The 260,648-nt window shown below is 37.6% G+C and overlaps 5 protein-coding genes and 1 long non-coding RNA gene across 15 annotated transcripts; 1 reads left to right on the top strand and 5 right to left on the bottom strand.

The window, feature by feature from the left end:
- Positions 1 to 21,633: 21,633 nt before the first annotated feature.
- LOC132110660 (opioid growth factor receptor-like protein 1) lies at positions 21,634 to 32,705 on the bottom strand. Its single transcript, XM_059517455.1, has 8 exons — positions 32,276 to 32,705; positions 30,819 to 30,905; positions 30,510 to 30,588; positions 28,703 to 28,781; positions 25,817 to 25,883; positions 25,462 to 25,607; positions 22,377 to 23,765; positions 21,634 to 22,283 (listed from the first exon to the last, which is right to left on the bottom strand). Exons 1-7 carry the CDS (start codon positions 32,477 to 32,479, stop codon positions 23,270 to 23,272), a joined length of 1,158 nt encoding a protein of 385 aa, XP_059373438.1. The 5' UTR covers positions 32,480 to 32,705; the 3' UTR covers positions 21,634 to 22,283; positions 22,377 to 23,269.
- Positions 32,706 to 52,013: 19,308 nt separating this feature from the next.
- Positions 52,014 to 69,022, top strand: LOC132110657 (galactosylgalactosylxylosylprotein 3-beta-glucuronosyltransferase 2-like). The gene is made up of 4 exons (XM_059517452.1): positions 52,014 to 53,170; positions 59,617 to 59,761; positions 65,221 to 65,369; positions 68,239 to 69,022. Exons 1-4 carry the CDS (start codon positions 52,598 to 52,600, stop codon positions 68,323 to 68,325), a joined length of 954 nt encoding a protein of 317 aa, XP_059373435.1. The 5' UTR covers positions 52,014 to 52,597; the 3' UTR covers positions 68,326 to 69,022.
- On the bottom strand, positions 68,916 to 180,368 carry LOC132110656 (stromal membrane-associated protein 1-like). Of its 9 annotated transcripts, none has more exons than XM_059517442.1 (11): positions 180,070 to 180,368; positions 156,520 to 156,653; positions 154,039 to 154,124; positions 149,504 to 149,579; positions 143,004 to 143,075; positions 139,246 to 139,326; positions 97,991 to 98,069; positions 87,581 to 87,708; positions 75,058 to 75,283; positions 74,169 to 74,485; positions 68,916 to 69,984 (listed from the first exon to the last, which is right to left on the bottom strand). In XM_059517442.1, the coding sequence occupies exons 1-11, from the start codon at positions 180,185 to 180,187 to the stop codon at positions 69,850 to 69,852; spliced, it is 1,452 nt and encodes a 483-aa protein (XP_059373425.1). In that variant the 5' UTR covers positions 180,188 to 180,368; the 3' UTR covers positions 68,916 to 69,849. The 9 variants fall into 9 exon arrangements, with proteins under 9 accessions (XP_059373425.1, XP_059373426.1, XP_059373428.1 ...); XM_059517443.1 differs by having other exon boundaries at positions 139,246 to 139,323; XM_059517445.1 differs by having other exon boundaries at positions 149,507 to 149,579.
- A 5,202-nt stretch (positions 180,369 to 185,570) lies between these two features.
- LOC132110658 (T-cell leukemia homeobox protein 1-like) lies at positions 185,571 to 188,521 on the bottom strand. Of its 2 annotated transcripts, none has more exons than XM_059517453.1 (3): positions 187,892 to 188,521; positions 186,925 to 187,162; positions 185,571 to 186,111 (listed from the first exon to the last, which is right to left on the bottom strand). In XM_059517453.1, exons 1-3 carry the CDS (start codon positions 188,358 to 188,360, stop codon positions 185,901 to 185,903), a joined length of 918 nt encoding a protein of 305 aa, XP_059373436.1. In that variant the 5' UTR covers positions 188,361 to 188,521; the 3' UTR covers positions 185,571 to 185,900. The 2 variants fall into 2 exon arrangements, with proteins under 2 accessions (XP_059373436.1, XP_059373437.1); XM_059517454.1 differs by having other exon boundaries at positions 186,925 to 187,126; positions 187,892 to 188,520.
- Positions 188,522 to 205,780: 17,259 nt separating this feature from the next.
- Positions 205,781 to 209,140, bottom strand: LOC132111141 (transcription factor LBX1-like). Its single transcript, XM_059518306.1, has 2 exons — positions 208,348 to 209,140; positions 205,781 to 207,780 (listed from the first exon to the last, which is right to left on the bottom strand). Exons 1-2 carry the CDS (start codon positions 208,670 to 208,672, stop codon positions 207,296 to 207,298), a joined length of 810 nt encoding a protein of 269 aa, XP_059374289.1. The 5' UTR covers positions 208,673 to 209,140; the 3' UTR covers positions 205,781 to 207,295.
- Positions 209,141 to 214,401: 5,261 nt separating this feature from the next.
- LOC132111140 (uncharacterized) lies at positions 214,402 to 217,263 on the bottom strand. The gene is made up of 3 exons (XR_009424738.1): positions 216,978 to 217,263; positions 216,649 to 216,762; positions 214,402 to 214,436 (listed from the first exon to the last, which is right to left on the bottom strand). It is a non-coding gene; the product is annotated as an uncharacterized LOC132111140 (long non-coding RNA).
- Between the last annotated feature and the right edge of the window lie 43,385 nt (positions 217,264 to 260,648).

Here is a 260,648-nt window from a genome sequence, read left to right as displayed (position 1 = left end):
CAAGCAGCCCCCATTCTTACATTTGCCATCTTACAAAGCTTTATTATAGAATCTTAACATCGTTTTTACACTGCAAAAGAGCGATGCGATGCTACAAAACTTAAATCAAACCATTAGAATAATATTTGATTATAACGGACGCTTTCTATTTTTGTCGCGTCGCGTGAGATAATTACGTAATTACGCACTTGTGGCGGTTCCCAACAGCTTATACAAATAACGTAACGTTGCGCTTGTTTGCGTTGACCAAAAACTTTAGTTTTCGTGAAGTCAAAGACAAGATAAAGTTATTTTCAAGACGCAGAACACGGCAAGGATCAGTCTAAGTGGAGATGACATCCTTTTTGGAAATTTATATATTTTCTCTCAAAGTATTTGTGCTGTCAGCGCTGGAAGAAAAGTCACGGACATCTGCGAAGAAGTCTCCAAAAGAACGTTCATCAGACGGATCTTTCTTAGAAATACAGACATTCTGATTGTAACTTGGGTGAGTTTGTCAATCTTTATGCTGCATCAAGAATTTTCATTTTAGATTTATTTCAAAAAGAAAACTGCAAAGTAAAGGAGGCAGTCCAAGTCTGCTCAGTTGTGTCCAGGAAATGGCTCCCTTGTGGAGAAAATAAAAAATTGAACTGTAAAATACTGTATATGAACTTAATCTATGTTTTATAGTTAAGCAAAATGACACGAGCAAGAGATGAATATCAGCATTGTAATTTGGCCATATAAGCACGAGGCCACAGGAATTCACCACTATTAATGCACTGTACTACAGGCGGATTGTAAGTGTTACAATAATTAAGATACATTACTAAATAATTAATATTATAATTGGCCAGTTTGGATTTATGTCTATGCCAATTAAAAGGTTACGCCACCCCAAAATGAAAATTTTGTCATTAATCACTTACCCCCATGTCGTCCCAAACCAGTAAAATCTTAGTTCGTCTTCAGAACACAATTTAAGATATTTTGGATGAAAACCAGGAGGCTTGTGACTGTCCCATTGACTGCCAGGTAAATTATACTGTCAAGGTCCAGAAAAGTATTAAAGACATTGTCAGAATAGTCCATCTGCCATCAGTGGTTCAACCATAACGTTATGAAGCGACAAGAATACATTTTTGTACGGTAAGAAAACAAAAAATAAAGACTTTATTCAACAATTTGTCTCCTCCACATCACCGTAGCGCCATTTTGGAGAATATCCACTGAACGCAAACTGTGAACGCTATTGTGTGTCAGCTGCAACACAACCCATTTTCCATTACCTGCTCAGTACTGAGAGAAAACCACTCAGAGAGATCAGTGGGTGAAAACATAGACGCTCTGACTTTAGAAAACCGCTGATCTGTTCAGGTAAAATCAACCGATTCCATACACCTTAGTCAGGGCAGATGCCGTATTTGATTTTATGCAGATGCTGTGAGGTGAGGGAACGTTTTTATCAAAATCAAAAGTTTTTGTCTACTGAAAGTTACTTTGGAAAGATTTTTTGTCAGCTGAACATATGGCATGGCATCCAATTACCATAGACTGTATAAAAACATGGACATAATGTCCGTAACATCACCAGTAGGTTTCCAAAGAGCGTTTTTTTTTAAGCTCAAAGTGGGCAGAGTCGGCTGCCGCCATCTTGGCATCGTGTCACCATGTGTCACTTCCAGGTAATTGAAAATGGAGGGCAAAATTATCTTTATAGACCAGGCTGTAAACATGTTTTTTCTGCTGTAAAGTTGGGCATTTTAACCTCTAGCGGCCGGTTGACAAATTACAGTTTGTCACATCCATGACTTAAGAGAAAGTATATGCGCTGCCAGTGTTGTGTAATATTCAGTTCCTGTGAAAAACTGTTCCAGCGGATGGATTTTATATAAATATTTATTAATTCTCTTATTGTGGGTGTGTCCTTGATACCGCAGTACTAGTCACCACCAATGACAACTAGGTAGGCTACTCAAAATTTAGAGTCTCACAAATGAAATTTATAAAATGCTAAAAATCGAAGAGTAAAAAAACTATATTAGCCTGGGATAGCACAGTTTATTTGCTTCTTGTTTGCTCTGCTGTGTGCCTGTAATTAATCAGGCAAAACAGCTCAGACAAGTTATCATATTATACAAATAGTTTCGACGCTGTTGCAGTTAATGCTTTAATGCTTAACATTCAAACATCATTACCTTTTTAAAATGATCTATTAAACAGGTTACAATTTGAGGAGCATGCACAAATATTTCCAGTTCCATTCATTTGCGCTTTGTCTCGAGGGCCTTTCGCACCGCTTTAGTTCCAGAAATAAATGTACAGTACTAAAGTACTGGGACGATTTTGCGCAAACTATTTCCCAGTACCATTTAAAGGGTTGCATTCGCACTAACTGTGTAATAGGAAGTGACATAAACTGGTCAACAGCCATGTCATTTGTGCACAGTGTTCAACAACATTAACAAAGAACAACGTTAACAACAGGAGAATGGAGGACGCTGTGATCGGAGCTGTGTTTTTGTTGTGTCTAATGGTTTTCACAATAATGGACATGGAATGTCCATATATACATAAAGCAATTGAAAGAACGGAAAGGAGGACTAAGAATCTCCAATGACAACTGGCAGTGCTACATTTGCTACAAGTGCCTGCACTTCAGCGTCCGTCCATCTATCACTGTTCATCATACTTGCAAAATAAGTTGACACAATGTTTACAGTATTTTTACACACCGTTTAAAGTCATGGCGGGTGAGGGCGTTTTCGAACGCGTCTGGCCAATCAATCAGTTGTGCTGGTTAGACCCTGCTCCGGAGTAGGACCTAATTTGGTTATCAAAAAAGGCAGTCAATTACTAAAATCGCAGTTAGTTCTTACAGTGCGAAAATGCCCAAAATTGGGTAGTTCCACAAGTAGTTCTGGTACTATGAAAAGGTTCCCGCGGTGCGAAAGGCCCTAGGGACACGCCCACAACATGGGAACTAATGAATATTCATGTAAACTCCACACGATGGAACAATTTTTAACAGGAACTATATATTACACCGAACAAGCACATCAGTGAATTAAATGTCAGTTTAGCATTTTTCTTTGAAACCAGCAGTGCATAGCCTAGATTTATGCTCTCAGTTTGAGTGGAAATCTTATACAGTATTACATTTAGTCGATCTAAACAGGGATTGTGCATTAACAGCTACCAACAATGTTGGTACACAAGTGAGCAGTCTGAACATAACTACACATAGCATTTTTTATTTTGGTTGCACACTTATGTGCACCCCTGTTTATAGCTATAATTGTCATTATTATAGTTATTGTCCTTGATGTGAACAGCCATTTAGTCTTTGAACAGCAAAAACATGTAGGCCAGCAGTTCCTTTTTATTTTCTCCACATCTGTGCCACAGTACATTACTTTGAGTTATTTTCTATGCATCAGTGAAACAGCCAATCAATTGTAACCTCAGTAGTGCGCAAAGACGATATAAAAATCAGCTGATTTTGTGCCCGTCGTGTGTTAGCATTGTAGTTGTGATCAAGTGGAGAACAATGTGTTAAGACCTATTCATTAAACCCTTCATTACTGCGTTTGACACACTAAGTAAGCAAGCAAGTTTGTCACATTCACTCCTCATTTCATGTTTCTTTTCTTGTTTCTAATTCAGCTTTGCAAAAGCAGCCATGGTAGAGTGTAAGTGTCAGGATGGCATGACTTCCTGCTGACCTCTGAGAGTTAGCGCTTTCTGTTAATCAGTGTTCTGGTGACACAGATGACTTGTTTTCTTACTGTGAGGTCCGTGCCTAGAATCAGGGAACCGTGTTTAACTGCCCGTCGAGCATAAAGGAGTGTGACCTCCAGCAAGGTCAGAGAGGTCTTCGCTCATCTGATTCTGCTTCGGGTGGTTTTGGGTTCCTGGAAAAAAGGAGACAGAGAGTTAAAGCAATGTGAGTGAATGGAAACAATTGATTCTGTGTGAAACGGGTAAAAAAAAAGTGTTTTCTCACGTCTCAGGAGCATCACACCTTTTGTTGCATTTAAAGATCAGGAAACACAAGACAGGGAAAATCAACATGTAAAAGTAGATATATATATATATATATATATATATATATATATATATATATTTGCTGTAGTTGTTATCCATACATATTTTTATTTATTAGTATAGACTTGTTGAAGAACATTCTCACAAATCAGTCAAATGCATAGCCAGTGCCCTCTGATTTGGTAGATGTGTTCAGTAGGTAACAAGTTGTGGTTACTGTTAAAGTCAGAGGAGGATCTATCCCACAGGGCATATGCCACCATGAGAAATGCAGTTTAAGTCTGCATTAGGGAAGAATGCTTTGATGAGGCCCTTGATCTAGGGGAAATGAGAGTACCGGTTACAAGGGTAGTATTTTCACAGTCTCCGAAAGAACTGGACGATCACAAAAAGACATTAGGACATTAGGACCAATGAATTCAGGCCTATTCGACAAATATCTGCTTTATATGAAATACATGCACAAATATATGCCCCATCAAAAAATAGTGCCTCAAAGCTAATGGCAACTGTAAACTCACAGTGAACAAGACCATTGCCAATAATTGATGTGATCAGAGGCCTTTTTTGGGTGGAGGCTGTGTGTCTGCGGACTCACAGCCAGATCCCTTCCTTTTTTCTTTTAATCTCGCTCTCTTTTTCCTTGCTCTCCACCCCTTCCCCCAATTCCCTCTCCCTATGTCTCTGCCTTACTACATACTATGCGGTTGCCAAGTGCTAAGAATCTGCGGAATGTGGGATTGCAGTGGTCTGATAAAGTTTGCTTTGTTCCCACTCTGACCTGAAAGCTGGGAGAGATATAGGACGCTGGGAGTCAGTGCACTGCAGAGCAGACCCTTTACACAGTCTCAACACACTCACACACACATTGAGCCACGTCTCATTAGCAACCTGTTATTTGTCTTACAGTACATTCTACTGACTGCTGATGTGTTGATAGGATGGGGATGCATGTAACAAATAGAATTTACATACACACAGATTTGAATATGTAGGCAGGGTACATGTGATGCTCGAAAAATGAAAGGTCTTTAAATAGTCTGGTCATAGTCTATTCAACCAGAATTGTTTATTGGACAGAAAATACACTTAAGACAGAATTGGTGTCCAATAGGCTTGCGGAGTCCACTAACAAGTTTTTTAATGGTTGGTAAAATATAAATAATAAATATAAATACATTTTAAAATATGGTAAAATATAAATAATAATAAATAATATATGATAAATATTGTGAGTATATTGTGAGTATAATGTAATGTCACTTAAAGTATGTATGGTTGTTATGTAAAGAGTAGAATTATTAATGCAAACTACATAAAAATATTAAATTATCTTTCTATACCCACCAGATCTTGCCATTTTTCAGATTACTGGTAAATATAATCAGTAAAAATTTTATATATTGTAATGTATGTATGCATGTATATTAAAATTAGTTTGTAGTAGTTTAACATTTTGATTGTGAAGTTGAATTGTGAAGCAAGAAAATCTGATTTGTACAAAAGATTCCCAAGTTTTTTAAATTTGATTAGTGACCTATAAATAGTCCGGAAACTAATAGTTCACATTGTTTTACATAATATTTATTTATTTATTTATTTATTATTATTATTTTTTGGTACTAAAATCTAAAATAAAGAAATGCTTTCATAACCTTAAGTAGGAAAGGGAAAGACTTAGTAAAAGACACAGAAACAGCTGAGTAGATTTTGTAAATGTCAATGAATGATGCAGTACATCTAGTAAATCCAGAAACATCTTAAACAAAACCATTTCCCTAACTGAAAAACTGAAAAGTTTTTGAATGCATATGGCCTTCGGCAGCAATAGATTATTACCTCCAGAGAAAAGAAGATGCATGATAGAGAGAGAAAAGAGACTCACTCCAAAACTCCTATTGTCACGTTGTCAAAGTAGACACTCACACACATTTCCAGTTTTAGAAGCCAATTGAGTGGAAACACTGACAAGAAAGTAGAACTGATGACAGAAAATGATGCTGATTTATTCATTGAAAGTTTTGAGTTGGCATTCCATGTATAATGGGGTTACAGGGGTTACTTCTCTCTGAGCTCCAGTCTCAAGTCTAGCGCTGAAGGGAGTTGAGAAGCTCTTAAGGAAATCTGCCATCTCAGCCCTCGCAATGGAGGAGACCTAACAGCTTCGTTTAAAGAGTAAACAGAGATAGACGCTTTGTGATTGGAGGGGGTTGGCAGGAAGCTGCTCTGCTGTTTGTGTTTAGGAGACGTTCAACAGAGATACGTTTTTTGTGAAACTTTATTAGATTGTTTTTTTGTGGGAGAGTCATGGCAAAACAAATGACATCCGCTAAGTTTCCAGTGTTTTCAGTGTAAATATGACATGTCTCTTCTGTCATGGTTACCAGCCCTCATAGTGTCACAAGGTGGGCCAAACCTAGCCGGAATAACTCCCTTTCCATGGACACAGAGGAAGCGCTGAAATCTGCAGTCTCATGAAGTAACTCAAAGTTTTTAGCTGTGTTTGTTAAGTTTTTGTGTCAGCGATGACACAATTTTTTGTATATTAGGGTTACAGTCAGTGTCAGGTTTACGTATCGTCTGCATATTGGGTAAAAAGTCAGCTGGCAGTACAGGCTACTGTAAACATCCTTGACTGGAAGCTGGTGCTTAAGATGGAGCTTTCAGTCGGATGTTTGCAGCAGCCAACTGCTATTACTCTCACCCAGAAACCTGCGCTAGAAAAACATGGACACACCCACTGGAGCAAACCATTGGATTATAAAATTCAGATTGTTTAGGTCCAATTACTTCTAGTCCCACTCTTATACGGCAAGCTGAAGGGCCACCTAAAGTCCATCGGTCTGATGCATGTTGTACAGAAAACAAGAAAGCAATGTGTAAACGGTAAGCTTTGGCCAACAATTTGTGGGATTTGAAATGCAATGGTTTTTAACTGCTCTGGGATTTATTTCTTTAATTTATATTTGTAATATATTTATTTGAAAGAGTTGTTTGGCAATCTGTACAAAGAAAAATAAGTATTTATATGTATTTCATATGTATTTGTTGAAGGACATAGCTTGTCAAACAGACACAGAAAGTTAGTTTACTATGCAAAACTGTTATTCAATCATAGCAGTGGGTGTTTACTTCAAAGTCTTCAATGCGGCATGCCCATAAAAACCGAGTGTTTCTCGAGCTGGCCTCTAAACCAGGGTAGAAAATAGCCTATTATTTATTGATTTTGATGTTTTTGAATGTAAAAACCACCCAAACGTCAGAAGACTGTGGTGTTTACAGAATCTCAGCTAATACGCTAAACCAAGGTCAGAACATTCAGCCATTCTGATAATGGTCCTGGCTTTTAAATGTGGCTAAATGGATAACTTCAAGGTGTTTGGCTCACTGTATTAATATTTAATTATATTAACATACTTGATGCATGTTGTATAACACAATCGTGACCCACTGATTTTTTTGCTGCCCTTCTGACTTTGTACAGTTTGTACAGTTGTTTAAAAAATGCATAAAAGGTAGCATTTCTGTCTGTGCACATGCCTGTGTAATTTGGATATGTTGGTAAAGAACATCTGGCTTTTGATGCATTAATTTAGGTTAATTAATCATGGGTTACAAAGTTCATAAAAAACTCTTGCACTCAAACTGCAAAGAGGACAACAATATATGCTGTAAGTCACATAAGCCCAACCCAAATCTGACATTAAACTAAAAGGTTAAACACCTTCTGGCATTTATTTATTTATATTTTTTATCATATATACAAAACAGTGAACAGCTGACTGTTTCAGCCATGTTGCTTTCGATCCACAGCAGCTGCAATAGCGTAGCTGTGTGAACTGAGATGTGCTGAAATGGATCCCTCTGTGGCACGTCAAGAGCAAACAGAGGTTTGAGAATGAATCCGTCTGAGGGTGTGCTCCACGAGCTCAGGCGAGAGCGAACATTGTCCCTAGAGTCCCAAGAGTTGCCATTTGTGTCAGATTAACACTTTCAATCATATAAAACACATTCCACCTGGACACCTGTGGAGCGCTAAGACCCAGATTAGCTGAGCTGCCTCTCCTCCTACAGTACTTCTCAGAGTTTCAAAGGCCTGTAACACAGATCCCGAGAGCACAGGACTTTCTCTTTCCCACCTCTTGCATGAAGGCTCCCATGGGGCGTGCGATGAAAAGCACAAAAATCTGATCCTAAAGAACAGCTTTGGGTCAGCAAAGTGAAAACTTTCAAGCCTAAAAAGTCCAATCACCGAACCAGTTGATAGATTAACAGTAAAATATAAAAGATACTTTAAAAAAAAAACGTCTCTTTGGAAATATGTCTTTGGTGACATTTCTGCAACATGATATTGCATGGCCTCTTGCACATTTTGCAACATTTTTAAAGTGAAATATCCAGTGAGTGGCTCTAAAAGCATGTTCAGTTTTATACAAAATAGATGAACATTTTAATGGGTTGGTTGTTGTATGTATTGCAGCAGTTCAATTAATGTCTGGTGAGTGGTGCTAAAAGATTCATGCTCTGTCGCTTTTGAAAATAACATACCACTGACACTAAACCCGACTCTCAAACTAACTGTTGTTAACAAAAGTAAAAGTGTGATATAAACGTAATTGCAAAAGTCACATTGCCATTTAGCAAGTTTACTATCTCAGAAAAGTTGTACATATGGAGCTGGTTTGAAAATAACCTACCACCGACACTAAACCAGATCCTACCCTAAACCTAACCGATAGTAATATTAAAACTAAACACAATAAAAATAAATTAATGTCATGTCATTTTAGCAAGTTTACTACTTCAGAAAAGTCATACATATGGGCCTGGTGATGCAAATGTCAGAATTTATTAGCTTATAAATCATGCACTACAGTAAAAGTGTTAGAGGTAATGAAGTAGTATTGTGCTAGAAACCTCGTAAAAATCTGCCTCTGTAGTGATTTGTGAAAAGGAAACTCACACTATTGTTTGAGCTAATGTGTGTGGCTGATCTTTACATATTATGTTGGGATAATTGTTTTAACACTGAAAAAACAATTACTACACCTTTCAGGTTAGAATTCAGCTGGTTGCTACAACAAAATGTAATGCATGTAGTAGATGATTTCACAGGTCTATGATATTTCTCTGTAATAAGATCATATTCCAACAAGTGTTTCTTGCTTTAGTTGGTTATCACTTTATCTACAATAACTCACAGATTTTATGAGCACCCATTTTCAGCACTCTGGACAGCTCTCTTAGGTTGACCCTGCAGACACCCTGGGGTGAGACAGTCCTCAGGGACACCTACTGTGATGAAGCAAAATAAAGTAAATGGAATTAAGCAGGCATTTCTAAAATTACATTCGGATCTCTTTATTGTTTATTTATTGTGTTAACAGGCAACAGAGTGTACATTGTTTTAAGTTGGCTAGTTAGAAACGTTACTAGAGTAAGCTAATTGAATGTTATAGTTATACATAGTATAGTTATAACTAATTCTTCTTTAAATATGGGCTAATGATAAATTGTGCTGTATTGTTGAATAAGCTGTAAATTGGTGTTTTATACATCCTAATGCATATGAAATTTGCTATTAAAATGCTGGACAAAACACAAGGATTGGTAAAATAACACTGTCATATAATTAACGACTAAAGTTGAAAATAATCACAAAATGTTTCAAAAATTGAGCACCATTTTCTATTAAGTGTAAGTTACAATTTTTAAAATGGCAGAACATCATTAGGTTTTGTATCCAAATCATTTCTAATGCAAGGCCAGTCACTGTGTAGATTAGTAGAATTTAAACATTTTGTAAGGAAACTCATGCTTTGGTTTCTTGCTAAAGAAATAAAAATGGAGATACACCGTACTGTTGCAGTAGTTCAGCTTTGTGTGACTGCACTTACTAAGCCTTTTAAAAATCATTCTTGTGTCTTTTTCCAGCCCCACCAGTTTAATCACTCTGTCCCCCCTAATTCCCCTTCCTCGTAAACTCAATCACTCTTTTCTTGTCCTCCACCCCTCTTTATGCCCATAGGCTGGCACCAAGTCTGATGACTTTTCCCAGAAGATTCAGTGAAGACATAGAGAGAGGGAGCAGAAAGAGAGCCTTCTTGTCCAATAAGAGGAAAGAGGACTGAAGAATGTGAAAAGCTCCCATTCAGGCTGGTTCACAGGGGCTGGGAGCGGCCACATCCTCAGTAGGGAGGAGGGGTTGCTGCTTTCAGGATGGTGGGCTAGGGTTCTTGGACAGGGGCCAGGAGCGATGCAGAGGCTCCTCGGATGACGCTGGTCCGTGGGAGTGTCCAGTGCCTCCGCCTCTCCTCTGTCCCTTAGGAGATCGTCTCCGGACCCCTCACATTCAATTTGCTCACACAAACAATCTCTCCTGCAGTCCTTCTACTATCAGAGCAGAACCAGCCAATAGTGTGCATGGTGAGAAATGAGTCTCTATTAATAGAGCAGTTAGATTATCTCAAAGACTAATGACTGGCATGTCCAGATTCCTGAAAGGCACAGCAGTGACATACTTTCATCCACTGGCAATGATCTAATTTCCTCTGATATTCTATGAATTCAACTTGTGGTTCTCTTTTTAAAACGGTTTCTATTTTATTTGCACAGCATTATCATCACCTATTATAGTGTTGTCAAAAGACCCGGTACTTCGGTACCAAGTCAGTACTAAAAAATTTTAAATGTGATGGTACCAGGTTTCTTTAAGTACCGGTAGTACCGAGGTCCCGTTCAAACCCGGTTCAGCGCTATGATTTCCTCGAAGCAGAAAACGAGGACGGAATCTCAAAATCCAGTCATGAAAATGAAACTTACATTTTAATATGGACAGTCATGGAATTTGTCAAAGTTAGCATAAATTAATCAAATCTCCATATGGACCAGTATCTGTAAATATTAAGCTGCAAAAGTTGTTTGAAATATGAATCCGTGTTCTGCGCGTGTCTGTGTGAATTAATGAATGGCAGAGACGTGCGGGTTTGTTTACTACATAGACTGAAGCGCATGACGCTTGCATTAATTTCAGCATCTGAGCTTCAGAGTTCTCTCTCCATCAAGCGATCTGAACTTTTCAGTTCATCTCAGTGGACGCACAGCGCACATGTATTTGATGCTCTGTAAACTCTTTGTGAAGGCGCACGACTCACCGTCGCTTTACTGATAGCGCTGTTTCTAACACATGCAAAGAGAGAGAGAGCGAGAGTCTTACCACGCTGAATCGACACGCTATATGTAAACTATTCTTTGTTGTCTTCTCCTGTCAAAATAATGGAGCTCATTTAGAATTATTCATATTCATTTTCGAACAAGCAGAAGACATACCGGTTTCTCCGGTAGTGGGCGGAGCTAATGAGCAAATGGCAATTTCATTGGCCGGCGCTGATCTAGTACCATCCCTGTTTTGATTTCAGCAAATCAGTTTAACCGAACGCAGACAACGTGATTAATACTCATGAACCCAGCAGCTTATCAATTCATAGTGCATTGTATTTGTATATACATTAGTATGATAAGTAGAATTAGTAGTAGTATTATCTTTTAATAATAATTAATATGATCTATTACAATTTTTTTTACATAAACCCTCAATGACCAAAAATATCTTAAGCATCACCACCAGTATTAAGTTCAGTTAAAATGACAAATATGCATTCATTAGGCCTAAAAGTTAATTTTTACATAAAGGCATTGTGCTAGAAATATTACTATTATTTAGTAAAATGTATGTGATACTGCTACTACTGTTGAAAAAAATTATAAAATTTTATTTTTTAAAGAAATAAATCACAATATTTCTTCCATGTTTTAATTTTAATAGCAAATCCCCTTTATTTACCAAAAATAAAATGTGTTTAAATTTAATAAATTAAAAGAAAAATTAAATTTGGGTGTTTTTCATAATTATATAACTTGTAGAAAAACTTTAAACACAATTGTAAATAAGTATAAAGAATGGCATTGGTTTAATTTTTAGTGCTAAAAAGTTATTTTTTTTTTTAATTAGCATATTTTTGTGTTTTGCTTTGGTACCGAAATTGGTACTGAGAACCGTGGATTTTCACTGGTATCGGTACCGAATACTGAAATTTTGGTACCGTGACAACACTAACCTATTATAGTCAATGAAAGCATTTATATTTAACGTTTATTCATTTAGCAGACTTTCTTTATATCAAGCGACTTACGAATGAGGATCAAAGCGAGAGAAAAAAGAAAATTAAAAAATAAAAACAGTAAAAATAAAAATTGGCATAAATGGGAAAATGTATAATGTCCACAAATTAATTGTAGTTTTTATATATATATATATATATATATATATATATATATATATATATATATATATATATATATATATAAAACACATTTAGAGAAAAACTCAAAATATATAAACTCAAAAATTTAAAATGTATAAAAAATAATAAATAATATAAAAACTATTAACTAAAATAAATGTAAAATAAAATAAAAACTAAATTCAAAATATTAATAGCCTGCTTAAGCATTGTGCTTGTATTTGCATTGATCGTAATGCAATATTCAGGTATTCTTGGGTCAAGAAATTCTTTCCTATCTAAGCCGTGGCCAGACCTCTCCATCCCAGCCTGTCTTGGGAACCCATATGAGCTTCAGGGAGTGTAAACATCCTACACTCTCAGCTGGAGCCAAGCCCGAGGCTGGGAGTGGGATGTTTGCGCTCTCTGGCTCAGGAACGCCACGCTCGCTATGGCTGCGCTATGAAGGGGAAAAGCTTACTCTGAAAAAGTCGTCTAGATGTTCTTATCTTTTGAGTCACAGTAGACCTGAAATTACATCTGACCACTTTGCGGGAATATACACTGGATGGAACTATAATCCCTGGAGTAGGTAGCAATCACCTAACTTTAGGGTACTGATTAAGTGCACTTGTTTTTGTTGCTGTTACTTAAAATCATTGCAAAAAAAAGTACAGAAAAAGAATGTTATGCAAAATTTAGATATGAAGATTTGGCACCAATTAATGAGTGTTAATTTGAATTAAATTCTCTACACACCACAGAGGCTGAACTGCAATGACAGGAAGAGAAATGTACAGAATTTTAATGTATATTCATTGTGTGCAAACCTTATGTAAAGTATGTTAAAAAAAAGTCAGGATATAAGAAGACATCTACTTCCTGGACATTGTGGCTAGATTTTGAAGTGGATACGAGAGCTTTGTAACGCACACAGGAAGTGAACTCCATTGTGAGCACTGGAAGGGCTCTGAGGGTGAGTGGCCTGTCATTAAGCTGTTCAGGCTGAACTCTAGGTCTCTTTGAAGCTTTCTGACCCCACAGGGTGGGACAACTCTGTTCAACTGCAAGCGCCCCCACCCAGACAGAGCTGCCGATGGAATTGCCTGAGAGGAAGTGACTATTTATACCCGCTAAGGAACAGAGAGAGGCACCCTTCCGATGGGCGTCTCTCCTCTTGTTTCCTTTGACAAATTCGTTAGGACTGCTCTCATGAAAGCTAAACCCAACTCCACAAAGATATGCACAACATCCAGTGCTCTCAAAGATATTTGTGCACACACCTAACTGTGTTTTGGTAACCACTCAGCATTCTATCCGACTCCAATGACCCTTTCCCCCTTTTGCTTGGTGATGTCATAGCTTAAGCATCTCTTAAATGTGGCCACTAGGTGGCAGGCTAACTTGTGAAAATTCATACTTTGCTTGGAAAGAGTACACACGCAAAAAAAAAAAAAAATTCACTAGCCATCTTTTAGAAAGAAAAAAAAGCTTTTGGGGGGATGACAGCATGAAATGTTAAAACCTCTGATCAAGCTTTTCCTGTCAACTGGAGGAATCAAAACAACTGAAGTATGAAAACAAAGACATAATTTATTATTAGTTTCACATCTTCACTTCTTGCTGTGCTCTTTGAAGAAACTTCTTCTCTTGATGCCAGTTCTTTTCATCTATCTGCAAGAGAGCAACTGAATTTAAACCAAGTTCCTTTCAAATGTTTCGAACAATAATCTCACCCCACAGCTGGAACGGCAATGGGAAGGTATGTTATGTGTAAAGTAAAAACATTATTATAGTAAACAATGCATTGTAAACAATAAACACATAAGGAGGAATGTTCTGTGTTGTTCCTTGTTTGTTTAATAAACCATATGCAGCTGACTGTTTGACTCTTCTGTTATTACTCTGGCCTCTTTTTTTGGTTGGCATTCTTCCTCTGTGAAATGTTGACTTGTTAACTCAAAAACATGACGACAGTCAGTCGAAACCCTGTATTTAGTTTCTGTCAGCATAGTAATACTTAGTTTCGGGGGATGTTACACTCTCGACCACACGAGGAACTAAAACATTTCAGTGTTGTCAGAGAGGTTGCAGCATCTAACACATCAGCTGCAGAAAGTTCTGAGCTGTGACAAAAGCAGTGACTAGAGTAAAGTTCAGTATAATATTTAATATCATACATATATACTGCACAGTAAGTGTGAAACTAGCCCAGCTAATTTGACCTTGTGTGACGTCCAAATCTTATTAATAAGACTTATATCACATTTGAACCTCATAAAAAATCTAATTTAAAAGCTTTTTTGTAATGCAATCATTGCGATTTAAATTTAAAAACTGTAGTAAAGTTGGGAAGACATGCAAACAAATAATTGCTATTAAATACAATGGACTAGAAAAGTTTGAGACCAAATTGAAATGGGATTCCAAATCTAACACACACACACATAGGTTACATACACGCACACACACATATACTGGCCATCTGGCATACAGTGTAGGGCGTTTTCCCGGTGGCCCGACACATTTTGGGGCCGATACTTTGCAGCGCAATTGTTTGTCTTCTGTATACTTAAAATCCAATCGCAATGCGCCATAGACGGAATGATAAAGTAGCTATCTTGCTTTGCCTATAGCCTAAATATGGCTTCACCCCAAAAATATGAGGATATATTTTGAAATCTGTAAACAGGACATTAACATTCTTCTAATTTTAATAATAAAAAATATAACTGCTCTGCTACATGTATGTAGCATCTTTGTTTGGACAGAGATTAAATTGGAGTGGTCACCTCTCATTTCTAATGTCTAGATTATTCATTTATTTTTAAGGTCAGTTCAGTCTGTTATTTAGCAAATAAACAGCTTTTTCATGTACTCTTTCATTCTTGCTTGTCTCTTGCTTAAAGAAAAAAAATCTGCAGACGGTATCAGAATCATCCCATTTGCTGGCAATCGGAATTGTCCATACGTTTTTGAACAAAGACTACTGGTCTACTACCAGCTATTTCATTAGATGCACTGCTATGAGCCATCAGCACTTCCTCTTTACAGAAAACAGAAGTTTCCATCAAACAACATCTGGGGTTTCAAGTCACCATTGTCCCGATGGGGAATCAAAGTGAGAATACAAATCACAAACTGTTCTACTGTATCTATATCACAGCATGCACAGTAATTGAGCTTTTTGTAAAACATACATAACCGTTACACCCATTCAAACCCACCTCGAATCTGACACTGTGAGTCTATATAAATAAAATAATGTATCAGAAAAGTGAAACTGGTTATTTCTTGGCTAACTGCTAGTTACATTAAAAACACTAATTTGTTGAGAACTGTTTTATTTTACTGTTTTATTGTATTCAGTCCTGTGAAGGCAAAGCTGAATTTTCAGCAGCTATAACTCCAGCATTCAGTGTTACATGATCCTTCAGAAATCATTCTAGTATGCTACTGTACATTTAATAGGTCTATAGAGTTCAAACATTCAGTTTCAGTGCAGATGACAGATAGAAAGAGAGACTGAATGTAAAAGGAGAAGTCACCCTTATCAGGGCCAGATTAACACTTTGTTGTACCCTGGGCAACAATATTCAAGGGCCCCATCATCACGACCCCGGGATCACCATAATATGGTCATATACAGAATATATTACTGTAATATACAGTAAATATACTCAATACTTCAAATTCTAACTGTCATCAGGTGTATTTTGATTTACAAATATTTAAATGCTCATAGAACTACAAATGCACTACTATGTCCCCTATCAAAGACATTCACTCACATATAATGCTATGAAAACAAAACACATCAGCATCTGTATAATCTGGTAAAATTGACCCACTACATTGAGAGGGAGGGAAATATCCTCCATTTTCACAAAAATGAATAAATAAGCAACCACTTTCAAACCATTGTTTATTTAACAACATTTATTCCCAAAAGAAATGTATTGAATTGATATAGCTATAACAGAAGACACAGACAACACATCAAGAAACATTTTGGTCCTCAGCTCATTTTAAGCAGAAATCACCCTGACAGGGTGACCCTGTTTCCTCAGAATTCAACAAGGCAATCAAGTTATTAGTCCAACACAAACAATTTGAAATCTGCCAGTTATCCCTCCACAACAATATACAGCATTTTAATAAAGCTGGCACCTCAAAGAAAAAATAAATAAATAAAATGCAGTATCACTATTATCTGCTCATAAACATTTTTATCCTAAGCTCATTTTAACTTGTTTTAAAATAGAACAACATATCACAGCACAGTTAACCAGTTAAACATTTTAGTGCTACATAAACATTTAGAAATCTGTCAATTTCTCAGAAGAAGACAAGACAGAAATAAATGCTACATAATCTGGCAAAACACACAATTTTAGTCCTAAATAATGAGGAAGTGCATGTTTGAATTTGAAATGCCTTCATTTGGCAAACACATCTTACAATGGCTTTTTTCTGGACTTTGACTGTGCAAACTGGTGTATAACATCTTCCAAATCAAGGCCACTAACAAGTTCATGTCCAATAGCTAAAATAGAAAGATAAAAATAAATACTTCAAAACCTGGCAAAACACACAATTTTAATCCTAAATAATTAGGGAGTGCATGTTTGCTTTCATTTGGCATCTTGAAGAAAAGTCCTGGCTAGCTGAGTTGTCCTCGTCGTTGACGGAAGCTGACTTAACAGAACTGTCGGCAACATTAACAGGAGTGAAAAAATGACCTATTTTAGGTATATACTTAAAATTTTCTGCGTTTCTGATGTCCTTTTCCTTTTTTAATTTCCGCTTCGCGCTCCCACTTAGCTTCTCCATGTCAGATTTTTATCTGTTGTAGCAACGCCTGACGTAACCCGCTCGGCGTAACATTTGACACACCTCATGCGGACTGACCAATGAGGAGAGGGTCTTAACTTGAGGCCCTCTCTTCATTGGTCATTCCGCATGAGACTGACTCTCAACCGCTCTCAACTCACGTTCAAAGTCATAGGCAGCGCAGCGTCTCTCTGTGCAGCGCAAAAGCCCGTGTTGACAGTTTGTTTAATATAAAGCGGGAGACTACCAGATACAGTATTTTGCTCGTGCCCTTGCTGCCCCGGGCCCTTTAGAGGTCTTGGGCCCCTGGGCAATTGCCCAGTTGCCCTTATGGTTAATCCGGCCCTGACCCTTATTTGTCAGCTGGACAAAATTCAAATACTGTAGTACGGACATTTCCTAGAACAGTGAAAAAAAAAACAAAAAACACCCATCTGCATTAGATATACGACACAAACCAACACTGCGACCTCAATCATGATAACTTACTGTATTTGGGCTTATAAACCATGTCAAATAACCCCTGATAGCCTGAAATATGAATGCTTATTCCATATAAAGGTTTTAGTAAATTAGATGATGAGTTGTTTTACATATTTTTCAGGATTGTTTGATGAATGAAAAGAACAGCATTTATTCAAAATACTTTGCAACACTATAAAAGTATTTCCTATCACTTTTTATCAGTTGAACATAAACAAATTGCTGAATTGAAGTATTAATTTCTTTCAAGAAAACAAAAACATACTGTCCCCAAACCTTTGAACAGTAGTGTGATTTGACAAAGACACATTTTTATCCAGTCAAAATCTCTATAGTAAATCTCTCCTAAATCACAGCAAACCATAGTATGTCTGTGGGTGTGCTAAATATTTTGAAATATTTCAATAAAAAGGTGACAAGCATTTTGATTCACCCTGCCCTACCTGCGCAAGAAAAAAGCATTTACAATAAAAAAAATATGCAATATATAATGCTCAGCATGTAGTAAGATAGTATTTCATGTTGATCGGTAAAAAGACACAGACGGCTTAGAAATCACTTTCATGGGGCGTGTGAACAGCAGGGCTCTGTGTCATTCAGTAGGCCTCATCTAAACACCCTGACTGATCATTTCTCACCTGACCTGTGGCTGATGCCTGTTTTTCTGTATCACTGCTCTGAGCAGCACAGTGCATGTTGTACATTTAATTGAGAGCTGTGGTATGAATTTAAGGCTGCTAATTGTATGAGACAACAGCTCAGTAAGGGAGATACACACACTCAAAAAAAAGCCAGAAGAGTGAGTCAAGGGGAGTATCCGTTTCACAACACAGACCCCCAGTGTACAAGCCTCTCCTCCTCATTCTGTCACTCCCAATCAGTACGGCCACACTGCATTTAACACACATGAACCACACTGGAATAAAACACAGTCTTTTACCAACTGAGGCAAGTAAATGCTGTTCTTCTGAACTTCTGTTTCATCAAAGAATCCTGAAAATAAAAAAGCACACTGTTTTTTGAGCAACAAATCAGCATGTTAAAATTATTTTTGAAAGAACATTTGACACAGAAGACTGGAGTAATGGCTACTGAAAATGCAGCTTTGCATCGCATAAAAATAAAATAAAATAAAAAAAAACAATAAAATAATATATATATATATATTACAATCTAAAAAAAGTTATTTTAAATTGTCATAATAGTTCTGTATATTTGATCAAATTAATGTAGCCTTGGTGGCATATAGATTTCCTACAAAAACATGTTAAAAATCTTAGCATATTGTATATACGGCCACTTGAAGAGATCCCTAGTGTTACTGAATGATAACCATATTTACAGTACATACCATTTTATTTATGACACTCATAGTTCAAATACATATAAATACCCACGTTTCAAATTATATCAAAATATTAGCATAAAGTTCTGAAAAACAAGGCATTATCCTGGTTTGTAAACAGAACATGGACATATAGGTCTAAAGCAGATTTAACAGGTTTCACTATGTTTCACAAGGGCTTACTAATGTGATGATATCCAATCGCAGTGTGTTGGTAGTCAAACAGTAGGCACACAGGTACTGTGGTGAAGAAAACCACAGGAGAAGATGTTCAGGTGCGCACCAGGAGAGCCGGTCCAGGTGTGTGTCTGACAACTCTCAGACTGAAGAGCTGGCAGGGAAAGTCACACTCACAGGCGTACGTCAGCAAAACTGCTCCCACACACTGACGCTTCGACAAGCAACAGCAAAGCTCACGCTGATTACGGGACATGCGGTTTCCTTAAGCCCACTGGGGACCAGGCTGCCGGAACAGACCATATGGCACCGCTCTTCTGTGATTTTATCACAATTTTAACTTTTTTTTCCTGACTTCACAATCCTCTCAACAGAGCAGTGTGGATTGTGGGAGGGGATGGAGTGATATTCAACTTGTCCTCTGTCAAAGACATGGTGCAGTGCTCTGCAGCAGCTGAGAGTGAAGGCAGAGCTGAATTATCTTAAGCCGAGAGATTGTTTAGAAATTCTGTGTTGAGACAAGTTGGAGCTAAATTCTGCAGGACACCGGCCCTCCAGGACCGAGTTTAGAGACTCCTGAGCTAAAGGTTCTTTCATCACCCTACCCTTATAAAACAAAAATATATGGGAAAATACTGGAAAATATAATACAGTATATTAAATAATACATTTATATATATATATATATATATATATATATATATATATATATATATATATATATATGGGAAACTAGTGCTTATGTTTGCAGTATACTGCATTGTATGCATGGACCATGTAGTTATATATTGATACACTGAAAAATGTGTAGTAATGATTTATCAACTTTTATCTCACTTTACTGTAAGACACACATTTCATACAGAATATGAAAATCTGTGCTGGTATTTAAGAAAAAAAGGGTTTCCTGAACACTAGTGCTATATATTCTATATGATGGCAATGGTAACACTTTAGATTAGGGAACACAATTCACTATTAACTACAGTAGTTTTTTTTTTATTGGCATGCATATTACTAACATATTGGCTGTTTATTAGTTCTAGTAAAGCTAATGTTAGTAGGGAATAAGTGTTGCTGGGGCGATTTATTTTATTTAATATATTTCAATTATAACATAAAATGTATTTTTCTGTATATTTTCAGCAAATTTATAAATTGATCAGAAATATATTTTATTTGCGTGAGAATATAGATTCATTTTGCATCCAATCAAATTTCATTCTGCTTCCTATTAACATTATTTCAAAATATTTTATAACATAATATTTATGTCTTTTTATTATTTTATATTATTTGAGCACAGACTGACCAATCAAAAACAATTATTCCATAGTGCTATGTAAAATGTGATTTGATATTTTTTATTCTGCAAGTTGTTTTTTTTTTTTTGTTTGTTTTATATGTGCATTTACAGTAACTTCTCTAAGCGCATACATATATATTTGACAACATAATAGTTACATGACCATACCCATTTATCCACCTCTGACTGGCAAATGACTTCAACTGGATTCAACTGAATTGAATGTACAGGGGAAATTAAAAGGTGCATAATCGCAGTTGTGTCAGTCATCAAAATTCAATAGCTACATTTACACACACGCACACTTACAACTCGTCAAAGAGCTGCACTTTATTAAACAGTAGGCCACAACAGAAACATCCAAATATGAACTTCCAAAAGTCACACTTCCTTTGAATACAAATGATCACTTCTCAACAAAGTTCTAAGTTCTAAACACTCATTGCACCTTATATGACGCCAGTCAAACGGTCCCCACGCAATTATGGCACAAAACACTGAAATACTGAGATGTGGATTCATCAGTCTTTTAGAACCACAGGTTCTTCAGATGGACGAAGAGAAGATGGCTATTTTTTTCCCAACAGGACAGAAGTCAGAAACGCATGTCTGATTGCCTAGTTTGACTTAAAGGCAATGTTTTTGTAAAAGCCCCTCCCAAAGAAAACAGGTTTCAGACTGGCTTCCAAAGCAATATAAGTGAGCTTAAGAGATAAGCAAGCAAATATGAATAATTATTTCTTAGTAAAAGTAAAAACTGTGATTTATGAATAATCAATCTCTCCATCAGATGCCTTGTTGTTCTTTTCACCAACTGCCATACCACATGTGCAAGATTGTTGGATATTGCAGTGCACATCTGTGCTGAATTCAGAAACCAACCAGATGAAGGCATCTTAGTAGACAGGACAACTATGTTTTTTCAGCTTTTGGACACAAGAATTATCTGTCCATTTGGAGGAACCATGGAGCAGAATGTGACCCCCTCTTTTCATTCATGACTCTCACACATTCAGAGCGATGTGGTTTAATTAACTCCAGGGTATGAACTGGGTTAGACAAAAAAAGTGTGCTCAGTCTAAATATTGACTGAGGAAAAGAAGCAACATTTAATCCAACAGAAAAAGGGAAGACGGACTTCAGCCACTACAGAAGAAAGGGATTTAGTCTTTCCTGAATTTGTTTTTATGCTTCTGTTTGTGTGCCGTTAGAAACTAAAAAAGGCAGAAACCCATGACATCCTATACACACACACACACACCTGTGGTGTGGCAGTATTGTCTAGCCCTCTGTGTAAACTCTAAACAAACACACGTAACATACAAGCTTGATCCATATTAATATTAGATAATAAAAACACTCATTGATTAGTATTCTATGTGGATAGTGACCATCATTGCCCTGATTGTCCACACTTAAACACTGTAAGAATGATTAAAGAAAGGCAGCACACACTCACATGTACATATGTGAATTGCTCCATCAATTTGAGTCGTTTTGAGTTACATGCACTAAATGAAAAATCAAAGTCTCTGCTTTCTAATGATATTACCATTATCTTTCAAAACTGTTAAACGGTTGCTGTCAAATAGCCTATGTTTTTAAGAAAATGGAGTCCACGTAAATAAATAACTGCCCCCTCGCCTCCAAAAAAATTATATTAATTTATAATATTGTGCATATATTTAACTACATGTTTACTTTTTTTTAACTAAGGAGCTATGGACATTTAATGGCTTTACTAAGGTGAATGTAGGCTTAGTTGTTCCATGTTTTGCTGATTCCTTCACTGATTAGCCTTAATATAAACCTTTCTCTCTCTCTCTCTCTCTCTCTCTCTCTCTCTCTCTCTCTCTCTATATATATATATATATATATATATATATATATATATATATATATATATATATATATATTATACCTTTTGATGTGCTTTAACTAGCGAGTTACGATTGGTAAACAAGTGTGTATTGTGCCGCCTATTGAACTTGAGGCGGTTACTTTCACACCACATTTACTTTAGTATATTGCATTTATTTTCATTTTCATTCTAAAATCAGAGCTAAGGCTATGTATTATCAAAAAATAACATAAAACACAAAAGAGTCTGAATTCAAGTTTGTTTTGCTTATTTATAATTGCATTTCTCCACAAACGGCTTACTGTGCGACTTCCGAATCGAAATGATAAAGCACGTCACGTATGCTTTAACAAACGAAAGAAGAGGCACTTCATATTGTAAGACGTATTCTAGAAAACTGGATTAAGATCTCACACGCACCTATAGAAACATGGAAGATCAATTACCTGAAAATTCCTGCAAGTATATTAACACTTACTACACATTATTATTATGGTCTGATACAAGGAGCTACGAGTATCCGAATAATCAGCGAGCTCTGGACGGAAAACAAGACACATCTGTCTAAGAGACAGGCTTATGATTAGCAAATAAAGCCTTACCTCAAAGCATGTACACTAAGATAATGTTCTCAAAAAGGGGAAGACTGAATAGTCAAAAAGTGCAATATTTCACACATACAATGTGCTCAGGTAGCACTTATATATTGTATACTCACACTTGAACATGTGCTAAGAACTCTCCAGAGGGCTGCAAGTAAGAATTACAGTAGAGAAATTTACCTGCTAACACTTTGAAAAGTATTCAGAGTTAAGAAAAACCCCTCATATTAAAAAAAGGGCAAACAGTCAAGTTGTTCACAAAGCAAGTCTCTAAAAGGCAATAGTATGGAATAATATTGCTGTGCCTAACTTAAAGATCATCTTAAGGTACTCTGATAATTCTTTCTGTTCTTACAGAGGAATGGTCTCAATGTATTCTTCTAGATCTACCTTTCCCCTGGCCTCCTGCAGGAGCTTGGACCCTTTCGATGTTTTCCACTCTCCACTCTTCCTATTGTCCATGTCGTCTGCCTCTCTCTCTAAGTTATTTCTGCCCTCCCTGGGTGACCTGGCTTTGCCCACACTCCTCTCCACCACCTCATTTTTCCCTGACTTCATCCCTGCGGATCCAAAGGCCAGAATGCGCTTTTTCTTGGGTGGACCCCAGATGAAGTTCTCAGGTGGCTGGTAGTGGCGCTGGGCGAAGCGGAGCAGGGCTCGTCTCTGACTGTGTTGGCGCAGTGTGTAGACAAAGTATTCCAGTGCGCTGTGACGCATGTTGGGTAAAGTGCCCTCCACCAGTGCCTCCTCCAACAGCAGATGCACCAGAGGAAGCTTGAAGCTTTCAAAGCCCAGTTCACCAAGACTCTTCAGAATGCGAGTAATACGCAGGTAATTGTGCTGCGACCTGGAAAGCAAGGAGGTCATAGGTTTCAGGGAATGTCCGACATTTTCAATGAAAGTATTATTGGTTGTGACAAGGGAGAACGTTTTATTTTTGATAACTGAACTTTGTAAGGAAGGGGTCTAAGCAATACATTAGTTACACATATAAAACAAAGGTTGCTTCAATAGCATTTTTGAGGTTGTATTTTTTTTGTAAACCATGTTATGCTTCTAATTTGACAAAAGCACTTCATCAATTAGATTTAATTTAATTGAGGTAATTGTTTTATGTTGTTATCAATACCCATATACAATTCATTATACAAAAGGCATTCAAGGCTATGCTATATTGCATACTGCAATGCCCTTTAGTTGTGCCTATAATCGAATTGCTTGACAGAAAATAAACTAAATAATAAAACAAACAATATATTTATTTATGTGGTCTAGTTTCATGTATTAAGAAACCTTCAGATTAGACTCTAAACTTTTGTGATGAATGAATGGTTCATAGTACTAATAAATTTTGGGATACTAAAATTTATTTGAAATTGGCTACTCAATTATTTTTAGGATTTATAAAAATTGAAAATAATAATAATAATAAACTAATATTCAAAAAAAAAATTTATATGAGTGGATTTTTATCTTATAAGTTTAAGTTCAAAACAAGTGAAAACAAATCTGCAGTATAACCAAAACAACGTACATTTAACATACATTATTTGAAAACAGGCCTAAATCAGTTATCAGTGTTGGTTATCAGTGTTGTTTCTCAAGTGAATTTATCTTGTTTAAAGTATTGTTAATGCATCTTTGCATGGCCTTGTTAAGGCTGCTCTGTGCCTGCTTCAAATTCAGTTTAAAGATGCAATGCTGCATAAAAGCTAAGACTAAATTATGCCTGCTCAGATGCACTTCAGTCCCTAGTATCAAAGTACACAGCTGTGTATTTTCATTTAATTGTAGGTGTAAAGACACCTAAATGCCACTTCAGAAGCGCTTCTGTGCCACCTTTGCAGTGTCAATTAGATATTTTTACTGGAAAACAAGCCAAAAAGACTAAATAAAAACTCATCAAGAAGTCATTTTTGCCGATTTTAAGAGAGAAATACTCTCAGTGCACTCAAAATGACAGCGTTTTGTATAGGACTATTCACACTGAAAAAAAGTTCATCAAGCAGTGTATATCTGCGATGTAATGTAAGTGTGTCCTCTATAGCACAGGCCTTGGGCAATGACACACAGACAGATGTGCACAGTCATCTATGTCTACTACTCAGCCCCCTGCACTGCAGATTTTATTTTGCTCCCTCCTTGCTTATCGTGGGTTCATCAAACTCGTTTGCATTTCTCCTTTTCAACATTTCTTCCCCCTGATCTTAATCTCCGTTTCACTAAATGTAAAAGTTTTTTTATCCTATTCTGTTCTTCTCTGTTCAGTCTCCTCTGTGCATCTGACCCATTTCCCTTGCCCCTGCATAAGATGATCACATGATGGTGCATTCAGGGTCATACACTGTAACTGTGAAATTGTAGGAGACTAAGAACTCCCAGGACGGACTGAAGCATGCTAAATATGGCAGAACACAGGAGACCAAGAGTTGAGATTGTCATAGATTGTGAAGATAACTGCTGCAGGTGGAGTAGAACATAATGGTGAGAAGAAAGAAATTATAGAGTAGAAAATAATAAAAAAAAAAAACAAGACAACTCACTCATTCAGGTGCTGGAAGCGATCTTGCCATTTTGGGGCCCGAGCCACATTCCCGCTTTTATCCAGAAGCTTGATTCCAAAGAAATCCAACATGATCGTATATGCTAGGAGGAAGCGTCTCCTGGCTTCTCGAGTGCTTTGGAATTCCTGTTGAAAACAAAAACTCGCCTGGTTTAAAGCTGATCTGCACAGTGACTACAAAAGGTTATTTACAACTGAATAAAACAGAGGCAGGACGAGACTAAAACACAGAATGTGCCACTTCCTGAAACCTATTCATGGATGTTTTGACACCCCTGACTAGGTGATATTACACAAAAAAATATAAAGGTTCCAATTTACATTTAAGATCATACCTTTATCTCATCCTGAGTGAGTTCTTGAGCATAAAAATTTAGGCCTTGTTCTCTGAGTGGGAAGAGCCTGTAACAGCAGCAAAGAAACATGTTAGTATCTAGCTCTGAATTTATCATTATTTATTAATTTGAGATTGGACTGTCAAGTGCATAATATTTTTGGTTAGGTTTATTTTGAGTAACTTTGATGTACATCTCCTATATATATATATATATATATATATATATATATATATATATATATATATATATATATATATATATATATATATATATATATATATATATATGTATATGTATGTATGTATACATTTATCCAAAGAGCTTGGTATTAAAGGTATGAATTTTCATGCATCAAACCCATGTCCTTGAAGTTGGTCTACTGTTTGAACTACAGGAATATAGTTCTCTACTATAATTAAATTGTATTAGCCTATATCATAGGCTGTATCTGATTTATATCAACCATATCAAGTTCCCTAGTTATCAATATTGGCACTGGCCATTGACAAACCCATATCATACCCGTATTCAAATAAACTTTAATTCAAAATGAATAGCGGTAAGAGTGTATATAACATAATTAATGATTTAAGACAATAAAGGTAAAAGTGACCATCACTAGAATATGACAAAGAGGACCAGGGAAAGAGAAAAGACACAAACATACACACACACACACACATACACACACACATAATGCAATAAAGGGTCAATTTCTCCTTGTCAGCTGTTTGATACTACATGTTGCTGACCACTGGTGAAGGAAAAACCCGCACATTTTTCTTCCTCTTCTTCTCAAGTTTCTCTTTTTTCTCTGAAGCTACAAAGTTCTGGCTGGCAAGCTTTCACAATCATCTCATCTTAATTTACTTAAAGAGGAAAAATGCTAGCAATCCTTCTGCTTGCACTCACTTGTTTTTATATTTGCTAATTGATATTATGCAAATAGCCCTGCAAGCTCACTGAGTGTGAAAAAAATTAGTAGGGGGAATGAGAGAAGCTAATCTCTTTTTCCTCGGCAGGTGGGGGTGCCGAGGTACGATTGCCAGCGTATGCGTGAAGACTGACTTTAACATTTTGTTATTTCATGCAGGCTTGGGGCATCGTGTCCTCTCCCTCTTCCTCACCATCAACGCTCATAATAACAGCACAGGCAGGAAGGAACAGGAGCCTCACCTCTGGGAGTGTCTGAGAACTTTACAAGAGCACATGATCTAAAACCACTTTTTAACCTCTGTACAACCTACATTTCCAGCAGATTAATTCATTACTGTTTCTTCCTTGGTGACGTAGCTATTGCCTAATATTTCTTTTTTAAATGAATAAGAGGTTAAAAAAGAGGATGACTAAAGCATAAAATAAATCAGTCTGTAGGCAAACCCGAAAGGCTAATTTGAACTTTTTTTTTTCTTGACTGAGAAGGAAAAGGTCTGTGGTTAACATTATTTGAGAAGACTTTCATGTCATGTTCTACAATAGAAATTACAAACCTCAATCATGAAAACTGAATCTGCTGTGTGCTTTAAAAACATTACTGGCACCAGCAGCTGTCAAGCTGATAAAGCAGTGCTTGTGGTAGGCTAAGTGCCTATTTATCAACTTTTTAACCTAGTATCTTACATTTAAAGCACATATCTATTTAAAAACATTACACTGGTTGTGTAAATCAAAGGTGACAGAATGTCAAAGTCTCTTAAAAGTAAAGTTATCGACCTTCTTTTACTCTGAAAACCCATTAGAAATTTTTGAGGAAAGCTATGGCTCAAAATGCTTATTCTCTTGCAGGTTTTAGGCCTACAGCTCTATTTAAAGGACCGATAAGGTCAAAAGGAAATGCTTTTTACTTGTCTAGCCAATATTAGCATGAAACAAAAGCAGGAGACACATATTTTCCTTCAAAAATTCTCACATTAGACCTTTTTTATGCACCAACTGCAATCTGAATAGGACTCATTTCACCTAATAGTTACATTACTGGTGATGTGATTGTTCAGTATCTTTCTTCAGTTGACCTTGAACAAGTTCCTCTTTTATTATATGAATGATATAATCATCATCAGAATCTGATAGAGATGCTGAGTATTTCTCTCAGTCTTCTGCTACAAATATGAAATATGCCTTTTAATATCTCAAAATATACTAAAAAGGTGAATGAATTTCGAAAAGCAGGAAAGCAGTTGGATTAATCATGCTTGATTTAATCTTAAATTTTTAGAAAAGTTTACATCCATTCCTATAATGAGGGTTGCACTTATCTTCTGCCTTTAAGATAATGTCTTTATCGTTTGCATCTTTAATGTTAGGAAAATTGACAATTTAATCAGGAAATGTCCTCGAGTCATTGACATTTCCCAAAGCTTCTTCAGTTACTAAAGAGATGATGTCAGCCAAAGCGGTTTATTAATATTTAAGCAGCATTAAACATTAAAGAGACTTTTATCTAATGTAGTCCTGAGGTCATCTTTTGTCAGCAAAAAGTATGTTATTGACCCCTTCACCAGCAAGTACGACAGTGTGCTGATTTTGTCTTTATATCTGCTTTTATCCGCTTTCATGCCCTTGTTTGATTTTGCCTTGATCTACAGAATTTTATTTTGGCATTTTACAGAATTTTACAGTTGGCAAAGTAAAGCATATTTAATCCACGTCTCGCCGTCCAAAAATCTCTCATGCACATATTAGTACACAACTTTCTCTGTTCTTTGAACAAGCAATAATAATAATAATAATAATAATAATAATAATAATAATAATAATAATAATAGTATAATAAGTGACTGGCTGATAACAATTCGTGAAGTCTCAGTTATTAAGCATTATTAAGCAATTACTAGACACTTTATTTTCTCGTAGAGAAGTTGGAATATCGAAGAAATGTCTTACCACTGAATGTATGTGTGATTGTGCTCTAATTTTTCATAGTCGCCCCTCCATTTAGTGAGGATTTCTTCAATATAAATACCTGCAGGGACAAGGAGAAAAATAATAAATCATCACAGCAGGCCAAGCGCAGCATTAGCCTCTTAAAACTCTATTAAACAGGACGGTTCACCAAAAAATGAAAATTCTCTCAAGATTTACTCAAAAGCCTATGACTTTATTTCTTGCATGGAACACTCAAGCCTTAAAAAGAAAGCGATAGTACCTGAAATGTATCATAACTGTATTCCATAATACTATGTATGATTAACAGACCAAAACTGAAGTCGTAATATCATTATCTTTTCTTCCAGTGAGCTATCAAGATGAGAATTACTAGGGCCTGATCACTGAATCATCGAGTTGAACAGTCATATCTGTGAACAAACCATTCAGACCAATGTGTACCAGATCAAAATATTCATTTAAAAAAATGTATTAAAAAAATAATGGTTCATTCACATATGAGACAAGATTGGACAGCTTGTTGTTTCAGATCAGAGCGCAAACTTAGGTCATCCCTAACATGGAAACACTGAGAGTGTGTGTGTGTGTGTGTGTGTGTGTGTGTGCGTATCCTTCTGCCTAAACAGCAGTGAAGCAGATATGCTGCCATTAAATGCTTGCACAACAGATTCAGTTAATTCTCAAACATGCCCACAATAACCAATCAATGGCTCCTCTGAGATGTCTTCACTATCTGCCTGCCCAAACAGGCCCCGCAGGGAAAACATTCAGATAATGAAGCACTCCAGAACCCATGTTCTTCCCTCACACCAGCTGGCTTGTGTATTCGGTTGTAAAAATTTGGGCATAAATGTTCTTGCAGTATGCATGTTCATGTCTTTGTGTATTGTAATATTCTTGTGTTGCGAGTCTCACCAAATATATTTTCAGGTTATATTAATCCAAAGCAATTTTCAGAACATCTAAGTAAGATAGAAGTCTAATGCAACAAAGCAATAGTTTAATCAAAAATGATAATCAGTCATTTACTCACTCTCATGTTGTTCCAAACTTGTATGCTATTATTTTTTCCATGGATACAGAATACAGAAGGATACATTTTAAAGAATGTAGAAACTCCTCTTTTTCATAAAAAAAGAGAGAGAGAAATGCTGAGAACCTAGAATAATGGCAAATGCTGTATGAGAGTTTAAATTAATTTTTATTTTTTAACTTTTAGGTTATTTATCAGCCAGTCCAGCAAGCTCTCAATTAATAAAAAAGCTCAAAATAATGATCTGTTCACCAAAAAAGAGGAACACGAACATTCTTCTAAATTGATTTAGTATCCCACAGAAAAAAAACAGCACACAGTTTTTAAATAATGACAGAATTTTCATTTTTGGGTACTATTTGTTGAAGTGTTTTAATCAAGGGTAAAATGTTTTAAGATGACTCTCTGGCTCATGGATCATCTGTGTAAACCATGTTTGAATCTTATCGGATTACTGCCCCAGAGCATTATTTGCACCGATGCTTCTGTTCCTGAAAAGGCTTTGATATTACTGCGGGGGAAAAACAATTCGGTAACAACTAAGGCACAGTCTCATTATGAGAATCAAGGGACTTCCAGGGAGGAAGTTTCTTTAATATAATAGTGATTTAAAAACAATAAAGGCAGATTTGTTTGGCAAACATTTTGAACCCCATTCAATGCTGTCCTGGAAAGAACAGCAATTATATTAGGTCATTATTGAAGAATAACAGGAAAAAGTATGAAAGACAAAAGAAAGTCATTAAAAGGAAAAAGCAAACATGCACTCACCGTCCGGCACCAGGGGGATCTTATTCAGATAGAACCTCAGATTGCGGTATTCGTTCGGGTGACGAGGCTCCTTGTAGTTCTGAACAACAGAATCACAGATTAAAACCAGGACAGAAGGATATATATATATATATATATATATATATATAGAGAGAGAGAGAGAGAGAGAGAGTAAAAAATCCTGTTTATCTGGCCTCCACTGTGTTTTCCGCTAACTATACTGCAATATTTCCTGCAAATTTCATATTCAAAGATGATCAGCCTTTGAGCTCTATGTGAAATCTGAAGAGAGTAGACGTAACTCTTTACCGGATAACTGTGCCGATACTTGTACAAGTCCTTTGCGGCGTAAAAGCTCCTTTTCATCCTAGTAGAGGACTCCATCTTGTCACCAAACTGTGGGAGGAAAGAGAGAGAAGAGTGGAAGGGTTACATAGGCAGTGAAAGAGCGTATGAATGACTTCACTCATCAGCATCTGAGCTACACTGTCAGTGCTCTTCCCTATTGGGATGCAAAGGCTGTTAGATAAGAGAGAAGTGCTCATTTTGTAGAATTTCTACTTTTTCTCTAACTAATTCATGACCATTTTTAGCTCTCAGCCTTTTGTGATGTTCGAGCACTGAACGCCTTTACAGTTTAGTGAAAGCACAGCACAGAAGACTCGCACTCTTACATACAACATGATGTGGTTTGCTAGTTGGGACCAATAACATAATGAAAGGCATATGAAGCTTATAAATTAATAACATTAAATGTACTTGTATAATTTTGTATTAAATAATTTTTGATGCAGGTCGTTGATGCTGGGCTCACAAAAACAAGACTAGTGAGTGTGAAAAGCTGTTAGCTTAGTAAAAATCCATTTTCCTTCTTCTGTTGATAGGAAATTCAACAGAGCAAATTTCCCATGAGGAAATAGTTCACACTGAACAGGTCACAGTCTCAGTAGCCTTAAAATCCAGAAACCTAGAAAGAACATGGGCCATTTTAAAACAAATTACATCTAACAAGGCCAAAGATACAATGCTTCAACTCTCCTATTGCCCTAAGAAAAGTAAACTCTTGGATACAACAGCTGTGTATTTCACAAATAAAATTATAAGGGGCCTTTTACATGGGGAGCCCATTATACCCCATCATATGTGTGAGGGACTAAAAGTTGGGTTGAATATGTATACAAATTATGTAGACTGACAAATACATAAATAGTGCTAAAGCTACAGAACATGCTGAAAAGCCAAAGGTGAAAGGTCATAGATGGTTCTTCAAATATGGGTCAGTTATTTTTTTAAACATATGCTTTTATTATGTTTTTGTTATTATTAGTAGTATCAGATATCACTAACAAAGTCACAAAGCATACATTGGTTTGAGGTATTTATAGCGTCATGCAGAAAACGGAACAAAACTGAACCGACAATAGCCCATCGCAACTGCGACTCTGCTGGAAATGTGTTCGGTATATGGCCAATGTTTACCCTAAATGTGCCATTTTCAGTTTAGCACCGTGTTCTTTACAGCTGTATATCGCTATTTTAATAATACTTAGATGATGATGATTAGTTGACATCGCCCACGCTATAGGCAAACAGAACGCGTGCTTATTCCACATGGATTTACACAGATTTTAAATATCAACAACACCGTCGTTACTACATGCAAAATATTTTTCGCTAGCAATTCCTATAAATACGCCTATAATGACCGTTTTCATGGTTATTGTCTTTTCTTTGCCATCTTTCATTCCTCGTGTATGATGAGGTACCTTCGGTGATCCGTGATCCAGCTGCTCGGCTCCTCTGACTGCATCCGCCGGGCTCATGGACTCGGAGATGCCGCTGTCCTCCTCCTCCTCTTCCTCTCCTCCCAGCTGATGCTCGTCGCTCTCTGAGTCCGTTTCCCACGTCGAGTCGCATTCTTCCACTGTGCTCGGCTCCTTATATCTCCAGATGCCCATCAGATTGCCCATTTAAACCCTGTCCACTGTGCCTACATAGTTTAAAGTCCTTTTTCGGATCAGGATCGAGCTTTAATATGATGTAGAACTGGCGTCCGGGTCCCTTTTATGTGACTAATGGGGGGATTTCCAGCGCTGCGATGAGAACACACCCCCTTCTGCCCGGAGATCAGAACTGGAGATGATGAGGAGGATGATGAGGTGCTCTCAGCATCATTTAAGGCGTCCCTATACAGCTGAGTTAAGCTGTACACTCTGAGACTGCTGCAAAGTCTTTGTAAACACACAATATGACAGTAGATTTAGGCTACTGTTAACAGAAGCAAAGCAGTTTTGATGCTGCATCAGTGCATTAAACTTTGTCATTGACTTTACATAGCATGCATTTTTAAAATGCATGATTTCATAACTTTATTTTTTTTTAATCTTGGCAGTCCTAAAGGGGTCCTATTATGCTCTTTTACAAAGTCTTGATTTTGTTTTGGGGGTGTCCTAGAACTAGGGGTGGAACGGTTAAACTTTTTCATGGTTCAGTTTGTTTCATGATTTTAGAGTCACGGGTTTGTCCACGGTATGTGCTATGTTTATAGAAAAACTATACTTAAAACATTTTTATATTTATATCTTTTCCATGGACATTTGATGTCCATCCATCAATTATGAGCATTCAACACAAACATGAGGAGCGAGCGGTCGCGGATGGGGGAATTGAGGAGCATGTTTTCTTGAGCAACTGAGATGCAGGCACGTGCAGAGGGGTGGCGTTGGGTGTTTGAGCACCTGCCCCTTTGCCCTTTGGTGCCCAAAGTGCCCTTTTGTCAAAGCAACATTTCCTCAAATTTTTTTTTGTCATAACATACCCTTTCGTGAATGCCTGCCCATGCCCAATCTAAATATTAGTAAAATTTCTGAATAATAATTTAGCCGTAAATAAAATGACCCACATGATGACCTTTCACCTGACGAGGACGACCTCATCCGACCGGGACGATTAGTCACGCCGCACACGCATTTTTTAATTGCCAGAGGATATTTTCAACAAGCTGGTAAGAGGTGTTTCATTCTCAGTGAAGTGATTTTGATGTTTATTTACTTATTGTTATTTTACAAGAACGATGTGTTGTGAGAACATGCAGATATGTTGTTTGTATTGCTGTGTGTAGCCTGTAGTGTAGAAGTAACGTTAGCGTGCTGTTTGAGGGAGAAACATTTCACAGGCATCGAGGGCAGAGGCGTCATGCCCATTCGAAGTGATCAGATTTCTGAGCCAAGTGGATTTTAAATGCAGCTTCCAAACCGAGAAATATTTTTTATATATTTTATAAAATCACAGCGGTGTGATTAGATAGTTCAGTGCACAGCATCAGCTAAGTTCGAATCTGCGTTCGCTGGCTGGCGCTGAGCCAGAGACAGACACGTTCGTACAACGCTTCATGATAACCAATCAGAAACGATTCTGTTGTGCTTATGAATGCAATGGCCAATCAGAGACTACTGAAGAGTCATCACTGAAACGCGGTGTTTTGTTCACTTGCTCGCTGGCTGAATTATTTAGCGAATTCTCTCATCAGAAACAACAAAAAGTGCAGATGTGCCTACGAATGTATTATAAAGTGCTTCAGTGATTTCAATGGGAGTTTTTGAGAGTGCCTAAACTCTGGCTAGACTGAATGAAAATGTTCTTTAATAATGTAAATGTTCTTTACTCTCTGTAAAATGAAAGTGTTAAAATAAGTAACTTACAATATTTGCAATATTGCTAATTCAGTTGTATTAAAAATATTTTATGGCATGATATGGCACTTAAGTAAAAAGTCGGGTTTTTATGTGTAGTTAATAGATTACACTACTTTTCTATTTATTGATCAAATAACAATCTATAAAGGTGCAAAACGTGTTTACTTACACATGAAGAGAATCAAGATATTTCCTGATATATTAAGCATGTTTGGAATTGTTTTGAATAAAAAGGAAAAATAGATAAATAAAACATAAGCCTATATCAGTTATACAGTGCTTTGGTAGCATGACTTATAGCTACACCCCCCCCCCCCCCCCAAATGTGCCCCCTCAAAAATCATGACTGCATGATGCCCCTGATCGAGGGGGCATCTTTTTTTTTAACACATAGAGTGCCTTAAAAATAATTATCACAACACTGGAAAGGCTTATTCAGATTTTCCCATTCTCTGAATTATCATTATGAAAATAAAAACAATTCAGAAATGAATTAAAATATAATTATATTTTAAATGTGACACAAATATTTTTTTTCTACAATAGCAACAGTGTTTACAAAAGCAAGACCACTTTAACCTGTAAACTCAATAATATCTCTCTGGAAATAAATGTAGAAATATCAAATGTCAATATAAAATGAATAATATACCTGACCTTCCATCAAAGTGCAGTGTGAAGGATATGAATAACACTTGTAGCCTGTCATTTGTTTACATTGCAAAGGTGTTCAATTTTAGACAACTACAACTGTAATAATAATATTAATCACTATATTCCAGTGTATCAGTTTTTTATGTTTTGTATCAATATTTAAGGTGGACTTATTGATTAGGTGCAAGAGTTGTAGTGATTGTTAAAATAATAGATTAATGCTGAAATAGTAAATTGAGCCTTGTTCCTAGATGGACAGAGAGTGGAAAGTAATAGATCAGATGAGGAGATGGAGATAGAGGAAGAGAAAGAGGGACATGTAGAGGCACAAGTGACAGAAAGAGAGCAGGAAACAGCAAGCCATGAGACAGAAGCTGGTGAGAAAGAGGAAAATGTAGAGGCATGAGCTTTTTTTTATAGTTTTTACTATAACAGCTGTTCTTAATTATTCTGTAGAACAGAGAAGAAAAAGCCATCAGCTTGGGACAATTTAAGACATTTCAGTTTCTAATCCTGAGTTATTATTAGGTGGAAAGAAAATATTTTTTTTAACTTTTAAACCTAAAATTGTCTTTTCTAATCTGTTTCTTTTTCAAAACTGCATCACAGCATTTGCTGCCGTATCAATACATAAGCATCCATAACGATACATGAATCAGCAAGGAATGCATCACAATATATTGCTGTATTGATATTTTGAACAGCGCTATTTAAAGTCTTGTTCCATGTGCCCCTTTTATACTTGAAGCACTTGCCCCTCCAAAGGTCTCTGCACGGCCCTGCTGGGATGTTGCCCCCCTGGGAGTTGGTGCCCTTCTGTGTACTCTGCATATAGGGAGCGGCGGCACTGTATGTACAGTTAGGGCTGTGCAAAAAATCGAATGCGATTTTCATGCACATCTCATCAGTAAAGACGCTCCTGTAATTAGTAGTATATCTCCAGCACGTGCGTTCAGATCAGGGTTGCCAGGTTTTCACAACAAATCCTGCCCAGTTGCTTCTTAAAACTAGTCCAAAACTTGCCCAATCACGTTTCCAGGAGGTTCCCCGATAAAAAATGCTTCCTTGAGATATACTACTAATTACAGGAGCGTCTTTACTGATGAGATGTGCATGAAAATCACATTAGATTTTTTGCACAGCCCTATGTACAGTATATATATAAATATATCTATATATATATATATATATATATATATATATAACTAAGAATAATCTAATTATAAGCAACAGCACAAATGAATACATTAGAGTAAAGATACAAATAAAATAAACAGTGATTCTCAGTTGTTGTTGTTTTGTTTTTTTTGTTGTTGTTTTTTTTTTTGGTAGGTCTAAACTAGCATTAGTTTTTAGGTACAGAAATTGAATAAAGTAATCAAATGTTAAACAGCATTGCATATTGGACTGTATAAATTAAAGATAATTCTTTATTAAAGTTACAAATGCTATTCAATAAAGAGCAGTGAGTGATTTCTTTGTTGTTGCTATTCGCATGTTTGTATGTTGCTGTCACTTTAAGTATTTTTTTTTTGTATTTTTTTTCCTTGCCTTTATGGATACAGATTCACGCTCCAGGCACATCCTCTACCCACAATGAATTTACCGCTTGTTTTAAAATCTTCCTGGTCTATTGAGATTTGTTATGACATCCGCTTCAAACATAACAATGCACTGTTTTGTTAAATCTACGATCTGTAAGTCACTACGCAAGTTGCATAGGGCCCCGCAAATTACGCAAGACTCCGCTTCCGGTACAATCTGGTGCAGAGAAGAAAAATAGGAAATAAAATCAGCCAGACAAGAGCAAGTGAATTTCGAAAAGATGTTGATAAAAAACTGGTTGCATTGTGTTTTGTCGATTTAATACTGAATTTTGTGAGCACTTTGAAGATGCTGTGCCAGTGTAACAACACTCCTGCGTCTTCTGAGCTTCCTGTGTCTCCCTAGTTATCATCCACCCTCCCACTTCCACCTCCTCCCCTGCCTTCTCTCCTAAAACCAGCCAGTTTCTCAGCCCTGTCTCCGCTGGTCCCTGTCAGTCCCTCAGCGCCATCTAGGTGCTCTGATTTTGCCTCAGGTCTTCCAGTCTCCAGCTCTGCCTTGGCGTGAGAATTCCCTGTCTCCACCTCAAGCCTTTGATTCCCAGACTCCACCTCAGTCCTCCTACCCATCGGCTCTGCCTTGGCTCCTTGCTCCCTTGTCTCCACCGTGGCCCATCATACGCTCCACTGGGCTCCCTCATCCCTCCGGTTCTGCCGTGGTCAGTCGTCGACCTTCCTCCACTATGGAATTCTACTCCTCCAGCTTCGCCTCATCCCTCCATCCCTCCATCCCTCTGGCTCCTTCACTCCAGCTCCACCATTGTCCTCAGTTGCTCCAGCTCTGGCGTGGTCTTCTGGGTTTCTGTTTCTGCCTCCCTTGCATGAGCTGTCATCTCTGCATTGGCCCTCTGGACCCCTGGTGTCACCCTGGCTCTCCATCTGCTCTGCTCCACCCGGGTCTCCACTTCCAGTGGCTCCATCTCTATCGCTCGTCCACATGGTGTCATCAAGGCCTTCTCCACCATGGCTTTTCCCTCCCTCGACTCCGCTATGGGCCTCAGTCCTGGCTGTTCCCTGGATCTCCTCCTGGATCCTCCCACAGTCAGCTCCACCCTGATCTCGCTATCCACCTTCTCCCCTGGTTCCCTGTCCTGATGTCCTCCACGTCCTCCTCCAGAGCCCCTTACCTTCTACCTCAGATGGACTCTTTGTGGCATTTTATGGTTATTTTCTTTACCCCTGTGTGTGCTACATTTGCTCCTGTGATTCTCTTGTGTGAATTCCTTGTGGATTTATAATTAAAAGACTATTTTTGGATTATACTCCTTCATTGTGCCCTTCAAATAGCCCTACACGGGACAGTAACATATCTATTAAATCCATGAGTGTAATATTTGTCAAGGACAAATATCAAAGCAGGGAAATAGAAATAACTCATCATCTATCGGATTGTTAAATGTATGGTTACCCTAAAATGAAAGTTTGCTGAAAATGTACTCACGCTCAGGTCATCAAAGATGTAGATGAGTTTGTATTTTTTTCATCAGAACATTTCTGGATAAATTTAGCTGTAATTTAGCTAAATCCATTTTTTAAAGAGCCACTAGGTGGCATTTCCATTTCTAAAAAAGCTTCAAATGAAGCAGGCAGAGCGAGTTACAGAAGAATGAGGGCAGACGCTGGTGTTTCATGAGGTCAACTGCAAGTCATTTGCATAATACATCAAGCATGATCATGTGTGAGAAGCAAGTTCAGTGTGCTTTCAATCCCAGATCAGACCTCAATTCAGCATGGCCAAGGAGGCAAATAGCTAAAATTTGTAGATTTGAGTGATGGCGCCAGGAGAAAGTCACAATTAAGTCTCTTTAGATACCTTCTATTCTTTTACACCTGAAATTGTTAGAAGAACAGTTATGATTGAAGATCATCATGAGACCTAAATCTCAAATCCTTGCAACTCTTGTTCTCTATCTTTCCCCTTTCTCTTTTCATGTTGCTCACAATTCTTAATAATGGACTTACAGTCTACCCAGTTTACTCTGTCTATTGTGCATTTATCATTATTTTATGATTTTGCTTCTTTCCATCTAGTTTTCCTCTCTATCGCTCTCATTGCCTTCTGTTCTCCTTTCATCATGAATCTCTCTCAGTGTGTGTGAGTTTAGTAAAGTGAATAGGCTTTCCAGTGACTGTGGGGTAATTATCCTTCATCACAAGGCATGTTCTGCTGCTTCCTGCCTGTTGGGGGCTGGGAGACACCCATCAGTGCGACTGTTTCTGAGGTCTGTACAAGAGGGGATTCGAGATTACATACCAGCTGACATTTCTTTCTCATTCATTCACTCAGCCACTCACACACCCATTCAGCTTTTGCTTTTGTGTCAAAACTGGCATTCATAAAAGAAATAGTCTCATTAGCTGTGTACCAAAAGATAATTAAGATTTGTTATGTTTTTGAAATAAATTTTAATGTTTTTGAAAGACTTTTTTCAACAAGGCTGCATTTATTTAATCAAAAACACAGTAAAAACTGAAATAGTGCAAAAAAATATTATAATTTAAAAGATATGTTTTCCATTTTAAATATATCTAAAATATTTAATTTATTTCTATGATGACAAAGATGGATTTTCAGCAGCCATTACAGTCTACAGTGTCACTTGATCCTTCAGAAATCATTCTAATATGCTGATTTGGTGTTCAAGAAACATTTTCTAATTATTGTAAATATTTAAAACAGTTGAAGCATCCAGTTTAGCAGTTCACATTTACTTGAATACATTGTGATAAATTGTGTGTGTGCGCGGGCGTGTGTGTGCGCGTGTGTGCGAGCGGGTGTGTGGGTGTGTGTGTGCGTGTGTTTGTTTGTGTTTTTTGCAATCGTTTGCAACATTATAATTGTCTTTACTGTTATTTTTGATCATTTTAATGCATTCTTGCTATAAATGTCTTTAAAAAACAAAAACAATCTTACTCAAAACTCTCAAATGTCATGGTTTCCACAAAAATGTTAAGCAGCATAACTCTTTTCAACAAGAAATGTGTCTTGTTCAGACATTCAGCCTATTAAAATGATTTCTGAAGGATCATGTGACACTGAAGACTGTAGTAATGGCTGATACAAATTCAGCTTTGTCATCACAGGAATAAATAACAGTTTAGAATATATTACATTTAAAATAATTTATTTTACACTATAAAAATATTTCACAATATTACTGTTTTTACAGTACTTTTTTTTAATGCAGCTTTGGTGAGCAGAGATTTTTTCAAAACTGCCATTGTATGTTTTGCCGAATGTAATTTGCAGTTGTAACAGTAATTCAGACCTCCTCAATCTATTCATCTGCTGAAGGGCGAAATCTGTGTCTATTGAATTAGGAAAGAAATCAAGAGGCGTTTCTAAGCAATTTGACAATCATACTTGGCAAACTGCTTGCTTGCCACTTTTGGGAGCCATTGTGCATTTTATAGCTGTTTTCTCATGACAAAAGCCATTTGTGCCAGGCTTTGTGAGAAGAGAACAACAAGCAACAAGCAGAATGAGAAGAGGTGGGCGGTGAGGTTTAAAGAGGAGGTGAAAATAATAATGATATCCTGTTATCCCGTCCCTTAATAGAACAGTAGGAGCATGCATGCTCCTGAGTCAGCATGTTGGACCCGCTGAAGTTAGCTGAAATCTCTTGGTGGACATCCAAAGCTAATTTAAATGGGTCAAATGGCTTTTAGCAGCTCAATGATGCCTGCTGCCTCATCAAATGCTGTGACTGACAGAAGCTACAGACTGAGTGAAGCTGTCAGGATGGAGGACCCTCGAAGTCAAGTCAACTTTATTAATATAGTGCTTTATACAATACAGATTGTTTCAAACCAGCTTTACGATGATAAACATGAAAATAGTGATTCAAAAATGCAAACAAATTCAATTCTACTGTAAAGCAGTAGACAGTAGTAAAAAGACAATAGTAAACAATCATTCTACAATTGAAATCAGTTCATTGTTGATTGAAATACTGCGTGGTACTGTAATACAAGGCTCAGTAGAGTTCTAAAGGTTGATTTAAATTTCATGATCCCACATAAACACACACACACACACACAGAAACTAGGCATATTAAATTGTAGTTTTTATTTAAATATCTCAACATAAGACAAGTAGCTGACAATGTGATGACATATGTAAGGGTTAAATAAGCAAAGGAAATTGTTTTGTAGAAATTGTTTTTAATAATACCTTTATAGTAGGCTAGCTATCCAAACGCTTCTTCAATAAGTTGCACTGACATCTGTGAATTGTGCTAATATGCAATTAACAGATTCCATTAAATTTTCCAAAGAGCAATAAAGTGATTTTCATCTTAATGCCCTTTTCTTGGACTAATATTTTAAGATTATTTGCTAATGTATCATATATTCTGAGCAGCTACTCTGGCTCAGTAATGTTTGTGTAAAATCGTTATTGCCCATGTGTAAAACAATGCTTTGGGTGTAAAATAATGCATATAATTTAATACTGTGATACAATGTTGGAACTTGATGAGTTCAAGAAAATAAGGTGGTAAATGTGGCAGTTCTGGCAGTATGTATTGAAAACAACTTGTAGTACAATAATTACACCACTAGAGAGCAGCAGTTCCTCTGCAATGAAAGCAGTGCGTTTGTGAGTCCATGCTGCGATTGTGAGGATAGATTTGGTTAGAGGGAGCTTATGGGACATAACTCTTAGTATGCATTATGAGTCAGACAGCCAGTAGTGCGGCGCTGGGGCAGCAGATGGGCTATTATCTGGATCTGTGCGAGAGTGATGGAGAGCCAAGCCTGTGCTAGATACAACACACCATTACTCAAACAAAATATCACAGTGCCAAAGAAATCCCTGTGCTTATACTGAAGATTGCATCCACTCTTTTCGACAATAATGCTGCTGCTCTCTCTCTTTCTGATACATTCACAACAAATGCACAAAGTTGTAGGGTGCATAATAAAACTAATAACACAAAAAAATAAATAATAGCAGTTTATTATTATTATTATTACTTTTATGGCTATAATAATAATAATAATAATTGTTATTATTATTATTCATGATGATGGCTTATTAATATTATTAATTTAGATTGTTCTTAATAATAATAATAATTACAATCACTACATTAACATTGTTGTTATCATTATTGCTGCTATTATTAATAATGTTTAATAATACTTTTTTTTGAACTAACACTGATTCTATGCTCCCACAGTAAAATTCATTTTTTCAGATTTTTTTCTAAGGACATGTAATATATAGTATGTTTATTAAAATGTATTAAAATGTCCAAAATGGTGCTGGCACGCACATATATATCATAAGAACATTTTGAAAGTGACTGATCATTTTGAGTTGCAGAACATTTGATTTCTAAGCCACACCAACATCCCTGAAGCTCGTTACTCAGACCACAGTGAAAACTATGACATATAATGTAAGCATGGTAGCCTGTTAATGATCTGGCTCTTGTCTGTTTGGTGTATTGCTTTCTGAGAGCCAAGACTCCATGACAAGCTCACCACACACTTACTTCTGTGTCATGGTACTTCTGTGTCCATTGGGCATGACATTCTGCCAACCCTTAGATTCTACTGAGAGCTTAATGAGACAACGGACTGTTCATCAGCCATAGCAGACTGAATTTAGACAAGTTCAGTGAAGAGGTCATAACGAAGAGCAGCAACACTTCACACTATTCACTTACTGAATATTTCACTCTGTATACTGTGGGATGAATAAAATAAAAAACCTGAGAACAAAAAATAATTAAAGTCATCTTAGGTCTTCGAAATCCAGGGTTATGCAAGTCAATCAGTTTTACAATTGCCTGTAATTAATTAAAGATATTGGTCATTGCCATGTAGTCAAGTGTGTCTTTGCATGTCAAGGTTGCTTTTATGTTTCTACCGAGAATAGTAATCACAGCCTCGCTGTGAGTGAACACTGAGACGTTGATGTCCTTCTAGCAAAGGTTGTGGGGGGTAAAAAGGCACATCAAGATTCAGCTGTCATGACAAGCACCCACAAATATCCTGGGATTTCAATTCTGTGTCTAACGCCACAAGGCCCTTATCATTTTTACCATATTTCTCCCCTGTTGGCAAACACACACAAGGCTCTCGAGGCTCCTGTGATGCCCCCAGATACACATTTCCCTCAGATATATCTTTCAGCTTAATATCAGTATTTCTCTGTCAGTTTTTCTGCTGTTTTACATGGCTCTCTACGATACTTCCTAATTATTCTCTGTCATTGATGACAATGCTGTATAGTGTCATTCGGCTTATCCAGGTAAATGAAGCCAGTGTTGTGAACAAGCTGTTCTCCCTCACAAATGGGTCCACGCTTTGATTCTGTTAGCTTAAAGAGCTTTTAATGTGTGGTTTATTGAATGACTGATTAGACTTAATTTTTTTTGTTGCCTTAGCCATATAGACATGACCATCAAAGCCTCATTGTTACTTATAATGAACAAAGATATAGACTGCAAAGTTAAAATTTCTCATAATGAATTGCTCAGCATGCTAGCTTAGCATACTCCTAGCCTTTTATCTTAGTAATTTATGTAAGGAATAATTGACAACGGCCCGATGTATTATGATTATGATGTATTATTTTTGCTCATTTGAACATGCAAATAATAATAATAATAATAATAAACTTTATTTTATAAAGCGCCTTTAAAGGCAACTTCTCAAAGCGCTGTACTCAAACAAGCAATACAAAGCTCAAACAATAAAAGTAACATCAACAATCAAATGCTAATTAAAAAAAATAAGTCTTAAGTCTACCTTTAAAAATGTCGTAGCCCTGTGCTTGCCTAAGATCAGGAGGCAGAGAATTCCAAAGGACAGGAGCATATGAAGAAAAAGCCCTGTCACCCATAGATCGTAAGCATGTTTGAGGAACAACCAGCAAGTTGGATTGTGAAGAACGCAGACTCCGAGTTGGGGCATAGGAAGTTAACAACTCAGATAAATAATAAGGGGCCAAGCTATGCAATGCTTCATATGTCAGCATCATAGTTTTAAAATCTACTCTGAATCGGACTGGGAGCCAGTGTAAGGACTCCAAAACTGGAGTGATGTGATTGCATACCCTGGACCCAGTCAATATCCTGGCGGCCGAGTTTTGTACATATTGTAGCTTGTTAAGTGTGGATTTAGAGACTCCGGCTAGAAGGGCGTTACAGTAATCTATCCTAGAGATGACAAAGGAATTCATCAGCTTTTCAGCTACTGAAAAATTTAGCATAGGACGTAATCTAGCTATATTTCTGAGGTGAAAAAAGGATGATTTAACTGTACTCTGAACAAAAGAATCAAATGAAAGCCTAGTATCAAAAATAACTCCAAGATTCCTCACTTTAGCTTGAGTAGCCAAGACAGAGCCATCTATAGTCAAAGATAAGGAACCAGCTTTTGAAATTTGATGACGGGAACCAATAAGCATAACTTCAGTTTTACCACTATTCAGACACAAAAAATTTGTACTCATCCATTCCTTTATCTCAGAAACACAGCCAGACAGAAAATCAACATCAAGATGTTCACCAGACTTTGAGTGTATATAAATCTGCGTATCATCAGCATAAAAGTGATAATGGAGGCCAAGCGATCGCAGCAACTGTCCAAGTGGTGCCAGATAAATATTAAAAAGCAGAGGGCCCAAGACTGAGCCCTGAGGAACCCCAGTGAAAACAGAGCTAATCTCAGACCTGAAACCGCCCATGGAAACGAACGGAGAACGGTCAGTAAAATAGGATTTAAACCACTTCAAAGCTATCCCCGACACACCAAAATCTTGTTCAAGGCGGGCGAGAAATAGACTATGATCAACCGTATCAAAAGCTGCTCTTAAATCAAGAAGGATGAGAATGGAAATTACACCAGAGTCAGAAGCCATCAACAAATCATTGGTAACTCTGACCAAAGCTGTTTCAGTACTGTGGAATTTACGAAAACCTGACTGAAGAGGATCAAACAGGTTATTAATTGCGAGATGGTTACGTAGATGAAAGGCAACAACACGCTCAAGTATTTTTGCCATGAACGGAAGGTTGGAGATAGGTCGAAAATTATTAAAATCCTCCAGAGTAGTATTTAATGTGAAATGTGAAATAAACTTTTTAATAATAATAGTTAGCATAAGATGACTTTTGTATTAACTATCCAGCTTGTGTCATGTGAATGTGCGATTCATTTCATTTTATTTTTGTTTTTTTGGACTATTTTTTTCTTAGCAGAAGTTTTATCACAACACAATATAGGCTAATATGATATAATATGCATGTAAGATTATAAAATATTTTTTTCTCTTTATTTCTTGTTTAAATTCATACTCAGTTTGTTAAAATTATAAATTATATGATAATTTAAACTCAATAATCACTATTATTTTCTAAATTTATAATAAATACTTGTTTGATGAGTTTTCACACATATACTCCGTTGCATTTCATTGGCTACTTTTCCATTGTTTTTTGATGGCGTTCTAAAAACACGACGCTCCAGGTAAAATATTTTTTTTTTTCCCTAAGTCTGGAAAAATAAATCTGGAGTTTTACTTACCCATCTCTCTTTTGTAAGCCTCTCATGTACAGGATGATGTATTTAACAAAGTAAACACACACAAAATAAACAAAAACAACAACACAAGGTCTAAAATCGCCCCATGAGAGGGAACATGAGCATCTGGAGAAGGGGAACGAAGGAAGGGGTTTAACGGCATACACACACCGGCATAAAACACAGCACACTGACAATAATGCTCAGTGTCACTGACAGCTGATTGCAGGTAGAATATATAGGCACAGGCACTCATGTTGATGAGACGCTTCTCCATAATGACAAATATTGTTATGGATGGCCTATAGTTTTCAAAGAGCTTTGTGCCATTTCCTGGACTGCGATGACAGGGGTATTTTATCAGAAGTACACTGGCTTTGCTACCAACATCTGCAAACAGAGAAGCACGGCTACACGCTACAAAAATTGGCCATTTATATTTTATTCGCCATTTTTCTGGCTATCCATAATTCACAGCAGATCATACTTTACAGGCTTGCTCTGGGAGTGTGGACCAATTATACAGCCCCTGTGAAGTAGGATTGATTCTGTTTGGGTCATCATTTCTGTGCATGTTTGTATGGTCCACCGGTGATTACAGGAGTTGTTAATGCAGCAGGCTGCAGGGAGATGGAGAACAGAAGTGGACAGTAGGGTTAACGTTCCATTAATTAGCTTCCTTTAACGGCAGTGTTCATGCATTAGAGTTCAGCTTTCTAATACTGTTATTATTATTACATTTTATCAAAGAAATTTGAATGCCTGAAGTTACCAATTCGCAGTTATAGAATGAATATTGGTGAAGTGGGATACGTCAGAATTGTAAATAATGTTCAGTTTCTTGCACGGACTGATTGTTTCATTTCATAAGACCTCAATACTGCAGGAGCCATGGCGCTTGTGTACCTTGATATGCTTTTTTTAATTCTCAAAAACAGGTAGCCACTGACTTGCATTTTATGAATCACCAAGGACCAATGTCCATCCCTTTATGATTACAGTGTACCCATCTCCTGATGGCTACTTCCAGCAGGATAATGCACCATGTCACAAAGCTCAAATCATCTCAGACAGGTTTCTTAATCATTACGATGAGTTCACTTTACTCAAATGGCCTCCACAGTCAGCTTTGGGATGTGGTGGAACGGGAGATTCGCATCATGGATGTGCAACCGACAAATCTGCAGCAACTGGGTGATGCTATCATGTCAATATGGACCAAAATCTCTGAGGAATGTTTCCAACACCTTGTTGAATCTATGCCACAAAGAATTAAGACAGTTCTAAAGGCAAAAGGGGGTCCAACCCGGTACTAGCAAGGTGTACCTAATAAAGTGGCCAGTGAGTGTATACAATATTTAACTAGTACAGGTTTATAAAAGTGCAGTCTAGTTTAGTCTACCTTGTATATGTTAAGAGAGCTATCTTGAGCTTTCTACAGATATTTAGATTCTAGTTAAAAAAAAACACTTTATTGATATTCATCTTGTATTAGAAAGCATGCAGAGTGACACACTTATTATCTTGTTTACAAAGTTATAAAGTTTAATTTTTGTCCTTTCGTTAACCTGACCTTGCCTCATGTGGATTGAGCGTCTGTTTGTGCTTAACTGACATTTACATTGTCAATTATTTGTTCAATAAAGGTTACTGCTGAATGACATCTGCGACATTTAAATATTTGACAATCTGATTACTGTTTGTTTGTTTTTTGTATGCAGGAATGATGTCATTATTCATTATTCATGTGATGGATGTGACATTAGTATTATCTTTCTAATTGTGAGCTACATGCACACACCAAACCTCCTTATTTTCCCTGAATACATTCCTGCAGCTTTACTAATCACAGCACTCAAGATTATTATGGCCTAATGCACGTCTGTGCCGTTTAATTAAGAAAGTTGAGTAAAGACTTTGAAAAGTCCTCCTGTCTGTCAGTCCTAACCTACGCCCCTCAGCAAGCTCTAAATCCTCCTAAGGGGCTGTGGCTCTTTCTATTCCACACTAATATCTTCTTCACTAAAGTCTGGAGCTAACCTCATTCAACAGAGCACTGCCGTGGCATATAAAAATGCAATACAGCACAAACAGATTAGGAAGAAATTTCAGCGCCTGGTCACATTGGCTTTTTTCATTTTCAAGATCATTAAATGTTGACAGTTCTTCTGTCATTAAGAGGAGGAAGTTAATTATGGCTTTGAAATGTAGTGCCATCACATTCAAACTGAATCTGAATATTAGAAAGTAATCATTTTAGCTGGAGGACATGTCCATTTCACACTACCTATAAAAGCCCTCTGAATGAGTATTGTGTTTCTAACAATATGCTCTTAAAGCACAGAATTCTTAGACTAATTTAGAGACTACGGTCTGTATATTACACCCTGTCCAGCCCCTACTCAAGTTGGTGCATTTGGAAACAATGATTGCAAATGAGATCTCCATGATATCTCAATTGTTTGAGATATTATATTGAGCTGAGATGAGCATATGCTTAACGCATCTCATTTCAAAACATTTGAAGTGTGCTTTTTACTAATTATTACCACAGCAATGAAAAATGACATTTCTATAATCTCATTTGCCTCTATAGACAGCCAGATTAAATGGAGAGCAAGTTGAGTCTTTTGCTTAGGACTATTTTTTTTTACACTGAATCCTAAGTTACAAAACAAAATGCATAAGGACATGGTCAGATTGGACAGTGTCTTTTATGTATGTTGCAAATTTACTGAACATGCAAAACAGTGCTGTGTGCTATGTGCTTGTTGTATGTGTGTACATATGGTGGTATTTTTACCAGCTTGTAACTCAGAAATAGCTTTTAAAATTAAGCAACAGGAATTTCTCTATTACACACACTCTCCAACGCATGTAAGGGGTTACATAGCTCTTATGACAAGAACCAGGAATGCTTGAGAATTTTGTCCTTTCTAGGGTTGCATCTTATAAAATCATGTCTGTTTTTTTGTTTGTTTTGATGTCTTAGGTCCATGTTGCTTTTAAATATCAGTCGAAACTGCACTAGAGTTCATATGGAAGTGGACAAAGACCCACCATTTCAGGGGCACTAGGATTTGGATGGCTGCGATCACACTTTTTTTCAAATGAACTGCACTAAGACCAATCGAACCAAAGTTCATTTTAATTGACCAAACCTACCAAGTGCATGATTCTTTTTTCTTTTCTTTAAGTTTATTTATACAGCACAATACATCAACAGTTGTTGACCATTGTGCTACATACAGAGGAAAAACAAGCTATCCTAGTATATAAAGGTAGGCTGTTCAATAATTTGGAACGACTGTCTAATTTGCTCCTATGCTGTTATTTCTCCCAGGAATTTTGCCATTGGAGCTCCACATGAGCACACAGCTCATTGTGTTGTAGCACACGGTCTAACTGCCAGTTACAGTGAATACAGATGCTTAAATGAAATCTAATGGAACCTCTGTTAAACCTACTGAATTATGAAAGTGCAACCTCTGAGCAATACAGTTTTCATGGGTGTATCCTTCTTCCAGCTGAGATGAAATCCAAGGGGCGTTGTCATTCATCAGCAGGTGAGAAAGAAGTCAGCGGGCTAGGTGCAGCTGGGACAGTGTGTCCTTCCGGCATGGATATGAAAACTAGTCTTCCAGTCTCTTAATCCAGCTACTGGTCGGACTAAACAAACAGAATCAAGAGAGTTTCCAAACAGAAGTGAACAGGCCAGGGAGAGACAAGCCTAATTGATCACCCTGTCTCCGCTCTTTATAGTTAACGGCTTCGTGTCACAGTAACAAATTAGATTGTTGCAGGATGAGACCAATTAATTGTGATGTTAGAAGGTCTTGCCAAGTTCCCTGTGCCAGATGCAATTGTGAACGCCAGTGATTTCTTGGTTTTGCCGGAGCACTCTATCAAAATGCCATTCTCTATTCTTCATGATTTGTAAATGCCTTCTCAGATAGAATGTGAAAGCATTTTCTTTTGTTTATTTCTTCACTGTTTTCTTTCAAGTGAGAAAAGAGTTAGGATGTACTTAAGCACAGCTAAAACTAAATGGGGACTTGCTAAATCGCTGCTGAGAGCAAACAGCACACACACAACAGCCACGAAACCAGCCATTCAAGACGTGAAGATGAAGGACCACTTGAAAAGATAGAATAGGAAGAAACGGTAACACTTATAGCAGCCATAGGATTTTCTTTTTATTATTATTTTTTTTTACTCTTAAATATTTGCACATTGGACTAACCTGATTTTTTCTTTCCAGTCATAATGTGCAAAAGAAGAAAATGTATGAAATTCAAAAAAAATTTTTAAGAGTTTTAGAAATTTTAGATTTTCTTCTTACAAATATATAGAATTTAAAAGATAGCTGCCAGAGACATACCAAGATGGCTGGTGAATAAAGTGAGACTTTGCCCAATCTAATCCAGTATTTCAAATACATCATGCTGCATTTGTGAGGATAGCGAACTCTCTCATTCAGTCTCTCCTTCTCTAGCAGATGTAATTTCCCCATGGATTAATTAGGGACCTAAATGACCTTTTACTGCATGTATATCCCATGAAGACAAAGTGCAGTGCTACGACAATCTGCACGGCTATCAGCATGTCGATTTGTAGTCTTGCTTGCTATCACTACATCACCAAGTTGCTCTGCTAATGCTAGGAAATAATTAATATACCGTGTGTGGCAAAAAATACATCCACATTCAGTAATTCAAAGTATCCTACATGTAAATGCTTAAGTTAGCCACAGTGTGAGAGAACCTTTTGGTATCACAGGTGCTAATATGTGTTTATCCCAGGACTCCCAGATTGAGGACACTGAGTGTCATCATCTATTAATGTACTCGAAATACTGTATGTGGCCTGTGAAATGCCATGTTACCGCTTCGGCTCTGTTTACTTGTGATTGAGCTCCAAGAGACATCTTTTGTTATGTAAATCTATCACGCAGCATGATATTCTGCCACAGATTCAAGGTCATCATTCATTGCTGTAGTAGCATTGCTTTTATTCACTGATTAAAAAAGAGCATCATGAGAATCTCGAAGAAAGCATTAGAAAAAGATGATGACATTTGAAATGAAAAGAGATGTTAACTACAAAAAGAAAAAAAAAGGATTGATTGTATGCTTGCTTGGATGGATGCTTCGAATTAGCATTTTCTTTAGTATCCTTGACATGAAAGAGCATGCAAAGCTACTTCTGTCATTTAGAGATTTGGTTGCATGACCAGCACACATCTGACTCTGTTCTGGAAATTATTCACACACAAAGTCAGTTAAATTACTCTGGCATTCAAGCTATTAAGCCAATTTTGCTATACATCTTACAACTCAATTTATTGTACAGCTAAAATGGTGGCAGAATTGGAAACAAACCATTATCAGGTTGAAACATTAGATGCATTTCGCTCGAAAATTAGATTAGGCTTGCAACAAGTGAAACTATTTGAATGCTTCAATTTTTAGTTGAGAAAAAGTCCAACAGCAATTTGTTTCTGTAGCTTCGAGAACAGAGACCTAATGCTGTTAAGTCCAGACCAATTGATTCCATTGAGTTATGTTTAGAAAAAGTATTGGCTCAAGCAGAATTCGCACAATAATGGAAAGTGATGAAAAGTCATTTATCTGCAAATGGTGTTGACAAATGCATTCTATACTTCCTGTTTATTGTGAAGAACTAAATTGCTTTGCCTTACTCTTATTGAATTGAGACCTAAATTATCATTTGATTTAGTTGTGCTGTGATCTGTTTTCATGGGGCACTGCTTTAATTGGTTGTTATTGCATTCTGTTGGCTTCATCAGCATGCATAAGGATTGAAAGGATATTTCTCCATCAATAAACAGCTTTTGTTTTCCTCCTCCCCCACCACTGAAAGCCATTAAATTGTCCATGCTCTCTTGCAACGCGTCATCAGCATGAAGGAAGATGGGAGGATTACCAGATTAGATTGACTGCAAAAAATGCACAGTAGCACCATTTTCTTTTTTGAAGTGTGTCATAGTGTCTATAATTCCTTCGGAACAGCATAAATCCTCCTTATTTCATGCCATCTCATCACCTCAGTTCTCACAAAAAAAAAAAAAATGAATAAAAAACCACTTGCTCCATGTAATAGAACAGTTCACTGTGGATCAATTACATTACATCCAAGACTTGGAGCTTGTTTCTTAAATAATCATGCCATAACCATTTTGCTTCTCCTTATACTTCACCGTGCTTTTATTTCAGTCTAGATGCAATAAAATGAACAATAGCCACTGTTACCTGTCAGATTTCGGCCATTTACAACAAAAGGGTGACCATAATGAGATAGCGTCTCTGACAGTTGCTTCTATTTTCTGTGATTGACATTGTCTGTGGTGACAGGGGGTGGCATGTTGAGAATGGGAGGACAAGGCTGGATGTCACAATCAATTGCTGTCATCGTACTGTGAATGGAGACACAAGACAGTTATATAGACACACTAGTGCTGAAATGAACATCATAAAAGCCTGCAGGCAATGTGTCAGCCATTTTGATTACAATGTTGACTGTTAAATCTAATAAATTGCCATGTTGCTTTTTACCTTGTTGTTAGTCATGCATCAGGATACTTTGTTTATGCCATCAAGTGATCTGCTAAATCTACAGATGGGAATATGCCTGAAGCAAATGAAGTCAACAGATTGAGTCGTAAGTCAGTTATATTGTTAATGTGGAAAAATGAGGATGGATTTCACAGGACCTTCATATACAAGCTGACAATTAATTGCCATTTTAATCAATATTAATTTAGTTACATTTTACATTGATCAACAGAACAAAAATCATTTGGCTAGCAGTTTCCCTCAACATATTCTACATACTCAGATATCTTACCTGTAGCTTTAAATGGTGTTTAAAGAAATCAGCAAATTCTATGCAATAGTAACATGAAAACCACCCAGAAATCAACTGACATTCAGCATGACATTCAGACACACCTTCTGTTCCATCTGACAGTCCCTCTGGAACAAACTAAAGACTGACAGACAAATATGTGAATATTAGCCTACATGAAATCTGCTATCGCGCAAAAATACAGACAACAATGCAAGTGATTCCTGTCTCGCTCTCTGTAGTGTGCAGGTGGGGAGGGTGAAATCTCAGTTTGGAGTCAGTCTTCCTCATTTCATCGGACTACAGCAGCGTCACACCATCAGCTCAGTCCCATCATTCGATGCAGTTTTGAGTAATCATTACACCTAAATGGATTTATTGTTCTCCAATATGCACGTGACTAAAACAATGACCTGTTGCTATTTTTGGAACTGTTCTCTGCGCTGAACGACTGCAAACTCCCTGGGCTAAATATCGGGAGCATCATCTCAGGGAACGGACTCTCTGGCGGAGCGCAGGACGGGATGGCATCGCTACAGCGCGTTTAGGAAACGGGAATGGGAAGTTTACACGATCGTGGACTGCGGATACTGGCTAAAAAACACGGCTTTAAAGGAAGTTTAACAAGTAATAATCTGCAATAATTAAATGATCGGCTCTGAATGAACTGCTCTGTTTGTGGCGGACTGTTAATTCTTCACATTAAGCAGTGCTGGCTCTTCGGGCACAATGAAGTCCATCTTCTACACTCGTTTTTTCATCCTTCTTCCGTGGATCTTGATAGTGATCATCGTGATCGACATCGATACAAAGAGATTGTCTGTTCGGAACACGGCCAGCTTTTATTTATCTCGGCTGGGAAATGTGCAGCAGCAGCGGCAGGTTGTCAGGACGACCCGGAGCAGCAGCAGCAGCACCAGCAGCAGCAGCAGCGGGAGTAACGCCACATCTCTCCCGGTCATTTATGCCATCACTCCTACTTACAGCCGAGCGGTGCAGAAAGCAGAGCTCACCCGCTTGGCAAATACGTTCCGCCAGGTTCCGCAGTTCCACTGGATCGTGGTGGAGGACTCGAACTCCCACACGGAGCTGGTTTCTCGGTTTCTCGCCCGCTCCGGGCTGCGATTCACTCACCTGAACGTGTTCACCCCGCGCAGGTTCAAGCGGACAGGGATGCCCCGAGCGACCGAGCAGAGGAACTTAGCGCTCGGCTGGCTGAGAGGACATCGCTCAGTCAAAGATAAAGGAGTCGTTTTCTTCGCGGATGATGATAACACTTACAGCCTTGCGTTATTTGAAGAGGTAAACACCACTTTGAGATGGCTATTGGTTTAATTCTACTTAGACGAGTAAGGATTGAGATGAATCTGAAAAATGAAAATAAAGTATAGATGGATAGAAAAGCAACGCAAATAGAAATGTTACATGGCATAACCTCATGCTGGTTCACACTGGTCCAAGTCATAAGCTCATATGAATTGCGTCTATATGAATTGTGCTGTCTAGATTTGGCTGGGATTTGCTATAGCCTACGGTTGCGACACCTGGTCAAAAAAAAGAAAGAAAGAAGAAGAAGATGATGATGATGAAAAAAACAAACACCACAGTGTCTCTGTTATCCTGATCCTGATATGTTGACCATGGACCACGAAACCATTAACAATGGTCAAATTTTCGAAATTGAGATTTATACATCACCTGAATGCTGAATAAATAAGCTTTCCATTGATGTAGTCTATGGTTTGTTGGTACAGGCCTGGTCAGGATACAACTATTGGAAAATCTGGAATCTGAAGGTACAAAAATATATTGAGAAAATAAATAGCCTTTAAAGCTGTCCAAATGAAGTTCTTAGCAATGCATATAACTAAACAAAAATTAAGTTTGATATATTTACGGTAGCAAATTTACAAAACATATCCATAGAACATGATCTTTACTTAAAGGGTTAGTTCACCCCAAAATGAAAATTATGTCATTAATGACTCCATTGAAAATGTATGTACGGTATACTGTCCATATCCAGAAAGGTAATAAAAACATCATCAAAGTAGTACATGTGACATCAGAGGGTCAGTTAGAATTTGTTGAAGCATCGAAAATTTTTGTTATTTTTGGACCATGTATTTGTATTTGTGTACAATGTATTTTCAATGCTTCAACAAATTCTATCTGACCCTCTGATGTCATATGGACTACTTTGATGATGTTTTTATTACCTTTCTGGATATGGACAGTATACCGTACATACATTTTCAATGGAGTCATTAATGACATAATTTCATTTTTGGGTGAACTAACCCTTTAATATCCCAATGATTTTTGGCATCATTTTTGACTCATACAGTTTATTTTTGTCTATTGCTAAAAATATACCTGTGCTACTTATGACTGGTTTTGTGGTCCAGGATCACATATATGATATGTCTGACTCATTGAAAAGGGTCAAATATGTTTACTCAAATGGTGCAGAACGAGTTAATTATATGCCTATCTTAATTTTTCCACCAAATGCAATATAGCATCTAAGGCTGCACGATGTGTCGTTTAAGCATCGATATCGCGATGTCCGAATCCACGATAGTCACATCGCAGGATGTGCGATGTAGGCTGTCGTAGTTGATCCGTTATTCATTAACTGTACGGGCCAGTTACTCCCCTGCCCTTGACGAATGTGATTCGCAGATTAATTGCACAGCTTAACCATCATAGAGTGAAAGTTTATAATTGACAGGACTGAAAACCACATGCAAGTTTAACAGGGCAGAGAGAGAGGGAGCGCGAGAGAGACAGAGAGAGAGAGAGCGCGCGAGAGAGACAGAGAGAACGAGAGAGACAGAGAGAGAGAGCGCGCGCGCGCGCGAGAGAGAGAAGAGAGCGCGCGAGAGAGACAGAGAGAGAGAGAGAGAGAGAGAGAGAGAGAGAGAGCACGCGCGAGAGAAACAGAGAGAGAGAGAAAGCGCGCGCGCGCGAGAGAGACAGGGAGAGAGAGCGCGCGCGCGAGAGACAGAGAGAGAGAGCGCGTGCGCGAGAGAGACACAGAGAGAGAGCGCGCGTGCGAGAGAGAGAGACAGACAGAGAGTACATTAGAAGTACCATCAATGTTTATAGAAATGTATATGGATTTATTTTGCATGTAATTTTTTTTTATTTATGAATATACATGTATTTTTGTTTTGTTTGTTTCTATTCTGCTATGTACAATGCTTTGGCAATATGTACCTTTGTATGTCATGCCAATAAAGCAATATGAATTGAATTGAGAGAGAGATAGAGAGACCGAGAGAGAGCAAGCCGTTTTCAAACAACACAAGCGCTGTCTTGCTCTCTCTCCCTCGCGCATATTAAACAATTGACACGGTGGTGTCGATGTTTAAATCATTTAAAATGAGAATGTAAGTGTGCTCACCCCATTTTGTTTGTTTGTAAGAAAAAATATCGCAATATATATCGCAGAAAAATAAAATATCGCAATGTCATTTTTTCCTAATATCGTGCAGCCCTAATAGCATCTACAACACCCGGCAAATAAATGTATAAGTCTGGTGTGTAGATCAACATGCTTTACAAAGTGTGATATACAGACACAATCAATTGCCTCTACAGTATTTGCCTGGAGAACATGCACTGTAAAAATTTAATAAAATTGAAAAGCTAATAATTTAAGGCAGGTATTAAAGTCAATTCAACCTCTATGTTGTCACTGTATGAGATTTTTTGGTACTCCACAAGGTTGCTGCATTATATTTAAATACGTACAGTATAGTTAAAGAGAAAGAGAAGTATATAAAAAAGTGGCAATTAATAAATAACTTGCAGTGCATCAGGAGACTTCGCTGTGACATCTATCTCCATGGTCATTTATGTGATGTGTTTTATCTCACCATTGCCAACTATTTCTTATGAGATTCAAAAGCACAGCAGTTGACGCACATAAAGGGAGAGGTCACCCCATTATTTACTCACTCTCATGTCGTGTATTAATTTCTTTGTTGTGCTGAACACAAAATAGGATATTTTGAAGAATGTGGGTCACCAAACAGTTGCTGGTCCCCATTGACTTTGATAGTAGGGAAAAATAATAGGATGGAAGTCGCTGTGGACCAGTACCTTTTTGGTTACCCCCATTCTCCAAAATAACTTTTCCATTCAACTGAGGCAAGAAACTAATTCAGGTTTAAAAAAAAATTGAGAGTAAGTAAATTATGACAGACTGTTCATTTCTGGGTGAACTATCCCTTAAGTGAAGGCGACCCAGTATACTGTGTAGTCAAGCAGAGTGATTTAACCCAGTTTAAGGCAGTGGAAGTCACAGAGAAATGACAGAGTGACCTGACAGCTGGGAAATTAGGATTTGTCTGTTTAAACGGTTGTCTGCAGACAATGGATGAAACAGTAACATAGCAAAGTGATGAGTGGAGACACTCTTCATTTGAGGCTGTGTCTAACACAAGTTATGCTTTTCTATGTCTTCCACACATTAAAAACCTTTTCAATTCTGCACATATTTATTCAGGATATGTTTTTGATCAAGTCAGCAGGATTCTGGTAATTATAAGAGTGTAAGCAGTAGGATTAAAGAAGTAGCGCTCTCAAAAAAATGAATATTATAATTTACCCTCATGTCATTCCAAACTCATATGCTGTTATTTATTTATTTAATTTACTGTACTTTGTTATTCTTCTTGCTATTTCCCTATAGTGGCTAATGAATCCGAAGTCTCACACATTCACAGAAAACGCTTATTTCCACATTAAAAAATAAGATGGACAGTACAGTATGCAATATCAAATGTAGTGCACAAGTCATATGGACCACTTTTAACGTTATTTTATCATTATTATTATTATTTTTAGTTTTGAGTCCAACAAGGACACCACATGTGATGACAGAATTTCCATTGTTAGTTGAGCCAATCACATGAGGAAACAACTATTTTACAAGTTCTGTCAGTGGGGTGTAAGAAGACTGAATGAAAATGTACAAAATCAAATGAATTAGCCACCAAAATGTTAGAATTACCATGTAAATGTTTTGCTTTACTTGATGTCTGATGGTTGGATGTTTCTTTTATTTGACTGGAAAGCATAAGTTCACTAGGAATAAGACAGCAGACGAGTGATAAAAGAACAGAAGAGGTTTCTTCCTCTGCATTACCTTTTCTGTCCATTCTACAGTAACACAAAATATTTTTCTCTCTCTTGGCTATTGTCCAAACCCTGCACTTATAGCTCATCATATCATTTATCATCAATTATTCTACTCTTATCCTACCTCTGCTTTTTCCTCCTGTCTTAGCTGGTCTCTTTACCTCTGCCATGGGCCTTACTGGCCTCCCAATTCCTTCAATGCTGCTTTGTGCATCCCTCTGCCCCTCTCTCTCTCTCTCCATTTCTCCAGAACACAGCTGGACATGTGGATGAACACATGGAACAGCCCCTGAGGGGTAAAGCGCACTGTCACTATGCTGATGACCCCTGCTCTGCTTAACACAAACACATTACACAGCACACCAATGAGAGTCATCCGGGCCTCTTTTAACAGCTAGTGTTTCTTAATGACAAATATTAATGACACATAGGAAATGTATTCATTTAGCACATACTGTTTTCCCCAATGAGAAATGTACAGCTCGAGTGATTCATCATCAGGCGACAGTAACTTAGAAGAACTGCAATGCAAACTCTCAAAACTGGTTAGAAAAGTACTAGCTAGAATGACACAGACATGACAGCAACAGTGAAACAATAGTTTTTTGATTAGTGATCAAGTTCCAGTGGGGAAAAAAAGTCTTTAAATGCCTGAGTGGAGTATGGAAGATTATTCTACCATAAAGATTTTGAGTGGAAATAGCTTTATCATTAAACACACAAATAAAAATGCATTATTATTTTTTGGATAGAAAATGGCAAACAATGTGTCAGACTAAAAAAAGAGAGCATGATATACGCGATAAAAAATCAGCCAATCAGAAATATCTTTGTTTGCATTCGTTCTCACATTCACAATGTGACGCAACTGAAGAGCATTACAAGAAAGGACACATACCTTGTATTTTCACATCTAATATGGTGCTTTATTAGACTGCTTGTTTTTCCATGTGAAATGTGAGGGTCATACTGTATGATATCCTTGTTTTGAACTTCCTTGTTTTCTCCTTGTTTATGTTTAATCCCAACCAAAAATGAGAATTCTGTAATCATTTACTCAACTGTCATTCCAAACCTGTATCTATGTATTGCTTCTGCTGAGCACAATAACCAGATCAATATTTGGGTTTGCAACCTAACAAACGTAAATTTCATTGACTTCCACTGTATTTTTTGTCCATACACTGCAAGTCAATGGGAACTGAAACAATTTAGTTACCAACATCCTTGTATATATTTAGGATAAAATTTATTGTAGTATTTTATGCAGTGTTGCTTCTTGTTTCGAGGATTTTCAGATATTTTTACTGGAAAGCGAGTCGAAAAATGTCATTTTGCGCTGTGTATGAATCGGCAGCACATGGTCATAATAAAGTCAGATTTTGATTTTCGTGGTAAAGTATACTATGTATTCTCCTACTCTGCCTTGTGGCTTTCATGCCACATCACAGCAAATCCTACATTAGATTCATTGTTCTCAGTTGTAACCTGTCTTTCCTTAGAAATATAGTTCCTTACTAGATCCGATTTTGTTGTAGCATTGTTTGAACCCTCTCTGGAACTGCGAGGCAGCATGTAGAATTTTGCTATCGAAGGTGATTTTACCTCCCTAAAGATATCGAAAACACTCATCTAGTACAAATTTATTTCTCTGCACCATGTTGTCAAAATGGGGCCAGACTTTCATATTCCCTGTCCCTGCAGGAAAACACATGGGTCACAAAAACTGCCAAATACAGATGCCTTGCCATAGGCGCCTGTAGCTTAAGAGCTCAGCTCTAAGAACAATGTATGTGACATTGCATTTGATGGCTGTGCCTGTTGCCCTTGTTGTCAACTTCAACGCAAAAGGACGCTTGGCACCTGCAGATGACATCCTCTTTGCTGAGGAGAATTCTTTGAGCTGTGTGAGACTTTAAGAGCACCCTTTATGGAGTTGGAGCCTTTGCAGAGAGGGAGGAAGACAGACATTAGAAATAAAGCTAAAGGGGCAGCAGTTTGGGCTTCAAAGTTTGTCCGTAGCTTACCGCCGCCAGCCACAGGCACAGGCATGTCACCCGACTGCGTACAGCACTCACATAAATAGAACAACCATTAAATATTCAAAGGCTACACTGACCATTTGTTTGAGAAATTGCAGCCACGCTCATTTCCCCAGTGGCAAATCGTTTATATTTTTATTATATATGAAGGAACGAAGGGAAAACAAGATTCTTTCAGCAGTAGGACGTTTTCCTCAAGTAAGATGGTATCTTGTTGGGAATGACAGTTTTAGTGTTGGCGTGTGGTTCAATCAGATGTGATCGTGTTTATGAAACTGAAGAGCAATGTGTGCTGTCTCCAGCAGACTGCAGGTGGACAGACTTATTTATGCTGAAAATGAGCTAGGATTTTATAAGCCATACTGTGTGTGGTGGTCCTACATTTGTTCCTTTAAAAATAATAATAGACTAACTACTGCATATGGTCAGCACTATAAAGGTCCAAAGAACTGACTGAAGGGTGCACAACAAAACTCTGCAGATCTTTATGATTACTTGGTGGATTGAGTTTGTAATATTATCATATTTACTGTTGCTCTGCCTTTGACTGTTCAGATGCGGTCAACCAGGAGAGTGTCAGTGTGGCCGGTGGGACTCGTTGGAGGCCGGAGGTACGAGCGGCCATTAGTGGAAAAGGGGAAAGTGGTCGGCTGGTACACAGGCTGGAAGGCCGACAGGCCATTTGCAATTGACATGGCTGGTAAGACACCACTAAGATCTCTTGAAAATATTTAATTTAACAAAATGCACGTTCATTTAAATACCATTAGCAATTTTTTACTGATTGTTAATACAAAAGAAAATGTAACAATAATGGTTCATAAAAATCTTGCTGCAACATTGTTACCCAAACAGGAAAAAAAGGCACATATATTTGAATATGTGACAATTAAGCCCGTTATACACTATGTGCAGGATGAAACATTAACACAAAAGCATTCAGTCACACTGACAGCATCTGTGTAACAGAACTGCAGGTCAAAATAACAGTGTTATAAATAAAGTGATTTCTCTTTTTAAAAAAATGGTTATTGGAGTGTGTCATTGAAAACGATGGAATAGAATGTAAACCACCTCAAATTGCTAAATAATTCGTCAATTCATTATTTTATGTTGCTTTACAAAAAGCTTTGAAGCTTTTTTTTGTATTGATCAGTAAAAAGTATTGATCAATTAGTTTATAGTGCATTTTCACCACTCAATGCTGAAACTGCTCACTGTAAATGGTTAACATGAGACCCTGAAAAGCAGAAAACTACAAAAAATTACGTATTGGACATGAAAAATCCTTTGCATCATGACAATGGGATTTTTTTTATAACTGGTTTAGTATTACAGATTATGCAGCCATTTAAAAAAGCTGTTTGACCAGTTCTTAAAAATATTCATTTCTCAATTTCAAATTTTCATAGGCCCTAAACATGATCTGGCCCACTCCCTTGAGTGACAAAGAAAGATTTTTGGTTAAATATTTGGTTAAATAACAGATTTTAGTTGACTTGCACTTTCCGTCAACCCAGCTGGTTTTTAAATTTCAGAACTAATTTGTGCAAAATGCATAACATTTCTTTTTTACATCCTGCCCATCTGAAAGCTTCCATTTAAATTACATTCATTCATTAGGCAGATGCTTTTATTCAAAATGATTTGCAGTGCATTCAAGATATCAATTTTTTCAGTATGCCGGTTCTCCTAGGAATCAAACCATGACACGTGTCATTGCAGGTGAGCTACTGTGACCAAATAACTATCCATTAACGACTCAATAAAGACATTCTTAGAGTGCAGAACTATTATTATAAATGTTTTAAAAGTATTGGAGAAGCAGAACATCATTAGCTGGTGCATTATTTCTTCAAGTTTCACCACTAGTGCTCTAAATTTTATTTAATGTTATTATGTTATTGAACTTCCTCCATCCATATCTCTGTCCATCTTCTCTGTGTTCTGAAGGATATTCTGCCCATGTTATACCATGTACTGCTGATAATCACAACATCAGCTGTGTGAGGAGCAGCTTGCCTGCACAGATAAGCAGATGGGACTTCTTTGCAGTTTGGTTTTGTTGACACTTTCCAGACTTCCCCTCTCCAAAATCTTTTCAATAGGCATACAAAATTGACCCAAAGCAGGCAGCAAAGCGGTTCCTATATAGAGAGACCATGCAAAAGGAATGCTCTAAGCTGATGGGGAAAAAAAAGCTTTGAAACACCAAAGAGTCTTCTGAAGAGGCTTTTCTCCTATACAATACTAGTGATAGATCAGCTAGTCATGTCAATGTTTACAAAGGGAAGGTACCAAGAATCAGGCTTGTTAATGTTAAAGGAAAGTAAATTACTATTTAAAAAAACAAACAAAAAATGTGTTCATGTGTTTTTTTAAGCAACAACGCTGTTTTGGGGCATGAAAAGGCAAACTTTTGAAGAAAAAAAAAACACATTGAGCGCAATTTCTTAAAAACTATACCATTACTGTGTCCATGATAAAAAAAAAAAAAGCTTATTTGTGATGTCACGTGCATACGTTTTGTGTGTTCAGTATATAGGCGCGCACGAGCACGTACTTGAAGAATGCATGTGCACAGGAGTATAGTGTTTCTTTGCAAAGTTACATTGCCAACTACTGGCCTGGCATGCATAAAGCGTTTTTAGTCATTTTCACGGCTCCGTATGAACGGTGTTCACTTAGGTAATTGTAGGTCATCTGTACACTAAACCTCTCAGAAATGCATAGGAAAAACTTTTAGAACAAGTCGCGTACATGCGATAAGTGAAACTTCACGGTCTCTGTTCTTCTCTGGAGGAGTGAACTGCCAACCCCTTCCCGATCTGCTGAGACCATCAAAACCTTCAAGAAAGAGCTGAAGACACACTTCTTCCACAAGCACTTAACTAAAACACAACCATAAACAAAAGCACTTCCTATAATAACTCCTGGCACTTGGCAATGTGTACTGCAAATATTGTTGGCTCTTCTGAAAAATTGTTTGTGATGTTCCACATTTTTAAGTCACTTTGGAGAAAACCATATGCTAAATGAACAAAAGTAATTTGGAAGTTGTCATGTCAGGCTGGTCAGGATACCCAAAAAGGGATGTTAAAAGCATCCGTGTTTACACTTTTGGGGGAAATCAGCTTTCAAATGGCTTTTATGTTTTCATGGTAAACTGTATTTCAACAGTGTAAAAAAAGACACACTATTACAAAGCATAACAAGTAGGAAAAGATGACAGATACCCTGTACTTTAGGTAGAAGTGAGGTGATGGGGCAACCATTTGCTCTCTGCTCCCTATAATTGGCGAAAAGCACCTTTACCAAAGCTAAATTCAGCAATTTCTCTGTGCATTTTTAACAAACATGAGCTCTCAAGCAATGCATTAAAGAGGGTAGGTTGAAAAGATGCTGACAGGTTGGAAACATCCAAATGGAGAGAAGCAGGGCTCCTATCCAGCTCGAGGGAATGAATACAGCGTCAGAGATAGCAGTGCATAGTTAAAGCAATCCCTAATTCCCCAGACTCCAGTGCTGCCTCTGGATATTATGCTGTTCATGAAACTCTAATAACAAGAGATGCTATCATCTCTTGCTCATGTGATCTCCGTTACTACCACTATTGCTCCTCTTCCATAGCTTGTATTCTTCACACTTGTTCGCTCACCCATAATATCATCATCATTTTCATGAGAGATAATGTATTACCGTCAAGCCCTGACAGTGAGCATCTCCCTTCACAAACACTTTACACAATGTATACGCTTCCTCACATTGCTGCTGTAGACTAAACACATGTTCTATTAGCTGTTTAAGGTTCATAAATCCGCCGGCTCTACTATACTTCTCCCTGAACAAAAGCTGAGAACAATGAGGTTATTTAGTATTCCTGCCGTAAAGCTTCTTCTGAGAGCAAACACAATAGCAGAGAAAAGGTCCTGAACCACCTCTCTCGTTGCATTCAAGCACTGCTCTCACCTGAAGAGGAGCTCAAGTGCTTGTATTAACATGGAAACCTTTTTAACACACAATAGTGAAATTTTGCGCATTAGGCGGAGAAGGTTTGAAAAGATTATGCACAAGAATAAACAGTAACAAAAAGCAACATCTGTAGTGTACACAGTGATTAGTCCTTGCATGAGTCACACTAGCTTTTACATGATCTGTGTAACAAGTATGTATTTTTTTCCTAGGGGTCTGGGGAACAATTGGTATAATTTTACTTTACAAATATTTTATAACATTTCTAAAATAATAAAATGCACTCATTATATTATTCTAACAGCTTCTTTGGTGGGCACTATGATACAATTTGCACACTCCTAAATATTTGAGAACTGTGCGATTAAATTTAGTTGAATCTACAGTACCATTAATATGGTTAGGGTTGGCAAGATTTTTAATGTTTAAAATATAAAATAAAATAAAAAAGTCTCTGAGGCTCACCAGGCGTGCATTTATTTGATCAAAAATACAGTACAAGCAGTATTTGTGTGAAATATTATTACACCAAATTGGTAACTTAAAATAAGAGTTTTCTGTTTTAATCTACTTTAAAATGTAATTTATTCCTGTTATGCAAAGCTGAATCTTTAGCATCCAAATAATGTTGAAAACATTTGTGCTATTTAATATTTTTTGTGGAAACTATGATACATTTGTTTTGGATTATTAGATGAATATAAAGTTCTAAAGAACAATATAAATATTTTGTAATATTTAAAATGTTACATTTGAAAGGTTTTATCACTTTTAATCACATTAATGTGTAGTTATAATAATTACAAATTACCGCAAACATTTAAACTGGTGTACGTATGAACAGATGGAATAAAACAGCAGACTGATTAAATTACATCAATGAGCTCATATTGTACCAGAGTTCAATCCTTTTGACATTTAACCTTATGAAAATAAGTTAATTGTTAGTGACACTTATTAGTGAAACTAATTTAAAAAGTGCACTTTCCAATTTGCTTTTTACAGATTGTTTTATATTTGTATTTACTCATTGTCCTTTATTCATGTTAGACACTTTATTAATATGATTTACTTATTTAAATGTAATTATAATAATTAGAGCTGGTTTTAAAAATCAGGATGTGAATGTTCAGGGTGGGTTTACTACATTACTACACTGTTTATGTATTTAACTCAGCAGCGCAGCTAGCGAGTCCCTGAAGTGCTGTTGGTGCAACACCAGAAAGATGTCCGGCTCTTCAGCTGTATCAAAGCCATATCCCTGAATCTCTGAGCATAGTTTCTTACATCATTCCCCCAATACTCCAACAGGGACATCAAAAGGCAATATAGTCATGAAAAAAAAAAAAAAAAAAAGATCAAAAGAAAAAAGTTGCCTGGCCTGCTATTATAAATAAACTTTGACAGTATGGATGTCGATCTGAGGAAGAGAACAAGGGCATAGTTAACCAGGGCTTAGATGAACATTGCATTGCTGTCGTGAGCTCACTTCTGCAGATCTGATGGAAGCCCAGGTGGTTTACGCTGGAACGCAAGCGTCCCAGAAAACAGCCTGTGCCCAGGATAAAAAGCCCACAACAGAGGGTGGTATTCCCTATGGTGAAATTGAAAAGTCCTTCTCCTGTTTTGTAGCTGAGACGATGTCATCGAGAGAAATGGAAACGAGGGGGTGAAAAACTTATCCTGACCCACATGCAGCTGTGGGACGGTTCAACCTGCTCCCATGAGAAATGCATAAGTTCAAGAGCAAGCTGGAAAGCCGTGTATCTGTGCACAGCTAATACAGTGTAAATGAGAGAGTGTGCTTGAATATATAATGAGATTATCTGCACAATAATTACTTTTAGATAAATTTGCAATAAACAATTGCAGGTCTGTAAGCTTTTTGATTTATATTTGGTCAAATTTCTGGAGCTTGTGCGAAGCCCTGACTGTCTCACTTGCAAACGAGGTCTATAGAAAGCTATCTTCTAGTATTCCCATTCATCTCAATGGCAGTTGTTCAACACCTGGTAGTATGCAATTTGCACAATTTGCTCAAGGGTACGCACTTCTTTCCAAACTCTTCATTAATAATTATCATGAGCTATGACATCAAAAGCAGCAAAAAGGAAAAAGTAATAAAAACATTTTATTTAAATATCTGATTTATACTTTGCATGCAAAACTGTTTTTTTTCATTGGCAGGTTTTGCAGTGAACCTGCATGTGATCCTGTCAAACCCACGTGCCCTGTTCAAGAGAAGAGGAGCCAAACCAGGGATGCAAGAGTCTGATTTTCTCAAACAGATCACCAAGGTGGAGGACTTGGAGCCAAAGGCCAAGAACTGTACACAGGTCAGTTGAGAAGCCTGCATTTGCATCCTTCACACTGACTATCATGAATACTACTACTACTACAAAAAACAAAACAAAAAAACCATTCCAGTTTTTGATGTCTCTCTTGAGTCTGAGTCAGTAGTTTAGGCATTATGACTCAACCCTCTCTTTTTGGTACAAATCTGAAAACCTAACGTAACCGCATTCTATTCTTCTACCAGTGACAATAGTGAGTATCACTGTCAAGGAGCTATTGAAACTGAAAAACTAATTCATATGTACAGTATTTGACTTGGTGTGATTCTAAAAGCTCCTGCATTCATCCATGGCACATTATCTCAGGAGCTCAAATCTCAAGCTCAAATCTCTTCAGTCGGCTCACCTTACGTGTCAGAATGCTCTCTTCCTCGCTGTACCACGCGTCACTGCTACTGCCATCATCATTATCACCCAATTACCCTAATGGTAGCCACACTGGGTTATTAATAGTGACTATTAGCAGGGCTGACAATTCCACTAATCACCAAAACCAGAAAGAGCAGAACATGCTTCCAACACAGCATAATGTGCGCATTGTAAACAGACTGCAGAGAGCGCATGTTTATTCCTGTACAATGCCATGGCCTGTGTAAACGTGTAGATATTGCACTCGTAAAACAGAGTAGAAAGGCCACTGACAGTTACGAAGAAGTGCAAGTCGCTACTTGGACAAAGTGGGAGTTTAATATACTTAAATTTGTGGCTGCAGTCCAATTATATGATGATGGCATTATGGAAGTAAACAAAATGAAGCACTTGTGCCAAAAGTTATGGGTCCTCGTGGGTCTGAGCTGTGCCTGTCCAAAGTGGAGCACTGCCAGCAACGTCTTTTGGAAAGGTCACATTTGTAGAAGCGTTCTTGAGGGTCCCAGTGGATGACTGTGACTAAGCCTGTGGGCAGGGCGATATGGCCACCTCCCAACATGCACTTCAAAATTAAGCACAGGGAGGCTGGGTAGGATTGAGGGGGGGTCATCTTATGGGAGTAATCAAGGCTGAATTGATGTGACAGGGAGGAAAGAGACCGAGGTAAAAAGGAAGAAGAAGAGGGCAAAGTGAAAAGTGAAAGTGAAGTGACATTCAGCCAAGTATGGTGACCCATACTCAGAATTTGTGCTCTGCATTTAACCCATCCGAAATGCACACACACAGAGCAGTGAACACACACACACACTGTGAGCACACACCCGGAGCAGTGGGCAGCCATTTATGCTGCGGCGCCCGGGGAGCAGTTGGGGGTTCAGTGCCTTGCTCAAGGGCACCTAAGTCGTGGTATTGAAGGTGGAGAGAGAACTGTACATGCACTCCCCCCACCCACAATTCCTGCCGGCCCGGGACTCGAACTCACAACCTTTCGATTGGGAGTCCGACTCTCTAACCATTAGGCCACGACTTCCCCTAAAGGGATTGTGTTTTGAGTTTGGCAGAGAGATGGCAAACAAGCCACATAAAAATGAAGCGGTGAAGAGTGTGAGAGAGATTCACAGGCTTATTTACAGAAGTCAGTGCATAGACTCTCCTATTTATTATTGTCAATCTCAATCGTGCTCCTGCAGACCAAATCCTGCCAGACTGCTGTCAGTGTGCCAGCATGCTTCACTCTGCCCATGACACAATCGCTCAAATGATTATCCTCTCTCAAGGCTTCAGATGCTCATCCTGTTTAGATTCAAAAGAAACCCTCAGAAAAATCGTCACCACAAGCATTGTTTCAGAAAATCTTTCATATCGGACAGCCCAATTCCAGACTTGAATCAATGAGTAATACACATTTAATAAAAGCTAAAATACTTTGACAATTATAGGCAATAAAAATTATGCAATCATGCAAGATTCTATCTTGTTTGTAAAAAATCGCTTTAAGGTGTATTTATTGTTAAAACTCTAGACTAAGATTCTTCATTAGCTAATATGAACTAAGAATGAATGATATTTTAAAAGAATTTATAAACCTTTATTAATATTCATTTCTACATGTACTAAATGTTAGTCTTCTAAATGACACAATACATGATATTACTGAAGCTAAAATGGTCAAATTTTCTGTCTCTATTAATTTGTGCTTTCATCCATCAATATTCCATTTTAAAAGCCAAAACAAGGTTTGGCACACATTGCAATAATGACAATGACATCTACACTTGTCTTATAATATTCTCATAGATACACAGACAATGACTTAGACTGCTCAAATATTAGTCCAAAAGCTATGAATGGTTTCAATTGTAATAACTTTTTCTTCAAAACTCTTTACAATTAGCAGAGTCCATGAGTTCTGGCTTCACACCTCCACACTGCTGTGGATCAGCAGCACATAAACACAACTAATGAAGTTTAACCACCCACAAACCAATTACAAATCACTTCAGGAAGTTTCCAATTTAGTCTATCTCAGACCTTCAGACTTAAAAACATTCATCCACATATAAAGCCCTGTCCTACAGCTTACTGGGCCCTGGGAATATTCATCAAGGGAAGAACAGGAGACAGCAAAGTGTCAAAAAAATTCATAAGAAGCATTATTACGGAATCTACAGTACCAGAGGGATACATCTTGTTATGAGGCCACTACAGGATGCTTTGGGTTACTTCTGGGTTGCTGCTCCACCGTGCACCATATTTATCTCTTATGATTCGGCTAAAACAAGCCAATCTGCAGTGCCATGTGTTCAGAAACTGACATGTCACACCTGAGTACGGCCATTTAGCTGTGCTCGTTCCCTGCACTGCCTCTATCTGATATAATTAAGATATGTAACCAATTATAGTGATGTACGTAAACTGCCTTGGTACATAAAATATGGGTTCTCATATTCTAAAATACCTGATTTCAAATGGTTTCTTTCAGGTCCTGGTCTGGCATACCCGCACTGAGAAGGTCAACCTGGGTAACGAACCAAAGCGACAACAGGACTCTGTCTATATAGAGGTCTAGCGAGTGACACTGCACTAAGACTGTCATATAACACTGGATAAAGGTCTGCCATCATCGGCACTTTCCAAATTGATGGCCACCTTTGAACTTTAGGATACCTGCTCTGGTGGAAAAGACATGCCAAGTGGTCTCAGTATTCTCTACTGACACACACAGTATATGCTGAAGCTTCTCACTGTGTCGTCACACTGGATTACCTGTAATGTGTTGGAAGGAGAAACCATGGAAAGGGTTTTTCAAATGGCTACTGCACATGAAAAAACTTAATCTTATTCCCATCTTGCACACTCTGGACACTTGGAGAATCAGATCAATGTCTGTGAACGCGGTGGAAAAAGACCAGCCACTAGAACAGAGAGGTAGAGTGTTGCTGAAGGGAATCGAACAGCCCACAAAAACTGAAGGATCAGTGGATGGAAAAACCCTGGAAATACGGTCTAAAGTGTGAGACACTATTACAAGGACAGAACTTTTGGATTACAACTGTCTTTATTCCAAACGACCCTCGTTAAAAGCAAAAAAAAAAAAAAAAGGAAATTAAAGAAAACTTTACAATAAATGCGTCTTTAGACAAAATGATCACACAATAGTTCATGGCTATTCATGGTTTAATGCACGGAAATAACAATATTCTGTCTCTGTACTAGGCACCAGAAAATGTAAACACATTATAGAAATAAACCTGGATGACACGGTGGGGATGTTTACATTATTGCACAGCAGAGAGACCCTGTCTGAGAGGATAGAAGCTCTGCTACAGCGGCGAGACTGTTGTGTTCGACTGCACATTTTTGATCGGTTCTTACTTTTCAAAACTAGCTAGCTAAAAAGATCATTCCTTCCCCAAGCCCCTTTTTATTGACCCCCAATGCCCCCTTTTTCCATTTGCCGTCACAGCCGTACAGCCGTCCAGGTTTATTTGTCGGTCACTCACTGTGCTTCTCTGTAACGCACACATTAAAACACCACAGTAAAGATGGAGTTTGTCATGGAGCTACACGGATGCGGTAGGGTGAGAGGCTGGAGACTGGGGGCGAGGGGTTCGACTATTTCATGATTACATACATTACATGGGTCTGTACAATATCCGCTACAGGGTTCTGGGACATGGGGTACAGAAGATAGGAAAAGGAAGGGGAATTCACAAATATGATAGCCATACCTCTATCTTTTAAATACTATGACTCACTATGGATTTGGTAAAGATATATTAGAAGCCTGTATAATTGGTCCAGCAGCTTTCTTGTAGCTGATATGCGTTTTGAAACCCCCCACCCCTACAAAAAAGAAAAACGGCAAATAAGACGCTCAAAGCTGCCAGTCTCTTACACTTCATAGTCTCGCTCACTTGATCAATACACAGGGAAGTTTGAATCGATGCTCTCCAGAGTAGTAATTGTTGGAAAGAGAAAGGAGAAAAAAATGACAGTATATGAATAAAACTCTGGGTGCGAGTGGTGGTGGAGGAGGAGAGGAGAGATGGAGGGATGTGGTGTCCCTTGTCCTCCATCTTCCCTCATTCATTTACTTCCAGAGCTGGGTGCTGAGGGTCTGACCGGAGGGGGGTGCCACCCAGCCGCCCATGGGGGCACCAGGTGGCCCAAATGCCATTGGAGCACCAGAACCGTTGAGGTTCACTCCAGACATCTGCTGGTTAATCTGAAAAAAAGACAAGAGGAGAGACAGAAGTGTGAAAAATCTTTATACAAAAGACTTGTTAGTATAATTAGATATGGTACAAAACCTACAGAGGAAGCATTTTAAGGCACCATGGACATGCTACCAAAAAGAAATTTTTTACAAAAAGTGCCGTCTCCTAAAATACCACATTTTGGCTTAATTCTGAGCCAACATTACAAGTATCCCTAGAGGAAAATGCAAGAATGCACTGAGCTCAATGAGAGAATTTTTTTTTTTTAAACACTCCAAATTGGCAGACTGGAGGAGAAATAACATTCTTAAACATTATCACTGATATTTAATTGAAACATTTTTCTGATGAAAATGTAATTGAACAGTTTAATGAAAAGCATTTATTATAACATCTGCATGAGCCATTCACTTTTATGCTTGTTTGAGAATTGCACTTTTAGTTTGCTAACAGTAAACTCAATTGAAATAAATAGTCTCCTTCGTAGAGAGCTATTTGTGTGGTGCAAAGCCTGTGTAGAGCGTTTTAAATTGGTTACTTACAATATTATATGAGTGTTAGGAATGCTGTCTATGAAGGTTGCTAGGTTTTGGAACAGAGCTGATATTATTATAAAAAGTAAAATACACTTGCTTCTGTGGAGTTTCTACAGTAACATGAACAGTAAAAGTGGTGTTTTTACCCAATCATCTCACCAGTCATTTCACCTGCGGATGGCTTTTCCCTCCAAGGTTTCCTTTTCCTCATTTATTTTTTTCAGGTTAGACTAAGCTGTCCTCTGATCTTTAAACTCATCACCCTTCTTATTACTCTTTGTCTACCTCCCTCTCTATTTCATTTTTTCAGTACCTCTACTCTTTTCCCTTGACTCCCTTGACAGTATTTTTCCAGAGAGCAGACCGGTGTAGAGGAGTGGGTCCTGTGGGTCATGCTGGCGGTGGGGCAGCCCATCAGACACATCTGTCTGATTTATACCGCCATCTCTACAGCTCATAACCAGCAGGGAGAGAAAAACTAATGGTTTCAAATAAGCAGCTCCCTATTTTTCATTATTAACTTGAATTCTGGCAACTCTAGTTTGTGCAATCTTTATCCAGCTGTCGAAAGGGATAAATAATGGAATACGGGCATTTCTTACTTTTAAATAAGAGTTTGATGTACTATGTTCACAATGTATGTACAAAACTACATAATCGAACATTCCGTGGGTTGTCTGGCATATATACGGAGGCTAAAATGATTACAATCTTTTATTACACAAAACTAATCTCTTCACTAAGAAACTGTGGATGATGACGGGAATACTGCTCACAACACATCATCAGTTCACCAAGCCTGACAGTAATCGTCTTGAAATATGTTATTGAATGTGGTGGATCTGTGAGACAAGCAGCACTTTGATGGCAGTAGTGCTTGTGTTTTAGAGGAGATGAATGTAGAGAGGTGCCTTAAACCATGCCGACAGCCTAAGAGCACACTAAACCACTGTCAGCTGTCAGCATGCTAAAAACCACTAAGAGAAGTTGCGCTCAGTCTCTAAATTAATCCCCTGTGAAGCACCGCTTTTAAGAAAATATAACAGCTGAAACAAAGCCGACCTCACTAATTGACTAGATGGTTGGTCTTACATAATGTTTAGACAAGGTTATGTTAATGTTTACATAACTGTTTATTCAGTATTCGGCAGTTCAGCCTTATCTGATGAGCGAAGAGGCTAGCCAATCATAAAAGAGCTCATTTACATACTTGTAGTACTTGCCTTTTCCCATACAATCCTGAAACATTAACGTCAATTAAAACACAATCCAGGCACATTTCATCGGCTTCCTATTTGTGTTTAATTCCAAAGCACTAAACCCCATCTTGAGGTAGTGAGGGAGGTTATCCATCACGGTGAACTCCTGGAGTGCTCTGATGTCTCACGAGGTGACTAAACCGCTTTAGGCCATGAAGTGTATGACTAGAGTGATACAGACAGAGGGGGTAAAAAAATGATCTGAAAATCCTCAGGAGGATCCACTGTGGACCTTGACTTCATTTTGTGCTCAAATGCACAGCAGGACAAATTTGGCCAGTTTCGTAATTACATCTACCTCCTCCTCAACACAAACCTGCCTATGCTCAGAGAAATAAGTGTGCGGTGAGAGTGTGTGTTTGTAAATACTCCCAAGAACAGCACTCAGCTATTCAGAGGAGTGAATGTCAAACACTAAGGATTCTTCTTCTCCCTGTGCACTGGTTCTCCTCAGTCCTCCTTCGGAAAATAGGGAAACGTTCTGTGAGCTGGGTAATGAAGGAAAACATCTCAAGTCAGATCCATCTCCGGAAAAAGAACACTCCTCCCAGGAACTGTGCTGCAAAATTACCCTCACTCCAGAAAACCATTAAGCAAACGCATTTCTTTTCTCATCCGGTCTCTCAAAATACAAATGTTCTGCTGAAGGCCTATAACTCAGGACGCGCACACACACTTGCATTGTGGGAAGGGATTTTAATTAAGGCTGTGTGAGTGTAAAGAATGCTGTATTGATTTATGATGTGTAATTAACCTCCCGGAGGCTGAAATCTCGGACTCCCTCTGCTCTCAGCCTCATACACAGGTGGTCCCCGGCCACAGGAGGAGGGGGTGAGGCAGGGAGATGATAGAAGCTGAGAGGTCGGAGTCACTGAGCCTTCATCTTTAATGAGCCACATGCCGATGGGAGGTGACAGCAGATTAGATGAGGATTTTAAAACCCTTATTACGAATCTCTGATTATACGGTGAGAGTGAGAGACCTAAACTGACAGCTTGCTTTCCACCTGAAATGGTTTTGAAAATGTATGTATTGTTGGAGTCGGATATGATGAATAGTAATAGCTTCAGATATAGATGTTCTCTCTATAAAAAGCAGATGCTGATCCACTGCAGCCAGGACGCTGCACTGATGATGAATGTCTGCTTTTATATCAATGACTCATGGCAGATTCTGAGAGGGTTGGTTAAAAATACATTTATCAACCTAACCTGAAGCTCTTGACCTCGGGTTTGTGACTTAAGTGTACTGTCAACAACATTAAGTAATTAGGACATTTTTCAGGTTCACTTTTTCCCCACCCACAACATAATTTGGGTTCTGTTTATGTCATGATATTGTTTCACTCGTTTGCCAGATCCCTGAATGCTTCCTCCTCGATGTGTTCTTGTAGCTGCCAGAAATTACAGACTCTTTTCTTCTTGCCATGTACCTAACACTTATTTAAATTCTACACTCTTCTTTAATTTTTAATTTAGTTTCATAAGGACTTCAATAAATATCACTGGAGCACAGTATAATCTTAAAAGATTTTCATTTATCTTGATCACCCTTGTCTTTATAATGCAATAAAAAGGTAGTTTATATTTCTATACATTTATGAGATATTCAGTACCATTCTATGAGCACTTGCTATTTAAAACTAAATGTTTTAAGAACATAAACTACCATTGAAAAACTGAGGTTAATAAGATTTCTTTAAATGTTATTGAAAGTAGTCTAACCAAGTCTGCATTTATTTGATCAAAAATACTGTCATATAATCCTTCAGAAATCATTGCAATATGCTGGACACACACATATATTTATATGATTCTTCAGTGAATAGAACATTCAATCTTTTGTCATATTAAAAATGTCATTACTGTAATTTTTAATCAGTTTAATGCCCTCCTTGCTGAACTTCTTTCAAAAAAAGGGAAAAGAAATCTTACCCTAAGCTGTTAATGTAATGATTACGTTTATGATAATATAATGTTTATTTATATTAATAATCAATAATATTCAGAAATGTAGAAACAAATAGGAAGGTTTAATTAGGACGGTATAACACTTACATTTAACATAAAATTACGTAATAATATAATACATACTATAGAAATTATTAAACATTAAACTATTAACCTGTTTCCGCATTCCTTGAACCACATGCCATCACTCCAAAATCCCACTCTTCAAAGGCATTTCAGCAAACCAAATGTACCAAAACGCTTCAAGCATAGACTTAAAAAAGCATATGATGTTTCTAAATTGTACTTTATGTGTTCACAGGCCTAGAGCTGTCACCAAGATGTGTGTGATTTCATAAGAGACTTATTTCAGTGACTGAAGGAACATTTTATATGTGGTAAATTGCTAGCAGCACCATTAACAGTCACAAATCCAAATATAGCATACCTGTGCCATATTCCACTGTCCTTGTTGACCTGGCTGCATGGCATACATGTTCTGAGGGGGCACCATGCCCTGAGATCCCATCATGCCCGGAGCCAAGCCCATCACTCCAGGGTGTGCGTTTCCCATGAAACCGTTTGGCATCGTCATGCCAACCATCATGCCCGCATTCTGGCCCATCATAGCGCCGCCCTGCCCCATGACAGCCCCCATCATAGTAGTGGGCGGCATGGCTCCTCCCATCCCAGGGAAGGCCTGAAAGTTCCCCTGTGGTTGCGCAGGGAACTGCATCTGAGAGGGGCCCATGAACATCGCAGTCGCTGTGGGAGCAGAGGTACACAAATAAGAAGATTTACACATGACGACATGTTCAATATGTTCAAAGAGACGAAAACAGAAGCAGACCAGAGGACCCTGACACACAAAGCATCACAGACAGAAGAGAGCGATCAATATCTGCGCTAATGTCCGCAGTTCCTCGCCTCAACCCAGAGGAAATGGATCTTTTAGACAGAAGAGGTGTGCAGGATGAAAGGGGGCGTCTAAAGCGTCCTGATGATGGAGAATTGGCATCGCCTTCATTTGGAGCATCTGAGGTTTTGGGAAATGTCCTCTTTGAAGAGTAGGGCAGGCGAAGCAGGCAGCTTTAAACCACGTTCAGCAGTATCAGAGTGCTGAGACACACAGTGCTTGAATTATTGATACTACCATTAAAGCAGGGCTTCTCAAGAACCTTGCATGCTTTCGCTTTTACTCGAAGACACACACACTCCCACAGCACCATTAGAAATGGACTCCAGATGCATAGCACCATTTATAGATCTGCATTCTCTCGCTCAGATCGCTCATTCTCTGAGGAATAAGAAAGTGGGACTCTGGGGGATGGATGTACCTTGTGCAGGCTGTTGTGGGATGGTGCTGGAGCCATACAAGGAGAGAATGGAGTCCTTGGAGAGAGGTTTCTTGGCTGAGTCCTCAGCTTTGTTGCTCCCGCTGGTTTCGCTGAACAGGTCCAGATCTCCCTGTGCTGGAGCAGCACTTCCTGTGCCCGCAGCACCTGCCACAGCCCCTCCAGCGGGGTTGGCCTGAGCACTCCCAGCTGCCTTACTGGAACTGACCTGCAGAGCATAGGAGACGGTTGACTTCAAGTCACATGCTCTCAACACTGGCTTATAAAGCTTTACACAATAACTCCCTCACATATCAATAAAACTATAACTATATCAATTACAGACAAGCACAGATATAAGTCATGAGCCAAATGAGGCATCTCAACAGACCTTCAAGTCTAAATGGTGGGAAATGTTTGCCAAATCAACTGGATACAGCTCTGAAACATTCATAAAGGAAATAAGACTAACAGAAAAGAAAAATAGGTAATTATTGTCATGTTTATGTTGAATCATATAAATAAATGAAAAAAATAATAGTTAACACTAAAATCAATCATTTTAACAATACATTTCAAAACATAAATCCTATGAAAAGTGCGATTTAAAAAATAATTTCATTTAGTGTTTTAAATATAATGATTTTTCAATATTATGTTATTATTCATCTTTTCTAAATATTTAAGAGTGAAATTTGTGTTTTTAATGATCAAAGATCTTGTTTTAAAAGGGTTAAGAGAACTTATCAGCTGGATGACCAGTTATGACCAACAAACCAGTTCATGCTGGTTTTAACTGGATCAAAACTGGACCATGTTGCTGCCACAGTACAAGTAAATTTGTGTAAATATTATAAAAAAATGTCTATGGCTTTGAGTTAGGCACACAGATATGCTGCGTTGACCACTCAAACCGGTAGCAAGTTTTGTGGAGGGAATCTTTCGCTCTCTTGTTACAAGCTTAATCACATTCTTTCCTAATAAAATGACAGGATTCAAAGAACAACTGTTAATGTAACTGTATATTAAGGCATGGCAGATAACCAAATCAAAAGTTGGTTAAAAATGCCCATCCTGTATAAACTTAGATGAGAGAAGACAAACACACACAGGTAAAAGAAAGGCTTCATCATCTTCAAGTAGAGAAAAGACATAAATTAGACTGAAGCTGTGATGAATGAATAGCTCAGGAAGAGGAGACAATTCATGTGAAAAACCTTCGGAGAAGCATGTCTGTCACTATGAAACTGAGGGGAAGTTCTAGGCCTAAATCACTGTTCATATTTCCAAGAAAGTCAACATGGTGACAAGTAACTTGCAGACCCTTGTGGCACATAACTAAAGAAACTCAACAGTGGCCCAAGGTCATGTTCAGTGAAGAACGAGATCTACGTGAGTCTTGCTGAGGTTTGGCACAGGCTCCATTCCATTTGTGAATAAGAATCAGGAGGGTATCACACCATTGTAAGGACTGAAGACAATACGCTGGCATCACACCATGCTTTAACTATACTACAGTACATACTAGCTATGCCAGGTGGACCTAATGAAACCTAGTGTCTTTGTTCACTTGCTTTTTAAAATTGCACTTCATTTAAAATTTTTAAGAAATGCATACTTTTATTCAGAAATGATACATTAAATTCTTCAAAAATTTTACTTTTACAAAAGATTTCTTTTTCAAATGAATGCACTTAACATTCATTAAAGAAACCTAAAAGAAAGTATCGTTTTTACACAAGTTCATGAAGCAGAAAAACTTCAACAATTATAATAGCAATAAATTTTTCTTGAGCACTAAATCAGCAGAATGATTTCTGAAGGATCATGTGGCACTGAACACTGGAGTAAGGACTGCTAAAAACTCAGCTTTCAAATCAATGGAATAAATTACATTTTAAATTATATTAAAACAGAAAATAGTTATTTTCAATTGTAATAATGACTCACAATATTACTGTTTTAACTGTATTTTGATCAAATAAATGCAGCCTTGGTTAACATAAGAGACTTGCTTCAAAAACATAAAAAAATAAAAATAATGCTCTTGGCTGTGACGAAGTAAAAGCAGTTTACTTAGAAAAAAGTCTGACTCAAACCTTATATTCCAACAGAAAATAAGTTTACACAGGAAAGAAACTGCACTCGCCAAACGATTTCACACGGTCTTTTAAGGACTAGAGCTAATTATAATGTTTCACCCTCGAAAGAGAGAAAGTGAAAAGCTGAGAGAGGAAGTGAAAACGGAGGGGAGAATGTGCTACATCATTTGAATTCAAATCGAGCGAAAACAAATAGATATGTGTATCAATCGATTTTCCTCAGAAAAATCTTCCCACTCTAGTATCATTAAGTGGCAAACATGCTTACTCAGATGGCAGATATCGAAAAGGCCATTCTCTGAAGTTCACTGCTGAAGTACGTGCCTGACATGAGCTCATAAATTCTCCCGCTGTCTATCCATCAGTGTTCCGGAATTCTGGGAACGGAAATGTTCCACAGTAATCAGAGAAAAAAAGGCAGGGTTGGGAGGATGGGGTGGAGGTTGGCAGGGACACATGTGGACGCTCTCTTCCCATTTAGATGGGCCGACGATAGAGCTCTGCGCTTAGGTATGAGGGAGTAACACCTCCAGCTGCTGCTGCGGCAGTCAGTGCATCTGATAAGAAGCGAGCGGAGCTGAACACGGGTGAACAGCACTGCGGCGCGATAAGCCAAACACTGACTCGCAGATCTGATACGTAAACCCCTCGGATGATTAACCTGTGAAGGCTGATGCTAACACAACTGCATGCTACAGCCTATAATGGGTTTAGCCTTTGATATGCACGAGAGAAAAGAGGCGAGGAACAAAGAAATCACACAAACTCTTGACAGCTATTCTCAAGACCCCAGGAACAAGCAAGAACATACTAACTTGGCAAAGAGTCAGCCTTTTTTTTCGGGCCACATTATGAAAAGATGACAAGACCTTTTCTCTATTTGTAATATGAGTGACATTTGAAGGGATCCATATGGTAGTCCGCAAAGGGACACAGGAAATGCTATTAGACTTAAAAATAGATGGGGCGGGGGGGGGGGGGCACACCTATACTTCATAATTCAGGGAGAGGAACAGACATTTTTCTCTATGCTCTACTAATGAGAAGGAAAGACAACTATTGTGTTCACATGTATGCATCGATTGTTTAACGGTAGAGGGATAGAACTAACAACAGATAGAATGATGGACAGAGAGAATGAGAGATCGATAAATAGAATGACAGACAGACAGACACAAAGAACGACGGACAGATTGAGTGAGAGAACAACAGAGAACAAACAACAGACAGAATGATAGACATATAACAATAAAGACAATTAATGATAGAGTGATAGATAGAATGAACAACAGGAAAAGACAAATGATCAACAGATAGAACCATAGATAGAATGATAGATAGATTAAACACTAGATTGATAGATGGATAGATTGATGGACGGAAAGACAGGTTATTGGCTGAGTAGATAAAAACACAGACTGATAGATGCATAATTTTTATATTATAGAATACTACCTCTATCTATCTATCTATCTATCTATCTATCTATCTATCTATCTATCTATCTATCTATCTATCTATCTATCTATCTATCTATCTATCTATCTATCTATCTATCTATCTGTCTATCTATCTATCTATCTGTCTATCTATCTGTCTGTCTTTTAATGACTGTGAAGTACCTTTATAATATCAAATATAGTATTTAATCTGAGAATACAGGTATATGATTTCGGACAAACTCTCGTATTTCCCTCCCTTTTGAAAGAAGTCCTTCCCGTTCACCACAATCAGTGTGCCACCAAGCCCATGAACATTTGATCTTTCCCACCCACACATTAGCACAAAAACACACACGCTCCATACAGACAAACACTGTGCAGCCTGTATTTCACTGTGCCATTCACGGAGCACCATGCATATTCTAGCTCTACCCACCCCCAAACACAATTCACTCGCTCACTCATACCCACAGAGAGAGCGAGAGTGCGAGAGAGAGATTTTATGTGCAACAGAGTAGGCTTTGTCTGATTAGCAGCCCCACACAGATAATTAACACTCTGGTGGTGCTGTGGGCACCCCAACAGCCACCTTCTGCCTGGGAAACCAGAAAAACTCAAGCAAAAAAAAAATAAAAATAAAAACTGAAGAGGAGAAACAAAAGTGCCTCAAAATCAGAAATGTGTTATGTTGGATTTGGTGAAGATGGTTGTTTGCAGCAGCGGGTGCATGCTGGGTATGTGCCAGAACGGAGGCTGGCAGTACCACCTTGCCAAAGGTCCCACTGCAGCTCAGAGTCTGAGGATCAGTCAGCAGGAAAGAGCGGATCAGACAAGAGACCATCTGGTGAATACACAGCTACACAAATGAACAATATCAAGGGGGAAAATAAACAAATACATAAAACTAAAATAAACCATAAGCATAAAAAATTCACGGCCACTAAACTATATATCAGATTAAGCAAAAAAAGTTTGATTGCTTAAACTGAGAATTTCCTTACAAACAACAATCCTATCAGCCCCAAGCAGCAGAGATTCTCTGGTTGTATTTTGTTTGTGACTTCCACTGGTCCAGCAGACGCTCAGAAGAAGTGAGTCCCTCCAGTGCTTCTCTGGGATCAGTTAACTGTGTTAGTTATCAGTGGTTACAGATAGAAGATGAAGAAATCTGAGCCTACATTAGCACTCTGACCTATATGCTTCTATTCAGCCTTCTGTAATGTATTCACTGCCTCGCTTCGGCCATGATCGATATTCGGCTGGTCTAGACTTCAGTCATCGTGCCATTAAGTGCAGGTTATATTCCCACATACTGTATAAGCAGCATGATTTCACTTTCTTCTCCAAGCATGACTAAAAATACCTTAAGTATTAAATGCCACTACAGCACTAATTAATTTCAATAGGCAAGGGCTTTGTGCGATTCTACTAAAAACGAATGTTATTTTCTGGGCCCTATCTGCGAAAGTGGCTGTCAATGCATTAAATATTTAAATGCATTTAATTTTACATGATGTGCTATCAAATCAAATCACATTTATTGGTATAACTTAAATATAAGTTAATAATTCATCAGCTACAAAAAGAGGCACTCAACACAAGGAAATTAATTCCATCTAATAATATTTCAGCTACATTTTTCCCCTGACAAACCTGAGAATAAAGCCTGATGGCATTCTGACCCTAGTCTTAACATCCAATGCCATGCTTGCAAACCCAAGGACGTTCCGCCTCAAGAATACTTTTAGGAAAATGAGCTGTCCTGGAAAAGTAAGAACACGCATACATACACACACTATAAATATGTAAAAAAAGCAAGACCAATTAAGGCCAGCTTACCCCCGTCTGGTTAAGAGAAAAATTAATACACTTGATGCTTTACTGTCCCTGAATCCTAAAATATGCATAAGTGTTCTTTAAATATCCTAACAATTTGCATGTGGTCACAAGCGACGGCCTCACCTTTTCCTGAGACGGGCGAGTGGACTGGTTGTGTTTCCAAGCTCTGTGGCTCAAAGGTAGAGCTGGTAACATGCGTGAATTTGCATTGTGCAGGGCTGGAGCGTGAAATAAGTGAATCCTCCAGTACAGCGGGTCCTCGGGCAGTTCTTTGTGAGAACCGACCATTCATGCACTTGTAATGTAATGTAGTCTACAACCTTGGGATAGTACCATATAATAGTTTTTAAAGGTTTTAAGAGTAGGGCAGACATGGGACAAAAGGATGCTGGTTCACATGGCCCCGTTAGTGCCTGCTAGATGAAGACGCAACTAAACCATCTGGCTGAATAAAAACATTCTTCTCCATGCTTACAGTACTTTACACCTCCTTGTACCCTTGCAGATGTGGATGTGTTGTTCTAATCAGATGCAGAGGACAGAGGGATATACAAGTACATGGTGATTAGACTAACTATGGGGACAAACACACACATATTCTGCCACCGATTGCAGTTTTCTTGGCCGATTCCAATTTTTATTTTTTTTTTGTAAGTGCGACCTGCGATACTGTTTTTTGCAGATTCTGATTTTCTTTCTAAGAACTAAAATTGACAGCATATACAAACAAAAATATACTTCTTTCAATGCAAAAAAAATAAATTTTAAATAAATTATTAATCATTACAAAACAACTCTCAAAATATAGTACTCTTTAACTGGAAAGAGGTAGAAATGCTGTATATAACAAAACAGATGTAAATTCCCACAGTGTTTATAAATAGGCATTTTTTTGTTTAAAGAAGCTGAGAGATGCCATAAATTAATTTACACCACAAAACTGCAAATGCATAAATAATGTCATAAGATTAATTATTTAAATATTTTTTTGAACATACAGATGGTATGGGGAAGTCGTGGCCTAGTGGTTAGAGAGTTTGACTCCTACCCCTAGGGTTGTGGGTTTGAATCTCGGTCCGGCAATACCACGACTTAGGTGCCCTTGAGCAAGGCATCGAACCCCCAACTGCTCCCCGGGCCCCGCAGCATAAATGGCTGCCCACTGCTCTGGGTGTGTGTTCACAGTGTGTGTGTTCACTGCTGTGTGTGTGTGCACTTTGGATGGGTTAAATGCAGAGCATGAATTCTGAGTATGGGTCACCGTACTTGGCTGAATGTCAATGGCTGGTTCATTCAGAAATTTGTCAAGTGACAAATGACTCAATTCATTAAAAAAAGTGGATTCATTCAGTAACAAAACACCGCTCATAGACATGAAACTGTTCTGCTGTGGCTTTGACAAACTATTTTCAATAGCAAAATTGAGCAAAAACTGTGCAAAATTGTGACAAATGTCAATCTGGAGTAACGTACAAGAACAATGAATTTCGATATGATTGTTCAGACTGAGGTCGCATCGCATTGCAAAATATCTGAGCTGTATTTGTTATGGGACAACATATGGAAGTGGCACATATAAGAATCTAAAAAAGGTGATGATTTATGCTGTTCACACTGTTATTGGGGAGGGGCAGATTTGGGTCACTTTTGCCCATAGTCTAATTGTAGCCTAATATTCTATATAACTATTATTTTCTTTAAACATATACGGTGACTATCTTACTCTCAAAAAGACTTTGCTGTTACAAAACCATATAGCAAAGTGAAAACACTGTTTAGCAGCAAAGCCTGAATTTAAAACCTGTATAAAACAGTCACCCCGCAGCTCACCGGCCACACCACAGTCTTTTCTCTTTGTACACACTGAACTAGCTCAGCTTTCATTAGGCATAAGTCCTACTGAGAAACCATCTGTGCTTAAAAATCACACATGAAACACTGAGGCTCCCTACACTGCAGGTCTCTAGTGTGTGTGGATACAGTGTACATACCTACATGTGCTCTGAGAGGCTCAATGTGGTTTTCCACAGTGCTGCATGCATGCAGTGCAGAATGCATGGCGTATGGCATGCCCATATGTTAAGCGCAAGGGCCCAAAAGAGTACGAGTGGATCAATAGCTGTGCTCTTAAAGGGCTGATGGTGGGTTTGATGAGATATGGCTCTTAAACAGCTGAATGATTCATTAGTGAGTCAGCACACTTTACATCCTGTTTGCTGCAGAATCTGAGGCGAGACTAGTGCAAGAAAACAGCTGACAGATGGTACTTAGCAAAATACTAAAGTAAAGCAAACCTTTCCACAATTACATGACCTAGTCTGGTAGACTGTATCAATGTAAGAGCAAGAAGAGGTTAAGAGAATTCAAACAACCCTGTAATACATCAAAATCCTCATTTTAACAGGATAATAAGCAGCTAAATGCTAAGAGGATCATCTGCAAGATATGGAAGCGGAGACGTGTGATTTTTGGGTCAAGTCATGTCGCGGTAAGGGCCATGAGATATATCGGTAACATATTAAAACCATATATTTTTTGTATATACATATATAAAAACGTATTGCAAACAATTTAAAATAAGGTTCCATTTGTTGACATTAGTTAACCTGAACTAGCAATGAAAAATAGTCCTAACCCCTTTATTAATCAATGATGATCTGGAATACATTACTAACTGAGCATTATGGGACACCAGAACTGGCTAGCAGTTGTGCACTTATATAGAAGCTGCAGGGAGGAGGAAGTCCTGCGGAGGAGACTGTGTGTGTATGTCTCAGGAGGTGATATAAAAGCTGGCAGTAGATGAGACATGAAAAGAGGAAGTGTGAGGACAGATTAACATGCACCGGCTGGAGTCACACTGAAGGAATGGAGAATACGGAAGCCCGGCGGTTTCTCATCAAAGGCTCCAACTGTCTCTCGCGCTCTCATCTTTCTCTCCCCTTAGGCTTAGGGAGAACTGTGTGAGTGCCTTGACTCAGGCCCTCATGCCAACCAATCAAACATCTTCTGCTTGCTTTCACATGTAAAATAAATAAATATATCTGCATACATTACCTCATCTTCTCATTAATTTCTAATCTTCTCCACTTTTGTTTTTCCAAAACTTTGCATGCTTATTGTTGTATCATGCTGGATGTTCAACTGATTATTTGCATGTCTACAATCTAAAATGATTATTAACATCAAAATTATCAAAGTATTAATATCAAATATCATAAGAGTGAATGTGCATATGTGAATGATGGGTTGGTGTTGGGCTGATATGGAACAGTGTTATTTTAGTATCATTTCTTAATTATTATTGTATTTATATTTTTAATTTAACTTTTAATATTTTCAGTTTTCATTTTCGTTAAAAGTACATTTTAAGCATTTTTTTATACACACACACGAACAAAATCTTCTTCAGGTGTCTTGAATGTTCGGAAATGTAAACGGATATTTCCCACTAACACTACAGCAAAAGATATAAATTACTAGCATCACTTTTTCTTTTTTGTTAGTGAAAATACTAATGGCCTACGACTTTTGCATAGTAATGTAATTATAAATAATTTATTTTTATTTCAGTTTTAGTCATTTTAGTATTTCAGTTAGTTGCATTTCTAATTTTTCATTAACTTTTTCCATTTATTATTTATACTTGATTTCATTTTAGATGTTTTCTAACATAAAATTTGTCATAGTTTTAGTTAATAAAAACAACACTAGCTGCGTTTACGTGGACCCTACTAATCCGATCGTAATAGACTAGCACAATCAGAATAAAAAAGTCACATGTAAACACGTCAATCGGATTGAATTGGCCAGATCCGACTAAAATTTTTATCGGATTGTAAGGGGTGGTTTATTCCTTGTGTAATCCGAGCGAGAGGACATGTAAACACTCGGATTGAAAACCGAAACTAATGCTTTTTAAATCAGTATGCGACAGCAGCGGGAAACTCTGTATATTCATGCAATGTGCCCATGTCAAAAGAGTAAATCCGATAAGGAGCTTGTGACATAAACGCACATATCAACCCGATCACTTTATTCAGCATTCATGTAAACACTACACTACATTCGGATTCGTCAATCAGAATGAATTCATTCCGATGGAAGCAAAAGGTGTCCATGTAAATGCACCTACTGTTATGGAGGCAAGATCAGGCTCCTCTGTGCACATCCTGCAGTCGCTCTTGCTTCCAAAAATCAGCATTTGAGGAAAAACATACATAAGCTCATTCACATACATAAGCAATCCAATTCCAATAAGTGACACATCCTCAGATATACAAAAAGCCTCCAAATCCTTTAAAGAGCCAATGTGCGGCTCTTTTAAACACATCTTCCACTCAAAGACACAACAAACAAGAATCATAATGCTTAAGGCATAATGGCATAATGCTGCTATCTTCCCTCATCAGACACCCAATGCCGCTCAATTCATCTGAACAATAAGAGCAGAGATTGACAGCATGCCATTGAGACTGAATGCTTTGTGAAGCCCTGAGCATTGGCTTACTATTCTTAAGTGATCTATCTTTAGCTCCTCTTTATGCTTTATCATCCTCCCATGAGAATGCAGAACGCACACTTACATTGTGATTTCCACTTGGCCTGAGCAGAGTATGAGGGCATCAATTATCCGAGAAGTCCAAGTCAGTCCAGCGGCTCTACAAACCTCTCAATAAAACATTGATTCAAGTGGGCAAAAAGCTTTTTGTCAAGTGACTTTTCTGGTTTAAAGTCAGCTTCAGGCTTCCAAGATCAAAAAAGAGAATTCTCCTCAAGTTATTCTGAGAACGATTGCCAAAACAGGAGTAAAAGGAGGATGGGAATGGACCTTAGTCAGGGTAGACGTCATATTGAATTTTACACGAATGAAAATGAGGCTGTGAAGTATAGACTTTACAAAGACATGTGCTGTGTAACGCTTTTGTATATCATTTATTTTTTTAAAACTCACAACTTTCAAAACTGTTTTATTGAGTTTTTTCAAGTGGAAATTCTTTAAGATGTTTCATCAGCTGAACAATCTGTTCATTGTTAAACAACAGTAAGATCTTTCAAACACACTGTACTTCTGTGCCTCACAGCATAATTTTCATTCCTGTCAAAAAAAATCAATATGGCTCTTCCCTGACTAAGGTCTATCAAAGGAGAAAAGGTGAAAGAAGAGACAGTGTAGGGTTAGTGAGAGTGGATCCCAGAGGTGAAGACCAGATTTCACAAAGACACACTGCTATTCCTGCTGGGATCCTCCAGTGTCCTGATCAGCTATAAACATGTAAATCAGTGATTATCAAAAAAAATTTGGCCAATGCCCATCTATACAGTATTTAGGTCACTTATTGCCTTTCAACAAATACAATGTAGTCGGAATATTAAATGTTGATTATTATTCTGTGTTAATAATATTTCTATGGATAATTATTACAACATTAAAAAACCTGGTAATGGATACAAAGTGCAACATTATTTTATCTATCTATATATATATATATATATATATATATATATATATATGATTTTTTTTTTGCTGAACACTATATTTAACAGTGTTAATCAACATTAGATGATAGCAAAGGTCATTCAAATGTAAAAAAAATATTTAAAAAAATTATTTAAAAAATTGTAAAAAAAAAAAAAAGTGTTCCTGTGGCTTAAGTGGTATCGCATTGCAAGGTTGTGGGTTCAATTCCCAGGGAACACATGTTAGGTAAAAAATGTAAGCCTGAATGCACTGTAAGTCGCTTTGGATAAAAGTGTCTGCTAAATACATTAATTTGATTTAATTTAATTTAAAAATCAGCAAAATTATGATGTACAATTTAATGCACAATATCAGCCCAACAAAACCTAAATTTTAACCACTAAGGTTCAGATAAATTGTGCATCTCTAACATGTATTGATAAACTTTTCTGCCTCCTCTTAACATGAGTCTGTTTTTATCCCTCTCTCTTCTCGACATTATTAAACATTTCTCCTCTTCACTCTTCTCAGCGAAGGCCGTAATAAATGCTAATATCCCTCATTATTCATGCTGCATCCTTTGGCCAGGGAGAGCCTGCAAATCAATTCTGTCAGCCGCAAGTAGAGAGGCAAAATGTAATCATGTTGTTTGTGGAGGAAATTAAAACAATTGGGTTTGACCTTTTCTTTGACTCTCTTCGTCAGATGAATTTAGACTGAATGAGGGCAAGCAGGAACAGAGGCATGTTTTGTGACCTAAGAAAAATAACTCTTTTTGTTTAACTTGTACCTCTGTTCCCTTACAAATGAGGCGCACTGGTCTATGAAGGTCTGTTTATCATTAGCCACATCATGCCATGACAAATTACCAAATGTACCAAAAGCGTTCAGGTGGTTTGTGGGTTGCCATCATAGCGCTGACATTATATATATCATCGTATCAGGATAAAATAATTGTAGTTTTTTTTTTTTTTTTTTTTTTTTTTTTTTACAATTTCTACAAAATATTTCCAGTTAATTCGCAGCTATGTAAATAGTTCCACATTGTGACAAAATATTTTTTTAATTTATAAAATATTCTTCCACTGTCCATATTTGGGATCAGGTTTACAAAATAAGTTTCCTATTGCTCACTAAGGTTACATTTATTTGATCAAAAATAAAAACAGAAATATTGTGAAATATTATTAAAATGTTAAATAGCTCTATTCTATTTTAATATATATAAAAAAAAAAATCTTATCATCGTCACTGCGTGTCGTGCTGCTTAATATTTTTGTGGAAACTGTAATAGTTTCTTTTGCAGGAATCTTTGATGAATAGAAAGTACAGAAGAAAAAAAAAACATTTGAACATAAATGTGTTTACTGTCACAATTGATCTATTTAAATAACCCTTGCTCAATAAAGGTATCAATCTCTTAAAATTCTTTCTGAACTCAAACTTTTGAGCAAAACATGTTCAAAACATACACATAACACATTCAAAAAGTACATATGTCACACCGCAGGACACCGCTGCCAATGGTTGTCAACTACCTAACACTGAGAAATTGGTGTGACTGACATGACAACAGGATAGAGCAGGTTTTTTGAGCCAAGAACACAAATACATACACACACACACACACACACACACACATGCAATTGGTTATTGATGTATCCATTAGTGGACTCTTGTACCTGGTTTGTGTTGGTGTTTGAGGGCAAAGGGTTGGATACCATAGGTCCAAAGATGTCTAAGTCGTCACTGATTGGAGCTGCATTGCTTGTTCCCGCCCCACTGCTGGCAGAGCTGGCTGTGGGTGCATCTGAGCGAGAGAGAACCAAAGGTCATTAGACATGGACAAAGTGTCAACAGCATTATAAAAAATAACAATCACTTTAGATTTGTATTGGTTTCACACCAAACTTAAAGAAACAGTGACCAGAAAGTGTTTAGAGTCACACATAAATATATGTCATTGCCTTGAATACCGTAAAACAGTGTCAATGGTTTTGAAGACCATTGCCAAAGCACACTTTAAGGAAAAAATGTATATATATATATATATATATATATATATATATATATAAAAAAATAATAATAATAGATTTGGTTGATTTTAAAGCAAGACTCCACAAGCAGAACCATTGTTTTATGCACTGGTCAATTTGAAGATTTTGGCCTATTTTGCTTTCTTAACAAACTGCATTTATCCACTGTATTTATCTATTCTGAGCCACTGAAGTCAGATGTCAGAGACACAGCGACTCTTTACATAATTCAGATGCATCTGTGACTCACTGAGTCAGCAGTGATGACCAATGCCAGACTAAACCTGCTCGCATGAGTCATTGTTTCTGTAGAGAGAAATAAAGTAGTGTTCATCTGGCAGTAGCCCACACCGCCTGCTCTGCTTGCTTTTCCCATTCCCGCTACCTATCGACTCCATCCAAGGAAATCTAATCACACTCCACACACGCCTCCGCCAACACTGGAGAAAAAGCATCCGCTCGCATCCGATGCCGGCCTGCCGCTCAGGCGCACTCTCTCATTCCATTAAAGTCAAAAGACTCAGTCAGAGCCCTGCCTGTGTTCACACGCTCCAGTCAGGAGCTACTGCCATCTCTTTATGACTGATAAAATCCATGAAAATAAAAGAGCTCAAAATAATACAACTGGAGCGAAAAGCAACGGGAGTCTGGAAGAGGAGCGATGTGACGCTTGATGAGCTGGGGGTGTGAAGGAGAATAGGAAGAGGAAATTAGAGAACCCACATACAGTGTGATGTGCAAAAGAGCGTAGCATCTGGAAAGCACTGCACTCTATTTCAAAAGCCTTTATGTGTGCACAAACATCTGACATGCTTTATGAGTGCCTATACATACTGTCTAAACCAGTGGTTTTCATGTGGTGGTGGGTTGCAGGTCTATTCTGATAGTGTCACGAATAGTAAGGAAAAACGAAGCTAAATGCAAGTATAAAAAAGAATGCAGAAATAGGAAGAGAAAAAATTTGGCCTAATCGAGAGCCTATTTGAACTATAGTATAGTTTGTGTAAATTCATATGTACCTTGGTGGAAGGTAGCCAAATTAGGCAGATGTCAACATGGACAGGTTGAATGAAATGCCTAAAAAGACTTAAAGGTAACACTTTATTTTAAGGTGTCTTTGTTACACGTTACATGTACTTATTGTAATAACAATTAATTATGCATAATTACAAGCAAGCAACCCTAATCCAAACCCTAACCATATACGTAGTAAGTACATGTAGTTAATCCGTATTACTCAGTATTTAATGTATAATTACACTGTAACAAGGACACCTTAAAATAAAGTGTTACTGACTTTTGTAATGTTAAAGTCTTTTCTTCCGTATTGTTACATACATCCGAGTGTAAACAATTATTGAGAAAAAGAAAGTAGGAGACTTCTATGTATCGAGAAGTTCTAACTATTGGTTGTTGATTGAATGGAGGCAGATTTGAATGCAAGCGTGCCATCTACTTTATGAGTGGTGGGATTTTTGCGGATGAAATGATTGGAGAAGTCTGACGTATGTCACCAGAGAGAAGTCTGGCGTCATAAGTATATTTTTATATACATATATATACACACACATAGCACACACAAATACATTATGTAAATTTGGATGTGATTAGTGTTGTCACAGTACCAAAATTTCAGTATTCGGTACCGATACCAGTGAAAATCCACGGTTCTCGATACCAATTTCGGTACCAAAGCAAAACACAAAAATATACTAATTAAAAAAAACGCTTTTCACGAAATACTGAAGCAAAAAATTATCCTTAATTTTGTATTTTTGTAAAGCGCATTTGCAGCAGTACACAGCCATAGGCGAGACGGCTCGTTCGCTCATTGGCTTGTTCTGCGGCAACTGCACAGCCTATCAAGCGCGGGCTGATGCAACATCAGACCAATAAGGGCGCCTCGCGCCCTTCTTGCCACTTCCCGCCGAAACAGGTGTGGCCCAACCTATAAAAGGAGCTCGAAAAGGCTGACTCACCTGATTTATTTCATCGCCGAAGCGAACCAGAGTGAATCGTGCGCACGGCAGAGAACGCAGTACTCGTTCGCTCTTCTAGAGAGAACCGAGGTTACGTTTAGTAACCGAGTACGTTCTCTTACGAGAGCTCTCTTGTACTGCGTCTTAGCTAAGACGCTACAGGAACCCAATGCAAAACGCCGTGCGCGCAGGGATCACACACCAATAAACCTGAAGCAACGCCCAGGATTTACAGTGCACAGTCACCTGAGGGACTCACAGAGAGTCCAGGACAGAAAAGGGGGAAAGCCCTCCGTCCCATATCTAGCAGCATCCGTAGATGCGGCAATATGACATCACACAGCCGAGGCAAAGCCTGACCAATGTGGCAATGCGGGTCTTACGCAATACTGCCCATATAACAGTCGGCAGCGCATAGCGCTCATGAACTCAGAATTCCCCTCAGGGCCCTGATTCGACTATACCGACAGCAGCCTTGCTTGCAAGGCGGGAACCTCCAGGTTATAGAACCCGATAAATGTAGACGGCGAGGCCCAACCTGCCGCCATACATATATCCTGCAAGGAGATCCTAGTAGACCACGCCCACGACGAGGCGACGCCTCTTGTGGAGTGTGCTCTGACGCCCAACGGGCACTGAAGGCCCCTGGAAGCGTAAGCTAACGCTATGGCGTCAACTATCCATCTGGATAGAGTCTGTCTCGAAACAGCCATTCCCTTGGAAAGTCCACCGAACGAGACAAACAGCTGCTCCGTCTGCCGAAAGGCAGCAGAGCGAGACACAAAAGCTCTTAAAACCCTGACAGGGCAAAGAAGACTCGAGTCTCTATCCTCTCCTGACACCGGCAGGGCAGACAGGGCAATAACCTGAGCCCGAAACGGCGTGTTGAGGGATTTCGGCACATAACCGTGCCTAGGTTTGAGTATGACCCTTGAGACATTAGGCCCAAACTCCAAGCACGACTGGCTCACCGAGAGCGCGTGCAAATCACCCACACGCTTCACCGAAGCGAGAGCCAACAAGAATACTGTCTTGAACGACAGATGCTGAAGGCTAAGTGATTGGATAGGCTCAAAAGGGGGACCCTTCATGGCCTCCAAAACCGCCGCGAGGTCCCACATAGGGACTGACGGAGGTCTGGGAGGATTCAGCCTCCTAGCTCCTCTGAGGAACCGAATGACCAAATCATTCCTTCAAATTGACTGACAGAGCGCTGTTTCAGAAAACGCTGTGATGGCCGCCACATAAACTTTGAGCGTGGATGGGGCTCTGCCCTTATCCAACAGCTCCTGTAGGAAGGAGAGAACCTCCGTCACCTCACAACTAAGGGGTGAATATCCTCGAGCTGTGCACCAGCTGGAGAACACCGACCATTTCGAGGCATACAGACGTCGTGTCGACGGAGCTCTAGCCTGAGTGATGGTATTCAGCACTCCCACTGTGAGATCAGCGGGTAACCGTTGAGCGCCCACACATGGAGGGACCACAACTCCGGTTGAGGGTGCCAAATCGAGCCCCTGGCCTGCGAGAGGAGGTCCCTCCTCAACGGTACTGGCCACGGGGCGACATCTGCTAACTGCATCGAATCTGGGAACCATGGTTGGTTCTTCCAAAGAGGTGCTACAAGCAGTATTGAACATCTCGTTTCTCTCACCCGTTCTATCACCTGCGGAAGGAAGGAGACGGGAGGGAAAGCATAAAGCGGGCAGCACGGCCATTCCCGTGACAGCGCGCTTTCGTTCCTTGAAAAGAACGCAGGGCAGTGAGCGTTTTCGTGGGACGCGAAGAGGTCCACCTCCGCCCTGCCAAATCTCTCCCACAACAGCCGGACTGTTTGCGGGTGTAGAAACCATTCGCCCGCAGGAACATTGCCTCTGGACAGCCTGACTGGACCCAGATTCTGTAGCCCAGGCACATGCACTGCCCTCAGCGAACACACGTCGCGCTGAGCCCAAACCAGGAGGCGTTCCGCTAGCCTGTACAGGTTTCAGGACCCGAGACCGCCCTGGCGATTTATGTAGGACACCACAGACATGTTGCCCGAATGGACTAAGACGTGGTGATCCTTGATTTGGGGACAAAAGCGCATCAGCGCGTTCTCCACTGCCAGCATTTCCAGACAGTTGATATGATGGAGCTTTTCCCGTTCTGACCATAGGGCAAAGGACGGTCTGCCCTCGAGCAGCGCTCCCCATCCCGAAGTGGAGGCGTCCGTCGACACCATCTTCACATTCGGGGAAGTCCCCAGGCTTACACCTGATCGGTACCAGCCGTTCGCTGTCCAAGGTGCCAGAGCTGTGACACAGCTCTGATTGACCTTGAGATGCAGCCGGCCAGACGCCCACGCTCTGCGTGGCACCCGCGTCTTCAGCCAGAACTGCAGGGGGCGCATGCGGAGCAGGCCCAGCTGCAGAGCTGGAGATGCTGAGGCCATGAGGCCCAGCATCTTCTGACAGTGTTTGAGCGACACGGTTGCGCCGCAGCGGAAAGAACTCGCTGCACGCTGAATGCCCATCACGCGCTGTGGTGACAGCCGCGCCGTCATGGAACACGAGTTCAGAACTATACCTAGAAACAGAATCGTCTGACTGGGGTTCAGCGAACTCTTCTCCCAATTGACACTGAGGCCGAGCTTCTCGAGGTGATCGAGTAAAACGGCCCTGTGGTCCACGAGCTCCGCTCGTGATCGGGCCAGAACCAGTCAGTAGTCCAAATAATCCAGCACTCGCATGCCTCTGAGTCTGAGAGGAGCGAGCGCTGCATCCATGCACCTCGTAAACGTACGAGGAGCCACAGAGGACTGTAAACTGGTATGCCTGGCCCTCGAAGGCGAATCTCAAATATCGCCTGTGGTTTGACGCTATCTGTATTTGAAAATACGCGTCCCTCAGATCTATTGACATGAACCAGTCCCCTCTGCGAATCTGCACGAGGAGTTTCCTGGTGGTAAGCATTTTGAAACTGGGTTTCATCAATGCCTTGTTCAGCTGTCTTAGATCCAGCATGGGCCTGAGACCCCCGTCTCTCTTGGGCACCAGAAAGTATCTGCAGTACAGCCCCCCCTCGCTTTGAGCTTGAGCTTTTGCTCAACAGTTTTGATATTTCGGCCCGAAGTATGTGTGCTACTTCTTTTTTGACTGTAGTTTCGACGCGCTGAAAAGCGCGGAGGGCATCAAAAAAACTGTAGCAAGTAGCCTCCCTTAATAATGCCTAGCACCCAATCCGAAACCCCTGGAAGCGCTGACCATGCATTTGCATGAATGGCTAAGGGCTGGATGCGAAGCGCGCTCCGTTGACCGGGCAACGGCGGCGCTCGGGTGTGCTGCGCATTTGAGGCGGGGAGCGCGCTGATCACAGCGGGCAGATCACTCCTCCTCGACCCCGTCCCGGCGCTTACCGACTGGGGGAAGGCTGAGCAGGTCCCGTCGGACTCGATATGTCTGCGAGTAACTGTGGGCTGCATATGTGCACATTTACCACTTTCAACTCGCTGTCTGCCTGTGCAGAGCGTACGTGCACGGGCCTCGTTTTTACAGAAGCCACGCGCCGTATGTGACATAGTGTATGTGGGCACTGGGGAGTGGGCACGTTTACTATGCGGCGCGCTCGACCGATCTGTGTCGATCTTATGTGCGCGAGCCCTGTGTGCAGGGCTGTGCTTACATGTGGAGATGGGCACTGAGGAGTGGGCATCGTCACTGCATTTATAGCACCATCGGCCGTGGCCGGGCGAGCGTGCACGGGTTTTGTTTTTACAGAAACCACATGACGCGTGTGACATAGTAATTGTGGGCACTGAGGGGTGGGCACGCTTACTATGCAGTGTGCGCGATCGACCTGAGTCGCTTTTATGGGCGCAGGCCCTGTGTGCAGGGCTGTGCTTACATGTGGAGATGGGCACTGAGGAGTGGGCATCGTCACTACATTTATAGCACCATCGGCCGTGGCCGGACGAACATGCACAGGTTTCGTTTTTACAGAAACCACATGACGCGTGTGACATAGTGATTGTGGGCACTGAGGAGTGGGCACGTCTACTATGTAGTGCGCGTGATCGACTTGAGTCGCTTTTATGGGTGCGAGCCCTGTGTGAAGGGCTGTGCTTACATGTGGAGATGGCCACTGAGCAGTGGGCATCGTCACTACATTTATAGCACCATCGGCCGTGGCCGGGACACCAGAAATTACACCTTTTTCGGGAAATATCTGGGTAGCCGTGATAACAGTTTTTGTTATCAAACAAAGGGACAAAGGTGCGTCGCTATCGCCTGTTCCACCGGCGGAAGTGACTGGTAGTTCCTGTTTTTAGCTTCATCAGTGTGGAGAATGCTAGTGAGACAGACGAACGAGTTCGCGCTGAATATGGAGCGTTCCAAGCCTTCGCCACCTCTTCGTGAAGCTCAGGAAGAAATGAGGCGGGCTTTGAGAAGTACGCTCATCCTAAGGGAAATACCATCCAGCCGGGAACGAGAGGGGGGGCGCTGGTGCAGACCACTCGCGGCCAAGACTCATCGCGGCCAACACGAGCATTCGCCCCGCTCCTTCTCGATGTCAGCTCGTCTGCTGGGCTTCTGAGCAGAAGGCGCGAGATCCTCGGAGCTCGCCCAGCACTCACTGCCCGAAGCTAGCAGAGAGCACGTGTCCTCTTCCCCCGACGCGGCCCTGAGATCGACTTCCTCGGACGACGCGCCGGCAAACAGCGGGCGCTGCCCACCGGGAAGCGATGCAAGGGGGGCCGGTGAAGCAGGGCGAACCGGCGAGCTCGGTTGAGCTGAAGACGGTTCCGGAATCCGCTGGAAGCGATGCTTTTACGGCGCCTCAGCGCAGCGGAGAATGCAGGCTCAGAGAAAAAGGCCAGGCGAGTCCTCAGAGTCACCATGGCAACAGCTCGCAGTGGGGGCATCCGCCGTCAGCGAGCGCGAGCGCTGCATGATCTTCACCCAGGCAGGAGACACAGATGACGTACCGGTCTCCCTCGCTGAGTGGGGCTCTGACGAGCCACAGGAAGGCATCTTAAAAAAGACGCGAGCTCTTTCACGAGTTTGTGTCGCAGGGCGAACACACACACACATAAAGAACAGCTGGATATAACAGAATTGAAAGGATATAGGCGCCGGATAGCGCAGCAGGAACGGCAGTGGAAGGCAGCGATGCCAGCAGCTACAGAATGGCTCGTCCTGCTGATATGCTTTCTCAGACGGCGCTTGCTTCCTCCGTGATCCAGCGATGCGTGAGCTTCGCTGAAGAGATGAAAAATCAGGTGAGTCAGCCTTTTCGAGCTCCTTTTATAGGTTGGGCCACACCTGTTTCGGCGGGAAGTGGCAAGAAGGGCGCGAGGCGCCCTTATTGGTCTGATCAGCCCGCGCTTGATAGGCTGTGCAGTTGCTGCAGAACAAGCCAATGAGCGAACGAGCCGTCTCGCCTATGGCTGTGTACTGCTGCAAATGCGCTTTACAAAAATACAAAATTAAGGATAATTTTTTTTTCAGTATTTCGTGAAAAGAGACTTTCCCCGTAGCGTCTTAGCTAAGACGCAGTATGAGAGAGCTCTCGTAAGAGAACTAAAAACTAAATAAATTTAAAAAAAAACAATGCCATTCTTTCTACTTATTTACAATTGTGTTTAAAGTTTTTCTACAAGTAATATAATTATGAAAAACAGTAAACAAGTTTCACCCAAATTTAATTTGTCTTTTAATTAATGAAATTTAAACACATTTTATTTTTTGGTAAATAAAGGGGATTTGCTATTAAAATTAAAACATGGAAGAAATAGTGTGTGATTTATTTCTTTAAAAAATAAAGTTTTATAAATTTTTTCAACAGTAGTAGCAGTATCACATACATTCTACTAAATAATAGTAATATTTCTAGTACAATGCCTTTATGTAAAAATGAACTTTTATTTTGATGGGTTTCCGTGAATACCTTTAAATTGACACTGGTTTTACTCACATGAAACGGTAAAATGCTTGTGAAGTGATTTATGTATTTATGTCCTCATTGAGACGGCAGATGCTGAAATTACTGCAAGTGTCATGCGCTTCAGTCTATGTAGTAAACAAACCCACACATCTCTGCAATTCATTCATTCACACAGAGACGCGCGAAACATGCAGGATTCATATTTCAACCAACTTTTGCAACTTAACATTTACAGATACTGGTCCATATGGAGATTTGATTGGATAAATTTATACTAACTTTGACAAATTCCGTGACTGTTCATATTAAAATGTACGTTTCATTTTGAGTTTCCGTCCGCTGTATTGCGTCATGAACCGGGTTTACCGGGTACTCGGTACCACCGGTACTTAAAGAAACCTGGTACCGTGAAATTTAATTTTTTTTTAGTACCGACTTGGTACGGAAGTACCGGGTCTTTTGACAACACTATATGTGATTAATCACGATTAATCGATTCGACAGCAATGAATAATACTAGATCTAAACCATTCTAAAATGAATCTCCTGAGATGGATGTTAACAAAAGGTGTAAACAGAGCCAAATACACATTTAATACAGACAGAATGCAAATGTATTGATATAGTGCTGATTAATTGTGATTCATTTGACTAAAATCAAGCATATGATGCAAGCAATTTGATACATTTTTTATCAACAGCCACACTGACAGAAAGAGAGAGACAAAATGTCTATTGTCTGAACACAGTGCTGGAGCCTGTTGCTGGCATGGAAGAGTGGGAAAAGATGCTGGGGCCTTGAGCAAAAACACATCAATAAGATGCATGTCTCAGTTTCAACACCATCATCTCCAGCCTCTGTTCATCAGCACTGACCCCTACTGCCCCCAAGCTGAAGACGTTCATCTAAACACTCTAACCTCCTTGACTAGGACACACACATTTGTGGAAATGTATATATTCTCGCCCACTCTCCGTCTCTCTCACTCATCATAATGGACAACTTTAGCAGATCGAGATTGAGAGAGTGAGAAATATCGAATGAGAGAGAGAGAGAGAGAGAGAGAGAGAAAGTGAGTGAGAGGGTGATAAAAACAAGTCAGAGCGACAATGGAAAGCTCCAGGGCAGCAAACAGAAACTTTAATTTCCCAGAAAGTAATATAACATCAGTTGTGTTTGGTCATCTCAAGGGCTCGAGTTGCTGGCCTGATCAATACCGCCAGGACTAAACTAGCAGTGTGCTTCCCTGAACCTTCATCTAGACAGTAATAACAGTCAGTGTGTTCCACTATCCAAGCCTTAAAACAGACTTTAAAACATGTCGCTTAAGTGTACAGCAACACGTTGTCTTGTAACTGTTCCTTGAGTACTTGCTGACCTAATAATAAAAAATAAAAAAATAAAAAAATAAAAAAGAGATACCATTTTCTCTAGAAAAATGAAAAAAAAAAAAAACATTAAAAACAAAAGACCGATTATTTTAAATGCAACAAGTGAATTTAGGCATCACAGCTCTACAATGTACAGTATGATTGATATTCATTTTGAGTTTGATGGATCATGTGACACTGAAGACTGGAGTAATGGCCAGTAACAGCTTTTCCATCACATGTCATTTAAATGTCATTTAAAATGTAAAATTACATTTAAAAATATTATTTTAAACAGAAAATGGTTGTTTTAATTTAAATAATATTTCACAAAATTTCTACTTTTACTATATTTCGCTATATTACTATTTTACTATATTATACTATATTCTTAAAAACACTGATGAACATTTATGTGCTGAATCCGCAAACCTTCAGAGTACATCTACGTTCATTTGTTTTTGTATTCACCATTATCACATTGCCCTGCTGTTGGTCATAAATATGGTGGATGAGTGGAAAGGTCTGAAACAGATGAATGTATCACACATCACTACATAAATATAAACTCTGTAAGATTGATTTGTCTGTAAAATCCCATTAGATTAGTCAATGACACATGTTAAGTGCATAAATTGGTCTTCCATTTCACTACCTCCCACCACTTAAATTTTTTTTTTGTGTGTAAAATGACCTTGAAGTCTTTTTGTTCCAGCCTATCTTAGATATATCAGATTCCCTGATCAGCAATGAGATGAGTAATCAATTAATCATGTCTTACCAAGGCCTAACAGGTCGATGGCGGGCTCTGCAATCTTCTTAGGACTGATTCTGGAATCTGTCTGGTTGTCCTCTCTTTTCTAAGATGAAGGGAGACAAAAAAAAGGGAGTGTTAGCGAGAAGATTTTTTGGGATCACAATTACAAAAGTGACATCAGCCTAATAGGCCACCAGTTGTTGTTCTGATTCGAATGTTGTTCTTCACAAAAAAACAGCCTTCAGATGCTATGTATACACGGCTTCTGTGTTTTAACTTTGCTAGTTAGGCACTCTGCAAATTGTATGAATAGATAATGCAATGCGGTGCCAAAATAGCTCACTCGCTCTATTTGTTCATTGCCTGACTGATGCCCGACTGCACCTCACAGGTGTCGACTGACCATGCCACTTTGGAAATTCAGTTCAAAGGCGCTTTTGAGGCCTGTGATTTGTGATGGGAAGAAAGAGGCATCTCGGGCTGAGAAGACTAACTGTAATCCGGTCTGAACGGCCAATCGATGGGCTCTGGGTTAAAGCCTGGATCAAAGCCAGACGGAGGCCTTTCAAAACCTCATTCTAAACCAACCACCCTCAAATATATACACAAATACACAAGCAAACTCAACAGGACAGAATTGGGTTGCGTTTTTCTTGAGGGAGTGGCAAAAGACTGGGAAGACAAAAGGGCAAAACACGTCAGAACAGACACAAACCCAGCCAGACTGTGCTGTCAAATCTGAATAAAACCACCAGTGTCTGACATCTGCCTTATTAGCACAATAAAAGAGAATGATAAATGCGAATTTGTCTAGATGTGTCACTTAACGTCATCATTGCGCAATTGTTTTTGGCAAAAGATTGAATTTGAGTGATTGAAAAACGGGACAGAGCCAACACAAGCACTCTAATGAGCATCTGCAGGCAAGGCTTGTGGTGAAGTGTTGAGCCAGGTGCATCGTGGGTAGAGGATTAAATGGGAAAAATAAATTTGCTGTTCTCCAGCGAGCTTGAGATTCGGATCCATTTAGCTGTGGGGTAAAGAAAAAAAAAATGGTTGCCTAATGAAAAAACACTTTTTCTGATTCCAAAGTCATCAAAAGCAGTTTCTAATGAGAAATTACATCGATCGTTCTTAATTTTACAAGCTCCTGAATTATGAAAGCTATCAGAAGTGTGTTTTATACATCACTAGGTCCTGAGCTCTTGAGAGAAAGTTGTAAATTGAATTAAAGTGAATTGAATCTTAATCTTTTAGCGATGAAAAGCTTATCCAGCCTTGCATGTCAGCTTCTGAATACAAGGTCAAGTCTTTTTAACTTGTGACCTTTTTTATTGTAGTACACAAGCAGAGAGGCACATAGGAAGGAATGTGATGTACAGCTGCCCTTCACAAAAAAAACAAAAAAAAGAAATAAAAAAAAATACAGCACTATGATTGAAAACCGTAATATTAAAACGGTTGGGTTTGGTTGAATTATGTATGAATTGAGGGCTTAGGTGCTCTACCATTTGTTAACTTTGACAGACGCACACTTTGACAGACGACTTTGAAGGTGAAATCCTTCAAGAATGTATTTTCTACTTCAGGTGACGGAAACACAGGCTAAGACAAGCAAACAAAACATTCACAAGACAGATACACTGAAATACAAAAGGCTTACGGCACACATCACACCTTGTAAAGCAGGGATAGTCAACTTTGGGAAGATCTGGGGCAACACAGCAAGGGTCTCTTTAGCCTCAAGGGACAAATTTAATTTTTTAATCTTAATGAGGTGCGCAGGCCAAAAAGCTATTTTTGCCCCAAAATTAATTATGTAACCACAAAACATCACAGATAAATTTACAAAAAAGTATTAAATACTGTTATAATACTGAACAGTAATTTAAATATAAAAATATAACAATGAAAATAAAAGCTAATATTAATATAATATAAATTAATACATGAAATTAAACATCAAAATGTCACTTTTGATAAAAGTATCTGCTAAGTGATTAAATGTAAATGTAATATATAAATAATACTAACATAACACTGAAGACTACAGTTTTCTGCTTTTTCTTCACACTATGCTTTTATTTATGCATAGTTAATCATTACTTCTAAACTCCTCCAACAACTCTTCCGGTCCATCTCATCCTCTCTCTCTCAGCCTTTCCTAACTGCCTCCATCACTCTCGAAAGCCGTTCAGTGAACGGGTGTGAAATAGCTTGAACTGTCTCTGGGGCCTCTCCAATCAAGGTCATTTCTAATTCATGGATCCCTCCCTTTGATGGAAGAATAATTCCATTTGGGTCACATTCCCTCACACGCAACACACCCGTGCCATGCAAACAGCATCAGAGGGAGATGCTCATGTGAACGCCGCTCAGGCACTATGAACAGGGACTCCTTCTACACTTTGCTCTGGACTGATGCAAAGCTGAATGTACTTGGCTGGGCACTCACAACTTGTATTGCAGCTATGAATATTGGAGAGGGGGATATGAGTCTGTAACCTATTTTGCATTCATAGACTGTTATGTAATTTTTGTAGATGCTGAAAGACCAAGAAATGATCAATGTGTTTTTTCAAACCGTGTGCAGGTGATTATCGAGGAGGAAGACATGTAAAATATTCAAACCAAATTGAGCTGAACACAACCAACATAGAAAAATATAGTGAAATGGGAGAAAAATAAATAACTATATAAATAAGTAAAATAAAAAAGTGAATGAGCAAAGCAGAGAAAAATACTTAATGCGAAGTCAAATAAAAGTAAAAGAAAATACAAATAAAGAAAAAGAAATGTCAAATAAACATTTCAATCAATATTCAAAGACAGCCTTTAGGTTAAAGAAAAAAACGAATTTACCATAACCATAGTTCTGCCAAAAAAACAGTTACTATTATAATGTACATAAAAAATGGCAACTTTTTATTGACCACTACTGAAACCACTTTAAAATAAACAAAATCCTAATCAATTTATAGTTTTACAATAATTATAATTATTTACTATAAATAGGCTTAGCTATTATCAATAACTAAGAACAGAAACAATGGTTTAAATGGCACAATATTGCAAAGGATCCAACAAAATGGACAAGACACCGAACAATACAGCACAGTCCTGTCAACAAAATACCGACATAGTGTTTTCTTGTCTGTGAAATATAAAAGAAAAAACATTAAGTAACAAACTGTAGATTACAAATGATTAGAAGATCATTATCAGAAGATTGGAAGAATGATTAGGAGATTAAATAAAAAAGCAATATGGAGAGAAGGGTAGCCTGTATCTTGAGGAATGGAAGAGATGCTGTTCTTCTGCAGCACAGAAATAATGATAGTGGAAGGAAGCTCTCTGCTGAAAGTACAGTGAGTTCTTGAACTCATGAGTGGGCACATGCCACTTCCTGTAGCACAGTTCCTTTACAAACTCTGAGACCAGGACAAAGCCCTCACTCCACAGAGCCCAGAGCAGGGCTATTAATTATTAGTGAAAACACAGCGTGAAACAGAAAGACAGGTGAGGGAAAAATACCAGAAGTGCTTTGAAGGTTTGTTAGACCAGTTCCCATTGCTGCACACAATAACTAACAATGAGGCTCTGTACTGATACAATGCAAACCTATTTAATATTTTACAACAACTAGTGCCAAACTTCTAATCTGACTGACCGAGCAGCGTTACGGGCTTTAGTCGCCAAAAACGAAAGGTGGATGTAATAAATTAAACCCCTGTTACAGAACATGATAAGCAGTCAAACTCATTCAGTTTCCAGTAATTAAAGCAGCATTAACCACAGCCAGCGGTTAATGGAAGCATGGCAGCATCTGCCAGTGGATGCACAGAATGAAGAGACTCAGGCCTGTGCCATGGGGGGAGAAAACAAGACTGGGTTATCATTTAATATGCTTATCATCAATTATAGTTCATCATTGTGCTTATCAGGGATCTAAACTGGGGTGGCCTGAGGAGTCTTTGGCTCGTAATCAGCACAGGCACTTACATCACTGATTACTTTATTCAAATTCCACTTTAATCAGCTGTTAATCCACACGCTCTCTCTGAGTCCGGACTTCCTGCGGCACAAGGGCAGCGCTGCAGCTCAATGCAGCTGACGCCTGAAAACTCTGAGATACAGGACGAATGACAGACTGATGGCCAGGCCCATACTGAACCTGGGGACATTTTCTGCTTTTTCTGCATAGATTTTTCAGAACACTGTTGCATGTTTTAAACATCTGAGCTATATACTGGGAGCAACGTGACTTTTCTCTCTCTCTCTCTCTCACACACACACACACACTTGTGGTTTATGGGGATTCTCCATAGACATAATGGTTTTTATACTGTACAAACTGTATTTCCTATCGCCCTACATCAACACCTAAATCTACCCCTTACAGAAAACTACTAGCAATTTTTTAATTTTTACATGTTTTAAAAACATGTTTTTTAAGCCTTTTGTTTTATGGGGACAAAGGAAGTGTCCTCATAAACCATGCTTACGTTGTATTACCCATTTCGTTATAAACATTTGTGTCCTCATAAACCATATATAGCAGTACTCACACACCCAAAACATATAGTTGTAATAATTTTTGTTTGTTTGTTTGTATTTAAATGTATTCTAGTTTTTGCATCACATCACAATTAAAAATAACATTTTAAATATTTTTTTTTTCTTTGAATTATTTTTAGTGGTTGAACACTAACTAAAAGACACTCAAGCGAGTTAACTCGCAGCATATGACTGGATAGTTTTTTTTATTTTATTTTTTATTTATACTGTCAGTCTACTGCTAATATCTTGCAGTGTTATTTTTTCTCGCCATACACATTCAGAAATGTTGGTCAGTAATATATTTTTTTTAATGAACATATTTAAAAAAGTTATTTTAAAATTTGGTAAAATACATTTTCTTATTAAAATAATTTTCAGTTATTCTAAATTATAATCATATTTCACGTTTACTGTATTTTTGATCAAACAAACAACACAACAGTAGTGTATTTTCAGCACAAAATGTCGACATGGTGCACATTTTTTTGTCTTGTCTTCTTTAACACTGACAAAGGTACTTGTTTGTCAACAAAGACAAGATGAAAAAGGCACATCATAACAATAATTATCAGATTTTAATTAGAAATTTTATGTTGACAAAAACAGAAAGGACTGGAAAATATCACATAAAAATAACACTGAAAAATAAAAACAAATTATATAGAACTACACAAACATTTTTATGTGTCGTTTTGTTAACTACATTAACTAGCCAAAATATAAAATAAATGAATCCGTAAGAGGCAGGGAGTGTGTAGAATTTTGTGAATGACTAGTATTACAATGTAAATTGTGGGCCTGCTGAAGGCCTGAAGCGATGGAAAAGAGATGAAGACAAAAAGATGAAGAAAACAGAGCTTGTTTATGTGCTGCAAGCCCATGCAATGTCTTGCATATGTTTGGATGTGTGAGTGTGCATTTTTAATCATTTCACAGTAAACATGGCCACTGTAATCTGTTTTATGTATGTGATGGGTGGTGGTTATTTTCCAGTCAAAAGCCTTTGTTAGCATTAGATGGGATGGACAGGCATGAAAATTAAACAGATCAACAATAGACGTGTGGCTAGGGAGAGGGAACGCTGGTGCAAGGGCTCACTTCTGTGAATGATGCACTGCAGGGGGTTCTGGGCCGAGCTTCTGGCCCATCACAAACTGTCAACGCACTGCGCTGATACTTCCACGCTTGCCTGTCTACATACACACACATCCACCATGTTCCTTCCTAGACACTGCTTTTGTGAAAGCTACAGAAATGTACTTTGAGGGGTCAAAATCCTCAGTTGCCAGACAGAAACATTTTATTTATTTATTTTTTATGTGGCAGCTGCACTTAATTAAATTGACGGTCGGGCAAGAAGAGGAAGGTGGTGGTGAAAAAGTAACGGAGCACAAACATTAAGTGCTATGATGGAGGAAAGCAGTGGAACAAGATATGTTTGTCTCTGTATTAAAAACTGTATAATTACAGCAGATGTTGCATTAACCATAAGTTTTCTGCCATTTACCGAAGTTTAAAAACATTGACCGAAAATTGCATTAGCTATTCTGACAAATATAAAATCAGGTAACTAGTCTATTGCATTTTCTTATTTTAGAAAGAAAAAGACAGTAAAGGAAGCTAATAGGGGCAAGAACTGAAGAAAAAAGGACAAAAATGTGTGCTCCAACAAAAATAAATGTGAGTGAGGATTTGGGGAGAGAAATAAGAAATTCTTAGTGTAATTATATTGTTCAATAAATCAGGTAACCATATTGCAAAACTGGGAGAGTTTTGGTAATGGTGACCTCCCAAGGGACTGCAGATTCAAATTAGCCATTGGCTAAATCTGGTACAATGCATTAATTGGAAACATCTATGTTTATATTTTTTGCCGTCCCTTTCCAAACACATAAATACAAGGAAAAAGCCAAGAACCTGCAACACAGCACTTGGTAAAGCTAAAACATCTCTTTCATGTAAAGTTAACACCACAAAAACAGATTTCTAAATGAGTTTAGACGAGTCTCCAGCAAGAATTCTTGTAATGAGATAAATTTACTTGAGAAGCAACACTGCATAAAATTAAGATTTCAGTGAATGCAACTTTATTAAAGGTATATTTGGTCTTTTCGTCTGTTTTAATGCTTATACTTCACTAAAAAAAAGTGAAAAACAAATCTGACAGTGCAGTACGACAAAATACACTCGTATAACAGATACAGATTGCCCCCAAATCTTAATTTCTTTTGCAGTGTTGCTTCACAAGCAAATTCATCTTGTTTTAGGGAATTTTAAATATTTTAACTGAAATGTATTACTAAGCTACTTGTTAATAATTGAATTTTTGTAGTAAATACAATTTAAAAATACTACACAAATCTTTAACAGAACAATAATAATGTGTGATTTGAAAACCAGAAAGCTCAGCAATTAACATTTTGGGCTTTTCCAATCAATTGCCTTTGCACTCAAATTAATAAAGTCAGATTTACAGAATTGCTTGATTTTAATTTTATAAATACTTATGAACTTTGACTGTAGCCTCCATTTAATTGGTTACAGACCTAAACAAATTGATATAGACTTACTTTTTAATTGGTATAGCACAAATTACACTGCATTTATACACTATGTTTTCTAATTTAATACATTCTGAAAAGTAATTTATTCTTGTGATGACAAAGCAGAATTTTCAGCAGCCATTACCAGTCTTCAGGGATCCTTCAGAAATCATTCTAATATGCTGATTTGCTGCTAAAGAAACAGTTGCTATTATTATCAATGTTGAAAATTGTTGTGTTGCTTAATATTTCTGTGGAATCATGTTATCTTTTTTTCTGGATTCTTCTATGAATAAAAACTTCAAAAGCACAGCACTGATCTGAAATAGACGTCTTTTAAAAAAAAAAGTTTATTGTCAGTTTTGATCCATTTAATGTATTATTCCTTGCTGAAAACTATTAATCTCTTTCAAAGAATCTACCTGACCCCTAGCTTTTGAACGGTAGCGCATGTGACAGCTAGGTTAACTACCCACAGAAGAAAGTGTGGGTTCTGCATGCAGAGGCTATGACTAGTCATTTTCAATTAGTAAAAATATTCGTAGTATTGGCTATGTCAAGAACAAATGTTAACATATAAATGAAATGCCATACATCTATATAATTTTCAGGAAAATGAAAATAACAATGGAGCATGACAGAAAATTTACAACCCAGTCCGTCAAAGTGACGGATGATGATTATTTGCCATTCATCCTCTGAATTACACGCGCGTGTGTGCGTGTGTGTGTGTGCGTGTGTGTGTGTGTGTGTGTGTATGTGTATGTGTTATCACGGCCCTCCTGCTGTGTGATCTTATTCTCTAAAGGTTGCCTACAACCTCATCTTCCCAGAAGACCCCCAGTCCTCGCTCTCTCCCTCACCTTTTTATCACTCTGGCCTTTATATCAGCTAATGTGAATTCTGAATTGATGGGCTGAGATATTGAGGTTAATGATGATGCCCTCACTAAAGTATATATGAAGCTCAGTGAGGGCTGTCTGAACCCCCAGAGCCACTTCACTCACACCTCAAGCCTCAAGTCAATATGGTGGTTAGGCCTCAATCTCGACACGGACACACACACACACACACACACACACACACACACACACACACAAACACTCGTAGTGTGGGAGTTACAGTCTCTCCACTATAGGCTTCTAACCACAGAGTAATTTTCACGCCTACTGGATCCTCCCGCTTTCCAAATTGTTTTTGCAAAGGTCAAATACAATGTTCAGCTCGCAGGGTCTGACGATGTAAATGGGGAAGACGTGGAGGAGGGGGATGGGGAGAAAAACCCTTCGGCCATAGATTAGAGACTAAAGCTGTAGTGGTGCTCTGAAAACTGTTTTTCTTCTTTTTTTTTCCTCCCACACAATGAAACAATGCCACATAGAATCAAAGCATCCATAACTTTTCAGCAAGTTCATTAATAATAAAAGAAATGTGAATCAACCGACAGCAAATTACAATTTTACAGTCTTGTATACAACCTGGATCTATAGCCACGTCAGGCACAGCAGCACAGAGAAGTCTCAAGTTCATAGAGGTGACCAAAGCAACAGGGAGAAATACAAAAACTAACAGCAATTGTTAAAGGGTTACTCCACCCCAAAATGAAAATTTTGTCTTTAATCACTTACCCCCATGTCGTACTCTTTAAAAGAGTTTGTCTTCAGAACACAATTTAAGATAAGTAGTAGTACACTGTTAGACTTTGCCGTAATTTTACAGTAACTTACCGCAAAAAAGCCCAGTAAAATACCATTTATATTATTGACGGTAAACTACTGTAATATGCACTGCATTGTGGGTATTTTGTATGAATTTTACAGTAACTTACTGTATATGGTCATTTACAGTACTTTACTGTTTACGCAAAAGCAGTAGTGCTACTGTAAATGAAGACAGACAGATTTCTATACATACAATTAAGTTGTATGCCTTTTTGTATGCAAATTGCCTTTGTAATTGTGTCCACAACTTGTATTACTCATAGGGCTATATGCATATTGTATTAATGTTTTAGGCCTATTAAAATGTCATATGATAATGTTTTATAGTTTTTTCCGTCTTGTTCTGCAGATGAAAATCATAAAATTATTCTCATTTCACACACTGGATGTTAATTTTAATAGTAGCATTTTCTCCAATAAAAAACAACAACAACAACAACAACAACAATAATAATAATGATAATAATAATAAACGGAGCAGAAACAATAGGGTCCTCTCACCATCGGTGCTCGGGCCCTAATAATAATAGTAATCGACAGCTGGTTCCCATACAGGCAAATTAGGCATTTTTTGTTTTATTTTCATGCCAGGTATAAGAGCACAGGTGTGGTGATATTTAAATAACAACAATAATAATAATAATAATAATAATAACTTTGCTTAGACCTCACAAATTTTAAATTGTTGCTCACGTGCAAAGCCCGCGCAACAACCTGGCAGAATGTAAACTGATGTTTGTGTGACGTGTCGAGTGCGCGCAAAACTGACGTCTGTCAGAGTGGATCGCTACTAGAAGCCAGCTGCGAGTTTTTCTGAGGTAAGTACTTTTTACTTAATAAATTTATTTTATAAGTTACTTTTACAACGTAAACCATTACCAATATCAATTAAATATAGCTAAATTTATGAAGTAAATAATACAATCTAATAGGCTATTATTAACAGGACAGTCTGAAGGAACTTTTAGTTTTCCTCAAAAACTGCAGCTTTCATATCCCATTATGTCATACAGTTGACTGACTGCTTTTAGATGGACCCAATGTAGTATTTTCACAAACAATGGTTTTCCGTATTTTCTAAGACCAGTTATGGTATATTTTACTCGTCATTTAAATGAATGCCGTTAAATGTGTGTGACGTTAGGCTATTTAAAGTAACGTTGGCGCGAATTCTCAAACGCACTCTCTCGCAGTCTCTCTTCCCCAGTCCACCGCAAGCAAGAGCACACTCAATTGATACTGAAATAATGTATTGGCGCAACAGATTTGGCAAGCGCTCCAGCTCCAGTGTATATTAGTGCTTATTTGTGTTCACTCTCTGGTGAATGGCAAATGAATCTTACAACGCATTTTGCAGCGGTGAGCATCAATGTAGCCATTCACAGACATAACGTTAGTTGTCTGGTCTCTTGAACGCAATGACCTATCAAAGGTGTTCAAGTTAGTCAGAATCTACTCACTGCTCATAACGCCATTTTAATTCAGTGCCGAATTATGCAGGCTCGCGAATCCTCTCATCAACAAAGTCTAGACACGATGTAAGAGGTTTATTGGACCGACAGCCAATTGAATGCTGCAAACTGTCTGGTTCACCATGCGATTCACTTTGCACGTGACAGAAATATGACATGTTAAAATAGTAACGCTTTTAAAGCAATGTAAAGGCAGACCAATAGATTAATTGAAAAATATTCATTGCAAAATATTTTAGATATTCTATGCTGATTATTGGTAAAACTGATTTTCTTCTCCCTTTTTTCAGTGTTGATTGTCATCTGATTGTGTAAGTGATCCCAGATCTGTGATTTAACATGTTCATATAGTCATTACCCATGAATCATTGACGAAAAATAATGTTTCTTCTTTTTCTCTTTTCCCTGTGTCAACAGGAGCTAACTACAGCCCAAAGGCTCTTTTAAGAGCCACAAGCACTGAGGATCTTTGGCTTTGTAAGTATGTTTTGACTATCAGTTCAGATGCATTAACATATTGTAATGCATAACTTAGGGCTTTACACTTACATTTCTTTTTAGGAGCACTTAGGTAATTTTTTTATTTATTTAACCTTAATAAAAATTAAATAAAAAATAAAGTAAAACCCTGCCCTCTATTTAATATTCCGTTTCACATGGAAATACTTCACAACACTGGAGAAAAGTTGTTTGCAACTTTCTGTTCACTGGGACTTTAATGAGGCTCAGAAGGGGCATGAATGCATTTAAATTTATGATAACAATATGTTATGAGATTAATGTTTTAAATAGAAGGTTTTGAATATAGAAATATTAAATGATTTAAATAACTGAAAAAATACTTTAAAAATTAAACTAAAACTGCCAGTAGGAGACAGCAAGTCACTGTCTTTGTCATTGAATGATTCATTCAGTCAGTTCGTTCAAACGGCAGATTTATTCAGGAACAAAGCAAGCGACTGTCTTTTTGAATGGGTCATTGACTCACTAGATTTGTTTGAAAACGCAGATTCATTCATAAACGAAACACCGCTGTGTAGTAGTGGGAAGTTTGGATCATTTTACTGACTCGGATATTTGAGTCTCGTTCAGCAAAATTAAAGAATCTTTTTCGAGTCATTTCGTTCATTTCAGAATAATATAAATAAAATGGCATGCAATGCAGCCAAAGCCAAATTATAAGAAACCAAAATGTTTTATTAATTGATTAGTTGTTGGGTCAATTTGTCCCTTCCGGTCAAATATTGCGAACTTTCTGCAAACAGCAACAACAGTTTTAAGTTGTCAGTGCTGGCAAATGTCCATGGTATAAGCGGGATTATCCATGGCTAGCTGTGCATTAAATGATTTAGGGTCATTTCGTTTTGGGTGGTTCTTTGCCTCCATGTCATTAAAATTGATAAATGCACAGGGCCGCTTTTAAAGATGACTACTGTATGTGTTAATATGAACATTTAAGACTTGTGTTTGTTTTTAGATTCTTTGTCAGGATCAATCCTGAAGAGGGCACAAAGTGCACTGCAAAATTCGGTAAAAGCCGAAAGACAGGTGGAACTGTACAGAGAAAAGTTGCAGCCATCAACTCCCGGGTAGCAACATTCCTGCAGAGGCTTACGGAATTTGAATGGAAGACTGCAAATTAAGTTTCTAATGCAGGGCTGGACTGGGACAAAAATTTGGCCCAGACAGGCCACCACAATCAGTCAAACACCAGTACACAATCTTTGCAGTTCCATTAAATATTTGTCCATTCATTCATACATGAATTCATGGATTCATACATGAATTCATGGATTCATACGTGCACACACATGATTCATAAATACAAACACAGGATACACAAATGCGCACAAAATTTACAAATGCACACACAAAATTTAAAAAGCACAGAAGATTCACAAATGCATACAAAATTCAGAAATGCACACAAAATTCAGAAATACACACACAATTCAGAAATGCAAACAACATTTACAAATGCGCTCAAGATTCACAAATGCACAGGACAAGATTGAGAAATGTATTTCTGATGCACACACACATATATCTTGATTTACAAACTGCTTGCGGTCTGTGAACTTCACTGCCTTTTTTTAAACAGGGAATGATCTGCAACCAATCAGATATCTCCCTTGTTTTAGCCAATCACAAGAACGCACTCCACGGGGGATTGTTTACTTATAAGCCAATCACATGAACGCGTTCACACAGCGCGATATGCCTGTGGTGCAGCATATTATAGCCTACTTATTTATGAAATTGTATGAAAATACAGATGTTTAGATTACAATTCAGGTTTATTTTTTATTATATTTTACAAAATATAAATTTAAAAATGTCTCAATACATATAGCCCAGTGACTGCAGAAAAAAGTTAACCATGGATTCATAAATTTGCAATAAGCAATTATTTCATTTTATTGAAATATTTTAATGAAAGTAAAAAAAAAATACACCTTTTTGAATATTTAAATATATCTAAATATTCTTTTGGATGCAATATAGAAGTCACTTTAATTATAATATTCGGTCCTTACATGAAGAGAGAGTCAGTGGTCCGCTGCGAGAGGAAAGTGAATCGTTCGCTGAGGAAAGTGAGTTGCTCTCTGCGTGAGGAAAGTGAGTCGTTCGCTGCATGACTCGTGAGGAAAGTGAGTCGTTCGCTGCATGACTCGTGAGGAAAGTGAATCGTTCGCTGCGTGAGGAAAGGGAGTCATTCGCTGCGAGAGGAAAGTGACTCTCCGGCTGCGGAAAGTGAGTCTCCTGCTGCGCAAAGTGGGTGTCCGGCTGCGCAAAGTGGGTCGCCGGCTGCGTGAGGTAAGTGAGTCGTTCGCTGAGGAAAGTGAGTCGTTCGCTGCGAGAGGAAAGTGACTCTCCGGCTGTGCAAAGTGGGTCGCCGGCTGCGTGAGGTAAGTGAGTAGTTCGCTGAGGAAAGTGAGTCGTTCACTGCGTGAGGAAAGTGAATCGTTCGCTGAGGAAAGTGAGTTGTTCGCTGAGGAAAGTGAGTCGTTCGCTGATTGGCTTATAAGTAAACAATCCCCCACGTGGGGTGCATTCTTGTGATTGGCTAAAACAAGGGAGATATTTGATTGGTTGCAGATCATTCCCTGTTTAAAAAAAGGCATTTGTGTGTCGAGCCAAGTCAGGGGAGTCTCAAAATTCACACACAAATGCAGTGAAGTTCACAGACCGCAAGCAGTTTGTAAATCAAGATATATGTGTGTGTGCATCAGAAATACATTTCTGAATCTTGTCCTGTGCATTTGTGAATCTTGAGCGCATTTGTAAATGTTTTTTGCATTTCTGAATTGTGTGTGTATTTCTGAATTTTGTGTGCATTTCTGAATTTTGTATGCATTTCTGAATCTTCTGTGCTTTTTTAAATTTTGTGTGTGCATTTGTGAATTTTGTGCGCATTTTTGTATCCTGTGTGTGTATTTATGAATTATGTGTGTGCATGTATGAATCCTATGTGTGCATATGTGAATGTAGTGTGTGCATTTATCTTTATTGAGACTCTTTTGGCTCCATATGCCTGTGGATCCTTTAAAAGTCTTAATGTCTTAAATTTGTTAATGAAAAGATAAGGCCTTAATCAGCATCAAAATGTCTTAAATCCAGGTTTCAAAGGTCTTAAAATGCAACCACAGAGAAGATTAACATTTTATTTGCACTTGTTGCTTTCTGAAATGTTAAATCCATGTCAATGCATTGCGTGTTATGACTGCTTAAAGTTACTGATGCATTTGAGCAATAAAGAAATGTGGGTAAATGAGAAAAAGGCAAAATGCAAAAATGTAAGTTATTAAAATTGCAATAAACCATGCAAGATATCTCAATTTAGCACTTGCATACTGACAGGCAGCACTTTGTGCACACTCATTCGAAGAGTGAGCACACAGTCTGTCAACATTCGAGCACCCATTTCAGTTCTGTGCTTTTACAGATCAAATACACATATGTATGTGTCAAAATGCATGACCTGAATAGTATTCACGTAAGCCCAGAAATTGAATAGTCCACAATCATGTCTTAAGTGAACGTAAATAATAGGGAAAAAATTGGATGCATGCAAGTAATTATTTTGGATCTGTGCATTCTGTCTTAAAGTAACAGTAGCCTATATACAGTATACTGATGCTGTTTGCCATTGCAATCAAACAACAAAAGACAAAGAGAATCACTCACTACTCTTGACCCGATAGCTTTACTATCCCCCAACAATATTGGTAACCAAATAGTCCTTTTAATTCTATGGTATGAAAAAATTAAATACTATGGAAGTCAATGGGGACCTGTTCATTTCTTAGAGACAAAACATGTAAAATTCATATCACATGTGCGGTGCTACCAAATCTGGTGCTGGTGCTACAATCTGTAGAACTTGCTGTGTGAGTGTGTTACTCCAAGGATGTAATTGTTTTGTTTTGTTTTCTTTATTTATTTATTTTCCCCTTTCTCCCTGTTTCTCTCTCTACTTCCCATATGCAGAAAGGAATTGATGCCACCTGACACCAGTGATCTGCTGTGATTGGAGGAGTGGAAGTTTGGAACTGTTTCGAAGTGTATTTTTGATTGTGAATTTTTTTTTATTTTATTTTTTTTGTTTTGTAACTTAGTTCTGTTTTAATTAGATGACTTGTTTATAATAAAATATTTTGTTTGACAAAAAAGCACAATAAACAATATGTTGATGTACATGGACTCAAGTCACTTTTTTGGAATTTGTTAAATTCAATAGCATTAATGTAAAATATAAATATTAAATTATTATTATTATTAAAATAAAATAAATTACAAAAAAATGACTAATATACTGTAAAATGAAGGGAAGGGAATCATACTGTAAAATGAAATCACGGTAAGGGCATCTTACTGTAAAATTAAATCACGGTAAGGGCATCTTACTGTAAAATTAAATTGCGGTAAGGGCATCTTACTGTAAAATGAAATCGCGGTAAGAGCATCTTACTGTAAAATTACATTGCGGTAAGGGCATCTTACCGTAAAACACATTTACAGGTAAGCTACTGTAAAGGGGAACTTACAGTAACTTACTGGCAATAGTGCTGCCAGTAAGTTACCGCAAAAATACGATAAAAAGTCTAACAGTGTAGTAGTCCTTTATTGTCACTAGTCAGAAGTACCAGTGAAATCCATCAACCTGTCCATACATTCATATACACAACATACAATATGACAAGGGGGTAGACAGGACAGGAAGACATGGAATTGAGGAAGAAATACAGCATAACATTAGGGAAGCGAGGAGAAAAAAACAACCAGACTATGCTCCTTTGTGAGCACAGTGTGAGAACAGGAAAAACACCTCACACACACGACTTTGCAACTGGGGGGTGGGGTGGGGTCGAGGTAATCCAGCACAGGCAAGCAACCATCCGGTCCATCAGCCATTACAGCGCTGGTCACAGACCCACTTGTCAGACTGGCGGTACAAAGCGGCGAAGGCGAGTGATGGGGAGTCGGGGGGTGAATGCATACCTGCATATATGTACATTTGTGTTTGTGTGTGTATGTAAGAGTTTGTGTATTTGTAGGCCTGGAGAGCTGCCATTCCAATCTAAGGATATGTTTTCTACGTGTATATATGCTTTGATTTAAACAAAAGCAGTGCATTCGTGCAGCACGGCTTACACAGAAGAGCGTACATTCAGTGGTGGAGCCAGGAATTCTTCATAGGGGTGGCAAGGCAGGGGCCAGTAGTTACTTTGGGGTGGCACAAAAAACATAATTTTGCAAACAAACACGGCACTTAAAATACTTTTAAAAGTATTGTATGTGCCCAAATTACAATGATGTATAATGTACAATAGCTATCCTACAATGGAATTTTTTTTAAGTTTACCAAAATCCTGAACGTCATAATCTTAATCACCCTCAAGTTATTTAATAAAATAAAACTTAGGAAATTCACTTTGAAAACAGAATACATATCTCCCAATGATAATGATAATGAAAAGTTTAAAAAGGACAAGAATTTATTTACTGAAGTGAATTTTATTTCAAGTGCAAACTATGAAAATACAGCAAACTTACAAGCTGTAAAATATGATGAGAGCACAACGGTTATTCACATCCATCTAACGTTAGTGTGTTTACATAATAAAAAGTAACTTTACTGTATATAAAATCGACTTAGAAGCTAATAATTATATTGGTATGTTGAATCATATTAAATGTTTCATGATTAAAACATACATTTATATATTCAGAGATAAATAAACACAGTTTTGAGCATCCGAGTCAGCTAATATGAAGCTAGCTAAGTTAACTGCTCCCTACGTTACCTGTTTGTTACACAGGACAATGACAAAACTTCAGACACAAATAGTTGAATGGAACTAAGATAATAATTTATCTAACCATCTGGAGTCTATTAACGCATATATGCGTTATGAGTCATTTTCTCCTGATAACCCCGAAAAGAACTTAAATTACACTTTCAGGTTTGATCGTACAGATAAGAGCAATACATCAATCGAATCTGTAAAGGGTCTACTTTTTTTTGTATACAGACAAAATAACAACAAAACTTTGTGCACTTATAAAATAAAGATAACAACCAGGTGTGCTGTCTGCCGCCTTTGTCTGCGCTGATCTTCATTTACAAACACGTCATTAAAATGAACTATAACTCAGTGAATACTCAACGAAGAGACATGAGATATATATCTATAGAAAGCTTGACATGTCTACTTTTAAACTAAACAAGTGCCGCCGAAAACAAATATTCTGTGATAAAGTAATCCATGTGAAAACAACGCGATGTTCGTTTTACACGTCTCCCTTCATTATATCTATTGTGACTCTGCCCCAGCGCTGAACGCTCTATTCAGATTCTAATGTTTCACTGAAGCGCACAGCTTGAATACGCCCACACAGAAGAAAAAGCAGCGTAATTCACCTGAAAAGATGTGTTTGTGTGCTCAAACACGAGTTGAACCAGGCACAAAAGCGAAGCTTCACTCCTCGTCTCTCTCGGTCCTCGACTTTTTACAAATGCTGGAAAGAAACGTGTGCTACGGAAACTCTCGCGATAGCGCATTTGCCTGTAAGTGACAAGTGATTCAACTGTCGCGATAGTTTCGCAGTCCGAGCGTAATCGTTTTGCCATGATCGATTGAGGTCATTTTGATCAAAATCTAAGAAACTTATAATAGATCGCAATTACGATCGGGGTGGCCAGTGGGGTGGCCGTGATTATTTCCATGGTGGCCATGGCCACCCTTGGCCATCCCCTAGCTCCGCCCCTGCGTACATTGCTTGCGTTACAGGTTTGGAACGACCTGGGGGTAAGTGATTAATGACAATATTTCCATTTTGGGGTGGAGTATCCCTTTAAGGTGAATTGTTTGTGATTTTTCTGTCACCAGAAGCACCAAATGGAATTGCAAATTGTGTCCATTTCCAACTAGGGGCTGGGTAAAAATATTGATTTTCTGAAAAAAAGATAAGGAAAAAATAAGTATCTCTAAGTGAAAAATTTGTACAACCATGATATTAATTTTTAAAAATGCAAGATTGATCTTTTATTTTATTCCAGTGTCCAAAAATGCTATTTCTCAAAAACATTATGTGAAATGAGTAGTATGGTCAAAATTGTAGTATTCATAAAACAGTAGGTGAAAAGTACATGGATGACCTACTACAGATGAGTTTCGAAGTATGCAATCGATGGACACTTGAGGCCACAGAAAATGCAGTCAACCATGGCAACTGATGGCATGGATCACCTGACAAAGCCAGTGTGATGAATGTAATATGTCCAGATATCAGTAATACTACACACATTCATTCTGTATAGAATATTCAATATTCACATTAACAAAGGTTGTTTCTCATCAAATGTAGTACCTACTCAGCAGGTGTGAAAATCTGTATGACCTTATGCCATCATTGTGAATCAGACTCTTGGGCCATTCTCATGAAATGGTTATTTTTAGTGAGGGAAGGGGGGGGGGCACAGCATAATCAATGTAGTCCAACACTTACTAAAAATGGCTCTTTTGTTTGGTTCTTTCTAATGAACCATTCAAAAAATTAATCTGTCCAATGAATCCTTCATTGAATAAACTCAAATTTGAGTGGTTACTAAATCAAAAACAAGTTTTCTTGGTTTCCAGCAGTGAATCTGAATCAAATAAAATGGAATCTAAATCAAATAGAGAGCTTGGGAATCAGAATTTGAATCAAAATTAATTTGGAAAATGTGCATCTATGTGCATCTATGCCTTTGCCAGAAGTTGACGTCAGATGTTTCAAAAATTTAGGAATTCAACATACAAATGACATCTATCAGTCTTTCCACAGTGACCAAGTTTATTTGTTCATTTAAAAAATACACACTTCACATTTAATTTATGCAAAACATTAACATTTCTTGGCACAAATTTCTCATCAGGCCGTGGGTCAGGAGGGGAAGAGATTTCATTAGTCATAGCCAGTATTATGGAAGATAACCCTATTCTAGGGTCTTCTGTGACGCAGACAGACAGGCCACAGTCCCAGAGATCAATGCAAAACACGTTTGAGGACCAGATCAGACTCGGTAAATGATGGCTCATTAAAAGAAAGAAATGATGGGCCATAGCAGTAGGAGGGGGTCAGAGAGACGGTGATACAGTTAAAAGAAAAAAGGCTCTTAGAAGTTCTTCGCTGACTTTCAGAGGAGGCACCTTCAGATGCATTTTTTTTTATGCACTTTCTGTCGAGTTGCCTCTGACTCGTTCTCTAAAACTCATTTGCTCTTGCCACATCAAAGCAATCTGCTATTTGTTTATAAGGTGCTGTTATTAGATTTGAACGCAAGTTTTGTTTTGTTCTTAATAAAAAAAAATACAACCAATCTCACTTTGCATAAAATAATTGGATTTTCCGTTTTCACAGGCCTCGGTTCCTGTCACTCAGAAGGGGGAATTTTCTGACCAAATCGGGAATCGTAACTACATGCCTTTATGTGTGCATCCAGATGTATTCAAATATGGCCATGCAACATCGTAGTCAGGTTTCTGAAATCATAAAGGCAACAGTCGCATCACCCGTCCGTCGGCAATAAAGCTTTAATTAAGACTTTTCATAAATGATTATCTTTATCATAAAGAACTCCACAAAGCTTGAGAAATCTTAGCCCTCATTTCCTCAACCAAATGGCTAAAGGCTGTCGGAGATCTAATTATGATTACCACATAGTGCCTTCATGCTTTCGTTAGTTTGAAACCTCGCTAATATTCTGCCTCTGGCGGCAGGTTTATAAACGTGGCTTCAAACCCACCAGTACAAAATGTTCTTTCTTGTGCTTCGGTTCTGGATCCAACACCTTATATGAACAGGGTGACTGTGTAAGTGGATTTCATGAGAGCTCTTGTATGTTTAAAGATGCAAATTTATGTAACACAAATGTATCATACAAAAACATATTTTAGGTAGAGTATACTGTGCTGGCTCCCTTTATGCCAATACACGCCAGGAAACGGTCTTGGTTAGTTTATCGCTCTCCCGCTGCTCCAAATTCAGCCAATATTGATCAGGCTCCCTGCAGCACTGCTATCGATTGGCTGTTTGCAGGTGTGCATGTGCATGCAATTGCATGGGGTGTGAAACTAAACTAGGTCCCTGTAGGGTGACTGAGCAGATGGTGCGGGAGGAAGATATCTAGTTAAGGTGAGAAGTGTTGTTTGTCAAAGGACACTGCTCATTTAGGGCACCCTTCACTCTCACGCTCTCTCATACACGTGGTTCTTGTTGCATTAGGGCTGCCAGTAATAAGGGCTGGAGGCAGATGTGTTGTTGAAAGGTGAAGGCAGAGATGAAGCTGGTGCTGGGGGAAAGAAGAGCTGATTTAACACTATATGGCCCTAGCAGCTAGTGGTTAATGGGTGCCACTAACAGCATTGTTCAGTCTCCTGTGCATCAAGACTGCCAATTTGATAGGTTAAAGAATAGTTAACCCAACAATGAAAATTCGGTAGTCACCCTCGTCATACTAAATCTGGATTGAATTTATTATTATTTTTTTTTCAGTGGAACATGAATAAGATATTTTCAAAGTCAAAACAACACTGGACCCCACTGACTTCATGTGTATGGATAAAACCAACAAAGAGACTTTTTCAGATATATTTTGTGTTCCAAAGAAAAAAAAAAGCTGTACAAGTTTGGAACGACATGAGGGTGTGTAAATTATATAAAGATTTTTTATTATTATTATTGGGTGAACTATCCCTTTAAGAACAAATGTCAATTCATGATCAGATATATAATCAATATTTTAAACTAATCTATCCATTTCCTTGAAATTAAACTTTCCACCAAAATATTAGTTTTTATAATAACAATTACCATAATAAATATGTGCAAAATCTTGTATTAGTGCTAGAGTTGAAATTTCAGATAAAACCACCCGTAAAGCAAGTAAAATACAAATAAATTATGATTGGTTGCTTTAGATACTGTTCAGAGAGTCTCTTTCTGTATAAGTGGGTGGTTCTTGGCCTAAATAAACTGCAATATGGAGCACACAAAACTCAAAAGCTCACAAACGCATGAACTCTCAAAGAGTGGGCGCACAAAATGAGTTCTGAAACAGAAACTAAATATTCAATATAACAATAATGTGATTTTTCATGACTTTCAAGACCAGTACAATGTTCAAACAACAACAGCAGCCTTCATGGTCTAAAACAAATTAAGAAAAGGAAGACAGGCTTTTCACTGCCTCATATCTCAGTTGTGGTATGGCTGTGTACGGTTGTATCTTGAGTTCGGTGTTATCATGTCTTCCTCTGATTTATGCTCCTGCAATATGCACTGCACGGCACGCACTGACAAGCTCTGATCTATACATTTACTGGCTTATACATAGTTTGTTGACTAATATGCTACACTTTCCAAGTCACACTCTTGCCACAGCCTCACGGGTAACACAAACGTATTAACATCTGGTATAACCTAGAGCCATTTAAAGGACAATGACAAAACTGAGATTTAAATAGGTATCTGTACAAAGTTTGTGCATCCATGTGACTTTAATGATTTCATGAAATCCAATTAAATAGTGTAAGCTAAGATGTAAAAAAAAAAAAAAACAATGCCATATTTAAAGATATATTTATTTGTTTTTACACAATTGACACAGTAACACAATCATTTTTATTCTAAAAAGAACACGCACTCAACCCCAACTCCCACAACCTAGATCAAACCAAAGCCAGTCTTCAACACCCATGAATTAACAGAAACATGCAAAAAATAAAGAAATGATTCACTCTTTGACTGCGTTTATCTCACTAATGTAACATATGCGAATAAGATAAAACGTAAAGGTGTTACGGGGTTCTGTTGAGTTCAAGGGTTTCCTCTAAACCGCAAGTGATCCATGCCATTGTCTGAATATGTTGCAAAACCACAAAGCCACAGATGTCACTATACAGGTCTGAAACTGAGCATGTATGAGAGAGAAATTCTTTGTGTGTTTCACTGGTTTTCGAGACAATTGGTTTTGACTGCAGATATACTATTGGAAGAGAGCTGAATTGGATGATGATATCACTAATTCATCAAATAACTGACTTTAACTGAAAAATTGATTATTTTCCTCTTTGACACTGTAAAGCTGCTTTGACACAATCTGAATTGCATAATTGCGCTATATAAATAAAGGTGACTTGAAGTGCAAAGAGGGTCTAATTAAAGGTGTTATGGTACATGAATGCATGTATGGCATATATATGCGTGTTCTTTGTGCTTTGACAATGGAGAAAAACCGTCTGAACACAAGCAGCTCTTTCTCTGAAAGCCCCGAGTGTGCTAACTTCCAGCACTATATTAAATCACTGGATTTTCCACCTCCTGCAGGGTGACTGAAACGGCCCCCCCACCTCTCTCCTCCATCTTTCAGTTCTTTATTTCAATCTATATAAAATTCATCTCTCCGGTGCCTCTGTAAATCTTTCTTGTAATCTGTTTATTGTCTGATTCCATTTCTATCTCCTTTATATATTAAAAATAAAGACCTTCTCTCACTTCCTCCTCCCCTCCATTGGCTGTCCAAATCAGGGGACATTATTCCACCTCCCATCAGGCACTCCAACGCTCTTCATTAACCGCAAACTGCTGATACAGTCCAGCATCTGATGCACGCCTCCATCACCACGAAACTTCCCCTCTAACGGTGCACGCTAAATAGCTGAGGTCTCGTGCAATCAAGCATGCTTGCATCTATATGAAATCTTCAGATGATACATCTGTGTGGGGAAATCAAACAACTCATAGCTGTCTAGATCAAACACACACACTGAAAAGAACAACTGCTCATAAACAAACTTTGACAAACAAACAGTCTTAAATACAGACTGCTGTTTAGAATCCTAGTCATCAGCTTGTTTTATAAGGTAGGCAGCACAATCATGCACAATAAGATGACCTCAGAATACACATGCATCCTTCACAGAGAAGGCACTGAATTTGAGGCAAAAAATAAAAACAGACAAAAATACAAAAGGTGCAAGACAGTGGTAACAGCTTTAAAGAGGGCAAATGACATAAGCATTGCAAATGACATTAACAACTAAATTAAAAATGATAGAGAAATGTGTTTTAAATGTGTTCATTTATTGAATGAGCACCGAACTGATTGCACTGTATTTTATGCATTCACTGCATTTTAAATATAAGTTTTGTAATTTTAAATTGTACTGTAAATTGTACAATAGTAATATTTCTTTTGGTTAATATTTTTATTTAGTCATAACAATAAACGGTTTAGTCATATTGATACTGATTTAAGAAAAACATTTTACATTGCAATCAGAAAAAAAATGCAACTATATTCTGCATCCTTATTTCAAACTGAATTAGGAAGTTTGATGAGAGAACCAAAAATTGGACTTTACCTTATCCATTGGGGTTAGACTGATCATTAATTGTTTAAGGGTGTGTTAGGGCTCCTGGCCAGCGACGTGACAATTTTTTATAAAATTATTAGTGAAGTCATAAAGCCATAGTATCTTTTGTAGATATTTAATACTGCACATACACCAAAGACACACTAGAACACTTTTCTCTCTCTTACACACACACACACAGGCCTTTAGGCGAAGTGGAAAGTGAATCCTGAAATCCCATTCCCTGCATGAGGGCCCCAATGAGAGTATACAGTAGCCTTCACACACACACACACACACACACTTTCTTCATCTCACACCACCCGTCAGTCTCCCCCCTCCTTGCACCAGCACACCTTTTTCTTCTTTTATCTCCTCTTCCTCTCCTCCGTATCCCCTTCCTTTCATCCACACCTCACTCCCGTCTCCTTCGATACTTCCCTCTCTCTCTCTCACTTCCTTTCCTTTTGTTCTGTATTCCTCTCTCTCCATCTCCATCTTTTCCAAACCTGATTTCTCTCTCCATCTCCCTCGTAACCTCTCCCTTCTCAATCTTTTCTGTATCCCCAAACCAGAAACCCATCTGTGTGTATAAGCACAGGCCCAAGGTCATTGTTAGCCTAGATTAGTCAGGAAGTGCAGGGAGGAACGGCCATTATCATGTGCCTGACTTTCTTATTATTTGGTGTCCTCAGGCTGAAGAGTGAATCAGCATCTACGGTTCCGACACAGACTATGAGTGGGAAATGAAGAGAGAGGAGAGAGACAAGGCGGTTTTAGACAATGACTCAACGTTTTGATGAGGCAACACAGGCGATAACAAACTCATGAAGAGAACATTAACATTTACTCTAGTTTTCTTTTCGGCTGCGATTTGTCTGTAGGCGGTCATTACAACAGCACGACTGAGTGTGTGATATTGCTTTTGTGCGACAGTTCAATAGATGTAATTAATATTAAAAGTAACCTTCATTTTAAACTAATTTGGTCAGGAAGTTTCTACAATTTGTTTCTGCTATAAAAAAATTTGAAAATAAACTTTTGTATGATTTAAGACGTAACATTTCAGAAGTGACAATCCATCTCACTTTATTTCAACCTGGAAACTGTCAATTTCTAAAATAACATCCTGAAGAATACTGTTGAATTTTGCAGGATTCTGTCAGAGCTGGGGCATCGCACTGTTTATTGTTTTCAGCATTTCATGCTGAGCCCCACATTTCGATACAAGGTTTAAATCCAATTCAACTTTTAAAAGCATATTGTGTCAGTATAAGGCTTGTAGTAAAAAAGTACTTAGTTACTATAAACATTTTATGGTGCACTCAATTGGAAAGGAAATGATACAATTTGAGTTTGGTCTTAAAATTAGGATACAAGTAAAAAAGTGGAAACCCCTAATAATAAGGTTCAATTTGTTGACATTGATAATACATTAGGTATCATGAACTAATGATCCATTCATTTTAAAGGGCACTATTGTGCCCCTTTTTACAAGATGTAATATTGGTTTTGGGTGTCCCCAGAATGTCTGTAAAATTTCAGCTAAAAATACCCCACAGATCATTTATTATAAAATGTGAAAATAAAATTTTTGGGTAGGGCTGTGACAGTTGCCATGACAACTGCATCACCTTGGCGATCGGTTGCCAGCACGGTTGTCTACTGCCACCGGCGGTAGTGCACGTGATGTCACGCACTCTATAGCAAGCATAGTACAAAGTTTTGTATAGAAGTGTAATAATAGTCGCAAATTGTTTTATTTAGACTATAAGTCTATGGTTATTAACAAAATACCTCAAACGCCATACACAGCGTTTCCTTTAGATTGGCAGGTTTGAGCTCAGGAAATTAATTTTGTGTCGGGCGATGTATCTTGTGGGGACACCAAATACTACATCGCCAATATGAACACATCTCCATTCATGTCACCCATCCAAGTTTTAAAAGTTCCCGTGATCGCAAACACCTGGCTGGTCAGGTTTGGTGAGGCTTTCTCCAAACTGGCCAAATACAAACGAGACAGGGAAAAATGAAAGATGTTAAAAAGAAATGTAGCATTGATTCCTATTTCAAAGAGAGCGCATGCAGACGAGGAGTTAATGAGCCGCTTGCTTGACGATGGAACAGTGAATCGTGTCTACACTGGATGCGACACCGCTGCGTCACTACATGTAGAGTCGGTCTAGTGTCTACAGGACATCTGAACTCTGTGTCATTACCTCATAAATAGGATGAGGCAGTTTACTGTCGGGGATTTGTCATGTCGTGCAGCATCCAGTGTAGCATCACTGATTATAATGAGTATTTTGTCAAACTGCGCAGCTCATGTCCATTAGACAGGGTGTTTTTAACTTTCTTATTTAGGCTACTTTCTTGTTTAACTCTATTATTTCTTTTATATTTATTTTAGTTATTTGTAGGCTGCGTATTCACTGACAAAAGTGTTAAAAGAAACACAAGCTGATGAGTTAAATCTGGTGTGTTAAATGAGTGAGACAGTGCTGTGCTGATTTCAGAGACGTGTATAAATATTAGGATCGGACAACTATTTGTCCAAGATACAACTATTTAAAAATCTGGAATCTGAGGGGGCAAAAAAATCTAAATAATGAGAAAATCGCCTTTGAAGTTGTCCAAATTAATTCTTAGCATTGAAATTTACAAAATATCTTCATGGAACATGATCTTTACTTAATTTCCTAAAGATTTTTGACATAAAAGAAAAATGTATAATTTTGATCAATACAATTGGTTATTGTTAAAAATATACCCTAATGACTTAAGACTGGTTTTGTGGTCCAGGGTCACATATAAAATATATTACATGCTTGCATCATTTTAAGGCAGCTTTAATCGCCTTTTTGGTAACTTAATGACTTAACTGACCACAACATGGGGAAGTTGTGGCCTAATGGTTAAAGAGTCGGACTCACAATCGAAGGGTTGTGAGTTCGAGTCTCTGGCCGGCAGGAATTGTGGGTGGGGGGAGTACATGTACAGTTCTCTCTCCACCTTCAATACCGCGACTGAGGTGCCCTTGAGCAAGGCACTGAACCCCCAACTGCTCCCCGGGTGCCGCAGCATAAATGGCTGCCCACTGCTCCGGGTGTGTGTTCACAGTGTGTGTGTGTGTGTGTGTGTTCACTGCTCTGTGTGTGTGCACTTCGGATGGGTTAAATGCAGAGCACGAATTCTGAGTATGGGTCACCATACTTGGCTGAATGTCATGTCACTCACTCAACATTGCATGCACGTACTTTATTTTGCGTTTGATATGAAAGGATATGCACGAAGACAGCGCGCGCCGCTTACGAATAATGCTACCTATCAGATTTTGCTACCTTACACTTTTCACTATCGAATTACCGGTATGCTACCATCTGTTTTAATAGGAGGAGGAACAGAAAGCGGGACTCAGGGTGCGGTACTGTAGATGCTCAGGCTCCGAGTCTGCAGCTTCATAATATTGAGATAACTGGTGTTCAGCTGTACGTGTTTGAACTAGAGTCAGAAACAGATGAAGGAGAGACTCCAACAGAAGAAACACCTATGAGAATGAACCAGGATGTCTCTGAATGGTTATTTAATACATTTATGAACTAAGAGTTTTCACAGCACATTTGCAAAGATAGATGAGTGACACACATACACACAATTAGTGTGTGGTGCAACATATCTGTTGGATCCAATATATTCTGCACAGCATCGTCTTTTAGTTTAAATCTATCTGAAAATCCTGCATCAAATTGTGCCTTGTTTGTAAACAAATCAAGTTCTTACTGATGGGGTCTGGATCTTCATTAAAAATAAAGTTCATTCACTCTTTCCTAATGTTGGGACCAAAATTTAATCCACTCTTTCCTAATGTTGGGATCAAAAGGAAGGCATACAAAGATTGCGTTTTTCCATAACTTAGCACTGTACAGCATCTTGTTGTCATTGGAGCTATCTTCATCGTTTGATTTCTGCATAGGCCTGGGTTTGCCGATCTTGTTATTTACACTATGTGCGTGAATTGGTGGGGGAAGCTAAACAGGCAGTGATGTAGAAGCAGGCATTGATCTTCTACTGTGGTTTATCCACACTATTATGTCAAAGTGGCACATTTGTTTCGGCAGATTGGCTTCAATATAAGGTGTTTTTAGGCTAACAAGAATGTTTTGAATTCTGGAACTTACAGGATGTTCTTATAGTACAATGACCTTAAATATATCAAAAGATCAAGAGAATTTTGATTTCTCAGTTCATGACCCCTTTAAGCAACACTTTATTCAACATTGATAATAATGACAAATTTATCTTTAGAACCAAATTTACATATTAGAATGATTTCTGAAGGATCAAATGACACTGAAGACTGGAGTAATGTCTGCCAAAAATTCAGCTGTCATAAAAATAAATAACATTTAAAAAATACATATTTTTAATAAATATATAATATTTCATTTTTTTTTACTGTATTTTAGATTAAATCAATTGGTGAGCATAAGAGGCTTCTATCAAAAAGAAAAAAAGAAAAAAAAATCTTACACCACTTTTAGTGTACACAAAAAAGAGAGAGAGAACGAGCAAGAGAGAGAAATAAGATATGTATGACACTGGTTAGTGCCAGGCCTTGAGCTTTAAATATCTCATCTACATTAATTATGCATTTTACCTCACAAAGACTACAAAGGAAAAATATCACCTGCCGGCACTACACACACACACAAGAGCACAGACCACACACACACACAAATGTCAACACGAAACACTCGTATCAATGAGATGCATGTGTGTGTCTACATTAAGTACAGTGATCAGGGTCGTACCTCTAAACACAAAAGCAACTATTAAATTAAATGCACGCATAATGCTAACAGCCTGTTCTGCTCTATTAGCATGTAAATTTTACTGTGTCAAAGCCCCTGAACTCATTGAACTATGAGATCTCAGTGCCATCCTAATACAACCCTAACCCCTGTCAATATGGCATCATCCTTTGACATCTCAGCAAGAGGCTCCTGGGATGAGGTGATGAGTCATATTCTCTATTGAGTAACGCCTTGTCTTTTTCAAGGCAAGTCACCTTATAGGCGTCACAGACAAATCCACAGCTGTGTTAGGCAACCGTTTCCTATTCAAATGCAGCTTTTAAATCCTTAATTAAATGAGGTTTCTTAAAAAATCTGTAAAATGTATGTTTTGATATTATGTCAAATCATAAATCAATTCAGACAAAAAGAACTGACTTCCTGTTTCTAAATCACAGTTCATGACAAGGAAACTCGATTTGCCAGTTTAACAAGCAGGAAAAAAAAATCAATAATTTGGCTGCTGACGCTTTAGATTAGGGAACACATATTCACTATTAACTAAGAACAAATTTTTAATTTGCTGCTTATTAATAGTTACATTTATGTATGGGGTATGATTAAGGGATCTAAAATATAGTCATATATAAAAAGGCATCAATATGTGCTTTATAGATGCTAATAAGCAGCAAAAATGCTAATAATATGCATGCTAATAAGCAACTAGTTTAGGGCTGCAACTAACGATTATTTTGATAATCGATTCTGTCGATTATTTTTACGATTAATCGATTAATCGGTTTATGTACTTATATTTTAGTTTTTTCCATTTTTTCCCCAAGTAAATTATTAATAAATGGTCTTTATCCTTCAGCATAGATTTTTAAGAGATTTTAACCATTTTGCACTGTCATACCTCATCAAAAATATACCTGGAGTTGTTTTATTGTGTTAGTAATCCTTTGTCGAACTCTTCTGCAATCAGAACACTGACCCATACTCTAGCAAATTTCACAAGGAGATTTCAAATAATGTTTTTACCATGGCAGTCCTTAGAGCTCCTAAAGTAGTTTAACATCCCGAACAAAGCTTATTAAGGAATCTTTCAGAACATATTTTCACGAAGAATAAGGATAAAACAGAATAAAATTGCAGTGCATTGTATTTTATTATTTACTGGGAAACAGCTTTATAGCTTTTGCTGTGAAATTGTAAACAATCCTTCGAATAAAGTGCCAATGGCATGAAACCTGAATGGAACTCACAATTTAAAGTAAACTCCATCAGAAGGTTGTCCAGAAAAAAAAATTGGATCCACACAAAAAACTTGCTGTGTGAAAAAGAGCAGTGAATACTTAGAAAAAAAAGTGCATTTCAAATATCTTTAAACATTTTCCTCTCTCATTCAGTCATAATTAGGCTGCACGACTGAATTTTGAACTGGTAAACGACAAACTGATCACAGAACATGTTTGTAAAGCTTTAAATGTTAACTGTTAAAAAGCAATGTTCTCAGCTTTTACGACTAAACATTTGCAAACAACATTGTACTGGAGAATCTGCACAGATGAAAGTCTTAGGGGCCGTTCACAAATCGCGCCTAAAAACGCGTGGAAAATGGTAGGCGCACCGCTTTCTCCTCCTTTCCAAAGCGCTCGGGCAGAAAGCGCCCCTGCAACCATGCTAAGCAACCATGACGTGCTCTCTCCTTGAAGACGCGGAAATAAAAGCACTCCCACATCACGCTGAATGCTGCAGAGACGCTGTTCGGGAAGCACGTGACATAAAACGAGGCCAGCTATTGGCTATTCGCTACTTCTCCTGCTGTACTGGCTGAGTAAAACCTCCGGTGGCTCATTACTGCCACACTTTGGTCACCGCAGATTTGAAATATGCACGAAATGAGCCGCTTACGGCAAATAAAAGTTATTTTGCAACGAATCGATGACTAAATTAGTTGACAAGTATTTTAATAATCGATTTTAATCGATTAAATCGATTCGTTGTTTCAGCTCTGAACTAGTTACTAGTAAATAGTGTTCTCTAATCTAAAATGTTACCTAAAAATTTGAACCTATATGGAAGGTCAGATGTCCTTTCAATATTGTGTTGGACAACAGAGGAATTTGAGTCAAAAAGTTTAACAACCACTGGGTTTGAGGCCCATTATGAAGCGGGGGTCTGAAAACAGCATCCATCTCTAGTCTGGAAGGGCCTCCGTCTCCACAGCAGCAGTGTGCACATCTTGATGTGTTCTATTCTACACGGAATCAAGTAAACCTGTGTGTTTGTTCAAGTAATATGGAGATGCCTCCCCTCCTAGTGCTCACAGTCCCCTGACAGCAGACTGTCACAAAAACAGCAGGGAGATGGAAAGATCTGAACAAAAATTTGTGCACACATACACTTGAAAGGACAAACACAGAGTGTGATTAATTTGTGAAGCTTTCCACGTTTACCCACACTTACTCCACCGTCTCACACAAATGCACAACATGATTCTCAGGTGAACAGATGGCTTCCCAATTCAAACAATACCGCCGACACAACTCCCAGAGTCTACAACCACACATGCATGTGTACCAAACAAAAGCACAGTGCAGCAAACACTGCTTGTTGTTTCTTTGATAACTTATTCACTTCTCAAATGGGCAAAAAAACTGAAAACCTAAGCTTCATTTCCAAAGGGAAAAGAATGGAGGACGAGCGAGCAAGAAAGCAAGACAGGTGTTTGAAAGAACTGAGCCTGTCTTTTCAACTCTCAATCAGCAACACAGAGCCAAAAAAACACACACAGGAACATGCTGCGGCACCACATGTGGATTCACACACAGCGTACAAAGTTGTGTGGGTGCTAACTCCAGAGAGAAAGCAGATGCTAGCCTAGCCTAACACTCATGTTCAGCATAGCAGTAGTGGATGGTTTATTATACATCTATGAAACGTTTACAAATTCTAGACATGATGGGGGGAAAAAAGAGTGAGGTGTGTAAATGCAGAGATAATTTGTGCAGTTACCTTGTCTGCCGGCCTTGAAAGGCACATGTGATGAAATGAACTCGAGCTGATTGCATTCAGGGAGAGTTGTTGCAGATGAAAACAATTGTGGTGCGGCTGCCTTCATTAGCGCAGAGAGAGAGCTTTTCATACTAATTCCACTTAAACCCTAATGAGCATCTCACTGAGTTTTAATGAGAGATGAGCGGGCAGGAATCGTTACTCGGGCAGTGGCTGCCCTCTGGAAATGGTCTACTGGGGTCACTGGAAACACGTTCGCAATCTAGTAAACTCCAAGCTGCTCTGGAGTATTAAAAAGGGGGAAAAAAACGGACAAGATAACTAGTAGCTGCTTTGTCCAGACCCCCAGGTTGCCAGAGATTCTGGGAAACTGCTGCTGGAAGAGAAGTAAATAAAATGTATTTTATAAATGTATATTCTTCCCTAAAACACAATAAATACAAAACCCTTAAAAGGAACTTGGATTTTCAGTAGTTCAAAATGTGCTGCAAACAACGTTAACCATTCTGGAACTTTCACCAGCATTAGCTACTGAATCAGACACAGCCTCTCATTCCAAATCCCTGCCCTAAAAAGATCCTGTTATACAACTGAGAGCACTGTAATTGAGATGGAGAGCAGCAGCACAGCATCCCTGTGACAAGCAATGGTAGAAAAATGCTGTTCTCCCGTGACAAACTAATAATGGCTTATGAAGCTCAAGCTTGAATGATCCACTTCAGCTGACATGATCTCAACTTCCTGCTCCCACTTACAAAACATCCAACACGACTAACAGGTGTAAAGAGTATTGGTGAAGATAAAAAAAAGAAATAAAAATAGTTATATAAACCTTAATATATAAAAAGCATTTTAAATATAAGATCAAATTTGTATGTATAAAAAAAAAAAAAAACAGGACCAAAGCAAAATAAAGCATACATTTTTTTTTTAACAAATATATTAAAACATTTATCACTTAAGCCTACTGTATTAAGCACCTTAAAGGGTCAGTGAACGCGCTCACAACAGACATGGAAGAGAAGACAATGTTGAATAAAGTCGTAGTTTTTGCTATTTTTGGACCAAAATGTATTTTCGATGCTTCAACAAATTCTAACTGACCCTCTGATGTCACATGGACTACTCTGATGATGTTTTTCTTACCTTTCTGGACATGGACAGTATACCGTACACACAGCTTCAATGGAGGGACTGAGAGCTCTCGGACTAAATCTAAAATATCTTAAACTGTGTTCTGAAGATGAACGGAGGTCTCACGGGTTTGGAACGACATGAGGGTGAATTATTAATGACATAATTTAGATTTTTGGGTGAACTAACCCTTTAATAGAATCAAATGTAATTTGTAAATTCACAGATTTCTAACCATTCTCAATTCCTTACACTCCCTTCTACTTGCTTTTATATTTTGACTTTCCTTCCTGGGTTTTGTCTGGCTATGATGAAGGTAATTTTAGTGAAAGCAGAGTTGCGCTCAGGTGAGCAGTCTAACAGGATTGAGCATTTTCCTCTCTATCTTTCATTCCTTCCAACACCATCTGTCAGCACACTGCATATTTTTCCAAAGATTAGCCAGCTTTCCATTTCTTCTACTGCTGTAGAATCCATTTAAAATGCATGTTCAGTGTGTGCACATACAGCTTTAGAATTTATATGCATTCATATATTAAACACAAATGTCCACCACAAGCCAGTGCATTTTGATTTGTACTTTCCCTACAGCAATGAAGACATGAACCTGTGAAGGAACGACCCCTTTGTCCCACAGCCAGACAGATTCACATCCATTCATTCATGAGCAGCATGCCATAATAACAAGCCCCCATAAAACATTGATCATACATTAGCTCTATTCCAGAGAGTGTTATAGACAAATCAGCTGTAGACTGCAGTCCAAAGAGACCATTATGTCAAAAAAAAATCATAAGAATAGTGCATAGCCGATTACAGCTTCAAATTCTACTTTGCCTTCATATAATGACTATATTGCCTTTTACATTTTCTAAGGAAAAAGGATATGAGCTGGTGCTGACTAGATTTTGTACATTTGCTGAGAAAAACTAGATATGAGTGGTGTTGAGTCTCTACAATATTTCAGTCGTTAGCTTTGACTCTGGTATATAGGCTTTTATCATCCATCAGACAAAGTCTGATCACTTAGAAAACAATATCACACACCTCACCTCAACAAGCCCAATGTTGTAAGGTATCACTGATACAAACAGTACAGAGCCAGCTGTAAAAGTTTAATACTTTGAGTTAGTTTGTTCGAATCTCAGTGATGCTTGTCTAGTGTCTGACAACACTAATAATACATAAAGACTTCCAGTCAGGGCTGACTGAGGAGATCGTGTTGGTCAGGTGTCTCCGTGTTACTGGGGAAAAACAAAAAGAGTTTTCATTTGCTGAGGAACTAGAAGCAACAAGCACTAAGTAGACTAGGGCTGCACAGTACGTGATACAAAAAATACTGTTGGAGAAAATCAATAAGATGATACTAGATATGATCTCATCATTTTGTCAATTTTGGTATCTGACCAAGATTACAATGTGCTACTATTTAGCACAGTTTGGGAGCTCGATAATGTTTTGAAAAAAGTCTCTTTATGCTCACCAAGACTGCACCTGATCAAAAATACAGTAAAAACAATAAATTAGTTAATATTACAATTTAAAATAACTTTTCAATTTGAATATATTTTCAAATATAATGTATTTTTCTTTGATGTCTAAGCTGAATTTTCACCAGCCATTACTCCTGTTTTTAGTGACATGATCCTTCAGAAATCATACTAATATGCTGATTTGGGGCTCAAGAAGCATTTGACACACAAACCTTTCTGAATGCTTTTATGCAGCTAAACAAACCATCATAACTATCGCAAAAGTTATTCACCTCTCTCTCACACACAGTCAGGATGTTGTCTGACGGCTTTTGTGTGCGGCAGAATCACAATAAATCCCACTGTTGTGTCAGACATGAAGATAGACTGCCATTTCAATCAGCCCTCACATTGACCTGGGATGAGCGCTGGTATCTGGTTTTTCCTTTTTCATGCTCCCTAAAACACACACACGGCTCTGGCAATCTCAACATGAGACTCACAGACTTTGAATCAGCAGAGGGCATGTGGGAGCATGACTGAAGCAACACAATCTCACACACACAACTGAGGAGGTTCAGGAGAGACTCTGAATATCATTGTAAGATCCTTGCTTGGCTCTTTTTAACATAAGCCAGCAAGCGCCTTTGATGGCGAAGGAAATATATATGGAGATTAACTCACAACAAATGAAGGCTGTCGAGGAGGAACATATGCATCAGATGCCACAAGGCAGACATCCCCCCCACCGTTCCCCGCTGGAGCACTTAAAGAGACGAGCATAGCATCTCATTCAGCCATTCAGGGATGACCAAATTAAGGACTGATAGATAGCTAGCTGGGAAAGATGTTTGCACTCAACACAGGAAAAGAGAAAAATCAGGGCAGGCAGACTCATCTTACTCTTAAAGGTGCAGTGTGTCATTTCTGAACCACTAGCTGTAGCAAAATTTACAGAATTTCACAAATAAATGTTTTCAAGCAGGTTTCCCACAGAAATGGTAAAGCCAGAAGTTCATGTCGAAACATAGCTATGTTTTAATAAAAACACAATTTGCTAAATTAAAAGAAATGGCATTATTTATTTTTTATTAAGAAATTATGCTGTTATATAACAATTTATTTAATATATAATTAATTTTTTACAGATAGAAACATATATAATGCTGAATAATTTAAGTTTAACATACTCGTAAGCTTTCTATAACTTATTGTGGCTTTAGTATAATGATAATATAAAAGCCAAAGAAACTAGAAAATGTAATTTTTTTCAATATATATATATATATATATATATATATATTTATATATATATATATTTATATATATATATATATATATTTTTTTTTTTTACTGTTAAAAACTATTGCTGTTAATTTAAAATTTATTTAATATCATGGTTTCTGACTGGTCTTTACAGCAGAATGAAACTGAGAAAAATATTAATTTTATTAACAATAAAATTTACACAGACATACACACACACACACATACATACATATATATATATACACACACACACACATACATAATTGTTTACACACACACATATACGTATATATATACATAATATACAACATAATATTCATATATTACTTATTTAAATGTTAATAATATAACTTGTTAGCAACTTATTTTGGCTTTAGAACAAATGACAAATAAATCAATGACAGAGACAACTTCTTATCCCTTTGCTGGGGAGATTTGGGGGTTTGGGGCATTAGAAAACCTCTGGCCTAAGATATCGATTTAGTATTGATGCAGCATGAGCCTTTGGTATCTCAGTTTGAACAAAAACAAAAATTGCTCGGGTTTTTGTGTGTGTGGAGGTGCACACGTGAGTTGTCATGTATGGCCACAGGAACCAGCCCCAAAGGCATAAAAGTGCAGAACTGCCCTGTCAGATTCTCTCCCTCCATTCCTTCATTCTTCACTCTTTTCTATTCGTCTCATCCCAGTCTCCCTAGGAGCAGCACGAGACTACGCTAGAACAGAAGGTGCCCATGCAGTGCTAACTCTGTCTCCCTTAAAGCTTAGCCGTCTTCCAGGAGTCACAAAGACCATGAATATTCTTGACTCAAGTGGAGCAGAAACAGAGAGATTGCAGCTGGACTTCCAAAGGCCACTGCATTTTTCAATCTTCTCCACTGTGATCCACACTTCAAACTTCATACTATACAACCACACATAGATGAGACAAAAATGGCAAGAGAATAGAACAGTGAACGATTGGGTTGTGAGCCAAAAATGAGTTGCATTGTGTTTTGAAAGCAGTGAAGATGTAATGTTAAAGTTAAATAACACCACTTTAATTCTTCATCTCCGTGTGCTAGACATGGTCTTGTCTGATTTAAGATACTCCACAAACTTGGGAGTACATTTCACCAACTCAAAACTAGCTAAGATTAATCTCAATGTTAGTTCTCCATGTTATAGGGGCTCGCACTCCCCTGCCAATAAAGCTCATTTGTTTTGGTTTTGACCCAAGTTGGAAGACTTTTGAAGGGAGATCATTGAGTAATATAAAATTATTTATGGTATTACTGTTGATGCTGACCCCTTAATAGCGGGGTGCAATAATAATTTTTGGTGCAAGACATGAGGGTATAGAGCTTAGGAAAAAATGTCAATGGTTATTGCCTTTACTTCACATTTAGCAAGGTTTTTATTTCTGTTAGAGTGGAAAAAGGCAAACCCTCCAATACACAATAGATGGATTAAAGAGGTCATGACTTTCCACTTCAAGATCAAATTTGCCATTTGAGGTTAAAAATAGAAGTTTTACAAGACCTGGACCCCCTTCGTAAGATATGTTTTTAAACTGAAGAGAAAATGCTTGCCATATTCATAGTTGACTTTCAAAGGTTGTGCATCCAACCAAACTCAACAGTATTTTGGAGCAGTTCATCTGTCATTGTAATATGGCTAATAATAAAACAATACACTGTTCAATCTTTGTTCTGTGCGTTAGACTGGTGGGAAAAACACACTTCTGCTTATTGTGTTTACAAATGATGAGACTTTTATTACACTAATTTTTCTGTTTCTACAGTAGATTGATTAAGTCATTCAAACCAACAAATTTTTATTTTTTTTTAAATACAAACGGGCACACCTGTGCACACATTCTATATTAAAGTGAACAGTTGCAACAAGTTTCTTGGCAAACAAACAATAAAACAGCCTACAGTTAATGAAATACACTGTTACTTGATGGAAATCAGGTATATTGTATATTATTATTAACAATAAATTGAATAGGTTTTTTTGAATATGTAATACTACTGTTGCTGCTATTTTATTAAATCAATAAGAGTGCAACAGTGCTGCCCACTTTTTCAGTGGCTTTGGTTCTTCAAGTATTTTTAACATAGGACAATATTTTATTTATTCAATTTTCTTTGTTAAAGATTTAAACCAAACAAAACAAAAGCATCAAATAACAACCTTGCTCACCACAGGTTTGTCTTCAAAGGTCTATCATTAATTCAACTCCTCCACGGAGAAAATGAATGGGACACATACGAAACCCAACTGCTGAACTGTTGAATTCTATAAGTCATACTTATCCTTGCAACCTTAAATTCTTTCTTTAAAGCACCTCTAATATAAGTAATTTCATTATGTGCATACTACCATGATAGTTTCATTTTTAAGATGTCAAATTAAAAATGGCCTAAAAGTGTTAAAGCCACATCTTGAGATCCCATGAATTCTCTTTCACACCGTTGTGCTACCACTAACTCCCTAAAACAAGTTCAACCTGAAACCAGACTATTTAAGATAACCAGTAAACTAATCATTCAGGCAACCAATCAACAAGTTTGGCCTTTTCATATTTTATATGATAGTGAGTTGCCAGTGTATATCCAACGTGAAATCCTGAAGCAAAGCTACTGTAGTTGAGAAGCATTGTGCAGGACAACAGAGCATGGAGAATAAGAAGCCATGCAGAGAGTAGGAAAATAACATAAAACGCAAGACACCACTAAAGAAAAAGTGAAGAACTCTCCGTGATTCCTTCTCGTCCTCTCGCATGTCAATCAAATACCTCCATTGTGCTCTCTGACAGCTAGATGACAATAATACACATGTCCAACGGCCTCGTACTATCTCTTTTCTCTCACACACAACACACAGCAATTTCAAATGCCTTTTCTCTGCATTTGTTTTCTGCTTTACGATCTCAGATGACCCCCTAACTGTGCTTCAATGGAGGGGAAGGTGTGTGACTGTGTTGGCCGAAGGAAAGCAAGGTGCCTGAATTGAGCGGATTGTTACACAAGTACAAATGTAAGATGCCTGTAAGAGTTGTGTGGACTAGACTGGAAACTTTAATTATTGCTGCTGTGGCTATTTCAGCACATCTAAGTGTTTGCTTATTTGCTCAACATCTCTGCAGTACAGAGAGATGAAGTCAAGCCTGCAACATCTGTTACCCTACGTGCCCTCTGGCGTGGAGAAACCCACTCGATACCTCTCAAAGCGCTAGAGATCAGATGCTATGGGGGTTTGTTTGTATAATGCAGTGTGGCTGTTTCCGTGTGGACTATGATTGCGTTCAATACATGTTCAATAAAGTTGTTTCATATACGTGGCTACATTACAGTTGGAATACTTCATTTCTGTATGGTGTAAATGTAATACAAGTTTTGATTGTTATTCTGAAAGAGCTGTGTTATTCAGTAAGAAATAGTCAAATCACCAATTTTGCATACAGTATTGTAAAAGAAAGATTCCCCCCCCCCACATGAGACAGTATGAGTAAAGAATTGATTGATTGAAATTATCCTGAAAAAATGTAACCACAATGTTTTCACAAAAATATTAATTAGTAATATTAATATATAATACTTTTTTATGAATATATAACAGTTTTCAACACTGATAATAAGATATTATTCTTGAGTAGCTTCGACCTCAAATCAATAATTTACATTTTAGAATATATTAAAAGAAAAAAAAACAGTTATTTTAAATAACTAAATTATTATTTTTTTTTTTACAATATTACTGTTTTTAAATGCATTTTGATCAAATAATTGCATATTACAGCCTTGGTAAGTATAGGAGTCTTCTTTCAAAACCATGGAACTAACCTGACCAACCTCAAAAAAACAACCTCAAAACTATATGCAGATGTTTACTTCTTACTCTTAAAATCTGTCAACAGAACAAAATCACGATTAATCCCATGATTTTTGAAAACAGATTGAAACTATAATAATCTTAAAACTAGTGGTCGAACGATATTTCGCCAAGGCCAAATAAAAATGGCAAATATCAGCAGATACGTTTTTCTGTTTGGCCGATGTGTTCAAGGCGGGACCTTTATTTCGACGGCGCTGAGAACGGCAGCGCCTGAGCACACAGTGCTCACATTCTCCCTCTTGTTTACTGTCATTGTTAACAGTTGTGTCTAACACCGATAGATGTCTGTCTAATAATCAGATAGAATGGTTAAACAAAGGAATTATTAAAAGTATTATAACGATTGCTTTTATATTATTAGTAATAGAAAAGCAAACATTATTTATAATACTTTATTGTTTGCCGTCAGCATTAAGCAAATACGCATTATATAATAAAAAAAAAATCTTTGAATGACTGATGAACATTTTATTTCACAAACCTTTCAATTCAGCTGTGAGATCTTATGAAATGTGTTTTATCCAGCATGATCGCGTGTTCTCTGTGTGATGGTCGGTCCTTAAGAAAATTAAATGTTTTAAACTCGTGATTTCAAGTGCCCTGTTGGTCAGTGTTTACTTCCTTTTTTATTATTTTTTAATAAAATAATTATTTATTTGTGAAAAATACTTTTTTTCATCTAAAGTATGTTTATTTTACACATTTACTTTTTAATCTATTGTCAAATGATTTCAAATTTCTTAAATATTAATCATAATAAAAAAAATATATATATATATATATATTATATTATATTATATTATATTATATTATATTATATTATATTATATTATATTATATTATATTATATTATATTATATTATATTATATTATATTATATTATATTATATTAATTATATTATATTATGGGCTTTATATCGGCCTGCTGTTTTCCAAGATATCTGTACTGGCAGTCCAAAAAAAAAAAACTATATTGGTCGACTCAAAACCCATGATCTACAGTTTCAATGTAACAAAATAACAGATTTTTTCCAACTCAAATCAGATTTTAGCCACAATGAAAATGTGCAAAATGAATTAGAAATCTGGATTATGTAATAGTAATGTGTCAATGTGATTTTAGCAAAGAAACCACTGAAACAGTTTCTCAACTATCTGACATTCTCACCACAGTCAATTAAGGCTGTCAACGAATATTCTAAATTCGAATATGTATTCGAATAGTTTTTAAAAAACGAATTTCGAAGGTGAAAATTAATATTCGAATAAAAAAAAAAATGTGGAAAAAAAGGCCCGCGGTAGTAGAGGCATGGTTGTCTGGTAAAATTATTGACCCGCGAGATAAAGTTGTATGCAAGCTATTTAAGATACAGTTAGCATACCATTCGACCACTAGCAACATGAGGTCACATCTCAAAAATGTGCACCCAAATGAGCATGGCATAATGTGTGGAACTCCAGCTAAACAGTCACGTCTTGACACTTAACGTTACTTTGCATCGCTCGCCGCAAGCACTTTGTCTGCAACACGACAAGAGGCCATAACGTATAAAATAATTTCGTTCATTTGTAAGGAAATGAGACCGATCAGTATCGCGGATGGGGCACGCTTCGGGGAGTTCTGTCAAGCAATGGAAGCGAGGTTTGATTATTTATCGTTTCATGTCAAGGAAAAGTTCCATGTTTACCACAGCACAGCTCGCTCGGAGCAATCAATGTAAGTTCTATATGCTGTAAAACTTCAATTAATATTAATAATATTTGTTTCAATCACTGAATGAAGCCTGCTATATGTGGGACAACAGTCGCGACCTTAAATTGCTTGCATAAAAATTTGTTTGTTCATTTAAACCATTATGCGTAGAGAACGTGAGGGTGAGAGAGCGTGAGGTCTGCAGTCTTGGCCATTAGTTGATTTCCTTGTTTTTGTGTAGGTAATACGTTGTCATATATGTTTAAACTTAAATAGACTATCTATACAATTAGTTACGTCTCTTTGTATTAATTTTTGCCTGTTATTGACGTAATGCGCGTCATTGACAACATGCACAACCAGATGTTCGAATATTCGTGTATTTTTTAGAGGGAATATTCGAACGTCAATTTTGAGCAATTTTGACAGCCATACAGTCAATACACTCTCCAACAAGGTTTTTCACTAAAAACTTAGAGATGTAATGACCTAGTTTCCTGCAAAGGGACATGTGAATATGCAAGAAAATTTAACTTGTGTGCTCAGGGTGTTTGATTTCACAGGGAAGACAGGACTGTGATCTTCCTTCTGGTCACTGAACGCAGGCTTGTTTGATTCTCAAAATCTCAGATTTGTTAAAAACATACAAACTCAAAATCAAGAAAAATACAGCAAAAATATTTGTAAAGCATTTCCCTCATGGTCCAGCATCAAGCACTTGCATTCCAGACATAATGTCTTCATCAAATTCATAAAAACAGCTCTCATTTAAAAGGGTAATGGCTTCAGTCTGTTTGTCAGTAATGAGGTTGATTACCTTCTCAAAACCTGCTGGCTTGTTCCCTTTATCTGTGTCCCTTTCCCTCTTCTTCTCCTCCTTTTTCTTCTCTCTCTCCTTCTGTGTCAGAATGAGGAAAATAAAATTATGAAAAACCATATTTAAGAGTTTGCACACACAAGACACACACACACACACACACACATACATCACAAATACACAAAAAAGAAATTGAAGAAGAAAAAAAAAGGTGTCTTTAGGGCACAAGACACTTATAATTTTTTCTTGAAGCCTGCACTCTGATAGCTTAAATATAGCTACCACAAATAAACATATATATCAAACAGCCCCTAAATCACCACACGTTGTTCGGGAGGTTTTCAAGAAAAATCACAAACTTCAGCTTGTTCAGCTGTCAGACACGACTGGAACTTCAAACGGGACTGGCTTCTATGGTCAGATAAAACTAAAAAAAGCTTTTTGGCAGCAAACCCACTCTCCTTTTCTCTCAGTGCGAATCAATTGCTACTGCAAAAAACGCTGAGCGAGAGGTCAGTTCAGGTGTGGGAGCGAGGGATCAGAGTGGGTTTTCTGCAGTCGTGGTGGTGTGTTTGACTAGCACTATGATTACCAGCAGACGGAACAAATGGAGAACAGGCCTGGAGGAGAGGTGCGATTTGGCCGTTTGGAGCTCTTTATGGGCACATTGATTATTCTATTTCCCCTCTGCATGCTGACAGAGCTGTGCTATCGATCCTTTCCACAGCAGAGCACAGAGGCAACAGACTCTATACATACACTCAAACACATCCACAGCACTTTCAACAATGAATGTGAAGCCGTCAGGGCGATTTCTATAGGTTCTCTCTCCTTGCTCTTTGTTTGGTTAAATCAACATTCTTACAGGCCGTTTAATAATCTGTTGCCAAAACTGTCAATAGTCAGTCAGTTCTGATTGGTGCAATTACAGCCACTTTACACACTTCATTTTACATATACAACCCGAATTCCGGAAAAGTTGGGACGTTTTTTACATTTTAATAAAATGAAAACTAAAAGACTTTCAAATCACATGAGCCAATATTTTATTCACAATAGAACATAGATAACAAAGCAAATGTTTAAACTGAGAAAGTTTACAATTTTATGCACAAAATGAGCTCATTTCAATTTTGATTTCTGCTACAGGTCTCAAAATAGTTGGGACGGGGCATGTTTACCATGGTGTAGCATCTCCTTCTCTTTTCAAAACAGTTTGAAGACGTCTGGGCATTGAGGCTATGAGTTGCTGGAGTTTTGCTGTTGGAATTTGGTCCCATTCTTGCCTTATATAGATTTCCAGCTGCTGAAGAGTTCGTGGTAGTCTTTGACGTATTTTTCGTTTAATGATGCACCAAATGTTCTCTATAGGTGAAAGATCTGGACTGCAGGCAGGCCAGGTTAGCACCCGGACTCTTCTACGACGAAGCCATGCTGTTGTTATAGCTGCAGTATGTGGTTTTGCATTGTCCTGCTGAAATAAACAAGGCTTTCCCTGAAATAGACGTTGTTTGGAGGGAAGCATATGTTGCTCTAAAACCTTTATATACCTTTCAGCATTCACAGAGCCTTCCAAAACATGCAAGCTGTATCCATACCGTATGCACTTATGCACCCCCATACCATCAGAGATGCTGGCTTTTGAACTGAACGCGGATAACATGCTGGAAGGTCTCCCTCCTCTTTAGCCCGGAGGACACGGCGTCCGTGATTTCCAACAAGAATGTCAAATTTGGACTCGTCTGACCATAAAACACTATTCCACTTTGAAATAGTCCATTTTAAATGAGCCTTGGCCCACAGGACACGACGGCGCTTCTGGACCATGTTCACATATGGCTTCCTTTTTGCATGATAGAGCTTTAGTTGGCATCTGCTGATGGCACGGCGGATTGTGTTTACCGACAGTGGTTTCTGAAAGTATTCCTGGGCCCATTTAGTAATGTCATTGACACAATCATGCCGATGAGTGATGCAGTGTCGTCTGAGAGCCCGAAGACCACGGGCATCTAATAAAGGTCTCCGGCCTTGTCCCTTACGCACAGAGATTTCTCCAGTTTCTCTGAATCTTTTGATGATGTTATGCACTGTAGATGATGAGATTTGCAAAGCCTTTGCAATTTGACGTTGAGGAACATTGTTTTTAAAGTTTTCCACAATTTTTTTACGCAGTCTTTCACAGATTGGAAAGCCTCTGCCCATCTTTACTTCTGAGAGACTCTGCTTCTCTAAGACAAAGCTTTTATAGCTAATCATGTTACAGACCTGATATCAATTAACTTAATTAATCACTAGATGTTCTCCCAGCTGAATCTTTTCAAAACTGCTTGCTTTTTTAGCCATTTGTTGCCCCCGTGCCAACTTTTTTGAGACCTGTAGCAGGCATTAAATTTTAAATGAGCTAATTAAGTGGATAAAAGTGTAAAATTCCTCAGTTTAAACATTTGCTACGTTATCTATGTTCTATTGTGAATAAAATATTGGCTCATGTGATTTGAAATTCCTTTAGTTTTCATTTTATTAAAATTTAAAAAACGTCCCAACTTTTCAAAATTTAAAAAACAACCCAATTTGCATACTACTTTGTTAGTGATGTTAAAAAAGTGCATTAGGTATATGTACTAAGGCTGCATTTAGACTGCAGGTCTTGATGCCCAAATCCAGATTTTCTGACTATATCCGATTTTTTTGACGACCCGCTTGCATCATCTTTTAAAAGGGTCCCGTATCAGATTTTTGCATTTACACTATACACTGCTGAAACTACCAAATGTAGACGTTCTGACCCGGAAAAGGAAGTAAAACAGCACGAAATACAATGGATGCAGATGCAAATAAAATTATACAGTGTTTTGCTTTCCACAATATTTTGAAAAGTCAACAAAAAAATCAGCAAAACATTGGTCTCGTACGGCAGAGAAAAAAGAGGAGCCCCCTGTTGCAGCCTGGGCGAATTTCGCGCCTATAATAAGTCATGTGATCTCATTTGGTGGTGTCCACCTGAGTTGACGTCACTTTTTTAATGACGTACAACTCGCATTTACTGGGGAATATTCGATTTGTCTGCTTACATGGCACACACAAATGCACGTATCCGATTCATATCCGATTTATTACCACGTATGAATGAGGCCTGAATCCGATCTGAGAACATCAGAATCCATGCATTTTTTTCCTGCTTACACGTTCACCGGTCATATCCGATCTGTGCCACATGAGGAAAAAATCTGAATTGGGTCACTTGAACCATGCAGTGTAAATGGGGCCTAAGACAGAACTGTGATAAACAACCACTTCATAAAATCGCATAATAGAGGGGTGAACCCTTTTTTGTTTTTTATAAAAACTCACTAATAGGTTTAAGCTAAATGTCGGTAATTGTTTGGTTTGTTTTCTTCCTGCTTAAAGCTAAATAGTAAAGTACATTGACATTTAGATAGCTTCAGCCAGTGACTAAAGACCAGAATACCAATTTTGATTGCATTAAGTCTTAAAAATGTGTTATTTCTTCATATTTAGTTTTTTTTATGGATGCATACTTCAAAATGTAGCAGCAAACCGGTACGCAATTTGGACATGTTTGGCATATTTTTAACACAATATCATCTGAAATGGAATCATTCTAAACTAGCATACCATTTAGGAAGGAAAGTATGCAAATTGGGATGCATCCTCGAGAATGCAGAGCACACGCACAGCACCACAATCAGTGAACCGCACAGATGAGCACGGCACAGAGAAGCACAGCGCTACAGTACCTCCAGTTTGCTTTTCTCAGCTGCTTGCGAAGAAGGAGATGATACTGAAGGCAAAGCAGCATCAGAGGACTTCTGCAGGGGCAGAGGAGAGAGAGAGGACGAGAGGCAGTAAGCAGTTGAAATAGAATGAGAGAGAAGAGATAAAAGTAGAGGAAAAGAGTGGAAGAAGAGAAATCAGAATTAATAGGCTGCAGCGATCACTATAGAGTGACTAATTATTAAGCCTGTGGGAAACTGGGAAAAGCAACATTTATATTACTGATACATTCACACACATCTGAAAACTGCAAAAACGCAACTTTATTCATCAGTATTTCTGCCAATTTTTAAGCAAAAAATAAAACATTGTTAGAACAAATTCACTTGTGAAGCAAAATCACTTAAGATATTAAGACACGTCTTCAGAGAATATATCTTGAGAATTAAGTTTGTTTGTTAGCCCGTTTCTCCTGTAAACCTCAGTAAAATGTATGATTAAAAAGCTAAACATTTTCTTGCCAGAGGGGTAAGAACTCAATTCAAGATATATATATTTTTTTGGAAATAACTAGTTTTACTTCAAGTGAATATATCCTGTTATAAGGATGCTTAAGTATTTTAACAGGGAAACAAGACTAGTTGCTCTTATCAGCAGTCACATCTATCATCAAGGAAACATTTGGTGGGTAAAAATAGCCCAGACTTTTCCAGATGTTCCAGAAGACTCCACAAATGTAAGGAGTGAGACCATCTGCCTAATCTGTACTCAGAGTTTGTCAATCTCCATAGCCAAGACTGCCTCAAATCAACAGAATTAGCTCAAAGGTGTAGACACTGCAAATAACAGCATCAATCAGATGGCGATGTTTGAAAAGCTTGCCCGTACAGTATATGTTCACATATGCGTATATAAAAGCTCAGCAAAGTTCAATAATATCGATTTCTATTTTCAGTTCAAAACACCTTAAGTGGTTCAATTAATGCTTGCATAAAAGACTGCACAAAGGTTATAAAAAAACACTTTTTTAATTTTGAAAAAGCTATTGTTATTTGAACAGGGATATGAAACATTCAAAATCCCATTTAGCTGCTGTTTAGTTATCAAAGCAAAAAGAACAAAAAGGCATAGCAGTTGATGTTCAACAAGGTGTGTGAGAACTGCAAGCTAACAACTGATGCCTTTTGACTCATAATTAAGTCATGTTTTGAGTCCACTTTAGTGTTATATCGATTGCAACAGCGGCTTCAGAGTGCAATCCTAAAGACAGAATGCTGAAGATAAAGGCTGAAAATACAGATCCTCTCTAATCGTGCTCTTCCTTCTAATTTTACCTTCCTATGATTAATGTATTCTGTGAAATACCAAAATAACACTGTATTGGTTGAGGAAAAAACTCCATATGTGCTTTCAGCATGAATATTATTGGCTCTGTGCCAGATAAACGGCTCGGCTTATTCAGAGTCCCACAAAGCCTCTTTCTCTTTGGGCAGGAGAGAGAGGAAGAAAGGGCATGGATGTGTCAGGGCCAAGTTTCTTACTCCATTTCTGCATCATCACTTAAGTGACAGCACAAACCCTACCATAAAGAGAGAGAGAGAGAGAGAGAGAGAGAGAGAGAGAGAGAGAAAAAACTGACAGACAGAGAGAAAGGAAGAAGGTGCAGTGGAACATATGGAGAAATAGAGGAAAAAGCAGCACGGGTGAGTTAGTAAAAGGAATGGACAGGGTTAGCTCAAATAACAGCATTTTGTTGCATAATGTTGATTATAAAAATGTAATTTGTCTTGACCATGTCATTGGCACTTTCTTGTCTATGTTAGAATTTTTTTATTTGTATAGATTATTTATGAGAAATCATTTAAATAAAACATAAAAAAAATTTAATGGCAGAATTTACAGTTATAATGAATTGTTAAGTTAACCAAAGCATTAATCACCTACTCAAGAAAATAAGTAGCTAACTGGTTTAGCTGTCAAAAAATAATTGTTAGATTATTGACTAGATAAAAAATAAAAAATTGATAGATTAGAAATAGAAACAGCTAACAGACAGGGACTACAGGCCACAAAACTCTATTTCTGATTTCATGAGGTCTTTAAAATTTGTTATTACTTATCTTTTAGGTTTTATGGTTTTATTTCCTCTCTGTCTGTCCGTTTTAAAAAATATAGTAGAAATAATAGAAACATAATATAATTTGAAGTGCATTAATTCTCATAATTCTATATTCTATCCTGGGTTACAGTGAGGCACTGACACTGAATGGGGCCAATCCTTAAATGTTAAAATTGTCAGTTTTTCAAGCATAGTCACATGATGTAGGGTTGGCCGATGTCTACCAAACTGTCCACAGTGAAACATCACGATGGACGATGACATCGTGGGGATCGCTAGATGGCCATCTGCCAAAACATTCAAAACAATTATTGATAGTGAATATTGATAGTCACATCGCAGGATGTGCGATGTAGGCTGTCGTAGTTGATCCGTTATTCTTTAACTGTACGGGCCAGCTGCTCCCCGGCCCTTGACGAATGTGATTCGCGGAGAGAGCGCGAGAGAGAGAGAGAGAGAGAGAGAGAGAGAGAGAGAGCATGCGAGAGAGAGAGCGCGCGAGAGAGAGAGAGAGAGAGAGCGTGCGAGCGAGCCCCGGCCACAAGCTCACTTCTTCAAACAACACGAGCGCTATCTTGCTCTCTCTCCCTCGTGCATATTAATCAACTGACACGATGGTGACGATGTTTAAATCATTTAAAATGAGAATGTAAGTGTGCTCACCCCATTTTGGTTTGTAAGAAAAATTTAGATTAGATTTCATATCGCAATATATAATCGCAGAAAAATAAAATATCGCAATGTCATTTTTTCTCAATATCGTGCAGCCCTATGAAATGTTGTATCAAATTTCAGAACGTGCCATGACGATGTCATGCCATAATTCCTAGAACGTCTGCAAAAATAATGATTTATACAGCTTTACAGATCAAATAATACATGCTTAACAGAAAAATTCATGCTTTAATAAAACTAGAAGCTTCCATAACTTCCATTGTAGGTGCCTAACAGTAACATTATTTTTTATTTTTCTGGTATTCAACACAAGTCACAAATGCTTTCTGTTGAGCTTAAATAATATTAAACCCAGAATATTCCTTTGGAGCAGGTGACAGTGGAGAGGGAGTTTTCAGAAAGAGGAAGGGACAAGAAGACAGATGACTATCCTTTTGTTCCAGTATGGAAGTAGTGCTGTCAGCAGCATGTGTCCACAGAGCTCAAGTTGAACAAGTAGGTCCATTATAGCCTGAGTTAGCACAGAACTGTCCAGACCGGTTCATTACCTGCTGATGGATCTGCCTCATAATCTGCTTTTATTTGGTTAGCATCAGCACTATGCTTCACAGCAGCATGAGCCCATATTCATTAGAGAGCCATTAAATAATACCACACAGTACTCCTACTCTTTCCTCCCAATCCCTTTAATACTACCGTGCCCGTCTGGGGAAATAAGTCCAGAATGGAAAGCAGCAGGAGATGAAGAGAGGTGGTCAATAAGCAGAGACCGCAATCAGCCCGAAGTGTGAAGGGAGAACCGATCTCCATCTTAATGCAGCTGCAAGCGTGAAGACTCCCATACTCTCAAAGAAGAAACAGCATCAGTGTGAGGTCCAAAGGTCTCCAGCTTTTTAGCTGAGATGTAATAGAAGGAGCGGACAGCTAAATGCAGTGCAAACGGCCAAGCGGGCCAGGTCACTTGGGGCTGAATGAGGCTTAGATGACTGCAGTGTGAAAAGAGACAGAAATATGAGAATTGGCCAATCACTGGCTGTGGAAGGCTGAAGCTATAATTAGTTACGCTCCGATATCTCATTCACACATTCACACTCATAGACAGTTCTATGGCACAGTTTTCTAAAAAAACAAATCTAGTTACACACACCATAGCAGAACTGAGCCTGTGATGTTCATGTTCCTTTCGTCTTTTATATATTCCATTCTTGGTATTAAAAACGGTCCACTGAGATCCTTCTTTTTGCACATTTTCCATGGTTCATAAACTTTGATCAAAATAATAATAAAAAAAAAACACTTTGGAAATGGGGAAAAAAACATGTTTTGAAGACAAGGAAGTGCAGAACGCTTAATATCCGTGGACATTTATTTTCTGAGGTTCCGCTTCGCTGTTGAATTCACACACACACAATCATTTAAATGGTGCGAATCAGCAGGGAGGGAACATGACTACAGCATGCTGACTGGTGATAAGGCTTTCAATAAGACATTTATTCTCCATCCACTGCCACAGAAAAACACACAGAACTTTCATTACTGCCACGAGACGGGAAGACAAGGAGCAGGAAAGAGAGGGAGCTGGAGCTTGTTTTAGTAATTGAAGCAAGGAAAGGCTGCAATATTGCATTTCTCTCCACCTGGGCTGGAAACAGGCAACTATTGATTTCTTTTCTTTTCTTTTCTCTTTTTATTTTTGGCCCATCTGCCCATCAGATGCCTCCATTCTAGGCTTAGAGTCAATGTCAGGGTCACATGACTAGAGTTCAGCATCTATGTGGCAAGTTGTGTCACCAGGAAGTGATCAAACCAGGTACCAAAGCTGAGACAGATACTACCACTCAAAAAATAAATAAAAAATACAAAGTTTGAGGTCAGAAAATGTTAAGGATACATTAGATCAATTGTGACAGTACAGACAATGTTACAAAAGATTTCAATAGTCGCATCAGTCCAAAAATAGGTCATGACGAGAAAAAAAACATGTCAAACGTGTCAAAGATCTGTTTTTATAGAAAAGGGGGGAAAAAGCTATACTAAACAAAAAATTATTAAATGAAACTTAAACCATAATCAAGTTAACCGTCCAATCAAACTATAGTACTTCTGTGTAAATTTATTTCACTGGGTCAATGTTTGATTTTTTGCTACATTTTCATTTTTTTGGTTTTCTGTACAATAAAAATGCTGGTACTGTGTCAGCCTACCACTTGATGCTTCTGAAGCAAAAGCATTTGAGTTATTTTAGTTACATTCATATAGTATTATAGTACCAACTCCATTTTTTGGATTAGCTTTTATTTCATATATTTTCTGTTTTCTTTTTGATTTTAGTAATTTTTATGTGCTTTTCAGTTAACAGACCCCTCCATAAACTAAGCAAAATGCCTTAAACTGATAATTAATTTTTTTAAATAATTTATTTGCATATAAAAGCCGCCGGATAAGGACGACCTGGAATCATAGTCTTTCTTCAGGCAATGCCTCACTGTTACAGTGCAGCAACACAACACACCATAATTTGCATTTTAATTAAATTAAGGTTTTGTTTTTGTTTTTTGACAGACCAATGCTGCTCTTATATATGTCTAGTTTGTCACTCTTCAGTCAACAGCTCACCACCATCACATTGACCTCTGCCGAAATCTGATTGGCTGTCTTCTGCAGGCAGGGGCTTTAATTGGCTGGCTCAGGCAGGCGTGTCAGAGAAAGGCAGAGCTCTGCTTGGGTAGGCTTAAGTAGAGAGAGAAATGTAATGGGACAGGGCAGCTTTGCAGAGTTTGATCGAAAACCTTTCACAGTGCAAATTAGTTTCAGTCACTACTGATCCCAAGCAATCAGAAAAGGCCAAAAGGAGGCTGTTTGTTTAGACTGCTTACGATCCTCAAGCATTCTCATGATCCTAAGACTTGCACAGCACTCTAAGGATGGTCAATTGCTACTCCTTGTGGTGTTTCTAAAGATTTGGTCAACATAAACATTAAACAGAGAGGAAGTCCCAGAAAGTCATTTAACATAAGTAAGAGTGTATTAATTGGCTGCTGGCTCCTGTCAATCAATTTCCAATGCGTAAAGCACAGCTGCAATTCACCAGGCTGTTCAATGTGAATTTGAGGTCTCAGTGATCAGAACAACTGGCCGCCAAAACAGGCCTTCCACACATAAAATAGACAGTAAACTAAAGTAAACACTAGAGCTAGGTACTTCCAACTGGCTCACGATACAGCGTTATGATTCAATATACTGCAATGCATCACAAAATCAAAACTAAAGGCATGATCTGCAACCAGATCTGAAAGATTACTTTCAATCTTGTTCGCACAGACTGCTTTACTTCTGTCCAGTACAATACAATGTATGTATGTATGTATGTATGTATGTATGTATGTATGTATGTATATATATAGAGAGAGAGAGAGAGAGAGAGAGAGAGCTTGCTAGCAGGTTTACTTAAACTATAGGACATGATATGAATTCAAATATGAATAAAGAAATTCTGGTAGAGAGATCTATATAATCAATGCATTCTGTGAGAAAGAATCACACTATATATTTTAGATAAATTATTGTATTGGCTTAGACTTGGTACACACTGGATTAGTTAGAAGTGATTTAACTGCTGAGAAATTATAGATGGTGTGATCACAAACCTGGGAAATACTGCTGTGCCACACACACACAAACAAAATAATGCTTGATAGCAACAGTGGATGAGTGCATGCTGATACTCACAACTGTTCCATTGACATTGTTTTTATCGTAGTACTTCTTCCTCTCGTACTTGTCCCTGATGAAGAACTCCACAGCTCTGAAACATTGCTCAGGAAAATTGAAATATTGATGGCTTACGACTAAAACAAATTATATTAAAAATCACAGCATTTAAACAAGCATGGCATGCATTCACTAATTAACCTGAGAGGTTGTAAGAGACATGGAGAAGCTTGATGCTGACTGCTAACTAGCCGTCTATACATTTTTAAAACCCATGAAATGGCTTGACTTTATGTGCTATATAACAACAAGTTTTGATAGCATATAAATCTCATTATGATGCACATCTATGACAACAAAGCACACAGATCGAAAGCCACAAAACTTGTTTTTTTAAAGGGGTCTTTAAATCTCGGTCTTATTTTTTAAAAGTTGATCCAAGGCCCAGTTTGAAACTTAGCATTCTGCATCTTGAAAGAAAATAAATAAATAAACCAGGATCTCACAAAGATGGCCCAAATCCTCCCAAGCCTGTTTTTTCTTCTTTTCACAGGAAACACATGCGCACAGAGTGGGGCCACAGACAAATCAAAACACATGCTCTCTGAATCTCACTCCCTGTTAACAGTGTGAATTTATACAGCGACAGTAAGATGCCAAGGACCGGTTAACGCAGCTTTATTGGATTTATACTCTCATGAATCCCTGATCACAATACAATAATGCATCTGATGAAATATGGATCAGGGTGAGGAAGCAGGTGGCAGGATGACAAAGAATGCAAGAAAGAGAAAGAGAAAAGACAGGGGTGAGTGAAAAAATCCTTGTAGCATCCTCAGTACAAAAGATCAGCGTTTCTCAAACTTGTGGTCTGGGAAGAATTCCAAGTGATCCATGGAGGACCAATTTTAAACAATATAACTAAATAAAATACATTACGATTCAAAAGTTTGGGTTTGGTATGTTTTTTTAATGTTTCTGAAAGAAGCATGGTACCAAGGCTGCATTTCTTACAATTTAAAATAACTTTACATGTAAAATAATAGATTTGTAAATGTCTTTTATTCATATGATTGCAGCAAAGCTGAATTTTCCAGTCTTCTGCATCACATGATCCTTTAGAAATCATTCTAATATGTAGATTTCTTTTTTATAGTTTAATTTATTTGGATTTTATAATGTTATAAAAGATTTGTCTTCTGTAATCCATTTAATACATCCTTACTGAATAAAAGTATTAATTTCTTACAAAATAAATAAATAAATAAAACTTACTGACTTATGAACAGTAGTCTAATTCTAATTATCAAAAGCACCAGCACTGAATTAGCCATTTGATTAATAAACCCATATTTTTAGAGAGGAACAAAATATATTTTGCTGTTAGTGTCAACAAGGCAAAATAATAATAATAATAATAATAATAATAAGCATCCATCAAAATGCTTTAATGTCTAAACATTATATGTGTGTGTGTGTGTGTGTGTGTTTGTTTTAATATAATTTTAGCTCCGTTGCTTTAATGATTATACTGTACCGGTTATACCACAAACCCCTCTTGAATTAGTTCCATGCGTCTTTACATTCATAGTCTTTAAAGGTGCCATGTGCAAAAATTGAGCTAAAAATATTTTAAAAATTACCTACACGCATCAAAAGTATGAGAAGAAATAAGGGCGATGATGTCATTAAAAAAATGTAAAGTTATAGTGCTGCAGAGATATCAACCTTAATTAGCAGTAGCATTACTAGCCCCGGCCCGACAGGTGTTGTAATACCAGTTTCGGCCATGGGAGGCGGTATGCGGGCAACATAACCACCAGCCAACCTGCAATACACGAATAACTCGCACGGCTTGTGGGCGTAATCTAACCTGATGTCAATCAAGCGGAAGGATGGTTGAAGCCCTTGGCAAGAGACCACCACCCGCTACAGGGAAACAACCGCGCTCGGAAACACAAATCAAATCCGATAAGAAAAGGAGCCGAACCAGAGTAAACATCGGCACTGCTTTCAATCGCTGGAGACAACTGATGGACCTGAAACAAATGAGGTTCGACACCGAACTTGCAACATTTCTTTTGGATTGGTAAGTTAGATGCTGTTAGTATTTCGCTAGAAGTTTGTTTTATATGTTTGTGTATTTTTTTCGGGAAGTTATAACATAGAAATGTATCGAAGGCTGTTCTTTAAACGTGCTAATGTTAGCGATGGCTAACCGTAGCTGCGTTTGATAATTAGCTAGCTATAACTTACCCATATTTTTATATCATAAGTAACCTGCTCTGTCTAGTCTGTTGGTCTCCGTGTCCTCTTTGCTTCGTGGTTTTTCTGTACGTGAGAATGTGTGGCGTGAAAGCGTGTGAAAAGAGTCAATTGCGTGTGTCTCACGGTGAATGCTTGAGAGTTGGCAGCTCTGGTTACGTTGGTTGGCGCTAGCTTGGTCAACATCAGCTGTCTGATGTTGACCAATGATGTTGACAGAATGCTGTCTGTCAAATTAATTTAATTCCAATAATGTGTATATACAACTCAATGTAATATGAACAAAACGAATATGAACATATTCACTGGTAAAGGTGAAGGGGAGTAGCTTGAAGATGTCATGTTTCAAAATCACTTGACATCACCCAACGTTCCTCTGGAGGCAAAACGTCCTCTTATAGCAGCGGTTCTCAATTCCAGTCCTCGCGCCCCACTGCTCTGCATATTTTGCACGTTTCTCTTTGTTAACACACCTGATTCAGATAATCAGCTCGTTAGAAATGAACTCCGCTGAATATGGCTGAATATCCTGTGATGACCACTTCGCAGGGCACTTATGTTCGAATAGAACAAATGTCTGAAGTGCTAAGAGAAACGTTCAAAATGTGCAGAGCAGTGGGGCGCGAGGACTGCAATTGAGAACCGCTGTCTTATAGGCTTCGGCTATGCTCTAGGGTTGTTGTGAAGGTAGGGGCGGAGCATAGAGACTATGCCGTTTCTCGTTTGTTACTCTAGAGTAGACCAATTCACTTTATTGAGGCATACTGCCCCCATCTGGTATGGAATGTGGAGTATGACTTGATTTTTTTGCCAGATATGACAGATGGCACCTTTAAAGCACCTATCTTCAATGTATTGCGAGACACTTGAGAGTTTTCAGTTCTGCTGTGCTCCGTCTACTGTTTCTGAACGCACAAACATATGTAAATCAGGCCAGTCCTGTTCCTGGAGATATACCTTCTTGCAAAGTTCAGCTCATACCCTAATCAAACACACCTGAACCAGCTAATTAAAAATCCTTAGGAACGCTTAATTATGCAGGGCTTCTTTAAGACGATCAGTTGTGTAGAGCTTCAGGCACCTAGACAAGACGATTTTGAAAATGTGGAGATTTGCACATTCCTAAGCTTAAAATGGAAAAGATGCTTTGTTGCATCACACCGAGTTAGGACGTGATGCAAAAGTTACAGAGAGAAGCCGGGAAGAAAGATTATGCATAAAAAGCAGCACTGGCATCAACAAGAGAAAGTAAAATGAGTTATACAATACATAAAAAAAGAGACTCAAAAATATGAGAAAACCATAAGAACACCAAATGAAGGTACCTATTGTGAACGGCCACAATGAGCAACAGAAAAGAGAAAGAATGATTTGACATTTGTAAAACCTTTCCATTAGAGAGATCACGAGAGGGAAGCAGTGATAAGTGGAAAATGAGAAAGAGTGAAAGACCCCCACACTGGTGCACAAAAGATCCGCATTTCCATCTGAAGAAAGCACACCTGTGATAAAGCAAATTCCATCAAAGCCGGTTTGTGGAGGAAGCTCACCTCTGCCGTCCAGATTTATCCATTTTGACAGTTAAGAATATTGTACCTCGTCGGTCAGCATACAAATGAAGCCCTTTCCATATCCACACCAAATGCGGGAGCGCTGATAACAGGACGCGGATGCCAGGGAAATTAAATTAGGGTTTCTGAAGGCGCCAATGAGGAGAATATGGAATTATCCAGGCCGCCAAACACACCCAATTAGACTGATGTGTGAAATGGGACGGAGGAGGATACCCGAGGCAAGAGGGATGAAAAACATGAACTGACTTCCTGTTAGGCCTCAGCGGTGAGGTAGTTCCTGTTCAGCTCTGCTGTGTGTGAAGGTGCTGAAAACAGCAGCTGTTTTCTCTAAATCTCATGAGGTGTGAAGTCACACAGGCTTCTGTCTGCCACATTCACCAACATTACACCGGGAATTTCCAACTGCTTTTTAATTTTGTATACAAAGCTCACGATGGAATTACAGGTACAACAGTTTGAGTTGTTGTGACAGAACTGAAAAATGAAACATATAAATCACTAATTTATTTGGATCTTCCTCAAAGTATTGCGCAATTTTTAAAAACACTACCCATCATATTTTTTTGGAAGTTAGTTACTTTAATCGTACCAACCCTCTGCAGGCGACCAAGAATGAATCTGTACCACACACTAACCTCAGCCTCTAAGTAGACATAAATGTAAGCATAATGTAATGACAATTACAAATGAAAATACAGGTAGACTCAAGGATACTGGTCAGTTTGCGGCCGTCTGAAGTTTTCTGGGAGATGAGCTTCATACAGATGTCTTGCTTTGGTGTTGCCCATGCTCTGCACACTCTAAACAGAGAAAGACAGACAAAAAAAAAGAGATTACAGGTGAAAAAGAGGAACAACACAAACCATCCATTTATTCCAAAGTTCATCCTAAAGGAGAAAATGCAAGAACCTAAATAAGTAAATAAAATTATAAAAAAAAAAAAAAAAAGTTAACACACATCAGAGCTCAAGTACCCCAAAAATCACACATTTTATTTTAAGCCACATATTAAATGTTAGAAACTAATATTTTGATATACTTTGTATTATAAATGTAATATTATGTAAAATATTATAAAAGATATTTTGTATTATAGTTTTTTTTACAAAAATATTGTGAATGTTTTATTTCAGCTGTAAACTCACAATTAATTCACAAACACACTTTCACAGTTTTGTCAACATGTCCCAAACTCATCTAGTGTACAAGTCCATTATTAAAATTACAGAAACTCAAAACATACAGCACAAAATCTTTATACGATCAATAAAAAAAATCATCAAGTTCAATTAATGTAGAAGCAGGTCATTTTAATAAGTATAATCTCTGAAACCGATGCATCTTTGTACAATGTTTCCCTTCACATAACTTAAAATGCATAAATGATGACCTTAGGGAAAAATGTTATGTATATATTATGCTGCTACGTATTCATTATAGACCCCTAAAAAGAGTTCTATTGATCTCTCTTTCTCTCTCAATGTCGAAGTACTGCAATGACCTCTAAATAAAGAGCGACCTCATTCATTCTTTGAGGTGGTGGAATTTGATTGGTTGCTGTGTGCACAATCACTGGGGCAACAGGAGTGATGGTGCAAAATATCTATACCGTGATTCATGCCACACATCACAGTTCCTAACTTCCCAATAAAGCTGGTGGTAAAATGCATGACCTTTTAACCTGAAACAGATTCAAAATAATAATAATAATAATTAATAAAAAAACTTTGGTTGCAAGCTCAGTTGTCTCTGTGAGTTTATGGCCTTGATTCTTAATTAAAAGTGTAATCGAAGCTATTTCGAACATATACAAATTACGCGCATTTGCATTATCAGTTTAATGTCACGTACATCAAAGTCTGTCAGAGACAAATTAATATGAGGATGGATCAGACTGAAGGAAGAGAAAATGCTGAAAAACAGACAAGTAATTACCCATCAAGAATTAATTATCCATCCAAAACGTCAATTAATATGTAAAGGGGAGATCATTCGCCATCGTCCTCAGTCATCTCTCCTAACTCTGTTTAATGTGGTAAGTGAAATTTGATGTACTGTAAACCGTTTTTTCAAGCCTTCCTAAAAACCCCTAAAAACCCCTAAAAGCCCCCCTAAACCCCGATATTTGAAGGGTTTGCAATTTGGATAAAAAACATTAATTTGGCAAAAACATGCAAAGAGATATCAGCAATTTTATCTCTACATTTTTATATTATGTTATGTGGAATGGAAATGTTAGCCTATATTTAAATAAAAGTAAAAAAAAAATATTAGGTAATAACATAATATAATATAATTTATAATATTATATATATTTAATAATCGCACTACAGCTTATAATGTTATGAGGCCTAAACTCACTTGTAAAATATTTATCTTAGTTTTAGCGTGTTTTAATTTCCTATTCATACTATAGATTTATAATATCAGTCTTTCTGTAAAATTAATCATTGGTCTCGACCGGAATATCAATATTGGAGCCTATACATTTCAGACAAAAATAAATTTACACTACCATTCAAAAGTTTGGGGTCATTTTTTTCTGGCTAAATTAATTATTTCATTCAACAATGATACATATATACATATATACATATATTAAAGTTAAATTAATTGACAACAATTAAGTGTCAGGGTAAATTATTTATAATGTTACAAAAGATTTCTATTTCAAATACATCCTGGTTTCTGCCTGAAAATAAACAACAACAAGCAAGCAAACAAAAAAGAAAAATTAATAAAAATAGTTAATAATAAGATATTTCCTGAGCAGCAAATCAGCATATTACAATTATTTCTGAAGGATCATGTGGCACTAAAGACTGGAGTAATGGCTGCTGAAAATTCAACTTTCATAAAAATAAATGGCATTTTAAAATAGCTTAAAATAGAAAACACTAATTTAAGATTGTAATAACGGTTTACAATATTACTGTTTTACTGTATTTGTTTTGTTCAAATAAAAGCAGCTTTGGTAAGTAAAAGTAACTTCTTTGGAAAACATTAAGACATTCTTCCAACTTTTTGAACAGTAGCGCATGTGATCAACAAATGTGAGACACTATGAAAGAGCAGTACTGCCTTAATCTGTTGAATGAGAGTTGGGTCATCAACAGGCCCCAAACATCCTGTTGAGCCCCAGAAGAAAGTGAAAGGCAACAAACATAGTGAAAAGTTACACAAAAACACACATACTTGTATCTGCTCGGGGGTCCATTGATCCAGGTTGACCGATTTGACACGTGATATATGCACTCCCAGATTCCGGTGTATTCCAGCACAGCGGATACAAATAAACACACCAAGATTCCAAGAGGCCCATCGAGGTCCTGCGGTGAAAGAGAGAGAAAAAGAGACAGATTTTAGACCTGCAGTAAAGCACTTCCCATTATCTGAAACCAATAACGCAATCATAACAGGCAGTGACAGAACAGTAGTTTAAAATATATCTTCTGAGTCGCGGAGCCCCTGTTCTGATAATGTGCTACCCGCTCAGATTACCTCCCATTGAAAAGACAGGTCGCACAAATCGATAGTAAAATATCTTACCTATCAGATTGTGCTACCAGCATCTTATTCATGTGGTTTGGGGATTTTGTTTAATGTCCATACCTACCCCTACCTAAACATACCCATCCATACCTACCTTTACCCTAAACATACCCTTAAAACAATGCAAATATATTTTTGGTAGCACATTCTGACAGGTAGCATATTTCGTCGGTACGCCGCCTCAAGCTTCGTCATGTAATTCTGCATTGCCATGGCTTCGAATAAACCAAATTGTGCTGTGATGCTGAAAACCAATATCTAAGCGATGGAATTTTGCAGTCGTAATAATAAAATTCAATCAGGATGAAGCGCCGGATGAATGCAGCAGGTAGCCCACCTGACTCAACAGTCGATAACTGCAGGAACCCAAATAAAACAGTGAAACTACATTGTGAGACTCCTGATCTCATCAACCACAGAAAAGAAGGGAGAAGAAAAATGTGAATTGTGCTACAATACAGACTGCATGTGATTATCTTAAGCCTGGTGTGCAATATTAAGCTCTCAGAAGTGACTGTAATAGCACGGGGTTGGATGATAGTGATCTGACTTCAGACGCTAACAAAAATAGAGATGTAGGTTGTGTATCTTTCAGTGAAAAGTTGCGCGTGGAAGCAAATGTATTGGGGGGTGTGGGCCCTGACAGCTCTAGGCTGGTCGGTTGGCATTGGTTAGGGCACTGCTCCTGACGCGCTATAAATCACAGGGTCCGCCCTCTTTGACTTTATCTACACCTGTCAGCCATCTTAGGACACTTCCAATACACTACCTCCGTCTCACTGCATGACGCCTGGCATGAGTTTACATGCTCATCAGGCAACAGTAGAGTAAACCACTGACCCTGGTAGCGCCACCCACACAGCTCCTGAATAGAAAAATCGCGCACACAGACGCACATACACTACAAGTACTGCCATTAGCATCACAAACAATACCGCACTGTTTCTTCACTTTTAAGCATGTTCATAATTTATCTTGCATGATTGCCCAGGATATTAATGGCTATCTTGCTTCTGTTCTGTGCTCAGATGACAAAAGAGGATGGGCGATGCGTGAACAAGCTGATAAGATTCCCCCAACGCGCTGGAAAAATTTTGGCGAAAACTGCGGTAATGAGAGAGAGAGTGGGTTTCCAGTCTCTTATCTCTCACCCACCCCAAACTACCATCCGGCTGGCTGTACAGGCTCCGTCTGCCACCCTCCCAGATTTATTAGCCCAATAAAAGGCTGCAAGATTGTGTCTCACACCGCTGCACCAGGAGCTGCATAACTCACCCACAATTAAAGAGGGTTAATTTGTCATTGACTGCCCCTCTATCCACACCCTCCCAGCTGGACTGATATGCTGCAGTGGGGACTGGATATGCTTATTTCAGGGTTCCCACACCTTCTGACTAATACATTTCCATAATTTATCTATGACTTTAAGGATTCCTCTTATAAATACTTTAATAGAAAACTCACTCACTAAGAATATTTTGCACTAAAGAATGAGGATTATCTAAAACAAATTATATGAACGCATGTTAAGATTCATTTCTATAGGGACTTTAGCACCGCTTTAGTTCCAGAACTAAATGTACAGTACTAAAGTACTGGGGCGATTTTGCGCAAACTATTTCCCAGTACCATTTAAAGGGTTGGATTCACACCGACAGTGTGTACTAGGACATGATGTAAGCCGGTCGACAGTGATGTCATTTGTGCGCGGCGTTCAACAACGTTAACAAAGAACAACGTTAACAACAGGAGGATGGAAGATGCTGTTATCGGAGCTGTGTTTTTGTTGTGTCTTACATGTTTCACAATAATGGACATGGAATGTCAACGTATACGTAAAGCGACTGAAAGAACGGAAAGGAGGACTAAGAATCTTCAACGACAACTGGCAGTTGCAAGTTGCAACAAGTGCCTGCACTTCAGCGTCCGCATATTTATCGCTGCTCATCATACTTGAGAAATAAGTTGTCACAATATTTACAGTGTATTGACACAGCTTTTTAAATCATGGCAGGTGAAGGCATTTTCGAACGCATCTGGCCAATGTCTACTTACATCACGGGTAGTACCAATTGTGCAGTTTAGACCCTGCTCTGAAGTAGGAGCTAATTTGGTTCTCGACAAAGGCAGTCCCGTACTAAAATCACACCTAGTTCCAGCGGTGCGAAAACGCCCAAAAGTGGGTAGTTCCACAATTAGTTCTGGTACTATGAAAGAGTTCCGGAGGAGCGAAAGGCCCGTATGAATTTCCCTGACTTGTGATTGGCTTATCTGAGACACAGGAGTGGGTAGCATAACCAAATTTTAGCCATTTTGTAGCAATTTTATATCACAGTAAAATTAAATAATAAAAAATATTACATACTTAGAACAATTTAATTAAAAAAAGCCAATTCAATTCAATAATTCAACATTTTACTAATTAAACATCTCTTTGGAAGATTCAAAATAACTAATGAATGTAAAACATCTGGCATCAACAGCTGTCTGACACTGTGTACCATTTAAGGTAAAAGATTTCTAACAGTACTAAATTATAAAAGATATTATTGGATGAGCCATATTGAAAATCTAACCACTGTCTTTCTCGCGGCACTGAAGTCAGACATGTCTACATAAACAGAAAGTGTCGTGATGGAGGGGAACTGGTAGAGGTTCCGAGCAAGACAGGTCATGACCTATGATCCCGTCTGAGCTTTTCCATTCTCCAAGGATGGATGACGGCCTCTAGTGTCCAAAAGGGGCAATTTCAGATTCTCAGATGTGACATGTCATCGTGGTCCACTTCCTCTCATTTTCCTCTTCCCCAGTCCATTCATTATCTCCACAGCTGGTCGCAGCAGATGTAGAGCGATGCGTACGAGCCCCTCATTCACCGTTCACTGGCTAATAATTCACCAATCATTCAACTCTATGAAAACTGCAAATGAATGCTGTAAACAAGTCCACGGTAAAAGGATGCAAAAGAGAAAGTGCTGTATAAAAAATTCCACAGAAAGGCTGAGGCGCACTATATTTAGACCTAAGGAGAACAAGCAAAGGATGCTTTCAGCAGCTGGATAGTGAGATAACATATTTTTGGGAAAGCCTACAAACACAGAGCACCCTGAGTGCGCGAGGCAGCCCTCCCCTGAAAACTCAATTAAAAGGCAGTCTAAATAAATTATTCATTGTCTAAACATCCAGTGCAGGGCTCGCTGGGACTTTGTGCATGTAGGTACAGCGGGAGATTAACAGTTGCCTCTGTGGTCCCCAGGTCTCTACCTACTTCACTGAGGAGGCAGCCTAGATTTATAAGCCTGTAACTCATTTGCCTGCATTGAACGCACATAAACAATGGGACACGGCCGATATAAGATGTGCCAAACACATGCACACACGTCATTTGTGCCATTGTAGCACCTGTCTCGCTGAAAATTGAGTGGCCACATCATTTCGTCAAAGTCACCTCAAGGCTACAAGAGAGCATTTGTCAAAATAAACAATAGTCCCTTCTGCCCTCCATCTTTCAGTTCTGGGGGAGTGGGTAACTGTGGCGATGAGAGCCCCTCACTCTCTTTACTTCCTTTCTAATCCCTCTCTGCCAAAGAGGGTGGAGAGAGAGAAAAGAAGGACAGAGGGAGAAAGAAAGGGATAAGAAGAAAAAACAGGAGAAGAGAGCGCCACTGTACTTCACTCAGAAACCTCAAAGAACTGGAGGACCCTCCAGCTATGCTCGGGTAATACTTCAAAAGGCTGGTGCTGATTGTACCCATCTGGTCCAGGGACAGAGGCCAGTTGTTGTGTTTCGGACCCCGCAATGCTGCCCTCCACTCCACCTGACTTGCTTTTAACAGCTGAATAGGAAAAAACTGTATAAAAAAAAAATAAATAAATAAAAAATAAAAAAAACCAAACTGTAAAACCTTGCCTGTATGTACAATAGAGAGGTAATCCAGTAGGGTATGTGGGGTATTATATTTTATAATATAACTGGTTTTACTGCATTTCTGATCAAATAAATGCAGCCTTGGTTAGCATAAAACATAAATATAAAATCAGATATAATTTTTATTTTATTTTCAATCAGGAAATCGGCAATAAAAAGCTGGAAAATATATAGGTATTATAATTATAGATGAAACTCCACGATGGCAATAAACTGACACGCCACATGTAATCAATTTACAATTTACAAGCCAGTGGTGATTCAATTGCCAAAAGTCCGTAGAGGGTTGTATAGTCTTTTTAAATGAGTGTTTTATATGTATATATATTTCCTGTGATGTATTGTATGGTGAAGCCACATTCTTAAAGCTGTAGCAATTTTCTTAAAGCTCACATTTTCCAGATTTTGTTCATTTTTTGGTCAGACATTTTCACTACTGAATAAACTGACACCAACTTGCCCAACAGGAAGCCTCTTAAGTTACAGCCACGTTTTTATTTGAGTCAAACTGAATATGGCATCAACCCTGCCAAAGGTCCATCAATGTGTGTATGCAGGTAACCCAGAATGCACTGCAGCAATGCTGGCCACATACACTCTAAGTGCAGTTCCACTAGATCAGTGCTTCCCAAACCTGTCCTGGAGGACCCCCTGCCCTGCACATTTTGTATGTCTCCCTAATCAGACACACCCAATTTAGTTCTTGCAGTCTTGCAGTAAACTTGCTTACTAGCACTAAACTATTTTAGGAAAGGCCTTTGCAAAGATTCATAAAAAATCCTTATACACCTTCTGTAGATTCGATTGATCACGAATGATTCATGCAAGCATATATGCATAAAGGCAGATCAGTGATCGGCGTGCTCCCTTCAAAATGAAAGTAACGTTAATCCTCTGCATCTTCAATGGCTCAGACGTCGGGAGTAAATGACGACTGCTATGTTCATTATTACATTTAACAACAAAACACCTCAATCGCTTAATTTTGCATCCGATGACCCCTTTAGTAGACTCTGTGTCTGTAAGTGTGTGTGTGTGTGTGTGTGTGTGTGTAACAGTAGGTTAGTAAAAAACAGGAAGTGGGGCTGCAGGAGCTTCCTGCGGTGGCCCTCTGCCTCGACTTCAGGTCCAAAGAGTGAATTGGCACAGCAGTCTGTCAAGCAAACACCTTAATGTGGGCACGTACACACATACATACCCACACTTTTGGACTGCATAAGGTCACCCATTGAGCATTAAAAAAGGTGATGGCAGAAAACGACAACATCACACAGAGAACACGGCACACATTCATCTCAGCCTGCACCTTTTCAACACTAAATTACAGACTGTGAATGTGCATGTATTTGTTATCCACAACTGGAGAAGAAAATGTGTCTGGTTATGTAATGGCAGAGTGTACAGTGGGGAATATGTGGCTCTGCCCCGTCCAGTGTGGATTCTATATATATACAGTACAGACCAAAAGTTTGGAGACATTACTATTTTTAATGTTTTTGAAAGAAGTTTCTTCTGCTCATCAAGCCTGCATTTATTTGATCAAAATTACAGAAAAAATAGTAATATTGTGAAATATTATTACAACTTCAAATAATAGTTTTCTATTTGAATATACTTTAAAAAAAAAATTTTATTCCTATGATGCAAAGCTGAATTTTCAGCATCATTACTCCAGCCTGGGGAAGTCGTGGCCTAGTGGTTAGAGAGTCGGACTCCCAATCGAAAGGTTGTGAGTTCGAGTCCCGGGCCGGCAGGAATTGTGGGTGGGGGGAGTGCATGTACAGTTCTCTCTCCACCTTCAATACCACGACTTAGGTGCCCTTGAGCAAGGCATCGAACCCCCAACTGCTCCCCGGGCGCCGCAGCATAAATGGCTGCCCACTGCTCCGGGTGTGTGCTCACAGTGTGTGTGTGTGTGTTCACTGCTCTGTGTGTGTGCATTTCGGATGGGTTAAATGCAGAGCACAAATTCTGAGTATGGGTCACCATACTTGGCTGAATGTCACTTCACTATTAAGTGTCACATGTAACATCCAGTCTATCAGATGATCATTTAGAAATCATTCTAATATTCTGATTTATTATGAGTGTTGGAAACAGTTCTGCTGTCTAATATTTTTGATGAATAAAAGGTTAAAAAGAACTGCATTTATTCAAAATAAAAATTCTAATAATATATTTTCTTTACTGACCAGTAGTGTATATTGTTATTACAAAATATTTATATTTTAAAAACATAGCCTCTTTGTTTTTTCTTTTTTTTTTTTACTTTTTATTCATCAAAGTATCCTAAAAAAGTATCAGAACTGTTTCCAACTTTGAAAATGAATCATCATATTAGAATAATTTCTAAAGGATCACGTTATAATGATCCTAAAAATTCAGCTTTGCATCACAGAAATAAATGATAATTTAAAGTATAATAAATTTAAAAACAATTATTTTAAATTGTAATAATATATCACAATATTACATTTTTTTCTGTATTTTTGATCAAATAAATGCAGGCTTGATGAGCAGAAGAAACTTCTTTCAAAAACATTAAAAATAGTAATGTTTCCAAACTTTTGGTCTGTACTATATATATATATATATATCTATATATATATATATATATATATAATGCAATTGAAGAAATATTAACAAAATAAATCAATTGCAAATGCTATTCTTTTGAACCACCAGTCATCAAATAATCATTTTCTTTCTTTCAACATTGATAATCTTAATAAATGCTTCTTGAGTAGCAAATCAGCATATTAGAATATCTATGATTCATTTGGCACTTAAGACCCACTTGAGTAATAACTGCTGAAAATCAGCTTTGCCATCACAGGTGTAAATTACATTTTCAAATATATTATTAACATTTAAAAGATTCAAAAAATCTTAAAGCTTGCAAATTCTGAACAGTAGTGCGAGTAATACAGTATATATTAGTGTTGTCACGGTACCAAAATTTCAGTATTTGGTACCGATACCAGTGAAAATCCACGGTTCTCGGTACCAATTTCGGTACCAAAGCAAAACACAAAAAATATGCTAATTAAAAAAAAAACTTTTTAGCACTAAAAATAAAACCAATGCCATTCTTTATACTTATTTACAATTGTGTTTAAAGTTTTTCTACAAGTTATATAATTATGAAAAACAGTAAACAAGTTTGACCCAAATTTAATTTGTCTTTTAATTTATGAAATTTAAACACATTTTATTTTTGGTAAATAAAGGGGATTTGCTATTAAAATTAAAACATGGAAGAAATATTGTGATTTATTTCTTTAAAAATAAAGTTGTATCATTTTTTTAAACAGTAGTAGCAGTATCACATACATTTTACTAAATAATAGTAATATTTCTAGCACAATGCCTTTATGTAAAAATTAACTTTTAGGCCTAGCTAATGAATGCATATTTGTCATTTTAACTGAACTTAAGACTGGTGGTGATGCTTAAGATATTTTTGGTAATTGAGGGTTTCTGTAAAAAAATAGTAATAGATCATATTAATTATTATTAAAAGATAATACTACTACTAATTCTACTATCATACTAATGTATATACAATGCACTATGAATTGATGAGCTGCTGAGTTCATGAATATTAATCACGTTGTCTGCGTTCGGTCAAACCGATTTGCTGAAATCAAAACAGGGACGGTAAGAGATCAGTGCCAACCAATGAAATTGCCATTTGAGCATTAGCTCCGCCCACTACCGGCGAAACCGGTATGTCTTCTGCTTGTTCGAAAATGAATATGAATAATTCTAAATGAACTACATTATTTTGACAGGAGAAGACAACAAAGAATAGTTTACATATAGCGTGTCGATTCAGCGTGGTAAGACTCTCGCTCTCTCTCTCTTTGCATGTGTTAGAAACAGCGCTATCAGTAAAGCGACGGTGAGTCGTGCGCCTTCACAAAGAGTTTACAGAGCATCAAATACAGGTGCACTGTGCGTCCACTGAGATGAACTGAAAAGTTCAGATCGCTTGATGGAGAGAGAACTCTGAAGCTCAGATGCTGAAATTAATGCAAGCGTCAAGCGCTTCAGTCTATGTAGTAAACAAACCCGCACGTCTCTGCCATTCTTTAATTCACACAGACACGCGCAGAACACGGATTCATATTTCAAACAACTTTTGCGGCTTAACATTTACAGATACTGGTCCATATGAAGATTTGATTTGATTAATTTATGCTAACTTTGACAAATTCCATGACTGTCCATATTAAAATGTAAGTTTCATTTTCATGACTGGATTTTGAGATTCCGTCCTCGTTTTCTGCTTCGCGGAAATCATAGCGCTGAACCGGGTTTGAACGGGACCTCGGTACTACCGGTACTTAAAGAAACCTGGTACCATCACATTTACATTTTTTTTAGTACAGACTTGGTACCGAAGTACCGGGTCTTTTGACAACACTAGTATATATATATATATATATATATATATATATATATATATATATATATATATATGGTATTGATAAGAATAAACGGTGTTTCATAAAAAGCAAAAGTGTGAATGTTTACTGAACATTTTTATACATATTTTAAACTTGCTAATTAAGGGTTATGCCTGTTGTTCAAAGAGTTCATGAGTTGCAAACAATAAAACCTGTTTGTTGTTGTGCTCATCCATGGTCTGAATAGCTTCATACATATACATTGTTTCTTTTCAAACAGTTGTTAGTTCTGAACAGTCGCAAATAGTGCAAAAGGGCCTATAAATAGGACAGAAGCATCCAAAATGGGCCATCCTAGCATCATGCATTATCCTGAACTTAAACCACCCATCTTCCACAGCACAGTATGGTAACACAACTAACTGGTGTTAGTGGGAGTCAAGGAATTTACTGGAACTGTAAAATTATGGTTTGCAGCGCCTGGGAGTATGTTCAGATCATTCCTATCCCCTGATCAAATAAACTCAAAAACTAAGTGTGAAACAGAAGTGCACCAAAAACGCACCAAGGAGATTGATCAGTCCGCCCCGGTGATGCCTAAGATACTTAAGGCAGTGGAAGTCGTGGCCTAGTGGTTAGAGAGTTTGACTCCTAACCCTAGGGTTGTGGGTTCGAATCTTGAGTCCACAATAACATGACTTAGGTGCCCTTGAGCAAGGCATAGAACCCCCAACTGCTCCCCGGGTGCCGCAGCATAAATGGCTGCATAAATGGCTGCCCACTGGGTGTGTGTTCACAGTGTGTGTGTGTGTGTGTGTTCACTGCTCTGTGTGTGTGCACTTTGGATGGGTTAAATGCAGAGCACGTATTCTGAGCATGGGTCACCATACTTGGCTGAATGTCACGTCACTTTTTTTTTTTTTTTTTTCAATAGAGGGGTCAGAAATGAAAGAGAAAGAGCAGGGGAGACAGGAAAGGTGATTTAGGTTCAGGTCATTTCTGAGGTGACCTCATAGCTTTCATTCAGATGGATGTGAATTTAAAGAACTATAAAGATGGAAAGCAAAGGAGGTGAGGACTTCATTGCACTGCTTTAAATATACCACATTCTCACAGCGCCTCCTGGATGCACACAATGATCGGGTGATGGCTAACTGAGCCCGATCCCCAACCTCCTGCTCTCTCTCCTGAGGCCAACAAGGAAGTGACTAAAACTGCAATTCATCGACTGGCCGCTTGAGGCTGGCTACAAAAGGGAGTCAATCCCATAGACTCCCCATGTCAAAATGTCCACATGTTTACAGCCTGGTACAAAATATGATTTTGGTCTAAATAGCTAATTTTGCCCTTCATGACAACTGTGAAGGGGGTAAATTTTTTTTATAACTCATCCGTTTAAATTATATTAAAACTTAAAGTTCTGCATAATTAAGGGTGTGGCTACTTGAGTGACAGGTGGATTGCCGCTGCTGACACTGCCGTCGCGCTAAGTGGGCGTGGCTTCAGCAAGTAGCTCCCGCCTTTAAGCCCATTTTTGATTGTCCGGGATAGTCAAGCGGTGACGCGCTGCCAAGATGGCGACGGCCCGCTCTGCACACTTTAGGCTTCAAAAACACACTTCAGGAGTCTACGGGTGACGTCACGGACACTACGTCCATGTTTTTAAACAGTCTATGTGACTAACACAAGAATGTCTACAAAGCTGACAAAGGCAGCAAAAAGTGAGGCATGTTAAGGGCAACTAATTGGTCAAATCGGATCAGACCATGACCCTCTTTTTTTTCCATTTAATGGAAGTAAATGGACAGCAAAACTGGTTCCAAACGTCTTGAAAGAAGAAACAGAAGTAAGTAAAACAGGTAAATGCTGAGAACAATAGGAGCTTTGCAGACCTGCTGTGCCACTCCACATATACTTCATTACTTCTCCTACAAGGTGCACCTGTCAAAGTGTCCCAGACAGCCACAGAAAAACCACAATATCATTGCACCACAGTCAGCAGAACGATGACTAACATACTTCATTCACATAAAACAGCAGCTCGTGGATTGTCGCCAAAGACAAAAACAAGATATGAAATGAAGCAATCTTTTGAGAAGCAGCAAAAGCTCTATGATCTTTCAGACCTGAAACCAAAACAAAGCAACCTCAAACACACACTAAATTTGCCAAGACCTTCATCTTCAGACACAAGCTCTAAACAGCAGACACCATGTGACAAAGCCCCCCAAACAAATTAAGACTTCAATTAAAGATTAAAGCCAGTCACAGAGATCCTGAGAGAACAAACTTCTTCATTAGAGGAAAAAAAAAGAGACCCTGTTCAAAGGAAAGCTCCGCTCTGCCGCTCTTCTGAGGCACGACACACACATACACACACACACACACACACACACACACACGGCATCTCAAAACTGGCAGTGGAGTCCAACTGAGTGACAGTGGAGTTCGGCCTCACAGAGGGAAGACTAGTAGAGCATGAAATTAGAGCCCTCTATTCCAGCCTAGCAAGAAACAGGCGTCTGACAGAGACCGAAAAGGAAGGTGTGTGCGCGTGCATCTGCTATCTGTGACAGGTGAGGGAAAGAAAGGCAGTGCATCTGGATGTGGAGAAAAGGTCTCAGCACGGTGGCTGTTATGTCAGGTGGAAAAGAGAAGAACAACTGCAAGTGAACATGAGAGAGAAAAGCCAACTCACCGTGACCTCTGTGAACAACTTTAATCGTACACACTGGTCTCATAATAGGGTGTTAAAAGCAAGTTTTGGAGAATGTGACCTGCAGCCAAGAAGCCTGAATTGTTTAAGTTTAAACAGAACAGAAAGGATAGATGAGCTGGTTCACTTTGGCTTTGAGTGGTGCTTTGCTGCCCCCTACTGGTGAGAGGCCATGAGACTGATATAACTTTCAATGTCTGATCACTACAATATGGGGAACATTTGAAAATGCATGTTAAAAATGCTATGGAAACTTTTGCACTGTCTGATGTCAGTATGTTCACAATGATGTATTTAATGATATTAATACTAGTTCATACACATCATCGTTTGTGTGTGTGTGTGTGTGTGTGTGTGTGTGTGTGTGTGTGTTTTGCTGAATTCAAAAGAACAGCTTTATTTGAAATATAAATCTTATGTAACATATTTACTCAATTTAATGAATCCTTATTGAATAAAAGTAATAATTTCTTTAAAAAAAAAAAATTATATATATTAGATTAGATTCAACTTTATTGTCATTATGCAGAGTACAAGTACAGAGCTAATGAAATACAGTTAGCATCTAACCAGAAGTGCAAGAATATAGAGTTTTATATACATAAAAGTGCAGAGTAAGTGAAGCTGTGATATACAGAATGTACAGTGGAGTTGCTATATAAAGTATTGAGCAGAGTATGTACAGAATATGAATAGGAATGCAAATGTAGGGATTGTATGTACATTATAAACAGAGCAATGTAGGATTATATATACATTATGAACAGCAGCAATGTGAGAACAGTGGTAATAAATACAGTTGGATGAGTGTGTAAAAGTATTGTTAAACAATGTATTACAGTATATACAGAATAACAGTAGTGCAATGATGTTTTTATAGAAATAGTTTACTGTGCTTTGTACAGTAACAGCTTTAGACAGTTTACAGTAATAGCTAGAACAGTGTGCAGTCTGTGCAAAATATGATTAGTGCAAATGCATGTGTGTAAAGTACTGTTACCAGTGCAGTAAAAGAGCAGGTGCAGGTTAGATTGGTGGTGTGGCGTTCAGAAGTGTCACAGCCTCGGGGAAGAAGCTCTCTCTCTCTCTCTCTCTCTCTCTCTCTCTCTCTCTCTCTCTCTCTATATATATATATATACACAGTACAGACCAAAAGTTTGGACACACCTTCTCATTCAAAGAGTTTTCTTTATTTTCATGACTATGAAAATTGTAGATTCACACTGAAGGCATCAAGGGCTATTTGAGCAAGAAGGAGAGTGATGGGGTGCTGCGCCAGATGACCTGGCCTTCACAGTGACCGGACCTGAACCCAATCGAGATGGTTTAGGGGTGAGCTGGACCGCAGACAGAAGGCAAAAGGGCCAACAAGTGCTAAGCATCTCTCGGGGAACTCCTTCAAGACTGTTGGAAGACCATTTCAGGTGACTGCCTCTTGAAGCTCATCAAGAGAATGCCAAGAGTGTGCAAAGCAGTTATCAAAGCAAAAGGTGGCTACTTTGAAGAACCTAGAATATGACATATTTTCAGTTGTTTCACACTTTTTTGTTATGTATATAATTCCATGTATAATTCCACATGTGTTAATTCATAGTTTTGATGCCTTCAGTCTGAATCTACAATTTTCATAGCCATGAAAATAAAGAAAACTCTTTGAATGAGAAGGTGTGTCCAAACTTTTGGTCTGTACTGTATATATATATATATATATATATATATATATATATATATATATATATATATATATATGTGACGAGTGGGGCGGGGCCGAGGGACATGGGAGCAAGGCCGGGGGAGTGATTGGAGATGAACTACACCTGTTCGTCCCACCGGTCTCTCGTCCTTCACTGTCGTCGCTCCAGTTTTATATCCTTCCATCTCCTCCATGGGCCTCGAGACCGGTGGGTCGAACAGGTGTAGTTCATCTCCAATCACTCCCCCGGCCTCGCTCCCATGTCCCTCGGCCCCGCCCCACTCGTCACAATATATATACCAACATATGTGCCACTACAGTGCAAAAATGGATTGTTTATACTTCTTTGATTAGTATAATTTCTGATTATTAACTGAAATTACAGATTAAAGAATTCGACAAGATGATACATACATCTAAAAAGGTAAGACAAAATGCCCCTGAAAATCAATTTAATGTTTTAAATATACCCCTTTAACAGAAAAGCTCATTTCTATCGCTGTTGTGAACTAACCATCACACCCAGATTATGAAGAATATAAAAAGCTTCAGTAGTCAGCTGTCTCCAACAGTCCTAAATAAGATGAGGTATACCAGCACATTGAGCACAAACACATTCACCAAACTAATGTCTAATTAAGCTGCACTGAAACTGCAATTTGGACCTTGGCCACCAATGAAGTACATTATATGGAGAAAAATCTTGAAATGTTTTCCACAAAAAGGTGTTTCTTTGCACCTGAAGACAGAAAGACATCTGGGATGACATGGGGGTGAGTAAATTATCTGGAATTTTTTATTCTGGAAGAGAACAAATCCTTTAAATCACTGCCAGAGACACAAAATGCTAAATCCCTGTCTTTATTCAGCAAAAAAAAATTGTAGCAATGGGGTTCCATCCAAAGAACATAAATCTATAACCTCATACTTACATTGTAGGGCAAACAAAGTAATGTCTCTCTTACACCACCTGCTGGCAAACTAACAGAAAGTACTTTAACACGCTGAGGAGAAGCATATGTGTCGCTAAATTGCTTGTAGCTTTTATTGAATCATTCTTTAAACGACTCTTGATTAGAAGTATCACAATGAAGCAGACGTTTGAAACTATAAAGTAACTATTAACTATAAAGAAAAGGTTTCTTTGCTAAATATAATGACACATTCAGTACATTTAACAGAATCACTAGGCCTGCAAAAAAAATCCACAGATCACTGCTAAATTGTGAACATTAGAACATAAGACAAAACTGCTAAAATTCCTCAGATTTTCTTTCCATAATCGGCTCTCAGATTTTCATTCCATGCCCTACATAAAACCCTCAATAAGTCAATAAGGTACATCATGTTTTTGTCTGCCTTTAATTACTGAAGCCATAATTCATATGAGAATGACATCATCTCTTTTTGTGAAGGTTAGCGTGTTCAGACAGAGCCTGAGCGTGTTCGTCAGAAGCTGAGAATCCAGCACAAAGGAAAGGAAGCTGCTGCTATAGCAGGCATTCCTAGCATTCACCCACAGAGATAGTGATCATGCACATCATTCCTGACACAAAGAGTATTGTTTCACGCAGCAGGGGAATTCCTTCTGATGGACGTTATGGTGAGGTCCGATATTGCCTGGAATGAAGAGTTACTATCTAAACAACAAACTATACTACACTGATATTAGGGCTATGAATCAATTAAAACTAACCAGAAATACTGGTGTTCATGATAATACTGACAAATGAAGATATAACAAAGTATATTAGCATAAAGAAGAAGAAATCATTGAATATATAAATTACAAGTAAATGCACTACCATTCAAAAGTGTGGGTCTAATAAATGTTTTTAAATGAAGTCTCTTATGCTCAAACAGGCTGCATTTATTGATTAAAAAAATATACTGTGAAATATTACAATTCTTATATATATTTGTATATGCTGTTTTTGTACACAAGAAAATAATAAAAGCACTCTTTTCTTTCCATGAAAAAAAATATTTTGTAAAATGTCTTTACTTTCATGTTCATAAATTTAATGCATCCTTGCTGAATAAAATTAGTCTATTTCAAAACCCAAACAGTAGAGTGTATGCAAACAACCAATTACATAAATACACTTTGATATTATGCATGTCAATTAAAAATGTATCAAATTACATGATCTTCCAATTAAATAACTGCATATCAGTTTTTACTTAAAAAGTCCAAATTAAATTAATTCAGGTATTACTCTAGCAGATGACATATCAATAAATATAAGCCTATCACTGGCCTACAGCAAACCATTTTCCAATCAAGTTTAATCTGTTTGAGGAAGATCAGAAGCTGAATGTCGTTTTTGGCCGCCTCTCTGTTCTCGGTTTCATTCCATTGCATTTCCTAGAATGCTTTTGAATGCAAGAATACATTCAGTGTGAATGGCTCCTTCCTTATTCTGTGCTGTTGATCTCAGTTTCCCAAGCCGCGTTACACCTGCAATAGCACTTTATTTTGGAATAAACATGAAAATAGGACTTCAAGGCTGATTTGCACAGGTGTTAGGAAAATACCTCACTACGGACTTTACGCATCATGAGGGTGATTAGTTGCACATAAATTAATCATGTTAATATAACAGCAGTAATATTTTTACTCGCCAGCTTTTCAAATGTAGGCTCTCTGCAAATCATAACAACTTCAGGAGGATATAAATTAAGAAAACCCACAAAGATGCTGACATAGACTTTCAGGAATTCTTATCTCTGTGAGTGACCATGTGAAAGAGCACACAGGAGGAAGTACCAGAGCACATTTCCTCTCTGTCCTTGGGGTGTGTGTGTGAGCAAGAGGAAGTGAAGGATGGGGAGCCTATCAAATAGATGCCTCTCTCCACACTCTCCAGTTGCCACACACAATGCAAAATAGAAACCGCACATGCACACCTCTGTCAGCACTTAAAGCAGGAAAGACACAAACACTATAGCACTCTCTGCTGTCTTCTGTCTTTGAGGTTTGCAGTTATGATTGAATCATTACTCATTACTAGAAGTGCCCAGAGGCAATCCCAGAATCTGTGCTTGCCCACAGAGATTCCCAAACAGCTCAAGTGCTTAATGGCTGCAGCTAAGTAGATATCATATGAAGACATTGCTTTCCATTGGCGATTTGGCGGGGTTTGATTAATCTGACCAGAAAATCTGACCGATAATGAATGCTGACCATCGTTAACAGTACAGCTGATCGCTGATTGTGAGGAAGCTCTGATCTGGACACATGATCTGGACACATACTAATCACACCACCCACTACTACATCATCATCATCAATTACCGGTGTAAGACGCAATGACTGCAGTCTGTCTTTTACCCAGCATGCACAGCAGTGTGAGATACGCTGGCTACATTTACATGCACCCAAATAATCCATTTGTAATCGGATTGACGGCTCAATCGGACTGAAAAACATTCATATAAACACCTTAATCGATCCGATTGAGCTCGATCTGAATGAAATTTCGATCGGATTGAAGTTGGTGGTTTATTCCTCTTCTAATACGATTGAGCGTGCATGTAAACACTCGATCGGATTGAACCCCGAAACTGAAAGGACTGCGCATGTCCAATGATGCAGAAATAACGCAATGACGTATAACGCACGGAACAAGCGGCTCTTCCTTTTGAATAAATTGTTGTATAAATCCATGTCCTGTCATTATAAAACTCTCCTTTCACTCGGCAACTCTGAAGTGAGCAAGACAGCCTTGTTTTGGAGACTCATCCACAGGCAACCCCTTTATGGGCGCGGGGAGGGGCTTTTTTTTTGCGTGATAAATATGAGCAGCACAGCACATCGGTTTATATGTACATTTATCCATAAACGGGTAAATATTACAAGAAATAAAGAAACCGTGTAGGAGAGAGGTTATCATGTGCAAACAGTGAGAAACTCTATATTATCTATGTCACTTTCACTATTTGAGCAGTGTGCGCCTGTCAGAAAATCTGTTCCGATTTGTAGCTTGTGACATATAAACCCGCACATCAACACGATCACTTTATTTAGCGTTCATGTATACACTACAATCAGATTCATCAATTGTAATGAATTCAGTCCGATTGAACCAAAAAGTGTGCATGTAAACGTAGCCACTGTAGGGAAAATACAAAAAGAGGATTCAACTGGAAAAGTGGGCAAAACTAACAGTTGTTATTATTAGAAACAAACAATGCTGTTATTGTTATTGAACTAAAATATTAAATTAAATTAAGTTAAATTAAATTTATGAATTTAGCAGACGCTTTTATCCAAAGCGACTTACAGTGCATTCAGTCTATCAATTTTTACCTATCATGTGTTCCCAGGGAATCGAACCCACAACCTTGTGCCTGATAGCGTAATGCTCTACCAATTGAGCTACAGGAACACTATAATAATACATATAATAAAACATATAACAATAATATAATACATATTAAAATAACTTCATTTAATTGAAATCAAACTGAAATAAAATATGCATAAATATTAGAAGACAAACTTTGTTGCCTTGGCAACTAACTGAAAGTAATTATAAGTTTAGGTTGAAGTATTAAAACTTTTTAAATTAAAATAGAAAACTACATAGAAACAAAAGGCATCCTCTTTTCACACTACAAATTGTTAATCATAATCTTAAGGTTGTCTTGTTCTGCTCATAATGAGCTATTTATTAATCCCAAACCAGGGTAAAATTCCTCAGTTCAACAATTCAGACTGCTTCAGTCTGACTTAAAAGGAGGCAGAAAAACATGTCAGACTGCAACTTGTATGAGAAGAAAATGTTTCTTGTGTGGAATTTAGGGCTGCCAAAAGTTAATTCTATAATAATAAGGCATTAATGCAATCTCACTTCAATAAAAGAAAGAAAAAATGCAGATGAATATAACAGTTTGGGCTCTGTTGTTACCTTTAATATTATAGAAATGTACCAACTGAGAGGTTTTCCCCCCACAGCATTAGTTTTTTTTTCTTAAAAACCAAACAGATATGGTCAGATATCTTTCTGAATAATCAGCTATGAGTATTGGCAGAGAAATCTAGTATCATGCATCCCTAAAATATATAACTCTATACCTTCTAACAAATTAAAGTAAAAAAAAAAAAAAGAGCGTGTGTTCTTATCACCAGACAACAGGCACGTCACAGCACGTGTGTGTGACTCACAAGTGCCCCGAGCTCCAAAGAGGAGGATATCTAATGCTCTGAAGCAGGGGCAAAACCACTTTCACCCAGTGCAAATTAGCAAACACAGGTATGCAAAAAACACAGAGACTGACACTTAAACGTACGCTGGCTTCCTTCTCTGGTGATGATCTGCATGTCGGTGACAGCGAGCATATAGTGGACTCAGACAGTGAGAGAGCAGCACCACACAAAGTAAATAAAAGCCTCAGGACACACTGTGCTCAGCCATGTCTGACCGATCCCTACTATTCAGTCACATCTAATCACATCCATCGGCTAGAACCAGCAGCTCCTGCGGTGCCACACTTGCCCTACTGCACTCCATATCATTCCTCTTCTACTACTACTTGGCTACAGCCAAGTGAATCAGAGTTTCACCGACAGCACAAACATCTGTGAATAAGCCACAGCAATTGCCATAAAAATTCAGTTTTGTGGTCTGAGTGGGACTAAAACGCTCTGCTCATTACAGTGATACAAAAGCTGAGATCAGTTAACTAAGATTTGATTGATGAAACGCTGTCTCAGTTGAACTTTGTCGTGTCAAATGTGATAAGACTTTGTATGTTGCCATCTTTAATATGTACTTTGGACATGCGCAATGGTTACAGGTGATAATCACAAACCGAATACAGGCTTGACTTCAGGTTCACATTGGCCTCTATTGTAAGCTGCTGTGTGAACAGGACATTTTGAAACTCACTCATATAATAATCAATCCCACACTCTGACAGTGTGAGTATAGCCATATTCATTTATAGATAAACTCTCCCTTTAAGCTGGCCTCAGTTTAGTGAGATGGCACTTGCAACCTATTTTATGCTCATAATGTGCCTTATTTCTTAATAAAACTAGATATTTAACAAAGCAAAAAATGACTTGAAATTTGATTTTACCCATTAGCAGTTACTCAGATGTTTAAAAAGGGAATCCCACAGACCCAGAGAAAAACCCAACAGCCTTCACAGCCTAGGCGATGCCAGCACGAGAAGCAAGTTATTACACTTTGATGAAAAGAATTCACAGATTTTGAGTAATGCATTTAAATTTTCAAAAAGTTAAATACCCGGATGATGTACTTAATATAAAATTCATACACAAGATTGAGTACATTGTGCTTAGTGTACAGAGTGTCATTAGGATCATACAAAGGTCACCAACACTCTTGGTTACCAACATTCATCAAAAAAAATATTTTTTAAAGTTTCACAACAGAAACAAAGGTTTGGAACAACATGAGAGTGAGTAAAGAATGACAGACTTTTCATTTTTGTGTGTAAAGGGTGTTGACTGACTAACATTCTCTCAAGGCTTACACATTCATAAGCTAATGAAGCTACAAAACACCTCCCATCAGCATCGGCATTATTATGTAAGAGCGAGAGAGAGACAGAGGCAGAAAGAGGCCAGGCAATATGAGCAGTGAGGTGCGGCTGCACTTAAGACACCGGATAGCTCGGAGTGGATGAAACTGCTCTGATTAAGACGAAAGCTGAGAGAAGAGCTTGAGAAGGTGCTGGCCTGCGATATCACCACAGAGCTGAGGAATGCCTTAACATTCTCACATGCTCTCTGTAGAAAAAACAGACTTTGATGGGAAGACAGAAGAGGGATTATAACAGAATTTAGAGCAAACATCTGAAGAAAATATCGGAGTTTGTAACAGGCCACCTAAGAGCTTGCAGCGAGATCTGCTGGTAAGACTGTAGCTGGCAAATATAGCAATGTCACGCAATTAAAAAAAGAAATGAAAATATGCACCATGCAACCGAGAGGAAATGAGAATGCATTCTGCTTTCAATGTTCAGATCAAACACAACTGCACACAACTACACCAAAGAGACAGTGTAGGACTTGCTTGCAACTTTATGACAATATTTACAACAACGACATATTGAAGTTGCGATAAAACGGAAGTAGTGACAAATCTTTTCTTCTGTACTATGGCGTACATCCGAGTGTAATGGATTACCGAAACCACAAAAAAAAAATAAGTAGGGAGGATCTTGGTTCTATGCATCACTTGTTGGTTTACCAGAAGATTGAGTTATGACATTCTGAATTAAACATTAAGAAGTAAAACTTTTTAAAAATAATGAAGCGTGCACAGATTAGTTCTCAATAAGCTCTATAATATGCATTTAGATTTTTTTTTCATTTCGTCTTTAAAATATTACCTTCATTTTAGTCCTCCTCAACATTCTTTACACATTAAACTCCCATATTATTACAAAACATAAGTTTCTATACTATTCTATTTCAAATGAACACCCCCCAGACCAAACAGAGAGACCACCCACTTGAGCAGCTGTTATGGTTACAGTCACCTGGTTACAATCTGAAGAAAAGGTATTGGTAGAAACTAAAACTGCTTTTAATTGCTTAATGGTAGAGTATAACTTCTAGCTGCATAGTCCCTGTGGACTCATATGACAGGGTATCATACACTGTTCTAGGATGAACCATTATGAAACAGGTGGATATGTGGAACAAAGCACAGTGTTTATCTGTAGCATCATTAAAGCAGCAGCTCATCTCTCCTGTATAACTCTTCCACAATGAAACACTACTGTTGAGCTTATCAGACCTGCTGATCAGTTCAACTCCAGACTGGTTTTCCATTCATGCATTAGTAATAGTTTTGCTCAAGGACACATGGCTGAATAGTGATTCGCCGGATTACAAATCCCTGTCAGCTGTCACCCTAAACAGAATCTGAGCATCATTCAATATAAACGTGATCATAGGCGTCGATTTCGGGGGGGACGGGGGGGACGTGTCCCCCCCAGATTTCGTCATGAGTCATTTTGTACCCACCACCTTTTTTTTTTTTTTAAACCTCGAGTTCTGCTGCTGCGCTGGCTACACGCTTTTCTGTTCATTAAAACTGCAACAACTGTAACATTGGGATACGTTCTATGTTGGGGGAGGGGGAGTCATCGTGTCACTGTTATTATTTTCTCTATATGCCGGTTTCAACGGCAACAACATAAACAAACGTTACAGCGCATGCGCGCTTTTGCGGACCTAACTTAACTTCCGGTAGACTTCCAAATAGAATCAATAACATCAGCCAAGTCCCTCTAGAGTAGATATTTTTTGATAACAAACAAAATATGTTTGCTGCATGGATCAGGCGGACTTAATGAGAATGCAAATCCATTCTTTGCCAATAGGAGATGTTTTAAAGCATAGACATAAAGCGCGAGAAATGGAGGTTTCCCCAGTAACAGCTGTAAACAAAGTACGCTCACACACGCTGCTTTATCAGGCATATAACATGCAAGTCTTCCTTCAGAAATACAGCGATATAAAAAACACCTGTGCCTCGTTTTGATATTTAAACATATAAATGTAAGGGATTATTATTATTAAACGTGCAGTACATAACGTTACTCATGTTTATTCAGCGAAGCCTTTTTGAAAATCGATCAGTTTTAAAATTGTGGTGAGTTTCCAAAAATAAATAAATGTATGGGAAACACATCCCGCAGCACAACCACCTGAGCCCTCAGTCTACTCATCGCCTTGACTTTAACCGCGTTTGTAGAAGGCACTGCAGCCAGACCGATATACACAACACAGACCGGAAGTTAACTTAGGTCCAGGCGCGTGCGCCCGATGAAACCGTCTATATGACTATCGCGCTTCTTTTTTTTAAAGAATGTTTTTCAAATGAGTTGACAGTTTGGAATGGACAGTGAACGAGCGGGAACGAGGCTACCTAGTCTTTGCTGGGATTTGCCAGAATTTCTGGCGAATGTATCATAGACGAGCAAGTCATTTAGCCTTCATACAATATCACAAGGTTGCATCCTAGTGCCATGGACTATAACATATCAAAGTGATAACTTGTAGAACAAATGGATGTTGTTGTACACACAGCAAGGGTCTGCAGACCATTGACACAAAGGTAAGACGCGATAACTTATGTTTATTAAGATTTGCTGGTATTATGGCTAGGTCTTGTGCATTTGCACACAAGGGATCGGCTGTTTTAATTCTTCTCTTGCAATTAATGTTACGTTAGACTTCCTTAGCCACCAACTTAATTAGCTAGTTACGGTTTGCGTTCATACAGCAAGTGTTGGGGGAGATGATTGTTGAGTAGTCAGTATCTTGTTTAATTATTGCTTGAATCTATTGCTGAATTCTGAAATAGTTGTGATGATGATGATGATGATGAGGAATGGATCAAGTTTTAGTCAAAATGCCTGATGTAGATTGGATGGATGCATGTTGTTGTGAATTGAGAGCAGTCAGATCATGGTGTGATAGTCAATAGTGTTCATCTGTGCTACACGTATTTTTGCTTTTTCAATCTTGATAAAATTTGTAGTGCTTAAGTTGTGTTTTGTGTAGATATGGTAAATTGTACTGGGAATTAAATCAAATTATTACATGGCTTGGTTGAATTCCACTGTAGAATGAAGTCTGTTATTTCTTGATAATAACACCGTTGCCATGAAAAACAGAGCGTTGCTATGGACGCGGCAGGATTCTAATCGTAGAGACGGAACTATTTTCTTTAGCGGAAGCAATACAATCGTGTTTAAATCAATAAACTCTTTTTTAAATCAATATTTTGTGTCAAATTATTGATTTATTTGGTGGGTAGCCATGTAATAAGCGGGATAATATAGAGCGAGGCCCGATTTTGGGTTAGATTTTTTTCCCCGTTTTCAGTGGTTATAACAAAGCAACATGAAAGAGAAATTTGGTAATCATTGTTTAGGTACATTAAACCACGTCATGGCCATGTCATATTGTCAACATGGTACTTATATGATGATATGAAGCAGATTAGTGGGTCATATATCATATGTCTAATGCTTTGTACGGCTTTCTTCTTCATAAAACGAGTCGGACATCATCACATTTTTGTATACATTTTTATTTATTTACATTAATAAGATACAGGACGTCTTTCAAAACATGACCTGCGCGAAAGAGAAAAAAAAAATGCATCATTGTACCCACCACTTCTGAAAATGCACTTCTGAATGCGTCTCTGTCCCCACCACATTTCAAACCAAACTGACGCCCATGAACGTGATCAATAACGCGCTCTCAAAAGCCGGCTCAGTGGGTTTTGACACCCAGCTACGTGTCAGCTCCCGGGTGACTCGTCTCAGGACCGTGATCCGTGAGAAACCTGAACAGCCCCCGTGTGTAACCAGACTCCTGTCGCGTACAGGGGATCAAAACATCAACCCGAGTCACGTAAGCGGAGGAGATTTCAGATCATCTCACCTTTGGCTTCGCAGTCGGCGCAGTATTTGTTATCATCCTCTCTCAGCATTTTGGACAGAATGGCCTGATGCTGCTCGTTCAGTTTCTGAGCCTTTTCCCTCTCCGATCGCGTCGTCATCTCGGCCCGTTTTCTGTCAGCGTTTCTGTATAAAATCACCTGTCTTGCCCCCGATTCGCTCTGTTCAATTGTATCGTTATAGATGGAAGACCATCCCCTGTGAAATGAAACTGTGGTGGGCTCACGGCAACGGAGCGGCAGCTGGGCTGAGACAGATCGGCGGAATATGGCCGATTGGTGGAATTAAGCGGAAGCGGAAACGGAGACGAGTAAGTTATGGTGACCCGATTAAAATATAATTAAAAATACTGTGAATTTTGAACTGAGGGAACGTTTAATCAAACTGAAGTGGTATATTATTATTTTTTTATGTCGATTTAAAAGTAAAACATGTTTTGTGATATCCAAATATAAGAAGGCACTGTGACTTTTGCGTCATTGCTGACGTATGTATGTGCTGGTAGGTTGGACAGCCGGTTTGACGCGAAATCGGTTTTAATCATATCTTGCATTACCTAGAATATTGTCATTGGCCAAATATTTAAATACTGTTAAATAGACTTTGGCAAAAGCGGTGTTATAAACTAGGTGACATTCTAAGTAAATTTGCGAAAGTTTGTCTACATTTTAAACTGACGATAAACTTTTCTCTAATTCATAATGAATTACAAATTCAACTTTAAATATAAATGTTTAACTGTGCAAAGTTTTAGCCACTTCTTTTTAAAAAGAAATATCAAAATTATTTCGAGAAAATGTATCAAATACTATGAGAAAAACGACACTGTTCAGCAATTTATAACTTGTTTATTGAATGTGCCTTCAAGATTTATCATACTCTGTGAGACATCAGCCAAATTTACCATCGTTTGTTCAGTTTTGTGATATTTGCAGAGTTATAACCTTGGTAAATGTTAATTTGAATGCTTTCTCTTCCAGTCTTGCTGTTGTGCCCTGATAATGCATAACATCTACTTAAATGCTGATATTGTACTGCTTATCTGTAACAAACCATGTGCAGATACATAGGAAAACTATTGCAGTAAAAACTTTTTTTTCCCCACAAACTGACTTTACATGATAACAAACACATGTCCTTGTGACAAAACTTAATATAAATGTATGAAATCTCCTGACAAAAAAATAAATAGTTGAATATGTTTATTCTTTGAAAATATCTTTCAGGCCTTGCAGACTTTTGTTACCCACTTTCAAAGAGAATAAAAACATTAAATTTCCAACAGCAGATTCTTTTCAAAATGTCAATTAAAGGCTGAACAGAACTGTTCAAGTAGTTCAAACTACTTTTACACAAACTATTCTTCATCCTCCATAGTAGGTCCATACAATCGGCAAAGAGAAACATTACAGAAATTCTCTCTTTGCATCAGTATGCAGAATTATAACTCGCATTCAAATGTTAAAATAAATACATTTCGATATTTTTAACAGGGCAAATTAAAAATCAATACAACGTCCCTTTCTTTCCCAATCACCGTATCGTGTAGGTTCAGGACCTCTGGGACCACCTTTCTCCTTAGTTTCTGGATTCACGTCATCTAGAAATCCAGTTAAAGTGGCAATTAAATATTACTCCATTTTATATCATTAATTGTATAAACTTAAAATACACTGAATTAGTCATTTATTAAAAAAGAGAGAAATTCTTAGTTATAATTCATGTGTATAGCCTATCATTTCGATACCCTATTCTCATATATGCAAATTATAGTACAATAATAATTACGTTCAGAAACATCTTTAGATTTTGACTCGATTTCGTCCGTGTCAAAGCGTCCTTGGGGTGTTTTGGCTTTCTTTAAGGGTGCTTTATCCTTTGCCACACCACCAGATGCATGTCCTGCTGTCCTCTGACATGCTGCAGATACACAGGAATAAGAGCAGCGACACTTTGACAAATCTGTCGCAAATTGATATGTATACTCGAACCCGATTCTCAGTAATATAAATAAAGGACGTTTAGAAATTATGCATATTAATATGACATTTGTACAAATCAATGCCTAATGAAAAGTTAAATGCCAATCAAAGCTATTCAGGTTGCACTCACCAGTATAAGTCGACTCTAAAAATAAACCTTTCTTTACAAAAACTGTAGTACAGTAAACGCGTAAAAGAGACATTTTGCGTGGATGCTATACCAGTCTGTTGTGAGCAGAAAATTACACAACTGAAGAATGTTTTGACGATTGAAAATGACGGCGATGCACGCGTCATCATTCAGGGACACAAAATATACTCGAGAGGATCGCGGCGGCGCTACAGAAGTGCAGAGTCGATTGTTACATCTGCTATGCCATCTTTTCCAAGCGAAGAACAGATAAGGAAACTCTATGAAAATCAGTTACAAAATTTTACAGAATAATTCTTAGATTGCCTGTGAGACATAAGCGATATATATATATATATATATATATATATATATAAATAAACAGCGCTGTTATTACCTCGCTAGTGAGAATGTCATGTGTATTTACTTTTCTATCGTCTGTCATGTTGTTGTTGTTGTTGTTTTTGTTAGTAGGCCTACTGCATGCTAATTTCCGTTATTAGGCCTACAGTTGAAAAGTGATATGGAACTGCCTGGAACTGCGTTTCCCTGAAAATAATTGCACACTTCGGAACAGTCGTCAGTCAATCAGATTCAAGCATTCAACGGCCCCGTAAAGTCAATTAATTTGATGGAATAGGTCTGTGTGATGTGATTTTTCTTAATTAAACTGAAATACAAAAATGAATTAAAACATAAAAAAATAAATCATAAAACACTCTTAATCATGGAATACTTTGAATTAGAGCTGTTTTAATAGACATATGGAGAATTCAGGTAAAGTGGGCCAACCAGATGGGTTTTTTTTTATTCTCTTATCTTTTCTTTATTACTTTTGTTAACTTTAAGGTCCAGTTATAATATTTCGAATACAGTGTTATTTGCAAGCTAAATTTCTTGCAAATAATTTAAATTTTCAGACAAATTTATTTTCGGATAAAGTGGGCCATTCCATATTAAAAATTATTCTACATCTTAAAAACACATGATATATTAACACATATTATCAGACAAACATATAAACCCAAAATTATTTAACATGTGTAAATACTAATCTTAATTCATGTGTAAAATTCCAAACAACTGAAAGAATGTGTTGTGTTGACATTGAATTTCATGAGAATCTGAATATCAGAATATTCAGAAATCAGAATTTTGCCAAACATGAATTTTACAATATATAAAAAATGTGACCACAACACAAGCAACAATAAATAGCCTAAAAAAATAAGAGGAACGTTTAAAATGGTAAATGTGTTCTCTAAACACTTTAAATTAACTTTAATCATGTTTATCAACTTTATATTTTGCATCTACATTTTACTCTTCTCATTCATTCTTCACTCCACAGATTGAACTTCATCCCTCGACATTCTTTCTATTCTCTCTTTCTTTTCTTCCATCTCTGACTTGAATTTTCTGACTGCAGAGTCATTTCTTTTTCCTAAAAAAATGAATTATACAAGCCAACTATAAAATAACCAGTGAATGTCGATTTATTTAATGAATTGGAGTATAATAACTGAAGGTTAAAGGTCGACTCACTTTATCGAACACATTTAGTGTGTATTGTGAAAAGCGAAATTCATGAATTGAAATGAATTCAGCCAAGGTGGGCCAGCAATATTTAAACACCTTACAAGGAAACTAACAAATACAAAAAAAAGAAAAAAGTATTCTCTGCATTTTATTCCTTACTAATAATCAGAGGAGAAACTGTCTCAATATTTGTTTCCATTTAGTGAGCAACCTTATAATTCAGAAATGAAAATCTATATGTAAAAGCGCTTTCTTCCACCCAGCAGTCATGTTGCATGTCAAACATTATAAAATGTGTAAAATAAAATATGCAAATAATAATCTATATGTGAGTCTAAACGCGCCCTGATGTTATTTAAAATTTAATTCGCGACTGCGTTCGTAGCTAAGGCCTATTGTGACCTAAATTACTTCCATCTCTTAACATTCTGGAACGTTTCAAACGACACTTATCACATTATACGATTTCGGAAGAGACGATGAAACTTAAACCACCTTCCGATGCAGTTTTGGATAGCCTAAGCTTCTGGTAATTTTCAGGAACACCATCACATCTGCACATAGTTATCATAAATACACGTTTGCACTCTCCAATATAGACAAAAAAAACATCCATTTATCATGCAACCAAAACTGTCATTCACTAGAGATTCATCACAGATATGCTATGCTATCTGGGATCTATCCACAATGACAAAACCTGCGCGGTGTTTATAGTTACTCAACAAAAAGCGCTAAACAAATCGAACAGTTGGAATGACCCAGTCTGAAAACTGACCACAGATATTTAATCATTCATATCAAACTATAAGAAAATATATTTTATACATGCCGACATCTCCGAAGAAAGTGAAGGACAAATTGTAAAACATCTTGTAAACTTATCATTGCTTGATTTTTCCTTTTAAAAAACTGTTGCTTGTGTAAAATGAAAATTCAGACAATAAATGTATAGCCTAGACTTGAATACAGGTGTTACTGAGCATTGATGTTTCATCTTTGTCTCTTTAATTTCAAAGAACAGTTGGAATATTTTTTTAGGGGGGTGCTTCTGAGTGTACATTTACGCGTTTAGCATGACGCTTTAATCCAAAGCGATTTACAGTGCAGTTACAGTTTTTTTTTCTTTTAAACCAGGTTATGTGTTCCCTGGGAGTAGAACCCATGACCTTTTGCGCTGCTAACGCAATGCTCTACCACTGAGCCACAGGAACTGAACTAATACTTCTCTTCTGCAACATCACAAAAACCTATTTCTTGCAAATAACGCAAAAATACGCCTCCAAACAAAAATGACAGTCTAATCACAAGCATGAAGAAATAAAGTAGCCAAAATTAAGTCGCTCGTGTAGGCCTAGCCATAGGCCCATTTTCCCTGTATTAGAATATAATATTTTAATTCACAGGACTATTTTTGCTGCGTTACAAACGTGCAAAATACAATCCCTGCGAGTAAATCTACATACGAATATGAAAAAATAAAAAGAGAGACCTATCGAAAAATAAATGGGTAACACTTTATAAAAAAACTGTTCATATATAACAATATGTAATGCTCATCAGCGTATTAGTTGTAGTTAAAAGAACAAATTAGTTCGAAAAAAGCTCTGATTAGCGTGATAGGCTACAGCAGGCATATCAATTCGCCTATGTTACAGGTTTAAGCTTTTTACCCAGAATCGCCTTTATAAAACTGTTAAAATACTTTTTACTTTCAAATGAGATATTTTCCAAGTAGGCTACCCACTTAAATAGCCTAACTACAATTTTGCCAGCGTTGGCAAAAGTAGGCTACGTTTGTCCAACACTACGTTCGCTTTTATTTGTTTTTCATTTGTAATATTTTGTGACTTATTAATGAAAGTTATTATAAATTGTTGCCACAAACGTTAGGCTATTGGAAGTATAGCCTACCAAATAAAATTCATGTTTGAGATACAAGCGCAATACGACAGTCTTTTAAGTTTACATTTTGTTGAAATCGAAGTGATAAAATCAATAAAAAATATTCTGCACAACTGTAGGCTAACGGAGAGCAGCAAATATTCGTTTAGCTGTTTTTACAAGCTGCATGATACAAATGAAAGACTGGTTTTACGTTATAAAGAAGAAAGAAATGTGATGTTGAGATATTCCTCTGCACATCGCACATCCATAAGTCTCTTAATCAGTGTTGGGAACGCTACTGATTTTCGCCGTGTTCTCGGTCCAGGGCTGAAGGTTCTGAAGTGCGAATAGGGAGCTGTTGTGTAGGCAGATTGGGTCCGCATTGACAGGATGGTTTATAGTCTTTTGAAAAGCTTCTTGCTGAAGTTGCATAAGGATTCGGTTCGCTTGTTGTCGCTCGGCTTCTCTCTCCTCTGCAGTCTGCCTCCTGCATGGATTTGGATCATAGCATAGCAGTCATTTAGTCTGTAATTTCAGTCATGATTTCTCATAGCCGTTTTAGTTAGTGGTTGGCTAAATTAAAATAAATAAATAAAAATACAAAGCGGTGATCCTAATACCAAAGGATACCAAAGTTAAAAATAATAATAATAATAATAATAATAATATATATATATATATATATATATATATATATATATATATATATATATATATATATATATATATATATATATATATATATATATATATATATATATATATACACACACACACACATAGGCCTATCTATCTATCTATCTATCTATAGCCCAATTCTACTACATTTAGTTCAATATAAATTACATTTCAGTGCATAAAGATCATCACATCAATTATCCTGCTTGAAAAGAAGGTAATTAACATAATTTCTGTCGTAGTCTAAAACTGGATCATAAAATGACTTTAGGTCTGCTCCATAAGTTCCAGGCCTAGAATAATGTGTAATAAGTAAAAAAAGACATTCGCGGAAGTCCATCATTAAGAATATAACCTGTTTACACTGTCAATAAAAAGGCCACAGTCAACCAAATTTGGTCAATCCAAACTAAATGGAGTCAGTTAAACATATATCGATGTATTTGTTGAATTAATATATTCTGAGTGAGGTGCATGAACAGGCCTTCCATATGGAATGCATTATGGAACTAACTCAACTGAGGGTCTTTAAAAACAAAATGCTCAACTGGGTTTAGCAGTGAGACGAAAAAGAATGCATTACGTGTGGGTGTAAAAGCATGATTAGATCACAAAAGCTCACCTCCATTTCGTTCTTCTGTTCTGGAACCATGTTTTGACCTGCGCATCAGTCATTTTAAGTGCTTTCGCTAAGGCTGCCCTCTCAGCTGACGCCAGATACTTCTGACGGTGGAAGCGTTTCTCCAGCTCGCAGATCTGGAGGCGCGTGAACGACGTCCGGGGCTTCTTCTTCTTCGGAGGCGTTCTGTTCTGGTACGGGTGACCTATACGGCGTGTTACAGTGAACGGTGAGAGGGCCACTAGATTGAGAGACAGAGTGAAAGCAAGCGGAAGAAATCAGCAAAACGACAGAGCCAAGCACTGAGAAGCATATGAGACTTCCAGAGATGAAAGATGACTTTTGTTTTTGTAATTTTTACTTTGTAAGGTTAAAACGGTGATGTGGAACATTTACAGACATGATAAATCAAAATTTGAGTTCTCATGAGGTAAAATACTTTGTCATTTATTAAATATACTGTATGGATATACATTTTTAAGATAATTTTCTTTGGCATATAGTTGCATTGCAATAACTGTATATGCTATAGAAACTCTCGTTTATTAACTCGCGAGACCAGTAAAGTTTTCATTTTAAGTTGTTTTTATAAAGTTTTCAGAAAAAAAAAAAAAAAAAAAAATATATATATATATATATATATATATATATATAATGGAGTGTCTTTAACACTGAAGCCCTTATGAATTATTTTAATTAATGGATTTGTGATTCTTCATGGAAACTCAATCAAATTAAAAACTATTTAAAGCGTAAAAAGTGTAGGCTAATTGCTGCCTAAACATTGACAAAGTTACAACCTACAATAAATCATTGCAGTTTTTGGACAACTTTGGTCACTGATGGGTTGAATTAATGATTATGATTAAGCCCCACAATGAAAACATTTTTTACAGTGCAATTTCGATTAAGACGAAGATTTAAATAAAGCAAACACCACTGTAAAGTTTAAAAGAGTGATTTCTATTACCTGTAAATCTGTCTTTGGTATATCTCCTGTTACTCTCCATCCATGGAAACGTTAATCCCGTGAGACTGTTTATGGTGCCCATGCTTCCCATACTTGGCACCGTGGCAGCGCTGGTGGGAATGGACGAGTGAACGCTGTTCAGCGGCCGGTGCGCTGGAACCCGGATCACTCCCGAAGAATTAAGGCAATTCCCATTAACATTCGTGCCCAAGTTCATGTTGTACGAGCCGTTGAGGGAGCCAACGCTGCACGAGTTTCCATTGTATCCAGCCGAGTTATTGACATTGTAGTTGCCAGTCATGGTATTATAGGCTGAGCTGACTATGCAGCCCAAACCGTAGTCCAGATCCTGCATTCTGGGGTTGGAGATCATGCAGCTTCCCGGGTCTGCATTGTGAAGAATCTGATCGATCCCAAAACTGATGGTGTCTGCGTGCGTCTGGTGGAGATGCGCTCCAATATGATCCATGGTGTGGAGAAGCGCGCGCGCTCCTGCGAGCCTACAGGATCCTCCACGTCACCCCAGTTATCATACAGCAACTAAAACGCAGTTTAGTCCAGTCTTGTCGTTATCTAATAGCATTGACTGCATTTGTGAGACGGACTGAACTACTTGTATTTTTTTTACTTCCTCCCTTTACCCTTATAGCTCTAGCCGGCCGGATGAAGCCACGAGAACATCAATCAAAATGCCAAAGAGGCTGGGTAAAATTAAGCCTCAGTTCAGGGATGAGAGACCCAATTGGCTACAGAAACCACGACGAGTCTGTTCAATGAAACGCTTTAGAATTCCCTTATCCGCACAGGGCAGTTTAGAGAGGTAATTTATTAAACCAAACACCAAAGACCTGGGGGGGGGGGGATAATAATAATTAATTAATTACATAATTAACTTCTCTATGCAGTATCTGTAGTTTCGATATTTTCTCTTTTGATGTTTTGATCATGCGAAAATAAGGCAGTGATTTCGAGGTTAAGTATTTTTCACGCTTGTTAGGCTACAAACATTAACTCAAATTAATTACAGTGGTTTGTCAATAATTTATAGTGAGAAAGATCAATCACACACACGCTAGACCATACTGTCAATGATATAACATGTTAAATAAAATCTGAATGACAAAATCTGAATAAATCAGTCATTCTTATCGGAATAACTTTATTCTTCATCAAAAAATAAATAAATTATGAAACTCTGTCTTTCCAACTTTTAAATGATTTATTTTAAATATTTTGTGAGTCACGACAGAACTATTTCAATTCACATTCATTTGGTAAGATACTTCGATGTGTTAACTTCTGTATTAATTATTCATTTTATTTTGTATGCATTAATCTTTCTAAATAAGATGGTTATAAATATGCAATATTAGACGAAAGCAAACAGTTTCATGTTATCGATTTCCTTCTGGAAGAAAGTGGGTGGTGATTATTTAACGTAAAATGCATTAACGATTCATATTTGATGGGGCTCCAGATTAATGCAGCAACATTAAAGTTTAATGAAATATAAAAGTGCATATTTTCGCTAAAACTGATATTTTTTGTTTCAGTAATGTAGACTTAATTATAGCTTTTAAGATGTGTATGTACAGTAGGTATACTGAAGATTAAAATACCTTATTATTAATCTGCACTGCAATTGGTGGGTCTTAATCAGTCTTTTGTTTTCCCTCACAATTTAAACGAAAAAATGAAGTCAGTAGAATAAGTGATTGGAAAGATCATTTTACGATTGATTATAGCAGGATATCAACCCACAAAGGTCCAGTTGTGTCATTTATTGTGCGACTATTGATAAACTTCATTCCTCTAATGCAAATGAATGTGACGAAAATTACAGGTTTTGATTTACATAGAAACTACACACAAAACCGACTTCCACATTTTCCTTCTATTTTTAGAACTGTTTGTCATTTAACTTAAATTTCATTCATTTATGTGCGCAATTTGTTGGTTCTCCCGCAACCAAAATTGTGTTTTTGCGCATTAAACAAAGCACTATTTCTTTGTATGATTATGATAACTAAATTTATGTCAATTTTGTTATTTTGTCGTTTTCCCCAAATTGTAGCCTAGGCTACAGTAAAAAATAGAAAGCGTCGAGCAATGTGCAGTTGCTATGGTTACCATATAATCCACCGCGACTGACTTTAGTAAGCCATGATTTACCGGTACACTGAAACTGTCTGTGCATTATTGTCCCTGTAGCCTAGGCTTCTTGACACGTGATCCATCGGCGCTCACTGGCGCCACTTCCATCAGCTGCATCTCTGAGCGCACAGCCATGCTGCTGACAGCTTCAAGTACATCTACACTCAACCAGCACTCTCATCAAAACAGGACAAGAATTGAGCCTTGATTCATTTGGACGTAGCTCTGATATATTCACAACTATAGCATTATTCTACAATTGAAAACAGAAATGAGCAGCATCAGATTTTTGATTTAGCTCTGAAATAATAGGCTATATTATAGAGACAGACATTTAATCTTTCTTTATATTTTGGAGTTCATTCTTGAGATAGGTTTATGGAAGGTGATACCTCTGAAGGGTGGGAACCAGAATCGATGCTCACTGATGTCAAAAGTATCATTAATCTTAACTTTTTTTTTTATCTTAAATGCCAGGTAAAGCTATTAAGCAGATATTAATTGGATATTTGATCCTCACTAACAATTGTAGGCCTACAGTGCTATAGAATTACAGTTCTCAGTTTTGTAATAAATGAAATGGGCTTTTACTTTTGGAGGACAGAATGTTAGGTTCACTGTCTTTAACCTCTGGAATAGATGGATGAACTTTTTAATGGAATATGTCAAAGGGGAATGGACCAGGGATTTTTTGGCCTGTACGGTTAAAAAGGAAATAAGATAACAAGCAAACATTTTATTTACCACAGGAAAAACTGTACAATACACCATAAAACTTGTTAAATGTTAAGGTGCAGCACTAAGGTGAGACATGTTTGCTGGAAGAATTAGTTGGGTGTTCAGAAGGGGAATGGTGACCAAGCATCCGTTTATAAATGTCCAGGTCAGTTGCTGAGGTGCTGAGGGACGGAACATCCATTAACTTGTTGTGTCTCCCATGCTAATGACTTGTTTTACTGGATAATGTGTCTGTCAAAACATAGTATGAACAATTATTTGATAAATTGTCCATCATTATAATATTTTTTACAGTCAATAATGAAATAAAATGTTTTTGGAATGAAAGGATAACTTGACTAATGCTGACCCGGACAAATTCATCTGCAAATGAATAAGGCAAATTATTAAACTGTTTTTTTTTTGCCACTACTCCAAATTCAAGAACTCAAAACAAGGATATGCTGCGACTCTTTTCAGGCGTCTTTCGTTATATAAGAACAATGTTTTCTAATGAGGTTATTAAATCGTTATCACAGCTAATTAATAATGATGAAGTTCCCTGCTGCACGTGAATGGGATGTATATTATAATGCAATCTGTGTGTGCAAAACTTGGCAAAGTTATATCATTAAATATTCAGGTCAATTTATCCACTGTGTACTTTAGTATTATAACATTTCTTTAAAAAAAAATGATTTAGGGTAATGTTGCCATTCCATCCAAGTTCATGCAGTTGGACAATTTGTCTAATATAACGACACAAATTACAAAATAGTAAATTCCGTCTTTCTTTGGGCAGCTTGTGATGGCTACGCAGGACAGATTGCTCACAGGGTTTCATTGTATGAATCTCCACTCACTGTCATATGGGAAGTTTCGATTTATACTCCAGGCACCATGTGGATTCACTCTGCAGTCTAATAGTGGACTTGACACCCATGACAGCGGAAGCTGCTCCTCCCCTGTAGCGACTGGATGGTGTGTCAGTCTTCTCGAGTGCGGGTGCATCCTGTCGCCTGCTTTATTTGGGGGAGGCGGGTGAAGCCGGCCTCACTTCCCTTTTCCATCCTGAATGCAGAAGCCCAGCTGGGACCTGTTTACTTCACAGAGATGGATGGACTCATCCCACCAGCTACTGGTCATTATGTGTGAGATCAACACTATTGCCTCCCCTCCTGAGCTCTACAGACCAAACAGAGAAAAAACTCTTTTGTAGCAGCCCGACTGTACTATTAGCTGCTAGATTGCCAAAGCAAAAATCCATATATCCAGTAACTAAGGATATTATGATTATAAAAACATCGGACATCTCCCTCCTGTTTGTTTTGAACTAGATTACTATTGCATAAACAGATGAAAACATAGCCTTTACGTAACCCTCATGTTGTTCTGAATCCCTATGACTTTCTTTATTCTGCAAAATGTCTAAATATTTTGTAATTCCTATAATGAAAGTCAGTGGGGTCCAATGTTGTCTTGGACTTCACTGACTTTAATTGTATTATCTTTGACATTTGTTTTCAATAGGCACAGATTTAGTTTTATCCGCTGTATTTACTCAGTGCAACTTATAACATTCAAGTGAAAGATTTAACACCAACATGGCAGAAAAAACCCCCCCAGCATAATTTTTTTTTTTTAACAAAAAATGGATACAAAAAAACAAACAAATTCAAAGGCTTTATCAATGCCTAGAAGAACAGTGAAGTCTATTATTAAGTGGAAGGTATTTGGAACAACATTAACCCTCCCTGGATCAGGACATCGCTCAAAACTGGATGAAAAGCCTGGAAGAAACTGGTCAGAAAGGCTACAAATAGACCCACAGCAACTCTGAAGCAGTTGTAGGAATTTATGACAAAGAGTGTTCATTGTGTGCATGTGACAACAATATCACAAATTCTCCACTGATGTGGCTTGTATGAGATGGTTGCAAGAAAAAAGGCACTCCTCAAGAAAGGCCACATGCAGTCATGACTGAGCTTTGCCAAAACTCACCTTGAACATTCTGAGGCCACAACGCCAAACGATATATCTAGAGAAAATCCAGTACACCTCACCATCCAAATAACAGCTTTCCTACAGTAAAGCATGGAGGTGCTAACGTCCTGTTATGGGGTTGCACTTGTCAGGATAGAAGGACAAATGAATGGGGCAAAATACTATTAAAATTCATGAGGAAAATCTGCTGCCCTCTGTTAGAAAGTTGTCAATGGGATGAAGTTTTACCTTCCAACATGACAATGACCCAAAACACACAGCAAAACTGAGCGCACAGAGGTTAAACGAGAAAGAAAGTTGAATGTCCTTGCATAGCCTAGACAGAACCCAGACATAAAACCAAATGTTTTTTTAATGTTTTTTTTAATTAATTATTCCTTTAAATACAGTTTTTTTTAATTAAAGAACAATAAAACAAGAAAGAATCATACATAATAGTTGAAGAGAATGTTGAAAAAGAGCAGACAAAGAAATTATCATGAGAAAAGCAAGTGGGAAAAGAACAGATAATAATCCAGAAATTTTATAATAAGAGGATGTCATTAATCACAATTACATATTATATGTGACCTAATTTTTCTTGTTCATTATGTTCATTATTCCAAACACTGCAGCATCTACTCTGAATGCATAAACAGATTTTCATACATATATTCATGATCACATTGCGGGAAAAGCCAGCAATATATTTTCATTAAATCCCTGACTATGATATCTACATATATATGTATCTAAATGTTGAAAGATCAGGGAGTTATCCAAACAATGGCATTAATTTCCTTTATTATCAAGAGCGCAGCATGCAGGCCAACCAGAGACATCATAATCTGTCATCACACGGTGCCTTCAACAGGTAGGTTGTTTTTATGTTGATCTTTTCCTCCTTGTTCCCTCTCCCATCGTCCCAATTATGCAGCTTGCTAAACCATAACAAACAGGTCCACCAGTTCAAACCTACAAGCCAGAAACACAGCCACAGACTAGCTGGTGCCTGCACAGGCCTCGGGGGCTTCAGCTCACACCCAATGATCGGCTTTGACGGACAGAGGCTGTGGGCCAGAGCTTAGCGTTCCCCCTGATACCTCACCCCCCGCACAAACAGCAAGGTATGTGGCATCAGCTGATTCACCTATTTAAGACTGACATTTACTTTTTTTAATTCCTGTAAGAAACATAACATGTTGATATACTTGCAAAGTATTCTGTCTAAATAATGTCCTAATATCTTCATAAAGTACAAAAGGAGGAGAAATTATAAATGGCTTTATTTTTTCACAGTTAAATAGCAGACTATTAGACGTCTCAGAAAGGAAAACAGACTGAAATGCATATGAGACATTTATCTAAGCCTTACAGGACAGACAACACTCTCAGGGGTCAAAGGTCATCTCTAATTGGGTGGAGAAAAGAAAACAAGCACACTTTCGGGGTGGTAGATCTAAGGAAGGCAATCACAACAACTCAAAACAGAGACGACTAAAACTTAAATAACTATTTCCATCATAGAGTACACTGTGAAGTCAGTAAGGGAGAATTGGGGTATCTGTTACATTCTCCTTCATAACTCACTCACTACTACAGATATACCTGCCATCGTTTGATATCAGAAACATTCATGTGTGTCAAAAATCATTTTACCATTAACAATAGGTGAGGTCAATTGTGACATTCAAATAATAATAATAATAACAATAATAAATGATAATTACATTATTTTTCATTTAATATTTTACAACTTTTTATAAGTATTATTATTATTATTATTATTATTATTATTACATAAAATAAAGGTTGCATTAATATATTTTTAAAATACTAAACCTTTAATAATATTAATAACAATTAAATGTATTTAAAACATTTATTAATGCAACCTTTATTTTACAATTTACAAATCAAACTTTAGAAAAAATTCTGAACATTATGAAAAATTCTGAACATCCAAAAATTTGCTTTATACCTCAATTTTTGCTTTCAATTTGTTGAAAGAATTAAGCAATTTCACTTATTTTGTCTCATGCACACAGATAACTTCAATGAGCATGTGATGGGTAGGTTTCATCACACTGACTTAATTGTGAAGTTTGTTACAATTACTCCCAGTCTCTCCTACCACATCCCTCATTACATTACATTTACATTACATTAAATTTAGTTATTGTGTTGCTATATTTTTTACATATGCTGGTAAAATAGTAGCATATATGTTTTACTTTAACTCCAAAGTTTCTCTAGTGAACGCTCTACAGTACAAGAGCTTTATCTCATTCATGTTCACTCCAGCAGACACAGGGGCTCAACCCTGTAGCACCAAAGCCATAAATATCAGTGAGCCAGCAACTGAGCACAGTATATTGATGACAGCATCCAAGCAAAATGGGAAGCTGTAGACGTGCACTAACTCGGGTCTTGTGGGATTATGGAAAGTAGATCTTTCCCATCCCACAATCAATGTGTGGTGCCTTCTGAAATGTTAAGCTTTTGCATTCAGCGGCTCAAACTCTCACATACCTCTGTGATTCTGTTTCCCGAATAATACGTAGTTCCAAAAGCAGCAGCCATTCGTCTGGGAAACACATTTTTCTCTGCAAACTGCAACCTTGGAAAAGAGAAAATACTAACATGATGAATTAGGTCCCATCAATTTCAATCCATAAGCAATACAGATGCATTCATCTTGGATTTTAACTTTTTGTATTGGAGATAGCACTTATTTTGTCAAAAAGGAACTGGTAGTGAGTTATACACTCTTTAGCTGGGTAATTGTCAGCGACAGCTTGACATCTTTTAACCTAGTAAACAGTGTTAGGTCCTAACATTGCGCAGGTGCCACTCGTTGGACTTATGAGGGAAACGCACATGTCAACATGACCCACAATAGCTGCGTAACCACCACCAGCGGGCCCCCTTGGAAGAGAAGGGGGCAGGGCAGGGAACAACAATAATGATATGCTGCTTTTGTTGCTTTAATTGAGCAAATTTTTTGTACATCCTCAATAAACATCAAAGTAGTCGATTTGGTGGCAATTAAAACAGGCTCATGTTGCGAAGTCAGACTTGCTTAAAACAACTGCCTTCCCTTCTGACAGGCCGATGATTGATTACTGGGCCTGGGTCGTCTTTTATAACGCGATAAGCCAAATTAAACCCTTGACTGCAGAGGCCCATCTGAGGTCTGGCTGGGCAAATTAAATCTCCTGCACTGATGTCTTTCTCTTCCTCTCATTCTCTCTTTTCCTCTTCCCCACACTTCTTTCCTCCGTCTAGCTCTTTGTATGTCATACCAACAGACACTAAATCACATGAAAAACGAGTGCGAAGAAAATAAAGGAAACAAAACATGGCACAAATGGCCTCAATCTCTCAGGCGGCTCTCTGGGGACCGGCATGCCAGGTGATCTGCGGCAGCAGGAGAGCTGAGGACATTAAGACATATTAAACGTACTAAAGACTTAATGAAGTTCAGGCAAGCAGTGCCACAGTTGACTTTATTAGTTTACACCAGATTAATGGGGATAATCATTTAAGTGATGGAGATGGATTACCCTGCGCAAGATGCTTCTTGGCTCGGGCCGACCCAGCCACAGACTGATGAGACGCCAGAGCCAGAATCAAGACCGAGAGATGGGAAAAGTATGTCTTCATTCTGCCACACAATTACAGGACTGATGCTGCACAAAAGTGTGTGCAAAATCTAACAACAAGTTGAAATTTTCCATATTGTACTTGAATTACGTTGTGCAATATGCATGATTTTGCCATCTTGTATGAATTACTATTGTTATCGAGTCTGTTGGGTCTAAGTAAACACAGGGTCATGAAAACTATCCCCTAAGGAAAAGCAAGTTATAGTATATATAGTCATACACAATGGTAATTCTAAATGTTTACATATACATGAACAAGTTGGATAAAATAAATAATATATGGAAATAAAAAATAAATGGAGAGAAAAAATATAAATATAAGGACACAAGGAAGATTTGGAATGAAAACTTTCTTCTTGTGAAATATAGGGCATATCCACAAGCACCTGAATGCATCTAGGGATGAAATTGAGATGATCCTATTTTGACAATTCAAAAGTTTGGGTTCAGTAAGATTATTTTTAAATGTTTTTGAAAAAAGTCTCTTATGGTCACCAAGGCTGCATCCCTATGATTAAAAATAAAGTAAAAACATCAATATTGTGAAATACTGTTATAATTTAAAATAACTGTAATTTCAAAGCTGATTTTTCTTCAACACAGCATCACATGTCCCTTGGAATTCTTTCTAATATGCCAAATTTTTGCTTAAGAAACATGTCTTATGAACTGAAAACAATTGTGCTGCTTAATATCTCTGTGGAAATAGTTATTTGATTAATAGAACACATTTATTTGAAATAGATTTTGATCAATTTAATGTGATCAATTTAAAGGAATATTATTCACAATATTATATATATATATATATATATATATATATATATATATATATATATATATATATATATATATATACAGATGGATTGTGTATATGTAATATGTTGTAAAACAAGACTAATATTGTCATTACTGCTTCTATAACTTGTATAAACATTCTCACCCTATAAAATATAACCTAAAGCTAAAACTGACCACCTGCACATGGCTCTGACAGGATATTACATTTTTGACAATAAAAGTGTCAAACACACACACACCCATCCACCCACAAACACACAGTGCTTTATCAACCTTCCCAAGAAGGTTTAATTATTGTCTCTCATTGTCTTGCCTTCTCTAAGACAGATCTCAGTGTCAGAGTGTGTGACAGATGGAAGCACAGGGAAGGTACACCTCACAAAATCAGCTTCAACTAGCCCCTCACGAGCAGGCATATGTACCCGAAACATATGCAGCATCTTTTTAATGGCTGTCTCTCACCATCTATTGTCACAAAGCTTGTGGAGCGTAAGCAGGACTTCCCCAAATGATGATGGAAAGTCACATTTAAACATAAAGACTGAAGAGCCCCATGCTGTTGAGTAATAGGGCATGGGACTGAGGGGACATCTTTCAGAAAAGCTGCAGGAATACATCCTGTGGAGGACAGAGTTCAAATGGATGTTATATTGATGTCTGGCATGCTGTAGTCTCATTCGGTGCCGTTCTGTCTTAGGAAGTGCATCTGAACCATTCCTACACACTCCATTTGCATCCACTGTAAATTCACAAAAAAAAACTCATGTTCTGTGGAAGTGAACATCATGCATCTTGTTGTCATTTTTGGTTCTTCCTTTCTTCTGTTCTACATCCTGTGCAAAGCAATATGGCACTTCATTTAAGAAACACTACTATGATATCAATACCATGGTGAGATTATAAGATTGTTAGCCACAAGCTGGTTCTCAGTAACCACCACTACATTTTGTTTTATGAGGTTGTGTAATATGTGGCAAACCCTTTAAACATCTTTTGACGCCAACTGCAATAAATAAGAAAAAATACATGTGCTGTTATGGTAAAAAAAAAAAAAAAGTATAATATATATGTGACCCTGGAACACAAAACCAGTCATAAGGGCCAATTTTTGGGGTAAGTTTTTCTGTCCATTGATGTATGGTTTATTATGATTGGACAATATTTGGCCGAGATACTATTTGAAAATCTGGAATCTGGGGGTGCAAAAAAATCTAAATACTGAGAAAATTGCCTTTAAAGTTGTCCAAATGAAGTTCTTAGCAATGCATATTACTAATTTAGTTTTGATATATTTACGGTAGAAAATTTACAAAATAGCTTCATGGAACATGATCTTTACTTAATATCCTAATGATGGCATAAAAGAAAAATCCATAATTTTGACACATAAACTGTTTTTTTGGCTATTGCTACAAATATACCCTAGCGATTTATGAATAGTTTTATGGTCCAGGGTCAGATATATACTTTTTTAACCATAACATTACATGTATTTTTTCTTAGTTATTGTTTTTGTTTTTCTCACAAATATTTTTTATTTAATCAATAGTATGAATTAATTTGATACATTTTTTGATCAATTTTAGGTTAGAAATGACAAAACACACAAATTCAGGGTCAGTTTAAGACATGCAAAGTAATAGATCATCCCAACATGCTACAGAGGCTCAAGACAATGCTGCCAGGACTCACCAAGAAACACTGTACATAACAGATCCTTCTGAACTTAATTTTGGCCCCTTTCAGGTTGTTCTTCTGGGGAAAAATAAAATAAGAAGAATATCTGTTATATTAATTTTATTCTTGAATTGCATTGTAAAATAGAACTGTAAACCCACACCTTTCATTATGTTTTACTGATTGAATAAATACATTAAAATCCACAATATATTCTCAGACATTTTAAAGCTAATGTTTTTTATTTAATGTAACATAAATGTCTGTTTCATTCATTCTGCATTCAGCCTATTCTGCATTAAGTGTCTCTGAATCAACATATCCCACCTCACTGATATAATAAATGTTTAAAGTAGATGTCATCTGCATAGATATCTGCATGACCTTACCAATAATGATATGATGCAGTCATGGAATACATGGGAAATGTATGTATGGAGCTCCTATATTACACAGAAAGACTGATATCACCACATATGTAAATTATTAATAGCATGCATAGTAAAATACAAGCTATGAAGGAAGACAAATGAAATTTTGGCTAAATGAAATTTATAGCAGTGAAAACTGTATATAAATATACATGATTATAAAAAAGTACATTAATACCCATGAGACTGTATGATGTAGTGGTGATTTCCCATCTTGAATACATGCAAGAGATAAAAGAAAATCATTTATCAAAACCAAATTTCCACAAATGTTCAACTGCCCTCTAGTGGCAAGCACACTAACAAACCTCAAACCACACAAACCTCCACTAACAGCGCGCATTGTAAGTATGTACTTAATACTGAAATCCCCTCATCAAAGATGCTGTGACGCTAAAGAAGCCCATTTTGTTGTGTTAAATAACAGCAATTAGTGCATGTGTTAAATCTATTGTGATCTGATCCTTAAAGTATGGTTCATTAGACTTATGTGAGATCTATCTCTCTTGAAGGCCTGTTTGAGGTCATGTCAGCAGAAGCCTTTACTTATCAGGGTGAGTTATGGGCTTGTCTGCAATAATGGCCCGTCAGACACTCACTCTGCCTGCTATTCTGTTTTTCTCCCGTCCTTCCTCTCTTCTATCAAGCATCAGCACAACTGACCACTCTCCAAGACACATGCAGTACGGTGTGTTTACTGCATGCATTACAAAGAGAAAGCAGGAATGCCTATTGCTATGTGTTCATTATTACAATTACTAGTTAGAGATAGTTCACTTTTTTTAATGTATACTACTCTTTTCAATACCTTAACATATTCTTTATTCTCCATAATCTAAATCATAAATAATCGTATTGTTCTATATTCTAATTTAACACAAATTTTTATATTTGACATTAATGCTTTGGCAATACAAATGCACAGCTTTGCTGTAAAAACAAAACACACTTAAATGAAGGGAAGAGACAGGAAAGAATGTGCAATAAATATACCAATGTACAAAGATTGTGTTATAAAAAATAAATAAAAGATTAAAAAAAATGCTATTTAAATTTACTGTAAAGCCAACACAAGTATTCACACAGTTGAATGAGATTAAAAAGATTTAGCTAATTTACCTACTCAATTTTCAGGTAGTATGCTATACAGTCGATGCTAATATTATATACATTACCATTCAAAGCTTGGGGGCAGTAAGATTCATTTTAAGGTTTAAAAAAAATGAATGCATTTATTCAGCAAGGTTCAACATAAATATTCTCCAAACTGCTTGACCTATGTAGAGTTGCTGTGATCCAATTTGACTAGGTTTGTAATATCTTTTAAAAACTATTTCATAAAGTACCTCAGTCTTGTGTACTCAAACTTCCTCTACTGCACAGGTTTTCCAGAAAAACTGAGTCTGTATTTTCCCATGTCTAGACTGTTCTCTCTCTGTGTGTGAATGCATCTCTGATGTCTCCAGCAGGTTCAAACAGCATGCAGGCCTCTCTCTCCCTCAGGCACTGAGCAGCACTTCCACACAGACAGAGATCACTTCATGAAGATAACGCAGGGCCAGAGGTCACGCATCTCCTTATTCTCATCCTGCCACCATAGTAGGCTATATACAACTCCACCCTGGCTATATTTGACAACAGAAACAATACAAAAATATTTACAGTGATTGGGGCAAAGCATGCAGACATGGTGTAGCTACATTATCTGAACGAGGGACAGAAACAAAAAAAGCAGTTAAACCAGAAACTGGGCAATGACAACAACTCGCTATCCATCTTATTTTGTTTCAAGCTAAGGTAGCCTATTTTCTGTGAATGCATGAGACTTCCGATTCATTTGCTGCTATAAATTAAAATTAAATTAAATTTATGCATTTAGCAGACGCTTTTATCCAAAGCGACTTACAGTGCATTCAGGCTATCAACTTTACCTATCATGTGTATAAGTAAATAACAAGAAGAATAACAAAGTGCAATAAATGGTAAAAATATATGATAACTAATATGATAACAAATACCAGTTTGCAATATCAAAAAGCATATAAATAAAATTTAATTAAAATTGTAATTATGTGAGGCTATCTCCAACAGTCGATAGGCTACTTTTGGCAGCCTTGTAGAACACAAATGACAGCCTAACTGCAACTTTCAAGTATATGTAATAAAGTGATAAGTAATGGCATAATGCTGAAATGTAATGAAAAGCATCCGAGCATAGTGTTGCTATGGTTACCTCCTCAGATAAGCGCGATTTCTGTTCACGAGTGTCAATTGCGTTCAACGACATATCATTTTTGTGGTAGCCTAATAGAACTGTGTTGAAAACACGACTGAAATGTACATGTAGCCTACTTGTAGGCCTACGTCAAAAGAACACAAAATACTCCAGTCTTTTAGTTTCCCACCATAAATCGCACTCTTTTGGCAGTTGTGTTTCGTCGGATGTTACTTAGACTTCATTTTACCACTAGATGGCGGGATAGGACAGAAAAAGCCGCTATATGCTTGAGCACTCAGAGAAACACGACTATTAATGACCACACGATGGCATCGTTTCTTTTAATAAACTTCAGAGACAGACGATTTTATTATTTACATGGGAGCTGTCTGTATAACTTGAGAAAAAGGCACTGCATTCTCTCAGAACTTCTGAAATTAGTTCATTATTTTATATACACACACAAACACACACATATAATTCATTATTAGTTCTTTCAGTAAGTACGCCTACTTTTACATTTACATTTATGCATTATCAACACTTTACATTTACAATATATGGCCTACTTTCCGTACTCTCAGTTTTAGTTTAAAGTTGTTTTACTGGCCAAAGTAGGCTATTTTTCTTCATTCAAAATGTCAAAACATTTGCAACACTGATGAGTGCAATTAAAATGGAGCTAAATGCGAATTATGAAAAACATTGATTGAAAGAAAAGTGTATATTCTGTATTCTGTGTATATATATATATATTACAGACCAAAAGTTTGGACACACCTTCTCATTCAAAGAGTTTTCTTTATTTTCATGACTTTGAAAATTGTAGATTCACACTGAAGGCATCAAGGGCAATTTGACCAAGAAGGAGAGTGATGGGGTGCTGCGCCAGATGACCTGGCCTCCACAGTCACCGGACCTGAACCCAATCGAGATGGTTTAGGGGTGAGCTGGACCGCAGACAGAAGGCAAAAGGGGCCAACAAGTGCTAAGCATCTCTCGGGGAACTCCTTCAAGACTGTTGGAAGACCATTTCAGGTGACTACCTCTTGAAGCTCATCAAGAGAATGCCAAGAGTGTGCAAAGCAGTAATCAAAGCAAAAGGTGGGAACTTTGAAGAACCTAGAATATGACATATTTTCAGTTGTTTCACACTTTTTTGTTATGTATATAATTCCATATATAATGGAATTATATATGGTAACTAAATGATCATGATGACTATAGGACAACTAGCAAATGGTCCAATGTCCAAATCGGACACTTAGACCACTCCACTGAGCTTCTAAGCAGTGCTCAAACATTTCTCTCTCTCTCTCTCTCTCTCTCTCTCTCTCTTCCATAGTGTTTGTGATCAGACAATAGCTCCTAAAGGCAGAGTCAGAGGACAATCAGCACTTACTAAAGATTTGATCATGTTTTATTTGAATGAATTTCAGTGAAATGCCCTCTTGTCTGTGGACACATACAAGTTCAATACTGAAAATATATTTAACGATTGTGGTGCCATCATTTCATGTTTTCTTCGAGTTTAATAGGCTAAACGTTTTCTATCTGCAAAAATAATAGCAAATTCCTCAGACTTATTGTTTCTTTTTATATTTTCCTCTGTATTACAACATGTTGAGAATGCAATTACAATATCCTGATGTAGCAGCAGATGAGATGGGGTCCCTCAGTAAAACAAAATCAATACAATTGTATTGTGACAACTTTTACATTGTAAGCTGAAAACAACAATGCAATACACACTTACCTGCATTCACATGTATTTTTAAAAGGGAAAAATGGCTTAGATTGGAGGTGAAAGTATCATCTCACACTTACGCTAAATCTAATAAATCAGTTATAATTGTTTTTTTTAATAACTTATATAAAATAATTAAAAGCAGCTAAAGATAAATAAACAATCAAACAAACATATTACTGCCATGAAAATATACAAATGTCTAAATATTATAAAATATAATTCTTTATGAAGTTGGACAATAAAAAAGGGGCTTCCATGGCAAATTACACATATGAAAGCTCTGCTCCCATTGCTCTCTTTCAAACATACAGCTCTGTGTCGAATAGGACTCTTTCCCCTTTAAATCTCACAACATTTTGACAGGACACATTAAGATCTGCCTGCTCAGCATGAACACATCATAAAACTGGACAGGCAATTTCTGTTTTCACCAAATAGCCAGGCTAACTCGTTCTGCATCTTTGGTTTTAATACACTAGACACGCAGCTTAGTAGCAAGGGAGGGGAAAAAAATATCTGGCTTGGTATATTTTTCGAGTTATGCCCCTCAACTCCCTTAGATCCATTTTTTCCAGTTTGAATGATTAACTAGAATTTGATTAATATGCAAATTTGAGGCGAAAAAGTCTTGTATAATTCTTTCAGTGGAGAGTAATTAATCATCAGTTAAAGAAAATTAATACATATATCAATTTTGTCAGGGACATGCTTAGTTCAATCGTCCGTAAAATTGAAGTTTGAAGTATTAAGGGGCTCCCAGAGAAGTGTTATAACTAAAACACAGAATCCACCCCTATAGCCTATTTAGTGATCAATCAAGCTTTTCCCCTCAGGTTAATCTGCTTATTTTTTCACCTGAATCATACACTGTTATGACAAGTAGTCTCGCATGCAGTCCATGAAAGGTCTTTTAAAAATGTTAAGTGCCTGAATCTATCTATCTATCTATCTATCTATCTATCTATCTATCTATCTATCTATCTATCTATCTATCTATCTATCTATCTATCTATCTATCTATCTATCTATCTATGTTTTGTGAAGAAAAAAATTATATTCAATTGTAATTAAGGCAGAAAATTACTGGTATCTCGCCTCTTTTCTAATCAAACAATTAGCCAGAAAAAGAAAGGGTAAATGGCTAAGAGAGAGAGAGAGAGAGAGAGAGAGAGAGAGAGAGGAGAGGGAGAGGGAGAGAGCAAACCCCATTGTTTCAGCAGGGACTCATGCATCAAACTTCAATTTTCCGGGCGATTGAATTAGAGATTTCTCTCTCTCTCTCTCTCTCTCTCTTGAACTGAAATACACTTAAGACTTGGGGATTAATTACCACGTTATGCTCTTTCAGATTGTAGTATTACTTATCTTTGCCACATTTGACAACACCTCATAAAATAAGGAACTGAACCCCACCAGCTCGCACTCTCCTGATATATCAGCACCCCTTAAACATTTCTGCCTGTGCAAACCCAAAGAGAGAGAGAGATAACGGGCATGACTTGGTCTGAATAAGGACAGTCTAACATGGCTTTGTTAACCTCTCTCAGTGCTAAATGTGTTCTTCTGTGTGATGTAGTTAATCAATAACCTAAACGTTTAAAGTTGGATAGAAAACGCTAAATCACCGACACATACATGGCGTGTGATTGTATTGCACAGAGGCGCACGAGCAGACAATGCTGGAGACTCTGGCGTCATCTTCTCATTAATGGAGCGGTGACAAATATCACATTGTCCACATATCATCTCTGATCCTTTTATGACAGCCGCTTCATATTGCTAAAACAGTCTATGCAATGAAGCTCTTTCGTTTTTTTTTATATACAAAATAATACTTTGCTTACTTCAAATACATAATGTAATCACTAATAATGAAAAGTTTTTGCATTTCGAATGCACTTTCACTTCAACAATGCTAAATTCAGCAATTTGACTCTACGGAAGATGTTTACCAAAATGTATTAGACTACTTGACACATTGAATATGAAAGGACCTAGACCTGTACAAATAAATAACAAAATAATTATGTAACGATTTTTATAACAATAAATAATAACCTTATATAAGCTATAGTATTAATGCAATTTAATTGTTCTTGTGTTTTCTTGTCTTAAGCAATAAATTTATAATTTAATAAAAATGCATTTAAATAATAATTTGATAAAATGTTATAATTATTATAAAACAAGAACTGCTAGATGCACTTAATGGAAATAATTCATCCAGAAACATTCTGTAACAGAGCTTATCTAATACACAAATGACTATCAAAACTGAATTGAAAAGGAAACGTGCAAAACAAAAAACATAACAAAGATTAGGTTACGTATGTAAAACAGCATCTGAAACATAAAAATGTGTCTTAAAACTTATTGCAAGGAATATAAAATTCCTAAATGAAAAAAAAATAAATAATAATAACTCGGTCAAACTCCGTGAGGAATTTTGCTCTAATTCCATACATAGTGTCACTCCAGCCATATGTTCTGCTTTTACGTGTAGCCAAAATGTTAACTTTATTATTTTAAGCCAAACACTCAAACAAACAAAGGCAGACGACAACCTCTTAACAAGTCGAGTCAGTATCATTGTAATTCATAGACTTGTTTAAAACAGCCAAGTGAAAAGAGAGAATAGAGGGGACATTAATAGGCCCAGATGCCCTCGCCCCTGTGCGCATTATTGCCTTTGTGAAAACTGAGCGAAACGCTTTAAAAAGAAGGCCAGCTCGATCCATCAAATTGTCTGAAAATTGTGAGGAAAATTCAAAAACCATATGGCCTCCAAACGTTTGTGTCCTTTTTATTCGGTGGGACACGCTTGTCTCCGTATTGAGAGCCGCGGGAGGCAGAGCATGCTTCATTGTAGCTTGTCACATCAGGGGAGACTGCTCATTTGTTCCCAGTTTTCACGCCTTACGCTAGAAATGACTGCCTCTCTTCGCTTTGCAGGGAAATAGCGTCCTTCAACCGCAGAGAAACGGGCCAAAAACCCTGCGTTTTTGGGCATCCTTTATGCGCGCATTCATCAATCCAGATTTCTGTTTCTCACACACATCCATTGTGGATATTGAAACACATCGTGGGGACAAGAAAACATGTAATGCTATTCTGAAAATCAAAAGCGTAAAATGTCAAATCTAAAAAAACATTCAATGCATTTTTAAAGTGTTGGAGAATGAAATAAAAGTAGGCTCCGAAAAATTTACTTTTACACAAGCTAAATGTTTGGTTTGTATTAGGCTACCTCGATTGCTTATTTCCAAAACAATAAATAAAACTATCAGACTTACGTCAAAAATGTAGAGAAAGACATTTTTATTTCATTTTAAATACAATACACTTCGTACACTTGGTTTAAATGGTTTCCTGGCTTAAAAAGGCACTTACAGGCATACAAACTATAAGAAATATATTAAAATGTGACAATCCAGATTTGATCAGAGAAGTCGATTTTTTTTCCTGCGATAAATTTTGTTGGAAATGTTTTATAATACACTCTTTTATCAAACGATTTAGTCAAAGGCCAAAAGGCATTATCAGGGACACGCAGGGGCTGCGCGTGTGAATTAAGATTCGGGTATTTTTGAGATATCAGTATAAAATCTGCAGCCATTTTTAACTAAAATTATTTCGTCAAACAAAATAAAACATGCAATAAACTTACTCAGAACCGGAAGTAAAAAAAAGATCTACGTGGGCAGTCGTGCTTTCGGTGTGTGTGTGTGTTTATATCTAACTGAAATATTATCAAGGTAGGCTACTTATTGCTCTTCAGCTATCTGTTTAAACGAATAGGCTAAATGATTACAATGCCGCCACTGCATAAATAGATCTGAAGAAACTGTCCCATGCTTGCTTTGATTTTTTTCTCTCCTTTTTATATTTGCTTTTAATACAAGTCATTTAATACATTTGGTGCATTAATGGCACTTTCAACTCTATGGTTTTAGAGGACCATCTCAGAAAAAAAAGATAAATAATACCGATGCTGTTCAACGAAAATCAGTCATCGACATCAATTTCCTCGTCTTCATTCTCTGAGCACTCTTTGCTCGTTGTGAGGTCTGTAAACGGTGATGATGGTGACATGTGGAGTTTGTTGGTGCCCTCGTGCTCGTGGTTAGATCGTGATGGAGACTTGGCCCGTGACTCTCCGAGAGTGCCATTAACGCATTTCTCTAGTTCTGCCAATTTGGCGATTTTCTCAAAAGGTACTGAGCCTACTGCTTTGGCCGATTCCACGTCCGCTTTCATCTCCTCCAGGTCTCTTTTGAGCTTGGCTCGACGGTTCTGGAACCAGGTGATGACTTGAGCATTCGTGAGCCCGAGCTGCTGAGCGATCTGATCCCGATCAGCAGGAGACAGATATTTCTGATAGAGAAATCTTTTCTCCAGTTCGTAAATTTGGTGATTGGTAAAGGCTGTTCTCGACTTTCTCCTCTTTTTAGGTGTATTCCTCTGACCGAAGAGTGTCATGCCGTCTCTTCCTAAAACAAACAAATAAAAATAACACCGCGATATTGAAATGCATTCAAGTCTACTTTATTTAACGAGTGGTAACAAATAAGCTACAGGCCATTCATTAGCTTATTAATATAAATATATATAGCCTAATATAAATAATAGGCGAATATTATCTTACTGTAATTTCTAAAATGTAAAACAATGTCTTCAATACTCTCAGTTTCAAGTGGCAAAATCAAATAGGCCTGAGAATACGAATACTACACGAGTCCTATATTTAAATCCATGAGGACACATTTTCGTTTGTATTTTCAATAGACTTGCATCATATTTGTACCTTTTATTTTGATTGCACGTGCACAGAATTATTCCACATTTTTGTGCTTTAAGCTATTTTCACAAATACATTCGATAATTTTTTTAACCATAAATAAGCATTTAAAAAAATAAAACACAGTTTCACTTTAGCTGTTGAAAACGGATTTTTGTAGTTTGCACGAACGGCGTCCTTAAAAAATTATAGGCCTATCACAATCCACAATCTGACAGCCTGAATACAATTTTGGACAAACAACGGGCCTTGTGTTTACCTTCTGCCGCTTGTAGAACACTGACTTCCAGACCCTTGAAGGTTTTGCTGGCGAGTTCCTCCAAGGCGCACAGTGGAGATGTCTGGGTAAGCAACGCGCGGTTGGAGAGGGGATGGCCAGTGGATGGGAGCTTCTCACCGGACGAAAGCAGGTGGGCTGTGCCGCAAATTGTGTAACTTCGTTTGACAGAAGGTTTGTTTAAAATATCCTCTATGCTGAACGGAGTGAGGGGCTTGTTTGAGTTAGCAGGGGGAGGAAGATGGTCCAACGGACTGCGCCTTCGATCCTCAACAGAGGCGCCTTTTGCGTCTTCTTTGGAGGTCATTGTTTGTCTTTTTAGCTTGTTTTGAATAACGCTAGAGTTTTTGAATTTTTTTTTCCAGTTAGAATTCGCACAATGCAAAACAGCTCAGTTTATAAAAACTGTTGACAAACAGAGAGCAACTTGAAAGTGAATATATCCCAAAATCCGTGGAATTAGAAGCTGATCAGCAGCATTTTGCTGCTTTTGCCGCAGGGTTGTAAAACTTTAAGTCTTTCTTTAAAAAGCCACGTCTGCTGTCCTCAGCTCCTGTAAGCAGCCTGACAAGCTCTGATGCTTCAGTGGAAACAGTCAGCCTCAAAAGCAGCCAGAATTGACTATTACTAACAAGTTATTCTTGATAGCAAGACAATCAATTACATCCTGTGGCACTTTTTTTTCTCTCTCTCTCTCTCTCTCTCTCTCCTTCCCTCTGTCTCTCTCTTTTCTTTCTCTCTCCCTTCTGCTCTTTGACTATATTGCAGTTCGATGCAGACTTTAGCAGGAGAGGAGCCCCGTTAATTAGAGGGCATGGCCGGGAGGAGGAGCACAGCCAGATTACAATACTTAACGCTCCCAATCTTTACTAAAAATTAATGATTTGTCGATATTCTGTTTGTTCTTATTTACATATTTGTACCACGCTATTGTAATAGAAGCACATTTACATTTACATTTAATTAGTAAAATATTTAAAGTACAATCAAATACCAGAGGAATATATCCAGTACAAGTGGTTGATGATTGCAATTAATATTGTCTATTAAACTAAAAATGTTTGCTTAAAAATGTATATTCTCTCTCTCTTTTTGATAGACGTATTTTAGAGTCAGGTGGTATATCATGGCTGATAATACTTGTGAACAGAACAAAATAAGTGTGTGTGTGTGCGCAAGTGTGTAATAGAGAAAGAGAGAGAGGGAGTGAGAGAGAGAGATAGAGAGAGAGATCGTCCCCTTCAGCTGCACCAAATCTTCTCTGCCATAATTCAAGCGCAAAGGGCCAGCTCGCATCAGCAGTAAGATATTTCATCTCTAAAAATCGCCTGCTGTTTAATCCACGGTATTTCTGGCATTATGGGAACTATTTTTCGTCGATTTACGCAGAACGGAGATAAACTCATGCTCAGAAATAAAACTAAAAACAATTTTAAAGTAGTCTAATAGTTATAATGAATACCCTTGGCTACATTTAATTATGTAGGCTATATATAACTTATAATTATAGCGCGTATGTATTTCATACATTTAGTGCATTGATTGAAGCATCTGATGATTTTTTGCGTTGTTTTCGTCGTGCACTTTAGTGTAACGAGGCCTGGGTTGAACTGACAGAATAAGGTTGAAGCTCACCGCGAGGGACATCGGATAACAGCCGACTATGGCGGATAAAGGCTGATCTACTGCGTGACAAAACAGTGCGTTCTGTTGGTTAGTAGATTGTAGCTTCACAGAAGGTTTTCCTTTTTTGCCGCTTTGTAAGTCATTGGTTTATTTAGATCTAAAACGTATGTGTAAAAGCAATGATTCATTTTAAACTAATTATATAATTTACATAATATTAATCGTGAATTCGATTTGTTCTTGCAGCGAGTAGCTATTAGAAATCGGCAAAAAAAAAAAAAATTCAGTAACCACTGCTCACATTTTATAAAACTTAGAATCAATACATACGAATAAAATAAAAAATAAAAAACAGCACATTTGAAGACATTCATCAAACAAATTAACAGTCTACCGAAAATGTAAAAGAAAAGCACCAAAAAAGGATAGAGAGGCAGGCGGTTACGCCTGTGTGACATGATCATTTAGAGTTGCCTGAGCAGGATGCCTGCGTACGCAGATCTGACGCAAAGAAACGCCATGGAAGATACCACTACAGAATTCATGCAAATATAAAAGTTCATTTACAATGCAATACATTTTGTACATACTACTTGATACTTAATACTATTTAATGACAGTTGTTATTATTATGATTATTATGATCATATAATTAAATCAAAGTAATATTTTAAAGATTAATATAGAATCCGGCAAAATTATAAAATAAGCGTTACACACTGCCGTTGATTTGATATGTAAAACAGCTATTTTTCAATTCACCTTGTTGTAGAATGAATTCGCAGGCATCTTAAACGGGATTGTCCATGACAGACTGAACAAAAATGTTTAAAAAGTCATTTTTCGTTGTTTAGGCTATATGGTGATTATTCTGCATGTCTAATGACTCGGAAAGATTTGTCACTTACTCCAGTGAACGAATGTCTGGACAGTTTTATTCCATAATTTATTCTTCGCTTCCGACCCACAGAGCTCCGATTTCACAGGCAATATCGGATCTTTTCACTAACTTTTATTCACATGACCTTTCTGGGGATTGTAAATGATCTGCTCACACATCTGGTAAGATGGATATATAAAGTTTTCATGGTATAGAGTCTAAACGGAGAGGCCCTTATACACTTTTCACGAGAGAAATATTTTATTTGACAACTCTGTTTTATCCCGTTTTCCTCGAAATATATCCCTTTTACAGGCAAAAAACTTCCTAACCGTTTTAACTTAGTAGACAACTTTAATCTTCTGGCTATGTTACTGACATGGTGGAACTATTGAAACATAATAATAATAATAATAATAATAATAATAATAATAATAATAATAATAATAATAATAATAATAATAATAATAAAATCATTCTAATTATCCACAGATTCAAATCAATGTCAAAGACAATGTCACATTTTCAAAACGTCACATATAAACCACATAAAAGCACTGATGTTTCCTAAAACCCTAACATATAAAGGCTAAATAAACTCATATGACTAGCTGCGAAATGAATTTTCATTTATTGCAAGACCAGGAGATGAATTAACTTCGTTTCACAATACACTGATCTTACTAGTATTTACAAGTTAAGTTTAATTTTCAGCCTTGTATCACATTACTCAAAAAGACTTCTTGGTTTACACGCAGTTAGCATCACCCATTACATTATCCACTCTAAATAAGGCGATGTATTCCACAATAAAAATCTAAATTCATGGGTTCAATAAAGCACATTTCTAGATCACATGACATCACAATCTATAGTTCTCTTTCTCTGAGGGACTATTTAACTTATTCATTACTTTGAGTTGTTTTCAAACCTTTTCAACGGCAATAATTCATCTGGCATAAAGAACAGTTGGCAGAAAGAACATTTTGTTTGCAGTGTGGTTAAAAATGTTTTGATATGGATAAGAGGCCTCAAGACCAAATATATTCAATGGGTCAGTCTTGCAAAAAAGAAATAGATCCATTCACAAGATCAGCAACATACAATTTCATAATGTGTGGAAAGATGAGGCATGCATGAGCATGAATCATGCTAACCAGACCCTCTATCTATTATTATCAACAGAAGCTTGGATTGCTGACCAACAAAGGTGAATTAACATTTTGGCAAGCAAAGCACAGGCACCAAATGTCCTGTCATCATGTAAATTAGCTGCATTATTAAAAAAAAAAAAACAAGGTCAGTCTAATGTGATTAAGATATTTTCTTTTCCTGTCTGACACAATTTTGCGGTGTTTTTCCACAGAAGTAGTCCTTCTCAATGGTGCAAATTGAACACACGGCATTATTAGTGAGAAGAAAAATCCCTGAACAGAAATGAGAAACTCATAACTGACAAAAAAATTTACCCATGCTTATCATTATCTATACACATAATCACCTGAAACTCAACACGAATGGATGCGTTTATTGCAAGCTCTTCAGGACAGCCCCAAATACAGCACTGATTTTTGGCTGAAATCCATATTGCGCTCTAAATACCATGGATGCCCTTATTCCCCCCCCCCCCCCCCTCCCATGCCCTCTGGGCAGTACAGAGTAATGCAATACTAGACTGAGATGCTCTATGAGTCGCAATGGCTCCAGTGTAAATAATTCTGGCTGGTTAATCTGTAGTGCAGCAGAACAAGCACACAGACCTTCATAAATTAGGTGAGTAATAGATGTGGAGCTGGCACAGGATCTGGGTGACACCAGAGCTGACAGCTTGCAGAAAAACAAGTGCAGAGTCAAGGCCTGTGTGAGGTCCATTTGGACAGAGGATGCATGCTTCCGCTAAAAGTGGAGGGACTGTGAGGGTGTGTGGAGGGTATTGAGAGAGAGAGTGAGGCATGAACGCGCAGAGTCTGGTGACATTCAGTCTAATTGCAGGACTGGGCTTTGACTGTTAAAACAAAATGAGTGAAGATTAAGTGGAGAGCCATGCTTAAAAGGACCCATCATTATTTAAAGGGTAAAAACATGAAAGCGGAAAAACCTTTCACTTCAACATGACCAGACCATCTGAGAGAATGAAGCAGAAGTTAGCAGAGCTAAACAAGTGAGAACATGAGAGGATTGAGGGAGTCACAAAAAGAGTGATGTGATCTTTCTGATATTCACCCGGGCATCATGTACCTTCTAATGAGGTCTGATCCGACGGAGATTAACTGGTATTTTGATTCAAATCTTTTTAATGAATTAATTTATTTGGTTCAGAAAACCAACCTTGGGGTGCGTTGATGGCATAAATTGCTGCTTAAAGGATTAGTTCACTTCCAGGATAAAAAGTTCCTGATAATTTACTCAGCCCCATGTCATTCAAGATGTTCATGTCTTTCTTTCATCAGTCACAAAGAAATTATGGTTTCTGAGGAAAACATTCCAGGATTTTTCTCAATATAATGGACATAAATGGGAGCCAACAGGTAGCAAATGGGCAAGATATGCATTTGTGGTTAAAAAGTATATACATTTTTATTTTTATACACAGTTTCCTGAAATCGTAGAAACTTTGTTGAACATCTGTCGTTTGAACCACGTTGGTTAGAACTGTTGTTAATGAGGTCAAGCAGGTGGGGGAGTGATAACTTTTGCAAATCAATTAGTCTGGGACCACATTAATGTCACATTATTTCTCTAAATAATGAACATGCCATCCAAGGACTGCTTTGCTATTGTTATCTTTGACATGAAATTCAATTTTTATAAGTATGGAATGAAAGTTTTAGATTGCACTGCTTAATTTTAGTCTGGTGCATAAACTGTTTTTAACCACAGGTGAAGAGCTGTAGTTTAAACCACATACAGTAACTTACGATGCTGTTTGAAAATGTTCACTGGAACAATGGGAAACACCAAATATTTCAACAGTTAGTAAAAATGGAACTTGCAACCAAGGTTGGATAACTGTTCTTTTGGCAAACGCACCCCTGAATGATTTGTTTATGAATCAGACTCATCTGGTTCCTGGGTTAAAACTGCTGACTTACTTAACAGGATTTCTTGACCTCAAAGAGATAAGATTTTCAGTTTATAACTACATACATATCCAAACCCGATCACATAAGGAAGCATAACAATTTTAATTAGATTCAAAATTGCTGGTGATTTGATTAGTTTAAAAACATACCTAAACCTAACCATCAGTAAGTAAAATGTAGAAATTCATACAAATTTGCCACCAATTCGCCAAATGTAAAAAAGTTACCAATTGCCATGAGAGTGTTTTAGTGTTTCTTAAGAAGTCTACACACACACACACACAAAAATAATAATTTTATAGCCATTGCTGATTAATAATAATTAAAAACATATCAGAGGTTTTTGGAATTCCAAATCTATAAAAATTTTTAAGGCATAAATGTATTTAAAAAAAATTCAAACCCGGTGTCAAACCCATTTGTACAAAATTAAATCCAAGCAGGGCCTCCCTGGGAATCTATCAAGCATCTAGCTGATAGTCCTGTGAAGGAAAGAGGGGACATAGATAACAAGTAGCTCATAGTCAGACACAGCACGCTTATCGCCCTTCACTTTCTGACAGACCCCTTTCTAATGCCACAGCCTGGAGAAGTTCTATGGCAGACATGAGAAATAGATCTCTGTCGTAAAAAAAGATATTGGGAGGACAAAGTGTGTCAGGTCAGCACCTGAGGAAAGCTGCCATGGCATAAGCCCAGCCTCGGCCACTGAACAGCATTGAGAGCCTCCTGCGGCAGACAGGAGAGAGCGATGACCCATCCCTCTGCCTCTGATGGCCTTATTAAAGACATCCACTACCACACATTGACTCACTGTATGTAAATAATTCAGATGTACAGTAAAAGCATCATATGTGGATTGTTATAACTGCAATGTGTACATAAGCAAAATATTCTCAATAATAATTTAAAGAGAGAAATATCACGTTTCACTCATGATCAAATAATAAACAATTTATACTTCAGATCAAATGAAAATTCAATATGATAATTGATTCATCATTTTAATCTTAGTTTGTAATAATAATAAATACAGAATTAAAACTGACGGCCGGCGGAGATCTATCAGTCACGCTGCTGCGTCTGCTCATCAGAGCTAATTTGGGTGTGCAGTTAACACTTCCATAAGTAAAGAGAGTGAATGTGGCCCTATTAACGAATGCATGCTGACAAAAGAACAGAAATATTCTTCCCCAGCTGTGAATGCTGCTTTTTTTTTCATCAAAATGAACATGTCATGCTTCACCTGTGTTACCAACAGCATTGCCAAAGGTAAATGAACACAAACACAACAAACGTGAGTGAAGCACAACGGAAGCTCTTATCCTTTGGGCTGCTTAACACATTAGGGTTTAATCTGTGGCACCCAACTGACAACCCTGAAGTAAAATAACTATACAGCTTTTATTCAATACTTGTACCCAAAAGTAAAGAGAGGAAAAGATTTGAGTTCACTCACAGTAGTGGTTCTCAACTGGTGGCTAATAGACAGTAGGGACAAATAATGTTAAATGCAAATAACTAAATGCACCATATTTAGGATAGGAAAAATCAAATAATAGTAAATAATAAAATCTGAGTTGATAAAAATACTAGAAATCATACACTAGTTGACTTGGTTAAAGGTTAAAGAAAAATAAAACTGGGTATAATGTACACTACATGACTAAGGATCACATACTCACAAGTCACAAGTAGTTCTAAACACAAACTTTAGCAGAAACATGCCTTGTTTCTAGGAGACGCATGACAAATGAAAACAATTTGTGCTACAATTGGCTTAAAATAACCAACATGTTTGACATCCTCTAACTGGATGGAATTTTTCTGAAGTAAAATAAAAAAAAACAGTCTATGTTCTTCATAATTTGTCAACTCCAACTGCTTCTGGCATCTAGCGTCAACTCAAAAGATATGTAGTGTATTCCACACTTTACACTGTTTCTGAACATAGGCACAAAACAGCACAAACACACACCGCCTGCTCTAAAAACAACAACACGATTCTGGAGGCATGGGAAATCTGTAGGCTCAGGGAATGAGTCCTCTATCAATCACAGGTGAAGAGGAGAAAGCAAAGAGACTGCACTGCACAGAGAGAGAGAGAAGAAAAAGAGAAAGCCATCCTTCACCTGTTATAATTAGCTCTGGCCTTTTCACAGGATTAATTAAAACAAGTTTCTTTCCTGAGTTAACCACAAGGGATGAGCTGCAGGACCAATATAACCATATAGCTGAAGTAGAGATAATGCATGTGGTGATGTCTACAGATTCCTCTCTCACGGATTACTCTATTTTTCTTTCTACTGATCCGTTGACCCTAGTGACTTTGGCTTTGAGGCCCCATTCACAGCTCACACAAACAGCATCACCCTATCTACTAAAGATTTATGAGATGACCTCTTTATGTCAGTGTGCATTTGCAGATCTCACACACACACACACACACACACACACACACACACACACACACACACACACACACACACACACACACACACACACACACACACACTTTTCCCTTTATTTCCTCTTTCTCTCTTTCTTGTGCACAGATACTAAGGATCTTGTTATCCTCCCAGTGGCTGCTGCGTTGCATTAATATGGCTGCAAGTTGTCTTCTCTATGAGGGAGAGACTACTTGAGGGAGAAGGAGGGATAGATGAGGATAAGAGGCCTGATGGATATCTTTACCTGAGCGGCTAAAAGCGGAAAGGAGGGCGCGTGGACCTTGAGCAGCGTGAGGGGAGTGTTGGTCTTATGATGGATGGCAAGGAGCCGGGTGTGTCTGGATCAATGCTGTGAGCTCTGTAGTGTGAAACAGGTGAGAGAAAGATGAGAAATGAGCACTGGGGCCCGGCCTTGCTGTGCAGTTTGCCATTTCCAAGCACACTGATCATTTTCACACCAACACACGTGTGCACACAAAACGCACACAAAACACAACCCATTTGCATCATCCTCAATCTGTCTTCTCCATCCAAGCCGAATAAGAATGGCTAACTTGGTTAGTCTTTCCTCACCCCTCTTCTTCATGGTAGCGTGAGGAGCTTCTGGGAGAGTGCTTGGACTGGACTGATATGTTCATCAGTGGTGAGTGATGCCTCTGGATGGCTCCGACAGCTGCCCGGCCCTTTGTGACAGAAGAGCGGAGACTGTGTGAGCTAAGCAACTAATCTTTCACTGACAGACAGCCGGACAGCCTTTGCTCTCAGATGACAGACTGAAAAAAGTGCTGAATTATAGAGTTCTTCTTCAAAGTACCTTCTACAAATGTGCCATGGCACTCTACCTGGTCTTCACATAATTACTGTATACACAAGTTTTGCAAAACATGAAAATGTAGCTGCAGGTACAAAACACTGGTGATGCTAAAAGCACCACAAATTGTATATCTACTGACACAGACACAAAGTACTGTAGATGAGAAGGTTATCAGTAAAAAATAAAATAAAATACTATATTAATATAATAATACATTATTAATTTATTAAACATAGATTATTTAAACCACAGGCTGGTTGTGAGAAAAAAAAATTAAGCAGGAAGAATTCCACGACAATATTTTGTTAATTTGGGGTACTGGTGGTTCATGGCTTTAGCAATGTCAATGTCATGGGATTGACTCCCAGGGAATACACATACAACTGATGAACCTTGAACACACTGTAATGAACCCTGAAAACTGTAAGTAGCTGAAATGCATTAGAAAAAACAATGAGCTCTTGAAGTTTTAAAATTGCATTTAAATGTTGATTTCAAAAATTATTTTATAAAATATACTCTACTTTGATATAATTTTATATACAGTACTTTTCAAAAGTTTTGGGTCAGTAAGACCTTTTTGTTTAGTCTTGTATGCCCACCAAATTTGATTTAATACAGTGAAAACAGTTATATTGTGCAAACATTATAACAATTTAAAATAAGCGTTTTGTATTTTAATATACCGTATTTTTCGGACTATAAGTCGCACCTAAGTATAAGTCGCATCAGTCAAAAAATACGTCATGATGAGGGAAAAAACATATATAAGTCGCACTGGACTATAAGTCGCATTTATTTAGAACCAAGAACCAAGAGAAAACATTACCGTCTACAGCCGCCAGAGGGCGCTCTATGTTTTCAGTGAAGGCTACAGGAGCACTGAGCAGCATAGAGCGCCCTCTCGCGGCTGTAGACGGAAATGTTTTCTATTGGTTCATTTCTCTTGGTTCATGTCAAATTTATTTTGATAAATAAGTCGCACCTGACTATTAGTCGCAGGACCAGCCAAACTATGAAAAAAAGTGCGACTTATAGTCTGGAAAATACGGTATTTAAAATTTTTATTTATTCCTGTAATGGCGAAGCTTAATTTTCAGCAGCCATTACTTCAGTGTCACATGATCCTTTACAAATCATTTTAATACGCTGATTTGCTACTCCAGTAACATTTCTTACAGTTTTTCTCGATTGGTTTGGCTCATTTCTTGAAACCGAGATGACATTCTCAAAACCATAAGGTCATTTGGCCAAACAGTCTTACAGTTCTGCTCAACATTATAGCTCACTAGCAAAATCAAATATCTTTCCCAAAACTCTTCTTCCATGCTTCAAAAGCAGATTCCTTTCCCATATAAAAGGTCAGTACAGTCAAAATAGCACAGATACTTCACAATTGCCTTGGCACATGTGCATTCATTTAGTGCTTTTGTCAAAATAACCTGGATGGTTTAGCACAACACCATGGATCCCCTGCAAAAGCTCATATCTCTCCCAAAACAGTTTATCCATGTGTCAAAACTAAATTTCCTTCTCATATAAATAGTCAATGCCCCCAAAATGCATTATACCTTTGGCATTGTTTAAGCACTGCAAGTCAAAATGCTTAGACGTTTTGTCACTGAGGCACAGGTCTAGCAACAGAATACCACTATGAATAAAACTAAAAGATTTTACAGTAAAATCAGCCTCCAATAAACCACTCATACTCAAGGAAACTGTAAACATTTTTATTCGTACAAAGAAATGTTAACATTAGAGAACATACTGTGAAAAGAAAACATATACAGGATTCTGTAAATGTGAACAGTTATAAACACAAACAAAAAACAAAAAAACTCTAGCCTACCATACTGTAAATAAAGTTTCAGAACTATAGGACAGTAATATTTTCAGTGGTCGCCATTGTCACCCTCTCTTTCCTGGCCACCATCCTCATCCTCCTGGCCATCGACGCGCTGCTCTCTGTTAGGCCATAAATTCTCATCCACATCGCAACGGATATTTTCTCTTGCGATGCAGCGAGGGAAGAAACGGCGTGAATGTCTCAACCATCCCCTACATTGATCCCCTGTGATGTCCTCACATGCAGCATCCATTGCATGCAGCAGGGCCCTCTGGTCTTGAGCCTGATGCTCATACACCCTCCCACCTCCAAGCTGATTGATTGTCAAGTACTGTCATAAATTTATCAAATGTTCCAAGAAATTCTTTCATGGTATTATATCTTTGACTAATTTTGACAGTTGAACAGACAATTGTGCATATGATGACTTACACAATGAAACCATGCTGATATGTTTTGGAGAGAGTAACCATTTCACTGAAAAATCAACTAATCAGTTTAGATCAGCAAGATCTATTTATTTGGAAAATTTGCTAAATGTGGGCTCATTGTGCTAACTGTAGCTACTTGTACATAATCATTTGAAAAAAAGCACAGAGTCACTTGAGACATGTACTAAAGCATTTGCAATTTGATAAAACCAATGAAAAATGACCTTCTGTTGTGAACAATTGCAAGGTGGTTTGGAGATTTGTCCATGTTATTTTGAGAATGTCATCTCGGTTTCAAGAAATGAGCCAAACCAATCGAGAAAAACTGTAATATTATCAATGCCAAAAACAGTTTTGCTGATTATTATTTTAAGGAAACCGTGACATCAAGCCGTCTGTCTTTGAGAAAACATGAGACAGAGGGGGAAAACAGAAAGTGAAAAGCTTGGGGAAGATGTACGACTCACTGGCCTGCCACATACAGCAGATGTTGTTGCCTATTGAGCTGTTAATTTAACGGGAGTTTATTGAATAGTAATTAGGAGGAGCTCACTTACCATGATAGAAGAAGAGCCTGCTCTGCAAGCTAAACTTGTCTTCACACTCTCTTCCTCCTCGCTCTTTCACCTCACTTCCATGGCTGTTCATCAGGAAACCTGGAGAAAAAAGATAGATAGATAGATAGATAGATAGATAGATAGATAGATAGATAGATAGATAGATAGATAGATAGATAGATAGATAGACATACAGAGAGCCTGGATAACCTGGACGGGGGAAAAGACATATATATATATATATATATATATATATATATATATATATATATAGTTATTATTATTATTTTATTTTATTTTTTGACTATTCTTATTAAAATATGGTAAGGATATGTCTGTGGTGTCACAGTGTCTGGGTTGTGTCCCTGGGTTTCCACTAGATGTCCTCCTTTCTCACGGTGTCTGTCACTTTATCACTTCCTGTCTCCTTATTTGGTCACCTTCCTCCTTGTTTAGTTAATTGATTGTTCCCCACCTGTCTCCTGTTTCCCCATCATCCTTTTGTGTATTTATACCCGGTCTGTCTGAGTCTGTGTTACGGAGTCCTTGTTTAATGTTAAATGTTAATTCATGTCCGTCAATGCCTTGCCTTGCCTTGCCTTGCCTTGCCTTGCCTTGCCTTGCCTTGCCTTGCCTTGCCTTGCCTTGCCTTGCCTTGCCTTCTTGTTTATGTTATGTTTGGATTTACCGGTTTTGACCCTGCCTGGACTGTTTAACCCTTTGGATTTGCCCTTTATTAAAGACGTACTCGCAATTGGTTCTCTCTCCTGTGTTTTCCATAACACCGAACGTGACAGAAGGACTCCGTCACTACAAGATGCCCGATGCTGTTCCGGAGACCGAGGCGGTGCCCGAGGCTGTTCCGGAGGCCGAGGCGGTGCCCGAGGCCGCTCCCGAGGCCGTGACCGAGGCAGTGCCCGAGTCCGTTCCAGAGGCGGTGCCCGAAGCCGAGGCGTCTCAAGTCTCCACAGGCAGTCCAGAGTCGAGTCAGGTTCCAGTTGACCCTCCAGAGGCGAGTCAGGGGCCAGTGACCTCTCCAGAGTCAGGGCCAGTCACCGTTGAACTTTCAGAGTTAAGTCAAGTCACTGGGTGGTCTGCTGCTCCGCCCTGTTGGACTCCGGCATCGACCACAGGGGCGTGGTGGTCATCTGCTCCACCCTGGAGGACTCTGGCCTTGACCACAAGGGTGTGGTGGTCTTCCGCTCCGCCCTGGGAGGCTTCCGCTCTGACCACACGGACGTGGTGGTCTTCTGTTCCGCCCTGGGGGGCGTTTGCCCTGACTACACGGTTGTGGTGGTCTTCCGCTCCGCCCTGGAGGACTCTGGCCTTGACCACAAGGGTGTGGTGGTCTTCTGCTCCGCCCTGGGGGGCTTCATGTTGTTTTTTTTTTTTTCCCCTTTTGTTTTTTGTGTTAATGTCTTTCCCTGTCCCTTTCTGTTAGTCTGGCCCTCTGTCCCTCCCCCTGAACCTCCTCCGGTCCTCCTCCCTCCTGGTCTTTCCGTGTTGTGTTTCATTCTGGTGCCTGGTCCCCATGTTTTTCTTTTCTGGCCCTCCGTCCCTCCCCCTGAGCCTCCACCTGTCCGCCTCCCTCCTGGTCTGTTTTGTGTCTGTCGTGGAGCGTCTGGGAGCCGCTCCGTAGAGGGGGGGTTCTGTCACAGTGTCTGGGTTGTGTCCCTGGGTTTCCACTAGATGTCCTCCTTTCTCACGGTGTCTGTCACTTTATCACTTCCTGTCTCCTTATTTGGTCACCTTCCTCCTTGTTTAGTTAATTGATTGTTCCCCACCTGTCTCCTGTTTCCCCATCATCCTTTTGTGTATTTATACCCGGTCTGTCTGAGTCTGTGTTACGGAGTCCTTGTTTAATGTTAAATGTTAATTCATGTCCGTCAATGCCTTGCCTTGCCTTGCCTTGCCTTGCCTTGCCTTGCCTTGCCTTGCCTTGCCTTGCCTTGCCTTGCCTTCTTGTTTATGTTATGTTTGGATTTACCGGTTTTGACCCTGCCTGGACTGTTTAACCCTTTGGATTTGCCCTTTATTAAAGACGTACTCGCAATTGGTTCTCTCTCCTGTGTTTTCCATAACACCGAACGTGACATGTGGACTGTAGGATATAATAACCCTCACTTGCACTATGCAATAATCCAATATATTACTCAAAGCATTGTGGTTCCTCAGATATAACGAATTGTATTATTCCAAATGTTATTATTTGTGGAGAACTCTTAATGCTCTATTTATCAGGGTGAGAGGGTGCCGAGGAAAATCAATGTTTAATCAGCAGTTAGCTGTTTGTACGGGGCACAGAGTAAAATCCTGTAACCCAGACATACTCATTGATATAACTCAGAGTCCATAATCAATATCTACAACTCCACAGAACACAACACCAAAGTGCATATGATCCCATCAAAGTTTACAACAGCCTGTCCTATGAATAAGAATATAGAGATCTCTTTCTGTGTGCTAATCAGATAGACTCGCTCCAGCGGTTCAGCTTGGGAGGGCATGTTATAAATCAGAGAAGAAGTTTTACTAACAGTGTTGACTTTCTCTTTCCTCTCGGCGTGTGTGGGGTTCAGGCACCTGGTCTCTGTCGTCAGTCTAATATGGACTCTGCCAGCTCCATGCCCACAAACATATGCTGCCATTGTGATGGAGATGAGTAGCAGGGATGCTTTCCTCTTTCCTTTCACTAAGCAGCCAATGGGAGACCCCCATTGGGGGTCGTAGGTCAAGTGGGAGGGTATTGTGATTGGTGGGCTCAGGGGAAAGGCCTTGAGGATGTGTGAATTAGGTTCATCAGCATGAGGTCACGCATGTTTGAAAGTGTACGTCTGACCCCTTGTGTCGTCCAGCCCTGACAACTTCATCAAGCTTTAACCTTATGAATAGAAATCAGAAGAGTCATGAATTTTAACACGCCCACAGGGCCAAGTATTCTCCATGGTTAACAAAACTTAAAACCAGTGAACTGTTTTCAACGTCTGTCGCAGACTCATTTGATTTACACTTGATTCCACTGCATTAAAAACTCTCAGAATGGGCTTAAAATCAATCATTTTGTTTAAAACAAGGTAGGAAAGTGTGAATTTAATTATTTTATAATTATTTCTTACAATCAGTTTAACACATCTGCAGAAATGAAGAAAATATTGATATTGGTCACATTGTTGCTGATGAAACTGTAAATTGGTTGGATGCATATGAACGCAGCAGATGTTTTATCTAAAACAACTTTATCAAAAGTGCATTCATGTTATACATTTATATGCCTGTGTACACATCAAATCAAACCCAGGGTCTTTTCTAGAAATTGTCCTTACTTTATTTCAAAAGGTAACCTACTTTATAAATCACCAATAGAAGTGTGTAAAATTCCTTCAGTGTGTTCCCCTGAATTTGTTGTATCATAAACGAATAATTAAAAAGTATGGATTATATTTTCTTATTCCTGTTTTCATATTTGGCTTATTTCATTAATATAATTATTTAATAGTGAATAATTATTGCAGATATTGCTGTATTATGAAAAATGTCGATAGGTTCTAAAACAAAAAGTTTGGGGTTAAGATTTTTAAATGTTTTTGCGATCAAAACTGCATTTATGTAATCAAAAGTAGGTACTACAGTAAAAACAACAATATTGTGGAATAGTATTACTGTTTACAACAAACACCCGCTTACCCCACTGAAAGGCTTGAAAGAGCAAGAACAATTTTTAATATAACTCCGATTGGATTATTCTGAAAGAAGAAAGTCACATACACCTAGGATGCTTCGAGGGTGAGTAGAAGATGGACGAATTTTCATTCTCTGGTGAACTAGCCTTTTAAGTCTTCAATGTCAATGATCATTCAGAAATATTTTTAATATGCTGATTTGGTGCTTAAAGGGACTGTAAGTAGGAATTACTCCCATCTAGTGGTGAAATTGTATTTTGCATTTAAACTAATTTTGCTCTCCAGCGCCTCGCTTTTTCAAATGCGCGTTGCATCTACGGTAGGCGATATGTACCAAAAAGCTTTGACAGGATGTCTTCTAATAGCACTTCGTTGAATTTTCCTTCAGGTGAACAGGTGTGTTATTTCAAACAAACTGCAACATGACAACTAACAAACGAATGTTACAGTATGAATTACTGACTTTGGAAAACATGAAATATTGTAATTAGTAGTTATGTCTTCTTTATTCGTTATATTTTCTGAATTATGTGCATTGTTAGATATCATCATCATCAGATGATTCAACAATAGGGAGAGGAAGAGGTAGAGGGAGAGGACAGAGAGGCAGTGGATCAGTGGGATCTAGGCGAGGAGGTGGACGAGGAAGAGGAGGAGAGCGAGAGTCAATACCACGACGACAAAGATGCCCGGCAGCTACGAGAGACGATCTTGACAGAGTTGAAAGTTTACAAAGACAGAGAAGAGAAGCGACCGAGGTTTGTACAATTTATGTCTACATTACTCAATAGCTGCTATTCATCAAATAGCCTGTTTAACTTTTAACTATAAATGTTCGTCTATCTATATAATAACAACCAAGCAAAGAAAAAATATTATAATATAGATTGTAACACTGACTTACCTGTCGAGAAGAAAACAGGCCACTTCAGCGTCTCTTTTGAAATCTTTATCCAGCATTAGCTCTTTCCACCTAGAAAAAGCTTCCCCGACATTAACTCTTGTTTTCTGTAATCTACGGTCACATTTCCTTTTACGTTCTATTTTTGACTGTTTTGGCGACGATGTTTTCTTCTCCTGTGGCGCGGCATGTGTATGGTCCATAATAAGAATGCAATCCAGACTTTTAAACTTTTAAACTTTAGATAATAAAATACCTAAATAGTTACTTATTGTCCCTTTAAGAAATATTTCTTATTGTGATCAATTTTGCAAAAAAGTGTTTCTGCTTAACATTTTTGTGAAATCCAAGACAGCCTGCCGATATTTTTTTCAGGATTATTTGATGAATAGAAAGTTCAAATGAACAGCATTTATCTGAAAGGGCAAAGACTTTTAAAGTATGACACAATAATTCTGTCACTTCTGATCAATTTAAAGTGCACTTGCTGAATCAAAGTTGCCCATTTCATCCAAAATGAAATTACACACCCCAAACTTGAACAGTAGTAGGGCCTATATAATTATAAAAATCACTATTAGTAATAATATAAATGTTTCCCACAACAACGTGACATTGTATGGACAAAAGTATCTGCCCAATGACAATGCAATATTATAAAACTTTCAACATGTAACAAAATGCAAGAGGTACCAAATGAGAGATGGAAACTAATTGACACATACCAGTCAAAACTCTTAAGCAGGCTGTTCCAGGCTAAACATTGATTTTAAATAAAACACTAGATGTCTGCAGCTACTTGGAGCACATTTCAAAATGTCACATTTCTGGCCTGCTGGCTTTGAGCTGTTTAGCTGCTCCACACCACAAGAGCAGAGGCGAAAACGGCCTGTGTTAATACCCCATCAGTCTCTCATTGATTTCATGTTAGTTGCTCAAACCGACTTTTCTTCTCAAATCAATTTGAATTTGAAAAGAAAAGAAAACCAGAGGCAAAAATGAGCACGCAAGGCTGCAACCTTTGATCCCGGCATAATTGAAAGAAAAGGTTATTACCATATCCTAATGCATAAACGCAGCCAAGATTTCTCATTGTCAAAGAGATTATACGAGGCAATGTTTGCATAAGATAAAATATAAAATAGTATAAAACAAAAGCAGATCAGTATTGGGGGGGTAATAATTTTAACTAACGATGCTATAGTTTACTACAGTTTAACCTTAACTGTAACGTTACAACAGTAGTTCGGATATTATCACACAATGCATTTCCAGTAATTAGCTACTTTTTCCGAAGACTCGCAATGTTTCGATGTTTGTCGACACTAGTGAGCTTAGGGAATAATCATACAAGCTGTGCTAATTAGTGTGCTCAGTAGCATTAAAATCAGATTCAATCCACTGAATCAGTTCATCCTAAACAGTCCTGTCATTCTAATTTATTCTAGTCAATCAGTTCGACATTATCATAGACTGTATAAAAACATGGATGTAGTGTCCGTGACGTCAACCATAGGTTTCTGAAAAGAGTTTTTGAAACCAAAAGTAGGCGGAGCGGGCCATCGCCATCTTGGCAGCGCATCACCGCGCGTCATTCTGGGGTAATCAAAAATAGGCAAAAAGGCGGGAGCTGGTTGCTGAAACCATGCCCACCTAGCGCGACGACGGTGACAATCCACTCTAGTGGCCACGCCCTTAATTATGCAGAACTTTAAGGCTTAATATAATTTAAATGATGAGTTATAAAAAAATTCACCCCCCCCTCACAGTTGTCATGAAGGGTAAAATTTGCTATATAGACCAAAATAATTTTTTGCACCAGGCTAAATTTGGGCATTTTAACATGGGGATTCTATGGGACTGACTCTCTTTTGCAGCCAGCCTCAAGCGGCCAGTCGATGAACTTCCTTGTTGGCTTCATGAGAGAAAGCAGGAGGTTGCCGCTCGGTCATTACCGGTCCTCTCTGTCCTTCATTTGGAAAGTTAAATCCATTTTGATGAATCAGTTAGGTAGGAAAAAATTATGTAAAAAAAAAAATAACAATAAAAAATAAAAGATTCACCCTTTTGATTCATACTTTCAACTCCGTTTTGTAAAATCAGCCTACACAATTTTTATGTTGTATTTGTATTTCATTCAAACCTCATTTTTTTATGCCATAAAAATAAGCTGTATATGAATAACATAGGGGAGTTTTATGGTAACACTTTACATTAAGGTTCATTAGTTAACATTAGTTAACTGCTTTAGTTAACAAATGAGCAATAATAGGCCTACTTCAACAGCATTTAACATTATTAAAATTAAACGTTATGCGTGCTAACATTATTTAATGCACTGTGAATTAACATGAACTAAAGATGAATGACTATTTTTATTAACAAAGATTAATAATATAATGTATTGCTCATTGCTAATTCACGTTAGTTAATACATTAAAAACACAATATGTACGATTTTTTATTCATATTTATTATCCCAAAACCACTAGAACAGTGTTATATATTTTGCTGACTTGAGTACTTACATTATCCCAAATGTTTCAAAGAATGTTTAAATCCAGAGAAAATAGCAATTTTAACTAGTGACACAGACCTTGTCCATAGTGTTGCTTGCCAATGACGTTACAACCCCTCCATTTCCGGTTTTGTTTTGTAGAAAACACGGGAACATCATAGACTGTAAATACGCTTAAATATGTTATGCGTTTTAATAGACCAGTGACGACTGCACAGTGTAGCATCATAACAGAATTTACAAATGTAGTGTGATAAAACTATATATATATATATATATATATATATATATATATATATATATATATATATATATATATATATAAAACATATTGAATACAAATTTCTTTCAAAGATATTTCACAACTTTACTGTTACTAATACTTTTGCTGTATTTTAGATTAGCAGAAGAGACTTGGTGAGCAGAGGACACACACACACACACACACACACATTATATATATATATATATATATATATATATATATATATATATATATATATATATATAATTTTGTCAAACCACCTCCAGTAATTATAACACTATCCTTGTTATGATGGATTTAAAAGTCTTCAAAGCGTGAAATGCAAATACTTGAACACACTGTAGGTAAAAACAAGCACTGACATACTAGATTAATCACTCAATCATGAGATCCACTAGACACGCCAATGCCTACCTTACTGCCCTCTAGTGAACACTACAGACAGTACCATACTTCACTCCTGGAACATACTAAAACCCAATACTGGGCCCCAATAATAGGGTTAAAACTTCTTTTAGCATCACTGAATGCATCTAGTGACTTCCTGCACAAAAAACAGCTTCTGAAGAACTTCATATCTGATAAAGGTGACACAGGGACAGATGAACCAGAAAAGCTGCAATGCAGAGAGGCAGATGGAGGAGTAGAGAGCATTAATATGGGACAGTCATTTAGCTCTTAGACACGCACCCGCATATGGGAAGTTGATTAATGAATTTCATCTGAAATGTGACATTGAGCTGATGTAGTTAAATGTCAGTCGAGTGACTTTTAGAGAGAATCTTTCCTAGGCGACGAAAGGGGGCTGCCCAGACTGGCGGTCGGCCTTCTTCCTTTTCACAGCTCAACTGCTTGTAATGAATCACTGGCCAACACAATATCCACTCCCCTGAATGAGCGAGAAAGCCCCTCGAGCTTTAAAGCAGCATCCATCTGCACATAAGTCTCCTCCTGCCACCTCAACTGCAGCAAGTAAAACAAATGCAGTTGGTCATCACTGCCAGTCATGCTTTAAGGACCTGACGAGAAACGACTGCATGTCCCTCCCACCCTCCCCCAGTCGCTGGGCATATCTATATTTCAAACCCTCTGTTCTGTCCCTTTCTCTCTTTCTCTCTCTCTTTGCGGTGGAGCCCAGGCAAGAAATCACTCTCATTCAGCCAAGGACACAAACTCCCATCACACACAAACACACAGAGGCACGCTCTCGATATAAATATCTCTAGCGCTCTGGATAGCTCTGAGATTTATTCTGCTGCCAAGCCAGCAGAAAATTGACTTGTTTCATGGAGGCAGGCTATTGACACACTACCATTGGGAGAGTTAGGGAGGCAGAGAGAGGGATGGATGGAAACAGAGAGAGAGAGAGAGAGAGAGAGAGAGAGAGAGAGAGAGAGAGAGCCAGAGAGGAAGACGCAAGCCACTCCATTACTGGATAATGTAATCAGCAGTGTGGGAAATGGCGATGAGTAAAATGGTACAGCTGACTTTTATATAAGAGGATATTGATGACATAAGCTGAGGAGGCAGACGTCCTCCCCTCTGCTCCTGCGGATTGATAAAGAAGCTCATTTAGCCAGTATATCATTCTTTCCCCAGAAGAGCAGCGAGAACTGCTGGGCCTGGAGCGAGGCGTGAAGGCAGGGGTAGACAGGGAGAGATGGCAGATAAACAAGCTGAGATCTAACCATAGCCTTTCCAGGCAACAACAACAACAACAAAATACATGACAAAAACACGCAGTCTTCTTTTCACCAGTACTGTGAAGCGATGCAGATTACATGGGTGATTATGATGGGTGCATTATGATACTGCCTAATCTTGAGCGCTTTAATGTCAACAAAGTGAATCAAAAGTGACCCTGGAATTTTGAAATGCATGTTCCTGATTTGTGCATGTTGCTCTCAAAGAAATAAAAAAATGTCTTTGTAAACTTGTAAAAAAATAAATAAATATGCAATGAAGGATAATGTATTCTCTGTTTCTATATGAATTTAGCTTTCATTTTAAAGAAAACAGCGTATCATTGTGGCGTGGCTGATACAGAAGAGCGCAACATAAGGCGATATGGAGAGACACAGAGGAGACGGTTGACAAAGGAATTTTTGAATAAAGTTGTTATTTATGTTTTTTTCGCTGACATAAAGTATTCTTGTTGATTCATAACGTTACGGTTGAACCACTGATGGCAGATGGACAATTCTGACGATGTCTTTCATACTTTTCTGGACCTTGACAGTGTAATTTACTTCATACTAGTAAATGGGACAGACACAGGCCTCCCGGTTTTCATCCAAAATATCTTAAATTGTGTTCCGAAGATGAACAAAGCTTTTAGGGGTTTGAAACGACATGTAAGTGATTAATGACAAAATTTTGGGGTGGAGTATCCCTTTAAAAAAAAAGATTGATGATTTCTGAATGATCATGTAACACTAAGACTGGAGTAAGGGTAATGAAAAATTCAGCTTTGCATCACAGGAATAAGCTGCATTTGAAAATAAAATCTAATAAATAAAAATTGTGATAAAATTTCACCATATTACGTTTTTTAATATATATATTATTATATTAATAATATATAATTGTAGCCTTCCTGAGCATAAGTGACTTCTTTCAAAAAGATCTTGTATATATATATATTTTAAAAAACCTACTATTGCATAAATTTAACACCCACTTTTCACCATCCAATTAATTTCTGACAGCTCAAATCATAAATATATACAGATTAGTATAGTAAGTAAAATAAGTTTGCTTGTTCAAAAATAGAGCATGCACACATTTTTTTGTACATTTGGAAATGAGAAAGTTAAAGAAACAAAGGGTGAGGGAGTGAAAAAGAAAGAGTGAGGAGAAAGAGGAAGTATTTTTCCCTCTGGCCCGGTTTAAAAGAGGAGTGGAGAACAGAGGATGGGAAAAGATGGTGAGGTGAGCATGAATTTGTGCTTGAATCAGCATTCGCTCAGCCGAAAGATGAGAAGTGTGGGACTATAATTTAGCCTGTCAACCCTAAACAGACACCCTGGTTGATCATTTGAGAGGCACTATGCCTAGCAACTTCTCATTCGATGTACTAAATCAGTGTAGAATGATAATAGCTTGCACTGGGAACTTTAGAACAGACCAAACACTAAAGACTGGTGGGTCAAATGTGCATTCTTCAATTTCTTTTCCCTAGATGTTTTTTTTAAACCTTTCTGAATTAATTCCCAAAACGGTTTAAGTATTTAACATGCTTGAAGTAGTGTTCCATATCAAGACATGGAAATGAAACCGTATGGGGTCTCAGAACTTTACCATGACAAACCTATGAGCCCAGGAGTCTTTGTAAAGGGAAACTGACTTTGCAGTAGAGTGATACTAATTCTTTCTTCACTCCTGATAAAGTGACCAAATCAGAAACTACATACAATGCAAATAGATACCATTAATGTTTTTGAACATTCTTCTCACCAAGGCTGCATTTGATCAAAATACAGAGAAACCAAAAAACAAGTACAATTGTGAAATAATATTTCAATTAAAAGTAACTGTTTTCTACTTTAATATATTTTAACATCTAACTTATTCCTGTGTTGGCAAAGGTGATTTAATCCATTACTCCAGTCCGCAGTGTCAAATAATTTTAATATGCTGATTCGGTGCTCAAGAAACATTTCTTATGATTATCTATATATAAAACGGTTGTGCCTGTCTACCAGTGGTATTATTTTGATATACTTGGTGCAATAGGAGAAATAATGCCAAAGAAAAACAAAATACAGTGTTCAACAGTTAGGTAGTCCTGCGTGTTACTGTTAGACAGGACAGTCTATTGGTATAGCTTTTATTTTTGCACAAAATCAGGTAGATAACAATAGAATTTTCATTTCAAAGCCGATGATCTGACGAACTTAAATGGACTGACCAAATGTAAATATTTAGACAAACACGTTTTAGAGGAAAATCCACATCAAAATGATCAAAAATCCTAAGTTTGAATATGTATTATGCTACTGAGTGCATTAAAAGTTCATGGTAAAGCGTGTAAAAATGGTCACTTTAGTATGACAAAGTAAAAACACACCCCACTCCAAAGCCAATGTGGTATCAAATGCTTATGCATTTCCCCCATGGAATACTCCCTTGGAAAAAGCCACTAGGACAGATTCCGGCAGTGCACCTTTCAAATGACCTCAGGTTTCCATCAGAGTGGCCGGTGCATGGCCACAGTGTTGCCACAGAGGCTTGACCTTTAGCTGCCTTTGTTGTAATTCAATAAGAGGCTCAGGGCTGACACCCTAACCCAACACGGGGTGCAACACAACCCCACTTCACCTCTAACAGGCGTGAACGCACCTCTCTCATACCTACTCACAGATAACTCAAATTTATTGAACCCCCTTTTCCTCTGTTTGTCTATAGAATTTCCACGGGGCCATGGATGACGTTTCACATGAATATAATTAATGCATGTTCCTCCAAAGACAATGAAGACGTCTCATTAAGTCTGCCTTTGAAGCAGATTTAAAACAGTTCCAAATTTAGGTCAGAAGCTATTTTACTTGGAAGAAATAATATATATTGTCTAACAGCATTTTCTGTAAAGCTGCTTTGAAACAATATACACAGTAGGTATATTGTGGAAAGTGCAGCACATCTACACTTCAAATTTAATATAGGGCCAACAGTTTTGGATTTAGAGGACCATGCACATATTTGCAAATTAAATTTCATTTATTACTTTTATATTATTTTATATATAACCTATTTATACATTTTCTCAGAAATTGTATGTCAGACTATTTCACTTCAAAGGAAACAACTATGCGAAGAGCTAAAGTGAAACATTTTTAAATGTAAGTATTATGAAACTGCACATATTGGCAGATTAAATAAGAGAAACATGAATCTATAAATAAAAGTAGATTCATGGTCCTCAATACAATTAAAACACATACACATCAAATTCTAATAGATAAGAAACATAAAAAGTAATTATTAAAAAAATTATTTTTAATTTATTTACTTTACTTTTAATATTCACTTTCTGGATTCAATTGGCAAGATCTTGTAAAGCATTTACCTTTAAAAACAGAAGCACAGCGTCAAATTTGTCAAAGGAATTCATCCATGTTCTCCAGTTCAGCACCAGATGTCTTTCTCCTGACATTTGTCATCTAATCTGTCATAAACCCTTTCCTTGGGTACAATAATTCCTCCATTATTTTCATTTCATTCTGTATTAAGACCACAGAGTCACACATGTGAGGTCAGAGCCCTTACACTGATGGACTTCAGATATTCAACTACAGATCCAGAAGGATCACTGAAACAGCTCAGCTCTGGTATTTTTAATGGTGAATTGTGTCTACTAATGTGCCCTTGCAACCTTAATAATTCCCTTGTTTCTGGAAAACACAAGAATAATACAGAAGTGTTAGTTTTACTACAGACTGTGTTAAAGACAATCTATATGTTTCTTGGTGTTGGATCAGCTGCTGTGGTGAGGCCTCAGGGTTAGTCCTGACTGATAATGTGGGTGCAGGAACTGTGCCATATTGACCTTGCTGTTGGGTTTGGGGGGGTTTTAAGCACTGCAAGGTCGACGGCTTACACCAGATCAAACATCCAGATGGGCTAAAAGAGCAGGAGAAACTGAAACAGATCTCTGTTGCTCAGTTTGCCCAAACAGGAGTCGCAACTTCTGTGATTTTGTTCAGCTGACCCCTATTAACCTCTGGACACAGAATGGACCTTTCTCACTCTGAGAGAGATCCAGCAAGCTGGGAGATTCCTCTCATTCAAGTTTCGCTGATTCTTAACAAATCAATCTGAAACAGCCACTCTGTCAAATTGCTTCTCTTACACACAGTACTTTCACATAAGGGTGAAAATAACTTCATTCACTTCAATCATTTCTGTCACTTCCTTACGGAAGTCCATTTCTGCCACATAAGGAAAAATATTGTACTTCGGTAAATCAAAATGATTATGACATAAAAATGTTACAAGTTACATAAAAATGTTACAAGCAGTAAGCAGTGTTTAAGAACAGAACTAAGGAAAAGAAAGAGCATTCATCAGCAATACAAAAAAAGAAAGAAAGACATCGTAACTTGTGTTACTTAAAAAAAAAACTCATATTTTCTTGTAAATTAAAAAGTAATGCATTGCTTTACTAGTTACTTGAAAAAAGTAATCTGATTATGTAACTCACATTACTTGTAATGTGTTACCCCAAAACTAGTTATAAGAAGTAGAACTCATAATGATGAGATACAATTGTGATATTATGAGATACTAAGTGATACTTAGTGTTACTAAGTGTTGTCATTATGCCAAAGAAAAAAATATGACAAATGATGATATAGAAAAATTAGATGCTAAGTCATAATTAAAAAAAAAAAAAATGATGACAGACCAAATTAAGAAAAGTCATAATTGTTGAATTTAGGAAATAAAGCTATAACTATGGCATTTACTCTACTATACTATGACTTTTTATGTCAGAAATATGACTTTTGTCTTTTAGTTTATTTATTCATTTCTAATATTTATGACTTAGTATCTTATAATTTCTTTTCTTATGCTGTAGAAATGGGCTTCCATACTTCCTATTCTATTTTAGGAATTAAATATATATATATATATATATCAGTGCAGGTTATGACTTTAAAATAATTTTACAATTAATACAAGAAATGTTTTATTTAAATGAAACAAATATATGCAACATTCTTTCTTCTTGCATACACAATCCAAGAGCCTGTTATATGTGCCATATATTTTACCATGTCAGATGTTATCACATGACGGCACTGCTGTTCAGCCTTTGAATCAATCGTGTTAATACTGTCACGTAAAAATTGCCACAGATATCCAGCTTCACTGCTGATCAACACGCTGAGGCCATGAGGAGGTGTGTGTGTAACACAACAGGTGCTGGATTTCGCCATCAGCTCAGAGCCGAGACGAACGCAGAGGCTGCACAAAACAACAAGAGAAGAAAGAGACTGAACACACGCAATGGACATTCCCGTCACTTCCAATGAAATACTAACATTTATAATAAGTGTCGCAAATCTTTGTAATACAGTTGTCTCATAATAATTCATAATGACAGAAACAACCCCACAGTCTAAATGAACAAAAAACAAAAACAGTGCATTATCACACTATTGAAGAAAATAAAAGCTGCTTATTCTATTAAACAGTAGTACCATTTGTCTTGTATCAGATGAGACACATATAATCACAATGTTGTCTACCCTAAGGTAACAACTGCTAGCATCTCATTTTGATGTCCATAAATTGTTGTCATGAAATGGATACTGTATGCATCACATAAGCCAGAGGGGAAGCCACATGCACAAATATTTTTCTTCGTAAAAATCCTGCCACTCAGTTTTATGAGTTGACCCGTTTGGAGCGAAAGGAGATTAGGAGGGGTCAGAGGGTGCCGGTGCAAGATTCTGAAACCCACGCTGCATTCTGGACACTTGTTAAGAACTCAGACGTGGGATGCGAGAGAAGCCAAGGAGAAGCAAAATAGAAATAACATGTAAGCGGATAGCAAATGACGACTTCGCCTAGTGCCATCCGCTCACATTTTTTTACGATCATTTACGGCCGAGGATTTATGCGGAATGCATAATAAATCCAGTGTAATGCTAACTGTGTAATATTAATGATTTTTTTTTCTCACAGAATAGCTGAGGAATGGGCAGGTTTACGTCATACCTCGGGCAGGATTATTAGCATTTTCTCCTAAATAAAGCAGAGTTACTTCCCTCTGCTGTTTTGCATTGTATTTGTCTGCACTGATAAGACATAACGTCAGCATAAGCAACATCTTTTATGGGGATTTAAATGACAAAAGCAGATCAGAAATTCACTGTTGTTACAGCAGCCTCTCACCTCAAACAGAATAACATTGGCAGCAAATGTACTGAAATATTGCCCTTCCTTTGTTTGCCAAGCACTTTGCCATGGATGCGTAGGCCTACCCTCTCGCTGTCACTCATAAAAATTATATTTAGCTCCTTATTCCTCCTTCTTAGCATATTTATGAGAGGACCTGGTGGGTATTTTTCCTCCTTTATGACACAATCCGGAGACAAGGAGTTAAGCTCATCGCCCCAAACCAGCGATCAGCCCAGCACTCTAGCATAACTGTCTCTGGCGTTCTCCATCCATTACCCAGACTTAGAGAAGGGCCACTGCTGCTCTATTCCAGCATCAACTCTCTCTTTCTTTTCACATTAACTATTCAGAGCAGCTTGATGCACAGGCGCTCATCTCCATACCCCGAGCCATGTTATTATCTCGTCTCTTTCGTAGCTGCTGATCGGCCCTTCTGCAATAATGGGTGTTGTGAATTATTCAGGCCTAGTTAGACGCAGAGCTCACCCTAACACAAATCTCGTATCATGAAGTCCATCCATCTCCGTGCTGAAATATAGCTGCCAACAGCCTTTCCAACCCCAGCGTCTTCAATCAAACAGTGGCTCACACCACAGCAGGCGGCACTTTACTCAACCTCAGACTGGACAAAAGATCTCCCATCAAGACCCTATGCATATAATGACATGCGTATGAACACATACTGTGCGTTATTTAGGTTCATGTAGTTTAACCTATCATTGCTGTAGCTCAAACAGTAAAGCATAGCGCTCACATCCCAAGGACAGAAAATGTATGCCTTGAATGCAATGAAAGTCACTTTGAGCATCTAACAGCATCGACAAATGTGCATAATATTATACATTTTATTTAAACCCATTATTAAGAGTCTGCTTATGCAGAAATCTTGAAATTATATATATATATATATATATATATATATATATATATATATATAAAACGTATGAATGCACAAACATACACATTCGAAGAGAACAAACAAAACTAACATCTCTACTCCAGGTCATTTATTTTTTTATTACATTTATTAAATTACAGAAGCCTTTGTAAAGGAGCAGCCACCCGGGATAAACAATGTCAAGAACTTCAGCCTTTAGACACAAGTCTATTTCCTGAAAGCTTTAGGGTTATTAGGCACTCATAATGAAGCTAATTAACAGGCTCAATTATTTTGTACGAAAGCTCATCAGAGAAACTATTGTGAGATGGAAACAGGCAAAACTGTTTTCTAAATCAATGAATGTGTCATTAACACCCAGTAAATTAAGTAATTTATCAGACGCTACAAAACAGGGGCAGGTATTTACACTAGATAGTGTGGACACACATGAACACAAATTAATATAACAAGATTTCCAATTACAGAAATAAACCACATTAGCGCTTTAGTGTCTGACTTCCACACTGGAAAGCATAGAGGGTAGAGAAATCTTTCGCCACACACACACACACACACACACACACACACACACTTACCTTTGGGGAAAAAACCTACAGAGAAAACAAAAAAACAAAATGCATTTAAAAAAAAAAAGAGGTACTTCATATATATATATATATATTTGACATTGAACATTGAAACAAAATTTCAAGCAAGTTTCACATTTAAATCTTTCAAAACATAACACACACAGTCATGTCGTTTGCATTAAAGCTTCTGATATATCTTTACAAATGATCCTGGTATGTGGAACTTTTTCAACATCAATTCTTAATGCCTCCTTAATTTCAAAATGGGAAACTTCAGCCAAAAAAAGTTTAGTTATGAAAAATATTAATTACTTCATAAGAAAAATATGCATGATAAACACAAGCATGATCCATTTTTTGTGTATTCAGAATATATATGATTTTTAAGTTTTATCAGATAAACATTAATGAAATAATAATTTGAAATTAAATCAATATATCCTTATTAATCATTATATAAGTACCTAGTGATTAATATAGAACAGCATATTAGCATTTAATATGTGATACTTTTCTGTAGCAGATTATTATATACATTATCATTAGTCCTACAGGAATTATATTAGCACTGTGTGTTTAACACAGACACTAATGTATACAATTTTGCACACCAAATATCTATCAAATTTTCACTCAGAATTGTTGTAGTATACTTCTTTTTTTCACATATTTTACAGTCACATCCAAACTATTCAATGCACAAATGTACAAATACATTTTAGATTTATAATACTGAAGTTTTGCCATTTCTCGTTTTATTTGAAAGCAGACCTAAAGAAATAAGTAAACTTTCCAGAATGAATAACATATTTTACAAAAAATATTTTATATATTTTTTCACCGAAATTTCTAAAAACATCTTTTTCCACCATACTGTACATTTTTGCATGAGGGGGTTATATTCACAGATCTTAAAATATCTGATAGGCACATTGTGTGTTCGTTTAAACATTAACCAAGCCAGAGTTACTTGCGGTTTGGACGTATAAAACAAGCAACAATGGCAAATATAAAGGTAAAATATAATATAAAATATAAATATAATTTTTTTTCAATTTTGTAGCAATCTTGTGTATGCACATAACCATCTTCGTTCTGGGATCAGCCATGGGAATGTAAGCTCATCTGATTTGCTCCAGCAGGTGGGGACTGCTGGCCTCAGCGTTTTTCCCAACCGAGACTCACTTTCTGGGGCACAATCCCTCAAAGTGTGTTCACTGCACCACATGCATACAGACACGCCGTCTATCGCACGCACGCAGACAGATTTTGTCCTCCTAAAGAACACTTTCTCTGGTGTAAAATGTCTCGCTGTCTGTGCTAACCGGCCCACATGGACAGATCACACATATTTAACACATCAACAGGAACAGAAAGTAAAGTCACTCCAGAATTATGCGGTCATCATTTCCACAAGCAGAGCATGACCGGCTCTGAATGTGCCGCAGTCAGACCATATCATGTTCAGTTGACACCTCAGCTCTCAGTGACGAACAAATTTTGGATTTTCTTGTTCATAGGTTGTTTTGAGCAACCCTTTTGACAACTGATATTTCCTACAATTTACTCTCACCATTGCATCAAACTGCAGACTCACTTACACGTCAACTTGTATACAAACACAACTGGTGCCATCTTGCATCTCAGTTATTAATTGTAGTGAAAATGACTTCAGAGATATTTCATATCATTTGTAATAACACTGTAATAAAAAAATACTCAGATTGTTTTGCATGTTATAGACTTTAGTCATGGTTGTGCCATATTTCATTTTTGGAGGAAACGAAAACAACTTCAGAGATGTTCTTTAACTGTTCTTTAACAACTTACCAATTGTTCACCTGATGAAACATCTTTCTGAAAAAAAAAGTGTTCAGTAGACAAAAATGTTGTGAGTTGTGAAAATGACGTGACCTAAGACCTTTACACAGTGCTATTATAAAGTCTGTTAGTCTATTGTGCACAGCCTTGTTTTCATCCACTGAACCCAATCGAGATGGTTTAGGGGTGAGCTGGACCGCAGACAGAAGGCAAAAGGGCCAACAAGTGCTAAGCATCTCTCGGGGAACTCCTTCAAGACTGTTGGAAGACCATTTCAGGTGACTACCTCTTGAAGCTCATCAAGAGAATGCCAAGAGTGTGCAAAGCAGTAATCAAAGCAAAAGGTGGCTACTTTGAAGAACCTAGAATATGACATATTTTCAGTTGTTTCACACTTTTTTGTTATGTATATAATTCCATATATAATTCCACATGTGTTAATTCATAGTTTTGATGCCTTCAGTGTGAATCTACAATTTTCATAGTCATGAAAATAAAGAAAACTCTTTGAATGAGAAGGTGTGTCCAAACTTTTGGTGTACTGTGTACTGTAGTACTGTATGCAACTGTTTTTACTTGGTCATTCCTTAATAAATTATGTTTAAATGATACTCTAAACCTGAAAGGTTTTTCTCCTGACAGGCACAAACTGAAAGTCTGGTTGCTTAGAAAAGTAACAATATTAGCACATCCTCTTTCAAATATAGTGCCAATCTGGGCCTTCAAACAATACGCACTTTGTTATTATGTTCAAGGGTCCTGGTGGAGCAGATAGAGACTTGTGACATGGGATATCATTCTCTTATTCCACTTGCCCAAATATCCACTGCAAACAGGTGCCATTGAAGCACAAAGCAAGAAATCCACATAAGCGCTACAACACACAAATGCACACTTATATCCCTCATTAGCCATTCAAATCCAATGAGAGCACAGCATCAGGGGTAAACAGGTGACACAAACTGCTGACTGCGTTCTCGAGGATGGTGAACATTGTATTACTCGGCCTGCGATGAGACACAATGTAGCTCTAATTACACAAGCCCAGGACGTTCTGATGGGCTTTATTTAACACACAGTTTGATGTTGCGAATACCAGGTGCACAGTTTAATATATGTATAAGTTATTTAGTTGGTTAAATCACCATAAAATTAAGACAAATTTGAATAAACTTCTTGAATATTCTGTCCATGTAGCAGTGCATCCAGTGATGTTACTGTAACTTAAGTGATATCTATTTGTTGGTGGCATCTCTTCCTATGGATAAGGGCTAATCAATGCATCTTCGTCTCACTGACGCTGGGTTGGTCAAGCAGGCATTACCCAGCCTCATCACTAATGAGCCATTTCCACCTTACGATTTACTTCTTCCTGCCTGCCTCCTTTTCTTCTCTCAATCCCCTTTCCCTTTCACAGCAAATTATAAAAAAATCTGAAAAGCCTCTTCAGAGTCAGCATTTTTCTTGTACAGTAATTTTGAGGCATGTCCAGGGGAGTTCCTCTTTAAATGATGCCGTGTTCTCCTCAGTGGCAGGAACTCTTGACTTGGCACTGTGGTTTCAGCTGATTAGGGGGAAACGACTGTGGATAGTGTCATGCTATTTACGGTCTCATCTTTATTTCTGTAACAGAACCCAAGTCCTGTTGGTGTGTGATTGTGCATTCAGTAAGGATGCATCAAATTGTTGTATGGCAGTAAAACATTTATAATGTTACAAACGATTTCTAAATTTCAACACCTTTTTACACAAAAACTATTAAGCAGCACAACTGTTTTCAACATTGACAATAATAAAATAATATTAAATAATAATAATAATATTAAATAATAATAATAATAATAATAAATGATCATGTGACACTGAAGACTGGAGTAATAATCACAGCTTTGCCATCCCAGGAATAAATTACATTTTAATTTGTAATTATGTTTTACAATATTACAGTTTTTACAATATTTTAATTAAATAAATGCAGCCTTGATGAGAATAAGAAGAAAAACATTCAAAAACATAAAAAAAGAATAATCTTACTAACCCCAAACTGGAGATGATGCTAAAACAATAAACAATTAAATAACATAAGATGCAACTTAAAACACTATTCTAATATACATAACTGAAAAGAATACAACAGAAACAGAACAGAAATAAAATTTTATCAAATGTACTTCTTAGAGCAAACTGTATTGTTTTGTTGTTTATAATTTTAGATTGACTAAATTGGTTGTTTATTTATATATTTATAGTTATACTTTAGTTGCAAAAACATAACTTGTATAGAATTTTAATTGCCTCTGTTAAATTAAATACAAGTTTCCACAATATGTGGTAAAGTAATTTACAGCTGAAACAATAAACATTTTAACAACAACATTTTAACATAATTTTTCTGTTTAAATTCAGAGGGGGAGAAAAGAACAATTTTACACAACTTGTTAGCATCATTTAAAGTCCACCAAGGTCAATGGAGTTGTTATTTGCATAAACCTCAAAGACATCCATTTTTTTTTTACTGCACAGCACACATGGCCAAGTATGTAGTCCTAAACTCCCGGCTAAGTTTATAGTGTTCTGTGCAGTAGATGAAGTGGCAGTCAGGCAGGCCTGTTTCTCTTCTTCAGTGCTGAACTAAAAGTGAACTCACTCTGCTATATATAAATACAGCTTTGCAGCCAATCAGCGGCGTGGCTCCGGGGCATCATCTTGCTGTGCTGACTTTCCCATTACGATAATGTGAATCTCTCGCTCAGCCTCATAATACTGGCAAGCGTGGATAAAATACTGTCTCCCCTCTACTCCACGCCGGCCTGCTCCCCGCTCCTGCCACACACACTGAGAGAGTGCTGGTGCATACTAATGAATTTGTGCTTCAGGGCCTTGGGATGGCAGCACGGCACTGTGCAGGTGGTTCCTGTAGGGGGCACAGTATAAAGCTGACATGTTGAGCTTCATGTCTTCACAAGTTGTGTACAGTAGTGGGATGTGGTTCATTTTTTACAGTGTATGAGTTTGAGCACTCAAAATGCATCGCAAAATGACTTTTCTTAATCAGTACTTTTTTGTCCTGTTTTAAGTAAAAAATACATAAACATCTTCAGAAAAAGAAGAATACTTGAAAAGAAAACCTGCATAAGTTCAAGATTTAGTTCAAGAAGTGTTTATTTTTTATTTATTATTTTTTAAGCATGTCTCAAATTGATATATTTTAGCTTAAAACAAAAAAAAACTGTATTCAAGATATATAATCTGCAAAAAAAATCTTAATATGAAATATTGCTCAAATTTATCTTAAATGTCTTTAGAACAAGATTAATTAACTTGAAAATTGTAACTTTATGAGATAAAGAAGTGTTTATCTGACTGCATAGGCACATACTTTTCTTGTTCTTGTTAAAAAATTCTTGATTTAGGGTATAATCTGAAAAATAAACTAATATGCAATTTTGCTTACAATTATATTAAACAGTCATCTGTAGAACAATATTAATTTATTTGAAATGCAAAACTGCATAAGATAAATATTAAATGCAATACGTTTTGCATTCTTCCAATTGGCACATCTCATTGCAACATATTTTGTTACTATTTTTGTTGTTTTAAGCATAAGCCTCAATTTGTTATATTTTTGCTTAAAACAAGGAAAACAAGTTAGTAATCAATAATCAATCAGTAATCATTAATCAATCATCTTCATTTCATTTTCCATAGTTAGGCTACATTTTTGCTACATTTACAAGTAGTATAAAACCATCATAACTTATTAAATAAAAAATATAATCCTACTTATATTACTTGCATATTCATTTGTACACTACTCTAGGTCGCTAAAAAAAGACTTTAGACTTTAGAAGTGCAGTTAATCTACCAAAAAAAAAAAAAGCAAAACAGAGTTTTCATTTGTCTCCATAATGTCTTCTTGAACAAAAGTGTCTGTGACAGCAATATCATGATACTGCAACACGTTACCTGGTCACCTGTACTGATCCATTCACTCACACAGAGAAACCCACACACACACACACACTGTACATGCACTGCTGCAGTAGGGGTGGAGCTGGGGGACTTTTGGTGCATGAACGGAAAACATGAAAAGAGCGTTTTGATGGGGACACTCTGTTTGCCATTTCTAATTTGTAGGCGGGGGACGAAAATGGGGTGATCACAGCATGATTCATATTAAAAGTCAATTGGCCTTAAAATTCCTCGGGTCCCCCAAAGTCACTACTGGTGAGAAGGAAATGAGTCTTAATGGAGTGGCAGTGCCACAATAAAATATCGGAAATTGAATCTGACCACAAAACTCAATGGTCCAGACACAGAACCTGAACGACTGACCATTACAGATATGAGATTCTTTCTTTTCAGACCATTTTTTCCTTATCTATTATTTGGCTATACGAATGTCCTCCGATTCTCTAAAAGTCCTTTAGTGTCCACCTTTCCTCTCTCGCCTGAACATCGGAGCACTTAGCAGTAATCTGTTTCGGCCTCACTTTTAATTTCTCGCATGTCTGCCTGCGCTCTGAGTGCTGGGGTAACTGGGTAGGCAATACAAAGCAAAAGGCCATAAAATCCTCCTGCTGTGTGAGATATATTAACTTTAACCTCATGGTAATTACCAAAAACTATTTAAAACCAACTTTTCCATTTAGGCTACTTTACGCTAGGTTACTCGTGACAACTGCCCTTGTTTTAAATGGCTATAAACTGACAGGATCAAGATATCACAAAGATTCATAAGCGGACATGCAGATGATCACGTTACACTTCGCTTATATAACTGTGCTAGTATATTTTAGAGCACTCATTTTGGAAAATATCAAGATCAATGTTTTTAATAATCAATAATCGATATTTTATGGCAGCAGTCGGATATCTTAAACCCTATAAACTCTATTGTGTTATTTTTCATACATTAAATTTCTAAGGCTTACAAATTATCAACATGATCAAAACTGCAGAAAAAAACTTGTTGTACACAATCTTATACATGTCTATTTTTTTTACTCTTATTTTGCTGTGAACATTTACTGAACTAAAGAGTCTCGGGTACTCAATCCATAAAAAAAAAAAAAATAATAATAAATAAAATCAAGGTAACATGTATCAAACATACATCATGCTATTGAGGAATGTTTAGTTGTACATCTCTCAATCATCATTGTATTGCATATATATATATATATATATATATATATATATATATATATATATATACAATACTTTTACAAAAAAAATCTAACTGATTTACAAGAATTTTATCTCACTTTCTAGAAATATTAATATCGTCTGTACCAAACTGCATATTTTTGCTTAGTTTGGGACAATAAAATAGAGGTGTTCTTCCTCCTTGAATGCGAGCACTGTATTCTCACTATACTGTATTATGTTGGCCATAAAAGCTTGATGTATCAAATATGATACAAAATATAAATCACTTATGCAATTTTTTTTATTATTATTTAATACTTTTTGTGTTCCTTTAAAAAAAAGTAATTTATGGAGAATTTGCAGTCCTTTATTGAAAGGTGTGAGAAGCACAAGCACACATTGCCCTCTTCAGGCCTGGCTGTGTAAGATGACCCGGCTCATTTGTCATCCTGGCTGGAGGAAATCCAAACAGCTCCATATCATGTTTAACTAATCAGACAAGAGAATCTATTTAATGACAGCCTTGAGACATGAGATAAATGTTAGCCACTCACTCAGTCAATTCAAACTGCCTGAACACTCAATCAGGATATAATCTATGATTCGGAACTAATAGCCAGAATATAGTGCCTTATTTTGTAAACACGGTCCTCATTTTGCTGAGCTTGTTAAGCCTGCTCATTTTCAGTCTAAAATGACTTTGGTTTCAGCTACATATGTAAAGATAACTCGCCATCTCTCTGTGCCACCCTGTCCTCCCTCCTCCTTCCTTTTCTCTGTATTCATCTCCATGACAGATGCAGAGTGAGGCCTGAGGCTGCAGTTAAGAATATGTGATGCAAGAAACTTTGTTAACATTTTATTCCCATTCCCTACACGACATAAATTAGATGGGACGTTAAAGGCTGTCAGCTGTGGCGGTCTGTCACAGAGTCTTGGCTCTGTCCGTCGGCTGTCCCCTGACTTCTGCAATGTCTGCCCCCGCAAAGCCGATGAGCACAGTCTACATCGTAACTACGCACAGCACGTTCAATGAAACAAACAGCACTGTAGAGCCACAAAATATGTACAAGCTCTAATTCAGAACCCCCTCACCTGTGTGTAAGTGTGTGAAAGCCGTACTCTAGCGTGATGTCGGCACTGGTGCGACTCGATTATAAGTGATATCTGTTCAGTGTGTGCTCATGGCGAGAGATCTGAGATGTGTCTTATGGCTAGCTCAACGCTAATGTATTCATCATTAATCTTATCAGCGCTGCCTTTCCACATCATTTCAGGGCAGCAGAACGATTTTTATCTCTAATTTGATGGTAATGAACCCATCAGCATGGAGTGGTTGATGAATATGATGAAAAATGGCATTCATATTCAGTTTGGACAAGCCACATCTTCTTATCTCATTAGAAAAACTGATACTAGAAGAACTCTTTATTTATGAAAATGTGCATTAATCGTGGAAGGTCTCTTGGTCAAGACACTTTTAAAAATGAACAAACGATATAAACCATCAGAAAAATGTGCAGTTATTATGGCATTTGTACTGGGAATTCACTCTAATGAAAATTCTGCACAATGGCAATTATAGTGCATGATGGGTAGTATATAATTTGTAATGATTTTGATAAATGTAGCTCAAGGGGGAGGCTACAGGTTGGCAATGTCCATTCAAGAAAAACTAACATATATACAAGCTATTCCTCCTGTATGCCTGTACCTGTGGTTTGCAGATTTTGAACCATGCTGCTAAAACCATGTCACTGTCTACTGTCTACAAACACACTGGACAAATATTTAAAAGATTGAATATCCCAGTCAATTTTGGAAGGTTACTTAAAACTGTCCTTTGTCAGGACTGCTATGTGTTTCAGTGTGGTACCAGCTTAGACTGTGGTTGGAGTATTCAGGGTGATGCAGTTTCCTGTCTAAAAGGATTGGTAGGAGGACATATTCACAAACCGGGAACCTGTAAAGTGAAAGTGACGTGACATTCATCCAAGTTCGTGCTCAGAATTCAGCTCTGCATTTAACCCATCCAAAGTGCACACACACAGCAGTGAACACAAACACACAGCTCTTCTTAGAGACAGTAAATAGAATTTATTGACAAAAGACAGTAATCTCTGCATTCAAAATTTACATATCAAGTGTTATAGATTCAGATTTCAGTGTTTCAGATTGTGTGAGTAAACATCAAAATCCTTTTAAGGCAAGATAATACACTTAAGACAACGGGACTCGAATTGGATCTTGAAGGGGGACCCTGGAAAAATGAACAATTTCGTTTGGAGACCCATGAAGAAAAAGTTTTCTATCATTAAAAATAAAAATGCTGAGTACAGTGGCAACATTCATTCTAGTGTTGTTTTAGTTAAAATAAAATAAATTATAACTATCAGATGAAAAAATAGAAATGTTAGCAAATTAAAAAAAAAAGTTCTAAGTAATACAAATAAATTAAACCTATTGTATAATAAATATTATTAACATTAATAAACACTATAGTAGTATATAAAAATACTTAAACAGCAGTCATTCATTACACGCCTGGACAGCTTCTAGTCGTGCAACCTCCTGGAAGACCAAAACCTCCTGTAACAGTGTGTGTGTGTACATATATTACACATGCTTAAGTTAAGCTAAGTGATTCAGATGAATTTACTTTTTCAAAGTCAAATGGACTTCAGCTGCTCGCCCCAGGATGGCATCCTAGTAATGGTACTATCATAGGTAGCTGACCTTAGTTTTCTCAGTGTTACACTAGCAGGCAGTGTCGTGAGGTGTGTGTGGGTTTTCTTGTTTTAATTGATAGCTCAGTGGTACACACAGTAGATGAAATGTCAGCGCTGAGAGAGGCAGCACTGCCCTGGGGTCTCCACAGACTCCTCTCTCCCTCAGATAGGAACACAAATTGGATATGAGGTTTGATCGCCAAGTCCAAATGTTACGTTCCCATTTTTTACACATGGACAGAAATGGGGGGGTCGGGCATTCGGTGTGAGCGTAAATGACATATGTTTGTCACCTTTAAATGAAATGACCCCTTTTTTGTGAAAACAGCTATAAGCCTACTTGTGCTCTTTCAGGAGAGGAGGGCCGCAATATGTCGTAAAAGATTGGCTTTCTTTTCTGTCCCGGTAAAACACAGAAACAGCCTCAGGGTATGTCATTTCCCTCTCCAGGAAGGTTAACATAAAGCTAAAACTCAAAAGAGTTACACTAGCAAAAGTAATGCAACTATAAATTCAAACCAAATCAAAACAACAAAAGCCTCTTTGTGCAGCACTAACAGTAGCGGGCTCTGGCTAAATGGACGATGAGTTCGCCGTCCTCCAGCCCTTACTGAGCTTTGGAAGTCGTACAACAACTGCTCATACACTGCCCATATTAGCGAGTTAACTACTGTATGGTTTGCCTCCCTGCTGGTTCTTGAGTGGCGAGCACTGATGAGCTCTTTGTCGCCTGTGCCTTTCTAAAGAGGAGAAGAAGCCGCTTCTGTCGAGTTGACTAGGTGCCAGGCCTTCCAGTTTGGCCGATCCCTCAAGCATGAGCCTCACATATTCAAGCTGTTTCCACAGCCTGTCAGCTAATGGGATTTGGGAGAGGTACATTAAGCCTGTATGAATCTGTGAGGGAGAGCAGAACTCTGGATGCTCATATTGCTGTGCCATATTAAAGGGCTGGAAAAGTGCTTTCCTGCTCCGTGTCTTCCTGTTAAATGTCAGGCCACATATGCTAGGAGAGAAGTAGCAATGGCTCTGATATGTTGCGCTTATGCTGCAGTAAACCCACGGAAAGCTTGATTTGTCCAATCATCCCTGGGGGTGACAATTTGTTGACCATGTTAGATCGAGTTTCCATGAACCATCCTAATGTGGGAAGGTTACTGCAGATGATATGTTGGCACACCAGACTGATGACTACTGACACAATCACTCCTGATGCAAATTTCCATCATTCCATCATTGAGGAACATATATTTTAAATGCAGATGGTTAAGCATTAAAACAGAATGGTTTTTTTTGTATTTGAGTTTATTGCCATATCATTTTAAAAGGCTATTTCATGGCAAATACTGATAATAAACCAACATTAAATAAAATTCAGCTTTTATTTAATGAATAAAACTAAAAGAAAAGAAAACATAAAATAATAAAACAAATATAATAAAACAATAATTAAAACAAAAAATAAAATACAATAAAACAAATAAAATACAATAAATACAAATACAATAAATAATCGATCAAATGGAATGAAACAAACAAAAAAATACAAAAAAATTATAAAATGTATAAAACAATAAATCAAACAAACACATAAGTAAATAAATAAATGAACAAGTCAATAAATAAATCATGTCGTTCCAAATCTGCAGGACAGAAATGAGATTCCCCATTCACTTTCAAAACACAGACACGGACAGCCAGGATATTGATCAAAAATTCATCTTTTGTGTTCCATGAAAACAACAACAACGAGTTTAGAACTGCATGCATTATTGCTTTAAGTGGTCAGTTCACATACAGTTCTGTCATTTAGAGGTTTGTGAATTGTGTTAGGTGAAAGCCAGTGATATTTATTAATGAACACAATAAAGCAAAGTACCAAGCAGTGATTTGCTGAAGTTTTGTCTGGACAGCAGTATGAGTGGCATAATAGAGGCCATTTCTCCAGCTGGGTATAAAATAAGAAAAATACATCACCCATATTCCACCCAGCAGCAAAGCACTGGAAAGGCACCCACTCCATGCTGAAAATGCAAAGATGGCAGAAAGGTGATACATTTCAGCAATGCCTTGAGTACTATAGACTAATCTGTGCGAGCAATCACGGGAATAATTGATAAACCAGATAAGATTTAATGTTCCCGGCCGTCACCGTGGGACCGGGAACCTCTGACACTTTGAAATGTACGGTGTGTGCGCGTGGGGATGAAGTGTGTGCATGACTGATGGATCAGTGTTTGGGCGAATGACAGTGGCAGTGCTAAAGTGAGCTGTTTAATTAACCCTACGACTAGAGGCTTGTCACAAACGCCCATTTCTTCCTGACTGAGACCTCAGCAGATCTAAGGGAAACGCAGAGATGAAGAGGAGGAGGGCAAAATAGTAATAATGTGGATCCACAGTGCAAGATTGCTTTTTTTATTCTATTTTATGGGTCACTGATCTGCATTCATTACAGGGACATGAAGACATTCGGTCATAAGACTAATGGCTCCTTCCACAAGACAGAGAGCAGTTTGTAGATTAATATGTGACACATTAATACGTGACATCTTAAACAAAGGTGGATTTTAAATCGTAAATAAACTGGAGGTTTTCATTTAGCCAAAATTATGCGCTCATCGGTTCCTTTTTCCATTAGATCAATTGAATTATAATCAATTAAAACCAAGATTGTTCCTTCAGCTATGATCTATTCCTCTCCTGGCATTTCAATAAAGATGACACTTAGTCAGGCACCAGCAAAGCGTTTGTGATTTTAGCACAGGACAGTGAAGGGGTAGATTAGCTCTGGGAAAGTTCAAGCAGAAACCTTAAATCAAGGTTGAGTTTAACCCCCATTCATCTTGCATATTGATGGCCACATTCCCTCTCTCCTCTTGTCTTCCATAGGGATAATGCATTCTCCAGCCTGGAATTCTATCAGAGCGGTCTGCTTTGCCAGTTAAATCAATAGCGTATGGTGGTGGGTCAGCAGTCACGTTCTGCACTGTGTCTTCAGGCAGCAGGCTGAAGGTTTGAGTGGAGGAAATTTGCTTAAAGCCCACACCAATTAACTTCAGGATGATGAATGCTAGTGGTGGGCAGGGAAGGGCCGAGGGGTTCAGCCTCTTTTTGTGCGAGAGTGTGAGAGTCTCAGCTGCTTTGGTGAAGAATGTGGAGAAGTGGGAGGGGCCACTTTGAGTCTGGGTCTGCCCACCCCCTAATGATTATGTCAATCTGTGTAAATTAACCAACACTGGAGCTGTCAGGACATAATCAGTCAAAGCTGGATTTGTAAAAGGTGCTGGGGAGACGCACAAGGCATCTGCATGGGGAATTGCCCTAATCTGCAGAGAGGAGGCAGCGCAGGGGTCAGACTCTTTTGTTGAGGTTGACAGTCAGCACTGTTGAAATGAAGTGAGCAGCGTGTGTCTCCTCATCACATGGTTCATAAAGAGAGGACTGATCTGCTGGAGGAGGGATGCCAGACAATAGTGAGAAATCAGCACCAGGTTTTCACAATATGGAGACTATTGATCAAGCCCTTCAAAGGAAGGAACACTTCATAAAACACTTCACTTCCAGCCATCTTCAAAAGAACAACAATAAAATCACTTAAACACCGAATTATTATTTACAAACCATTAGGAGTTTAACTATTCCTGAACAATTCAAAATCCTTTTAGGAACCATTAAATCTATGACTATACTATATTTTATTTCTATACCATTATAAAACCTACATAAAATAATAAATGTCAAATCAGATTATTAGAATGATTTCTGAGGGATCATGTGACACAGAAGACTGGGTGCTGAAAATGTACAGGAATTAATTACATTTTAAAATATATTCAAATAGAAACCACTTATTTTAAATTGTAATAATCTTTCACAACCTTACTATTTTTACTGTATTTTAAATCAAATAAATGCAGCCTTAGTGACCATATAAAGACTTCAAAACTTTAAACGCTATATGATTGTTAAAAAACACATTTGAAACTTAACATATAAATGTAAACAATATGTATTTTACATCTATACAATTTAAACAACCCTAAGTCATTTTTCTGATTTACTCTGACAAATCCCACAAAAGTAATAATTCCCGGTTTGTCTCAGATGTGACCAACAGGATTTTTCTCTATCACTACATTCAGACTGTATGCTCACAAATCAGTTAAAAAAGAGTGAATGCAACTTAATAAAAAATATTCAACTCCAGATTTATTTATTTTTTCTAAGAACTACATGTTATTTAACATATAAACCAAAAGCACTGACCTCACAAACACTGCAGAATAAGCCCTGTATACAAAACCATCTATATATTCTCCAAAAACAAAACAACAGCTAGACTACTTGGTTTCTGACCCCACAGATAATACATAATGAAAGGTCAAAGCACTTCCTGAGATGGAGACTTGGTAAGTGACAGCTCAAAGAGTTTCTGAGAAGCTGGAGTGGAGACAAGAACATTTAAAAGTGTCACATGGCCATGAGGAAAATGAACATCATCATGGGGAGCAACAGCTGCTACACTTTGAACAGTCAGGGACCAGATGTCACCCAAATACCACAATCTATTCACTATACTGAGCACAACCATAAAGGGGGATATGTTTATATGTTTATGACTGAACAGCTCACATATTCTAAGGTGTGCTACAGCAATACAGAATATAAAAATTGCATATTAAAATGCAGCCACTGGACCAGAGATATCCAAACTTTAGTCCTCAAGCAAACTTTCCTCCACTTATTAGTTTTCTCACTACTGCTTCATTGAAATAAGAAACCCTTCACATAAGGATATAAACATCTGTGCATCCAAATAAAATCAGTGATAGTGTGTTTTGATGACAGTTGTTGACACCCAAATTCCCAAGACATTTACACAAAGTACTTCAGAAACACAGGTGTTCAGCATAAAACAATATCTTAAATGTACTATCCCTCAGGAGAGGTGTGTATAATTATGATATTGTAACGATTACATGACAATACTACATTTTAAATTATGCATTGGGGTCTGTGCTTTTACATTATATTTTTTTTAAATGACAAGGCTATTTCTTCTAATACAGTATAAGAACCAAAGGTGATTATTGTGTCACCATTTAAACATCCTAATTTTAACATAAAACAATTGCTTTGTTGTCATTTAAATGAACATGATTGTAAAACACGAGACATGTAAAGAAAAGCCTGAGATGTTCAGAATTATCCTCGTGTTTTAAAGGACTAAAAAGTCCCATGATGCTTCCTCCGTATCCACACTGCAAGAGCTCCCGCCGTGACAACAGCCTGTGATATCTCATTTAAGATCATTTACATGGAGACATCGTTCACTCCCCCTTTAGACAAAGCTTATCCATCGTTATAAATCAGCTCAACGTCAAACAAAAAAGCACAGGTCAGCAGTTTCTTCCCTTCAGTCTCTCTCTCTCTCTCCCCTTCAACAATCTGCCTTCAGCTCTTTAATATGTTTTTTTTCCTGCAAAGATAAGTCTGCCCTCTATTTAACAAGCTTCGCAGTTACTTTTGGTATAGACTTTCTCATGAAATAAGAAAATTCATCTAATCAATCCCTTTTAGTATGTTATCTGTTTCTCCTGACAACTTGAGTCCCTATTGATTTGCCATTACTATGTTGGATAATCTCTTGTCAGGGGAATATTATAAAAATTAAGCCATTTTCAGTCTTCATATACCTTACAGACAGGGTCGATTCTCTTTATTTGTTATATATATATATATCATCACACTGAAAATACACATAAACTGAGCTGCTTAATACAATTCACCTAATAAATCACATTCAGCTGATGTATATACAGACTGATTATTGTGTTTGTGTAACTCAACTACTAAAGCTTGTGGTTAAAAACAACATGGTTATGGGTTCTTCAGTGAACATATCACAATAAAATACAGTTTAAATACACTCTGAGTTGCTTCAGATAAAATCATCCATTGAAAGTATAAATATTAATATCTTATTTTGGTTTGGTGTTTGGATAGGATAAAAAAGCTTTTCAAAGGGTTGTAGCGATTAACAATTTCAGTTCGAATATTTTTTTTTTACTTACAATATTATATAAAACACAATGATTTAATACGCTGTTATGGAACTACATTAATTATAAAAATGTTTCTTTCTTTTTTTGTTCACTTCATACAAACAAAGATCATTTTAGTTTTAAAGTGCATATCCAACATTACTCTAATAAAGAGCAGAAAAGAATATGCTGTCAAATTAATATAAGTTCAATATTAATATGATTTGCCTTCAGTACATTCACAATATAACACCGTTTATTTATTCTGTATAATATCATTTCTATATAACACCGTTTATTTATTCTGTATAATATCATTTCTAATATATATTTTCACACTATAAAAATGGGTATTTATAAAAAATACATAGATACCTTTAAATTAGGAAGGGTATCATCTTATGGCCTAAAACATGAATATGCCTAGACATATGGATGCAATAAATTTTATATATCTTCCATGCAATTTTACCAATTTTAACTCTGTGGTGATATATTTATCAATACATCCCTAAAATAAGTTAAATAACAATATTTTAATAATATTAATAATTAATTGCATTTTAAAAATGCAATTTAATACAAATATTTAACCATGATGTGTACACATGTATCTCTTCACTGGCAGGAAACTTGTAAAAGTGTAACATCTTATGTTGTCAAGCACCACTATGTTATGTAGTTTCAAACATACACAATCATACATACCTGCATTAATATGGAGCATGTATAACGGCCTGACCCCTAACAACAGTTCCTCTCTGTGTGTGGGTGCCTGGGGCTTCTTCTTTGGCCCCGAGGAGCCCCTTCATTAATCGACCTCATTCTGGGGGAGGTACTTAATGCACACACACGACAATCGGCGGGGCTGTTATTGCATTGTCAGGGGCCAAAAAACAAGCCTGCTCCTCCAACAGACATCTGGCAAGGAGGCAGGGAAAGCCATGTTGTTAGGAGAGGGAGAGCGAGGCAAGACAAATAAAATTACTGCTTGGGTTGTGAGATCGGTGGGAGCCCAGCCTGCCTAATCTCACCAATGGGAGAGCACGCCTGTTGTAACCCAATTAAAGGAGCATAAGCAATTTGTTAGACACTTCACATAACCTAACAATTTCCCAATAAACTCTAACTTGTAATAACATTGCTGAGTGAGTGCATAAATTCTAAAGGAACAAAGGAGGTTTGGATGCAGCAGCTGCGGGCAGAGAGTTAGCAGCATCAGCAAGATCTCTCATATTTACACTCCGACCTGCTTCGTGTTGTTCAGATAGGATGAGGATAACCGGATTGGGTATCCACATCCTCAGCTTTTCAGCTGCATACTCACAGTAAGAGACAGGATCTCTGAGGAATTGTGTATTCACACCCAATCAGCCAATCAAGTGTCATTCCAAATAGTACTGCAGGGAGTCTAATGCAGTAGGAATAAAACTGTACTGAAAATGTGTAAATAGAGTTATGTTACCCATCAGACATTGCACATAACCTTAGTATTACATGAATATGGCTAAACTAAATATGGTAAAAAGGGGTTGAGCAACAAATTTATTTTAATTCAGCTTAATTGACCTCAAGAGCGGTTACTCGACAGTTGTCACAAAATACCTAAAAATGCCATATGTGACCCTGGACCACAAAACCAGTCTTAAGTCGCAGGGGTATAGTTTTAGCAATAGCCAAAAAAACATTGTATGGGTCAAAATTATCGATTTTTCTTTTATGCCAAAAATCATTAGTATATTACGCATGTTCCATGAAGATATTTTGCAAATTTCCTACCGTAAATATATCAAAACTTTATTTTTGATTAGTAATATGCATTGCTAAGGACTTAAATTGAAAGGTTACTTTCTCAGTATTTAGATTTTTTTTTGCTCCCTCAGATTCCAGATATTTAAATAGTTGTATCTCGACCAAATATTGTCAGATCAAAATAAACCATACATCAATGGAAAGCTTTTTTATTCAGCGTTCAGATGATATATAAATCTCAATTTAGAAAAATTTTATTCATATTTATGAAGATGGGCTTATAAAACAGTTGTGGTTTTGCTTACTACACTACAATATTTTTAACTCAATGTAACTAAATAAAGGGCATAATATGACAAATAACAGGATAAATATAAATTGTAGTATATAATTAAATATATATAAATAAATTACCAATAGGATTGGTAATATTTTTTGTTTTTTGAAAGATGTCTCTTGTGCTCCCCAAGACTGTTTATTTGATAAAAAAAAAATACAGTACTATTGTGAAATATATTGTGTTCAAAGTATCCTTGCTGAATAAAAGTATTTATATATACACACTGCACAAAATTATAAATGCAACACTTTAGTTTTTTCCCCCCATTTTTCATGAGTTGAACTCAAAGATCTAAGACTTTCTATGTACTCAAAAGCCCGATATCTTTCAAATATTGTTCACAAATCTGTCTAAATCTGTGTTAGTGAGCACTTCTTCTTTGCCAAGATAACCCATCCACCTCACAGGTGTGTCAAATAAAGATGATTACCCAGCATGATTTTTACACAGATGTGCCTTAGGCTGGCCACAATAAAAGGCCCCTCTAAAATGTGCAGTTTTATCACACAGCACAATGCCACAGATGTTGCAAGTTTTGAGGGAGCATGCAATTGGCATGCTGACTGCATTAATGTCCACCAGAGCTGTTGCCGTGAATTGAATGTTAATTTCTCTACCATAAGCCGTCTCCAAAGTCGTTTCAGAGAATTTGGCAGTACATCCAACCGGCCTCACAGCCATAGACCACGTGTAACCACACCAGCCCAGGACCTCCAAGCACTGGACCTGTAAGCACTTCGTCTTGGCGCAGTAATATCTTCACTAGAGGGAGCGGGGGTCGGTGAGAGGATTTTTCACGAGTGAAGATATTACTGCGCCAAGACGAAGTGCTTACAAGCACTTGCCATGGTATTCCGCAATACAATATAGTTATCCATTTTACATGCTTAGAAAAGCGCAACGTTTTGTTTTGTGTTACCGTCCTAGGTCGAGTTACACTACGCGAGTAACTGTATTTAACTAGGGAAAATGTGGAGGTGTTTGGTAGCTTCTCTGCTTGGCCCATATTGAATGAATGGGCTAAGCTAAGTGCTTTCAAAGTGTCACTGCGCGCCAAAGCGATTGAGTGCACGCACTGAGACGAGAGAGGTATGTATCGTCTTAGTTAAGGGAAAAACATAGTTTAATATGAAAACACGGTGGAGTATCCCTTTAAGGAAATATTCCCAGCTCAGTCTGTCGGGAGCAGTGCAGGCTCCACAGGAATCAAAAGCCTCTGCTACTGACAAGCTACAAAGACATACATTGTCTAACCATAAAAAATTCAGTGCCATTTCGCTTATTTTCTCATATACGAAAAATGTGAATAATTACTCATTCAACACCAAAAGGAGCAGTAATTAAAACAACCATCCATAATCATTAATTCACACCATACCATCATTTCTTTAAGTGCATGCAACACCATTCAAACATTCATTTGCTGAAAAATCTATAGCTTTTGCTAGTGATATTAAAGTCATACTATTATACTAAAATTGCACACAAGTTATTTTATGCGCATAAATATGACAATAAATCTTCAGATTTATGTTACATTTGCAAAACATTTTACTCCCTTAATATGACACATTTCCAAGTGAAACTGGATTTTCGATAAGAAAATAGTGTGTGGGATTAGACTGTATCCCCTGAGAATAATTTGCGATGTTTGCATTATATACACTAGAACAGTGGTTCGCAACCCTTTTGATTTCAACACCCCCATTTGTCCAAGACAATATCCAAAATCTCATGAACACTTGACAATAACTGTGGAACACACAACACTAATCATACACTTATTTATCCAACACACACTTAGTCTACACTACAAATTTGCACATAATTTACTTGTACATACAAAACTGTCTATTGGAATGTACAGTATCTGCATATACAACTGTTGTTGTTCTTTCACTTTCATTCTGTTGCACTGCGGAAGCTTCTGCGGAATCTGGCAATAAACCTCGTTTTGATTGTGAAAAGCCCTTTTGTCTGATATATACCTGTGCTACTTCTGTTGAAATAAAAAAAAACTCAAAAATATGTCAGTTTGTAGTGGTACATCTTTATCATAAGTTGATTAAGCATTTTAATTAATAATAATAATTTTAATGCTTATTGGGGCATAACTGGAAGTTTGCTGAGGCCCCCTGGTGTGCCCGGGACCCTCTGGATGAGAACCAATAAAACAATGGCAACATATCTCTTCGGTGACTGCTTTACGATAATCAATTTTCCACATGACCTAAGTAACATTAGTGGAAAAGGGAAAGCATGAGTTAAGATTAAGTAAACTATTGTTTTCTTCAAAATAAATTGCACAGATGAATCATTCACAATAAGACCAGATGCAACAATTAAGTCAATAATTTAAGTTTTAAGTCATTTTGATTTCATATTGACGTTTACATGGAATCTGTGAACTTGATATATTTTTCCCCATGAAATTACAGTCTATCTCCTAATGCCATTAGCTGAAAGCCCATGGTTCTGTGGCTGACATATGTACCGGCTGCAGCTCAACACAGTTTGGCACAAAGTAAAAGAGAAAGCAGGCCATTCCCCTGTGAGTGAAAGCAAGCAGTCAAGGTCGGAAGAGATCAGGATGGGGTTAATGAAATGATGACAGCAGGGGTGAGGGTGAAAACTCCTGTGGTAATTTACAAGCCTCCCCCCGTAGGGCTGAAGGTTACACTGGGCCTTGTCGGGGGAAAAGCAGGAGAATGGGACAATGCGATGGATCTACACCATACTTCACACCCCACAGGCTGACACAAACACACACACACGCGCCCATACACACACACGTAAATGAATCAACCAAACAACTCAAATTAATGGAAGATACTCAGAAAAGAAACGTTTACTGTAACTATGATTGGAGACAGTACTTTTTATGATAAAGGTTGTTCATAAATTAGAGACGGGCTCCTTTAACAGTTTAAAATCCTACAAATGAAATAATAATAGGAAAATGACTCATTTTTTAAATGGAAGTGTTTAGGAAGTTTGCAAATGTGTTTTTGTTGAGTATCATATTTGATACATCAGGCTTTTTATGGCTCATATACTATGACAACATTAAGATCAAACTCTACTGTAGAAAAAAAAAAAAAAAAAAACAGCTTTATTCAGAGGCCCAATCTGAGAAAAATATGCAATTTGGTGCAGATTTTATTATTTATATGGCCAGAGAGTGATGGAATTCTGTGTAGCAGACTACTTTATGAATCACTACTGTATATCTTCAATTATATTTCTTAATAAGATCATATTTAAATGCTTCTGATCAACACTCTATAGCTTTAATTGTGGCAGGAATGAGAGACAATGATTGAGAGATGGAATAATAGTAATAATAATAATAACGTTTATTTTATATAGCGCCTTCCTGCAAAATCAAGGCCGCTTTACAATATTGTAACAAATAAACATACAAATGTTACATTAGAACATGATTTTTCAAAACAAAAACAAAAAAATGATCTATGGATCATCAAGAAAACAGTTGCTTCATTCCAGTGTCGAAATAATATTAACAATATAAAATATATTCTTATGTTTACTTTAGTAAAGATTCAGTAAAGATTTCACAGTAAAAAGAAACTTGTACCCTGACCAGAAGTGGGATTTTTTAATTATACTAAAAGGTATTTTTCTTGGTAAAAGGTATAAACTTCCAATCAGACAACAGAAGGCATGTTGAGGATTGAGTACAACAGCATTTTCAGATCAATTATGTTGATAATTTAGAGCCCTCAGAAATGTTAGTAGAAAGGTTAGTACATAAAAAGCTCCCTCTCTGGAAATCAACTGGTTTCTTTAAATTTCACATAAAATGACACCATATTTGGTCTGATTTGAAAAAAGATCCAGAAGCTCTCCGCTCACATTTCTAATTGCATTACATTGCAACACAAGTAAAAGCCTGGATGTAAGTGATTGTTGTAATTAGAGCGCTTTAAATTACAGCCCTAATTCCAGACGATGTCCCCCACCATTCATATGCTGCTGACCACGCTAGAAATTCCCCCTGATGGGACTCCTGGCTCTGTCATAAAACTATCTGAGGTGTAATCTTCAACTGATTTACCTGCCGTTTTCTCAACATCGCCCGATAAAAAGGGCGAGACCACCAAGGTTTCATGGGGCTAGTCTGTGATTAGGGATGCATAATCCTATCCTGCTTTGATCGTTTCCATGCCTTATAACTTCTTGAATATATAATATGAGGGACTCGGGAGACAGACAGAGTGCAATGTAAGCAGGGAGGATTTGGGAGCAGCGATGGGCTGCAGTCTTAATCTGACCCTGGAGACAAAGCGTTTATGATGTACATCATTGGCTGAACTGGAGGAAGGACTAATTATAGTCATCCCGCATGACACATCCTGAGGTACTGACCATTTGTTCTTTTTGGTTAGATGGGGTACTAAGCACCCGAAGAGCAGCTCTCAACTGTCTGAGTAAAGCTGATGAGTGTGTTAAAAACAACAAGAACTCTTATGAGAGACAAACAGATGAAGTTGCTGACTATGGCAAAGTCCACAAATTAAACCTGTTTTTTTTCTTCTCTCATTTGTTTCCAGGGTAATAGTTTTCAGCCTGGCCTGAGCGTGATGTTGTTTTCTGCACTGCCATTTGGATCAGCAAGCACTACTGTTCTTGTTCACGGAAAGTGAAGGCTTTATACACAAAGTAAAACTGTTACACTGACATTAAAGTATAAATGAATGTGTACTCTCTTCCACCACATTCTGAGGTGGAGATAATGAGATGCTATATCACCATGATGGAGGGAGTGGAAATCTGATTAAGATGTGTTTGCATCCAACATCTCAACTAACTGCGAAACACATAAAACGCATTTGCTGTCTCCCCCATAACTAATGGATGGTTTTCACGGCTTTGACAGCGAGCCGTGTGTGTTATTTTGTCCTGGTATTATAATAATAATGAGAGCAAATTAGAACAATCAATTTCCATGGGTGGTTCTTGATTGGGGATGATGGGCAATATGGCACTAGGTAATCCATCTTCCTGGCCCTGTCTCATTAATGGCTGCGGCGCCGCGACAACAGCCAATGGCAGTGCGGTGCTATAGAACACATGGGGGCACCATTCTGTGAGCCTATGTTCAATTAGCAGTGCCAGCGATAAACAGAGTGATGTATGCAGGCTCGCAGATGCGGCAGCTTGAATTTAGAGCCTTTTAAAGCCCCTGTATGTATCCTCTGATGAGCTCGTGCGACGCCCTCGCTGAATATGTGCTAAACAGCACTCAACAGTATATTCTCATACAGGGCCAGGGAGCATTCGAAAATACAGTTTCTTGCATTGCACCAAGAGTAGGAGAATCCCAACTGGTACCCATTTCACCCATTTTATCTGGATGGGAGATTTTATGTAAATTGTAAATGAGATGGCCACAAGAGGGCTTCAATGGTTTGACGTTATAACAGGTCTATACTAACAAGGATGTTACTTTTTTCATTAAAACACTGTTGATCACACATATTTATACACACAAATTTAAGTGTGTACACACAGTGTGTATACATACATCCTGGGGGGGGTGCTTTAAATTACATTTTACATTTATATAAATAAAAAGGTTATTTTACATTGTATTGATATTTCATTATAACTGTTTTTAGTGCATTATTGATCAAATAAATGCAGACTTGGTGAGCATATGGCAAAATGTGTGCGTGTATTATATTGTTTTAATTTTATCCTATTTTATTTGATTGCTGACCCAAGCAAATATTTTCTATATAGCTATTCTATCTATCTATAGTATATTATCTATCCATATATATATATATATATATATATATATATATATATATATATATATATATATCCATCTTTCATAAATCATACATAAAGCTCAAGTGCTTATTTCCTAATCAATAAATACAGTTGAGTGAATGAGGTGTGATTTTTAACAGCAACTGGCTATAAAGAAAGACTCTAAGAGACCGAGGACATCGCCACTGATCTGGAGAAATCTAACCTGCTGTCCG

The sequence above is a fragment of the Carassius carassius genome, chromosome 30 (genome assembly GCF_963082965.1).
Source record: "Carassius carassius chromosome 30, fCarCar2.1, whole genome shotgun sequence".
NCBI classification, from domain to species: Eukaryota; Metazoa; Chordata; class Actinopteri; order Cypriniformes; family Cyprinidae; genus Carassius; species Carassius carassius.
Note: the sequence above shows the minus strand (reverse complement) of the source record. Positions and strands in the feature narration are given on the sequence as shown.

What these genes read in the sequence shown, in the direction of transcription:
- LOC132110660 (XM_059517455.1), bottom strand. Translation starts at nt 32,479, where the DNA reads ATGGGCAATCTGATGGGCATCTGGAGATATAAGGAGCCGAGCACAGTG. An exon ending in GATCCCCCTGGTGCCGGACG is followed by an intron (nt 28,782 to 30,509) that starts GTGAGTGCATGT and finishes TTGTCCCTGCAG; the next exon opens with GTATTTATATTGAAGAAATC. An exon ending in CGCTTCCAGCACCTGAATGA is followed by an intron (nt 23,766 to 25,461) that starts GTGAGTTGTCTT and finishes CTTGCTTTCCAG; the next exon opens with GTCGCAGCACAATTACCTGC.
- LOC132110657 (XM_059517452.1), top strand. Translation starts at nt 52,598, where the DNA reads ATGAAGTCCATCTTCTACACTCGTTTTTTCATCCTTCTTCCGTGGATC. An exon ending in ATTTGCAATTGACATGGCTG is followed by an intron (nt 59,762 to 65,220) that starts GTAAGACACCAC and finishes TTTCATTGGCAG; the next exon opens with GTTTTGCAGTGAACCTGCAT. An exon ending in AGGCCAAGAACTGTACACAG is followed by an intron (nt 65,370 to 68,238) that starts GTCAGTTGAGAA and finishes GGTTTCTTTCAG; the next exon opens with GTCCTGGTCTGGCATACCCG.
- LOC132110656 (XM_059517442.1), bottom strand. Translation starts at nt 180,187, where the DNA reads ATGACGACGCGATCGGAGAGGGAAAAGGCTCAGAAACTGAACGAGCAG. An exon ending in ACAATGTCAATGGAACAGTT is followed by an intron (nt 143,076 to 149,503) that starts GTGAGTATCAGC and finishes CTGCCCCTGCAG; the next exon opens with AAGTCCTCTGATGCTGCTTT. An exon ending in CCCACAACAGCCTGCACAAG is followed by an intron (nt 74,486 to 75,057) that starts GTACATCCATCC and finishes CTGCTCCCACAG; the next exon opens with CGACTGCGATGTTCATGGGC.
- LOC132110658 (XM_059517453.1), bottom strand. Translation starts at nt 188,360, where the DNA reads ATGGATCATATTGGAGCGCATCTCCACCAGACGCACGCAGACACCATC. An exon ending in TACCAAAGACAGATTTACAG is followed by an intron (nt 187,163 to 187,891) that starts GTAATAGAAATC and finishes CTCTCAATCTAG; the next exon opens with TGGCCCTCTCACCGTTCACT. An exon ending in AACAGAAGAACGAAATGGAG is followed by an intron (nt 186,112 to 186,924) that starts GTGAGCTTTTGT and finishes AAATCCATGCAG; the next exon opens with GAGGCAGACTGCAGAGGAGA.
- LOC132111141 (XM_059518306.1), bottom strand. Translation starts at nt 208,672, where the DNA reads ATGACCTCCAAAGAAGACGCAAAAGGCGCCTCTGTTGAGGATCGAAGG. An exon ending in TGTTCTACAAGCGGCAGAAG is followed by an intron (nt 207,781 to 208,347) that starts GTAAACACAAGG and finishes TGTTTGTTTTAG; the next exon opens with GAAGAGACGGCATGACACTC.